Source organism: Muscardinus avellanarius, assembly GCF_963383645.1.
Source record: "Muscardinus avellanarius genome assembly, chromosome: 16".
NCBI classification, from domain to species: Eukaryota; Metazoa; Chordata; class Mammalia; order Rodentia; family Gliridae; genus Muscardinus; species Muscardinus avellanarius.
In genome coordinates, this window is record NC_137802.1 from 62211272 (window position 1) to 62458799 (window position 247528).

The following is a 247528-nucleotide window of genomic DNA, read 5'->3' on the forward strand; positions in this document are numbered from 1 at the left end:
TGTTAAACAGAATTTACGTTTCTTTTTGTAGTGCCAGGTATAGACAGTATTCTCGATGCTCGTCGAGATGAGGTTAGGAACCTTTCTCTGACACAGGCGAGAGGTCTTGAGTTGGCCTACACGGAGCGGTTACACTTGCTGCCTGGCTTTTGAACGACTTCCTGCTGGAAAAAGGCTTGACCTAAGGAATGGCATTCTGTCTGTCTACACCGGTTTAGCCTTCATGTGTTTGTAATTGCTTACCTATGCAACAGGTGTTTGGTTTTTAAATTTCTATGGATGGTCTCTGAAGGTAACGTGCTTAGGGTTTTAAAGTTTACGCGAGGATTTCTGGTCGGATGCAAGTCAGTTCACAAAAGGGATAAAGAAAACAGATGCTATATTTAGTAGTTTGTTCAAATGCAGCTAGTGAAGTACAATTCCCCACTGAAGTCCCATGTAAGGTGTTGTGCCATATATGAAGCATTTCAGCCACTAAGACTGCAGGACCTGCTCCAGAGTGCCGTGCGCGTGGCCGCTGAGCCCTGTCCAGCCGATTGCGCTCCTTACCGGAGGAGGTCAGTGACTCATTGCCCTTCTTTCTTGTGCCCTCCCATCCGGGTCCCCAGCAACTCCAGCCTGGCATTTGAGGGACCCTTTTGTTTATTTGGAGCTTGCCCAAGGCAGTGTTTTCCAGTCAGACTATTCAAGAAGGCATTATTCCAGATTCCTGTTCATTCTTGGTGTGTCTCTAAAGGATACAGTATGTACATGTTGTATAAGTATTGTTTAGGAGATGCCAGCTTTGTTGAGGTACCTTTTAAATGTTTTAAAGAATACTTCTAAGGATAAGTAGTCATTTTTCAGTTCACACCTCAAGATGATTACATTTACCTCTCCCCACTGCTTACCAAATTAAACTGTGCCCAAGACGTCGCTCTGTGATTACAGATCAGCTCATAATGAACTCAGCAGAATGTCTGGTTTGCAGTACTAAAAACCATGGCCTTGTAGGTTACATGTCTTGTCAGAATTGGATTGGAGGTACAGATGTGTGGGCTGGTGACGGTTTCGAGGTCTGGCAGCTCCTGCTTTTCCTGATCATTGTGATAAGACTGTGATATCTTTACTGTATGGCTCACTGTTCTCAGGTATTTTATGGTCCTTGAAAGACTGGCCACCATGGCGGGTCCCCTGGCCATTCTTAGACAGTGGCTCTGGTTCTAGCTCGCTGCCAGGTGTGGGAGCTGGGCCTTGCTAACCAGGGGTTTGTTCTTGACACACCTGGCTTTTCTTGCATTTGAAGTTTCACTGTGTGTTCTTCCGTATAAATTCCAGTGTTTTCATGCCTTAGTAATACCCGAGCTTCAGACACGGGGCCCAGCATCATAATGCAGATTCATAGTGTGATGTTTGCAGGTTTGAATAGTCCTACTAGTGCTTCTTGCCAAAAAGAATATGCTGTTTAAATTCACTGGGTTAGCACAACTCCAGTGCTAATGACTTTCTGAATTATGTGCACAGTAACATTTGCTAGAGAGTCCAGATGTAAATTTTGCAAGCAGTTTTATTGAATAGCCAAGACATTTAACTCCACTGAATGCTGTCCCCTATAGAAAGTGGACACTCAGTCTTACTTAAGTTCTATTTCAGACCTGTGATAAGAACCATCACTATTACCTGACAAAGCAGAAATCACCAAGATCCCCATTGTAACTCAGACCATGGAGAAAAGTTACACCAACAGAAATGGTGACATTTGGGCTCTGCAGCCTTCTTTTGATGCATGCTATGCCCCAGAATCAACATTCTTTTAAAACAAGATCTAGGATATATTTTGAGGCAGCAACTTCTAGCTTTACAGCCTTGTTGAGACATTTAAGGGAACTGTGAGGTTCAACCTAGAGGCTTCAGTCCACATGTTTTTATATGCTGTATTTTAAACCACTTGAAGTCTATTCCTGTATCATGAAAACCAGATTGTTTTGAGTTGAAATACCACTATCTAAAGAGGGAGATGAAATGTAATGAGTGGAATTGAAAAGGTGCTCATCATTTTCACTGTCCTAACTTCCCCCCATCTCTAAAAAGTAATTTGGATTTGAAAGTTTTTCATGTGTTCAGTTTTCCAAATCTTTGGTTATGATTTGGAACAAATTGTGCCTAATATCTTACTTTCTGTTCTTAAATCAGAATGCCTTCTCATTGATTGGAATAAATGCCACACAAGTGTCTTTGTCAGCCTTGAAGACATGATAACATACAGAGATGCCTTATAAATCAAAGAACACATTTGGACCTTAATTTTTATAGGTAAAGGGCTTGTCGGATGTTTTCTGAAGATCTGTGTAATTCAAGGCACGCATGTGCCACTTAAATATGATTTTTAATAGCCTGAATTGTTTTCTGCCAAATAGTATGTTAAATTGCAATGTTCATTTCACAGATATTATCTGGGAAGGGCACTTGAGAGCTGGGGTGCAGCGGCGACCGCGGGAGAGTGCCCAGGTGGGGCCTGCGCCGGCGTCCTTGCTTGGCTGGTGGCAGTGGTTGGTGTAGAGCAGGAGGCAGCGGGACCTCCTGCTATTAAACCAGCAACGGCCAACAGCGAGAAGTATTGATTTAGAGTCAGCAGAAGCCTCGTGCCCTGTAATTATAGCTCAACTCAATGTCTCCCCAAGTACTTGTATCTTATGCTTTTGATAAATGTATTTTTCAGCATTAGTACATATATCCGGTTATGCCTTATTTATATGAAGAATAAAGTTAGCAAGTCATGCTGTTGTGTCCAGAAACTCAAATCACGATTTGAGAAACCCTCAAATTGGTGCTTTCATTATTTAATGATACATTTCGGCAAAACCCCAAACAAGCCATTTGAAACAAGAGTCTCTCTGCTGCAATTTGTAGCCATGTTCTTTCTGTGTCTGTAAAGAGAAGGCTGTCAGTGTTAACTCTTAATTTCCTGTTTGAATCCATGCAATCTGCCTGTAAAGCCCAGTCAGACATTTGTAACAAAACTCCCTAATAAATCTAGAGAAAGCCACTCTGTTACCTTTATTTCTTTTAGTTGTGATTGAGGAGTCAAGAACAAAAGTTTTGCTTGTATCCATCCCACTCGGAAACCTGACTTAGTACTGGTCACTGTCTCATCCCATCATTTCCGTCATCTCGGCTTGTTAAATTCTATGAATCACAGATGATACATCTTTGTGTTGTGCTGCTGGACTACAAGGACTGATTTTTTCTTCTTCTGGAATATAGGTTGGCTTTTCAGTGTAGTAACCGGTTGGAGGGGCGGGATTGCAAGTGGGTGGGTGTGTGCGCCTTCACGTTGCGGAGAACGCGGATGATGCCCCGCGCCCCTCGTTTTATGGTACGAGGTTAGGGTTTAATTTACACTAGAGACTGCAGTATGGGTGTAAACCTGAGCATTTTAAACCAACCGTTCTCTTTTTCAAGTACCATCAAGTAGATATGAGCCTGGGGTTGGCAGGTGATTGTTAAGATCACTTGAAGTCTGGCGTTTGAACCACTAGTGTTCCATCTACACATGAATGTATAGTCAGCATATAAATTACGGTCTGTCTTGTCTATCTGATTTTTTGTGCCAATGCTAACATGAAACATTATCTCTTAAAGCATTAATGATGTGGCAGTATTTCTTCAGTTAATAAGAGACTTCTGTGACCTATACAAATCTGCTGTTGCTGGCGGTTTACAGATAGATTGAAGTCTGCTGGAACCCACTGGGCATACGTGTTCAGCCAGTGCCCGGCGGCGGCAGTAGTAAACCCTCTCCTTGGTATGTGATCTGGGTTTGCATTTAGAAAGTCTGTTGACAATATTCCTTGCCACAGTAACTCATGATTTGTTCTAAGTCATGCCTATTTGATGGTACCAGGGATAAAGGGGAGGGAAAAGGCTTCATTCTTGCATGTGGAACACTGCGGCCAACTATGCCATTACCCTTTCTTTACCTCTTACTTGAAAGCAGAATCGCAAAATGTTTTACACGCCCCCCCCCCACTGTGGCGAAAAGCTCACTTACCACAAGAAGCCTTATCAAAAAGGATACGTTGTAACAACCTCATAGCCGCTGTACCTAACAAAACAGGATTTGTATTAACTCTGTATAAAAGGATTTGTGGCTTAGGGTTTTTTTTTTTTAAGCAGATAACTTTTTATAACCTTCCAGGAACTAAGCACATTATTTGATATTGTTGTAAATTTTTTTAGTCAGTGCTTTAGTTCAGGATTGGCAATAAATTATTTCTAAAGGAAGTCTAAAAGTGGAAAGAATGGTTTGATTTTATAAAAATGAATTGCTACTCACGAAGGCTTTTTGCTTTTGTACATATTTTGCCAAAACTTTGCCTCTTGCTATTAATAATTTGCTTTGTAAAAAATTACTGACATTTAATAAACATTTATAAATGACTTGATGCTATGATGTTATTTAACCTCTCAGTTTGATGACTGTCAAGTGTTGGAACAAATGCGAAGTTTCAAGTTTGAGAGCGAAGCTTTCACCTGGAGTGACTCAGACCCAGAAATATCTTCGGCAGGTCTCCAGCAAGGCTTTGCTTTAGTCGGCTTGTTAACTTTTCCTTCCTAGTGGTGGGGACGTGGACTGCTTCCGAGGGACTTCTCAGGCAGGTAGTATGTTCTGGGAAGACGAAAGGGAACCACTGGTTTGTCTCCCTTGTTCCTCTGAGAGTTGCTGAAACCACGTTAGGGTGGCTCTGGGCTCCCGGTTTATCCAGCTTTGATAGTACAGCCGTTACATCTGTTGTAAGAAAAGTAGTGTTTTCAAAACCAAGCCAGGGCCGGGCGTGGTGGTACACGCTTGTAATCCCCGCGCTTGGGAGGCTGAGACTGGAGGATCGCACAGGTTCAAAGCCAGCCTCAGCTACTGAGTGAGGCTCTCAGCAACTTAGTGAGACCCTGTTTCCAAATAAATTATAAAAATAGATCTGGGAGTATAGCCCGGAGGTAGAAAAGCCCCTGGGTTCCACTCCCAAAACCACAAAACTAAATAAAAAACAACAAAATAAAAACCAAGCCAGGCACGGTGGTACACGCCTGTAATCCCAGTACTTGGAAGGCTGAGACGGGAGGATCACAGGTTTGAGGCCAGTCTTGGCAATTTAGCGAGATCCTGTTTCAAAATAAAAGGGGCTACAAGTCTAACCCAGAGTTCAAATACTTCTGGATTCCACCCCCAAGACAAAAGGAGGGGAGGGGGAGGGAAGAAAGAAAAACAGCTAAAGCTCAAACTATTATCCAGCAAAGTGCTTTTGGCATAGTGACGGTTAATTGGCACTGCGGGCACTGGGTTGGCATGGAAGCCCTCTCCAAATGACCTGTTCCCTTGCCCACAATGTGAGCTGAAAGAAAAAAAGAGGCCCTTTGAGTTGCTTGAGATTGCAAGAAACTCAAGGCTGACAGGTTGAGCCAGAGGTTTGTTTTGGTGACTTGGAAAATCCTCAAAAAACTAACGACCTGGGGCTGTGTTTTAAAATACACGCTGTAATTATTCCTCGAAAATTACCGGGGCAACTGAAACGGATTTGGGGAGCAAGGAGCACCTGTGAAAAATGCCTCGCAACTCTCGCAAGAGCCCCTTTTCCTCCGAAGTACACCCAGAAAACAAAAGGCCCAAACAGCTTCTCCACACAGACCAGCCATTCAGCTCTTCTCTCCACACAGCAATACCGAGGGAGGTTGTGTCCAGAATTAAGAGTTACACCGAGTGGAGCAGTGTGTTGACTTTTCTTTTCTTCATCAAGGTACTTGGGGAAAAAAAAAAAAAAAAAAAAAAAGCAAAAGCAATCATGTTTTCTTAAAAAAGAAAAAAAATGGGCTTTTTTTTTTTTTTATACAGTTAACTATAGCACAGCTTTTAAGGGGCTTGAATTCTTTTGGCCCCTGTTAAATATTGAAGAAGAAAAAGAACACGTACTCGCCGTGAAGCCGAAGGCTGAGCACCCCTGACCTTGGGAGACAGAGTCTGGCTCCTGTTCACTTTCCTGTTCTACACACAAAACCCTGATTCTGCCGGCACATTCCTATATAATCCCAGTATTCCGGAGGCTGAGACAGGAAGATTACAGGTTTGAGGCCAGCCTCAGCAACTTAGGCTCTCACCAATCTAGTGAGGCCCTGTCTCTAAATAAAAATAAAATTTAAGAAGGGTTGAGGGGGGGTGTCACTTGGAGGTAGAATGCCCCAGATTACATCGAAAAGATTTAACAAAAAAAAAAAAAGAAATGACTGTCCTAGGCCAGGTTACATTTCATCTCTTGCTGGGTAACAGATCTCGCCAAACCTGAGTGACTTAAAACAACTGCTATTTTATTTGACTCCAAGTGCACACATAGGCTGAGTGATTTTGTTTGTTTATTGGTGGTACTGGGGGTGGAACCCAGGGGCTTTTCTACCTCTGAGCTATACTCCCAGACCTATTTTATACTTTAATTGGAAACAGAGTCTCACTAAGTTGCTGATTGCCTCACTAAGTAGCTGAGGCTGGCTTCGAACCTGCGTGAACCTCCTGTCTCAGCCTCCCAAGCGCGGGGATTACAAGTGTGCACCACCACGCCTAGCTTGTTTTGCTGTTTTTGACCCAGGCAGGCTGGGCTGGTCTTAGCAGAGCTGGCCCCACAATTGGTCGGCTGAGAGCTTGGCGGATGGCGAGGCGGCCTCACGTGGTGTCGGAGTCTCGGTTCTCTCCGTCTGAGTTCTCCCCCTTGGCGGGCGAGGTTGTCTTCACTTACATGTAGGCTGTAAGGGTTCCAAGCAGAACAGAGACCCTCACATGCCAGGTGTAGCTCGTTCCCTGTTTAACACCCACGTGGCCAAAGCAAGTTCATTGGCCGTCTCCAATTCTTTTTTTTCTTTTTTTTTTTTTTTTTTTTTTTTTTTTGCAGTACTGGGGATGGAACCCAGGGGCATTCTACCTCCAAGCTACACTTGCTGCCCTGTTTTTTATTCTTTATTTATTTTAAAACAGTCTCACTGAGTAGCTGAGGCTGTCCGGGAACCACGATCCTCCAGTCTCAGCCTCCCGAATGCTGGGATCACAAGCGTGCTCCGCCATGCCTGGCTCATCTCCAATTCTTACTGAGACCACCTTTTTGGCTTTACCACAGATGATTTTACTTTTGTGCCTTGACAGAGTCAACTGCCAAACCAGCGCTGGCCAGTACCCGCGATTAGAACCCAGCGCTGGGTTGATTAGAACCCAGCGCTGTGTTTGTGACCCTCGGATGCCCCCGAAGAGTGCGCCTTAAAGGGTAAGTCAGTTCCCTCAAGGGCGTTGGGCCAAGAAGACAGTTTTCTGTTAGAGTCGTGGGCAGGCTGGATGTCCAGGGACACTGTCGAGCAGTACAGGGCTTACGCCCAAGGATGTCCTCGGGACTGTTATAAAAAGCCATCTCAGAACTATCAGTGAGAAGGACCCTGGCTACCAAAACTCAGTCTCTATTCACTGGAAAGTTGACAGTCACCAGCTCAGTCCTCAAGTGACCAAGAGATTTATGCTAATGTCCAAATAAAAATTTGAGCTTTCCATAAGCCCATGGAAAGGTGCTCATTACCAGCCGTCAGGGCAATGCACGATTAAACCACAGGACGCTACTTCATCCCTTCCAGGATGACTCGGATCCAAAAGATGGATAATAAGACGCACTGGCCAAAGTAGGGGTGTGAGGAACCTAGCGCATTGCCGGTGGGATCGTAGGATGGAGAACTCTTTGGGAAACGCTTCTGGCAACTCCTTAAAAGGTTAAATGTAGAGTTACCATAGGACTAGCTATTCTAGTCTGACATTTGAACCTAAGAGAAGGGAAAAGAATTCTGTACGTGAATGTTCCTAGTAGTATTATAATAATAGCCCCAAAGCAGGAGTAACCAAAGTGTCCAGCAGCTGATGAACAGGTGAATAAGACGAGATGTATCCTTACAGCGGGCCATTCAGCGGGGCTGATGAAGTGTCTATAGGCTATGACGCGGGTGACGCGTAAGACATGATGCTAAGTGAATTATCCCAAAATGGGTCGCTTTTAGAATCATCCTCCATGAAGTATTTACAGGAAGTGTCCAGGATACACGAATCTACGGGCACAGAGAGCGGAGAGTGGCGGTCGTGCTGCGCCTTCTTTTGCGGGGAGGTTGATGTCATTCAGGAGTTATAGGTCGTGATGCAGGTCTCCCAACTCCATGAAGACAGAATAAGCCATAGAGTGTTCCACTTACGTGTGTGAATTTTAAGCTGTGTGAGCCGTATCTCAGTAAGGCTGCTGAAGACAGAATATGAGGACTGGGGGTGTAGCCCAGAGGTCGGGTGTTTACCTAGCGTGCACAGGGCGCTGGGTCGGATCCCCAGCACCACAAAAGAAGAAGAGGAGGAATTTGAGCTTTAAAGTCCTGCCTTGAAGCTGGGCACAATGGCACATGCCTATAATTCCTAGTATACTCAGGAGGCTGACACAGGAGGATCGCAGGTTCAAGGCCAGCCAGGGCAACTTAGTGGGAATTTAGCAACTTAGCAAGACCCTGTTTCAAACTCCCAAATAAATAAATACAAAGAGCTGGGGATGGAGCTCAGAGGCAGAATACTAATGCCTAGTACTAAAGAGAAAGAAAGAAAGAAAGAAAGAAAGAAAGAAAGAAAGAAAGAAAGAAAGAAAGAAAGAAAGAAAGAAAGAAAAGAAAGAAAGAAAGAAAGAAAGTGGGCCCCTCCTTGAGAGGAGCCCTGCAGAAGTCACGCGGGACTGAGTCACGCTGGGCCACAGGCCTCGGCGCTGGGACACCCTGAGGGGCCGTGCGGTCTTGCCAGCTGGAACGTGCTGTGTTCTTTAATGGCCCTTTTGCTCAGTACTAAAAGAGATTCCAGCCCAGGATGTAAAAACCCACAGCAGTCTTTCAGAGCTATGAGTTCTAACTGATGCCTTTTCTGGAGAATTAGGGTGCTGCCTGTCCCCTTTTACTTTGTAACATTCTTTAAGAAGTAAGTGTACCCTCTGCCACCAAGCTACATCCCAGCGCCCCTACCACCTTTTTTTGTTTAAGACAGGATTTTCCTAAGTTGTCCAGACTGACCTTGAACTTGCGATCCTCCTGCCTCAGCCTCCCAAGTAAGTACTGGGGTTACAGGCATGCGCCCCTGTGCCGGGCCAGAGGTGGTCTGAGTCCTCTGCAGCATCTCTGCTCTTTAGTCTCTTGTGGCCAGATCACTCCCAACCCTCCACACCCATGGGGTTAGAATCGGGGTAGCTGTTTGTTTGAGGTACGGGGGATGGAACCCAAGGGCATTCTACCTCCGAGCTACACCCCCAGCCCTGTTTTTTAGTCTTTATTTTGAAACAGGGTCTCACTGAGTTGCAGAGGGCCTCACCTAGTAGCCGAGGCTGTCCGCGAACCATGATCCTCCTGTCTCAGCCTCCGGAATGCTGGGATTACAAGCGTGCGCCACCACGCCCGGCTAGCTATTTTTATTTTTGATCCACTTCCTTTTTACTCTTTTTTTTGTTTTTGTTTTTTGCTTTTCTTCTTTCCTCTTCTCTTTATTTCATTTGATTTTCACTTTGACGATTTTCCCCCCAAAGAAACTGGAAGCAAATGTGTGAAATTCTCGGGCTATGGTATCATCTTCTGGGTTAGGGTTAGGGTTTGGGTTAGAATTATGACAATACTTGAGGTGAAAGTCCCTTGAGAGAAGAGTGTTTTGGTGGTGGTGGCTGGAGCAAGCGGGGGTGGGGGGGGTAAAGAGAAAAGCTCCTGCAGATATATATTTTTATTTATTTTATTTTATTTTTTATTTTTTTAAATATTTATTATTTAAAAATAAAATATTTTATTTATTTGCGGGTCTGGAGATGGAACCCAGGGGCATTCAACCTCCAAGCTACACCTCCTGCCCTATTTTTTTTATTCTTTATTTTGAAACAGGGTCTCATTGAGTTGCAGAGGGCCTCACTAAGTAGCTGAGGCTGTCCTTGAACCACGATCCTCTAATCTCAGCCTCCCAAATGCTGGGATTATAAGCGTGCGCCACCACTCCTGGCTTTCCACCTTATATTAAGAGGATTTTAAGTACAGTGCACATGGACCCCAAACATGTGATTAGCTGAGCACCCCAAGTGTGGGTCATTATTAAATCCATGACCACAGAGCAGCTCTACTCTGTTATTTCAGGACAACATAAACTAGGCATTTTTTCCAATCACTGCTCTGTTCATATAGATACTAAACATTCATTAGAGATACTGAGCATCCCTGTGTTCATATAGATACTAAGTGGGGGAAGGTGTGTGTGTGTGTGTGTGACTTCTTTTTTTGCAACATTTATTTTAATTGGTATATAGCTGTTATACGTCATAGTTATGTTCAGTGTGTTAAAAACACATATGCAGCTGGGTGTGGTGGTGCACACTTGTAATCCCAGCATTCAGGAGGCTGAGACTGGAGGATCGCAGTTCGCGGACAGCCTCAGCTACTTAGTGAGGCTCTCTGCAACTCAGTGAGACCCTGTTTCAAAATAAAGAATAAAACTACAGTAACATATGCATACCTATGTTCATAGCAGCACAATTCGTAATAGCCAAAATATGGAACCAACCCAGGTCCCCATCAACAGATGACTGGATTGCGAAATTATGGGAAATACACACAATGGAATTCTATTCAGCTATAAAGAAGCTATAAAAGAAATGATATATCATTTGCAAGAAGATGGAAAGTCCTGGAGGACATTATTTTAATTGAGATCAGCCAAGCACAGAAAGAGAAGGGACGTATCTTTCCTCTAATATGCCCAAACTAGGGAGCACTGGGGATACCAGAGGGACTCCAGATAAAGGAGGGGGAATCTCAGAAAAGCTAGAATGGAAGAATAGGAGAGGAAGAAGGCTGAGGTTGATTAATAGAGGAGCTGCATCCAAATATGTGTAAAAGTATGAATGCAGCATGGCTAACCTGACACTCATTGCTGGGAGAGGAGGAAGGGGAACCGGGGTTTGGGGGGGAAAGAGGGCGCCAAGCACAGTCTAAATATATACCATTTCCGATATATCCCACATATAAATAAAATTTTTTTAACTGCCTGATTTAAAAAAAAAAGAATTAAAAATAGGCCGGGGGTATAGCTCAGAGGTAAAATGGCTCTGGGTTTCATTTCCAGTACTGGAAAAAAAAAAATGCACTTAGCTCTGCGTATTTCCCTCCACATCTCACCCCACTGTCCTCTCTGCCTTCCACACACAAGTTAGTGAGGTTGGTAGTGATATCTTCACATATTACCCTGGTATTTAAACTATATTCTTCACCACCCTCTTCTTCTCCCTAACTCTCCTTCTCTCATTCAGCTACTCTACAGATATTTATTTTGAGATTGGGGATTGAGCCCAGGGGCATTCTACCTCTGTGCTACACCCCCAGATCTATTTTATCTTTTGTTTTGAAAAAGGGTCTCACTAAGTTGGGGAGGACCTCGCTAAGTTGGGGAGGACCTCGCTAAGTTGGGGAGGACCTCGCTAAGTTGGGGAGGACCTCACTAAGTTGGGGAGGACCTCGCTAAGTTGGGGAGTACCTCACTAAGTTGGGAGGATCTCACTACATTGGGGAGGACCTCACTAAGTTGGGGAGAGCTTCACTACGTTGGGGAGGATCTGACTACATTGGGGAGGATCTGACTACATTGGGGAGGACCTCACTATGTTGGGGAGGATCTCACTACGTTGAGGAGAATCTCACTACATTGGGGAGGACCTCACTACATTGGGGAGGACCTCACCACGTTGGGGAGGACCTCACTACGTTGGGGAGGACCTCACTAAGTTGGGGAGGATCTCACTAGGTTGGGGAGGATCTCACTACGTTGAGGAGAATCTCACTACATTGGGGAGGACCTCACTACGTTGGGGAGGACCTCACTAAGTTGGGGAGGACCTCACTACGTTGGGGAGGACCTCACTACATTGGGGAGGACCTCACTAAGTTGGGGAGGATCTCACTAGGTTGGGGAGGATCTCACTACGTTGAGGAGAATCTCACTACATTGGGGAGGACCTCACTACGTTGGGGAGGACCTCACTAAGTTGGGGAGGATCTCACTAGGTTGGGGAGGACCTCACTACGTTGGGGAGGACCTCACTACGTTGGGGAGGACCTCACTACGTTGGGGAGGACCTCACTATGTTGGGGAGGATCTCACTACGTTGAGGAGGATCTCACTACATTGGGGAGGACCTCACTACATTGGGGAGGACCTCACTAAGTTGGGGAGGACCTCACTACGTTGGGGAGGACCTCGCTAAGTTGGGGAGGACCTCACTAAGTTGGGGAGTACCTCACTAAGTTGGGAGGATCTCACTACATTGGGGAGGACCTCACTAAGTTGGGGAGAGCTTCACTACGTTGGGAAGGACCTCACTACGTTGGGGAGGATCTGACTACATTGGGGAGGATCTGACTACATTGGGGAGGATCTGACTACATTGGGGAGGACCTCACTAAGTTGGGGAGGATCTGACTACATTGGGGAGGATCTCACTACATTGGGGAGGACCTCACTATGTTGGGGAGGATCTCACTACGTTGAGGAGAATCTCACTACATTGGGGAGGACCTCACTACGTTGGGGAGGACCTCACTAAGTTGGGGAGGACCTCACTACGTTGGGGAGGATCTCACTACGTTGAGGAGAATCTCACTACATTGGGGAGGACCTCACTACGTTGGGGAGGACCTCACTACGTTGAGGAGGATCTCACTACATTGGGGAGGACCTCACTAAGTTGGGGAGGATCTCACTAGGTTGGGGAGGATCTCACTACGTTGAGGAGAATCTCACTACATTGGGGAGGACCTCACTACATTGGGGAGGACCTCACTATGTTGGGGAGGATCTCACTACGTTGAGGAGGATCTCACTACATTGGGGAGGACCTCACTACGTTGGGGAGGACCTCACTAAGTTGGGGAGGATCTCACTACGTTGAGGAGGATCTCACTACGTTGGGGAGGACCTCACTACGTTGGGGAGGACCTCACTACGTTGGGGAGGACCTCACTACGTTGGGGAGGACCTCACTACATTGGGGAGGACCTCACTACGTTGGGGAGGACCTCACTAAGTTGGGGAGGATCTCACTAGGTTGGGGAGGACCTCACTACGTTGGGGAGGACCTCACTACATTGGGGAGGACCTCACTACGTTGGGGAGGACCTCACTAGGTTGCTGAGGCGGGCCTTGAACCTGTGACCCCACAGCCTCTGCCCTCTGCGTGCTGGGATTGCAGGCGAGCATCAGCACACCTGGCTCTCCCTGCATCATTTCAAGTTCCCTGCGTCTCCTCTTTTCTCTCCAGCCCCCATGATGAGACCAGGTGCCACCCTTGACGTCCTGAGCCTGGTTAATCTCGCTCAGCACAATGGTCTTGACTTCCACCCATTTTCCCGCAGATGACATGATTTTCTTCTTCTGTATGGCTGAGTAAAATCCCTTTGTGGGTGTGTACCCCATTTTCTGTATCCATTCATCCAGTGACAGACACCTGGGCCGGCCTCAGAGCTCAGCTACTGTGAATGGTCCTGCTATAAACGCGAGCGCGCGTCCCCTGCATGCTTCTCCAGGAAAGCGACTGCGGGCCGGGCGCCGCGGCGGGTCTGCTCCTGCTTTGACGAGGAATCTCCACACTGATTTCCACAATGGCCGTGCTCATTTCCAGTTCCGCCAACGGTGTTTAAAGGTTTTCAAACATTTATTTCTGGCAAGACTGAATTAGAGAGAGTGGGTCTCGTCTCATCTCCCTCCATGGGGCCGCGGGGATGCCCACAGTTCTTGTTTCACGAAAGCCTCTCGCCTGGCGTGGGGTTCGGAGACCTGGCCTGGATGTGAGGGGAGCGCGGTGGCTTCTGGGAGCCTAAGGGTGTTCATTTCCCGAGGGCCCTGTAACCAGTGACCACCAGCTCTACACCCTCAGCAGGTTATCGCGGGGACCAGGCTGTGTCCTGCTCTCAGTTACTCTGTCAGGAAGAAGTAGCACAGCGTTCAGGCTGTGCCTAACCCTGAGTCATTCCATTTTTTATTTTATTTTTTTCCGGCACTGGGAATGGAACTCAGGGGCATTCTACCTTCAAGCTATACCCCCAGCCCTATTATTTATTTATTTATTTATTTATTTATTTATTTGTTATTTATTTATTTATTTAGGTACTGGGGATGGAACCCAGGGGCATTCTACCTCTAGGCTGCAGCCCTATTTTTTATTCTTTATTTTGAACAGGGTCTCACTGGGTCGCAAAGGGCCTCACTAAGTAGCTGAGGCTGTCCGCCAACCGCAATCCTCCTGTCTCAGCTCGCAAACACTGAGATTACAAGCGTGTGCCACCACACTCAGCGTTATTCTTTATTCTTTTTTTGAAACAGGGCCTCACTGAGTTGCAGAGGGCCTCACTAAGTAGCTGAGGCTGTTGAACCGCGATCCCCCTGTCTCAGCCTCCCCAGTGCACACCCAGCTTGAGTTACTCCATTTCTATAAAACAGTAATTTCCCATGAGACACCCCATTTTGAGTACAAGTGCTGAAGTAGAATGACCCTACACCTGGTACTGAGATTACAGGCATGTGCCACCATGCCTGCTGGCTAATAGCAGGTTATTTAATTCCAGTCTTAACTATGAATATTTGTAAGGACCACCCGCACGATACCACCAGAGAGCACAAGATGATATATAAAATAATATTTCAGAGTAAATCAGAAGCACACGGATACACGGGCATATCCAACCCTGGTCTCAGGAAGACCAGGCACGTGAGCTTACCAGTGTCATCAGTCACAGCCCCTCACCTGAAACCCACAAAAGTCCTGCACCCAGAACGGTTGCGGCAGCACACACCGGCTCGCCATCGGACCATCTGGTGAACGTGTCACAAGGTCAACAGGCGGCAAACTGGACTCTGGGTCCCTGCGTTCGCTCAGGTCTCTGTGCTAGACATGGCTCACTTTAAAACTGCTTCAGGACCCTGGCCAACGGCCTGGCCACTCTGCCCCCGGTCAGTTCTCGGGCTGGTTCCTCATCTTCTCTGACCACCTGCAGACGCATCGGCATCTGCTGTCTGCCTTTGCGCTCAGCACAGCCTCGGAGCCCTGTGGCACTCTTGTGCCGCGTCCCTTGAGCCTTACAAATATTCGTAATTAAGACTGGAATTAAATAACCTGCCATTAGCCGGCAGGCGTGGTGGCGCATGCCTGTAATCTCAGTACTTGGGAGGCTGAAACAGGATGACTGCAGGTTTGAAAGCAATCTCAGCAACTTGGAGAGACCCTGTTTCAAAATAAAAAGGGCTGGAGGTATAGCTCTGAGATAGAATGCCTGTGGGTTCAAACCTCAGTATGGAGGAGGAGGAGGAGGAGGAGGAGCTGTTGCCAGAAGCCAAGATTATGAGACAACTTATTAAAATGATACAGCTTATAAATTTGTTATTCAATAAGTTCTTTTTTGCCCCTGGGTGGAACCCAGGGGCATTCTACCTCTAACCAACCCCCCCCCCAGCCCTCCCTACTTTTTATTCTTTATTTGGAAACAGGGCCTCACTAAGTAGCTGAGGCTGGCCGCAAGCCTGCCATCCTCTGGTCCCAGCCTCCCCCGTACTGAGATTACAAGCGTGCGCCACCACGCCCGGCTGACTCAATACATTCTGACTTTGTGGAAAGACACGCGGGTGTCTGGTCTGTGCTGATGGCCCAGCTCGCACGTGGTCTCTGTTTTCTCTCTGTTCTGGAGGCCGGGAGGCCGGGCTCTGTGCCCTCTGTGGCTCCCTCGTGGGGGGATCTTTCGCTGGCTCTGCTAGTTCTGCAGGCTGCTGGCTGCAGGCAGCCCTAGGCTTGTGGCCGGTCCCTCTCCTCCTCACGCTTGCCCCTTTGCACGGCTCACATCGTCTCCCAGTCTGTCAAATCTCCTTTTTTGTGTCTCTTACAGGATGCCTGTGTTGGACGCAGAGCCCATACAGAGAGTGCAGAAAGAAAAAGGAGCTGTTGCTGGGGGCTAATGGCCTCCATCTCGAGACCTTAGTTACACCCGCAAAAACCTTTCTGGTCATTGACGGTCACAGGTCTGGGGGATGCGGACGTGGCCATATGGGTGGGTGCGTGGGTGTCACCTGCCACGTCTCGCTAAGGAGGGCTGGCTGTGATCGGTGCCTGGACTGCCTGATTACTCTGGCAATGTCACCTCAGGTCTCCAAACTTCCCTCACAGCAAACGTGCGGTCTGTCTTCCCCCAGCCCCGCGCTCCCCGCCGACTTCCTCTTTCGACAGACAGCAGCCGCCTCATTTTCTGCCTCGCCTTCCTCAGAGCCATCTCTGACCTTTCGGGCTCCTTCCCCTCCCTCACCCACACCCACACATGAGTCACCAAGTCTCGGCATCACTGTCCTTGAGCAGAAGGGAAACTTCTCTTCTCCCTCCCTCGATTCCCAGGAAGACCCTGAGCCCGAGAGAGAGAGCTCACTCGCCCAAGGCAGGCAGTGGTTTAATGGATGGAGAGCAGGCAGCTGAGACCCACTCCTCGCAGGGCTGCTCATGCAGGAGTCTCCCTTCCATCTCTGCTGCCCCCCTTCCTCAGCCCGGTCCTGGGCTCCTCCACAGACCAGGGGAGCCCCACAGCCCCTCTCTGATCATTCTCCCCTTTTACCTTTCCCCCTTGGCCCATTTCCCCTGTCCTTTGGGCCACCCCTTGGGAAGCGGCTTTAATCTCCCAGTGACCATCCATTCGAAATGTTTATTGGGTACCTATGACATGCCGGCTGCTGGGGCCCCCAATGAACCTGGCTCGGCTGATAGGCACAGTCTGGTCCATACGCTGCTGTGCCCTGGCGACCATGTTTCTCAGCTGTCTCCTCCTCCCCCTCACAGGCCCCCGAGGCCTCAGGCAGACTATGTGGGTCCACAGCCGAGCACCTGCGCCCCAGTCTGGGCTGCGGTCCCCGGTGTGCACGGCACTGTTCTTCCTGACCCCTCGGAGCGTGTACGGCCATCAAAACCAGCCTCAGTCTGTGCCCATAAGACCTGCCCTGCCTCCGTCAGAACCCTGGGAGGAACCCCCTCCGGTGTGGCCCCTGGTCCTCGTGGCCTGGGACTTCCTGCCTATCCTGGGCACTGAGGGGGCCTTCATAGCCGCCTTTGCTGTGTTTTGGGGTTCAGCGTCCTCCCTCCTCTCCACCCCCACTTCTTGCCCTGCCTGTCTCCTCTGGCTTGAGCTACTATCTAGGGGTTGCCCTGGTGTTCTGCCCAGTAGAGTACCCCAAACTCTGGCACCGAAGGCCCCCTCTCAAATGAAGCTGTCTGTGCACCTGCCTCCCAGGGGGAGTGCAGCTGAGGCTGCTGGAGCCCGGGGGATGGGGGTCCCTCCCCAAGGCCGCTTTCAGCGGGACCCAGAAGCCCTGCCAGCACCCATCACCTCTCCCACCCCAGAGTCCAGAACGCTGGGGCCCTCACAGTGGGAAACTTGGTTCCCCCCAAACAAATAGTCCTGGCCACGGTTAAATGGGGGGGGGGGGAGCCCGTCCTTTCTTCGGACTCTTAGAAACCTGACCGACTGGGCAGTGCAGATTTCTAACGTTTTTCTGTGTGGTTTGCCTTTCTCTTGAGGATAGGATTTCATTACCTATTGCTACATAATAAATGATCCCAAACCCTTTTTTTTTTTTTTTTTTTTTGTACCTGGGATTGGACCCAGGGGTGTTCTGCCTCTGAGTTAGATCCCCACCCCATTTGGACTTTTTCTTTTGAAACACGGTCTTGCTAAATTGTGGAGGGTCTCACTGAGTTGCTGAGGCTGGCTTTGAAACTGCAGTCCTCCTGCCTCAGCCTCCCAAGTACCGGGATTACAGGCGTGCGCCATCATGCCCGACTGAGATCCACCTTTTTTTCCAATACCTCTACCTAAACATTAATTAACTGCTTGGCTTGATCAAACCTGAAGAGCCCTCCACCCTTTGCTGGGACCCAAGAACGAGCTCAATGGCAGCGGCATCTGTAAATGCGGCTCACTCTGGACGTGGTAAAAGCCCGTTCCTCCCCCCTGGGAGAAAATTAGGGAAACTTTACTATTTGAAAACCTACGCACAGAAGGCTTTGACCCGGGGTTCTTTTCTGGGCTTGTTTTTGTTTGCCTGTTTATTTATCTAACCTACTTTTCCCAAGCTTGTTTCCTTCTTTGTCTTTTTCATGCTCTGACCAAACGAAATCGCAAAACACGCCTCAGCCTTTCTTCTTTACATGTGCCCAAGCCCTTCACCTGGAACGCCACGCTACCTCGTCCCCACTTGATTTAATTAATTAATTATTATTATATTTTTTAACCAGGGGTTGAACCCAATGGCATTCTGTATCCAAGCTACACCTCAGCCCTTTAAAAAAAATTGTTTTAAACAGGGTCTCATTCAAGTGCTGAAGGTCTGGCTAAGTTGCTGGGGCTGGTCTAGAACCTGCAATCCTCCTATCTCGGCATCCCAAGTACTGGGATTATGGGTATAGTCACTTTGCCTGGCGGCTTCTTCTTCTTCTTCTTCTTCTTCTTCTTCTTCTTCTTCTTCTTCTTCTTCTTCTCCTTCTCCTTCTCCTTCTCCTTCTTCTTCTTCCTCTTCTTCTTCTTCTTCTTCTTCTTCTTCTTCTTCTTCTTCTTCTTCTTCTTCTCTCTCTCACACACAAACACACACACACACACACACACACACACACACACACACACACACACACACAACCTCTATAAGGAGCCTTTCTTTATCCAGCCACTCTAAGCCAATGTGATTGTCCCCTCTGCTACAGTTTCTGTCCCCTAAAGCCCCCTGTGTTAAAGGATTGGGGTGCTCCCGGGAGGTGGCGCTCCTGGGTGGTAGAGCCTGGCGGGAGGGAGGGCCTAATCATTTGGGGCACGCACTTCAAGGGGGCACCTGGTCCAGTCTTTCTCTTGCTCCCTGGGTGATAAAGTGAGCAGTTTTGTTCTGTCCCTCACTCTCCATCACTGCCATTAACCACTTTCACCGGGGTCCCAAAGAATGGGCCCCTCAATCAGGGACAGGAAACTCCAAAATCCTCTGGTATCTGGGTTACGCTGTGGGGGTTAATACAACCTCCTTGACCTTCCTCGCGCAGCACCTCCCTCCTGACTCTCGCATCCCTGAGGTTCTTTGCAGGATTCTCCCCCTGCGCTCCTGGAAGGCAGGGCTTGCTTCTGCCACACCTCATTTTCCCCGAGTCAGGAGGGAGGCGCTGGGCCTTGCCCAGGGGAGAGTTGCTGTCTATGTGGAGGTGAGTGTTTTGCACACAGAACTGCCTTCCTGCCTCTTCAGTCCTGGGTACAGGTGATGTGAGCCACCATGAGGTCACCACCTCCAAGAACTTGGAAGTAGGGTAACGATCTCTCTTGGAGATAGGGTTGCCAAGTGCAACAAATAAAATATAGCAGGGCCTTTGCTTATCATGCATGAGGTCCAGAGTTCAGTCCATAGCACCGCCAAGAAAGAAAGATAGGAAAGAAGGAAGAAAAGTACAGGATACCTAGTTGATTAGAATTTCAGAAGAACAAAAATGATTTTTTAGCATAAGTACGTCCCGTGAAATATCTGGAACATGTTTATACTAAAATATGACTCCTTGTTTATCTGAAATTCAGATGTAACTGGAGATCCTGTATTATATTTGGCAACCCCACTTAGAAATCGAACTACTTAAAATCAAGAAATATAGTCATCTTAAGAAGTCGGAGTGGGCCCTTCCCTTCTGTGAGATGTGACTGTAACTGGATTATAGGAAAAGTAGATTTACAAAAACACTTGTAATCTCTTGCCACATAGCTTAAGAATGTGCCCATCAGAAAGGGGCTTGGCCACCCACAGAAATGGAGGATCGGAGAGACACGCTTTGATCGCCGAGCACCGACTTCCAGGGCTGGGTCGGCTCTGATCTCCCCACATTGGTGGACGTATCAGGGGCTCGGTCTGCCTGGGCTGCCATCGCAACACCAGGGGCTGGTGGGATACATAAAACACAAAGCAAAACAAAAAAAGCGCCATGTATTTCCATCCCGGTGAAGGTTGGGCAGTCCAAAGTCAGGGCACCACTTGGTTGGCTCTGGAGAGAGGCTCCTTCAATATGTCAGGCAGCTGACTTTTTTTTAAGTCTCACATAACAGGGAGAGAAGGGAAACTCCAGGCTTTGAACGATGAGGTCATTGGGATCACCCGAGTCCCCCAGATTCACCGGGAACACTTGTTACAACGTGGTTTCCCATGCCTCCTGGGGGCAAAGGCGCCAATCCCTGATCCTAAGTGTTAAGTCTTCTGAAGGTGGCAGTGCGCTCAGATGTACCGGGCTCCTGACATCCCTGTCCCCGAGAGCCGGGGTGATGATGAGGCCGGTCCATTCTGCTGTGCGGGTCGCTCTCTGGTGACACTCAACGCGGTCATATTTCTTCCATCACTTCCTTTTTGTGGATCTTTCCACAGCAAACGGTAGGATCCATTTCTCCAGGGGGTCTGCGTACAATACAGGCACACAGCGTTTATGAGGGCTTACCCTATACCTCATGTCCTCCTATGACAATCCTCTACCCCAGTTCAGATAAAGGCACAGACTTGAGAGGTTCTGTAACCTCCCCCCCCCCTCCTGGCTCCCAGAGCCAGCAAAGGGCGCCTGGGAGGGCAGGCAGCCATGGCCTCTGCTCCCAGTCACCAAGTTAGAAGAGCCTGGAATGTTAACAGGTGCCGTGACGATTCAGAAAATAGGCTCAAGAAGACTCCAGATAAGAAATCCAAATACTGAGGAGGAAGAAATGTTCACACTTGGAAAAAAAAAAAAAAAAAAAAAGCCAACACGTCCTCTCTCACCCAGGGCCCTTGAAATAAGCCTGACCAGTTTCGAAGGCACTTGGCGGCCCCATTCCACAGAATGCGCTTGTGTTCGTGCTTAATGAGAGAAAGCTATTTGAATTGCCATTTAAACTATTTTACCCAGGCCACAGGTCAGGCCCTGAACCAATAGACGTGTGCACGTAAAACCTGAATGGAGGACCTCTCAGTAGGAGTAAATGCAAGAGGAAGACGTTCGAAAAAATAAAAGGGAAGCCATTGCCTCCCCTCCTGCCGTTTCAGAAGCAAGGGACTGCCAGGGTTGTACATTCAAACATCCTGGGTGCCAGTGACTAAAAATCACCACTTTCACCAAAATATACGTATCTCACATCATTTCCAGGAACACCGCAGGCCCAGAGCGTTAGGCGTCCCCGGTGACTCACGTCAACAGGCTGTGTGTCAGACAGCCTTTCCATAATCAGAGTTTGTGACCAATGTGTCCAGTTATGAGGTCATATCACAAGTGACTGTCAGCGCTGCTTTCTTAGCAAAAATACTTGATAAATGTCAGGGCATGCTGGGCGTGGTGGTGCACGCCTGTCATCCCAGGAGGCTAAAACAGGAGCGTCGCAGGTACCGGAACAACCTTGGCATGTAACAAGATTCTCAGCAATGTGGCAAGACCCTGTGTCAAAACAAAAATGTAAAAAGGTCTGGGGTGTAGCTTGGAGGTAGGATACTCCTGGGTTCAATCCCCAGTAGCGCGCGCGCGCGCACACACACACACACACACACACACACACACACACACACACACACAGCTTTCTGGTTTTGCTCCTGGGTTTGACCATGCTGTGGTCTGAACTGTGGCTGGCACCTTCTGATGATAAACAGGTAACAGGCTCTTCCCCTGTCTGACGTCATCCTCTCACTAACCCTGTGGAGCAGACGATCTTCATGTCCTCCTTCCGGGCATCAAGACAGTGAATGACAGGGAGGTAAAGTATCTTGTTCCAGACGGGCCACTGAGGACCTGGTAGGGCCTCAATTGGACCCAAGTCCACCCACTGAGGACCCCACCACGTTCTGTCCACTGTGGCGCGCAGGCCTGAGGCTGGGGAGCACTGCGGGGTAGGCCAGCGGAGTTCTTGCCAAGACCACCGCCCAGCAAAACCACAGTTGCTAACAGGCACTGCATTCCCTCGGGGCCTCTGGGTGCCTGGACGGCTGACTGGGAGCCCAGAGAGAAGAGTGACCCAGAAAAGCAAGGGACAGTCACTGGCAAGAGAGGCCCCGGTGTCAGTGTCTGGGGTGCTTTGTGCCAATAGCGGGGTTCCGCCCGATTTGGTTTCGGGTCCAGTCTCTTCCCTTTGCCAGGGCTTCCCTGGACCGGTCAGGCTTGGCCGTCACAATCCAAGTACTTCTCCTTTCTCCCCAAAGTAGTGGAAATATCCTTAATGCTTAAAATACAACACAGTTATCAAAACAAACCCACAAATGCAAAATAAAAGGTGTGTGTGTGTGTGTGTGTGTGTGTGTGTGTGTGTGTGTGTGTGTTTTCTGGTCCTGGATATTGAACCCAGGGGCATTCTACCTCGGAGCTACACCCCTATTTATTTTGAAACAGAGTCTCACTGAGTTGTGGAGGGCCTCCCTAAGTAGCTGAGGCTGGCTGTGAAATGTGATCCTCCTGTCTCCGCCTCCCAAGGACTGGGGCCACCATGCCCAGCTGGATATGTTTTTAAACTTGTTTTTATATATACATATAACACTTGTTTGTGCACTATATGTATCCAAGTTTTATATTTATGTATTTTTGCATTTTTAACTTTTATCTTAATATGTAAATTTATAGGTGGGGTACGCTTGTAATCCCCGCACTTGGGAGACAGAGACAGGAGGATCGTGCAAGTTCGAAGCCAGCCGCGCTGGTTAAGAGACCCTGTTTCCAAATTTTAAAATGTATAAAGTAGGTCTGGGAGTGTAGCCCAGAGGTAGAAGGGTTTCCAGGAACCCCAGTACCACCAAAAAAAAAAAAAAAAAATGGAAGCCTGTTGTGGTGGCGCAGGCTGCTTGGGAAGGATGAGACAGGATGATCTGGATTGAAGCCAGTCTCAGCAACTTAGTGAGACCCTGTCTCAAAATAAAAATAAAAAGGGCTGTGGGTATAGCTCAGAGGTAGAACAACCCTGGGTTCAATCCTTGGCATAAGGAAGGAAGCGAGAGAGAAAGGAAGGAAGGAACAATTCCATTATATATATGTTTTGTAACATTTTCACTCAATACTGAAGGGATATATTTTATATCAATGTGTATAGATTTACAGAATTTTCCCAAATGAATTGTTTTTTTTTTTAATTTTTTTGCGGGTCTGGGCATGGAACCCAGGGGCATTTGACCTCTGAGCTATATCCCCTGCCCTATTTTTTATTCTTTATTTTGAAACAGGGCCTCACTAAGTCGCTGAGGCTGTCTGTGAACCGCGATCCTCAAGGGCTTACAAGTGTGTGCCACCACACCCGGCAAAATGAGTAGTTTTAAAAATATAAAACTAGTAAAAGCCCATTGCACAAAAAACATTTACATAGCATCAAAATAGATTTTTTTTTAAAGTTCTCTCTTTCTAAACAGCACAGAAAACAGCACAGGCTGGGGGTGGTGGCACACACTTGTCATCTGCTTGGGAGGCTGAGACAGGAGGATCGCAGGTTCGAGGACAGCCTCAGTAAGTAGTGAGACTCTCATCAACCTAGCGAGACCCTGTTTCAAAATAAAAATAAAATAGGACTGGGGGTGTAGCTCAGAGGTAGAATGTTCCGGGGTTCAATTCCCACCCAGTACCACAAAAAGAAAGAAAAAAAGAAAAAAAAAAGCACAGAAAGCCCACCTTCTAGAGAGATGTTTGGGCAAACATCGTTCTTTACGCACCCAATTATCTATATTTTCACATAAGCCATATGAAGTTATATATATGCTTTTTTGTACATATATCATTTTGAAACCTTTAAAAACTTAGCAAGATCTTAGGGATATCCTTCCATATTAATAAATGTAACAAACTGATATTTTAATGACTAATATTTTATTGAGAGATAACTTTATTAAATTTATTTTAAAACATTAGAGATGTTTTTAAATAAATTTAATAAAGTTTAAGTGTTTGACACTTAAACACAGAGTGTCTTCTGGAACAAGAAGTAGATGGCAAAATCAAAATGTGTTTTCACAGCTGCGTGTAGTGGCACATGCCTGTAATCCCTGTAATATTTGGGAGACTGAGACAAGAGGATCCCAGATTTGAGGACAGCCTCAGCAAGTAGTGAGACTCTCAACAACCTAGTGAGACTCTGTTTCAAAATTAAAATAAAATGGGGCTGGGAGTGTAGTTCAGAGGTAGAATGCCATTGGGTTCAATAAAAAAAAAAAAGTATTGTCACAATTTTGTTAAAAAATGCACACACCACACACACACAAAAAAAAATCCCCAAAGTTCCACCAACATCCACATGGGTGTTTCCAGGGGCAGATGGGGCATGCCTTCATTCTTTTGTCTAGTCTCTGTCCTCTTCCAAGCCTGTATTACTGTTTTCCTTCACAGTGTTGACTAATGCAGACATTTTTATACCGAACACAAGCACACATGTTCCTAAACCATGCTAACAGTGCCACCTTCTGCGATGCTCTTTCTGGTTTCTAGCACGAGCCACAGGGGCCTCAGGGGCCTGCCAGCCCTGTGCCTAAATTAGCAAGGGGGGGCCCACAGGTGTTCAGTGGGGGACGCGCCTGCCTTGTTCAGTGCCCCTGAGGCAGGTGTCCTAGCTTGTGGGGCCAGGACAGCCCCCAGGGGCACCTGCATTTCACACGGCCCGGCCGCCTCCACACTGGGGATTAAGTGGTTTCCAGCTTGTGTGCAAGGACCGTCGAGGGGCTCCCCAGGGCCGGGTTCTGGCCCAGAGCAGCAGCCGGGCTTTGGCCGCCTCCCTGCACCTCTACCGGGTGTCCGCCTGTCCCGCCGCACTGACCTGGCCAGCAGCTGTCCCCTCCTCAAGGAAGTCTAAAAGGGCGCTGAGGACGTCCTCGGCGTTTCCGCCCAGGTCACCAGTGGGCAGCCGCATTACGTCTGATTAGAGCCGAGACACTTCCTCTTTTTGGCACGCAGGCTGCTCCCGCCCCTCCTGCAGGCAAAGGCAGGGGTGGGTGTGAGGGGGGAGAACGCAAAAACAAAACGGAAAACGGCGCCCCAGATGCAGTGCAGGAGAGCCGTGCCTGGGAAATCGCGTGGGGGATCCGGGCTTTCTTGAGCTCACAGAGCCGGCTGGGCTCACCTGAGCCTCTCCTCAGGTTAACTTTCTTCCTTTTTTTTTTTTTTTGGTGGTACTGGGGATGGAACCCTTCTACCTCCGGGCTACCCTCCCCAGATCTATTTTATATTTTATTTGGAAACAGGGTCTCTTAAGCCAGCAAGGCTGGCTTCGAACCTGCGCCATCCTCTTGTCTCTGCCTCCCAGGCGCCGAGGATTACAAGCGTGCGCCACCACGCCCGGCTTCCACTTCATTTTGAATTTTGAAACAGTCTTGCTACGTTTCTGAGATCCTTGTTGTTAAGTTGCTGAGGCTGGCCTCAAACCTGGAATCCTTCTATCACAGCCTCCCAAGTACTGGGATTACAGGCACGTGTCACCGTGTCCAGCTAGAAAATGACATTCTTAGAAACTAAAGTCTGCCTTTGCTCAGTTCTTTGCGTTTACTGTATTAATATGTAATTTATATATAATGACATATAGAATATATCATTTATATGTAGAAAGAATATATACAGACATACACATATGTATATATGTGTGTAAAAATATAGACCTACATATATCTACACATGTACACACACACACATCAGATTGTGGTCATTTTTGGAAACTCCTCCCAAGACATCAGAGAACTGCCAAAGAGGTCACGGCATCAGAAGTCGACCCGACTGCGCAGCAATCTGTCGCCTGACTGCTGATAAGCATCTATTTGCTCCAGTAAATAGAAGCTGAAGTAGAACCATAACATTTGTTCCGGGAAACAGTAACCCAAGTCACAAATCATAAATAATAAAGGACAAAAAAAAATACTCTTTTAACGTAATGGACTGGGAGATTTCTTGACTTTCCTTTCTGCTAATGGCCTCTCTCCCTCCACATTACCAGAGCCGCCCATTAGAGGAGAATCAAGCCTCAGTTTGCAGCGGGACATAGTCCAAAAGATATTTGTCAGTTGGCTGCTGTGTGGGCCAACGGGAGTTTTCCCCTTAGAAGTCACCTTCCTCCAGGTGGCTGGGCCCTCAGGCCCGCTCGCACAGCGCCGTCCGCCCCTCCGGGACTTTGATGCAGGTCCTCTGCAGAGCAAGAAGGCGGGGGTTCCTCTGCACACAGCCCTAGCTCCGAGCATGTAAAACACAGTTACCTTGCTTTTCCGTCTTCCCACCTCCCTTTTGGCACCTGGTTTCAGGGCCCAGTTCTTAGGATCACAGCAGCCTGCCTCGGTCTGTTTCGACCCTCTGGGCTGCTCCTGTCCAGGAGTCAGGCCCTATTCACTTGCTCCTGCTCCCTAAGTAATCGGACTTCCATTTCCTTAGAGCAGTGAGAGCAGCTAAGGGTGGAGGGAAAAGCAAACACCGAGACATAGGCGTCCCACGAGCCGGTCAGTGACTCAGAACCACTCAGCTCTCTCAATACATCTCATGTTAAAATGAGTCGGTCGTGAGACTTGAGACTCCTCTGGCAGTACAGGAATGAAATGCAGGGGGTTAAGGATTCCATTTCCAGGCACATCTGTGAGACGTTCAGGCTTTTGTCGACACCCTGCTTCCGGGACACTGGTGGTCAGTTAGGAAAGATCCTTCCCTGGGAAAACCAAGATGGCTGCAAAGAGACTCCCAGGTTCGGACGCCTGCATCCACGCACACAGTCCCCGCCAGAGGGGTTTTTATGCCACCTAAGGAGCTCTTCACAGATAGCCAAGGATCACTGGACATTCAGGGGGAGTTCTCACATGAAGCAGAAAGACCAAAACAGGAAACAGCAGAACTAAACTTCAAAGCCAAGAGAGTTCATATCCAGAGAGAGATAAGAGAAGGCATTAAATCTGTGACCCGAGAAAGGCTGCTTCTTAAGTCTGTTCAGCTGTGATGACAAAATCCTCGCTGGGTGGTCGATAAGTAACATAAGTAAATGCATTTCACAGTTCTGGAGCCTGGAAAGTCCAAGACCAACCATGTTCTGGTTCCGAGGTGACCCTTCACTCTGTGTCCCCACGTGGTGGAAGGCGCCATCTGGCTCTCTGGGGTCTCTTTGGTAAGGACTGATGTCATTCTCGAGGGCTCTTCTGTCATGAGCTAATCGCCTCCCACAGGTGCGCTAATACCATCACATTGGTGACGAAGTGTCAACACAGGGATTGGGCAGAGGAGACAGACGTTTAGGATGCAAAATAAAATGATCATAGCAAGAAAGGGCTTTGGGCTATTAAAATCAGAATATTTAGATTGGACATGGTGGTGCATGCCTTTAATCCCAGTTCTTGGAATGCTGAGCAGGGAGGATCACAGGTTTGAGGGCAGCCTCAGCAACTTAGCAAGACTCTCAACGACAAACTGACAAGACCCTGTTTCAAAATAAAAAAGGAAAATAAAAAGGTCTGGAGGTATATCTCAGGAGTAGAATTCCCCTGGGATCAATCCCCAGTATTAAAAAAAAAAAAAAAAAAACAGTAATATAAGAAAATTTCTCCGGTTTCTCAGAATGGAAGGATGTGAGTCTTAAGATGGAAAAGCCTATTAAGTGAGTAATAAAATAAATGGAGAAAATGCTCAGATATGGGCTAGTCTTTGTATAACTCCACAGCTCGAAGGATAAAGAAGAGATCCCACAATCTCTCTAAAAATTGCAGACAATATTCGTGGGTCTAGGAGTGAACATGGCATTAATTTCTCAGGAACAACCCTGGAAGGCAGGGAAAAAAAAAAAAAAACTGGAGCAAAGTTTTTACAATTCTGAGAAAAAATGATTTTCAACCTAGGACTCTTCCATGCCAACTCTGTCAACTCTGAAGGCAGAATAAAGACATTTTTAGATATGCAAGATCTCAAAATATTTCTATGTATCTTTATTCCAGAAGATTCGGGGGAATGATGCTGAAACCAATGGGGAAAGGCAAGAAAGGGAAGACACAGAAACGGAGGATCAGGGAAGCCACAGATTGGAGGAATGAGTTGCCTCACCAGGGTGATGGATATGTGGCAGCCCCGCAGAGGACCAGTTTGGAATAAGAAGAGGGGGAGAAAATACAACCACTCTGCTTGGGCTATCCAGAAAATATTGACGAGTATGTAACAAAGATGATTAACAACAAAAAGTAAAACTGGGCATGGTGGTGCACACCTGTAATCCCAGTACTTGGTAGGCCGAGACAGGAGGATCGCAGGTCTGAGGCCAGCCTCAGCTACTTCGTGAAGCCCTCTCCAATATGAAACCGTGTTTCAAAATAAAGAATAAAAAATAGTGCTGGAGATGTATCTCAGAGGTAGATGCCCCTGGGTTCAACCCTCGATCTCTCTCTCCTCTCTCTCTCTCTCTCTCTCTCTCTCTCTCTCTCTCTCTCTCTCTCTCTCTCTCTCTCTCACACACACACACACACACACACACACACACACACACACACACACACGGGCTAGAGGTATAGCTCAGAGGAGGAATGTCCCTAAGGTTCAATCTCCAGTATCATAAAAAAAAGTTCAGAAACTAACAATATAAGAAACCACGTGTGTATCCTTCTTAGAGACTGAAAAAGGAGAATTGGGATGTGGAAAAATCAGAATATGTTAGAATGTCCTGACTTTCAAAAGAGTAGTGGTTGCTCCTCAGCGACAGGATAATAGCTGGGAAATTCAAGGAGACGCGCGTAGGAGTGCTCTGGAGGGGGAAATAGGGTCCCGGGAAGAAAGGTGGGCGCGCCTTAAGGTAGTATCTTGGAAGCAGAGCGGTGGGGAAGATGGGTTTGGAGAAGCAGGTATATAACGGGACAGGGCTCCCCCAAGGATGCGGTGTAGGAGGCTGTTGGGGCGGCCAGATGCGGGAGTGCGGGATGACCTGCGGGAGAAAGAACCCAGCTGGACAGGTAGGAGGGCGTGGGCCCCTAACTTCAAAGGGAGGGGATGGCGACGACTCCCTTGCAGCCTGGTGGGCCCTGGGGTGTCTGAGGCTGCACAGGTGTGCAGTGGTATCAAGGGACCCTGAGCTCCGGCAGGCTCGACTTTCCAGGGTGCAAGTGCTCCTCGGGGTTCAGGGCTCTGTCCTCCTGTGCTCTGCGAGGCCCCGGGGCTGGCTCAGCTGCACCCTTCTCCTTCCCCGCCTCTCCAGGCACCGGCCTGGTCAACCGGGTGAGGTCGCCGCCGGCGCGTAACCCCACAGGAAGGGAAAGCCCGGCGGGTGACGGCCCCGGCGAGCGCGTGCCCGGGCTTTGCGTCAGCCCGCGGCCTCGGACGGCTTATTTTAGACATGGGCGGGTCAGCGGCCCGCCCGAGGGCGCCCCCGCAAGGGCGGGCGGGAAGAGGGCGACGGCGGAGGCCGGCCCGGCCGGGCCACCTCGGTCCCCATAGGAGCTCGTGGCCGAGGCCGGCCCAGGCTGCCTCGCGCGACGGGGCGTGGCGAAGATGTGTGACGCGACAGGGGCGGAGCCAATCAGCGGGCCTCGCCCAACGGGCGTGGTCTGCCGGGCCAGTGGGTGGGGCCGCGGCGGCTGCGCAGCGCGGTGCGCACGCGCGCAGGCGCGGCCACGGGAGGCGGGGCGGCGTCGAGGCCCGAGAGGGTGAGGGCGGCGCGGCGGAACTGTCAGGGCCGAGCAGGGCATCCCGGCTGGAGGGGCGGGGGACAGTCGCGGTCGATGGGGAGAGATGCGGATGTGGAGGGGGGCGGAAGCGGCGAGGACCGCGGGGGCGGGGTGTCTCGGGTGGGGGAGCGAGGCCGGGCCTTTCAAGAGGCTCCCCGGGGAGAGTTCCTGGGGAAGTCCCCACGCCACGCCCGATCGGGGACTGGGGACTGGGGTTGAGCCCAGAGTGCGAGTTGCTATGGGCAACCAGCTAGGATGACTAGCTCAGTTTGCCTGGGATGTTCTGGTTTGGGGACCAAAGCATCCCAGGCCTCCAGCCCACGACAGCGACCCTGTGCTCTGTCCCCTGCCCTCCTGCCCTGCCCTTCCTCCACATTTCCCCCAGATTAGCCCTGGGAGGCGGGAGGACCTGACCATTCGCAATGTCAATATATATATGTGTGTGTGTGTGTGTGTGTGTGTGTGTGTGTGTGTGTGTGTGTGTCTATTTTAGGGCGAAGGCGCCCTCCACAACACGTTCACAACCATGCTGGTCTTCGTAAGGTAAACACTTCAATTGGAGCCTTTCTCCTTTATAAAGGTAGGTAAAATACAGGAGGGCACAGCCGGTGTGGAGATGCAAGCCTGTAATCCTAGCACTTGGGAGGCAGAGACACAAGGATCTTGGGAGGCGGAGACACAAGGATCTCAGGCCAGCCTCAGCAACATAGGGAGACTTTAGACAACCTAGTAAGAACCTGTTTCCAAACAAAAATAAAAAGCGATGGGTGTGTAGCCCAGTGGTAGAATGCCTCTGGCTTCAGTCCTCAGTATCATACACATACACAAAAGAAGACAGGAGGGCACATCTTACTTTATATTTCATTAGGCAGAAATCAAATTTCAGTTCAGTTGTGTCACAGGGAGGACGAACCTATGCTCATATCAGACCATAGAGGCCTCTGGTCTGCAATTTCTGCCACCTTTCTGAGCCCCAGAATTCAGAGGTCTGCCTTCACTTAAATCTTCCCTTCAGTTGTCTGCTGTGTAACTGAAGAAAAAAAAAAAAAGAAGTGCCGGGCGTGGTGGCGCACGCTTGTAATCCCCACGCTTGGGAAGCAGAGACAGGAGGATCGCGCAGGTTCGAAGCCAGCCGTGCGCGCTAGCTTAGGAAACCCTGTTTCCAAATAAAAATGTAAAAGTAGGTCTGGGAGTGTAGCCCGGAGGTAGAAGGGCTTCCAGGAACCCCAGTACCACCAAAAGAAGAAAAAAAAGAATCTAGATATTTAGGAAATATAATTAGATCCAGACAGAGATGTTAATTCTTTTCTTTTCCTGACACAGCCTCGAGATGCAACATCTGTTTGGCCCATTCAAGGGAAGGATGGCAGTTATACGTAGGAACGTGATGTGAATGAAGTACACCTGTCATTGTGAGTCTGGGTTTTGATGAGCCATCTGATGTCTTCCCCCGTCTAACAGGACTTTGAGATGATCAGCTCCAGTGGCCGAGAGGGATCCTGTCAGCCTGCAATTACATGACAGAAATGAGCACGTACATGAGTTCTCTTTTTGTGTGATCTCGAATATCCTTGAGTCACATTTGGAAAGGATGAGTATTCTTCATGTGGCCCTAATGAGTCAACTCATAATATTGTGATTATTACCCAACGGACAGGAGGAAATTGGCGATCAGGTCATGCTCCTGTGGTCACTACTAGTTTTTACAGTGGGAACAGGCTCCCTATGAGATGGAGGAATGGATTTCAATTTCTCATATACTCTCCCCAAGAAATTTGAAATGGAGAAAACACTCGAAGGCCCCAGTAATCAGTGATCCCATTCCAGAGAGAAATTAGAGGTGTCTGGGGAGGATCGGTAAAGTTTCCAATATGGATATGCATTTTGTATCTGACTGTGTTGTTTTTTGTTTTTGTTTTTTGCTTGTGTTCTTTTGACAGATGCAAATAGTACGGCACTCTGAACAAACACTAAAAACAGCTCTCATCTCAAAGAACCCAGTGCTTGTGTCACAGTACGAGAAATCAGATGCCAGGGAACAGCGGTTAATGAATGAAGCCTTCCAGCCGGCTAGTGGTCTCTTTACACCCATTCCCCTGCATTCAGAGTCAGATTGGATCATCTCCCACCCGGAAACTCCCCAAGACTTTGAACAGTTTTTCAGTGATCCCTACAGAAAGTCACCCTCTGCAGAAAAACACAGTATTTACATACAGTCCATTGGTATATATTGATAATATGATGGTTTTGCTGGGATGCGGTTGTCAGGGATGGTTTGGGCTGTTGGTCTGATTCATGCAGGCAACGATCATTTTTTTATAAATTGTATATTGCTGGGAATTGGACCCGGGACTTTGTGTGAGCTAGACAAGCACTCTGCCATTCACAGTCATTTTTGACATTCATTGCAATCATAGAAGTTTTGTAGCTAAAGTGACTTAAAAATGAACATTGTAGCCGGGCGTGGTGGCCCACCCTTGTAATCCGAGCACTTGGAAGGCTGAGACAGGAGGATCGCACAGGTTCAAAACCAGCCTCAGCTACTTAGTGAGGCTCTCAGCAACTTAGTGAAACCCTGTTTCCAAATAAAGTATAAAAGAGGTCTGGGAGTATAGCCTGGAGGTAGAAAGCCTTTGGGTTCCACCCCCAGTACCATACACACACAAAAATGAACATTGTATATCTTTTTTTCTTTTTTTTTTGTGGTACTGGGAATCGAACTGATGGGTATTCAACGAACGATATATATGATGGGTGTTCAAAAATATATTTTTTTCAGGTGCTGGGGATTGAACCTAAGGGAATTCTACCCTGGGTTGCACCCTCAGCTATTCATGTTTTTTAATTTTGAAACAGGGTCTCACTAAGTTGCTGAGTCTGACCTGAAACCTGTGATCTTCCTGTTTCAGCTTCACAAGGACTGGGAGTACAGGCACATGCCACCATGCCTGACTTTAATTTTTATTTTGAAACAGAGTCTTGCTAAATTGCTGAGGGTCTGGCCGGGCGTGGTGGCGCACGCTTGTAATCCCCACGCTTGGGAGGCTGAGACAGGAGGATCGCACAAGTTCGAAGCCAGCCTTAGCTACTTAGTGAGGCTCTTAGCAGCTTAGTGAGACCCTGTTTCCAAATAAAATATAAAATAGGTCTGGGAGTATAGCCCAGAGGTAGAAAGCCTCTGGGTTCACCTCCAATACCACCAAAAAAAAAAAAAAAAAAAAAATCCTGAGGGTCTGGCCAAGTGGCTGAGGCTGGCTGTGAACCAGTGGTCCTCTTGTCTCAGCCTCCCAGGTACTAGGATTACGGGTGTGCACCACCCTGCCAGGCTGTTGTATTTCTTTTTCATTTATATTGCCATCAATGACTGATGAAGATGTATCGAAAATACAGAGGTTTGTTTCTCATTCCAAATTTCTCATTTATAGACTGAGGTTAAAACGGAGTATTTTAACCATCTTAAAGTCTCTTTCAATTTTCTCTCCCTATTGTAGGATTGCTAGGAAACACCAGAGTTGTCAGTGAAGAATATATTAAATGGCTCAAGGGCTACTGTGAAGCATTTTTCTATGGCTTGACAGTCAAACTCCTGGATCCAATTTCTGTATCTGCTACGCGGTGTTCCTTTAGAGTCAATGATCACACACAAAACCTACAAATCCATGCAGGTAAGTGAAGCAGCTCTACCATTTGAGTGAGGTATAGGAAGAGCCTGTATAATATATACCCATATATTTCTTTTTAAACAGGGCACATCCTGAAATTCTTGAAGCAGAAGAAACCGGAAGATGCCTTCTGCATTGTGGGGATAACGATGATTGACCTTTACCCAAGAGAATCCTGGAATTTTGTCTTTGGACAGGCCTCCTTGACAGATGGTATTCTTTTTTCACCTTATTTGTTGAAACTTCAACTTGAGACTTTTGGAAGATGTTAAAAGAAGGGAAAGGCTGTATTAAGGACTCATGTCAGTAATCCCAGTACTTGGAAGGTTGAGACAGGAGGATGCAGGCTTGGGCCACCCTCAGCAACTCAGCGAGACCCTTGACAACTCGCTGAGTTGCCGTTAGTGAGAACCTGTTTCAATAAAAAAAACAAGAAGGGCTGGGGTAGACAGCCTGGGTTCAATCCTGAGTCACTCACTCACACACACACACACACACACACACACGCTCCAACCAATAGTATTTATCCCTGTAATATTTAAACTATATAGCGTTTTGAGTGAGGCTTCATTTCTGCCTCGTGGGAAGTATACCGTGAGCTGTCAATAGACTCTGATCATCTTAGTTTCTCCTCAATATACCAGTCGCTACCTACATGACTTGTGGGCAGAACCCATCTCACAGGGTCCTTTGGAGATAATTTACATAATAGCTCCTACCCCCACCCCGTGGCGCCTGCCTGTAATCCCAGCTTCTTGGGAAGCTGAGGTAGGAGGATTCCAAATTCAAAGGCAGCCTGGGCAATCTAAGGAGACTTGTCTCAACTCAAGAAAATATAAAGGGCCGGGGATTCAGCTCAGGGTTAGAGTGCCCCTGGGTTCAATTCTCAGTCCTGGGTTAGAGTGCCCCTGGGTCCAATCCTCAGTCCTGGGGGTGAGAGGCAAAAAGGAAAAAGAAATCGACTCCTTAGGACCTCTGCATAGTAATGCTGGGTGTGGGAAGAGACCTGGAAACAAGCCTTATGTCTGCCTATTTTTTTTCCTTTTTGCCATCTCTCTATGTCTCTTCTCCCCACCCCTCCATTTTCGCTCTTCTTTCTCTAACCTCATTCCTGAAGATCTAGGACAGGCTGGAAGGGAAAAGACCACTGACGTAAGGGGAGTGGTTACCAGTGCTTTAGGGTTGGGGAGTAAGTCCTGGGGACTGTACGAAGGTCTATGGTCTGGTTGCATGGTTACGTTAGGCTCAGGGTTTGCAGGTGGGAACACCTTCTCCGGCAAGTGTTTCTTTCTACTTATCAATAGAAGCTGGGGGTGGGGCGTCGAGCTGCTGCTTCTCATCTCCTGGTTCTTAGTCCTTTCCTTACAGCCCCCCCCCCCCCATGGCCCCTACATTTCGTTGTCGTGGAGATTTAGGTCACTGTTGCCTTGCTGGTTTTTGTGAGATAGCTTTTTGTTGAAAGTTTCTCCTTTTATTGCTAACCTAGTAGAGGTGAAAACCTTAAAACAATTCCTTCATTAACTTAGATATCCCAAGCACATTTGTCTCATGCACTTGAGGATGTCAGGAAGCATTCCTCCAAACTGTTCCTATCGTATCCCTTTTTGGTGAAGCTAAGCATGGCAAGACAGAAGACAAGATGTAGCCACTTAACAGCAGAATGGATCTGCCACAGGAAGTCAGTATTGGATCACCTGGGACCTTGTTGTCTTGCATATAAAAATTGACTCGATAAACTTATGGTTTATGCTCCAATACTGCCAAGAAAACAAAATACACACACACACACACACACACACACACACACACACACACCCCAAAACAAACCCAAACCCATTACTGCTTTAAAAAAACTGAAAGGCATAAATAAAAGTGGTATTATGAGGCGGTGGCTGGGGGTGTCGCTCAGTGGTAGAGTGCTTGCCTAGTATGCACAGGGTCCTAGATTCAATTTCCAGTACTGCAAAAAAAAAAAAAAAAAAAGAAAGAAAATGAAAAAATGAATAAGTCAAGTTATAAAGCAGTTTCATACAGAGTGAGTTATGCATCAAGCTGTGTTCTTCATGATGTGGAGATAGGAAAGATAATTCTAAATGTCACACAGGAAGTCATTTGCAAGGGTGTTTATTCTGGTCACCTGACACCAGCCACATAATAATAAAGCTGTGCTTTAAAAGAGGGGTGGAAGCCGAGCATGGTGGTGCAGACTTGTGATCCCAGTAGTTGGGAGGCTGAGACAGGAGGATCGTAGGTTTGGAGCCAGCCTCGGCAATTTATTGAGGCTCTCAGCAACTTGGTGAGACCCTGTTTCCAAATAAAAAGTAAAGTAAAGCCCGGCATGGTGGCACATGCTTGTAATCCCAGCATTTGGGAAGCTGAAATAGGAGGATCCCAGGTTTGTGGCCAGCCTCAGCTACTTACTGACATCTTCTGCAACTTCATGAAATCATTTTTCAAAATAAAGAAAAAATAAAAAATAGGGCTGGGGGTGTAGCCCAGAGGTAGAGTGCCCCTGGGTTTCATCCCCAGTGCCACCAAATAAAATAAAATAGGTCTAGGGATTTGGCCCAGAGGTAGAAAGCCCCTGGGTTCTATCCCCAGTACCACAAAAATAAATAAGTTAATTACATTAAAAATAAAAATGTAAAAAGGCCGGGCATGGTGGCTCATGCTTGTTATCCGTAATCCCAGCATTTGGGAAGGTGAGACAGGAGGATCCAGGTTTGAGGACAGCCTCAGCTATTTAATAAGGCCCTTTACAACTCAGTGAGACCCTGTTTCAAAATAGAGAATAAAAATAGAGATGGGGGTGTAGCTCACAGGTGCTCCTAGTACTTGGAAGGTTGAGATGGGAGTATCACAGGTTCAAGGCCAGGCTCAGCAACTTAATGAGACCTTGTTTCGAAATAAAAAATAACACAGGGCTAGGGAGTACCCTAGAAGTAGAACACCCCTGGGTTCAGTCCCTCGTCACACACACACACACACACACACACACACACACACACACACACACACACGGTGGTGAAGGGGAAGAGGCTATTGTGTCTGATGGCATGGTTCTGAGACATGATGGCAGTGGGCACAGTATGAGGCAAGGCTAGCACCCCTGACTATGTGCAGCACAGGTCTGCTCGTTGTGCTCCTGAAGAGTAAAATTATAGCTGGGCCGATGCTGTGTGCCTGTAATCCTAGTAGGTGGCAGGCTGAGAGAGGAGGATCACAGGTTCGAGGCCAGCCTCAGTGACTTAGCGAGACTTCCGGCAACATAGGGAGACCCTGTATCAAGGCAAAAGGGGCAGAGGGGTCTAGATTAGAGGTGGAACGCTCCTGGGTTTATTCCCCATTACTAAATAAATAAATAAAATGCCGGGTGTGGTGGTGCACCCCTGTAATCCCACTACTTGGGAGGCTGAGACAGGAGAATCGCAGGTTTGTGATGAGCCTCAGCAACTTAGTGAGGCCCTCACCAACTTAGACTGTTTCAAAATAAAATAAGCCGGGCGTGGTGTCGCGCGCTTGGGAGGCTGAGACAGGAGGATCGCACAGATTCGAAGCCAGCCTCAGCTACTTAGTGAGGCTCTCAGCAACTTAGACCCTGTTTCCAGATAAAATATAAAATAGGTCTGGGAGTATAGCCTGGAGGTAGAAAAGCCCCTGGGTTCCACCCCCAGTACCACCAAAAAATAAATAAGAATAGGGCTAAGGGTGTAGCTCAGAGACAGAATGCCTCTGGGCTCCATCTCTAAAAACACATACATACGCAAATCAAATCATGACTGCCTTTGTTTCATGTGATCATGTTTTAAAAATTGATTTGGACTGTTCTTTGAGAAAAAGAGTTGTATGTAAAGAAACCCTCTGAGACTTCTAGTTCCTCTAGAACTTGACCTTAAGTTCGCCCGAGCTTTACAGGGCAGGGATGATTAGATAGCAAGTAAAGATTTTGTCAGGGAAATCTGGGGCCAAAGCCCTCCTTTCTGTTGCAAGCCTCCAGTGAGCCCGACTGCGCATGGAGTAGCCCAGCTGTGCACTCACCTAGCAGGGGTGGCAGGCGCTCTTCTCTAGGATTCCTGCCCTCACCTGTGGTTGCTGTCCTCTTTTTGCAGGCGTGGGGATATTCAGCTTTGCCCGCTATGACAGGGGCTTCCATAGCTCGCACTATGAGGGCAAAGTGAAGACGCTCCGGAGAAAATCTTCCAGTGACTACTCCATTTTTGATAACTATTACATTCCTGAAATCACTAGTGTTTTACTTCTGCGATCCTGTAAGGTGAGTAAGTTTTAAAAATCCTACAGAGCATTCAAAAAGAGAGCGAAATAGCTTAATTCTCTGAATCATACATAATCAGTCCTTAAAGTACTATTAACTGAACTAATCAATAAAAGCAGGATACAGCCATGCACAGTGGTGCATGCCTGTAATTCCAGTACTTGGGAGGCTGAGACGGGAGGATTGCAGGCTTGAGAACAGCCTCTGCAATTTAGCAGGACCCTCAGCAATCTGTTGAGACCTCAGGACCCTCAGCAATATATTGAGATAAAAAAAATAAAATAGGGCTGGGGGTATAGCTTGGAAGTAGAATGCCCCTGAGTTCAATCTCCAGTACCAAACAGAAACAAAAGAAACCAGAATATATCTGGATACCTAAATACTGAATTTTACAACACTGGTGTGCGGTTTTGGTCCCCCTAACACCCACAGTCTTTGGCTGAACTCTTGTCCTAAGAGTGGAATTCCTGAATCCCAGGATACAGAGGTAGCCTACTCATTCAGGCTGCCACAGTCAAATAAAATTGCTTTCCAAGGATGCAGGAGAACCTCTGCTCTCCGCCCCCTCGAGGACAGTGGACCTTCCGTCCCTGGTCTCCGGGTTACCCTGACTGTAGTCAGTTCTGAAGAGCTCCTGACAGCCGTCTCCCTGCTCCTGCTCCCTGGAAGGCCTGTGCCCCATTATTCCTTCCTCTACCAGAGACCTAGGCTTTGCCTTCAGCTAGCGAGGTTCTGCCTTCCCCAGGACTGTTGGCTGGGGTGTGAGAAGTGCGCCTCTTCGTACTGCATTCTCAAGGTGTGTTCCCAGGGCCCGCTTCATCCACACAACACGGCGCGGTGTTTTCGGCGGTGTGCCCTTCCTCCCACATCTAAACTGTAACAAGGCAGGAGATGTCGCTGTTAGTATTACGACTAATATCACTAATATTATTGTTGTTATCACTATTAAGATACTGGGGGGGTTGAACCCAGGGGTACTTTGCCACTGAGCTACATTCTTAGTCCTTTTTTAATTTTTTAAAATTTTGAGATGGTCTCACCACGCTGGCAATACCAGCCTCCAATTTGACGTCCTCCTGCCTCCACCTCCCACGTGGCTGGGATGGCAGGTGTGCCGCCATGGCCAGCTGGAGGCATGTTGGCTGTCTTGTCATCTCGTGGGCAGAGGCCGGGGTGGTCGAGCCCCACGGTGCTGGGCAGCCCCCGTGCACAGCTGCAATCCAGCGGGTCAGCAGTATCGAGGAGGAGAAGGCCTGGTCCAGGGCAAGTGAGGAGGATAGAAAGAAGGCGTTTGGACCCTTAGAGAAAGGGGCTGCTTGGTCTCAGAAGATCGGGCAGAAGGAAGATTTGGTGAGGATGGTAAGGGACGTGGTCCCTGTAAGTCTGTTTCTTTGAAAAGCAAAACAAAGAAGTGCCGTGTGATTGGGTAATGGTGTTCTAAAGCTGCAACACGACTGTCTTGCAGACTCTGACCCACGAGATTGGACACATATTTGGGCTGCGACACTGCCAGTGGCTCGCGTGCCTAATGCAGGGCTCCAACCACTTGGAAGAAGCTGACCGGCGCCCTCTGAACCTCTGCCCCATCTGCCTGCGCAAGCTGCAGAGTGCCATTGGCTTCAGTTTTGTAGAAAGATACAAAGTAAATGGTGGTGGTGGTGGTGGTGGTGGTGGTGGTGGTGGTGGTGTGTGTGTGTAGGAGGGAAGCAGTTATCCAAGTAGCAAGCTGACATTTTCTTCTAGGGCCTTCTCTAGAACTATAATTTATCAGAGGAAATTAGTATAAAGATAAGCAGGAAGCTGTGGTTAAAAAAACAAAACATGCGAAGAAATACCCTTCTTGAAAACTTGAAGCTGCCTATGAAGTCTTATCCTTGCAGGGGAAAAGAGCTTGCTGGGCTTTGCAGAACAAAATACATTTTCATCTGCGTGGCAAAGTTACTTAAAGCTGTATAACTGTGGCTGTGATTTACCTTTCCAATGCCTGGTGGAGGTGTGAGGTTGAGGAGAAAAGGCTGGTTCTTTGAGGAGGAGGAGGGACGCACCCAGTGTCGGTGTGTGTGAGCGTGTGTGCCCTGGGAGCCCACACCTGTCAGTGTACGTCCCTGTGGCTACTCGTGGGTACAGCAGCTCACTTGGGCCCACACTTGAATGTCCCAGGCCCGTCCACACACGTATGTCCACCTCTGCTTTATGGACAGGCAGGTCCGCACTTGTGCCTGTACATTTGCAGTACATGAAAATCACAGCATAATGTCTTCAGGAATACTTAGTAACTTGAGAAAATGATTCTCCTGCCACCCGAAAATAAATAGTGTAAGAATTACATATTCTTTTCCATCCTTTTCTCTATGTATGCCATTGACCATAATTTGCAATTATGTTTTGTATATTTTTGGTTCATGCTATTTCAGTTTGTCATACGTATTGTTTTATATTCCTAACTATCAAACGCAGCATCTTTATGGGGTAATACAAATCACAAATTTTTTTATTCGTTTTTTTTTTTTTGTGTGTGTGTGTGTGTGGTGCTGGAGATTGAACCCAGGGCTATTCTACCTCTGAGCTACACCCCCCAGCCTGATTTTTTAATTCTTCATCTTGAAACAGGGTCTACGTTGCTGATAGGGCCTCACAGGTAGCTGAGGCTGTCCTCGAGCCTGCGATCTCTTCTCTCAGCCTCCCAAGTACTGGGATGACAAGCGTGTACCACCACACCGGGCTTCAAATTGCAGATTTGATAGTGACTTTTCACACCGGGCTTCAAATCGCAGATTTTTTTTTTTTTTTTTTTTTTGCGGGTCTGGGGGTGGAACCCAGGGGCATTTGACCTCCAAGCTACACCCCCTGCCCTATTTTTTTTTATTCTTTATTTTGAAACCGGGTCTCACTGAGTTGCAGAGGGCCTCACTAAGTAGCTGAGGCTGTCCGCGAACCGCGATCCTCCAGGTCTCAGCCTCCCGAATGCTGGGATTACAAGCGTGCGCCACCACGCCCGGCAAATCGCAGATTTGATAGTGACTTTTTTTCTGAATGGGATGGAGCCTGGGCCTCTCACTTGCTAGGAAGCGCCCTGCCGCTGCGTCCCGTACGTCTCGGCTCTGCAGGTCTCAGGTGTAGATGACCTGACCCAGATGCGGCTGCGCTTCGTTGCCTAAAACCGTTTACTGTGATTTGCTAACACAGATTTATTTTGGCTTGTTCTAGGCACTGGTGAGGTGGATCGATGATGAGTCCACGGGCACACCGAGAGTAACTCCGAAGCACAGCCGTGAGAATAACGTGATCCTGCCCAAACCCGTGGAAGCCTTCAAGGAGTGGAAGGAGTGGATAATACGGTGCCTCGCTGTGCTCCAGAAGTGAGGCCTTCAGCTAGGAGGACTTAGAATAAATGCTTGCACAGTATGTGCTCACGGCTGGAGCCCTTCCTTGGAAGACACTGTTAGTACTGATTCTCCGCAGTGTCACAGCAACAGACTAGAGTCTTCTCTGAAGCACCTGAGCTGAAACGAGGCTGACCTCGAATAAGAAAATCTCCTTAAACTCTCTCCTTTATTCTCCTAGTCTTTCTGTGGCACAGAGGAAGTCCATTTCATCCTTCACGTTTGCTTATGTCTATGTCTTAGAAGAGACTAGCGTTAGCACAATTAGTAATTGTTTTTTTTCTTTTTCAGTACTGGAGATGGAACCCAGGGGCATTCAACCTCTGAGCTGCACCCCCAGCCCTGTTTTTTATACTTTATTTTGAAGCAGGGTCTCACTGAGTTGCAAAGGGCCTCACTAAGTAGCTGAGGCTGTCCTTGAACCACGATCCTCCCGTCTCAGCCTCCCGAATGCTGAGACCCCTCCGAATGGCGCAAGCTTGTAATGGGATTACAAGCTTGCGCCACCATGCCCGGCTTACAACTAGTAATTAAATAAATACTTTAAACATAGTTACATAACATCTGAAGGCTCAAAACAACAACCTTTCCAGAGGGTGCTTTGGTCCTTAGAAGCGATGTCAGATCACATCCCTGAGCTTTCACGGCATGGTCTCAGCATGTGCCCTCCTTTTCTCTGCGCCTTCCCTGCTTTTGGGCGCCTTACATCTTCTTTTTTTCTTGCTTTTTACCAGATTATCTCTGAAAGCAGCAGCAGCTTGTCTCAGTTCTTAACTTAAAGTGCGACTCGTCTTAAAAGTACGCCCAGTGGTCACAGCGCTCACAGCGGCCTTGGGCGGGTGCCCGCCGGGCTCGGCTGTGCCTGACTGGCGCGGGCATTCACAGGCCTTCAGATGGCTCTGGTCTTTGCATGGGTTGCGCTAGTCCCTAGGCGTAGAGCAAGGTTCAGGTGTTTTCTGTTTTGTTGAGTTGTGTGCAGTACTGGGGATTGAACCTAGAGACACTTGACCACTAAGCTCCATCCCCAGCCTTTTTTCATTTTCCATCTTGAGACAGGACATTGCTAAGTTGCCCAGCCTGGCCTTCAGCATGGGATGCTTCTGCGCAGGCTCCGAGTTGCCGGGATTGCAGGCGAGCGCCACACGTGGCGGGTTTCGGGCTCCTCCTGTTTGTGTTGTGAAGTGTTTGAGCGGGGGAGGCTGCTGTGGGGTGACCTGTTGGGGCACCAGGAATGGCCCTGACAGCCCATCGGGCTGGGACGGCAGCCAGTTGCCACGGTGGTGAACAAGTTGAGAACCTCGGACTTGACGCACCACCTCTGCTCCGTCAGTGTAGCCCAGAAATCCAGAGTCATTTTACTGCATGCCAGGGGACAGACCACGGCTCCTACTTTCCCTCAGCGTAAGACTCCAAGGTAATTTTTTGTGTTCCTGTGTGTGTGTGTGTGTGTGTGTGTGTGTGTGTGTGTGTGTGTTATTGGGAATGGAACCCAGGGGCCTTCTACTTCTGGGCTACACTCCCAGACCTACACTCACTTTGTGTGTGTGTGTGTGTGTGTGTGTGTGTGTGTGTGTGTGTGTGTTTTGTGGTACTTGGGCTAGAACTCAGAGGCTTTCTACCTCCCAGCTATATTCCCAGACCTATTTTATATTTTATTTGGAAACGGGGTCTCACTAAGATGCTAAGAGCCTCACTAAGTAGCTGAGGCTGGCTTTGAACCTGCACAATCCTCCTGTCTCAGCCTCCCAAGTGCTGAGATTACAAGCATGGTCCACCACGCCCAGCTTATATTTTTATTTGGAAACAGGGTCTCAATAAGTAGCTGAGGCAGGCTTCGAACCTGTGATCCTCCTGTCTCAGCCTCCCAAATACTGGGGTTACAAGTATGTGCCACCATGCCCGGCTTTTTTGTGTACTTTGAAACCAAAATTGTTTCATTTTTTTAGTTTATGCAGTATGATTGAAAGCACATTTTATAACTGAATCAGTGTTTTCCTTAGAGCTGCTTACTTATTTGGTTAAATCCCTTTAACTTGTTTTAGAAAATGGTGGTTTGCTATTAAAATTAATTGGGGAGAGAATGCTTGGTCATCCAAATACTGAAAAGAACCAGATGAAACTCAGAATTTTATGGCTTCTGTTAGTCTCATTTCCTCCTTAGATAATGTATGCGTGTGCGCACGCATGTGTGTGCATGGTGTGTGTGTTTGTGTGTGTGAGACTGGGGATTGAACCCAGGGACATTTCACTTCCCAGCTCTACCCTAGCCCTTTTTATTTTTTGTTTAGACACAATCTCACTGGATTGCTTATAGTCTGGCCGAGTTGCTGAAGCTGGCTGCAAGCCTGCAACTCTGTCTCAGCCTCCCAAATACCGGGGTTACAGGAATGTGCCCCCATGCCCAGTGGAATGGACTTAAAAGTATTATCCCCTTTTTTATATTTTCTTTCACCTTTCTACAAGGCAAACATAGTTTTAGTCCCATAGCTCAGCAATGGTCACCAATTTAGAACCAGGCATCATTATTTGAACAAGATGTGAAGTCCATCTGTGCCTACACTGTACTGTGAGACCAGGAAAAACTCAAAGCACGTCATTCACTCTTGTTAAAACTGGGTTAAGTCGGGCATGGCGGCACATACTGGGAAGTTGAGACAGGAGGATCGCAGGTTTAAGAACAGCCTCAGCAAGTAGGCAGGCTTTCATCAACCTAGTGAGACCTGGAGGTAGAATGCCCCTGGGCTCAATCTCCAGTAAACACAAGCACACGCGCGGGTGTGCACACACACACATCAAAACAAGAAAACAAAAAACTGGACTAGATACAAGTTTTCTGTGACAGGCATCTATTTAGCAATCTTTACTTCATTGGGGTCTCTATTCTGTACACTTTGGGGTAATTTCTTAGGGTGAACTTTGAAAATATGTGTCTACTGCAGCTAAATATTTATGTACTATAGTTACACCTTCATCCTTTAAAAAATACTTTTCACTAAGTAACCAGAAATCCAAGTATATTTTGCCCTGCAAAGCTGAATTAATGAGGTATTGAACTTGTAAAGAGAGTAATTTCCCACTGTCTAAACATGATTTTAGAAATCTCTGAACGTAAGCCAGGTATGTTGGGGCAAGCTTGAGATCCCAGTACTTGGGAGGCTGAGACAGGAGGTTCTTGGATTTGAGGCCAGCCTCAGCAACTTACTCAGTCTCTGTTTCCAAATAAAAAATAAAATTGGGCCGGGCGTGGTAGAAGCCAGCCACGCTGGTTTAAGAGACCGTTTCCAAATTTAAAAAAAGTATAAAAATAGGTCTGGGAGTGTAAACCAGAGGTAGAAGGGTTTCCAGGAACCCCAGTACCAAAAAATTAAAAAAAAAAATTGGGCTTGTAAAACCCCAGATTCAATCCTCAGTACTCCCCTTACAGACACACACAAAGAAAGAAATACAAGATTTTGAAATACTCTTCCTTTAGCCAGGCTTGGTGGCGCATGCTTGTAATCCCAGCATTCAGGAGGACAAGACTGGAGGATCGCGGTTTGTGGCCAGCATCAGCTACATAGGCCCTCTGCAACTTAATGAGACCCTGTTTCAAATTAAAGAATTAAAAATAGGGCAGGGGGTGTAGCTTGGAGGTCGAATTACCCTGAGTTCCACGCCCAGACCCACAAAAAAAAAGAAATACTCTTCATGTCCTATGGTCCTATTTCTTGGCTTCCATGGAACTGGTAGTATCTTTCTAGTTAAGGGAAGGATTAAAAATTGACATTTCAGCCCAGCGTGGGGGCGCACACTTGTAATTCCAGCATTTGGAAGGCTGAGACAGGAGGACCATGGTTTACGGACAACCTCAAGCTACTTAGTGAGGCCCTTTGCAACTCAGTAAGACCCTGTTTCAAAATAAAGAATAAAGCCGGGCGTGGTGGTGCACGCTTGTAATCCCCGCGCTTGGGAGGCAGAGACAGGAGGATCACGCAGGTTCGAAGTCAGTCGTGCGCGCTGGCTTAGGAGACCCTGTTTCCAAATAAAAACGTAAAAATAGGTCTGGGAGTGTAGCCCGGAGGTAGAAGGGCTTCCAGGAACCCCAGTACCACCAAAAAAATAAAAATAAAAATAGGGCTGGGGGGGTGTAGCTCGGAAGTAGAATGCCCCTGGGTTCCATCCCTAGTACTGCGGGGAAGGGGGGGAGCGGGGGGGGGGGGAAAGAAAACGACATTTCAGGCCAGATTAACTCCTGTAATCCCAGTACTTTAAAGTAGCGAGACTCAGTATCCTAGAGAGATACTGTTTCAAATTTTAAACGGTCTGGGGTAAAGTTCTCAGGGAGACTTTCTCGGGGTTCAATCGCCAGTACCCCCCCCCATCACTATCACACACGAAAGTCGACATTTCAGTCCACAAAAATTTTAATGGAGAGGGCTAGACAGAAGGACCCAGCAAATACCGTCCGACTGCTCTGGCCCAGCTGGCTTTTGAAGCACGAGTTCCCCTGATGGAGGACTTTGACATTTCAAGGCCTGTTAGCACAGCAGGGGGCGGTTTCCTCTTCCAGCCCAAGTGCTGAAATCCGGACGGGCGGACGGGCGGACGGGCGGACGGGCAGCCTCGGGACGGCTGTGGCTGGGCCTGCAGGCCCTTCCCGGAGGAAGCACCGCCCGCGCCCGGCCGGGAAGGACTGGAGGAGCGCAGCCAGCAGTGAGTGGCCCTTCCCTCTCTAGAGCAGCGCCCCAGCGGGCCCGGGCCTCCAGGGTCCTTAGAACTCTCCCAGGAGCCGCCTTAGCAAGGGCAAAAAAAAAAAAGGTGGAATGAATCCCAGGCCCACTGTTGATTTAATGCAGTGCATCCCGCGTATTATTTCAACATGGAATCGAGTCAGTACTGAGAGATTTTAGCATTCCTGTTTCATCTCAAGTCTTCCAAATCTGGCGCGCATTTCACACGTACGCTTCCTCCGGTTTCTCGCTCCCGGGCTCAGCCCACGCGGCCCCTGTGTCGGACGCCCCGCGGCCCGGGCTGGGTGCCGCCTGCAGGATGCCGGCGTCCGCAGGAGAGGGGCCTGTCCCGGGAGGAGGTCTGCAGGCCCCCCGCAGTGCCCCGGAAGCCTCCGGATTGGCTGGGTGTTGACGTGGTTTTCGATCATGCCTTTATTTTCTGTTGCAGTTTTTCTTTTCTCTTCTCCCTTCTCCTCGTCAAGGGCCTGCTTTCCCCGTTTGCATGGATCTTCCTTTTCGGAGCGCAGTTATCTGTGTTAATGGCGTGGAGGTTGGCCAAGCACACGTGGGCGGAGAGGGGACCCGTCCCCAGAGTTTCTGCTCTGGAGATCTGCGTTGTAGTCTCTGTGCTACAGTAACCTCCTGGAAGTAAAATACCGCCAGCCAGAAACCAAACCAATTTGTTTTAGATTGTTTATAAAAGCGCTTATAAGATTAAACTTTCTTTCAACTTATTGTCTATTCGAGTAGGGCCATCTGGGGTTGCTCAAAGTCAGAGAAATTAGTCTATTTACTTTTGTCCTAGCACACACACAAGAGAAAAAGAAAAAGAAAATGCAATATTCAGAAAAGTACTTGCTACCAGTTGAGGCATTAAAAACCTAAAGCATTATGAAAAATGTGAATTTTGGACTGGGGGTATACCCGAGTGGTAGACCACTTCCCTAGCATGTACGAAGCCTTAGATTTGATCCCCAGTACTGGGGGAGAAAGTTAACTGTATATTTCAAAATAGGATTTTGAATGTTCCTAACACAAAGAAACGACAAATATCTGGAGTAACAGATATGTGGGTGATGGTGATCTCATCAGTCCACATGGTGTAGGTATATTGAAATGTTACATTGTACCCCATACATGCAATTACTATGTGTCAAGAACAGAAGGTGTATTTTATTTATTATTATTATTATTATTATTATTATTATTATTATTATTTTATTTTTTGGTGGTACCGGAGTTCCTGGAAGCCCTTCTACCTCCGGGCTACACTCCCAGACCTATTTTATATATTTTTTTTTATTTGGAAACAGGGTCTCTTAAGCCAGCGCGGCTGGCTTCGAGATCCTCCTGTCTCCGCCTCCCAAGCGCGGGGATTACAAGCGTGCACCACCACGCCTGGCGCCAGAAGGTGTATTTTAAAAGCATCTACTGAGTGGAGGCGGGAGGTTTATGCCTGTAATCCCAGTACTTGGGAGGCTGAGACAGGGGACACAGGTTTGAGGACGGCCTCAGTGACTTAGCTAGACTCAGCAACTTAGCAAGACCCTGTTTCAATAAATAAATAAACGACTGAGGATGTAGTTCACAGGTAGAATGCCCCTGGGTTCTACCATCCCCAGTACCAAGAAAAAAAAAGTATCTGCTTGAATCATTGCAGTGCCCATGCCTGTAAACCGAGTCCTTGGGAGGCGGAGATAAGAGTACCACAGGTTCCAGGCCAGCCGAAGCAATTTAGTGAGACCCTGTGTGAGAATAAAAAGTAAAAAGGGTTGGGGGTGTATCTTGGAGGTAAAAATGCCTCTAGGTTCAATCCCCAGTACCAGAAAAAAAGCATATTAAGATATATTAATATATATTAACATATATAAAAATTATATATATGTATAATTTAACTTGGAAACAAGGTTAAGTCCAAACATAATATGCACCGCACACACTTGTAATCCCAATACTTGGGAGGCTGAGCAGGAGGATCGCAGGTTCATAGCCACCCTCATCAATTTAGTGAGACTCTGTTTCAAAATAAAAGAATAAGCCAGGTGTGGTGGCGCACGCTTGTAGTCCCAGCATTCAGGATGCTGAGGCCCCTGGGTTCCATCCTTAGTACTGCTAACCCCTCCACACATCGGCTGCTGAAAAAATCCAATTAAGACCATATTGGCCCGGGCAAGAGTACTGGTGGGGTTGGCCAAAGCACCCTGGTTCTGGATACGTTTAGAAAGAGCTTATGGGCTCTCTGGAGGAGTGGGCTGGAGGACGAGGACAGGGTTCTGCTGGGGACACTCCGGGTGGCGCCTCCGGCTGGGCTCCAGTGCTTCCCCGTATGCACACAAGGGCGGGAGCTTGGTGGCACGCAGGATGGCGGTCCTTGGGTGGAGGTACTGAGCATTTGGGTTGAGTTCTAGGGTAGTAAGTTGCGAAGGTAGTGGGCACACTTGTCTTCTTGAGTTACTCGAAAGGCATATAGAGGATGTGGATGCACGGCCATAATTTGTATTTTCTCCCCATTGTCTGGCACGCCGGGCTTGCAGTCTAATTTCCCCCATAGGAAGTGGGTAGGCAGTGAGGTAATTTTTATTGGAGTGTGAGAGCTTTTGCAGAAAAACAAAAACAAAACAGCCAAGTTCCAAGTTTTGCTACCTGTTCTGCGGCCTTAGAGAGTCAGTAAAGAACTGACCACCAGGGGGACCTAGTGCTCTTCCTGATGTGGGAGCAGCCAGTTAGACGTGATCACCGCCCTTAGGACCCACATCTGCATTGAAGACAAGGATGGCTTTTCTCTGTATGATGCATATTTTCTAACAGGTGACGGGTCTGAGTTGTCTTTAAGTGGGCTGTTTAAAGTTCATAACTACTTAAAAATGTAAAATCAGTGGCTTTTAAACTCTAGATTCCTATGAATGAGCCCTGTTAGTGGGAGGTTCTAAAAATAACGATTGTGGTCGCCAGGCATGGTGGTGTGGTATATACTCCTTTAATCCCAGGTACTCAGGAGGCTAAGACAGGAGGATCTCAAGTTCAAGGTCAGCCCAGGTGATTTAGCAAGGACCTGTTTCAAAATAAAATGAAAAGGGATGGGAGCGTCACTGAGTTAGTAGAGCACTTGCTTAGCATGTGTGAGGCCCTTGGTTCAATTCCCGGTCCTGCCAAAGGAAAACAGAAAGAGGTACTATAGTGTTTTGAATGAAAATATTTAGAATGGGGTATAAAAATCTAAATGTAGATTTAGATGAGAGAAATGATAGTGTGCTTTTTAATGCATTATCAGCTTTTTGGTTGTTGTTTGTTTGTTTGTTTTTGGTATTGGAGATTTCCCAGACCTTTGAAAGCTGGCCTTAAAATGCAGTTTTTACTTATCACCAGGCCTTAAGCCATAGGAAAGGCAAAAATCAAGGCACAAGAGGCACACTGCACATTCTTAGAGGGCAAAATTGATTGTTAAGCAGTTCAGAAACATTGTAATGGTTAAGGATACATTTATCTGCTTTATGTCTTTTATATTTTGAATTTTGAGACAGGGTCTTGCTAAGTTGCCTGGACTTGGCCTCAAACTTGTGATCCTCTTGCCTCAGCCTCCTGAGTAGCCGCGATTACAGGTGTGCACTACCGTGCCTGGCAGGATACATTTGTCTTAAGAGGGTGCATGATCTTAACTAATTTTTACAACTGGAATAATTTTACTCTGGAGGAAGAAAACAATCTACATCAATACCGTAACTATTAAGTCAACAAGCTGAAGGCAGAATCTCTTTCATCATGGAAAATAAGAACTGATAACTAGAGCTGGGTGTGGTGGTACACTCCTGTAATCTCTGTACTTGGGAGGCTGAGACAGGAAGATTGCAGGTTTGAGGTCAGCTTTAGCAATTTATTGAGGCCCTGAGCAACTTAGTGAGAGCCTGTTTCAAAATAAAAATAAATAGCCGGGCGTGGTGGCGCACGCTTGTAATCCCTGTGCTTGGTAGGCAGAGACAGGAGGATCGCACAGGTTCAAAGCCAGCCGTGCGCGCTGGCTTAGGAGACCCTGTTTCCAAATAAAAATGTAAAAATAGGTCTGGGAGTATAGTACGGAGGTAGAAGGGCTTCCAGGAACCCCAGTACAACAACAACAACAACAACAACAACAACAACAACAACAATAATAATAATAATAAATAAAATAAAAATAAATAAAATAGGCTGGGGGATGTAGCTCAGAGGTAGAATGACCCTGGGTTCAATTTCCAGTACCAAACCAACCAGCCAAACAACAACCAAAAAGCTGATACTGCATTTATAAATGTCCTATCTTCTTTCTTTCTTCTTTCTTTCTCTCTCCCTTCCTTCCTTCTTTTCTTTTCTTTTCTTTTCTTTTCTTTTCTTTTCTTTTCTTTCTGTGATACCAGGGGCATTCTACCTCCAAGCTACACCCCCAGCCCTATTTTTTTATTCTTTATTTTGAAACAGGGTCTCACTGAGTGGCAAAGGGCCTCACTAAGTAGCTGAGGTTGGCCGTGAACTGCGATCCTTCTCCTGTCTCAGCCTCCCTAATGCTGGGATTACAAGCGTGCGCCACCACGCCCGGCTTTGATTTTTTGTATCTTTGTTGCCTATGATCTAAGAATTACTTTGACCATGGTGATCCTTGGCTGTTAAACTCACAGTTGTTATCCCAGCATCATGGATAGTTAGAGCGAAGGTCAGAAACCACTGTCTACAGGCCCAGTCCAGTCCGCTGCCTAGTTTAAAACTTATTTATTTATTTATTTATTTATTTATTTTAGTGGTACTGGGGTTCCTGGAAGCCCTTCTACCTCCGGGCTACATTCCCAGACCTATTTTTACATTTTTATTTGGAAACAGGGTCTCCTAAGCCAGCGTGCGTGGCTGGCTTCGAACCTGCGCGATCCTCCTGTCTCTGCCTCCCAAGCGCGGGGATTACAAGCGTGCGCCACCACGCCCGGCTAAAATTTATTTTTTTACCAGCCTTTAGACTAATAATGGCTTCCACATTTTTACATGTTTGAAAAATCAAAAGAGCATTTCATGTGTGAGAGGTTTTATGAAACTCAAATTTTAACATCCACAATAAAACCGTATTAAAACGCAGCCATGCTCATTCATTTATATACAGCCACTGGCTGCTTTTGACCTACAGCGGCAGAATTGAATGGTCGCGACAGAGACCTCACAGCCTGCGAAGCCTTCACTGTTTACTAGCTGGACGTTTATAGGAAAAGCTTGCTAAACTCTGCCATGGAAAATCTGTGCTGTCGACTTAGGGGAGAAAAGTTCTTAGGATGAGTCTACAGCCGAGTTTAGTCATGTTCATGTTAGCTCTCTGTAGCCATGATAAAAAAAAAAAAATACCTGCAGCCGGGCATGGTGGCGCATGCTTGTAATCCCAGCATTTGGGAGGCTGAGACCAGAGGATCGTGGTTCGTGGACAGCCTCAGCTACTTAGCGAGGCCCTTTGCAACTCAGTGAGACCCGGTTTCAAAAATTAAAAAAAAAAAAAAAACCAACGTAAAAAAAGATAGGGCTGAGGGTGTAGCTTGGAGGTACAGTGCCCCTGGGTTCCATCCCCAGTACCACAAAAGAAAAAAAAAGAGAGAGAAAGATCTATTTTGGCTCCTGGTTTCGGTCCATGGGCTCCTGGGCCTGTTGCTTTGGGCCTGTGGCGAGACAGACATGATGCCTGGATACCAGGTGGAACACAGCCGCTCCCCTCGTGGTGGCCAAGAAGCAAAGACGGGGGGCGGGGTCCCAGTATCTCCTCCAAGGGCACATCCTAAGTGCCCCGACTTTCTTTCATTAGGCCACGCCTCTGAAAGGTTCATCCCCCACCCCCAGTGAGGGCCACATGTTGGCAACCGAGCTTTTGATACATGCCCTTTGGAGTATATTTAAGATCCAAAATATAGTGTATACATTTTTGTGTGTACACGTGTGGTACTGAGGATTGAACCCTGGGGCTCATGAGCTATAGGCACATCCACAGCCTCGCGTGCGTGTGTGCGTGCGTGTGTGTGTGTGTGTACTTGGGCATTGAACTCAGAGGCATTCTACCTCTGAGCTACACCCCTAGCCCTTTAAAAATTTTGTTTGGAAACAGGGTCTCACTAGGTGGCTGAGAGTCTCGTGCTGTTGCTGTGGTTGTCCTCAAACCTGCGATCCTCCTGTCTCAGCCTCCCAAGTTACTGGGATTACAGGCATGTGCCCTGCGCCTGGCCCCTTATTCATTTTCCCAGGCATAGTCCATGGCTATCGTGATAGCCTTTAATTGACGTGCGTGGCGTGTATGGTTCTGGGGATTGAATCCGGGAGTATTCTACCTCTGAGTTACATCCCTAGCCGTGTTTGTTTGTTTATTGTGATGCTATGGATTGAACCCAGGAGTATTACCTCCTTATATAAGCTACACTCCCAGCTCTGTTTTTATTTTGATCTTGAAAGGGGGTTCGCTAGATCGCCGAGTGTCTCACTACTTGCTGAGGCTGTCCTTGAACCTACTACCCTCCCGTCTCAGCCTCTCAGGTGCTGGGATTACAGGTGTGTCACCACCCCTGACTTAGTTCTCATTTTGAGACAGGCTCCGGGGCTGAGTTGCCCAGGCTGCCCTTAAACTCGTGATCCTCCTGCTTCAGCCTCCTGTACCCTTATTCTGTGGTGTGGCTACCATGATATTATTCTATTCAATTTTCTCTCTGCAGTGCTGGGGATGAGCCGTGGATCTCATGCACTCCGGGCAAGCACCGTCCCATTGAGCTGCCGCCCAGCCCCTCATTCATGTGTTTTTCATTAAGAAATGATTCGGTTCAATCACCGTTCTCATTTGCAGTTCAGTTCTTAGCTAAATATATGCTTCTTCATTTGACTGTACCGTTTAATTTTTATTTTCCTCCCCTACTATCCAGTATTTAAATACTTCCTTTGAATAACAAGCAGTTCTTTTCTAAGGTACTCTAAAATAATTTTGTAGGAATGATTCAATATAAAATAAAATTGTGGCCGGGTGCGGTGGCGCGCACTTACAACCTCAGTACTTGGGAGGCTGAGACAGGAGGATCACAGATTCGTGGCCAGCCTCAGCAACTTGTGAGGCCCTCTGCAACTCACTGAGGCTCTCTTTCAAAATAAATAATAAAATAGGGCTGGGGGTGTAGCTCAGAGGTAGAATGCCCCTGAGTTCAATCCCTACTACCACACACACACACACACACACACACACACACACACACACACACATTGTCATGGTTTTACTAACAGAAAAAGTTGTTCACTCATTGAGATACATGGCCTTTGGATGATATTTAAGATTCAAATCATAAATGTGTGTGTGTGTGTGTGTGTGTGTGTGTGTGTGTGTGTGTGATACCGAGGACTGACCGCAGGAGCATACTACCACTGAGGACCTGTGTGTGTCACTAGTGGAGCTAAAATATTTTTTGGAAAAGTTTAAAAATTTTTCAAATCAAAGTTCTTGAGTTTTTTTTTTTTTTTCGGGTCTGGGGATGGAACCCAGGGGCATTCAACCTCCGAGCTATACCCCCTGCCCTGTTTTTTATTCTTTATTTTGAAACAGGGTCTCACTGAGTTGCAAAGCGCCTAAGTAGCTGAGGCTGTCCGCAAACTGTGATTCTCTTGTCTCAGCCTCCCGAATGCTGGGATTACAAGCGCCACCACGCCCGGCTAGTTCTTGAGTTTTTATAACTTTAATTGTATCAACAATGAATGCTATCAGTCAATTAAAAAAAAAACTTTATTCTGGGCACAGTGGTGTACATCTCTAACCTCAGCACTTGGGAGGCTGAGATAGGAAGATTACAGGTTTGAAGTTAGCCTCAGCCACTTAGAACCTGTTTCAAAATAAAAATAAAAAATAGGGCCAGGCATGGTGGCGCACGCTTGAAATCCCTGTGCTTGGAAGGCAGAGACAGGAGGATCGTGCAGGTTCGAAGCCAGCCGTGCTGTCTTAGGAGACCCTGTTTCCAAATAAAAAAGTATAAAAAATAGGTCTGGGAGTGTAGCCTGGAGGTAAAAGGGCTTCCAGGAACCCCAGTACCACTAAAATAAATAAATAAATAAATAAATAAATAAATAAATAGATAGATAGGGCTGGGGTGTGTAACTTAGAGGCAGAATGTCCCTGGGTTGAATTCTCAGTTCCAATCTGTTTCCCCTAAAACTTTACCACAGAAGAAATCCAGTCTCTTCGGGAGGATCGCAGATTTGTGGCCAGCCCCAGCTACTTAGTGAGGCCCTCTACAACTTAGTGAGACCCTGTTTCAAAATAAAGAACAAAATAATAGCGCTGGGGGTGTAGCTCAAAGGTAGAATACCCGAGTTCAATCCCCAGTACTGAAAAGAAAAAAAAAAAAAAAAGAAAACTAGTCTCTTTAAATAAAAAGCCATAAATTTATTGCAAGTCTAGAAGTACCAGCACGTCACTAAGACACAACAAGTCGGCAATCTTCTTATTATTTCTTCCCAACGTTGAAAAATCTCGATAACTGACGTACTGAAATCGGCATACTTTTTGCCCGCCCTCTCATGCAGTTAAGAGAATAGACATAGAGCATATTATCCCCTCAGAAATCAGTTATAAATATTAAATTGTATTGAACATTCATAGTATAAAATGCGTTGTAAAGTGCTGAAGTCACATAATTCTGCAGACCCGCCACCAGCTCACGGCTCCCCGGGGCAGGGTGCGTCTGTGCGTGAAGACAAGAGTGTCCCCTCCTCCCTCGCCCTCCCCACGGTTTTACAGATTGTCCTACTTCTATGGCTGATACAACGCTATGCAAAACGTAGCCGGTGGCAGTGAGCTATGCCACCTTCATTTCAGTGCAGAGAAATATTCAAGCTTGTGTGTACCTGGAACCAGACCCGGCTTGTTTACATTTTTTTCCCCCTGAGTTTGTCTTAAATTAACAGTAAAGATGAATAAAGATGGAGCAGGGAGCACTGGCCGTCCCCCGAAGGGTGGAATCCCGGGAGAGGGGCAAGGAAACGGCTCCGTCTTCTCCAAGCACTTGGTGGAGAATAGCTGAAACGAGAATCCGACGCAGTCGGTGCGACTCGGAGACAGTGACCAGCTCCCTCGGTCCCTCTGGCGACGCAGGACAAGCCGGTCCCGCAGATGCCGCCGGCCGCTGGGGCCTCGGGGTGCTCACGTGCACGGCTCTGCTGCCCGCCAGAGAGATGCAGACACGCTCCAACAGTCAAGAGTTTCTCGAAAACCAGAAATGCTTCGACAAGTCAGTGATATGTCATGGTGACCGAAGGAGATTCTCAAGTATTCTTAGGTTGAGAAAAGAAAAGATCTTTGAAAAGCTAAGGCGATTTGCTAGTCACTATTTTCTCCCCCTTTAAATAGCACACATGGCCTCTCGCCAGATGGGAGAATCATTACAGCTCGGCCTTTCCCGAGAGAGACTTTGCAAGAAGGATTTCTTTGAGGCGTTTTAAGGGTCGCAGGGAGGAGGTAAGAGATGCTGCTGCTGTCTCATTATCTTTTATTTCTTTTGATAACGTTGTCATAGAATAACTTAATAATAAATAGTGGTTTAAATTAAAGACACTATAATCACATAATTCTGAATAACTAAAAGCAAAAGGAAACATATTTTGAATGCAATTTAGTATATTCTCTGTTGAAATGCTTTTGGTGATGACTGGCCATCCATCAGTGAAGTGGTAATCTTCACATTTAGAAAGTTCAAGTTCTACCTATCTTTAATTAATTAATTTATTTATTTTGCTTACTAGTTAAATGTTTGGTCTTAAACTGTCATTTCTATGCGATATCTGGAAAAATCAGAGTCCTTAATTTGTGAATGGAAACCTCGGTATTTTTTAAAGTTGCGTAAAAACCAATTCAGTTAGAAAATTTTTAAACGACTCCTTTTCTCTTTCGGAATGGGCAGTTCTCACTCAATGACCTGGGCTAGACGTCGTTTTATAAGCTAGTCGTTGATCACAGGTGCGAGCTCTTAAAACCTCTCTGCAAGCTCACACCAGTATTTTGATACTGGAATGTGAATCAGAGGCCTTCTGTTACCTTTGCGTTGCTAGTGAGTAGAGCCGGATTGCTATATGGAAGAGAAGTTGATTTGTTTTGGCTTTAAAAAAAAAAAAAAAAAAAGAGCAAAAAGGAAAAAAAAAAAAAAGATGCTGTAGTGCTGTTCACGACGTATACATTCCCTTTTACAATGCGGTTCTGAAAGCGGAGTCAAGTGGTCGGCTCCTCCCTCCCTAGGCGCCGCCGTGGCTGCGGGTATATGGAAGCGTGTTCCTTAGACCGGTTCCGTCTTTGCGTGGACTCTGTGCTCGTTTTTCCCAAGGTCCATCTCCAGAAAGTCTTCGGGTATGTCTTGTAATGCCTTCCCCCGCCGGCTCTCTGCCTTTGTCTCACCTGAGTGAGGGCGACGCTGGCACAGTCCCGTCTTACACGGCCTCACCAGGGCGAGGCACACGGCGGCCACGGCCATGCCGGCGGCGCAGGAGTAGAAGGCCCGGCTGTAGATCTTGCTCTGGTCCACCAGCAGACCTGGGGGGAAGCAGAAGCGGTCAGCGACGTGGCGGACTGCACAGGAACCCCCCCTCTCCTAGGCTCCCGTCTACTTCCATTTCTTTGTCTGCTACGTGTTAGTGTATTTAATCCAGGGGCATTCTATCTACATCCCTAACCCTTTTTTAATTTTTAAACAAGGTCTTAGAGCTGGGCGTGGTGTCGCACGTTTGTAATCCCAGCATTCGGGAGGCCGAGACAGGAGGATCTGGGCTTGTGGACAGTCTCAGCTACTTAGTGAGGCCCTTTGCAACTCAGTGAGGCCCTATTTCAAAATAAAGAATAAAAAATTGGGCAGGGGGTGTAGCTCGGAGGTTGAATGCCTCTGGGCTCCATCCCCAGACCTGCCCCCTCCCCCCAAAAAAAGCCCATGGGTTCTATCCCCAGTACCGGGGAAAAAAAAAAGGGTCTTAGTAGGTTGCTGAGATTATCTCACTAAGTTGCTGAGGCTAGCCTTGAACCTGTGATCCTCCTTTCTCAGTCTCCCAAGTACTGGGATTATGGGCTGTGTCACCACACCTGGCCTGCTTTTTTTTTTCTCTTCTAATGTCAAAGGCAGAAATCTTAATTAGACTGGAGAAAAGAAATATATCAAATGAACACACAGCATACTCAGCACCTGAGAAAGCTAAGTTGCTAACCTGCTCTTCATGGGCTAATTTTATATAATTAGGGAGGCTAAAATATGGGTCAGGTAGATGCATATTTCTTTGAAAATGCCAGATTCTTAAGGAAAGAACTAACTAATTTTCACTTGGGTTCACTTTAATAGTATTATTATTTTATATTTGTGTGTGTGTAGTACTGGGTATTGAACCCAGAGGCATTTTACTTCTGAGCTACACTTCCAGCCCTATTTAATTCTTTATTTCAAAACAGGGTCTCACTAAGTTGCAGAGGGCCTAAGTAGCTGAGACCGGCTGTGAATCCTATCTCAGCCTCCGAGTACTGCGATTACAGGCGTGCGCCACCATGCCCAGCTACTTTAGTAGTATTTACATACTTATTTTTGTGGAACTCTGGGTGTTAAGCCCAGGGATGTTCTGCCTCCAAGCTACACCCCCAGCCCTTCTGATTTCTTTAAATCTTGGATTAGGGTCTTACTAAGTTGCTCTAGGTTTTGCTGTTGTTGAGGGTGGCCTCGACCTGTGATTCTCCTGCGCCAGTCTCCCGTGGAACTACAGGTGTGCACTACCATGCCCAGTTACCTTAGTATCTTTTAATGGGGGATAAGATTTCTAATCAAAATAAATTTAAAGATATATCTAAGATATAAAATGTAGGCCAGGCGCGGTGGCGCACGCTTGTAATCCCAGCTCTTGGGAGGCTGAGACAGGAGGATCGCACGGGTTCAAAGCCAGCCTCAGCTACTGAGTGAGGCTCTCAGCAACTTAGTGAGACCCTGTTTCCAAATAAAATAGAAAATAGGTCTGGGAGTATAGCCCGGAGGTAGGAAGCCTCTGGGTACCACCCCCAGTACCACCAAAAATAAATAAATAAATAAATAAGATATAAAATGTACCTGTGCCCCTCCAACTAGACTCTGTGCTGGCTAACAAGTATTTGCCAAGTGCTACAAATTACTCAATTCCAAGACACCCTTCCTCAGAAGGGAAAATGACCTACAGAAGCCCCTTAGTTCCGTTATTCCAGAAGTCAGATGGGTCATAAAGGTCCCAGAGTCGTAGGTTCCCTGGTAGCATTAGACCAGGCCTATGACAGAGAGAAACTGCCAGGGGCAACCTGGACTCGCAGACACAAGCTGAAATCCTGACTTGGTCACTAACGTCCTGTCCTGACTCCTAAGTACCTTCCATTTCCAGAGGGTGAGGTCAGGCGAGTCCTGATTGCTAGCAGCCAGGTAGACACGGCAGCTCTTCAAATTAAGACTGGAACCCGAAAGCGGGCGCTGGCGGGGCAAAGCTCACAGGGGCAAAGCTGACGGGGGTAGCCGCGCGTTTACCTGCGAGGGGCGGGCCTGCCAGCCCTGCGACGCTCTGGATGAAGACGTAGACGCCGGCTGCAGAGGACATCTTCTCAATTCCCACCACGTCGTCCTCGGCGAGCAGCGGGATGTGGGTGCCCCCGACCGTCCCCACCATGCACCCAAAAAACACGCTGCAGCACATGAGACCCCAGAACTCGGTAGCAAAAGTGAAGGCAAACAGGGACACGGTGAGCAGGACGACGCAGACCAGCTCGATGTAGACCTTGCGGATGGGCTCTTTGTTGAGGACGACCCCGGCGCCGATTCTCCCGAAGACTTCGGCGATCGCCATGGTGGACAGCAAGAAAGCCGAGCGGTCGGGGTCGATGCCCAGGCTGAGGCCCAGGGGGATGATGTACAGGGAAGGCGCAAAGAAGCCCAGCGTGGCGAAGAGGCCGAACAGCGAGTAGCAGATGAAACTCCTCTCCTTGAGGATGGAAAAGTCCAGGAGCGGGCCCCTGCGCTCGCGGCGCCCGGGCCTGGCCAGGGCCTGCTGCTGCGGGTCGGCCGCGGGCTCGGGCTCCGCCTGGGGCTGACTAGGCACGTTTTTCGGTGAGGTAGTGATCTCTACTCCTGAGTCGATGGAGTCAATCGAGGTCCGCGTCTTCTCGTTCTCGAGCATGTACTGTACTTCCTTTCGGCTTTCGTGGGTGACGGTTTTCGGGGACCCCGGCCCGCGGATGATGATCGGTCTCAGCAGGGCCCCGCAGACCACGATGTTCAGCTGCAGGAGGCCCACGAAGAAGAGGCTGTGTCTCCAGCCGATGCCCTCCTTGAGAGCTGTGATGGCTTCAACACAGAAGCCAAGAGAAAGGACGTCTAGGTCAAGAATGCAACTCCAGACGCTGGACCCGCAGGACAAAAGCCGGAGCAAACAGGAACATAGATTTTTTTCTGTGTGTGTGTGTGTGTGTGTGTGTGTGTGTGTGTGTGTGTGTGTATTCAGGGGCATTTTACCTCTGAGCTACACCCCAGCCCTTCTGTTTTTTTGTGGTTTGAAACAGAGTCTTGCTAAGTCGCTGAGGGCCTCGCTAAATTCGTGAGGCTGGCCTTATGCCTGCCATCCTCCTGTCTCAGCCTCCCAAGTACTGGGGTTGTAAGCAGTGCACCACCACACCTGGCTGGAATGTAGATTTAGTAATAATTTTTGTAAAAATGTACTCAGCAGCATGAATGCAGGCAAACCAAACTATTGTTTATTCTAGGTTTTGGTGCGTATTTTGAATTAACAAGAAAATGTGTATAATAGTTATTTTATATACACACACGCACATAATATATATAACTGTTTACCTCGGCTCTCCAAAGGGACTCTGGATGGTTCTCTTTTCCAGGTAGAAGCATAAGAAGTGAGATAAGTTTGTGGCCTATGACAAGGTTTGGCAAATGGCGGCCTGCAGGCCGAGGCCTACTCGCCGCCTGTTTCTGTTAATAAAGCTGGAGTGGACCCGGCCACATTCTCAGAGACTGCGGTGCTCTTGTGTCGTGGCAGCAAAACTGGGTCTTTGTGAGACTCTATAATCCAAAAAGCCTAAATTATTTTACTATCTAGCCTTTTACAAAAAGAATTTACTAGCCAAGCATGGTGGCACCTGCCTATAATCTCAATATTTGTGAAACCGATTCAGGAGGATCACAGGTTCGAGGCCAGCCTCATCAACTTCCTGAGATTCTCAGTAACTTAGTGAGACCCTGTCCAAATAAAAAATAAAATGGGGCTGGGAGTGTACTTCCGAGGTAAAGCACCCCTGGGTTCCATCCCTAGAACTAAAAAAAAAAAAAAAAAAAAAAAAAGAGAAAAAAAGATTTACCAATCACTGAGCCTGTATCATTATTCAGCCATTCATTCAATCCTTAGGAGTAATGAATTAAATAAGAAATAAACGGAGACTCTTGTCTCAAAACATGAAAAGGGCTGGGGATGTAGCTCAGATATAGCTCAGTGGTAGAGACTCCCAGGGTTCAACCCCCAGCACCACAACACATACACACACACACACACACACACACTTTACATATATATGTAAAAATATATATACACTCATATATATTAAAATATACACATGCCGGGCGTAGTGGCGCACGCTTGTAATCCCCGCGCTTGGGAGGCGGAGACAGGAGGATCGCGCAGGTTCGAAGCCAGCCACGCGCGCTGGCTTAGGAGACCCTGTTTCCAAATAAAAATGTAAAAATAGGTCTGGGAGTGTAGCCCGGAGGTAGAAGGGCTTCCAGAAACCCCAGTACCACACACACACAAAAAATACACACACACACACACACACACACACACACACACGTATGTACACACTGTCATCCACCTACCTGGTGCAAAAGCAAACACAGCAAAACATTCTCCCGTAGAAGCAACCGCCGTGACTACTGAGCGTCTTCTTTCAAAGTACTGCGACAGGATGGTGACCGTCGGGAGAAAACTAAAGCAGTAGCCCAAACCTGTGAGCAGAAACCAGAAATGACCGTGAAAACCACGCGCTGACGGACCCGGGAGGCGCACGGAGGGTCTGGGCTCTTGTCTTCAGGAGCTTCCGTCTGGGCGCCAGGCCATTCACTGTGGGGAAAGGGTACGTCACAAGGAGAGATGGCCCCCAAGGTCCGCCGGGCACAGGGCGCAGGCCCTCCTAGCATCCCAGCCAGTCGGGAGGCCACAGCATGAGGATTGCAAGTTGGAGGCCAGCCTGGGCGACCTGTCTCAAAATAAAGAGCTGGGGATGGAGTTCTGAGGTGGAGTGTCCCTGGGGTTCAACCCCTCTGTGATGCGTATGCGCCCACATGCACAGAGTGTGGATAGGTCACAACAGTTGTCTTGAGATGCTACTTGTATATAAACCATTTCCTCCCTCCCTCCCTGCCTCCTTCCTTTCTTTCTCTCTCTTTCTTTCTTTCTTCTCTCTCTCTCTCTTTTTTTTGCAGTACTGGGGATGGAACCCAGGCATTCTACCTCTGAGTTATACCCCCAGCCCTATTTTTTTCTTTATTTCGAAACAGGGCCTTACTAAGTTGCGGAGGGCCTCATGAAGTAGCTTGAGGCTGGCTGCGAATCCGGGACCTCCTGTCTCAGCTTCCTAAGTACTGGGATTACAAACGTGTGCCACCACACCCAGCTTATAAACCGTTTTTTATTTGTTGGTTTTGATTGACTTTTTTGTACCTCTTTTCAAGTTTATATAATTCATAATAGACAAAACTGTTATTAAATAAGATTTTTTTTTGTTTTGGTATTGGAGATTGGACCCGGGGGGCATTCTACCTCTCAACTATACCCCTAGACCTTTTTATTTTGAAACAGGTCTCACTAAATTGCCTAGGGTCTCATCAAGTTGCTGAAGCTGGCCTTGAAGATGTGATCCTCCTGTCTCAGCTTCTCAAGTACTGAGATTTATAGGCATGAGCCCAGCTTGAATATAGTTTTTATATGACTATATTTAGAAGTCTTTTGGCAGATGCAGAACTATATTAAAAACTATGCAAATCTAACCAACCACATATATGTCATCCATGAGCAAATGCATGGGTTCCTCTTAAAGGAAAACTGTCTTCTTAGGCCCCCAAGGATAATTCCAACACACTAGGCCTCCCTTATGTCCCTGGCTCCTCAGGCCCTGATTTGAGGATTACTGGCTTAAAAAAAACCTGAAGCCTGTCACTGTGAAAATGATGTATTTTGGCTACAAAGTAGAGAAAAACAGAAAATATCTTCATCATTGGTAATTTTTTTTAAGTACTTAGAATTGAGTCTAGGAATGCGCTAACACTGAGCTACATCACCAGCCTTTTTAAAATAACTTTTAAACTTTGAGACAGGGCCTTGCTTAGTTACCTATGCTGGCCTCAAACCCATGACCCTCCTGCCTCAGCCTCCCAAGGAGCTGGGATTACAGATGTGTGCCACCATACCCAACATCATTGGTAAATAACTTTTTTTTTGGGGGGGTACTGGGGATGGAACTCAGGGGCATTCTACCACCAAGCTACACCCCCAGCCTTATTTTTATTCTTTATTTTGAAACAGGGTCTCACTGAGTTGCAAAGGGCCTCGCTAAGTAGCTGAGGCTGTCTGTGAACCACGATCATCCTGTCTCAGCCTCCTGAATGCTGGGATTACAAGCGTGCGCCACCACTGGAGGATCGCAGTTTGTGGCCAGCCTCAGCTACTTAGGCCCTCCACAATCTAGTGAGACCCTGGTTCAAAATAAAGAATAAAAAATAGGGAAGGGGGTGTAGCTTGGAGGTTGAATGCCCCTGGGTTCCATCCCCAGAGCCACACACATAATAATAATAATAATAATAATAATAATAATAATGATGCAGGGGATATAGCTCATAGGTAGAATGCCCTGGGTTCCATCCCCAGACCCATACACACACACACACACACACACACACACACACACACACACACACACGAAAATGAAAACTCTTGGGTCCCTGAGAACAGATTTCTCTATCCCCTGAAATCTATATTGGCCAAAACTTTAAAATCACTGATGTCAAATATTATTATTTTTATTATTATTATTATTATTTGGTGGTACTGAGGTTCCTGGAAACCCTTCTACCTCCGGGCTACACTCCCAGACCTAATTTTATACTTTTTATTTGGAAATAGGGTCTCTTAAGCCAGCATGGCTGGCTTCAAACCTAAACAATCTTCCTGTCTCTGCTTCCCAAGCTCGGGGATTACAGGCGTGTGCCACCACTCCTGGCTCTCAAATTTTTATTTTTTTGGTGGTACTGGGGTGAAACCCAGAGGCTTTCTACTTCCAGGTTATACTTCCAGACCTATTTTATACTTTATTTGGAAACAGGGTCTCACTAAGTTGCTGAGAGCCTCACTAAGTAGCTGAGGCTGGCTTCGAACCTGTGTGATCCTCCTGTCTCAGCCTCCCAAGCGTGGGGATTGCAAGCATGTGCCACCACACCCGGCTCTCAAATATTATTTTATTTTTTTTGCGGGTCTGGGGATGGAACCCAGGGGCATTCTACCTCCGAGCTACAGCCCCTGCCCTATTTTTATTCTTTATTTTGAAACTGGGTCTCACTGAGTTGCAAAGGGCCTCACTAAGTAGCTGAGGCTATTGGCGAACCACGATCCTCCGGTCTCAGCCTCCCTAATGCTGGGATTACAAGTGTGCGCCACCACACCCGGCTTCAAATATTATTTTAAAGAAGAAAGAAAAAGAGCGAGGGTTTGGGTTTAATTCCCGCCCTCCCCTTCCTGTTCTTCAGAGCACCTAGAGAACCCTGGGGCAGAAGGACACTCACCCGAGATGACCCCGATGGTGACATACATGTGGTAAACATTCTGTGCGAAGGAGGCGGCCACCATGCCCGTGCTGACCAGCAGCCCCCCGGACATCACCACCAGGCGGTGTCCAAAGCGATTGCTGAGGACTGTGGAGAGGGGAGCTGCGAGGGGGAGAACAGAGAGAGATGCGCTAAGTCTAGAGGCCGAAGCCATGGCGTCCGGAGGATTCCTTCCTCCTGACGGCAACCTGGCAGGGCGCCGTCAAACGCGTATTACATTTCGTGCAGTGGCCACGGAGATCAGTTTAGAAACCACTTAAGTATTCATTCAAATTAGACAAGATTCGCTGGGTTCTTTAATGAGAAGGGCAAGGGGCTGCGGTGCAGCTCAGGGGTAGAGTGCTTGCCATCATGCAGTGTGAGGCCCTGGGTTTCATCCCTAGCGCGGGGAGAGAGAGAGAGAGGAGAGAGAGAGAGAGGAGAGAGGAGAGAGAGAGAGAGAGAGAGAGAGAGAGAGAGAGAGAGAGAGAGAGAGGAGAGAGAGAGAGAGAGAGAGGCAGACAGACACTGATTGAGACCAGAGTAAATGTAAAACTTACATCTATATTTTTAGATGAAAGATCTTGGCTCACCATAAGCATCTACAAAATTAGACTTACTTGCATTTGTGATTCTGTAATAAAAACTGATTTTCCTTGATTGCTTGAGTCATTTTCCCCCTATAGACACTTTTTTTTTTTTTTTTTTTTTTTTTTTTTAGTACTGGGGATTGAACCTGGGGCATTCTACCTCTGATCTACACCCCCAGCCCTACTTTATATTTTTTAAATTTTGAAACAGAGTTTCACTAAGCTGCTGAGGCTGGCTTTGAACCTGTAATCCTCCTGTCTCCCCTTCATTACAGGCATGTGCCGCTGCGCCTGGCTCTTTACACTTTAAAAAAAATATATTTATTTATTTATTTATTTTGGTGGTACTGGGGTTCTTGGAAGCCCTTCTACCTCTGGGCTACACTCCCAGACCTATTTTATATCTATTATTTGGAAACAGGGTCTCTTAAGCCAGAGAGGCTGGCTTCGAACCTGCGCGATCCTCCTGTCTCCGCCTCCCAAGTGCAGGGATTACAAGCGTGCGCCACCACGCCCGGCTCTTTACACTTTTTTAAAACACCCCATTTGGAGTTAAGTGCTTCTATGAAATGGCGCATGCTCAGTCCTTCACACCAGGATGGGATGGCGGGACAGGTGTTCGGAGTGGCTGACAACTCCTCGCTTGCCTGGCTCAGGTACGCTTTGTCCCCTGGGGCATTTACATCTGGCAAATTCGTCTCCTAGGTATATATTGCTTCATGTTGACCTGAGTACACTGAGATCAGCAGAGCACTGAGAGCAGGGTCACAGAGGAACCTCCTGAACAGAAGGGGCAGGGTGGTGCACACTTGTAATCCCAGTACTTGGGAGGCTGAGACAGGAGGATCACGGTTCGTGGTCAGCCTCAGCTACCTTGTGAGGTCCTCTGCAACTTAGTGAGACCCTGTCTCAAAATAAGGAATAAAAAATAAGGCTGGGGGTGTAGCTCAGAGGTAGAATGCCTATGGGTTCCGTCCCCAGTACTGCAAAAAAAGGGGGGATTCAGTTTCGTTAAGGGTAGTCCATCCATACCTACAATGCTGGGCATTAAAATACCAACTAATATTGAACATAGGTAACAATGAAACCACTGTGTACTTTTGTGTATCTGGTGTGGCATTCTACCTCCGAGCTACAGTCCCAGCCCTATTTTATTTTTATTTTGAAACAGGATCTTACTAGGTTGATGAGAATCCACTCCTTGCTTGAGGCTGATCCTCCAGCCTCAGCCATCCAAGTACTGGATTTACAGGTGTGTGCCACCATGCCCAGCTTGTTTTTTTGTTTTGAGACAGGATCTTGCCAGGGTCTAGATAAATTGCCTATGCTTGTTTCAAAACTGGGATCCTCCTGTCTCAGCCTCCCAAATACTGAGGTTACAGGCGTGCGCCACCAATCCCCACTCTACTATCATTTTGAGCCAGTAGGTTGGTTCAAAGTCTTAATAAGGTATATAATATCATTTAGTGTTACTTTCTGGCCCAGTCGTATTAACGGGAAACTCTGAGTACATTGTTGTCTCTGCTTATAAAATAGTTTAAACTTAAGGTTTTACATTTTCATTTAGATTATCAAATGATTTTTTGTGTGTGTGCGTGATACTGAGGATGAAATCCAGGGGCATTCTAACTCTGAGCTACACCCCCAGCCCTATTTTATTTTTATTTTGAAACAGTGTCTTGCTAGGTTGTTGAGAATCTTATTTACTTGCTAAGGCTATCCTGGAATCTGTGATCCTCCTGCCTCAGCCTCCCAAGTACTGGGATTACAGGTGTGTGCCACCGTGCCCAGCTTCAGGCCAAAATTTTGGTTCCAATTCATTTGAATTATCTTCCTGAGCTGGGCGTGGTGGCGCACACTTGTAATCCCAGCATTCGGGAGGCTGAGACCAGAGAATCGCAGTTCGCGGACATCCTCAGCTACTTAGTGAGGCCCTCTGCAACTTAGTGGGACCCTGTTTCAAAATAAAGAATAAAAAATAGGACAGGGGGTGTAGCTCGGAGGTTGAATACCCTGGGTTCCATCTCTAGACCCGCAAAATAAAATAAAATAAAATAAATAATGTCCTGAATAAGTAAGCATTCCACAGTTTGTATACTAAGTATCTTAATAATTAAACGAAAACTAGAATCTACCTTAGGAAACTTATAAGAGATAACATAGAAAGTAATAACCAGGCATCAGGGTGCACGCATGCAATCCCAGTATTTGGGGCTAAGACAGGAGGATCGTAGGTTCGAGGCCAGTCTCAGCAACCTAGCGAGACCGTTTCAATACAAAAAAGTCAAAAGGGCTGGGCATGTAGCTCAGAGGTAGAGCGCCCCATGGGTTCAATCCCCGGTACCACACACACAAAAAAGGACTTTAACTCCAACAATAACTACAGAGATAATAGTTGTATGCACAGCCTTGATGGCTTTCTAAGGTGAGTTCCACAGCTCTGTTCTCTCAGGAAAGCTCAGCCTCACCTCTGACAGGTGCATGTGTAAAATTTAGCGCCTGTGTTCCAAGTAGGCCTGTACAGGACCAAGTAAAAACTCTCCTGTAAAAAAAATAACGCCAACCCTGGTATTCCCAGTATCTGGGAGGCTAAGATGGGAGGACCGCAGGTTCGAAGCCAGCCTTAGCAACTTTAGTGACGCTCTCAGCAACTCAGACCCTGTTTCCAAGTAAAATAGAAAATAGGTCAGCCGGGCGTGGTGGCTCACGCTTGTCATCCCCGCGCTTGGGAGGCAGAGACAGGAAGATCGCGCAGGTTCGAAGCCAGCCTCGCGCGCTGGCTAAGGAGACCCTGTTTCCAAATAAAAATGTAAAAATAGGTCTGGGAGTGTAGCCCGGAGGTACAAGGGCTTCCAGGAACCCCAGTACCACCAAAAAAAAAAAAAATTATATACATATATATATATATATATATATATATATATGTCTGGGGGTGTAGCCTGGAGGTTCCACCTCCACATACACACACATAAAACATGCGATTGGATCTGACAGCGTTGCACAGTAATGAGCAGTGAGGATGCCTTTGTGTCATGGTTTGGGCCTGACGGATCCCTCCAAAACCTTAGGTGCTGATAGCCGGGTCCGCAACGGAGCAAGGTTCAGAGGTGGGCTTTTGTGAGAGCAGGGCCTTTATACTGAGTACCGTGTGTGTGTGTGTGTGTGTGTGTGTGTGTGTGTGTGAGAGAGAGAGAGAGAGAGAGAGAGAGAGGAAGAAAGGAGGAGAGGAAAGAGAAAAGAGAAGAGAAGGAGAAGAGAGACACCGGGGATTGACCTCTGGAGCATTCTACCTCCAAACTACCCCCCACCCCTGGTGCTATTTTATTTTTTAATTTTGAAACAGGGCCTCACTGAGTTGCCGAGAGCCTTGCTAAATCGCTGAGGCTGGCTGCGAACCTGTGATCCTCCCGTCTCGCCTTCCCAAGTCCTGGGATGAATTGCAGCTGCACGCCACCCCGTATGCTGAATACTTTTGGACAGTGTTTTGTGTGTTGTGTGGTACTGAGGATTGAACTCTAGATGCCATTCCACTGAGCTACATCCCTCGGCCCTTTTAATATTTCCAATTTTGAGACCAGGGTCCCCACTAAGTTGCCCAGGCTGGACTTAACATTTGCAGTCCTGCCCTGCCTCCCCTTCTGAGTTGCTGGGATTTCGGGCATGCACCACGCCCAGCTTGGTGTTGCTTCTTTAGCCTTTCTTTGAGGGGGTAATACTGGGGTGGAACCCTGGGGCATTCTGCCTCCAAGATATACTCCTAGCCCTATTTCATTATTTTATTTTGAAACAGGGTCTCACTAAGTTGCGGACAGCCTCACTAGCTGAGGCTGGCCACGAATCTGCCATCCTCCTGTCTCAGCCTCCCAAGTACTGGGATGACAAGCATCTGCTGCTGCTGTTTTTTTTTTTTTTTTTTGGTGGTACTGGGGCTGGAACCCAGGGGCAGGGCATTCTACCTCCGAGCACTACCCCCAGCTCTATTTTTTATTTTGGTGGTACTGGGGATGGAACCCAGGAGCCTTCTACCTCCGGGCTACACTCCCAGACCTACTTTATATTTTTATTTGGAAACAGGGTCTCTTACGCCAGCTCGGCTGGCTTCGAACCTGCGCGATCCTCCTGTCTCCACCTCCCAAATGCGGGGATTACAAGCGTGCGCCACCACGCCCAGCCTAGTTTTATCTTTGAAACAGGGTCTCACTTGAGTTGCGAAGTGCCTCGCTAGGTAGCTGAGGCTGTCCGCGATCCTCCAGTCTCGGCTTCCTGAAAGCCGGGTTTACACGCGTGCGCCACCACGCCCGGATCTGCTTCTTTATCTAATGGCAGTATACATCCTCAGAGCACTGGGGTTTACTGCTACCCTCAAAGGTCTCTACTGACTCCTGAGAGCGTGTGGACAGTCGGTGTTTAATACACTTGTTAGCCTGATGGCAGTCAAGGTTGGCAGGTAAGGCCATTTTTTGTGGTACTGGGGATGGAACCCGGGGCATTCTACCTCGAAGCTGCACCCCAGCTCTATTTTTTATTCTTTACTTTGAAGAGTCTAAGTTGCAGAGGGCCTAGCTAAGTTGCTGAGGCTGAAACAGAGTCTAAGTAGCCGAGGCTGTCCTCGAAACTGTGATCCTCCCGTCTCAGCCTCCCAAGTACTGTGATTACTAGCGTGCACCACCACGCCTGACTTAGTTTTATTTTTCAGTGTCTGTTGTTTCTGGCCAACCCTAAACCCTCTGAAAACCGAATTATCATTATGGAGGCTAGAAAGGACCAAGGGACCCACAGGGGAAGACATCACAAACCCGAGTACTGACCCTTCGCTGGGCCAGTAACAGGCGGGCATTCATGTCACGGTTGGGCAGAGCGCTGTACTGACCTGTAAACGTTAACACAAACACGCATATTGATATTATCCACGAGATCCTGCTGTTGGATTCATCAAAACTGTTCATTAGGTCATTAAAGAAGACGCCGAATGACTTGATGATGCCGTAGGAAAAGACTTCGACAAAGAAGAAAGACACAGCTATTACCCAGCCCCATCCTCCGTCAGGCACTTGAGCATACACACTGGTTCTGGAGCAAAGCTTCGAGTTCTTTTGGGTCATTCTTAATCTGAAATGAAACAATGGGAAGAAAAAATCAGACCCGCAACAGCACGAGGATGGATGATCCTAACGCTCTTTTGCAAACCTAACAGATAAGAGCTCCTTACCATGTTTTTCTTGGGTTATTAAATACTTAAGTCATGTTGAGTGTATTTGTTGGGCAATTTCATATAGGTCTGTTTATCTGTTTTGAAATCTATGTGGGCCCACAGAGAACTTGGAAGTAAGATTTCCCAGTGACAGTCAAGTGGGAAAAGAAAGGAAGAAGCAGAGCGGGCTGGTAGTGGAGGTGCATAACTGTAATCTCGGTACTTGTGAGGCTGAGACAGGGGGTCACAGGTTCGGGGCCAGCCTCAACAACTTAGACTCTCAGCAATTTGGTGAGACCCAGTTTCAAAATAAAAAGGGCTGGGGTGTAGCTCAGACATAGAATGCCCCTGGATTCAATCCCCAGTAACACACACGTCTCACTAAATAGCAGGGGGCCTCTCTAAGTAGCTTAGGGTGTTAGGGTGTTCTCAACCTGTGATCCTCCTATCTCAGCCTCCCAAGTACTGGGATTATAGGCGTGCACCCCCATACCTGTCTAATTTAAGTCTTATTTATTTATTTATTTATTTATTTATTTATGGTACTGGGGATGGAGCCCAGGGGCATTCTACCTCCGAGCTGCATCCCGAGCCCTATTTTTTATTATTAATTTTGAAACAGGGTCTCACTAAATTGCAGAGGGCCTCACTAAGCAGCTGAGGCTGTCCTCAAACTTGTGATCCTCCTGTCTTAGCCTCCCATAAATGCTGGGATTACAAGCATGCGCCACCACACCCAGTTCTAACTTTAGTTTTATTCATTGGGCTGTACCTTGTGAATACTGCAAACTCTCTGCAGTTACATTTGCTTTCAAACCACTGTTAAATTTATGATATCTATAATAATAAATACAGCTCTTCCTTTTTAAAAATATGTATTTTGCCGGGTATGGTGGCACATGTTTGTAATCCCAGCATCGGGAGGCTGAGACCAGAGGATTGTAGTTCGCGGACAGCCTCAGCTACTTATGCCCTCTGCAACTCAGTGAGACCCTGTTTCAAAACAAAGGAAAAAAAAATAGGGCAGGGGGTGTAGGTCGGAGGTCGAATGCCCCTAGGTTCCATCCCCAGACCCGCGGGGGGTGGGGTGGGGGGGAGTATTTCTTGGTACTGAAGATTGAATTCAGGGGTGTTCTACTTCTGAGCTATACCCCTGGCCATATTTATTTATTTATTTTGAAATTTATTTATTATTTATTTATTTAATTTTGAAACAGGTCTCGCTAAGTTGCTAAGGGTCTTGCTAAATTGTACAGGCTGGCCTCGAACCTGCAATCCTCATCTCAGCCTCCCAAGTTCTAGGATTACAGGCCCGCACCAACACGCCCAGTGAACTGTAGCTCCTCCTGGCAGCCAACCTCAAGCTTGAGAAAACATTATAACTATATAGTTGCATATAGGTGAGTTTCCAGGGTGCATGCATGTCTGTCTAGTAGACATAAGTTATAGCCAAGTTACTAAGGCAAGTGTTTTATTGGAATGGAGGCCAACTGGAAAATAAAAGGTTAAAAGCTCATCTAAGCAGTTGACTTGCGATTTCTGATCCTAAGATCTAATACCCTGTATTTACTCTGCCAACCTTAAACAGCCCCGGCGTGGTGGTGCACGCCTATAATCTCATTACGTGGAAGGCTGAGACAGGAGGAGCACAGGCTCAAGAACAGCCTGAGCAATGTACCAAGACTTCCAGCAACCTAGGGAGGCCTTATTTTAAAGTAAAAAAAAAAAAAGCTAGGGGTGTAGTTCAGAGGTAGGATGCTCCTGGTACATCCCCAGTACTGCAATATAAATAAAGAAATAAATAAAGCTTTAGGCCGAGCATGGTGGCGCACGCTTGTAATCCCAGCATTCTGGAGGCTGAAACCGGAGAATCGCGGTTCACGGACAGCCTCAGCTACTTAGTGAGGCCCTCGGCAACTCAGTGAGACCCGGTTTCAAAATAAAGAATAAAAAATAGGGCAGGGGGGTATAGCTCGGAGGTCAATGCCCCTGGGTTCCATCCCCAGACCCGAGAAAAAAAAAAACAAAAAACAAAAAAAAATCCAAACCTTTAAACAGTAATGAATCTGACCCTGCTGAGTATCATCCATCCCAGTGATAGCTACCACTGTTCCCGCATTAGCCCAGTACCTGGGAAAGACTGTACTCTGCTTTTTATACTTTGGTGTTATTAAATATTTGGCTGAGGGAAATAGGGTGTATGATGCCTTAAGAAGCCCGTACTCTCTGCAGCAGAGGCCCTGTCTGTGGATGTGTCGTGCCTGAGAGCAAACAGAGAGGTGGCCGGGCAGTGAGACAGCTCAGGATGCCGGCTGAGCGGCTCCAGAATGGTCACCCTGATAGGGAAAGCTATTCATTAAAATGGAGCCAGGAGCCCTCCAGCAAGTGAGGCCTTCACCGCACCCCTCCATCAGCCTTTCCTAAGACTTGCTCCAGGAGAGGCTGCTGGAGAACGGCACTGGGCTTATGATTTAGGAGGCTAAGTAGACTCCGGCCTATCTTGGTGGCCTCGCTTTATCCAGTTCTGAGGGGCTCCTTGTGGCCCTCTGGTTTCAGCCCCTTTGCTTTGGCCATACGCTGCCCGCTGTGCAGCTGGCTCCAGGGCCCTGCCCTACCGGGTCCCCCTCAACCCGCTCCAGCTCAGGTGCCGTCTTCACGTGACAGGTTACCCCTGAAGGATGGGGCGTGGCTTATCTTACGCATTTCGCTCCTTTGTCAATCTGGTGCCTTGAACTCGCCATTACCCCCTACACAGCTTTTATTTCTTTTCCCCAACGAAGTACCTACTAGGTGCCGGGCCCTCTGCTTTCACTGTAGACATACTCTGTGCAAAGGTGGAGAGGTGATTTGTTGTTGATGATAAAGCATCCTATCTGAAACCTTTCAGCCGCGTCCTCCCAGCGCTCAGCACGTTTCTGATGAGCAGTCAGGACGAAGGGGCTGCTAAATCGAAGGTGATTTGGGCACAGCGGGGTGCCCATAAGGGCTTAGACTTAGTGCAGGGCTCAGGACCAACTTGAACAGAAACATACTGGGGTAAAATCTCGTAAAGGTCCTAGAGAGACAGGCCGAGCTCATCCTACAGTCACCACGGTGTTCACCGCTGGCATCGAACGAGGGAACTGGACTGCAGTTTTGCCGTGAGCTGCGTTCACCTAGCATCATTGGAGGGCTCTGGGCCGGCCCAACTTTTTAGTTATGTTGACAGCTGCTCATCTTCCTCTTCCTCTGCCCTACGTTGAAAACACAGGTGAGAGCCGGGCGTGGTGGCGCACGCTTGTAATCCCAGCATTCGGGGGGCTGAGGCAGGAGGATCGCGGTTCACGGACAGCCTCAGCTACTTAGTGAGGCCCGGTTTCAAAATAAATAATAAAAAATAGGGCAGGGGGTGTAGCTCGGAGGTCGAATGCCCCTGGGTTCCATCCCCAGACCTACACACACCAAAAAACAAAACAAAACAAAAAAACTACAGGTGAGGTTGGGGTCAACCTGCAGTCCCCCTCTCCCTACTGGGGTGAGAATAAATGCATGCTGAAACGGAGAGGGAAGCAGGTCTCATCCTGTTCAGCTTCTTTGGGAAAATCCTACTCATTCTGCAAAATAGGAAAATGGAACCCCAGAGAAGTGAAGGGAATTGATCAAAAATTATCCAAAATTAAATCTCCTGACCCTGCCCCAACCAGGGGTTTTGCTAAGATTAGAGAGCAGCACTGTGTGTGCGTGTTGGGGGGCACTCGGACTGACCCCACGAGCATTCTTCTGGTCTCAGCCTCCTAAGTACTGGGATTGCAGGCATCTGCCACAGAGCAGGGTTTTTAAGGTCAGGGAGAGACGTGTTTTATAGAGATTGTGAGAAAGTCTTTTTTTATTTTGGTCTAAGATAAAAGCTCTTGACCTCTTGTGCGTAAAGAGATCTTAAACTGTTTGACCACTTAAACTGTATGACCCAGAGATGGGCTTTCCCCCTCTCTGGGCCTGACTTCCTCTTTAGTCAGATGAGACGGTTGGACTGGAGAATTGCTAAGGCTTCATCCAGTTTTTTTTTCCTTTTTCCTGCAGTACTGGGGTTTGAGCCCAGGGCCATTCCACCTCCGAGCTACACCTTCAGCCCTATTTTTTTATTTTTTTTATTTTTTTATTTTGCAGGTTTGGGGATGGAACCCAGGGGCATTTGACCTCTGTGCTACATCCCCTGCCCTATTTTTTATTCTTTATTTTGAAACAGGGTCTCAGTAAGTTGCAGAGGGTCTCACTAAGTAGCTGAGGCTGTCCATGAACCGTGATCCTCTGGTCTCAGCCTCCCGAGTGCTGGGATTGTAAGCGTGCGCTACCACGCCCGGCTTTTATTTCTATTTTGAAACAGGGTCTCACTAGGTCGATGGGAGTCTCACTACTTGCTGAGGCTGTCTTCAAATTGGTAAGCCTCCCGTCTCAGCCTCCCAAGTACTAGGATTACAAGTGTATGCCACCATGCCTGGCTTTTTTTCTTTTTATGCTGCTAAAAATTGAACACAGGAGCGTTCTATCCCTGAGCAACACCCCTAGCCTTTTATATTTTTTATTTGGCAACGAGGTCTTGCTTATTTGCTGAGAGCCTCACTAAGTTGCTGAGGCTGACCTCAATCCTGCAATCTTCCTGTCTCAGCCTCCCAAGTAACAGCATGCCTGGCCAACAGTTAACCTTTTGAAATTAGCACTGAGTTCTAGTAATCACGTGACCTGTCCGGCCAAATCTGGTGGGTGTCCCAAGGACACTGAGGCAGGAGAGAGCAAATGTTAGGAGGTTCTTGCAAACAGAGGTGCACGTTAGACCTGATCTGTGTATGACAGCTGCTTAGAAGACAGTGGACCCGCCGGGCGTGGTGGCGCACGCTTGTAATCCCCGTGCTTGGGAGGCGGAGACAGGAGGATCCCGCAGGTTCGAAGCCAGCCACCCTGGCTTAAGAGACCCTGTTTCCAAATAAAAATATAAGAAATAGGTCTGGGAGTGTAACCCGGGTTTCCAGGAATCCCAGTACCACAAAAAAAAAAAAAAAAAAAAAGATAGTGGACCCAATTTCTATTTACTTTCCAAGCCCCTTATACACAACCAGCCTTTTTTTTTTTTTTTTTTTAACTGCTTTGTGTCTGTGCTACCTATAGAACTTTCATCTACATTCTTGGGTTTGAGGACAGAAGCTGGCTTTTTTTCTTACTGAGGTCATCATAAAAGTAAATGGTAAGCCGGGCGTGGTGGCGCACACTTGTAATCCCCGCGCTTGGGAGGCTGAGACAGGAGGATCGCACGGGTTCAAAGCCTGCCTCAGCGACTCAGTGAGGCTTCCAGCAACTTAGGGAGACCCTGTTTCCAAATAAAATATAAAAAAGGTCTGGGAGTATAGCCCGGAGGTAGAAAGCCTCTGGGTTCTACCCCCAGTACCACCAAAAAGAAAAAAAAAAAAGTAATGGTACCCTAGCCCACCCCTACTCCAAAGTTTATTCCTTTTCCATCCTACATCTTATTTCCTGTTACCTCTAGCCTTGCAGATCAGACCACACTATAGCCTACTAACAGAGTAATCTGGCTTCTAAAGCTCAGATAAAGTAAGAGTGTCTGCACTTTGTACAGAAGACCTCACGCAGCAGGAACCGCGCGGCAGTCAGCTGCTCCCGGCAGCCCAGTGCCCGGCACGGGTCTGGTGCAGGGTATGTGCTCAGTTAAAGCTTACTGAGCAAATCGGAGTTGGGGAGTAATCCCAAAGCAATGTGCGGCTCCTTCCTGATAAAACAGACATTGAATGAGGAAGTGCCTGGCTGCAGCATTAACCCTCCCCTGGACTCTCCTTCTCATTCATTCAGAAAAACAAAAGTGACTTTAAAGACAAAGCAACTGAGGACTTTTTTTTTTTTTTCAGTACTGACGGTGGAACCCAGGGACATTCTACCTCTGAACTACACCCCAGCCCTATTTTTTTATTCTTTATTTTTAAACAAGGTTTCACTTAAGTTGCAGAGGGCCTAGCTAAGTAGCTGAGGCTGTCTGCCAACCCGCGATCCTTCTGTCTCAGCCTCCCTAGTACTGGGATTCTGAGCGTGCGCCACCATGCCCGGCTTCTGAGACCTAACTGTTGAAGGTGGTTACTTAGAACATGCCACTAGAGCCGGGCGTGGTGGCGCACGCCTGTAATCCCCGCGCTTGGGAGGCAGAGACAGGAGGATCGCGCAGGTTCGAAGCCAGCCATGCGCCCTGGCTTAGGAGACCCTGTTTCCAAATAAAAATGTAAAAATAGGTCTGGGAGTGTAGCCCGGAGGTACAAGGGCTTCCAGGAACCCCAGTACCACCAAAAAAAAAAAAAAAAAAAAAAAAAAGAACATGCCACAAATTCTATTACTTGCATTTTTTTTCCTGTGGTACTGGGTACTGGGTATTAAACCCAGGAAAATTCTACCTCTGAGCTACATCCCCAGCTGCATTTTATTCTTACATGGAAACAGGGTCTTGCTAGGTTGATGAGTCTCACTACTTACTGAGGCTGTCTCAAACCTGCGATCCTAGCGGGGCCTGGTGGCCCACGCTTGTAATCCCCATGCTTGGGAGGCTAAGACAGGAGGATCGCGCAGGTTCCAAGCCAGCCTCGGCTCTTAGTGAGGCTCTCAGCAACTTAGTGAGACCCTGTTTTCAAATAAAGTATAAACTAGGTCTGGAAGTATAGCCCGGGGGTAGAAAAGCCCCTGGGTTCCACCCTCAGTACCACAAAAAAAAAAAAAAAAAAAAAAAATCTGCGTTCCTCCAGTCTCAGCCTCCCAAGTCCTGGGATTATAGGTATGCACCACCCCCACGTGGCTTCTCGACAAATTCTAGAATACAAAAATTACCTGTGGGTCTGGTTTTGTGGCTAATGTGATGAGAAGGGACATTCGTTGGCCGTGTGTGTGGATTGAACTGGTCAAGCCGGCTAAGTGATCCTGCCGTCCTGGGTGGGCCTCCTCATTTCTTGATTTCCAGTGCCCCCCGACAAAGGGACCCAACTAGATACGGACCACAGACCTTTGGCAGCGTCTTCCCTCCCATCCTGCCTCCCTCCTTTGAAAGCAAGGCCCAGGGCGGGTCACCTTCTTGAAGCCCGCAGGCAATAGCAGGATTTCTGTTTACCACTAATTGGCTGAAATTACTTAATCCCCAGATTTCATCAGCGGTAGAAACTGGGATTAGACTTGCAGTTGCAGGCACTTTCTGGCCATGAAAATCTCCTTCTAACGGGGGACTCCTGGTGGCTAAGTTCCCCACACCCCAGGTTCTGGAGGAAGGATAATGGTAAAACACGCTGGGCAGTTTGGAGCGTTTCCTAGCAGCACTTGGTCACCTAAATCTCTCTCTTTTTTTGGAACTGGGGATGGAGCCCAGGGTCGTTCTATATCCCAGCTACACTCAGCCCTTTTTATTTATTTATTTTTCGTTTGTTTTGAAACAGGGTCTCACTAAATTGCCGAGGCTGGCCTCAAACCTGCTATCCTGTCTCAGCCTCGCGAATACTGGAATTACCCTTGTGCACCACCATGCTTGCTCTAAGTATCTTTTTTTCTTTTTTTTTTGTGGTCTGGGAATAGAATCCAGTGGCTTTCTACCTCTGGGCTACACCCCCAGCCCATTTTATATTTTATTTGGAGACAGGGTCTAAGTTGCCGAGAGCCTCACTAAGCAGCTGAGGCTGGCTTCAAACCTGCGCGATCCTCCTGTCTCAGCCTCCCGAGTACTGGGGTTACTGGGGTTACGAGCGTGCGCCACCACGCCCGGCTCCAAGTGTATCTTTATTTAAAAAAAAAAAAAAAAAAAAAGAGTAGCTGAGCCCAGTGGCATACACCTATAACCCTAGTACTTGGGAGTCTGAAACAAGAGGATTGGAAGTTCAAGGCCACAGGGGACTCATTAGGTGAGACCCTGTTTCAAAGTAAAAAATAAAAAGAACTGGGAGTGTAGCTGATTGGTAGAATGCCTGAGTTCAATTCCCAGTTTAAAGAAAAAAAAATATAAGTGGAGAGAGGGAGAGAAAGGGAGGGAGGAGAGAGAGGATAAATAGGAATCTTTCTACTTGGCTACACTGTTTATAATATATATATATATATATATATATATATATATATATATATATATATACATACTGTCAGTGTCTATCTTGGATGCCTCTCCCCCTACCCCTTCCTAGAAAAAAAAAGAAATTAGAAAACCTGGTAACAACGGCATATGTCAGTAACCCCAGCAACTCAGGAAGCTGAGGCAGGAAGATCGCTAAGTTTGAAACCAACCAGGGCAATTTAGCGAGACACTGTCTCAAAATAAAAAATTAAAATAAAAAAAAAAACTACAAGAGTTGGGGATGTCAGCTCAGTGGCAGAGTGAGGGGGTGGGGAAAGCTACACTCCTGTAATCCCAGTACTGGGAGGTTGAGACAGGAGGCTCCATCTCAGCGGCTTAGGAAGATCCTTAGTAACTTAGTGAGATCCTGTTTCAATCTAGAAAATAAAACAGGCCTCAGGGTATAGCTTGGAGGCATAATGCTTTTCAATTCCCAGTACCAAAAGAAAAGAAGAAAATCCAGAAAAGAAGCGACCCCTTAAATAAGTGGGTATGCTGCTAAGGCTTGAAAATGGACTCTACCTGGAATATTTCACTGAATTGGTTTGTTGAGAAAAGACTTGTCCTGAGGATGTAACAATATTAGATTCTAGGCTATCGGAGTGTGAGTTAGTCCAGGGTCTGGAGTAACTGTCCAGGCCTTGGAGGTAGCCAGTGGCACAGCTGCTTCAGAGCAGACCCACACCACATCCCCGTTCTTAAACCCTGGAGACCAGATCTGACAACCGCCCTCTTGCCTTCGCTGTCCAAACCAGTCCGTATCTGGATGGCATTCATTTTAATGCTGTATGCTACAGAACCCCCAAACCTAACCTGGAAGGTCGCCGCCACAGCGGTGAATCATTGGATTCAACCAGCTCACCATGCCCTTGAAACCGGAGCCCCTAATTTAAGTGTCCTCCTCAGGAGTTCCACTGAGGAAAAGTCCGGTTTTGGAAGCCACAGAAGGAAAACTCAGGGCTAGTGGTACTCATTAAGATAGGAGTTTTCCACTTGGCTACATTGTTTATTTACATACAGTCAGTTTCTATCTTGGATGCCCTTCCCTTAATTATGAAAAGAGGTATTTCTACTGTACTAATCATCGGAGTGCATCGTTGACCCCCCCCCCCCGCCACAAAATAGTGCTTGAGACAGGGGAAGAGGCATCCCAAGTGGTCCATGCCTTTAGTCTCATTACTTGAGAAGCTGAGACAGTAGGCGTGATGGCAAGTTCCAGGAAGGACAGCCTCGGCAATGTAGTGAAGCTCTTAGCAATTTAGTAAGACGTTATTTCAGAACAAGAAACAAGGGTAGCCGGGGGTGTAACCCGGAGGTAGAATACCCCTGGGTTCAACCTCCAGTACCACTTAAAAAAAAAAATAATTCGGCATAAGCATTTGGCTTTTTTTTTTTTTGCAACAAGACAGCCATCCTATTGATTACAATTTGCCCAAATAGTAGGATCACTTCAGAAACCCCCATCCCAGGTAGAAGCCTTCTTCCAAAGGAGCTGGTAGTGAGTCTCGCTGCTGCGCTAACAAAGCCGGCTTCCAGGTTGAGTTGCAAGTGCTGGACCCCCGCCGGCTCCCGGGAGCTTTTCCTAAGACTGACGCCCCACGCGTTGGGTGACACTTTTCATGATACCTCCTCACAAACTTCTTTACCTGTCTGTTGAAACGTAAGGGGAGAGGCAAGAGCCCCCAAAGGTGCGGAGGGGGACAAAGACCCTATTTCTGTTGCCAAACCATCCCCCCGGGCTGCGGACCGCCGGGCCACTCCAGCGCTGGCTGCAGTCCGCAGCCCGGGGGCTGAAGTTGCGCTGACAGCTCCGGCCGTCCAGGTGCGGTCTCCCGGCTCCGCCCCGACCGCGGCCACGGGGGGTGCGGGGGTCGGACGGCGCCGGGGCGCTCTGCCCGCGCGCGAGCCTGGGCACCCGGGCGCCGCTGGCATTTCGCTCTGGGGCGCGCGGGCAACTTCGTGCGGGCCGGCCGGGAACCCCGCACCCGGGCCGGGGGACACCCAAAGGCCAAGGCAACCTTTGGGTGTTCCACCCGGACCCCAAATCTACCGGGTGGGTTTCTGGCGAGAGCGCGTCATCCTGGTGGCCTTGGGTATTCCCAACTGTCAGAACCCCTCTTTTGGGGAAAAAAAAAAAAAACCCAAAAAACAAAAACCTCTCCAAAACGTCCAAAATGCAAAAACCTCCCCAAAACGTCCAAAATGCAAAAACCTCCCCAAAACGTCCAAAATGCAAAAACCTCCCCAAAACGTCCAGAATGCAAAAACCTCTCCAAAACGTCCAGAATGCAAAGTCTGCCTCCCCCGCCCGCCCCCGAGAGGCCCCGGAAGCCAGGTGCGCCCTAAAAGGCCACCCACCCAGCCCTCCCCACCACCCAACTTTTAAACGTGTAAAATCGTAACACCAACTCACCAAGTTAGAAGGAAAGAGGAAAACCCCGGCGGCTCCCGACCAGGCGGAGGCCGGCCTCCCCCTCCTTATAAGCCGCCCGGGAACCCGGCGCGGTTTAACCCCTTAGGGCGCGGGCCCGAGTCCGGCCGGGTTGGCTCGGGCCCCGGAGCCCGGGGGCCCCGGCCCCCGCCCGCCCGCGCCACGCCCGCCGCCCGCTCCGATCCTGTACCGGCTGCAGCCGGTCTCCGCCGGCCTCGGGGGCGCGCCGCGCCGACCATGTGCTGCGAGCGCCGCCGAGGAGGGGGCCGGCCTGGCGCGCGCGCGCCGGCCCACGTGGACCCGGGCACGCGCCCCGCCGCCCGCCGGGGGTCACGGGAGGTAGCCCGCCCGCGCCCGGGGTCCCGGGCACCCGGCGGCGGGGTGCGGGCCGCCTGCGCCCGGGCGCGCGCTCCCGGCCCCGCCGCCCCCGCGCCGGCAGCCCCCGCGCCCCCGGGGTGTCTGCGGGGACGGGGGCGCGCGCCCGAGCGGTCCCGCGCGCCGGCTCCGCCCGCCCCGGGCAGAACAGGTTCCTTCCAGTTTGAGCGCGCACCCCGCGCGGAGTTCCGGCCGCGGCGCCCACCGCCCCTAATTCCACGCACCCTCGCCGGCCCCCTCCCGGGGGCGCCGGGAGAGCCGACCCGGCCCCGGGGCGAGCGCGCTGAGTCAGCATCCCCGCCTCCGCCCGCACAGGTGCAGCGCCCGGCCGCGCCCCGGGGGGGGGGGTCTCGGCCCGCGCCCCCCGCCCGGGCCTGCGCCCCAAGGTCACTGGAGCTCAGCGGATGATGCCCGAGAAGCCGGGCTCGGGACAAAGCCCGTGCGGGAGAGCGCGGCGCCGCACCGCCCCGGGGGGCGCAAACTTGGCCCCGCGTCCCGACCTCAGCGCCCCGGGCCAGCGGGGGGGGGGGGGGGCCCGCGGGCGTGGGCACGTAGGGAATGTGGTTTTGATGTCGAACTCCGGAGCCTTGTTTTAGAGTGTGCGCGGAGGGTCGCCACCGGGAGGAGCCGGCGCTCTGAATTTTAATACAAGTCCGATCTGGGGAGCCGGGTCCGTGGAGTTAGAGGCGGTCTTTTCTGCGCACCGGCTCCGGTGTGGGGGCGGCGGGGATCAGGTGCTTTGGTGCCCAGTGATCTGGCCCTGCGCAACCGGGGTGCTGCAGAGACGCTATGCAGGGACTTAGGGGTCCAAAGGGTTAATTTCCAAATCTGTGGAGCGGGAATAGGGTGGTATTCCTGAAGTCCCAGGGCTCCCTTTAAAAGTGTGCATCTGTGACTTGCACGGGGACAAGCCCTGATACAGTAGTAGTTCCTGTCGTTATTTAGGTTTGATCAAGGCCACGCCTTGTCAGAAATCTTTTTTTTGGGGGGGGGTACTGGGGTTCCTGGAAGCCCTTCTACCTCCGGGCTACACTCCCAGACCTATTTTATACTTTTTTTTTTTTTTTTTTTTTTTGGAAATAGGGTCTCTTAAGCCAGCGTGCGCGGCTGGCTGCGAACCTCCGCCATCCTCCTGTCTCAGCTTCCCAAGCGCGGGGATTACAAGCGTGCGCCACCACGCCCGGCTCAGAACGTACGTTTATAATCCCAGAATTTGGCAGGCTGAGACAGGAGGATCGCGGTTCACAGACAGCCTCACAGCTACTTAGTGAGGCCCTTTGCAACTCGGTGAGGCCCTGTTTCAAAATAAAGAATAAAAATAAATAAATAAATAAGGCTGGGGGTATAGCTCGGAAGTAGAATGCCCCTGGGTACCATCTTCAGCACCACAAAAAGAAATCCTTTTTGATTTGTTCTTCAGATAATCCACAAAAGAGGTTTTTTTTTTTTTTTTTTCAGGTCTGGGGTTGGAACCCAGGGATAATCCACCCCCCCACCCCCAGCTACACCCCTGCCCTGTTTTTTATTCTTTATTTTGAAACAGAGTCTCACTAAGTAGCTGAGGCTGGCTGTTAACCTGATCCTCTGGTTTTAGCCTCCCAAATGGGATTACAAGTGTGTGCCACCATGCCCGGCTGTTTTTATTTTACAAATAAAACCTTAGTATTAAAAAAAAAACCTTAGTATTAAAGCTGGAGGGAAGGCCTGCAAGCATAATCTTTGATATTTAAGGGTTCTAGTTAAGGACCTGTCCTCAGTAAGAAAATGTCAGTTTATTTTTTTTATGTTTTTACTATATCTCGTGTGAGATGAAGTCTTTATTGCCCATTCTGGCCTTGAACTCCTGGCTCAAGCCAGCTTCTCACCTGAGCCTCTGCAGTAGTGGTGACTACAGGCATGCTGTGTCCTGTCTGGCTGGAAATGTCATGTTTAATATGACACGCCATATGCTATGTGGTCTCGCTTAGGAAACCTAGGGGTGTGGCCCGCCTTTTATAACTGAATGACTCCAAGCAAGTCATACAAAACCTTGGTACTTCAGCCTCTTGATTTTGTTTCACTTATTATTTTTGTGGTATTGGGGTTGGAACGCAGGAGCATTCTACCTCTGAGCTACACCCCCCGCCTTAGAGACCCCAGGGTCTCACCAAGTTGTGGAGAACCTCACTAAGTTACTGAAGCTGGCCGTGAACTTGGGATTCTCCTGTCTCAGCTTCCTAAGTACGGGGGTTACAAGTCACCGTGGGCAGCTTGATTTTATTTTAATTTTTTTCGGAACTGGGGATCAAACCCCGGGGCATTCTAGTTTGAAACAGGGTCTCTCTATCAGGTCTGGGGTTGGAACCCCTCTAAGTTTAGGACGGCCTCACAAGTTGCTGAGGCTGGTCATAAACCCGCGATCCTCCTGTCTCAGCCTCCCAAGTACTGGGATTACAAGCATGGGCCACCATGCCCGGCTCTTGCTTGATTTTAAAAGTTAGACCATTTTCAAGCACGGCGGCACACACCTATAATCCCAGCGAGTCTGGAGGTGAAAGAGGGAGGATTGCAAGTTCCAGGTAACTTTTGCGAGACCCTGTTTGAGAAAAATAAAAAGAGCTGGGGTTGTAGCTCGGTGGTAGAGTGCTCCTGGGTTCAATGCCCAGTACTACAAAAATAAATCAATAAATAATAAATAAATAAATAAATAAATATAAAAATTAGATAACCCTAAAGCCCTAGGACTCCATAAAGTGAGACCTGGCTGTTGTGGGAGGCAGATGACATCATTACTACCACTAATGCGTTATTGCTTTTATTCTTTATTAGTATTGATTGTCGTCATTCCTTTCTTCACGTTTGCTTTGGCCCCAACACTGCATTACGTGCCTCCTTCCATGTGATTTTTTTCTTTAACCCCCACCAGCCACCACCTGCTACAGTTGACACCCCGCATTCCCGTTTCACAGATGAGGAAAGTTGAGGCCGGGCTAGGGCTGTGGGTGTCCAGCCGCCTCTCCGTCGGCCAGGCGAGGGTGGCCAGTGTCACATCTGGTGGCCAATGGTGCAGCCGCGGGCAGATGCCCCCAACCCCAGCCCAGCTCTGCTAACCACAGACACGCCACGACAACTTTGCCCACCCTGGTTAACGTGGCCTTACCTTGTTCCAGACTGAAAAACCTCTGCCTTTTCTTTTTACTTCTCCAAGGGAAAGTACTACATTCCCATGCTAAGCATCACTCCCCCCAGCACACCTCCAAACAAAACCAAGTCTGTTTAGTTCTAAATAAGAACAAAAAGATATTTGGCCATTGAGTTAAGGGTCCACTCTCCTCTTGGCCGTGGCTGTAGGTCTCTGGGTGCAGGTGGCAGGCAGAGCCATGTCTTGACCTCAGGCAAGGCTGATGCCCTTAAAGAGTCCCTCAACATCTTCTGGGGAAAAACTGGCTCCTCAGAGCTGTCTCAGGGCCCTCTGTTTTCTAGCACTCTTGCTTAAGGGTCATTTGCATGAGAACAGATTCCTTTGTGCGAAGTTGGACGAAGTTGGACGCCTGTTCTCTGTCCATGGTTAGAGTCCCTCAAGTCTCAGGGTTGGGTTGCCAGGCAGATATGACCCCGGTTTGCAAATAAGCTCACCGCATTTACTAGCCTGTGAGAACTTCATCTTGGGTAAGTAAGTGGGTTAAAAGGAATCTGGAGCTGGGGGCCGGGGGTATCCTGCAAATCTGATTTTGGCTACCGGGTCTTTGGGGCAGCCGTAGAAGAGGAGAGTATGTAGGGGGGCCTCTTCCTCCTGTCCCTCACCTCTCCTCCCTCCTGTAGGTCAGTGGTATTCTGAGTGAATGGCTTGTATTCGATTGAAGCAAATTCTTGCTAAAACATTAATATTGAGCCAGGCATGGTGGCACAGGTCTGTAATCCCAGTACTTGGGAAGCTGAGACAGAAGGATCCCGGGTTCAATACCAGCCTCAGCAACTCAGCGAGACCCTTTTCAAAATAAGAAAATAAAAAGGGTTGGGGCTATAGCTCAGAGATAGAGTGCCCCCGGCTTCCCTCCCCGGCACCACACATGCACATGCAGAACCATTAATACTGTCTTCTTCAGATGGGAGAGAATGTATCCTCAACGAGGCCACCTAGGAATATATTTTAGCAAACGAATGGTCCAGGAAGATATGCTGGGATTAATTTATGGTTTGTGTTCCACTCCCACTGGACACTTTATAAGAGGGTAGGCCCTTTAGACAGGGGAACCAGTGCCCCTGGGGGAATGTGAGGATTTGCCACGGGATTCCCAAAAGCAGCTAGCGATGACGATGATGGTGGTGATGATAATGATGGTGGTGGTGGTGGTGCTGCTGCTTACTGTGTTGCTAGGTTCACTGAGTAAACACATGATAGGGGCTAGCACTGTGCTCGGCTTCCTGGAGGACTGGAGCAGAGGGGTGATGCTTTAACCATCTCCGGGTAATTGAAGAGGCTGGAGATCATTGGAGTCCAGCACCACAGGGAGGACCCTGGGAGGATGGAAAGGGGGCCGTGAGCTAAGGGAGGGGCACGCATCAGGAGAGCAGGCATGTCTTCCTTGGGGACAGTGAGGTCACGCACAGCGTGGGGCCTGGATGCTCGGCCTTGATGACCATTACATGTGGTACCCATGGCCTGCCACTGGGTGTGTCTCCAACTTGGGAGTAACTTCTGTTGGACCTAGTCTTGGGACTTCTTAGTCTTCATAGCTGACTGCTCCTGTAGTTCTGTCAGCCTCCCAGTGCTTACAAAGAGGGAAAAAGAAATTACTAACCATAGAAAGAGAACAGAGCCTCGGGGAGGCTCCTAAAAAGAATCTCAACCCTATTGCAAAAGTGCCACCAATCCCAAGTTCTCAGAATGAAGGCATGCTAATTACATCATGTTTAGGAATACATCCATGTCATGTTGAACTTTATGACACCATTGTGGGTCTTGAAATTGAATTGGAAATTGCTGCATATGGAACTTCTGGCTTTGCGTGCGTGTGTGTTTGTTTGGAACATGGTCACACACTCTTGCCCAGGCTCGTCTCCAACTCTTTCGCGATCTTCCTGCCTCACCCTCACTGGTAGCTGGGACTAGAGGTGGCCATCACTACCAGTGCCCGACAGAACCCTTGGCCCTTGCCCGAGGGAAACCAGGCTTTCTCCAGAGAGTTGTTGAGGTTGTGCACCTGTTGCGTTTGTCAAGTTCCAAGATAGTAAAAAAAAAAGCCCTCTCCCACTACTTCTTTGCCTAAAGGGAGATGCTGGCTTCCTCTGCCTTGTCTAAACGCTGCTCGCTTTTCCAGAACAAGCTTCCATTTTAACCCTTTAGGCACAGTGCATCCCTTCATTTCAAGATGGTTAAGAGATGTGCGCAAAGAAGCTAGCTGGGTGCTCTAGCACCATGTTGTAGACAAGAGGCCACGAGGGGTTCTGCCCCGCTGTGGTTGGTGAAGGTTAGCAGTCAAGTACATCTTGAGCTCAATCTCCGGTACCAAAGTTTTATTTATTTATTTATATTTATATTTTTAATTCATATGTGTGTGTGTGTGTGTGTGTTTGTGTGTATGTTACTAGGGATTGAAAAAAAAAATTCTGTTATAGACCGAAGGTCTGCGTTGCCCCAAAACTTGGATGTAGAAGCTCTAGTTGCCAAGGTGTTTAGGGTCTTCTTAGGCAGGGTTGTGCAGCGAGATGGGGGACAAGGCATCCCGTCCTTCCCATACCCAGCTGAGGAGGGATGGAGGGGGGTCATCAGGGGTTCAGGATGTGGTGAGCTGAAGCTGGGGTTTCAAGGCGGGGGGCGGCCCAGACCACTTGTGCCTGTTAAATGCACCCATTGAGCGACCATTGATTGAATACCCTCTGGGTGAGCCCCTGGAGACGAACAGTCCACAAATCCTACCAACCTGCGCCTGCTCTTGCTGATGTGCACCTGGGAGTCACAGATCTTTCTTGCTCTGGTACCCGGTCAAGCGTCATGGGCCAGTCGAGCTGTGACTTTGGGTGTTTCTGATGGCGAAATGTAATTCCCGTTCCGTGAATTCTTTGTACGTGATCAAATAGCATCAGCCAAAGGGAGATTCTCCTCCCACACCCCGCCCCGACATCTTGACCTCCTCGTTATGTCGTCCCAAACCAGATTTTGGGGAAGGCAGTGTACGCCAGCGATGCCATCTGTCACCAGGGTCTGCCCGGCAGAGGGACCTTTTTCAGGCTTTGCCCAACTGGCACAGACAGCCATGGGATTGTGTAACAAGGACGACAGGGTAGAACTTGAAAACACAAACCAGAATGACGCTTCATTTTCCCTCTGACACTGTGCTCACGGGGTTTGTGGCTTCGCTGGGTTCAGAGTCTCACGGCAGAGATGACCGACGGCCACATTTCTGGCCAAGGCTCTCCCTAGCTGCAGGGAGCCCATATTTCACCATCTGCACCCACAACACTTTATTTAATATTAACTTTAGCAGTTCTTTGGGCCTGCACAGCACTTTCTCCAAGTGTTTCTGTATTTGCCTTTTCTTTAATCCTCAGTGATGGAGAGAGGACAACCGGTAGCCAATAGTTTTGAGCACGTACAAAGAATTCATGTTAGATGATTTGATTCTCACGTGGTGTTTTGAGTCGAGGAAGTTCGGCCTGGCTCTGTTTTCTAGGTGAGTGAGGAAACCCAGACACAGACTCTGCAACTTGGCCAGTGTCATGCAGCTAGCAGGTGACTGTGCTGGACCCACAGTGTTCTGGAAAGAAGCCAACACATCCCAAGCCAGTTCCCCCAAAGGTAAATTTGCCAAGTAACTCACTGGTTCGCTGAATTGCATGTTTTGTGCTTTTTTTCTTGTAGTCTTTGTCTTAAATGTTTGGGCCTCTACCTCAGCCTCAGATGTTTTTTAGATAAAACCTTATGCGAAGCCGGGCATGGTGTTGGACGCTTGTAATTCTAGTACTTGGGAGGCTGAGACCGGAGGATTGCAGGTTTGTGGCCAGTCTCAAGAACTTAGAGCCTGTTTCAAAATAAAAGATAGCTAGCCGGGCGTGGTGGCACACGCTTGTAATCCCAGCATTCGGGAGGGAGGCTGAGACGGGAGAATCACTGTTCACGGACAGCCTCAGCTACTTAGTGGGGCCCTCTGCAACTCAGTGAGACCCTGTTTAAATAGGGCAGAGGGTGTAGCTCAGAGATTGAATGCCCCTGGGTTCCATCCCCAGACCCACAAAAATAAATAAATAAATAAATAAATAAATAAATAAATAAAAGATAGATAGCCGGGTGTGATGGTGTATGCTTGTAATCCCAGTACTTGGGAGGCTAAAATGGAAAGATCATAGGTTTGCGGCAGCCTCAGCTACTTAGTGAGGCCCTCTGCAACTTAGTGAGACTCTGTTTCGAAATAAAGAATGAAAATAGGCCTGGAGGTATAGCTTGAAGGTTGAATGTCCCTGGGTTTAATCCCCAGTACCACACAATAAATAAACAAAATGAATAAGAAAGATAAAAATAGAGCTGGGGGCATAGCTCAGAGGTGAAATGCTCTTGAGCTGGCTGGGCCTGGTGGTTCATCCTTTGGAAAGGCTGAGACAGGAGGCTGCAGGTTCGAGGACAGCCTCAGCAAGTGGTGAGGCTCTCCATTCTGGTGAGACCCTGTTTCAAAATAAAAAAAAAAAAATAAAATAGGGTTGGGGGCGGAACTCAGAATGCTCCTGGATTCAATACCCAGTGTCACAAAACAAAGCAAACAACAACAAAAACCTTACAGGAACAGGGCTTAGTATGCTCAGGATTCTATAATATAATACCATAAGCTGAGCGGTGTAAGCAACAAAGTTTGTTTCCCAGGGTTTGGGGGGGGGGCTGACAATCTGAAGTTAAGGTGCCCGATGAGGACTTTCTGTGGCTTTCAGCTCAGCACCGATGGCCGTATCCTAAGCTGGTGGAGAGAGAGAGAACAAGCTTCTGCGCCTCTCCATGAATCCAGCCACGAGGGCCCCACTGTCATGGTCCCTCTAACCCCAGTCACCCCCAGAGGCCCATCCCTAAACACCTTGGCAACTAGAGCTTCTACATCCAAGTTTTGGGGCAACGCAGACCTTCGGTCTATAACAGAATTTTTTTTTCAATCCCCAGTAACACACACACACACACACACACACACACACACACACACACACACACATATGAATTAAAAATATAAATATAAATAAATAAATAAAACTTTGGTCTTTGGTACCGGAGATTGAGCTCAAGATGTACTTGACTGCTAGCTATGTAGCCTCAGTCCCCTACTCCCCTCATCGAGATGTGGTCTCACTAAATTGCAGAGACTGACCCCAAGCTGACAAGCCTCCTGTTATAGCCTCTCAAGTTGCTGGGATTAACAGAGGTGTGTGCCACCACCACTCCTGGCTCAAAAGTTTCTTTCTTCTTTCCTTTCCTTTCCTTTCCTTTCCTTTCCTTTCCTTTCCTTTCCTTTCCTTTCCTTTCCTTTCTTTCTTTCTTTCTTTCTTTCTTTCTTTCTTTCTTTCACGTTGCTGGGATGGAACCCAGGGACATTCTACCTCTGAGCTACACCCTCAGCCCTATTTTTTATTCTCTATTTTTGAAACAGGGTCTCACTGGGTTGCAGAGCACCTCGCTAAGTGGCTGAGTCAGTCCACGAACCACGATCCTCCTGTCTCAGCCTCCGAAATGCTGGGATTACAAGTGTGCGCCACCACGCCCAGCTGTCTCTGGTTTCTTAGAACTATTCTCAACTTCGAGGTCTGGGGTGAGGGCTCCAACTTTAAACATACCAAGCGTCTTAACAGTCTAAGTGGAATTACCCTTGAAACCTGGGTGGGAGCATTCTATTAAAGATGCTCTTAGCATCCTTGACTAAGTTAACTTCCTCCTCCCCACACATACCAACATACTATTTTTTTAGGGGGAAGGACTGGGGATTAAACCCAGGAACTTTCTACTGTTGAGCTACACTCCCAAGTCTATTTTATTATTTATTTATTTATTTATTTATTTATTTATTTATTTATTTATGGTGCTGGGGATGGAACCCAAGGGCTTTCTATCTTGGGCTACACTCCAGGCTTGCTTTCTTTCTTTCTTTCTTTCTTTCTTTTTTTATGCGAGTCTGGGGATGGAACCCAGGGGCATTCAACCTCCGAGCTACACCCTCTGCCCTATTTTTTATTCTTTATTTTGAAACCGTGTCTGACTGAGTTGCACTAAGTAGCTGAGGGCTGTCCGTGAACTGCGATCCTCCGGTCTCAGCCTCCCGAATGCTGGGATTACAAGCATGAGCCACCACGCCCGGCTCCTATTTTCTATTTTATTTGGAAACAGGGACGCACTAAGTTGCTGAGAGCCTCACTAAGTAGCTGAGGCTGGCTTCGAACCTGTGCGATCCTCCTGTCTCAGCCTCCCAAGTGTTGGGATTACAAGCGTGGGTCACCATGCCCGGCTTATTTTATTTTTTATTTTGAAATAGGGTCTCACTAAGTTGCTGAGACTGGACTTGAACCTTTGATCCTCCTGTCTCTGCTGCCTAAGTAGTAGGATTACAGGCCTGCAACACCATGCCCAGCTGATGCGGACACACAAACACTCTAAGAAAGCGATCTATACAAGTTTAGCCAGCCTTATCCTGACATGTTGGGGTCTGGGCGCAAAGGAAGCGGCCACCGAGTATTTATCACATGTGCTGCTCATCCCAGCGGGGCCTGGGAGAGGGAGAAGCAGGTCTGAGGAGGTGCTGGTGCCTGGGCTGTGCGGGCCTCCGCTTAACTCTTGTGCCCTGAGGCCTTCTGCTTATCTCACCTAGCGCCTTCTCTCACCTGGACTCCTCTGGCTGACCAAGGGACACCTGCCGTCTTCCCTCTGCTGCTGCCCTTGCACACATTTCTGCCGCGGGAAGCCTCCTGTGTGCTCTCTGGTCCCAGCACTCACGCATCTGCCTTATAAGGCCTCCACGTTGGCGTCTCTGGCGCCCTCACCTGTGGCCCTCCTTGCTGGCTTCTCTGCTTGCCAAAGCTTTCCCGCTTCCTCCCTTCCCCCAACAGACCCCGAGGCAAGTACCGCTTTCTCCATGTGCCCCTCCTCACCCTAACTCTGCACCTGCCCAAGCCTCACACTCCTGAACCCCCTGTCTGCTTTGATTTTCCTCCATGGGCCTCACATTTTACTGATTCCATATACACATGTACACGTACACACACACACACACACACACACACACACACACACACACGGAGTCAATGGTGTGAGAACAGGGATTTTTGTCCGTTGCCTTCATCACGTCTACACGGTGCCTGGATGAAGACCCCGTCACTCGGGACACATTTGGTGGCCCGAGGACAGAATGCACGTTTCAGAACACAGGGCCCGTGTGTGACTCCTGGCCCCCAGCCAGCACCCAGGCCGCGCTCTGATCTGGCAGGCGCAACAGCCAGCAGGAACCTGCAAGCAGACACTCACTGCCCCCTGCAACTTTGTCTCTTTTGGCCTCGGCTCATCCGAAGCTTTTGCCTCCGGAATACTGACAGAGCCCTCTGCCAGGAAGGCCTGCAGGCCGCCTTGTTGCTTCAGCTGTGTCAGCGTTCTCTAGAAGGATGCTTGGCCGCAGGGAGGCCCCGGGGAGGGGGTCAGGTGATGGAGTGAGTAGCACAGGACGCCCTTGGACTTCCAGCTTGGGGAGCTCAGACCCTGCTCAGCAGATCTTCAGGCTGCCTTCTCCCTCGCCTCCTGGCTGACAGCCTGCCCAGGGTCCTTCCTCTCCTTGCTAGCCCCGTTACCCATTAGTGAGCCTGAGGTCTGGAGGGAGGTCAGCCTTCCTGTGTGTGTTGGGCTGAGACTGTCCCCAGGGCACTAGGTCACTGAACTATGCTCCTAGCCCTTTTCACATTTTTAAAAAATTTGTAACAGGGGCTCCCTAAGTTTCCAAGGGTCTTGCTAAATGACTCAAAGCTGGCCTCAAACCTATGATCCTCCTGTGTCAGCCTCCCAAGTAGTGGGATTGTAGGCCCGTGCCCCCACACCCTGCTAAGGGAGGTCAAACTTTAGCACACCTAGCAGCCCTGTTTTAAAATAGAGGTTGGACTGCCGGGCGTGGTGGCGCACGCTTGTAATCCCCGCGCTTGGGAGGCGGAGACAGGAGGATCGCGCAGGTTTGAAGCCAGCCGTGCTGTCTTAGGAGACCCTGTTTCCAAATAAAAAGTATAAAATAGGTCTGGGAGTGTAGCCCGGAGGTAGAAGGGTTTCCAGGAACCCCAGTACCACCAAAATAATAAATAAATAAAATAAAATAAAATAGAGGTTGGGTTCTGGGAATGTATCTCAGTGATAAAGCACCTGCTTAGCATGCATGAAGCTCTGTCTTCCATCCCTAGTATTACAAAATATAAATAAAAAATAAATAATAATATGAGATGGACGTTGGAGAGAAGAACAGGAATCATCGGTATGGCAGACTGCCAACTGAAGTTTGCTGTCCTCTTCCCTGGGGAGCCTGGAGACATGGGAGTTGCTGCTGCTTGGACTTGGCAAGGATCCGTCACACTCAACTCTATGCTGATGGGACGGACAGGCCTTTGTTGTGGGACATGTTGAGAAAGGTGGCCAGGTGTCTTCTACCCTCCTGGAGAAGGGCAAGCGCTTAATTTCCCAGAGATTCCCCCTTTTCTTCCTTGCTGGGCAGAGCTGTCCTCGCCCGCCTGGCTCTCCTTCCTGAGGGTGATTCATAAGGAGGAGACCCTCAGATAAAGTCTGAGGGCAACAAGGGCGGCCAGTTTCTTTAGGGCATCTAAACCCAGAGTCTTACCTTGGATCTTAACCAAAGTCCATGGCTTGAAGTCCATTCATTGAATGTCTGGTTTGCTTTATCCTCTGAGTTAAAAAAATAAATAATAACGTAGGAAGGGATTAAATGTCTCCCAGGAGGCATAGGTGTGAAGCTTCATGCAATGGTGTGCTGGCTAAATTAGCTTATTTCCATTGTATGAAAATTTTTAAGTACCGTGTTAAGAATTCTCTTTGAGAAATCCACAAAGGAATTCTTTATCATGGAACACCAAAGCAAAACAATCTATTTATGTTCCCATCTTAATTTTAGCTTCTTTCTTAAGTGAATTTTTTTTTTCTGTCTCTCCTGAATTCTTGTAAGTCGGGTCATTCCGAAATGGATTACTGACCAGGAATGAGGCCGCCCAGAGCTCCAAGCTAAGCAGCTCTAATACGAAAAGCCTCCTAGGATTGTTGCTCATGGTCAGGAGCCAGGAGAAGGCGGCTGGGAATTACCCAGCAGGTGGGCAAGTATTCATGGAGCAGGCTCTGTGCGCAGGAGACTCTTCTAGAAAGGGAGAGGTCCCTGGGGCCTCAGGATCAACAAACACTGGTTGAATCTAGTTGAGTTTGCAATAACTCTCTTTTTGTAAAGTGGAAGAATTTGCATTTCTGAACAATTGATTCCTTGGCCTGTAGATGACAAGGCTGTTTACTTGGATTCCCTTTTATTTTGATTAAGCATGGATGTATCTGCCCATCCTTTTGATTTTTCTCTAGGTCTTCCAGAATCTTCATACTCTAGCTATCCCCATTCATTGCGGCTGACTGTGGAGTTAGCTGGTAGGATACGTGCACTGTTAGCACGTGCGTGTGAGTGTATACATATACATATATATTATGTATATATATTTTTTCTTTCTTTCTTTGTACTAGGGGTTGAACCCAGAGGCTCTCTCTCTAAGCTACATCCCCCGGCCCTACTTTATTTTTTAATTTGGAAACAAGGTCACACTGAGGTACTGAGGGACCTTGCTAAATAGCTGAGGCTGGCTTTGAACCTGTGCGATCCTCCTGTCTCAGCCTCCCAAGCACGGGGATTACAAGCATGCGCCACCACGCCCAGCCTCAGTCCCTTTTTTGTATATTTTATTTTTTATTATTTTATTTTATTTTATTACGGTACTGGAGATGGAATCCAGGGGCATTGTATCTTTGAGCTACACCCCCAGCCCCATTTTTTTTTAATTATTCTTATTTTGAAACAGCTTCTCACTGAGTTGCTGAGGACCTCACTAAGTAGCTGAGGCTGTCCGTGAACCACTATCCTCTTGTTTTAGCCTCCCAAGTGAGGAGATAGAAAGGAAATAGGCAGATAGGGAAGAGGCCTTGGTAGAAAAAAACTCAATTTCCTGAGGAGTGAGGGGCCAAGGTTCAGAGATAAGAAGGACCAAAGCTTCATAAACCATCTGGTTACTAATCAACAAACCCAGGAGACATCACTGGAGCAAGTCTACACTCCTACTGAAAGGAGACTCTTCAAAGGACATGCAGATTCTGGGAGCTGCTTCCCAGAATTCCCTGAATCCCAAACTCACCACAACCAAACAGAGGACATGCAGACATATATAAAAACCCCTAGCACAGCCACCAAAATGGGGTTTTCCCTCTCGGGGACCCCCTCCCCTTTGGGGAGCTTCTCTCTCTCTCAGGTCCATTAGCTTTGAGAGAAGGCAGAGTGCAATTGAGGGCACGTGGCTCGGGATACACTCGGGTAGTGACCTAAAGGCCTCTGCTGGACATCAAGGCCGACCAGGGCCCTTAGGGGTGACCTGCACTTTACTGGCAGATCGCATGGACTTTGGAAGAAAGCAGCTTGCAATTGAAGGCATTCGGCTTGGGCTACTCTCAAGTTTCGTCCTGAAGGCAGCTTCTGGACTCCAGAGTTCTGTCAGCCCCTTTGGGGTGTTCGGCCACTTTTCCCTATTCCCTGATGCTTCCAATAAACCATTTTCTCCCCTTCCTGCAGTCTGCAGGTGTCATTCTTCACACACCGTAGACAGGAACCCGGTAAGGAAACGCCGAGTTTTTTTCTCAAGAAACTCCGTTTCATCTTTGATGAAACTCCGGGTTTCTTCTCAAGAACCCCCCGTTTCATCTTGGGGGCTCAGAAGAAACCCCCCGTTTCACAAGTACTGGGATTACAAGCCTGTACCACCACGCCCGGCTATACTTTTTTATTTTGAGAAGGTACCCAGGCAGGCCTCAAACTTGTGATCTTCCTGCCTCAGGCCCCTGAGTTGCTGAGATCACAAGTGTTTGCTACCATGACAGGCTCCTTTTTCTTCTTGGACCAGAGTCATGATGTTTCTGTTTTCTAGCACCTTGCTACTCCAAGAGTGATCTAAGAACTTGCAGAGTCGGCCTCTTCTGGGAGTCCATTAAGAATCTAGATCCCAGGCCAGGCCCCAGCGTTACAGCCTGACCCAGTGCATTTTGTTGTTGTTAGTGGAGATTGAACCCAGAGCTTTGTGTATTCCAGGCAGATGCTCTACCACTGAGCCACATCCCCAGCCCTTCTTTTTTCTTTGTGGTGCTAGGGATTGAACCCGGAGCCTCTCACGTGCTACCCAAAGCACTCTATCTCTGAGCTATACCCTAGCCCTAGACTTTCTTACTAAACATTACATGATTAGGATGAGAAAGGACACATTTCCATTAATTTAGTTTAATTTAATTTTGGAGATACTGGGAATGGAACTCAAGGACATTCTACCTCTGAGCTACACCCCCCAGACCTATTTTATTCTATCATTTGGAAACAAGGTTTTACTAAGTTGCACAATGCCTCACTAAGTTGCTGAGGCTAGCCTTGAACCTGCTATCCTTCTGTCTCAGCCTCCCAAGTATTGGGATTACAAGTGTGCACCACCATGCCTGGCCATTAATTTTATCTTGAAAAACATTCTAAAATCCAATTATAAAAATTACAAACATACAGCAAATTGAAAGCATCCTACAGTAAAAAGCCATATGTCTTCTACCTAGATTCTATTATTAACTTTGTTTTTACATATCTTTTTTTATTTTTTTTCTAAAAAATTTTTTTTTGAGGTACTGGGAATGGAATCCAGGGCTTTGCAATGCTAGGCAAATTCTCTACCACTGAGCTCCATCCCCAGCGCTCCTCGAATTAAATTTTAACAAGATTTTAGGTGGAAATGTTAGGTTATAGCATGACCATTGCAAAGAATCATGTTTTGGTAATAAAGATCTCATTCTCCTAGAATTGGCAGTGAGTTTGATAAAGTCACAGTTAGTCTGGGGATTTATTGTGCATCTGAGAAGAGGGGGCAAGCATGGGGTTTAGCAGTCAGGGGCTGCTTCTGTCCCCACTTAGCTCCTGGGTCTTCGTATCCTCAGGGATGCTGTGCGCGGGTTGAGAAAGGTCATCTCTAACATTACTGCCAGCCCTGTAACTCGAGGTTCGTTGCAAATATTATCATCATTTTTTTTTTCAGGTAGCAGAAACTAATATTTGAATCTGTGAAATATTCAAATAAGTAAAACATGTGTTGGTGTGGAAAAGTGATTATTTCCTAAGCTACTGAGTAATACACACAGCTGTCCTGGTGGTTTTAACTCTGTTTTCTTGTCAATTTTTGTTCTTTCAGGGAACCTGACGGAAACCTCAACCATCTGGAACTCAGAGGCTCCTGCGGGGCTGACTGCGGCTTCTAGAACATCCAGGTGTGGTACAGATGTGAAGACTTACCCTGCAGTCACCCGATGGAGTCCTAGACAGATGCCGGGCTTGTGCTGGGGCCCTGGCATCCCTGGACCCAGCCGGATTGCTTGCTGAGAGGCCCACGAGCGGCCGGCCATGGACTCTGATGTCTAACTGTCACACACAGCCAGTCATCTCTGTTCCGCTCCCGAACGGTCAAGCCAAGCTAGCTTGTGTATTTCCTGACTCAGTTGAATTAGGATTCCAGATGGGGGCCTCATTTCTCTCCTCCCCCACACCCCTGTAGCACCGCCACGACCACCCGTCTGCCCTTGCTCCCCAGGGGCTTCCACGGAGGTGGTCCGCCATCGCCCCAGCCCCCCACCCGGGAGTCTGCCCCTTGCCGCCATGGGCTGGCTTTTTCTCAAGGTCTTGTTGGTGGGAGTGAGTTTCTCTGGCTTTCTTTATCCTCTTGTGGATTTTTGCACCCGTGGGAAAACGTCGGGCCAGAAACCAAACATCGTGATCATCCTGGCGGATGACATGGGGTGGGGCGACCTGGGAGCAAACTGGGCAGAGACGAAGGACACGGCCAACCTCGATCAGATGGCTTCGCAAGGAATGAGGTGAGTTGGGGGAGGCCAGGCCGGGCGTCCCCTGGGATGCTCACACCAATTCCTGGTGGGGGGAGGGGCAGTGTGGAGGACCTAACAAGCAAACGATGGGCCCGTGGTGATTTCATTAATTCATCAATGGTCATTATTATTTTCTTGTGGTACTGGGGATTGGGCAATACACCCTCAGCCCTTTTTATTTTTTGTTTGGAAGCAGGATTTTGCTAAGTTGCTGAGGCTGTCCTCAAACTTAAGATTCTTTTTTTTTTTTTTTGCGGGTTTGGGGATTGAACCCAGAGGCATTTGACCTCCAAGCTACACCCCCTGCCCAATTTTTTATTCTTTATTTTGAAACCGGGTCTGAGTTGCAGAGGGCCTCACTAAGTAGCTGAGGCTGTCCGCGAACTGCGATCCTCCGGTCTCAGCCTCCCGAATGCTGGGATTACAAGCGTGCGCCACCACGCCCGGCTTCAAATTTAAGATTCTCCTGTCGCAGCCTCCCTGGTACTGGATTATAGGCGTGTGCCATCACGCCTGGCTTCATTAACTTATTAATTAATTTGGCTTAATATAGCATCATGAAGAAATCCATCTATCCATCCATCTATCCATCCATCCATCCGTCGATTAATCTGATATCATTTAGTGTATATATATGCACGTTAGGACCTGATAATTCAGAAGTAAACGAGAAAAAAATTCTTGTCCCCAGATACTCACAGTGTGGCAGAGGAGACTGGTTAAAAGAGGTTATAAAAGAATTATAATTAGTCGGGTGTGGTGGTGTACGCTTATGAGGCTGAGACAGGAGGATTGCACAGGTTTGAAGCCAGCCTCAACTACTTAGTGAGGCTCTCAGCAACTTAGTGAGAACCTGTTTCCAAATAAAAAATATAAAAATAGGTCTGGGAGTATAGCCCGGAGGTAGGAAGCCTCTGGGTTCCACCCCCAGTAACACACACACACACACACACACACACACACACACACACACACAAATTATAATTGCAGGCGCAGTGACACACCTGTGTAATCCCAGTACTTGGGAGTTTTGAGACAGGAGGATCGCAAGTTCGAGGTCAACCTCAGCAACTTAATGAGACTCAGTTTCAAAGCCAAACTGAAACTAAAAGCCCCCTCCAAATAAAAAAAAGAGGGAAAAATATAGAAAAGAGCTTGGAGGTAGAACACCCTTGGGTTCAATCCTCAGTGCCATAAAAATAAATGAACAAACAAACAAAAACAAGTAAAAAGGCGGTGGGATGTGGTTCAGAGGTAGAATGCCCCTGGGTTCAATCCCTACTATCAAGGAAAAAAACAAATAGGTGAACAAACCAGAAGGCACACAAGGCGTTGTGAGGGGGAATGTGGCCGGGAGGGAAGGACAGGGAGTCCACGCTCCCTCAGAGCCTCTGAAGGACCCAGCTGGTGTGTGATTCAAGGCCTTTGGCCTCCTGTTGTGACCCATGAGAACACGTGTGCACCTGTCTCCTAGTGCTGGCTTGGGAAGAGCAGTGCCTGTGTGCTCTTCCCTGGCTCTTCCAGCGTGAGCTCGGGGCCTCCCTCAACGCGAGCAGTTAAAATCTGCTCCTCAGTACAGGAGCCCCCAGAGCCCAAATGCCCCCGAACCGTCATCCCAGATTTTGCATGGAGGACTTTTTTTCTGGGGAGTCAATCAAGATGTCATAGTTACCAGGTCCTCAGAGGGAGCTGGGTTGCTGGAGGCAACCAGAAAGGAGGCTTTCTGTGTGCAGTGGGATGGCAGGAAATCTCAGGCCCAGTGTTTAAGCTGGGAATCTTATCTCTGCTCACCGCCATGCTCATTCTGAGCAAAAAGGGCATCTCAGATGCAAACCCAGTTTGGCGGGCTTTCTATTTTTTCCCTCCCTTTATAAATGTAGAGTCCATTTGAGCCTGTGACTGGCCAGGTGGATGGCCTTTGACCTGAGGTCATCGGCTTTTCATTCTGCGCCTTGTTGACAGGAAAGCCGACTTCCTGTGGGGCCAGTGGGTTGATTCAGCACTGGGAACCGTGACTTTCAGACATGATCTCTCTTTCTTTTTTGTGGTATTCTGGACTGAACCTAGTGTTCCTCTACCACTGAGCTACATCTCAGCTTTATAATAATAATAATAATAATAATAATAATAATAATAATAATTATTATTATTATTATTATTATTTGCAGGTCTGGGGATGGAACCCAGGGGCATTTGATCTCCAAGCTGCACCCCTTATTCTGTTTTTTATTCTTTATTTTGAAGCAGGGTCTCACTGAGTTGCAGAGGGCCTCACTAAGTAGCTGAGGCTGTCCACGAACCATGATCCTCTGGTCTCAGCCTCCCAAGTACTGGGATTACAAGCATGCGCCACCACGCCCAGCTTTCAGCCCTATTATTTTTTTATTTTTATTTTTTTGGTACTGGGGATTGAATCAATTCTATCTCTAAGATACACCCCTTGCCCTTTTTATTTTTTATTTTGAAACAGGATCTTGCCAAGTTGTTCTGGGTCTCCTTAGGTTGCTGAGGCTGGCCTTGAACCTGTGATTCTCCTGTCTCAGCCCCCAGGTACTGGGGTTACTTGAAGCATGCGCTACCATGCCTGGCTTATTTTTTATTTTGAGACAGAGTCTCTCTAAGGTGTCCAGGCTGACCTCGAATTTGCAATCTCCCCACCTCAGCCTCCCAAGCACCTGCAATTACCGGTGTGCGCAGACACACCCTCAGTCCAGACATGAGCTCATGTTGTCGAACAGGGTTAAGTGTGATTTGAGGACATATCTTTTCTGTTGTCTCCTTTTAATCAGAGCACTATATTCCCAGGACTGCTGGAACGAATGACTACAAACTGGATGGCTTAAGATGACAGTAGTGTGTCTTTTCACAGTTCAGGAGGACAGATATCTCAAGTCAAGGTGTCTGAGGGTCGTTCCCCCGGAAGCTCTCAGGCAGAACCCATTTCTTGCCTCTGTCCCATCTCCTGTGCCTGCTGGTCATCCTTGGCGTGAAGGCTCCATCCCCGCCTTGCTTGTCTCATGATGCTCTCCTTGTGTATGGGCATCCAAGTTCCCTCTTTTTTTTTTTTTTTTTTTTTTTTTTTGCGGTACTGGGGATAGAGCCCAGGGCCATTCTACCTCTGAGCTATACCCACAGCCCTGTTTTTTTTTTTTTTTTTTTTTTTTTTTTTTTTTTTTTTTTGGTGGTACTAGGGGTGGAACCCAGAGGCTTTCTACCTCCGGGCTATACTCCCAGACCTTTTTTTATATTTTATTTGGAAACAGGGTCTCACTAAGTTGCTGAGAGCCTCACTAAGTAGCTGAGGCTGGCTTCTAACCTGTGCGATCCTCCTGTCTCAGCCTCCCAGGCGCGGGGATTACAAGAGTGCGCCACCACACCGGGCCCCAGCCCTATTTTTTATTCTTTATTTTTGATACAGAGTCTTACTGAGTTGCAAAGGACCTCACTAAGTAGCTGAGGCTGACTGCAAACTATGATCCTCCTATCTCAGCTTCCCAAATGCTGGGTTTACAAGCGTGCGCCACCACGCCTGGCTTCCCTCTACTAATAAAGATACCCATTAGTGGATTTAAGACCCACCGGAATCCAGGAGGACCTCGTCTTAGCTTGATCACATCTGCAAAGATCCCATTTCCTACCAACCGCACAACGCCAGGTTCGGGGCTGGTATGGCCTCTGGGGGACGCTGTTCACCCCGGTACAATGCACTAGATAACAAATCTCTAGTCCTCTGCTCCTAACACTATGTAATGTAGCAGGTGCTCAATAAATCCTCCCTGCATGGAACAGTAAATATGCTTATGGGGGCAGGTGCTGGGGGCTTGAGGTCACATCCTGGCTCTGTGAGACCCTCTGGACCTCAGAGCTTTGCTTTCCTCTTCTGTAGATGGGACGGGTGATAGCGCCAGGCTGGGTAGTAAAATAACTCACGTAAGGGATCGCTAGACATGTCACAACAGACACGGATCTATGAGAGCTCTGGTTCCTTTGGTAACTGTGATTCGATGCAATGTCCATTTGGGTTGTCAGTGTGAGTGGACTGCGCTGCAGGATGAAAAAGCCAGAGTGACACTTCACGGCGGGAGAAAGTGGGATCCCAGAGACAGATCTCTGCTAATCCCGCAGTGCATGTGGGCGCATGCCCCGGCTCACTCTGCACGACAGTTGCAAGCCGACTCTCGCCGGGGGCTTGCAAGGTGCTGGCCTGGGTCGCCCCGTTCAGTCTTTGGTAACTCCCTTCCTGTACTTGTTACACAGATGAAGAAATCAAAGTTAAACAATTTGCCCAGAGTTGATGAGCAGCCGAGCCAACATTGTAACTCAGATGAGTGTCTCACTACTTGCAGAGGCTGTCCTTGAACCTGTGATCCTCCTGTCTCAGCCTCCCCAGGACTGGGATTCCAGGCGTGCGCCATCATGCCTGGCTCTAAGTCATATTTTAGCATCTTTCCATTTACTAACTTTTCACCCTGTCTGTGCACAGAAATGGCTATAAATGCCTTTTTTTTTTTTAAAGAAATGATTTCCATCTCCAAGCTTTTAAATCATGAATGGAGTGAGGATGGTTTTTCTTTTCTCTTTTTATTCAGGTCACATAGCAATTTAGAGAGTTGCCGCAGCGAGCCTCATCGTCTATTTTAAATTCTTTGCAAGCGAAGGCTGGCCACGCTTAACTCTGTGCTGTTAACGCCTCTCCAGGGCTCCCAGGGCGGCCTTTCCAGCTTCAGCGCCCACCCCCCCCAACTCTGCTTCTAATCCACGTAATATATGCAGGGGCAAGTTGCTTTGGTTTCTGTCTGGCTGTCTCTTAATTTGCACTGATTTCCTTGTTAACAGGCTGCTGTGATGTCTGGTTCTGTATTTCCCGTTTTTTGCTTTACGATGTATTTTCAGACTTTAATGAGGACCCCTATTGGTGAACTGGCCCGAGCTTGCCCAGATAGATTGGGGAAAAACAAAAAATGCTTTCCAAAGAACGAGGCCATTTTAGAACTTATTAATTAGTCTTCACCAAATGGAGACAGTGGCCGGGAGGGAGAAACAAGGTAAGGTGCGGGTCAGTCCTTCAGGCTGCAAATTTTGGGGGGAGAAGGGTGGGTGGGGACAGTCAGGGCTCTCCAAAGATCTGGAAATAATAAAATTGCTTCCAAGACATAAGCTATGAACTTTAACACACCGTGGGGAAGAAATCGAGTCCTCAAAGCATTAGTTCAAGTAATTATGTGAAAAATAGACTGACACTTTTTTTCCAAACAACCCAAATTTCTCTATTTTCTCTCTCTCTCTGTGTGTGTGTGTGTGTGTGTGTGTGTGTGTGTGTGTGTGTGTGTGTTACTGGAAGTAGAACCCAGCGGCCTAGCCTCTTTTTATTTCTTATTTGGAAAAAGGGTCTTGCTAGGTTGATGAGAGTCTCATTACTTGCTGAGGCTGTCCTCGAACCTGTGACCTTCCTGTCTCAGCCTCCCAAGTTCTGGGATTCCAGGCATGCGCCACCACGCCCAGCCTAAGTTTTTCTCTTTAAGCTTGGTTTTTCTACTGTAATGCTGGAGCAGCCCTGCTCCTCCGAGGTATGGTGTCTAGGCTGGGACTATAACTCCAAGCCCCGCCTTCATAGAATTTCCAGTGTGCAGAGGAACTCAAAGCTACATCCTGCTGGGGAAACGTGCTATAGTAGTTTCAAAATGATGCCATTAACAGGTCCATGGAGAGACCATGCTTAGCGCAGAAGTTGAAAATGGGCAAGTAGCAGCCAGTGTGGTGGCGCACGCTTGTAATCCCAGCACTCAGGAGGCTGAGACCAGAGAATCGCGGTTCGCAGACAGCCTCAGCTACTTAGTAAGGCCTTTTTCAAATCAGTGAGACCCTGTTTCAGAAATTTAAAAAAATAGGGCTGGGAGTGTAGCTCGGAGGTACAATGCCCCTGGATTCCATCCCCAGTACTGCAAAAAAAGGCGGGGGGGACAAGTAGCCAGGGATGGTAGCACATGCCTGTAATCCCAGCTACCCAGAAGGCTGAGGCAGGAGGTTTTTTTTTTTTTTTTTTTTGGTGGTACTGGGGTTCCTGGAAGCCCTTCTACCTCCGGGCTACACTCCCAGACCTCTTTTTACATTTTATATTTGGAAACAGGGTCTCCTAAGCCGTGCGCGCGGCTGGCTTCGAACCTGCGCGATCCTCCTGTCTCTGCCTCCCAAGCGCGGGGATGACAAGCGTGCGCCACCACGCCCAGCCGGAGGCAGGAGGTTTTGGGAAATATGGGACAAGGAGAGCAGAGCGGGACAGCAGAAACAGATTTTATTCCAGATTAAAACTTGGAAGGAGGCAACTGCCCGGGGCTTGACGCCCATGAGAGCCAGGACCTGCTTCCTTACAGACTTGGGGCCCCTTATGGGACCTTAGAAAGGAGGGAGGGAGAGCAGAGCAGTCGTGTATTTCTCCAATTGGTGGGGTTGACGCGGGGCCAGAGCAAGTAAATTTATGGGACTAGAAGCAGGGGCATGGTTATCGAGGCATCTTCCCGCCTTCCTGGGGTCCTTGGTACTCGACCTCCTCTGGCCAGGCGTCACGGTCAGACCTCACAGTGCCCACAGGAGGATTGCAAGTTTAAAGCCAGCCTCAGCAACTTAGATAGACCCTGTCTCAGAATAAAAAGCATTGGGGCTGTAGCTCAGTGGTGGAGTGCCCCCGGGTTCAATCCCCAGAACGGGGGTTGGGATGGGGGAGGGCAAGCAAGGGTAAAGTCAAGCCAGATAGTTTGGGTGCTGCCTGGCTGTATTAGTCAACTCAGGCTGCTATAACAAGTACCGTAAGCGGGGCAGCTTAAATAACACAGATTTGTAGGCTGGATATCCCAGATCAGGCTGTCGGGGTGGTTGGGTCTGGTGAGTACCCTCTTCCTGGCTTGCAGATGACCGCATCCTTGCTGGATTCTCATGTGGCAGGGAGAAAGAAAGAGGGGGTGGGAGATTGAATTTAGGTACATTCTACCTTCAAGCTCTACTCCCTATCCCTTCATATATATATGAGACAGAGCCTCACTAAGTTGCTAAGGGTCTCCCTAAATGGTTGAGGCTGGCCTTGAATCTGCGATCCTTCTGTCTCAACCTCCCAAGTACTGAGATTATAGGTGTGTGCCACCATGCCTTCCTTTCTTCCTTCCCTCCCTCTCTCCCTTCCTTTCCTCCTTCCTTCCTCAGTACTGGAGATCAAATCCAGGGCTTTACCCATGCACCCGCTAAGCTCTATCCTCACCTCTCTCTTCTTCTTTTGATAAGGTGCTTATCACAAAGCCTTCCTTCTCATGACTTCATCTGAATTACCTCCCCGAGGCCCCACCTCCAGATACCCCCACAGCGGTGACTGTGGCTTCCATATAGGAATATAAACATTCAGTCTTCAGCATCAGCCAAGAAAAAGAGGTGGTCAACAGCCTTTGACTTCCTCAGACCCGCTGTCAAAATCAATCCACAGCAGAGTAATGTCTGTCAAACTTTACACTGAAGAACTTTGAGTCTGAGCAAAGTTCTTTTCCTATTCATCTGAATCCGTAGTGTAAACAAACTTCATACTCAACTAGGCAAACCTTGGGCTTATTATTATTATTATTATTATTATTAGCCAGGGATAGAACCCAGAAACATTCTACCTCTGAGCTCCACTCCCAGCCCAATTTTTTATGCTTTATTTTGAAGCAGGTTCTCGCTAAGTTGCAGAGGGCCTCACAAGTTTCTGAGGTTGGCCGCGAACCTGCCATCTTCCTGTCTCTGCCTCCCAAGTACCGGGATTACAAGTGTGTGCCACCACGTCTGGCCCTTGGGTTCTTTTTGTTAGTGTTTACGGTACTGAGAATTGAACCCAAAGTTTCTCTACCACTGGACTACATCTTGGCCCTTTTTTTTATTATTCATTTTTTACTTCCTCCTCCTCCTCTTCATAGTAATAGAAATAGTAGTAATAGTAGTAGTATTGGGGATTAAGCCCAGGAGCATTTTACCTTTTGAGTTACACCCCCAGTTCATTTTATTTTATTTTATTTCATTTCATTTCATTTTGGTGGTACTGGGGTTCCTGGAAACCCTTCTACCTCTGGGCTACACTCCCAGACCTATTTTATATTTTATTTGGAAACAGGGTCTCTTAAGCCAGCACGGCTGGCTTCAAACCTGCGTGATCCTCCTGTCTCCGCCTCCCAAGCATGGGGATTACAAAGCGTGCGCCACCACGCCCGGCTAATCTCTTTTTATTTTTTTATTTCAAAACAGAGTCTTACTAAGATGCTGAGGTTGGCCTCAAACCTGGGATCCTCAAACCTGCAAACCTCCCAAGTAGTGTGCCACCGTGCCTGGGCTTTATTGTTCATCTTGAGACAGAGTCTTGCTAAGTTGCCCAGGCCGGCTGGCCTTGAACTTGCCATCTGCCCGCCTCAGCCTCGAGTTGCAGGGGATTCCTGGTGTGTCCCGCTGCATCCGGCAACAAACCTTGGATTCTGATTTCCTGCCTAAACTTGTGCTCAGGAAGAAAACACGTTGGACGCAACCAACACAGTTCCCGCGTCCTTGGAAGTCAATGGGAACATGGCATTCCCGTGTCTTACTCAGGCTCCTGTGGTTGATGGGGACGTGAGGCTGGGCTGCCAGGGCCAGGCACCTCCAAGGGTGAGTCTCGGGCCCTTCCCGGCCAAAGACCAGCTCCTGTAACAGGGTGACCTAGTTACTGTAATCCCTGTGTGGGCCAGCAAGCTGCAGCCCGCTCTCCCTCCCCTGGCTCTATGGCGCTAGTGGAAGGAGCAGTTGTGTTTCCTCCAGCTCTGCCGTCGGTTTAGGGTCTCCAGCCTTCGGTACTGGATTATGAGTAGCCAGGCCGGTGTACGAACCTGCTGCTCACACCAGCCACATGGGCTTGGGGGAAGCTACTTCACCCCTCTGCCTCGGCTTCCTTACCTGGACAGCGGGGATTCTGATGCCTATTTCACAGATTGTTTTAAAAATTAGAAATAGCTGGGCGTGGTGGCGCACGCTTGTAATCCCAGTACTTGGGAGGCTGAGACAGGAGGATTTCAGGTTCACGGCCAGCCTCAGCTACTTAGTGAGGCCCTCTGCAAGTTAGTGAGATCCTGTTTCAAAATAAAAAAAAAAAAAATAGGGCTGGGGGTATAGCTTGGAGGTAGAATGCCCCTGAGTTCCATCCCCAGTACCACTAAATAAATAAATAAATAAATAATAATTAGAAATAATAGTGTCATGTGTCCCTTAAGAGAAATACATTCTGAAAAATGTGTCATTGGGTGATTTCCTCGTTGAACAAACATCAGAGTGTACTTTTCCCAAACCAAGATGGCTTGAGGTCTCCAGGCGATATAAATAGGAGCACTGTCATGTAAACTTCCGTACGCAGGGCATGGCTGTATATATAAGGTGGCTGGGATCCCAGTCACTTGATAAATGGTCACTGTTATAAGAAAAACTTAAAGTTAATGCCTGTTCATCATTTAGGCCTCCGTTTATGGGTAACCTTTTCTGTGTATTTGTTTTGTGGTACTAAGGATTGACCCCAGGGGCATTCTACGTCTGAGCTACACCCCCATCCTTTTTTATTTCTGTTTTTTTTTTTTTTTACTTGTGGTTCTGGGAATGGAACCCAGGGGCATTCTACCTCTGAGCTACATCCCCAGACCTATTTTTTATTCTTTATTTTGAAACAGGGTCTCACTGAGTTGCAAAGAGCCTCACTAAGTAGCTGAGGCTGGCCTTGAACTGCGATCCTCCTGTCTCAGCCTCCCAAAGCCTGGGATTACAAGCGTGTGCCACCACGCCTGGCTTTTTTTCTGTTTTTGAAACAGGGTCTCACTAAGTTGCCGAGGGCCTTGCTAAGTTGCTGAGGGGCGCTTCCCCGACACACACACACGTGCACGCCTCGTCAGAACGTCTCATTCTTCTCCTACACTCCCTAAGAGTCCACCTCCTTTATTGAATCCTAAGCAACTTGTGGATAGGAACTTGCTTTGCTCACTGGTACATCCCGGGCGCCTACCCTGGTTGGCCTCCAGTGCATTAGCCACGATGCTCTGGTTTTCAGTAACAGAAACCCAGCTCAACCAGCATCCGCACAAACAGGCTTTGCTCGAAAATTAAGCCCTGGAGAGAAGGCTTTTATCTTGTGCTGCTGAGCCAGCTGTTACCTATCTAGTCTCACACTGGAGGGTTGGATTTAAACCCAGGTTTATTTGAACTTGTTGCCTTTCTATCACTCTTTCTCTCTTAACATTTTATAGTCCTTGGACAAGGTTCATCTGAATTTACCTTATTATCTGCGCATGTCTTTGTATATTTCCTGGGCTATAATCTTCTCTCTCTCTCTCTCTCTCTCTCTCTCACACACACACACACACACACACACACACACACACACACACACACACTTTGCCTCCAAGCTCCACCCCTAGCCCTTTTTATTTATTTTTGGTTTTAAAATGAGGTCCCACTAGGTTGTTGTAGTCTTGCTAAGTGGCTGAGGCTGGTCTGCAACTGTGATCCTTCTGTCTCAGCTTCTCACAGGCGTGACCACCACACCCTTCAAGCATACGCTCTTAGATAGAAGAGGCAGTGGTTTCTTTCCTGCAGCTCCCCAGCGAGTTCCGTGGTTGGCTGACCTACACCGGCAGCTCCCAGGTAGAGATTTTGAGATGACAGAGGCTGGGCGTGTGTCTGTTGGCAGGCGGAAAGATAGAGAAAGGAGGCATGTCCAAGGGTGTCTGCCTGGCTCTGCCTCCAGTTGCTGGAGAGATTAAATCTTGGTGCCTCCAGAGAGCCCTATTAAGCAATCCACTGTCAAGGCAAGCCTGGATCGGCTCTCCTGACCCGATGAACCAGCTCGCGCACTGTGGAGTTCCAGACTCAAAGCTGCCTATGGAGACACGGCTGCCCCCGGGGTCTGGAACCAGCGCGGGCAGTTCCAGCCTGGGTGAGAGTAGGCAGATTCACATGTTCTTTATCTTGTAGGAGTCTAGATCCCAGAGTAGGGGTCAGGAGACTGGTCTATGAACACGTTAAAGTCAGATAAGATGTGAGCAGGGAGGGCCAGGATCGGTGATGCTGCGGGAGTGATCTGATTGGAGGAGCCCAGAAAGGGCGGGAGGCAGGAAGAAGCTGAGATGGAGGGGTGGGAGCTTCGGGGAGAACCAGGTAGATATTAAGTGGAGTCCAGAGCACCATAGTGGCGTGACTCTCACTTTTTGGTTGTTGTGTAATGCAGGGAAATCAGTGATATTTGTCCCCCTTTCCAAGGACCTCCACTGAATGTCTTGGCAGTGGAGGTAGCCAACCTGGGCTCCTGTGGGAAGTCGCACCTGCATGGCTTTCTCTGGGGTGGTTCAGGGCACAGACAGATCCTGTTAAGGACAGCATGGGCACCTCTGGCTGCTCTGAGCCCCACCCAGCTGCCCAAGGGCTGACAAGAACACTATCGTGGAAAACCAGTGGCCCGTTTGGCCCTATTCCCTCCCCATCCCTCCTTCCCATGCTTGGCTTAGTGGTTGACATCTAGTATTATAGCAATTTATCCAAAATTAAAATTGATAATCTCACATAACAGTTTCATTTGTCTGATGCCAAGCTTTTGATAACTTAAAGATAACATTTCAATATTTCTTTTTGCTTTCCTTCTTACCAGAGAATATTTTTTTCTTTTTTTTAGGTGAAACTATCATATATTTATATATTTATTTTTCAGAAAAAAATCTATCCTAATATGGAATATGGACTCTAGATACCCAAAACGATCTTGAAAAAGAACAAAGCTAGAAGATATATATTTTCTAATTTCAAACCATATAAAGCTACAATAATTGGAACAGTGTAGTACTGTTCTAAAGGCAGATATATAAACCATTGGAGTTAAATAAAAGCCTAGAGATACATTCTTCCATATATTGTCAAGTTATTTTTGACAAGGTTTCCATGAACATTTGGTGGAGGAAATAATAATCTTTTAACTAAATATTGTTGAAAAATAATAATTACATGAAAAAGAGTAAAATTGGACCCTTACCTGATCCCATATACAAATATTAACTCAAAATAGATAAAAGACCTAAATATAAATCTTAATACTATAAACTTTTAGAAGAAAATCTGGGTCATAAAACCTCACAACATTGAAATTGGCAGTGATATCTTGGATATGATTTCAATGGCACAGGCAACAGAAGGGTATACAAACTCCCTAAAAAATAAAATATTGTATATCCAAAGACAATGTAAACAGAGTTAAAAGTTACTGATAGAATAGGATAAAATATTTCCAAATGCTATATCTGAAGGTATATTAATATTCCAACTAGAAATCCTAAAAATTAACAACAATAAAAGCAAACAATACAATTTAGATATAGGTATAAGACTAACATAAATAATGAATCTCCACAGATAACCAATCTTAGTTGTCTGTTGGATGGAAAATCTTGTTTCTCTGGTTCTGGTGTGTGTTACCTATTTCTTCTTTGTAGTTAATCTCTTTGAGTATTTTCTCTAGCGCTGGTTTTAAAGACATAAATTCCTTCAGTTTCTGTTTGTCGTGGAAGCTTCTTATTTCCCCATCTAATTTGATAGAAAGTTTTGCTGGGTAGGAAATTTTTGGCTGGAAGTTGTTTTCTTTCAGAGTTTGGAATATGTTACTCCAAGCCCTTCTGGCTCTCATGACTTGGTTTGGGAAGTCTGGAGTGATTCTAATTGGTTTGCCTCTGAATGTCACTTGGCCCTTTGTTTTTGTTGCCTTTAAGATTCTCTGCTTGGCTTCCACATTGGTCATTTTGACAATTATGTGGCGTGGGGATCCTCTTCTCTGATCCTGTCTAAAGGGAGTTCTATAAGTTTCCTGGACTTGTGTAGCGACCTCTTGCTCTATGTTTGGAAAATTTTCTGCAATTACTTCCTTGAAGATATTGTTGATCCCTTTGGTTTCACCTTCTTTTCCCTCCTCTATTCCAATTATTCTTAGGTTAGCTCTCTTAAAATGGGCCCATATTTCTTCAATGTCAGATTCCTGCTGTCAGATATTTTTTTCTAGATTAGAAACTATGCGTTCATTTTTGGATTGCTCATCTTCTAAGAGCAAGATTCTATTCTTCATGTGGTCTAATCGGTTGTTTGTACTTTGAATTGAGGCCTTTACTTCATTAATTGCATCCTTTATCTCTTTTTGGCTCTCTGAATTCTTTTCGAAACACCTCTATTATTTCTACATTATTTCTATATTCTATTATTATCTCTATTATTTTCCTGATTTGATCTAGAAATCTCTGAATTTCTGTTTTATCGGGTTCTGATGTGGGATTGTGGGCATTCATTGCTCCATTGTTATTCCTCTTTCCCATGATTTTGGGAGTTTGTGCCTTCTCTGGGTTCTTCCCTTGGGTCACTATGACTTCACTTAAGGTGCTCTGGATCTCGAGTCTGTGGTATCTCAGTCACCACTACTCCTTTACTGGGTTGTATTGCAAAGTCTCAGACCCAGGGAGTCAATAGAGGCTGCTTTAGACTATGGGAGGTGCCAGGTTGCGCATTCTCCTATGTTGTGATATCTCTGCCACCGCCACTCCCCCACTGGGTCAAGTCCCTGGGAGTCAGTACTGGGATTTCTCCTCTGGGGCCCACAATTTGACTCACTGTTGTTGAATACGCAGATGGAGCTGTAGTGGACTTGGTGAATTCGCTGCTGCTGCTACTGCTGGTGGCAATATGGCGCCGCTGCCATGCCCTTGGCCGTGAGGCTGGCGTATTTCTTCTCTGATTTTGAGCTCTGCTCTGAGCCCCTGCAGCGTGTGCTGAGCTCAGCCACTGGGAGCTTTAGATGCTCCCTACGCCGAAAAATCTGCCGAATCCTGCCAGGCTCTTCCGCAGCGGCTCACCTCGGCTCGCTGTCCGCCGCTCCTCTCTGGAGCCTGGTGGGCTGTTGAGTGCGTTGGTCTGGAGCCGTCCGGTGAGTTTGCCTCTGCCGCCGGCAGTAAAGTGCTGCTGCTGCGTCCTCGGCCGTGAGGCTGGTGTATCTCCTCTGTGGCTCTGAGCTCTGTTATGAGACCCCCTCCTCTCTGGGGCTGGTGATTTTTTTGTTTCTCTGGTGATGGTGTTTTCTGGCTATGAAAGGCGCTGATTTTGTGGTAATAGAGATTGGTTCCTGGTAGTGACTTTGGATTGACTTTGGTTGCAATGAAAACCCATTAGAGGGTTTCCAGCCAGGACTAAATGTTAGTCACTGAATACTTGTCAGGTTGACTTCGCCCAACCCATGAGAAATTGGTGGTTAAGCCGGGTGTGGTGGTTCACGATTATAATCCCAGCATTTGGGAGACTGAGACAGGAGGATCACGGTTCGAGGACAGCCTCAGCTACTTAGTGAGGCCCTTTGCAACTCAATGAGACTGTTTCAAAATAAAGAATCAAAAATAGGATTGGGGGTGTTGCTCAGAGGTAGAATGCCCCTGAGTTCCATCCCCACACACACACCACACACACACACATGGTGGTGGTGGGGAACTGGGGACAGGACTTGAAAGTGGGGAGTGGGGCTGCCACATACAGCCAGGCGGACCGTGCACTGCTCAATTCCAGACCACGGTGACATGGGGAACGTGGGGGCAATGGTCTGGGTGTGGCATGGTGGGTGCTTGCATTAGCGGGTAGACAAAGGCAAAAGGATAGATTTGGAAGGAGAGCTGGTGGGGCCGACTAAATAGCTGGTCCATGGGCAGGGGGTGGAGTGGGACCAAGGAAGGATTATAGTTTGATTGGAGAAACTGAGTGGGAGGTGTATTGTTTCCTGGGATAGCACAGCGTGGTAGGTGTGCAGGGACCCATCTGAAGAAGAATCATATAAACTTGCTGAGACCAGCCAAGGAAACAGTCCTGTGCCATGTGGGAGGCGTGTCTGGGGCCCCAGGACCAGCAGGTGTTTCTCCCCCAGCTCTGGGGATCTCAGCGGGCTGAGGGGTGATGGAGCGTGAGACCCAGAGGATGTTGTCATGCAGGGTCAGCCTGAGAGCATGCGGACTGGGCAGGCGCACAGCCACCCGCACTTAGAAGGGCCCCGCCCTGGGTTTGGGGCTCTGCGGCTGCCATGTTGAAATGCTCGGTAGATTTGGGGCAAGGGGCCCTGCTTTTTTTGCTTTGCCCTGGGCCTGCAGATTGCGCAGCTGGTCCTGCCAGTGGCGGATAAAGCCATGGCACCGATACGGTTGGGCCATTCCGTTTGGAGCTACGAATTCAAACCCCAGGGGGACGGGTGCCTCTGACTTAATGTATGTGAAGTGCTCGGCAGAGTGCCTGGATTATAGGAAGTGTTTCATATGCATGGGCTATGAGCTTAATGAGAATTATCATAAGGACCATTTAGGAATGCGAGCCAGGAGGACCCTGGTGCTTCACTGGGTCTCAAGAGGAAGGGAACCGACGAGGCTGGCTAGAGATGAGTATTTGTTTGGGGAGCAAACATGTGAGCCAGGGATGGTTGAAATTCTCTGGGTAATAGGAGTTTGATTCCCCGGGATCCCAGTGTGTCTGGCTCCTGGGGATGTTTTAAAGAAACCAGTGCCTGGTAATATCACCCCCAGGCACCAGCAGATGCCGGGAGTGGGAGCTGCAAGGGCTCCTCCCAAGCCCTCAGGGGCAGAGGGATGGAGGGCCTCGCCCACACAGCTCCTGCAGACCTGGCGCCTGGCATTCCCTGGCCTCATTCTGTCAGGTAGAGGCATTGCACGGCCTTCTTCCTGCTTCCCCCAGGGTGGTGGCAGGGCCCCGCAGGCTCCTGCCGTGCAGAGCTGCCTTCTCCAAGGTGTGAGCTTCCTGCTCTCTCAGGATGTCCCTTTTGGGCTGTCTGTCACCTTGAAAAATGATGTCAGAGTGTCATCGGAGAGGAGATGTCACCAGAAATTGGTCTGAAGAAAGAGGGGAGAACTCGACCCAGAACAAGTGAGGCTCTTGGTGTACAAGATGGGAAAGGATTTCAGCACACACCAGTCAAGGCGCAGAGAGGAAAGCAGATACATAATCCAGGGAGAATGTGGGACAGCTCAAGAGAGGGACGCACTGTGGGGGCTCTTGGAATTGAACCAGTGATATTCTGCCTCATAGCTACACCCTGAGCCCTTTTAATTTTTTTTTTTTTGAAACAGAATCTCACTAAATTGTTGAGGCTGGTCTCAAACCCATGATCCTCCTTGTCTCAGCCTTCCAAATACTGGGATTACAGGTGTGTACCAGCACACCCAGCTTCCTGGCTCCTCTTTAAAGGAAATCTGGTGAGGGGGTGGGCATGGGAAGGTATGTGGGGATGACATCAGTCTGGTTATCACAAGATGGTTTATGGCGGTCTGGCCATTCTCAGGATCCTTAGATTGATGTAGTCTCTATTATGTGAACAATAAATAAGATAATGCTAAAAAGTCCCCTAAATTATAAGCTTCTTTTTTGTGTGTGTTCTGGGGATGGATCCCAGGAGCAATCTACCTCTGAGCTACACCCCCCAGCCCTATTTTTTATTCTTTATTTTGAAGCCAGGTCTCACTGTGTTGCAAAGGGCCAAAAATGTCACATCTCTCTTTGCTTTGTGTAAAATTATTATTAGTGAGCTAATTGCCAATGTGCAAGGCAATTCTCATAAGTGGGAAAATGGACCAGACCTGATCTTAGCTGTCCTTCTGCCCAGTGCGATGGCTGAGCTAGCCCGCTGAGCTCCTGTGGTCTGACAGGTCAAGTTTGGGACCCCTTGCTATATTTTAAGCTACTTCTCCTTTGTCTCCACCAGGGCCCTTAGCACCCTCATGCCACCATGTTGTTCAGTCTAGATTCTGGATATATATATATATATATAATTTTTTTTTTTTTTTTTTGGTGGTACTGGGGTTCCTGGAAACCCTTCTACCTCCGGGCTACACTCCCAGACCTATTTTTTATATATTTTTTTGGAAACAGGGTCTCTTAAGCCAGCAAGGCTGGGTTCGAACCTGCTCGATCCTCCTGTCTCTGCCTCCCAAGCATGGGGATTACAAGCGTGCGCCACCACGCCAGGCTGGAGCTCCATAATTCGAAAAACATTTTAAACTAGCTGCAGTGGCGCACGCTTATCATCCTAGTAACTTGGGAAGCTAAGGCAGGAGGATCAAAGGTTCAGTGCCATTCTGGGTAACTTAGCAAGACCCTGTAGCAAAATAAAAAATAAAGCTGGGAATATAGCTCAATGGTAGAGCACCCCTGGGCTCAACCCCTAGTATCCCACAGACACACACCAATAAAACCTTTTTAACATTATCACTTCAAACATAAAAATCAGTAGAATAGTAAAATAACACCAGTAAAACTTCATGGTTCATATTTTGCTGTTTTGGGTTATATTTATAAACCTCGAAATCATTTGAAGGATGCAAACATCATGTCCCTGTATTATAAACGCTGCAGTGTGCATCTCTGAAGAGTAAACAACATTCTTCCACATGCCCATAGTACCATTTTTATACTAAAAAAAGAGTGATGATATCCTAATACCTTATATCCAGCTCATAGTAAAATTCCCATAATTATTCCCAAACATAATGTTCATTTATTTTAATTGAGACCCAGTTAACGTTACGTGTTGCATTTGGTTTTGTGTATTTTTAAAGTAGAATATTACCCACTCCAATCCTGTTTGTTTCCCACGACACTATATGTATTTATGTATGTAAATATGTATTTAATTTTTTATTTATTTGGCCACACAGGGGATTGAACCCAGGGCCTTGGACACATTGGGAAAACACAAAGCTTCAACCCCAGCCCTATTTATTCTATTTTGTGATGGCCTCAGCAAGTTACTCAGGCTGACCTCAAACTTGCGATCCTCCTGCCTCAGCTTCCCCGGTCTCTGAGATCAGGGGCGTGCGCCACGGTGCCCGGCAACACCGACTTTTGAAGAGACAAGGTCTTGCAGAAATGCTTAGCTGCTGACTTATTCAATGATTTCCTTGTGGTGTCATTTAATTTTTCTTGTATTAGCTGTATTTCCTGTAGCCTAGAAATTGGCTAGTTTGATTAGATTCGGGTTAAATGTTTCTGGCAAGGATCCTTGATTCTATAAACCTCATATTTCACCCCAGCAGGAGACATGCAAGGACAGGGGGCCTCATTATCAGTGACTCTGAATCTCACCACTTTATAAGGAGGTAATTGCTAGCTCCGTCCAATTTATGAGTGACCCAAGGTTGACACTGTGTGACAGTGTGGACGCCGTTACCCACTGGTCACCAGTTACTATCTGGGGGATGGGAGGATACAACCTTGGTGCTTTGAAGCCAGGCATGGTAGTGCACACCTGTAATCCCAGTACTTGGGAAGCTGAGACAGGAGAATCGCAGGTTCAAGACCAGCCTCAGAAACTTGGGGAGACCCTGTTTAAAATAAAAAAAGGCTGGGGGTAAAGCTCAGAGGTAGAATGCCTCTGGGTGTTAATTCCTCATGGCCCCTGATGACCAATTAGAAACCAGGCGTGCCGGGCGTGGTGGCGCACGCTTGTAATCCCCGAGCTTGGGAGGCGGAGACAGGAGGATCTCGCAGGTTTGAAGCCAGCCGCGCTGGCTTAAGAGATCCTGTTTCCAAATAAAAAAGTATAAAAATAGGTCTGGGAGTGTAGCCCAGAGGTAGAAGGGCTTCCAGGAACCCCAGCACCACCACCAAAAAAAAAAAAAAAAAAAAAAAAAAAAACAGAGCCGGGCGAAGCTAGCCTCAGCTACTTAGTGAGACCCTGTTTCCAAATAAAGTATAAAATAGGTCTGGGAGTATAGCCCGGAGGTAGAAAGTGCCTGGGTTCCACCCCCAGTACCACCAAAAACAAAAACAAAAACAAAACAAAACAAAAAAAGAAACCAATGTCATGACCAAGCTCAGAGGTAGAATGCCCGCGATCCTAGTGATTAAGGAGGCCAGAGAGAGAGAGAGAGAGAGAGAGAGAGAGAGAGAGAGAGAGAGAGAGAGAAGAAAAGAAAAAATAAATCATTGCTATGGAAAATAAATGGTACTAGGGTGGCTTTTTTTTTTTTTTTTTTTTAAGAAATAAAGGTGGTTTGCTAAGCCGCCATCCCTTCCGTGTGAGCAGGATGCTGTTCTGTGAAGCCCTTTGCCCACCACGTCACCATGACTAGGGCTCACCCCGGAGGCTCAGGGTCAACGCTTTCCCTTTAACTGTGAGTTTTTAGGGTGGGGAGTTGGTGTCAAGTCCTCCACTGGCACCAATGACTTCAGCATCAGGATGGACTGATGGATTTTTATTATCCACGGTACATTATCAAGTATAATCATTATTCTTTACAGACCCAAATTGGTTCAGCAGGAGCCCTATCCAGACTGCCTCCTGGGGGTCTTTGCTTCCTGACACAGAGTCCCAAATTCCCCGGGTACTTCTCTTTCTCTAAACCTGGAATTAGCTATTTCTCCCACCAGATCAGATTTCTTTTTTTTAAAAAAAAGGGGGGATTGAACTCAGACATTTTATTTTTTATTTAGTAACAGGGTCCTGCTAAATTGCTGAGTCTCACTAAATTGCCGAGGCTGGCCTTGAACCTGCAATCCTCCTGTCTCAGCATCCCAAGGACTGGGAGGTTGGGTGTTTGCTACCACACTGGCACAGATTCCTTTTCCTGTGGAATGTATTGAAAATAAGCAGTGCGGTGCAGGTGTGTTCATTGCTACAGTGGTATCAACACTTCTTGGTCCTTTCAGTGAATAAAAGCTAGGAGATAAATATATATTTTTAAATCATGAGTTCATAATGACATTTTCACAAAGAGGTCTTTTTCCCCCCTACACCAACTCTTTTTCATATCTTCTTTGACATTTTCTTGTATTGAAAATCTTGGTTCCCTGTTAGGAACAATCATAAAGTTACCGATTTGCTTTATTCTACCATATATGTGAATTCATTTCAAAATCCCAGTACTCATATTTCTACCCACAATACAGCTACTGAGTGAGGATTAAGCTTTTTGTGCGGTTTTTAAAAATTGTGTCTTTAGATTTTATATCTCCCGTTGAGCTGTACCGCCAGAACACAGTGTGCAGATGTGATATGACTTGTAATCATTCCTCCCAGTGGTCTTATTAGCGATTTATTATAATGGCAAGACTCATTTGTTTCACTTTTGGTTTTTCATATAGGATCTGCTTATTTTTCTTTAGTGATTTAATTTTACTTTTTGACCAGATCAAATATCTACACAAGCCGGGCTTGGTGGCACACACCTGTGATCCCAGTACCTGGACGGCTGAGACAGGAGGATCGAAGGTTCTAGGACAGTCTCAGCAACTTAGTGAGCTTAGCAATGTAGCGAAACATTGTTTTAAAATATAAAATGAAGAGCCGGGGGCATGGTCACAGCACGCTTGTAATCCCAGTACTTGGGAGGCTGAGACAGGAGGATCACGGTTTGCGGCTAGCCTCAGCTACTTAGTGAGGCCCTCTGCAACTCAAGTGAGACCCTATTTCAAAATAAAGAATAAAAAGTAAGGCTGGGGGTATAGCTCAAAGGTAGAATGCCCCTGGGTTCCATCCCCAGTAGTGAATAAAATAAAATAAAAATATCTCCCTCCCTCCCTTCCTTCCTCTTTTAACCCAGGGCCTTGCATAAGCTAAGTAAGTGCTGCACCACCGAGCTACTCCCCAGCCCCAGAGCGTCACTTTATAAATTCCAGTCCACATCCCTCCGCCTCTATGGCGGCTTGTCTTGTCCTTGGCCCATCACCAAGACTCTTCTCCCTATCTCAGTCCCGGAGCACGCCGTGCCTCCATTCCCCACGGAGTCATCCCCGCTGGGCCCTTCCTTTCTCTTGCACGTTACTGCTGCGTGCTTACGTCTCGCTTCCCACTTCCGGTTATCCTTCGCTGGAAAGCATCTTTGCTTCCCTGAGCTCACGGCGCCTGTCAATCATCCAAACTAGCAGCATGAGGAGGATGTGCCAGAAACTTTTCTAATCACTCTTCCTGATTCAAGAGTGATGCGAATCGGCAGGTCACCAGGCACCAGGGTTCATTAACCACTTACTCCTCAAGATAATAGGAGCTTACGACCTATGTCAGGATGCTGCTGTGCCATCTTCTTGGCCTGGCTGGCTTACTGAATAAACCTTTGTCCTACCCCAACAACTTGTCCTATTTCTTGGGCCCTTTGGGAGCTGAGAGTAGATGGACTTGGGCTCAGTGGCACCAAGGAGGCTGCATTTTCCTTGAGGGTAGGATGATGGCTAGCATTCCTTCATGTCTAAAGCAGGGCTGGGTATCCATAATAGAAAATAAAGGAATACCGAATAGATTCAGTCGGTTCTTTTTTCTTTCTTCCTTTCTTCTTTCCTTTTTTTTTTTTTTTTTTTTACAGTACTGGGGATTAAACCCAGGGGCATTCCACCTCTGAGCTATGCCCTAGTCCTATTTTTTAAGCCCTTATTTTGAAGCAGGGTCTCACTAGGTTACAGAAGGTCTCACTAAGTAGCTGATGCTGGCCACGAACCTGGGATCCTTCCATCTCAGCCTCCCAGGCACGGGGATTACAAGCGTGCGCCACCACGCCGGGCTAAAACAACCTTCTTTAATATGTGATTCTGATTCACTGAGTGAATCGCCTCACCGTCTGCAGTGCTATAACTCATTCCCGCGCAGAGCTCACCAACACACCCTTTTCCTCCATCACAGCCTTCTCATCTATAGGATCTGCTCATTTTCCTAGGATCACGAGGCAGCACGTTAGCACCACCACGGCTGCCATTTCATACAGTGAAATCAGCGAAAAACACGGAGACTCAAAAGCCGGCTCTCGCTAGATGACAGGAGGGACACTTCTGGCCCTAAGAGAGTTGAAAGAGGGTCCTCTGCTCAACCTCAGCTAGGGGCGCGGGTAGCGGTGCGACCCTGATGACTATCGGGACACCGGGAGGATTCACACGTCTGCCTTCCTCTGGCCGGCTGGGCATGGGGCGCAAGCCTGTAATCCCAGTGCTTGGAAGGCTGGGACAGGACGATCGCAGGTTCAAAGCCAGCTGCAGCAAAGAGTGAGCCTCTAATCCGTCTAGCCAGACCCCGTTTCAAACTAAAAATAATAAAATAGAGCTGGGAGTATAGCTTGGAGGTAGAATGCCCCTTGGGTCCAATCAATCCTCAGTACAACACACACCAAAAAAAATAAACAAACAAACAAAACACTTAATTACTGATTCTAGGGTTTTTTTTTTTTAACCTAGTTTAACAAGGAGGCAACTTTTAATTGTAATTTGCAAAAAAAAAAGAGGATTGACATTTGAATTAGCTGTGTGACCTTGGACTCCTAGTATGACCTATCTGGGCGCCATTTTGCCTGTTTTATGACAAGGTGATCTTTACGCTTTCCCCCAGCGCCTCTTCTCTTGGCTTCGCTTCCTCATCTCCTTCCCTTCTGCGCAGGTTCCTGGACTTCCACGCGGCGGCGTCCACCTGCTCGCCCTCCCGGGCCTCCCTGCTCACCGGCCGGCTGGGCCTGCGCAATGGAGTCACGCACAACTTCGCGGTCACCTCTGTCGGGGGCCTTCCGCTCAACGAGACCACCTTGGCGGAGGTGCTGCGGCCGGCTGGCTACGTCACCGGGATGATAGGTACCAAGAGGCCCTCGGCCAGCCTCTCCCCATGATGGGGGATGCGGGGACGGCTGTGCCTGCCGCTGTCACCCAGGATGCTGCTCCACGGTCCACAGGGCCCTCCACTGCCACCTCTCCCTCGTATTGGCTTCTTTGATCATTTCTTATTGCAGACATGAGGGATGCTTTTAGCTATAAGTAACTGAAAAGACTTAACCATGGATTGATGCGTGAGCAGTCAGGATAATGGTGCGCGTCTGGCTTGTCATCCCAGTACTTGGGAGGCTGAGCCAAGAGGATTGCAGTTTAAGAGGCCAGAAAGACCTTCAGCAATCTACTGAGAGCCTGTTTCAAATTACAAAACAAGAGCCGGGCGTGGTGGCGCACGCTTGTAATCCCCGCGCTTGGGAGGCTGAGACAGGAGGGTCGCACAGGTTCGAAGCCAGCCTCAGCTACTGAGTGAGGCTCTCGGCAACTTAGTGAGACCCTGTTTCCAAATAAAGTATAAAATAGGTCTGGGGGTATAGACCGGAGGTAGAAAGCACTTGGGTTCCACCCATAGTACCACCAAAAAACAAAAACAAAAAAAACAAATACAAAACAAAAAGGGCTGGGGTGTAGCTTGGACATGGAATGCCCCTGGGTTCAATCCCCAGTACCACACACACACACACAAAAGTAAGCAAGCAAATCTCTCAGACACTCCAGCCACGGAGTCTCCTGGCCTGGCCAGAGCTGGGTCACATAGCAACAGGGGCCCCAGAGAGGGCTGGGATGCTGGGGACAGGATCATGACCGTTGGCTTGGCCTAGGCACCGCCGTCTTCCACCTCCACCCCCGAACAAAACCAGAGTCCTCTTAGCAGAACACACAGGGACGTGGCTATAGCACAATGTCTGTAGCCATCGACCAAAGTTTCCTTTTCTTTTAATTAATTTACATGCCTCTTACCGAGCATTAATTATGTAGCAGGCACTGGGGCAAGTGTTTATGAGCATCAAGGGATGAGGATGCCTCTGAGATCATCATTTCCTCCGTGGTAGAGGAGAGAACAGTTTCCAGCTGTGAGAGACCTCAGTGTTACCTGGCCTGCGGCGGAACTAGGACTACATGCTTCCTTGGCTGTTTTCCTGCAGGTGTCCCCCACAGAGGCTGAGTCAGCCCCGCAGGTCCACGGCATCCTCACTACCTGTGCTCATTAGTCTTATCTCCAAGAGCTGGGTCCAGCGGGAATCCTGCCGCGCTCCACCAGGGAGCAACGGAGAATCCTGTGCCAGCAAACAGCCCGACAGCGAGCGTCCCCGCGGGTGCGCCCCAGTGCCCGCGGCTCCCCTGCCAACTGGCAGGAGTCGCTCTACCCAGACCCAGGGCCAGGGCCTCGGCTGTTGGTGCCACCTCCTCTGGATTCAAGAGCCTGACATCCTTTCCCAGGAGCTCAGGCTGGAGGGTGGCATCCATCGTCCCAGATGGGCAAGCCCCAGTCGATAGGAGGAGGGACCAATTAAAGTCCAACCTCCTTTGTCTCCAGTCCTTTTCTCCCCACACCCCGAGGTATAATTATGTTCACAATATCAATACCAAGACGACCATGAGTGGTGCTCCCTCTGGGCCTGACTACTCTTTATTTATTTATTTATTTATTTTTGTACTGGGGAATGAATCCAGAGGTGTCCTACCTCTAAGCTATACTCCCAGCCCTTTTTATTTTTATTTTTATTTATTGTGAAAAAGGGTCTCTCTAGTTTGCTAGGGGTCTCACTAAGTTTCTAAAGCAACAAACCTTAGGTCCCCCTTTCTCAGTCTCCCAGACCCTGAGTGGACAGGAATGCGCTCTGGTGCCTGGCTGGGCTTGACTATTCTTTTTTTTTTTTTTTTTTTGGAACCCAAGGGCATTTTACCTTTGAGCTACACCTCCAGCCTTGTATATTATTATTATTATTATTATTATTATTATTATTAATTTTCTTTCTTTCTTTTTCTTTTCTTTTCTTTTCTTTTCTTTTCTTTTCTTTTCTTTTCTTTTCTTTCTTTCTTTCCAGGTCTGGGGATGGAACTCAGGGGCATTGTACCTCCGAGCTACACCCGTGCCCTATTTTTTATTTTTTATTTTGAGACAGGGTCTCACTAAGTTGCAGAGGGCCTCACTAAGTAGCTGAGGCTGTCTGCGAACCGTGATCCTCCAGTCTCAGACTCCCAAATTCTGGGATTACAAGCATGAGCCACCACGCCTGGCTTATTATTCTTTATTCTTTATTTTGAAACAGGGTCTCACTAAGTTGCAGAGGGCCTAAGTAGCTGAGGCTGGCAGCAAACCTGTGATCCTCCTGGCTCAGCCTCCCAAGTACTGGGATTATAAACATGCGCCACCATGCCTGGCTTGGGGTTGACTATTCCTATTGGGACGTTTCAGGTATCCATTTAATCCTTGCAGACAGGAAGGGTTTGGGCCCAGGGCAGCCTGACCCCAGAAGCTCATGCTGACGTAGGGCTGGGTTCTTGCGGAGCCGCCTGGCTCTAAGACGCTGCCTTCCCCAGGCCAGGTGAATAACTGTTGCAGGTCTGTGGTTCAGCTGCTGCCCGGCCCTCTCCACACTGCAATTTTGTGTGTCCTGGAGAGGATATTCAAGCACATCTGTTTGTCGGAATCATGAATTAAAGCACGTTTATTGGAAAAACTAAATACCTGCCGAAGGTGTGCAGAGCCCGTGTAGGCCTCTCACGATTGGCCCTGAGGCTCCGTCCATGCCTGGTTTTCCTTAGTTGTGTGCACACCACTTGGCCTACTTTTCTTCCCCTTCATACTATTTTCTGTTTCCATGCAACATCATCTTACATATTAATTATTACACGTCTTATAATTTAGCACTTTTTTGGAATTTTAATATAATTTTATATCTCCGTGGAATACTTAAGCCAAGCATACCATATAATGTTTAACCCACTTCCCTCAGTTTTTTGTTAGTTTTTTTCTCAACTCTATGAAGCAGTTGCAAGAAGGAGATAATAGACTCTTTTTTTGGTTTATTCTTTTCTTTTCTTTTTTTTTTGTGGTACTAGGGACTGAACCCAAGAGCATTCTACCTCTGAGCTTCAGCCCAGCTCTATGCTGTTATTATTATAATTTATTACTACTACTACTAGTAGTAGTAGTAGTAGTAGTTTTTGCAGTAAAAAAAAATAGAGATTGAACCTAGGGGTATTCTACCTCCAACCTACACCCCCAGCCCTATTTTTTATTTTGTAACAAGGTCACACTAAGTTGCAGAGGGCCTCACTAAGTAGCTGAGGCTGGCTGCAAACCTGTAATTCTCCTGTCTTGGCTTCCCAAGTAATGGGATTACATGCATGTGCCACCACGCCTGTCTTATTTATTTATTTTTAAACAAGTTCTTGGTAAGTTACAGAGAGCCTTGCTAAGTTGCCAAAACTGGCCTCAAACTTGCAATCCTCCTGTCTCAGCCTCCCAAATACTGGGATTACAGGCATGCACCACCATACCTGGCTGATAATGGACTCTTATAAACCCTTTATTCATGCATTTGTCTTTTATTTATTTCTTTTTGGTACTGGGGATTGAACCCAGGGATACTCTAGCCCCTTTTTTTAAAAAAAAAAATTAATTCAAAGCTGAGTGTGGTGGTGCACACTTATAATCCCAATACTTGGGAGGCTGAGACAGGAGGATCTGTGTTCTCAGACAGCCTCAGTTACTTAGTGAGGCCCTCTGCAACTTAGTGAGGCCTTGTTTCAAAATAAAGAATAAAAAATCAGGCTGGGAGTATAGCTTGGAGGTAGATTTTCCCCTGAGTTCAATGCCCAGTACCACACACACACACAAAAAAAAATTCAATTTAATTTATGCATTTGGTGGTGAGGGGGATTGAACCCAGAGGCATACTACTACTACTATTACTACTACTACTATTATTTCTCCTCCTCCTCCTCCTCCTCCTCCTCTTCCTCCTCCTCCTCCTCCTCCTCCTTCTTCTTCTTCTTCTTCTTCTTCTTCTTCTTCTTCTTCTTCTTCTTCTTCTTCTCTTTCTTTATTTATTTGTTGTGAGTCTCGGGATGGAACCCAGGGGCATTCAACCTCCAAGCTACACCCTCTGACTTATTTTTTATTCTTTATTTTGAAACCGGGTCTCACTGAGTTGCAGAGGGCCTCACTAAGTAGCTGAGGCTGTCCGCGAACCGTGATCCTCCGGTCTCAGCCTCCCGAATGCTGGGATTACAAGCGTGCGCCACCACGCCCGGCTTGGCATTCTACTTCTGAGCACATCCCCAGCTCTTTTTATTTTTTGTTTGGAAACAGGGCCATGCTAGTTTGCTGAGAGTCTTGGTGCATCGCTGAGAGTTTCCTCCAACTTGCATCCTCCTGTCTCAGCCTCACCAAGTACTGGGATTACAGGTGCTTGCACTTGCCTTTAAATAAAAGGCAGTTGGGTCGCACTTAGTGAGGCCACGGGAAATCATTAGCTTGGCCAGGCTCCTTGGCTGCCCGTGATTTCCCCTCCTTTGTGTGGGTAAGCGCTGCCTGCTGTGGAGGTCTCCGGTCGCCCAGTCTCTCTGCCTTGGGAGTGATCTCTCAGAGCAGAATGAGAGGATGGATCAGAGTCTTCAGCGCTCTACCACCTGTTGCCCAGTTATTTCCCGGGACCATGCCCACTTACCCAGCAGGGAGTGGCAGGCGTTCTCGGTTGCCGCCCGGTAGGTGTCCGCTGCGGGCTGCAGACCCCCCTGGAGGGGAGGATGGAGCCAGGCAGGCCAGGCATTCCCAGGACACCAGCATCAGAGCATCAGAGCCACTGTGCGCTCTTGGGCCCCAGTGTGGGAGTCTGGAGGGTGCGGTGGGCTGCTCCTGGGGCCACTGTGGCGCTGCTCCTGGGGATGGCCCACCTGCCCCATTAGCTGCGGCTTTCCTTCCCTTGCTTTGTGTCCCCCACAGACTTTCTCTGGGTTGGGTCCCAAAGAGCGAGGCTTGGCTGCCGTACCACGTATGTGCAGATGGCTCTGCTTGTCCTCAGGGGCAGGAAGCTGGTGGAGAGCTCCCCCTGCCCCCCATAGTGGCTCCGGGGGTCCCCAGAGATCCCTTCCAACACCCTGTCTTTGTTTTTTCTGCAGGCAAATGGCATCTTGGGCACCACGGCTCTTATCACCCCAACTTCCGTGGTAAGAATTCTTTTGGGGGATTTGTTACCTGCGTGGCAGAAAATAAAAGACCCTTGTTCGCGTTTGAGCCATCCTGTCCCGGGGACGTTCTCCTGATTGAGGATGTCTGCTTTCACAAGGGCACTTGGGTGCTTTGGGGTGTCAGCATACCCCCTCAACCTTCCATCTCTCTTGCTGGTACCTGCCCTAGCCTCCCCTTTCCTGTGTCTGTGTGCCCCATGGTTGCCTCTTTGGGGGCCTGTCCATTTTCTTACCATATTAGGGATCGAATCCAGGGTGGCTCTAACTCTGAGCTATAGCTCCTAGACCCCCTTTTTAATTTTTTGTTGTTGTTTGAGACTGGGTCTTGCTAGATTGCTGAGAGTTTTCCTAAGTTGCTGAGGCCAATTTCAAACTTGAGATTCTCCTGTCTCAGCCTCCCAAGCACTAGGATTACAGGCCTGCGTCAGCCATGCCTGGCTGTCTCCCAGTTCTTCACACCGCAGAGAGCATCAGGCCCCATGAGGTCCCAGACTGGCTTATCTAGAAAGAAGGAAAAAGTGTCCCGTGGGTTTGCTAAGCCGGAACCCTGGCTGTGGATCCAAACGGGTGTGACCCGGGCTCTAGCCTGCACGTCACCTGCCCACTTCTTATGGCTTCTACATCTTATTTCTTCTTCAGATAGAAAGTCTCTTGAGGGTGGATTTCTTTATTTTTTTAATTATTTATTTATTTTTGTCCTTTAAAGTGTTATCCATAAGCCCAGTGTGTGGAAGGCTGAGACAGGAGGATTACAGGGTTGTGGCTAGCCTCAGAACTTAGTGAGGCCCTCTGCAACTTTGTGAGACCCTGTTTCAAAACAAAGAATAAAAAATAGGGCTGGAGATATAGCTCATAGGTAAAATCAACCTGGGTCCCCAGGACCAACACAAAAATAAAGTGTTACCCATAAACTAGGTGTGGAGACACATGCCTGTAATCCCAGTACTTGGGAGGCTGAGACAGGAGGATCGTGGGTTCAAGGATAACCTTAGCAATATAGTGATGCTCTTGGGAACCTAGTGAGACCCTGTTTCAAAACAAAAAATTTTTTTTAAAGTTCTGGGGGTCTATCTCAGTGGTAGAATGTCTCTGGGTTCAATCCTCAGTGCCAAAAAAGAAATTAGTTAATTAACTAATTAATTAAAAATAAAGTGTCACCCATAGATGGATGGGGTGGCACATACCTATAATCCCAGAATTTGGGAGGCTGAGACAAAAGGATCTTAGGTTCAAAGCCAACCTCAACTTAGCAAGATCCTGTTTCAAAACAATAATAATAATAATAAAAGGCTAGGGGTGTAAGTCAGAGGCAGAACACCCCTAAATTCAATCTCCAGTAACAAAAAAAGAAAATTATCCTGTGTATAGTAGATTTTCCGCAATTCCCTACATAATTTCACCAAGGATGTCTCTCCCCTTCCTCCAGTCTGGGTTAACGCTAATCACAAGGTGTCTTAGAAATCTAGTCTTACAGCCAGAACCCAGCAAAGTGATTTTCTTCGCACGCTTCCAACGGATATTAATCAAATCCTCTTTTAATTACATACTCCAGAGCACCGCAGTATTAAATCACAGGAAATTAAATTTTTGTCACGTGTGTGAAGGCAGGGTGTGGGGGTCGGGTGGGCTACTAACTAGCTGCTTCTGTTCCAGGGTTTGACTACTACTTTGGGATCCCGTACAGCCACGATATGGGCTGTACCGATGCCCCGGGCTACAACCACCCTCCTTGTCCAGCGTGTCCACAGGGTAGCGGCGCCTCCAGGTAACGCTGTCCCACGGCTTGGCCGTCCTGGGGCAGGGTCCCTCTGCAGTCGGCAGGTGATGCGGTCAGAGGGCTGTTAAGACAGCGGACAAGATAGCAAGCGCATCCCTGGCAAATCCAAATGCACTGTTCGCTTCTAATGCTAAGATGGGAGAGCTAGCAGATCTTCCTGCTGTATTTTTTTGTTGTTGTTGTTGCTCTGTGGATTGTTTAGCTTGTTAGAAAGTCACCAGACATTGGTGATGCAGAATTAAAATCCCAGTGCCTCGGGAGGGTGAGGTAGGAGAATCACAAGATCGAAGCCAGCTTGGGCAATTCAGGAGACTCTGTTTCAAAAGTAAAATAAATAAATAAATAAATAAATAAATAAATAAATAAATAGCGCTGGGGATGCAGCTGCAGTAGAGTATTTGGCTAGCATGCATGAGATGCTGGGATCAACCACCAGTAAATCAATCTCTCTCTCTCTCTCTCTCTCTCTCTCTCTCTCTCTCTCTCTCTCTCACACACACACACACACACACACACACACACACTGCAGAAATTTAGGTCTGCGTTTTAACGAGATGCTCAGGTGATTAGTGTACACAGTCTAGGGGGAGAAGCAGGGTTGCAGGGCACCTCGCCACCCTTCCTGCCAGCTGCAGCCTGGGGCCACACCTGTGCTCTCACCTGGCCACATCCAGGTTGACAGATGTTAGCCAGCCTTGTCCTTTCTTTTCTCTCTCTTTCTTTCTTTCTTTCTTTCTTTCTTTCTTTCTTTCTTTCTTCTTCCGTCCTTCCCTCCCTCCCTCTTTCTTCTTTCCTTCCTCCCTCCCTCCCTTCCTTCCTCTCTCTCTCCCTTTCTTTCTTTCTTTCTTCCTTTCTTTCTTTCTTTCTTTCTTTCTTTCTCTTTCTCTCTTTCTTCTTCCCTCCTTCCCTCCCCCTTTCTTCTTTCCTTCCTCCCTCCCTCCTTCCCTTCCTCCCTTCTTTCTTTTTTTTTATCTTTCTTTCTTTTGAAAAGCCAATCTCTTTAATCCATGTGAAATCAACCAGGATAAAAAAGGGATGGCTTAGGGCAGGGAGTAAGAGAGACTATACATGACAGCAGAGTCACAAGATAATAAAAAGCTGGACAATTCAACCTGAATATGGGCTTCACATTATGACGGCAGCGTGGTGCGAACTCTTCTCTTTATAGAAACATGTGGTCCTTGGCAACTGTTTACCCAGCCTGACCTTATCGGCTAATCTCATGTAGTGAGGTACGTAGGCGCGACTTTGAGCTTGGGATGCTTCACGAGTCCGTCTCGGCACCACTAGGACCATTTATCCTAACTGCCTTGAGAGGATGTGTTGAATACTACCTGCCCGAGAGGGTTCCCCTGCCCGTCTCTCTCTAGGGGTCCCACCTTTGCACCTGTGGTGACCAGGGCAAAGAGCAAGAGTGTTTACTAAGCTCTTTATGTCCTGGGCAGTGTGCAAAGCATTTGTTACCTCCTTCCGTCCTCCCAGGACCCCCGTAAGAGGCACAGACCACCTCGGGCTGCGAGAGTGAGCCTCGGGTAACTCCAGGGATGTGACCAAAGGGGTTGCTCAGCCACACTGATGGGTGGCCCCCTGTCAGACTTACTTTAATCTGTAAGACCCAGGGCAGAATTTTTTTTTCCTACAAGTTATTATTTGTTTGATTCTCCTGACTCCTATCATGAAATTAAAAAAAAAAGTTCTCCAGATATGTGGTTCAGAATTAAAACTGTCCTAAGCTCTTCTTTGTATATTCTATTGCCAGATTCTGTGTCCCATGGAGTCCTACGGTGGACTGGGGGAAGTGCTAGGTGTTACACAGCTGGACAGTGAAGAAAATGGAGAAACAGAGATGGGGAGGCTGATTGGCTCTGGGACTCCGATTGAAATAAGTGGCCTCCTGAGACCTCAGTGTATTTCCCTGCAGAATGGGAGCAATGGTCTCCCTTGTGTCTAAGGGTCTTAGTGACCTTCCTAGAGTGGCTAGCCTGCCCAAGGAGCAGAAACTCATCTATTCAGAGGGAGCTGAGGAGCTGGGCATGGTGGCACATGCCTGTATTCCTAGTACTTGGGAGGCTGAGACAGGAGGATTCCAAGTTTGAGACTAGGTTCATCAACTCAGCCAAACCCTGTTTTAAAGATATATTTTTTTAATTAATGAATGCAGGGCATGGTGGAGCATGTCTATAGTCCCAGTACTTGAGGGTTTGAGACAGGAGGATCGAGGGTTCGAAGCCAGCCTCAGCAACTTGGTGAGGCCCTCTGCAACCTAGTGAGACCCCATTTCCAAATAAGAAAAACAGAGCGTGGTGGTGCATGCTTGCAATTCTAACATTTGGGAGGCTGAGACAGAAGAATCATGGTTAGTAGCCATGAGGTCCTTTGCAACTCAGTGAGACCCTGTTTCAAAATAAAGAATGAAAAATAGGGTTGTGGGTGTAGCTCAGAGGTAGAACGCCCCTGGGTTTCATCCCCAGTACCACAAAAAAGAAAAGAAAAGAAAAAAAAAAAAGAAATAAATCAGGCTGGGGATTTCTCTGGATTCAATCCCCAGTAACACAATAAAATATAAAATAGGGCTGGAGGTGTAGTTCAGAGGTACAAAATATCCCTGGGTTTAATCCCCCAAACCACAAAAAGCAAACGAGCAAGCAAGCACCAAAGGAAGAAAGGGAGTAGCCAGAAGCATTCCATCTCAGTTTTACTCTTGGAGGAATTGGAGGGGGTGGTAAAACTCCCCTGTGGCCGCTCTGTTAAGTGCAGTGTATTATGTGCGTCTCTGTGCTATGGTTTTCTGTCTACTCCTGGGCTGCCTAGAGCGCAGAAACGAATGCCCTTCTGTCTGTGGTTCTGTGGTTTCCACACAGGGGCCTTGAAAGGGACTGCTACACAGATGTGGCCCTTCCTCTCTATGAAAACCTGGACATCGTGGAACAGCCGGTGAACCTGCGCAGCCTCACCCACAAGTACGCTGAGAAGGCCACCCGCTTCATCCAGCAGGCCAGGTACAGAGCCCGCGCCCCCACAGCCCCCGAGGCCCTGCTGCATCCCCTCCCTGCAAACACACACCGTGTCCCCAGCCTCAGCCTTCTCTCAGCCATGGCTGGGGTTCATTGCCCAACAAAGGAGGATGCATACTTGTCTCCTGTAACTGAAACTGGAAAACTGTCCCCTCTGTGATCCTAGTCCTGGGTAAGAAATTCCTCAGCCAGCTCCCAGCATTGCTGAGGGTTTATCAATCCCATTTTGATCAGGCCCCACAGTCATGATCATTCTTTCTTCTTCTACCTGGGTGTAAGCTCCTGGAAGGAAGAGCCTGGGGACTCTATTCTGGGTGATCCAGGCTCTTGTTGAATTTATTAGCTGTTAGTGCGTATTAGTTTCCTCTTGCTGCTGTAACAAGTAACCACCAACTTAATGGCAAAAGCAATGGTAAATTATTCTCCTGCAGGTTTGGAGGCCAGATGCTTGCAATGAGTCTTAGAGGGCTAAAATTGGGGTAGTAGCATGGCTATTTCTTTTTTTTCTTCTTTTATCTTTTTAGTGGTACTGGGGTTCCTGGAAACCCTTCTACTTCCGGGCTACACTCCCAGACCTATTTTATATTTTTATTTGGAAACAGGGTCTCTTAAGCCAGCAAGGCTGGCTTTGAACCTGCGTGATCCTCCTGTCTCCGCCTCCCAAGCACGGGGATTACAAGCGTGCGCCACCACGCCCGGCTAGCATGGCTATTTCTACCTAGAGTTTCTAGAATCTTCCCTCATCTCTTCCTCCTTCCTGTGGCAACTGCCATTCCTTGGCTTATGGCCACCTTGTTAAAATCTCTACTTCTGTTGTTACCTTACCATTTCCATGTCTGCAGTCAGCTTCTGACTTCCACGTCCTCTGTCTGCCTCTTTTAAGATACCAGTGACTCCATTAGGGTAAACCGGGAGAAGCCAAGATCATCTCCTTCACATAATGTGTTAAGTCTCATTTGCCATATAAAGTAACATTCTTAGATTCTGGGAATGAGATTCCAGGTGTCTTTGAGGTCATTACTCAGTCTACTATACCAGGGTCACAAATTCTAGCATCTACGGGGCCTGGATAGATACTGATAAGTAACCTTAGACTTGGACTTAGTCTTGGACTGAGTGAGAGGTATTGGGGAGAGGTGGGGCCGGCGGTGAACATGTGCACACATCTTTATCTAAAGGGGTGGCCTCTATCCAGCTCCAGCTGCAGCTGCTTTCTGGTGGGGACGTGAGCCTGGAATGTCAGGTATCTCTATTTTCCAAGAGAGACAGGATGCCTGGCTCTTACATGAAATCTTGCAATCTTAAAATGTTAGACATTACTGACTAAAAATAACAAGCAAAACCCAAATTCATGCCACAGTATATCGAACAAATCCCGAACGTACCAGGGTTGCCACTGGTGTGCAGCCTCCGGCAGGTCAGAGCAAAGGACATCCCAGGGTGAGCTCATCTCCTCTCTCCCCCAAGACTGTAAACTCCTCAAGGTCACTGGAATCGTTTCCAATCAGCTCACAGCCCCAACCTGCATGAGCCAGAAAAAAAAAAGTGCTGCATGGCTGCTTAAAAATGTGCTTAGAGCCGGGCGTGGTGGCGCACGCTTGTAATCCCAGCATTCAGGAGGTGGAGACTGGAGGATCATGGTTCGCAGACAGCCTCAGCTACTAAGTGAGGCCCTTTGCAACTCAGTGAGACCCTGTTTCAAAACAAAGAATAAAGAAATAGGGTTAGAGGTGTAGCTCAGAGGAATAATGCCTCTGGGTTCCATTCCCAGTACCGCAAAAATCAATCAATCAATCAATAAAAATAAATAAAAAATAAAAAGACTAAAAAAGAAATAGGGCTGGAGGTGTAGCTCAGAGGTACAATGCCCCTGGGTTCCACCCCTGGTACTGGAAAAAAAAAATATATATATATATATACACACACATACATACTTAGAAATAAACTGCACCTGTGGATAAATGATCAGGCCAGCTCCTTGAATGTAGAAGAATCCTCTACCCCTGGCTAAACCATGTCAGACTTTACCAGAGAGGCCAGCTGGGAGAGAGGCAGCAATATGGGAGACCCAGCTGTCACCTAGTCTTGGTGATAAAACCCACTGTTTCAGGCGTTCATCTCAGGAGCAGCCCCCGAGGGCCTTAGCAATCACATCTGAATGGCTCAGCAGGGCTCCTGGAAAACACTGTCCATTTTTCTGAGATTGTGGATATAAAAGGAATCAAACTCCTTCTTGCATCTGGAGGGTGGAGCCTCTTCAGCTGCTTGGAGCTTTGAGATTGTTGCAGGCCCCTGTGTGCCACTGCAGGTGGGGGCTTCGTGGGGACAGTCCTCTTTTGCATTTGCAGTGCCTCAAGCAACGCGGGGTTCTGAGGGGAGCCATAGCAACTTTCCGGGGACTAGCGACTATTTATTTTTATTTTTTGGTATTGGAGATTGAACCCAGGGGAATTTTACCTCCCAGAGCTACAGCCCTAGCCCTGTTTTAGTTTTTATTTTAAAACAGAGTCTCACAAAGTTGCTGAGGGTCTTGCTAAATTTCTGAGGCTGGCCTTGAACCTGCAATCCTCCTGTCTCAGCCTCCCAAGTACTGGGATAATAGGTATGCGCCAATGTGCCTGGCTCTAGTCTATGTTATTTTGGGATAGCAGCCAGATTAGACTGAGACCCAGAGCATTCATCACTCAAAACTAGGTCCTAGAACTTGGGATGTCCCATGGTTGCTTTAGTCAATATTCTCACTGCTGTGGCCTGATAAACCTGACCACACAATTTAGAGGAAGGAAGGTTTATATGCTCACAGTTTTGGAGATTTAAGGGGTTCAGTCCAGGTCAGGCCAGGTCTGTGGAGCTCAGGACATGCCAGTGAAAGCAGAGAAAGGGAGAAAGCAAGGGCTCTGCTCTCACATTATAAAGGCAGGAAGCAAAAAAGAGCAAGCAAGGGGATTGAAGGATCTAAGAACTGTCCCCAAGACCATACCTATAGGGACCCACCTCCTCCAGGCATACCCCACCTGCCTAGGTTACCACCTAGTAAGTCTATGATAATGGATTTATTTACTGATGAGATTATAACCCTCATGACTTGATTCCATCAACTCTGAACATTAATATGTGAGCTCTTCAGAGGATATTCTATACCTAACCATAACAGCGGTAGAGTGCTTGCCTAGCATGTGCAAGGCCCTGGATTCAATCCCTAGTGCCGAGAAAGAGAGAGAGAGAGAGAAAGAGAGGAGAGGAGGAGATTCTATAGATGCACAGATGAAAACCAATCCTCTGTTTTCTGTGGGCTGGAACCTAGTGTCTGCAAAACTCCCTTTTACTTAGGGCTGTGGACATAGCTTAGTGGCAGAATACTTGCCTAATATGCATGAGGTCCTGGGTTCAATATTCAGCAACCTCAGCAACACACACACACACACACACACACACACACACACACACACAATCTGTAGTGAAATCGTTACTTGATTTCCTGTTTACTCTTCTCCTGTCCCCAGCTGCTACCTCACACTCACCAACCGGCCACCGATACCAAAGACCCAGGTTCAATTCCAAGGCCACTCTTACCCTGTCCCCCTCTCCTTCCTCCTTTTTGAGTGCTGTGATGCTGCCATGCATGGCACACCGGTGAGCCACTCAGGTCTCGAAGATCTCTCCTTTCTCCTCACCCCAAGCCCTCCTCGGTCCCCCATTGTGCTCTTCCATAGCACTCAGTGTTGTGTCTCCATCACTCCTGCTAAATCTCTATAGAATCCCCTCAATTTTGTAGTTTCCACTTTTTCTCACCCTGAGAAGGTGGGAACGAGGTTCGTAATGCTGGTATCTCCATCCCTGCTGCTAGGGGCCTCACAGAGCTTAATAATTATTCACTGAATGAATGAGTAGATGAGAGAGTTGCTTTATTCAGCCTCCAGGATGTGCTTGAATGCCAGTATGAACAAATATGGGTTAGACTTGTCTCTGCTTTGAGAAACTCAGAAACTGGTGGAGCGGGCTCTGGAGGAACTTGGCTCGAATGCAGGTTATTGGTCTGTACTGATGCTAGAGGAGGAGGGGGAAGCCAGGGCTTTGACAGGGTTGGGGGGCCGGGAGGAGGAAGCCAGCTGGGGAGAAGTTTCATCAGTATTGGTGGCTGTCTCGCTGGAGCTTCAGACTTGATTAGGTGCTTCTCTACAGGATCCCGGGGAGCAGCCTGGGCAAAGAGCAGGAAGGCGGGGTTCCTGGGATACTAGCAGACTAGATATAGACACTAGCAAGAGACTTTGAGGAGGAAGGAAGGAAGGCAGGACTGGAAGAGACCCAGATGAGGAAGTCTTCAGATGCAGGACAGAGCAGATGGGGCCGACCCTGCGGTCACAGTGAGCCCCCGCAGGCTTCGAAATGGGGAACTGTCAGATTGCATCTGGGTTTGAGAAGGTTGTCATGATGCCAGGGGCCAGAGGGAGACTGGGAAATGTGGGGACAAGTGGCTACGGAAGCACTGATCCTAGAGACTCCAGGGGCCACTTTAAGACCAGAGGGCAGGGAGCGCCCCACCCCCTGCTTGTGGCCTTGCCCCTCTCTGCCCCTGGCACCAGCCGAGGGCCTTGCTGGACAGCCAGGGATCTGCCTGGAGAGCCGGGCACCCATTGCCTGCTGTTTTGCACCTTGGCCAGGTATTTTCTCTGGGCCTGGATGTCCCTGGGTGTTTATCTCCAGCCCCTGTCCTATCTTTTCTCTCTTGGAATGTTCCTTCCCACATCTGACTTGGTCTGTTCTCTGCTTACCACTTTGCTTGTTTGGCCACGCAAACAGCATGTTCCCTTCAGAAACCTCTGTCAACAGAACTAGACAAACAGAAAGTACATCCGCCTGAGCTCCACACCCCACAGATCACCTTGCTCACAGGTCCCCACGGGTGGTGCCAGCCCCATCCTCAGCGGGCACAGAAACACGTTTCTCCCTCGGCTCTATTCAGGCATACTTGAGGTAACCATATTTTATTTTATTTTATTTAAATTTATTTTTATTGGTGCATTGTAATCATACATCACATTGGAATATAAGACTTGAGAGGATATACAAGCACACATCATCCAATTAGCCCTCATCCAGTCCCCATCCCATTCCCTCCCCCTCCCTCGATCCCATGCTTGTTTGGTGATTAACTTTGACACATTTGTTTATGTACCTCCTGCTTTTTAAAGAGGCTCCATCCTCCCCTATTCCATACCCTCTGATTGGTCACCTTAATTGCTTCACTATAGGGCCCTTTCTATAGCTCGACCACTTCCTGTTGCCCCTTTCCTCCTAGTTATTGCTGATTAGGGGAAGCATCTGGTTTTAATTTTCTGCTATATTTCTCTGTGCATGCCGTGTTGCAAATACCGATCCCACTCTTGACGGCCCCAGTTGTGGCCTGGCTACCAGGTGGACTGATCCAGACCTCGCTGGCTCAAGCAGCGGACTTGCCTCATGGGAGGCCTTGATTCTGGCCTCGCTGGCCCCGACACTGGCCTAACCCCTCAGCTGGCTCCGATCCCGGCCTCAGAGACCCCAGCACCGGCCTTCCTCATGGCAGGCTCCAATGTTAGCTGATGGCCCCGGCATTGGCCTAACCTCTCAGCAGGCTCTGATCCAGGCCTTGGAGGCCTCAGTAGTGGCCTTGCCTCACGGAAGGCTCCGATGCCGGCCAGTGGCCCTAGCACCTGCCTAACCTCTCAGCAGGCTCTGATACCAGCCTCAGAGGCCCCAGCACCGGCCTAACCCCTCGGCAGGCTCAGATCCCAGCCACGCTGGCCCCAGCACCAGCCTGACCCCTCGGCAGGCTCTGATCCCGGACTCGGAGGCCCCAGCACCAGCCTTGCCTCACGGCAGGCTCCGATCCCAGCCACGCTGGCCCCGGCACCGGCACCGGCCTAAACCCTCGGCAGGCTCTGATCCCAGCCTTGGAGGCCCCAGTACCGGCCTTGCCTCACGGCAGGCTCTGATCCTGGCCTCGCTGTCCCCAGCACCAGCCTAACCCCTCGGCAGGCTCCGATTTCGGCCTCAGAGGCCTCAATTATGGCCTTGCCTCACGGAAGGCTCCAATGCTGGCCAGTGGCCCCGGCACCGGCCTAACCCCTCGGCAGTCTCCGATCCCGGCCTCAGAGGCCCCAGCCCCAGCCTTGCCTCACGGCAGGCTCCAATCCTGGCCTCGCTGGCCCCAGTACCGGCCTAACCCCTCGACAGGCTCGGATCCTGGCCTCAGAGGCCTCAATAATGGCCTTGCCTCATGGAAGGCTCCGATGCCAGCCATTGGCCCTGGCACCGGCCTAACCCCTCGGCAGGCTCAGATCCCGGCCTCGGAGGCCCCAGCACCAGCCTTGCCTCATGGCAGGCTCCAATCCCAGCTTTTCTATGTCCGTTGCCGGCCTTACCCCTCTAATCCGAGCACCCTCTTCACCCAACTATTTGTCCCACGTTCTCGAGGGTGCGTGGTGGTGGTAGCATTCTGCCTCTGGGGTCATTACTTCAAAGGTTCCAGGTGTAATGCATCAGATCTCTGCCTCCTCTGAGTACTGGCCACTGCCATTGCCACTGCCTCCACCATTTCAAATCTTTCCCAAGTTCTTTTTCCGCTCTGAATGTTGTCCAGTCTTCCTAAGCATGCGCGGTGGTAGCATTCAACCTTTGGTGTAATTTCTCCAAAAAAAAAAAAAAAAAAAAAAAAAAAAAAAGGTTGGTAGGCTCAGATTTCTGCTTCTCCTGAATACAAGTCTCCACCGCCAACGTGGAGACTGCTTTCAGCACCGCCTTTCTCCTTGGTCTCTGCTAAAGTCTCTCTCCTTACAGGTGCTGTCCAAGATTTTTGACAATGTAGAGAAGAAGCAGTCCTCCTTAGCGGGGAATTTTTCCAATAATTCCAGTTCATTTGGATAAGTTTTGTCTGCATCTCCAGTATACTGGCCTCCGCCACCTCCTTGACCCCTCTCCGATATTTTGCTTTTTTTCTTTTTCTTTTCCTTTTTTACAGGGTCCTTCCGGGTAGAGAGGGGGTCGCCTAGGGGTGCCCGCCAGCGCCTGCCCATCCGCCCAGGGTCGGGGCCAGGGGGTCCGGGGACCTGGGCCACGGGGTCCTTCTGGGTGGGGAGGGGGTCGCCTAGGGGCGCTCCCCCAGCACCTGCCCTCCTGCCCAGGGTGAGGGCCAGGGGGCCCGGACCACAGGGTCCTTCCAGGTGGGGAGGGGGGTTGCCTAGGGGCGCCCCCGCCAGCACCTGCCCATCCGCCCAGGGTCGGGGCTGAGGTAACCATATTTTAAAAACATAATGGAAGCACACTGTCTTAGAATCAGCTGTTTTTCACCCCTGAGAGTACCAGGTCTCCCCACCCACCCACCCACACTCTGTTTTCCATTGAGCACAACCCAATAGTGAAGAGGTGGGTTGGGGGATAGATGCCCCCAGGGGACCCTTTTGTGTGAGCCCTGCATGATGTCATCTTCATGAATCCTAGCCTCGTGTCAGGATGCAGGGAAAGAGGCACATCCTTGGGTACCATTGGTCCTTACTCCTGCTGGAGCACTTATTACTCATAATTATTCACTAAAAAGCTACCTATTAAGTGTTAATTCTGGACAGTTATAATCACATTGACCTTATCAGGGATATATGATTGTGTGTGTGTGTGTGTGTGTGTGTGTGTGTGTGTGTGTGTGTGTGTATTATTGGGGATTGAGTCCAGAGATATTCTTCCACCTCTGAGTTCCACACCCAGCCATATATATATATATATTTTTATTTTGACACGGGAGTCTCACTAAGTTGCTGAGACTGGCCTGGAACCTGTGAGCCTCCTGTTTCAGTTTCCCAAGTACTAGGATTTCAGGCATGTACCAACCATGCCTGGCTTCTATGTATGTTCTTGACTTAACTCGCTCATGGTCCTTGCTATATCTTCTGAAAGACTGTCTCCCTAGGGTCTCTACTGCAGAAAAGGAAAGATAGAGCCGGGCGTGGTGGCGCACGCTTGTAATCCCAGCGCTTGGGAGGCTGAGACAGGAGGATTGCGCAGGTTCGAAGCCAGCCTCAGCTACCTAGTGAGGCTCTCAGCAGCTTAGTGAGACCTTGTTTCCAAATAAAATATAAAATGGGTCTGGGAGTATAACCCGAAGGTTGAAAGCCTCTGGGTTCTACCCCCAGTACCACCACCAAAAAAAAAAAAAAAAAAAAAGGAAAGGTAGGTGGGGGACAGGGGGACAGACAGCTTCCTAGTTGGTACGAGAGGCCACAGGGCCTTCTCTTGGAGGCCACCCCGCCCCCTCCAAGCCTTTCTTTTAGCATCTCCCAGAGGAATGGGGATTAGCCTATGCTAATGAGCAGCCTAGCATCTGGTCCTCAGCAGAGCCTTGATCTAAACTTGCCCCCGTCCTATGTCTCCTTGGGATTCCCTGTGGCCGACTGGAGCCCGTAATTCATCTCTTAGAAAGGACTTGATGGTCTGGATGCTGGGACCCTACGTGCATCAGCTGAGAGCCCCGCTTTGCTCTCAGCCAGACCTGAGTGTAAATAGAGACTCCGTCACTTACTAGTTACATAACCTGGGACGAGTCCTTTAATCTCCCTAGAGCTTCTGATTCATTGTCTGAAAAAGGCAACTTGAGGGCTATTTTGGGGATGAGCTTAAACAATAGGGGTCCTCTATTATAAGTCCCAGTACTTGTCACAGGACAGTGACTATTATTACAATGTTCTCCCTCTTCTTTTTTTTTTTTTTTTTGATACTGGGGATTAAACTCAGAGGTGTTCTACCTCTGAGCTGCGCCCTGAGCCCTATTTTATGTTTTTCTTTTTCTTTTTTTTTTTTTTTTTTTTTGCGGTCCTGGGGATGGAACCCAGAGGCATTTACCTCTGAGCTCCACCACCAGCCCTATTTTTTTATTCTTTATTTAGAAACAGGGTCTCACTGAGTTGCAAAAGGCCTCACTAAGTAGCTGAGGCTGTCTGCAAACCACCATCCTCCTGTTTCAGCCTCTCAAATGCAGGGATTACAAGCATGCGCCACCATGCCTGGCTTCTGTTTTTCAAAACAGGGTCTCCTTAAGCTGCTAAGGCTGGCCTCCAGTCTGCAATCCTCCTGGCTCAGCCTCCCAAGTACTGGGATTCCAGGTGTGCTCACCATGCCTGGCACGGCTTCCACGTTTCCTTGGACGTGTCCTTCCTGAGCTGCTGGGAGGCTCATGGTGGCACTGGACCGCTCGAGCTCCCTCCTGCAGAGTAACCTCTTGGTTCTCCCCTACCTTGCAGTGCCAGTGGAAGACCCTTCCTGCTGTATGTGGGCCTGGCTCACATGCACGTACCCTTATCTGTGCCTGGGCCACCGGCAGATCCCCGGGGCCCCTACAGTACAAGTCTCCAGGAGATGGACAGTCTGGTGGGTCAGATCAAGGACACAATTGATCACACAGCCCAAGAAAACACCTTCCTCTGGTTTACAGGTAAGGGGTAAAATCCACCCAGTCTAACATACAGGTCAAATGAAGAGCAGAGCCTGGCCGAGTGAGCCTGGCTTTGAACTTGGGCCTCCCATGATGTGTGTTGGCTTGAAGGCCGAGCGTGTATCTATGGGCACTTCATGGCTGAGTCCCTGGTAAGCTTGGTCTAGAGGGACCCTGCGGTTCCCTGGTTCTCTGGGGATTGCTCTTCGTTGCTAAGGAATGACGCTGACCTTGTGAACTTCTGTGGTCCTTGCAGTTCACCATCTTCCCCCGTTTCAGAGACTCCGGCTGCCTCTGGTCACCAGGTCATGCCTTTTGCTGAGCAGCCCTGGCGGAGCTGTCTTAGTGACCTCTTTAAAGGGCCCATGTTATCAGGCGTGCTGGCTCACACTTGCAATCCCAGCATTCGGGAGGCTGAGACCGGAGAATCATGGTTCGTGAACAGCCTCAGCTACTTAGTGAGGCCCTCCACAACTTAGTGAGACCCTATTTCAAATAATAAAAATAAAAATAAAAATAAAAATGGGGACTTTAGCTCAGAGGTTGAATGCCCCTGGGTTCCATCCCCAGACCGACTAAATAAATAAATAAATAAATAGCCCATGCTTATACTGTGTGTCCCAGGTCCCTGTCTAGAATAAGAGCAGTAGTTAAAAGCACTGCTTTGGGAGCCAGGCATGGTGGCGCACGCTTGTAATCCCAGTATTTGGGAGACTGAGACCGGAGGATCACAGTTCGCGGACAGCCTCAGTCACTTAGTGAGGCCCTCTACAACTCAGTGAGACCCTGTTTCAAAATAAAGAATAAAAAAATAGGTTTGGGGGTGTAGTTCGGAGATAGAATGCCCCTGGGTTCCATCCCCAGTACTGCAAAAAATAAATAAATAAAAGCACTGCTTTGGGGTGGGGACCTAGATTTGAATCTGTACTACTGGGAGAGATAGCTTAATCCCCTCAGACTCAAAAAGTGAAGCTACTAGTATAATCTGCCCAACAGCAGGTTAGAAGATTATGAGACGCTTTATGTGAGACACTGAGTGCATAATAGATGCTCAGTGAATAGTGGCCGGCTGATGCCATGACAGTGGTAATAGGATTGTTAAAACTGTATTCAAAGGGCAAAAGGAACTAGATGCGGTGGTGCCTTCCTTTAATCCCAGTACTTGGGAGGCTGAGCTGGGAGGATCGCAGATTTGAAGCCAGCCTCAGAAACTTAGCGAGAATCTGTTTCAAAATAAAACAGGGCGCCGGGCGTGGTGGCGCACACTTGTAATACCCGCGCTTGGGAGGCAGAGACAGGAGGATCGCGCAGGTTCGAAGCCAGCCGCGCACGCTAGCTTAGGAGACCCTGTTTCCAAATAAAAATGTAAAAATAGGTCTGGGAGTGTAGCCCGGAGATAGAAGGGCTTCCAGGAACCCCAGTACCACCACCAAAATAAATAAATAAATAAATAAAATAAATAAATAAAATAAAACAGGGCTGGGAGTATAGCTCACAGGTAGCATGCCCCTGGGTCCAGTCCTCAGTACAAACCCAAAAACTGAAGATATATAAGGCAAGAGGCTCTGGGTGGGGCAAGCTGGAGAGCCAGGCCCAGCCAGGCTTCAAGGTTTGTCTTGCAAACAGAGACACTTGGGTGTTACAAGTGTCCGCAGTCTCCTGCTCTGCACAGGGACACCAGCCATAGCCACTCTGCTTTCAGAGTAGGTGAACGTGTCTCTCAGCTCACTGACCTGTTGCTTTCTCTGGTTTCTAGGAGACAATGGTCCCTGGGCTCAGAAGTGTGAGCTGTCAGGCAGCGTGGGCCCCTTCACCGGATTGTGGCAAACCCAGCAAGGTAAAGTGGGTGGCCGGACTGGTGGGTCCCACTGCAGGAGTTGAGCCCAGCTGCGGCCTGCGATGCTGCCGTGGGCTTTGGTGGTTTTGCTGTGAACCTGGGATGTGGAGGCTCACCAGCCACCAGGTGGAAGAGGCCTGTAATCTTGGCACTTGGGAGGCTGAAACAGGAGGTCGCAGCTTTGAGGACAGCGTCAGCAACATCGAGAGACTCAGCTACTTAGTGAGACCCTGTTTCTTTGTAATGAAAGAGAAAAAGGGAGGGAAAAGGAGAGAGAGAGAAACAGAGGAAGGAGGAGGAGGAGGAGGAAGAGGAGGAGGAAGAGGAGGAGGAAGGACTGATTTCCTTACTGAGAAATGTCCCAGACAGAATGTTAAGTCTGGGCTGGGTTTTCTCTCTCTAGGTAGGAAGACGTGCCCAGACTCCTTTCAAATTAGTCTGGCAGACTCTTCCTAGTTACCTAGAAACCAAAGCGTTGTGTCCCTGGTGTCTGGTGATGAGAAGGAAACGCTGAGCCTTCTGTTTTATTTTCCCACTTCACCGGACCCCTGAGAACTTTACAAGCAAGTGGCTGTCGGACGGCGGCCACATCCAGTGTCTGGAAATCGGAGTCAGAGTCAGGAGGGCTGAGCGCCCTCCTTACCTGCGCGCTGGCCAGACGCATCATCCTCGGGGCTTTGGGCATCGCTCTCCATTTGTGTTGATCTCTGGTTTCCTCCAGCTCAAGAACACTGTGACTTGGTCCTGATTCCTAGAGAGAGCTGGGCCAGGAGGAGGTGCCGGGGAGCATGGCCGTGGGTGGAGACGCGTCTCGGGCCCGCAAGGCAACAGCTGGAGAAAGAAGCATAGTGTAGCATGGTTGGTTTGTTGCTTGGGCTGATTGTAACCCTTCCTGTCTGTACCTGGACAGCCTTGGTCCCCGCTGCTATCTCCAATACTCAGTTAGAAAGCATCAGAGAGCTGGAATCCGAGCCCTCCAGGGTGATGGTCCAGAAGGTATGGGGGCCAGGGGTGTGGGAATAAAGAGCTGTGAGTATGTAGCTTCTTTCTGGGAAGCTGACCTGCTGGTCTCCCAACTATAGTTTCACCTTATTTATTTCTTTTCCTGAATGAAGCAGTGTAGAGATAGAGACAGATAGATCAGAATATGGACTGGGAGTCCATTCTTTGAGGGGGAAAACTTTGCCCGATAATAGATTGATTAGAAGCTCAACACGGTGCTACACACCTCTAATCCCAGTACTTGGAAGGTGATGATAGGAGGATCACAGGTTCAAGGCCAGCCTCAGCAACTTAGCGACACCCTCAGCAACTTAGTGAGACCCTTTTTCAACATAAAAATAAATAAATAAATACATAAATAAGGCTGAGGATGTAGCTCAGAAGTTGAACATCCTTTGGCTTAATTCTTAGTACCAAGAAAAGAGAAGAAGAAAGAAAGAGAGAGAAAGAAAGCACCTGCTTCTTTCTCCTCTTTGCTATTTACTGAGCACTTACTGTATGACAGGGATAGTGCTCAGTGCTAGGGATACAAAGACGTTAAAGCCCCTGACCTTCAGGAATGACAGTGTGAAAATAGATTTTTGGAGACTTTAATGTGCACAGCCCCCTGGGGAATCCTGCCAAAATGCAGTCCTGGCCGAGGAGGCCTGGGTTGTAATGGAAAGTCTGCATTCCCGCGATGCTCCCAGCTGGTGCTGATGCGGGTGGTCTAGGGACAGCACTTAGAGAATCACAGTCTAGAACATCCAGGTCTGCACCGGATGAGTCTAGAGTCATCCAAGTCTAGAGCGCTCAACGCGTGTGCTCCCTGGACCAGCATCACTAGCACCATCCGAGCACTTGTTAGAATGCAAACCCTGCGCTGGGGCTGGAGCCCGGCTACCTGCACCTCAGCAAGGTCTTCAGACGATGCTGACACGGGTTGAACTTCGACAGCCACCTGTCTAGAGCGATGGTGTTCGGTGTGCCAGGCACTTGCCACATGTGCCCACTTAAATTAAAATGAATGAAAATTAAATTAGCATTCCATTCCTTAGTTACACTGGTCACACTTTGAGGGCTCAGTAGCGATGTGTGGCTAGTAGCTGCCATATTGGGTGGTGGCTGCCATATTGGGTAATGGCTGCCATATTTGATAGTGGCTGCCATATTGGGTGGCGGCTGCCATATTGGGTGGCGGCTGCCATATTGGATGGCGGCTGCCATATTGGGTAATGGCTGCTATATTTGATAGTGGCTGCCATATTGGATGGCGGCTGCCATATTGGGTAATGGCTGCCATATTGGATAGTGGCTGCCATATTGAGTGGCGGCTGCCATATTGGGTAATGGCTGCCATATTGGATAGCAGCTGCCATATTGGGTGGTGGCTGCCATATTGGGTTAGTAGCTGCCATACTGAAGACTGCAAACTCCCCATGGTAGTTTGTGTCTTAAAGACTGAGTAGGGGACAGATAGAGATTGGTACGGAGGGGGCTCTGGTCGGGGTGGGATAATTACAAGGTAGGGCTGTTCTCTAGAACCTCCCAGGTGTCTGTGCAGCTTGGACCCATAATGACCAACCAGGTAGAGTGGGACAGGGCCAGTACTTGAAGTTCTTTCCTTGCAGGTGGGTAATTTGGGTGTTAACTCTAAAGAAACGTGGAATCATGGAAGGATTTAAGGCTGAAAGTGACATTAATTAAAAATTAATGAAATGAATTAGAAATTAAGTTTCTAATTAAATTATAAATTAAATTATAAATTGAGATGAAATCCACATCCCATGAAATTACCCATTTTATTTTATTCTTATTTTTTTGCAGTATTAGGGATTAAACCCAGGGGCATCTTACCTCTGAGCTACACTCCCAGCCCTATTTTTTTTTTATTCTTTATTTTGAAATAGGGTCTCACTAAGTTGTGGAGGTCCTCACTAAATAGCTGGGGCTGGTTGTGAACCGCGATCCTCCCGTCTCAGCCTCCCAAGTACTGGAATTACAAACCTGTGCCACCATGCCTGGCTAAAATTACCCATTGTCTGGTTCCAAAACATGATCCTTACTTCCAAAAGAAAAGCATGTACCCTTTAAACAGTTGCTCCCCATTCTCTGCCCCCTCCCTAGCATATTGGTCAGGTGTGTGTGTGTGTGTGTGTGTGTGTGTGTGTGTGTGTGTACTGAACCCAGGAACACTCTTATCTTTGCGCTATCCCGTTGGTCCTTTGTATTTTGAAATAGGATCTTGCTGGGTTGCCGAGACTCTTGCTACATTGCTCAGGCTGGGCTTGAAACTGTGATCCTCACAAGTACTGAGATTACAAGTATAGTATACGTTACCACGTTATTCAGTTTTAAAAGTTCTCTCTTAACTGGGCATGGTGGCACATGCTTGTAATCCCAGCATTTGGGAGGCTGAGACCAGAGGATAGCGGTTCAGCTACTTAGTGAGGCCCTCTGCAACTCAGTGAGATCCCGTTTCAAAATAAAGAATAAAAAATAGGGCAGGGGGTGTAGCTTGGAGGTCGAATGCCCCTGGGTTCTAAAGTTCTCTCTCACATCATTAGAGCTGAAAATGGGGAGGGGGCTCTTTAGAAAGCTACTAGATTCTTTCCCATTGAGCCAGAAATTATAACAGAGGGAAGCCAGAGATAAAATCTCCAGGAATATCTTATGTTCCAAGAGTGCCAGAGTTAGAAAAGACCTCAGCGATCTTTATGTCAACCACCTTGCTAATCAAATGAAACTCAGGCCAGACCAGCCAAGTAGGGAGAGGGCCACACTTCCTGGCCATGCTGGTTCACTCCTTATAGCCCACGTGATACCTGTTACTCACACCTTTTTATACCCAGCCCACTGCTCAGATACCTGGAACCTCATGGTTGTCAAGGAAAATATTCGAGTGTGCATCCTTCTAACTCCATGGGATCTGGAAAAGATGGAGACAATGTCTTTGGAGGCCCAGACAGGGCTTGAATCTTTACTGAGCTGCTAAGTCTTCATGGGACCCCGCATTCCCTCCTCCGTCTTGTGTATGTGGGGGTGGGCCACCCCCATAACTATAGAGAGCATCAGGTAGTGTGCTGCTAGATAATCTAGCCTCAGGAGTGGCCTCTACTAATAACCCCCATGAAACTAGTCTCACATTCTTAGCTGGAGCAACCTGGGTGGACCCCACCAAGAGCAGAGTTGGAAGGGATTGGAAAATCCCTTGAAAAAGATTTTCCTATGACAGTATTAGGCAATTTAAATAACATATGAAGCCAGGTGTGGTGGTGCACACTTATAATCCCAGTACTTGGGAGGCTGACAGGTTTGTGGCCAGCCTCAGCTACTTAGTGAGAGTCTCTGCAACTTCGTGAGACCCTGTTTCAAAATAAAGAATGAGAGCCAGGCATGATGGCGCACACTTGTAACCCCAGTACTTGGAGGATTGCAGGTTTGAGGACAGCCTCAGAGAGTAGTAAGACTCTCATCAACCTAGCAAGACCCTGTTTTCAAATAAAAATAAAATACAGCTGGAGATATGACTTGGTGGTAGAATGCCCCTGGGTTTAATCCCTAGTACCACAGGGGGAGGGGAAAAAAAAAGTAATAGAATTTATGGCAGCTTCTAAGTAACTATATTCAAAATTTAGGCTTCAGAAGCCAGGTGTGGTGGTGGACACTTATAATCCCAGTACTTGGGAGGCTGAGACAGGGTGATTATGGTTCGAGGCCAGCCTCAGCTGCTTGTGCAACTTAGAGGGAACTGAGAAATATAGAATACAAAAGTGGACTGGGGGTGTAGCTCAGAGGTAGAATGCCCCTGGGTTCCATCCCCAGTACTGCAAAAAATTTTTAAAAATTAAAAAATTTTGCCAGGCATGGTGGCACACGCTTGTAATCCCCGCGCTTGGGAGGTGGAGACAGGAGGATGGTGCAGGTTCGAAGCCAGCCACGCTGGCTTAAGAGACCCTGTTCCCAATAAAAAAAAGTATAAAAATAGGTCTGGGAGTGGAGTCCAGAGGTAGAAGGGTTTCCAGGAACCCCAGTACCACAAAAAAAATTAAAATTTAAAATATGAATACATAAATAAATAAATTAATTAAAACATATGGTGCGTGGTAAAAGTGTTTCCGGACGGGTCTTGAGAAACTGCTCTGAGCTGGGTTTCAGTCATCTCTTGATCACACTCTGTTTTGGGCTGGGCTTCCTGACAAGCTGTGGCTTGATATGGTTTCCGCAGGGCACAGGCCGCAGGGCTGGGGGCTGGAAGCTGTTCTCTGCTCCCCACCCCTCCCCTGCCCCCAGGGAGTCTGAAAGCCAACTTCGCCTAAGAGGCGGGTGTTCAGCTTCCCCTTCCTACACTCTGAGCAGCTTCCCAAAAATGATTCTGTAGTTTCCTTCCTCCTCGGTGCCTGGAACACTCTGGGGGGCCCTGGGAAGCCGGGTAGAACCCTGAGTGCAGCTGGGCAGGAGCTGGGCCCCGCGGGTCAAGGGGGCTGGGGTCCCTCTGGCCCACCTGCTCTTCCTCACGCAGGTTCAATGGGATGCCTGCACACTGCACTGCACGGGGGATGGTCAAGAGAGCAGATGACAAGAGAGAAGACAGGCAATGTTTTCGCAACAGAGCAGGACAAACAGTCCTCAGAGCCCTGCTTCTTCCTCCCCAAGGCAGCCCGCAGTGTCCGGCCCTGCGCAGTCTTCCCCTGTTCCCAGGCCCTGCAGGCCCCCCTCCTCTTCGTCCTGAATTTCAGCTCAGCTGATGGGATGAGGCAGCGTCTCCTGGAGTCATATTCTCACCCCGTGTGGAATGAGGATGCTCCAGTTGGCGGGTGCCCTGCCTGCCGGGATGCAGAGAAACTCAAGTGGGATGCAGGGGGTGTGGGGGGCGGGATAGAGGGGGCGCAGAGCAGGACAGCCCGCCTTCCCCCAAAGACCTTTCCTCAAACAGTGCCAGCCCTACTGCCCCCGGCCCACAGGCAGGCGCCCTCGGGAAGAGCGACCCCCCCCCCTCCATATGACTGCTTCTGTGTCTGGAAAATCTTCCCTTGTTTTATTTGAAGAGCAGAACTGTTTCTTCTGCGCCCTGGGCGATGAGGAAACCTCCTGTTGGGTTTGGCACCTGCACTTTGGAGAAACCTTGGTTGTGTGTAATTTGATGCTATCGGGGTTGTTGTGTAACGGGTAACTGGCTTCCCGGGGCCTGTGGTTGGGTCTGAGGCCCGGGTAGGGCCAGGAAAGGTCAGAGATGCTGCAGAGGGATTGACAGACCCCCAGACCCCGGGGCCAGGGACATTGGCTGGGGCTGGGGCAGGGCCTGCTGAGGGGAGCCAGAGGAAGGAAATGAAATTCTCTTTCTTGATTTTGGCCATGTCCCCACTACCACGCTCAAAGCCACCACTGGGGCCTGGCTTCCCATGTTTCTAGAAAACTAATATGCTGTGGGCAGCATTGGCAAGGGCAAATATATACATGCACACATACATATATGTGTGTGCATGTGTAATTATTATTAATTATATAATATCAATAATACAAATGATTATTATTTTGTACTGGAGATTGAATCCAGGGGCATTCTAACTCTGAACCACACCCCCAGCATTTTTTGTTTTTCAGTTTGAAACAGGGCCTCACTAAGGGCCGGCCTCGACCCTGTGACCCTCCTGTCTCAGCTTCCCAACTACTAGGATTATAGATTTATTTGAAAACAAAGCCTGCTGCTTGAGAAGGTTCTAGAATGTGCACTCAGACCAGGATGCTGCTGGAGTGAGATGTGAATAAATGGCTTTGTGGGGCCGGCAGGGAATCTAAAGGAAAACAAGGTCCCTTTTGTCTGTCGTGGGCAGTCTACAGATCCAGTCGATTGGAGAGAGGGCCCTGTCTAATAACATTCAAAATTTGTTGAGAAGAAAAATACAGCAGGGGGTGGTGACGCACACCTGTCCTTCCAGTACTTGAGAGGTAGGGACAGAAGAATTGCAGGTTCAAGGCCAGGCTCAGTAACTTAGTGAGACCCTCAGGAACTTAGCAAGACTCTGTTTCAAAATAAAATAAATAGGGCTGAGTTATAGCCTGCTGGGAGAAGGCCCCCGAGTTTAATCCTCAGTACCTTTCCTTCCCCAACAAAAAAGAAAAAGGAAAACTCTGGTGCATACCAAACTATGAGAGAGTTGCCTTAACATGTGGGTACAAGGCTATCACTGGTGCTATTGTTTTTTTGAGGGAGATAATTTAATATTTTTTTTGCAGTAATGGGGATGGAACCCAGGAGCATTCTACCTCCAAGCTCTGTCCCCAGCCCTATTTTTTTTATTCTTTATTTTGAAACAGGGTCTCACTGAGTTGCAGAAGGCCTCACTAAGTAGCTGAGGCTGGCCTGAATCATGATTCTCCTGTATCAGCTTCCCAAATGCTGGCATTACAAGTGTGTGCCACCATGAGCTAATTGTTTTTTTTGAGGGAGGTAATTGTTTTTTTTTTTTTTTTTTTGAGAGAGAGATTTGCATTCGTTGGGCATTATTTTTTTTTTATAGTGGATGCTATATAAAATAACCTTGATTCGAACTCTGTATCCATAATCTTATGTAACTGTTCCTACAGCTCTATATGTACAAATATTTCCTTCCTTCATCACTCAGAGATTAAGACTGGGGAAGGTCACCAATTCTGCTCAAGGCCGCATGGCTAGAAGGAGTGGCTTTGGAGTTAGGACTCAGCTTTGCCTGGCTCCAAAGGTGACCTTCTGATTGCCCCCCAAATGCGTTTCAAACAACAGTCCTTTGACCGTTGGCATTTGAATGATCTAGAATCAGAGCCCAGACTTACTAAATTAGATTTTTTGTGGGGGAGGATAAAACCCAGGAGTCCAAATGTCAACGGAGTCCTTCCTTGCCTGCTAATTCTCCCGTGTGGGGAAGTTCGCACCCCTCCCGCCGGGCTACACCACCAGCTGCCTCCGTCAAACACCGTGGCTGGGTCCTTTCCAGGAAAGGCCGCTCTTCCCTGGCGTGGGAAGCCCCGAGTCTTACCCTGTCGTGAAGCATCACAGAATCCCACTTGGCTTCTGTCGCCAGGGAAGAGCAAGTAAGCAAAGTCATGAATCATGCTTTGGTGTATATTTTGGTTGCTGAGGCTAAATATTTATTTCTTTAAGCAAGAGATTCAGCTTTAATTAGAGTCATAACCGACCACAAGTCCACTGAGATGTGTCCTTGTGGCTGGAAGACCAGCGTTTCTCAGCAGAAAATCACACGCTCCTAACACTTACAGTGCTCCAGTGCCACGGATCAAAGTATTAAGGCTTATCTAAACTGACAGATAGCTTTCAGAATGGAAGAGCGCATGCAAACTTAATCTATGGGCTTATCTACTCTTGCCATAATTTAGCAGGTCAAGTGTATGATGCCATAGTATAAAGGTATAAAAGCATGGGCAGTCTAAAACCTGTGATTAGAAAGGGCACAAGCCACATTCTGTGTGTGTGTGTGTGTGTGTGTGTGTTTCCTTTTATGGTCCCAGGGATTGAATCCAGGGCCATTTTACCTCTCGGCCAGCCCCAGCTAGCTCCCTAGCCCTAGTTTATTTTTTTTTTTATTTGGAGATGGGTCTCAATATGCTACCATGCGCTGGCCTCGAACCTGCGATCCTCCTGTCTCAGTCTCCCAAGTACTGGGATTCCAGGTTGTGCCGTTCTGCCCAGCAAGGCTACGTTTAAGTTAGAAATGCATTGTGTCCTCTTCCTGATCTTGCCAGGAGTGGGCACTGTCCATGTTCACTTAAGGAAAAAGCTTCACAAGGTTCTGATGTCCAGGTCCCAGTCTGTACAAAAGTGGCCTTGGTGTGGACTTTAATAAAAACAAGCTGGGCGTGGTGGCGCACGCTTGTAATCCCCGCACTTGGGAGGCGGAGACAGGAGGATCGTGCAGGTTCGAAGCCAGCCACTCTGGTTTAAGAGACCCTGATTCCAAATAAAAATATAAAAATGGGTTTGGGAGTGTAGCCTGGAGGTAGAAGGGTTTCCAGGAACTCCAGTACCACCAAAATAATAAATAAATAAATAAATAAAGCCAGGCGTGGTGGTGCACGCTTGTAATCCTGCGCTTGGGAGGCAGAGACAGGAGGATCGCGCAGGTTCAAAGTCATCCTCGCTGGCTTAACACTGTTTCCAAATAAAAAATATAAAATGGGAATTTAGCCCGGAGGTAGAAGGGTTCCATCCCCAGTACCACCAACAAAACAAAACAAAACAAAAAACCCCCAAACCAAACCCTTCCCCAAAACTCCCCTATTGATTTTACTGTGATCCAGGGATGGACACTGCTCTAGAAGGTTTACTAGGCAACCGTGTGGCTGTGTAGTGAGACCTGGATTCGAATCCCGATTCTACCATTTGCTAGCTGTGTGACCTGTGACCTTCTGCACATGATTTAACCTCTCCGACGATGGGTTTCCTCATCTGGGGATAAGAGTGCCTAGCTTGGAAGGCTGTCGTGCAGACTTGAGGAAGTAACGCTGGGGAGTACTTCGCATTATGCTTAGGGAGCACTTAACTTGGAGCCTGGCAAGTGCTCAATTAATAGGAGACACTGTTGTTACTGTTCTTATTATATTTACCTCTGAATGCATTTGCAGGGTAGGAGCAGGTACCAGGGACAGCCATTTGGACTTTAGCCTTGGCTGGTGCAAATAAATCATGATAAACACTGTTACACAGGTGCACACAGCTGATCGTTAGATCCCACAACCCTGGGGACCCACAGAGAACGCTAGTCATATTTTTCTTGTCCACACCTAGCAGTGCTGGTGAAAAACTTGGATCTGGAGCAAGGCAGTGCCCATGTTGTAGGTGATAAGTATAAGTATATATATATATATATATATATATATATATATATATGAGTATTAGCCCCTTTCATGGCCATCCTGAGGGGCTCCTCTCAGGCAGTGTTTGTCTCTCTGTCTGTCTCTGTCTGTTTCTCTCTCTCTCTTTCTCTCTCAAAACTGGGGTTTGAGCCCAGGGGCATTCCACTTTTATTTTATTTTATTTATTTTTATTTTTTAACATTTTTGTCTTCTTTTTTTAAGTAAATTTTTATTGGTGTAGTCATATATCTCAATGGGATAAAAAAAAACTTTTGGAGATATACATGCACACATCACCCAATCAGCCCCTACCCAATCTCTAACCCCTTCCCTCTCCCTCCCTCCTTCCCATGCTTGGCTTCCTGATTGACTTTGATATGTTTAAGTACATCATGTGCTTTAAAGAGTTTCACTTATCTTCCCTCTTATCCCCTCAGATATGTCACCTTCATTGCTCCTCTATAGGGGCCCTTCTTCATCTAGAGTTCCTCCTGTTACCCATTTGTCTCTAATATTTTGCACATTAAGAAAAGCATCTGACTTCTTATTTTTTGTGACATTTCACTGTAAATGCCATAATTTTGTTCTCCCTTATGGCTGGGCAAAGTCCTACTGTGTACACATCCCGTAGTTTTGAAATCCACTCATCTGCTGAAGGACATCTTGGCTGGTACCACAGTTTGGCAATGGTGAACTGTGCAGCTATGAGCATGGTTGTCTATGAACATGGTTGTCCATGCATTAGTTTGGTATTTTGGTTTTCATTCTTTTTGGTAGATACCCAGAGGTGGTATTGCTGGATCATATGCTAAGTTCATTTTCCTTCTTCTGAAGATCTTCTATACTGTTCTCCAAAGTGGTTGTACCAACTTGCAGTCCCACGAACAACATATTAGAGCTTCTATTTCTCCACACTTATTCTCACTTACTGAAAACCTGCCTCTCCCTGATACTGGCCATTGTTGCCGCTGACATTTTGGCCCTCCTCTTGAGCATTTTTCTTACATAGTATGTTGTCCAGATTTCCTGAGCATGTGGGGCAGGAGCATTCTTTTTGGGGGGAGATTTCTCTAGCAGTTCAAGGCGGGTTGGATTGGTTTTATCTACCCCTCCCGAATACTGGCCGCTGCTGCCACCGCCATCTCCGCCATCTTGGTCCATCTCTTCTTTCTTATATTTTAGTTAGAAAGCCGTGGCTATAAATGTCTTTATATGTTGTCCCAATCAGATATTAACCCAAAATCTGATGTCCGGGATTTCTCAGAGGAATGTCTGTCCTATTTGGCTGTTGCCAGCTATTGTTGCTGTGGCCGCAGTCGTCACTGTGACCGCAGCCGCCGCCATCTTCGAATTGATTTTCGGCATCCCACTTTTAAACCACACCCCTACCCCATTTTATTTTTCTTTTGGAACAGGGTCCCACTAAGTCACTGAGGGTCTCCATGAATTGCTAAGGCTGGCCTTGAACCTGCAACTCTCCGGTCTCATTCTCCCAAGCACTGGGATTACAGGTGTGGGCCATCACGCCCAGCTTCTCTCTGTCCCAGCCCTTGAACGTTCGCAGGTGGGCTGTCCAGTCTGTTGCCATATGCCTGCTTTTTACCCGGCTGGATTCCTCCTAACCCGTCCAGCTTTCCACCCTCTGCTGAAAGAAGACAAACACAGTGAAATCTTTTCTTGGAAAAACTTCTATTTGGGCAGGTCAGTAACCTGCGAAAGGGTGGCACAAAAGGTTGAGGCCAACAAGAAAAATCCCTGGCAGCGAAGACCAGTTAGCGAATTTATTAACTAGTGGTCAGCTTACCAGCAGAAACCGAATCCTGCGCCCCAGTGGCCTGTCATAGGACAGACTCGGCTCCCGCCTTCTTTTATTTATTTATTTTTTCTTGTTTTGGTACTGGGGATGGAACCCAGGGCATCCTACCTCTGAGCTACACCCCCAGCCTTATCTTTTCTTATTTGGAAACAAAGTCTCACTAAGTTGCTCAGCCTGGCTACGAACCTGTGACCCTCCTGTCTCAGCCTCCCAAGTACTGGGATTACAAGCGTGCGCCACCATGCCCAGCTGGACTCCTGTTTTCTGATCAGAGTTGACGGCTGGCTTTTTGGAAATAAAGCTTTGACCTTTCCTCCGCATTTGGCCTCAAAGGTCACGCAGGTCCATTTAACCGTTGTACACCAGGGACGGGCTTCATTTTTTCACCCGCTTTTCCCTCTGCCTTCTACGGAAATGCCCTGATGGGGCTGGAATTGCCTCAGAGCCCCAGCCAATGCAGATCCTTCTTCCTTGCTTTCTGGCTTTAAGATGAAGCACAAATCATGCTTTCCGCGACCACATGGGGATGAGTTTTATGCCCGCTGCGCTTCTGGATCCTCTGCTCCGCGTGCATGGATAATCACGGCGGACTCTCTGCGTGTCGCCTCTCCATGGGAAGAGCGTATTTGAGAAAGGCTGGGCTAGATCAAAGAGCTCCTCGTTCCGTTGGTTTCTCGGAGCCCCGTGCCCTTAAACATAAACAGTCCATAGGGCTGGAGTTGTTTTGTGTTATTTTTTTCTTTCAGTGCTCGGGGGCTTCAAAGCTGGTGATAACACAGTTTCTAGAAGGCTGGGCATTTCCGGTGTGCTGTGCTGGGCCAGGGGCCTCCAGGGTTCCGCTTGCAGCAGCGTGAGTTCAGTGGGGCGAAGCCTTCGTCTTGACCCCCCTGCTCCTCCCTAAAATCGGCTTGTATTATTCACATCAGCCAAGCATGGGGAAGTCGCGTGACCTCAGTATGTGTGAGCCGCATACGGCCCTTGCCTTGGAAAGGCTTTTTACACGCGACCTTTGTGGAATTCTTGGCCTGTGGCTCAGCCGGGGCGAGGGTGGGGCGTGTGTGGGAGTGGTGGAGACAGTCACGGTTAATCCAACCCATCATGTATTCAGGATGTTTCTGTAAAGCATGACCTCATCCGTCCCAGCCCGCTGGTTATCATTATGCTTGTGGTCACTTTTGACTTAAGTGCTTACAAAAATAATCCCCCTAGTTACTCATGTGGAAATTCAGAGCTTGTACATAGATCGTTCTTACCCCCTCACCCCCGAGAGGTAAGAGGCTGGGCTGCTCCAGACGCTGTCTCAACAGCGGGACAAGTCATGAATCCAGGGAAAAAACAACGCAGAATAAAACAAAACAGTACAATTTGTGACCGATCAGCTGGGCACTGGAAGATGAGCTAGCCAAGGAAGCTTCTCCCTTCTGCACTTTTCAAATAATTGTAGCCAAGCCCGGTCTGGTGTGGCACACCTGTGCTCCCAGCACTTGGGAGGCTGAGACAGGAGGATCGCAGGTTTGCAGTCAGCCTCAGCTACTTAGTGAGACCCTGTTTCAAAATAAAGTTTGGAGGTAGAATGACCCTGGATTCAATTCCCGGCACCACACACACAAAAGTTGGGAGGATAGCTCAGAGACAGAACACCCTTGGATTCAATCTCCAGTACCACAGAGACAGAACACCCTTGGATTCAATCTCCAGTACCACCAAACTAAGACAAATAATTGTAGCTTTTCATCCTTAACTGATAGTTGCATTTTATCAGTAGGAAGACGAATTCATCTATTCAGTGAGATGTGTTAGGCTCCTGCGATGTCATGGGTGTGGGAGACTGAGGGTGTCTCTTGGCACAGGGACATGCAAGATGCAAATTAATAAACTGACAAGTTAAAATGGGGTGATGTTGGGAAGGAAATAAATAAGGGAGTAAAATGAATAAAATTAAAAGGAATTTCCATAGGTCAAGTACATATGTCACATATATTCTCTTTGCATATGTTAAGTTTGGTAAAATAAAAGCATGCTTTTATTGAAAGATACTGGCTAGTTGGTAGAAAAGTAGCTGGTTACTAAAGGTAAATGTAAATAAATAAATAAGTAAATAAACTAAATTTCTGGTTTTTTTTTTTTTTTTTTTTTTTTTTTTTTGGTGGTACTAGGGATGGAACTCAGGGGCCTGGGCTACACTCACAGAAAGAACTCTGGGCTACACTCACAGACCTATTTTATATTTTATTTGGAAACAGGGTCTCTTAAGCCAGTGAAGGATGGCTTTGAACCTGCGCGATCCTCCTGTCTCAGCCTCCCAAGCGCGGGGATTACAAGCGTGCGCCACCACGCCCGGCTTAAATTTCTGTATTTCTTTGTGTGATTATTGGAAACTCTTAGAGAGGCATGGTGCTCCCAGAGACCAGCTCTCAACTTATCACTGTCCATCAACCAAACTGCCTCTCCCCACAGGGGGAAGTCCAGCCAAGCAGACCACCTGGGAAGGCGGGCACCGTGTTCCGGCACTGGCCTATTGGCCCGGCAGAATCCCAGCCAACATCACCAGCACTGCTTTGTTAAGGTATGAAACCCAAGTGAACTTGAGATGTGGGCGTTTGAAGCCAGAGCAGCAGTGGGTACTTGGGTGGGCAGAGGTCTCAAGAAACTCATTTGCCACCTGTCTTTGCCAAAAATAAAGCTTTGGCCTTTCCTTAGCATCCAACCTTAAAGGTTAAGCAGGTCCTTTAAACATCATAGACCAGGGACATGCATTGAACAGACTCCATCTTTTCTCCTGCCCAGCCCTCCAGTTTCCAAGGAAATGCCCTCATGGGGCTGAAATGGTCTTCTCTTGCAATATTTCCATAATTCTGATAGCTGACGTGTGGGTTTGCCCACATGTGATGCCGTGCTCTGGTTGAAGTCCTGGTGCAAGCTGGGCGTGGTGGCGCACACTTGTAATCCCAGCATTTGGGAGGCAAAGATGGGAAAATCATGGTTCACATACAGCCTCAGCTACTTAACAAGGCCCTTTGCAACTCAGTGAGACCCTGTTTCAATAATAAAGAATAAAAAAAATAGGGCTGGGGATGTAGCTTGAAGGTAGAATGCCCCTGGGTTCTATCCCCAATACCAGAAAAAAAAAAAAATCATGGTGCAGCCATCCTTTGGAGGTAATGCCTGAGAAGAGCATTGGTTCACATTGCTCAGCCTTGGGTCCTGGCCATGTGTGCCCAAGAGAAAGCAGCAGCATCCTGTCTTGGCCTGAGCCATCCTGACAGTGGAGGGAGGGATAGATCATTCCAGGGCTAGTTAGTCCATCCTTGGGGTTAAGATAAATGTCCTCAGGTGGCCGTGAGAAGGTCATGGCAATCACTTTCCCTGGAGGGGAGGGAGCCGGGAGGTGTCTCCAGTAGGTCATGGAAGGATGGACCCCCAGCTGAGGATGCTCTTCCTGCCTCTGGCAACACAGTTCCTGTGGTGAGCCATGTCTCCGATTAGGACCACGGCAAGTGTGATAGTGGACCGTCATGTTAAGGCGGGTAGAGCCAGGGGGCCAGTTTCTTGGCAGAGAACTTGGCTGTCAGTCTGAAAGCAATGCCTTTGCAGTCAAGGGGCCATGGCTTATAATGGGGACTTCTCTCTGGTTCAGATAGATGCTTCCTGCCTGTGGTTCCGACCCTCTGTAGAAGGCACTTGTTCATGGTTTCAGTGGTTGGGCCTGGCTAAAGACCAACTTCCTAGTTTCAGAGGTTCTTTCCCACGAGCCTAGTGGGTTCTGGCGTGGAGAACACAGCTCCATAGAGGAAAACGAGGTTGCCTGGGGCCCTCCAGCCTCCGCAGACCCAGGGGGAGGAAGGGGAGAGACTGGAGTCTGGGGGAAAGAAAGGGTAAACAGCTCTGGAGGCCAAAGTAACAGCTGAGTTGGCATTATCCCTGGCAGCCCGTGGGGCCCTCGGGAACTCGGGGTCAGCCCTGGGCATCCAGGAGGGTACAGCGTGCTGTCAGCAGGTGTGGCGACAGCAGTACAGCCTGGAATCTGTGATGTCAGGCAGGCCGGGACAAAGGCCAGGAGCGCTGCTTTTTATAGGGCTGGCTCGGGTGTAGTTGGAGTGCTTGTCAAGAAGGGCCAAGTGCTCACAGGCTGGGCTGCACACACACCAGTAATCAGCAGCCTCTCAAGTTGCATCAGCAAAAACCAATCGGTGGTTCCTCACCAGAGAAGGGTTGGGACCTTCCGTCAAAGACATCGCGCACCTCTCTTCCTAAAACTGCCTTGTGTTGTTGAGAATCGCCAGCACCGGCCACCACAACCAACCGACAGGGTAGTTTGGTGACCCAAGAAGTGAGTTATTAGTGCCAGGTACCATTTGCTTGAGGGGTCCCTGGAATTTTACCAGGATGGCACGAACATACCATTTCAGTCAGGCTTTTTTTTTTTTTTTTTTTTTTTGTACTAGGGATGGAACCCAGGGATCTTCTACCTCTGGGCTATACTTCCAGACCTATTTTATATTTTTATTTGGAAACAGGGTCTCACTGAGTTGCGGAGAGCCTCATTAAGTAGCCGAGGCTGGTTTCAAACCAGTGCGATCCTCCTGTCTCAGCCTCCCAAGCTCAGGGATTACAAGCGTGCGCCACCACCACGCCCAGCTTCAGTCATCCCTTCTGATAGCATGTTTTTTTTTTAGTGTGTATGTGTGGTGCTGGGGATTGAACCCAAGGGCATTCTACCTCCCGGCTACCTCCCCAGCTTGAGTGTTTTTGTTCTTTATTTTGAAACAAGGTCTCACTAATTTGTAGAGGGCCTCACTAAGTAGCTAAGGCTGGCCACAAACCCAAATCCTCCTGTCTCAGCCTCCCAGATACTGGGATTACAAGCGTGCGCCACCACACCTAGCTTCTTAGCATGTTTTTGATGCTGAATCCATACAGATTGCAGCCAGACAGGTTTTCCTTCATAGATTCTCCTTCTTCCTATTCCCCCCAGGTGAATCCCTGTAAAGCAGATTTGGAAAGAGCTTCTTGCTTGCCCTATCCCGTGACTCCCTGGGGTCAGCATTAAGGAGGAGATTATGATTCATAGTCTAGAAACTGGAATTCACACTTCATGCTCTTGGGAACGCAGGTGCTTGTCATCTGTTCTAGTACTTTATTCCTGCAGAGGGCACAGATTATCTTCTGGATCAGAGATAACTCCCTTAAGCCACTGAGAGCTAAGGCTAAAGTCTCTTCAACCTCTATTCCAGTGACCCTAAGGACTTATGGGCACCTGAACAGTTATCAAGTTGATATATGAACTCACATGAATAAACAGAGAACAGTGTGTGTGTGTGTGTGTGTGTGTGTGTAGGGGGAAAAGTGCACAAATCTCATTGGTTATTTCCTAGAGATAATGAGTGTTCACGTTTGAATGTGTGCCTAAGTGGTATGACAAGATTGAAGATAGTTTTCGCACATGACCTGGTCCCAGAGCCTGAAGACACAATTACAGGATAGGGAAAATTCATTCTTTATTTCATTTTATTGGTGGCACTAGGGATTGAACCCAGAGTCATTCCACCTCTGAGCTACAACTTCAGCCCTATTTTATTTTTATTTTGAAGCAGGGTGTTACTAGGATGATGAAAATCTCACTACTTTTTGAAGTATTATCAAACCTGTAATCCTCCTGTCTCCACCTCCCAAGCACTGGGATCACAATCGTGCACCACCACGCCTGGCTAAAAGCTGTTATTTAAACAAGGGTTTACTGTTGTGTCCAACTATGGGTGCAGCGTTGCTCCAGGGACTGGGGAGGAACAATGTGCAAATGGGACCGAAAGCCCCGACGTGGAGGAGGAGGTGACCTGCCTTCCAGAAAACAGGGCTTTGTTACAGCACATGTGAAGAAGGCTGAAGGGTTTTAACCTATGACTCTCCTGCAGGGGTCTCTCAAACTGGACATTATTAATATCTGCCCGGGCGATTCTTTGCAGTGTGGGACTGCCCTGTGTATCATGGGATGTTTAGTAGCATGCCTTGTTTCCAACTAGTTGTGACAACTAAAATGTCTGCAGGCAGGGCCAAGTATATCCTGGAAGGACAAATCCTGGTTGAGCTTCAGTATAACTTTCCTTAGCCTCAGACAAGGAGGCAAAGTACCAGCTCCGCCCCTGAGCTAGGACCCATCCCCCATCGCTGTTCAGAATAGAAGACCAGCCCTGCAGAGAACAGGGGAGAGTGTGATGTGGGTGGAGCTATCTATATAAACAGTCTCATGGGGGAAATGGCTAAAGCTGCTGTTTAGCCAGGGGTACAGATAACTCTCAGGTTCCCCTAGGCTCCCTGTAAATATCTGAAAGACAGTCTTAATTGGAAGAGGGACTCAGCATTTCTGTCCTGTGTTGAGGCGCAGAGCCGGGTCCCAGGAGCAGAAGCTACACGGGGACCCTGTTCCTCTTGGTACCCTGTGGTTCAGGTGCTGGGGCTGAGCCACACACCCCTTTGGGTTCCCCCTGTCTGAGGCCACTCAGATTGTGGTGACCATCCCCTGTTGAACACTCCCTGATGCCCTGGGATCCCCGAACAGTGGGTGTTGTTGAGGACAAGTGTTGGGGACCCAAGGGTGAGGGAGGTGCCAGGGGCAGTGGCCCTGCCAAAGGCGGACACAGGCCAATCCCTCCGGCCTCCGCCGCAGGGTGACTATGGCCAGGAAGGGCCAATAACCTAGCTTTTGCCAGGGACAATAAGAAGGAATAACAGTGTAGAGAGAAATTTACAACTAAATGCCGAAAAAGAACCACTCTAAAGCCAGATGTAGTGGTGTACACCTGTAATCCCAGTGCATGGGATTCTGAGATAGGAGGATCGCAGGGTTGAGGCCAGCCTCAGCAACTTAGCAAGACCCTGTTTCTAACTAAAATTAAAATGGGGCTGGGGGTACAGCTGGGAGGTAGAATATTCTCTCTCTCTCTCTCTCTTTCTCTCTCTCTCTCTCTCTCTCTCTCTCTCTCTCTCTCTCTCTCTCTATGTCTTATGTCTAAGGGAAAATTCCTATTTCTCCACTGGAAGGAGTTACCAGAGAGAGAGAGAGAGAGGGAAGGGAAGAGTTACCCCCTCTGTTCTGGTACAAGCCCCTCCAATTCTTCCCTGAACAACCTCTCCCTCTTCTCATTCTTCCCTGCTCAGCTCTGCCTTTTCCCCCAGATAAACTGCCTGGACTTCTAGGAAACCATCCCTTTCCATCCTCTTCTGCACCCCAGCACCGTCAATCATGGTACCCCAGTTCCCATCAGGCTGTGCCCTGAAGTCCAGGGCCATTCCACTGGGAGAGAGCCCCTTTGCCATCCTTCAGCCCCTGCTCCGCGGCCTTACCACATCCCCACCACTGCCCAGCCTGTGCTCCAGGTTGGCTTGTTTTTGCAGCTCCTTGGATAAGCACACAAATATAAGCTGGGTGGGGTGGCATGAACCTGTTGTCTGAGCCACTTACTCCGGAGGCTGAGACAGGAAGATTGCACAAGCCCAGGAGTCCCAGGACAGCATGGACAACAGAGCAATGGAAACCCTGTCTAAAAAAAGACTCAAATATCTACACTTTGGATGAAAAATCCTCAGAGCCACGTGAAGGAAGAGCTTCAAGTTGGCTGTAGAAGTTGCAAAGATGTCAGCCTGCCCAGCCTTAGCCAGGCCTTTCTTGTTATCACACAGGCCTGTCTGAGGCCTCCCTTCCCCCTGAGTCAGCTCTTTGCTGCCCCCCTCATACTCAGAGGTCCAGGGAAGCGGGCTCTCCTCTTTTGACAGTCCAGGGCCTCTCCGTCAGACCTAGGAGGCGCAGCACCAGGGCCTATGAGACTTTCAGGGGTTTGGGTCATTTTTAATTTCTTTTAAAATTCCAAGAAAAAAAAGCTGAACTTTTAGGTGGACTTATGGTTTAATATAGACTATTCACATATGCACCTTTATAACAGTGTAGTTATGTAATTTTTTTTTTTCTGGTACTGGGGATGGAACTTAGGAGCATTCTACCCCTGAGCTACACCCCCAGCCCTCTTTTTTAGTTTTTATTTTGAAAGAGGGTCTCACTGAGCTGCAAAGGGCTTCACTGAGTAGCTGAGACTGTCTGTGAACCTGGATCCTCCTGTCTCAGCCTCCCAAATGCTGGAATTACAAGCATGTGCCACCACGCCCAGCTATAAGATGTAACTTTTAATTTTTATTTATTTATTTATTTTTGGTACTGGAACTAGGAATTGAATCCAGGAGAATGCTATCTCTGAGCTAATACCCTCAGGTCTCATTTTTTTTTTGGTCTTTTTGTTTTTTGTTTTTATGTTGGGGATTGAACCTAGGGATATTCTACTTCTGAGCTATACCCCTGGCCTTATTTTATTTTATTTTATTTTATTTTTGAAACAGGTTCTTACTAAATTGCAGAGGCTGTTCTTAAGTTGCTGAGGCTGGCCTTGAACTTGCAATCCTCTGGTCTCAGCCTCCCAAGTAGTGGGATTACAAGCATGTACCACCACGCCTGGCTCCCCCAGATCTTTTTTAATGGAGGAAGAGACCCAAAGGGAAAAAGGACCTGAGTCCCATGGAAGACAAAATATGGTTCTGCCAAAAGCCAGCATTGAATAAAACAACTCAAAAGTGCAGGCTTTTTATTTTGCTTTGTTCTCTTTGTTCTCTTTCTCTAAGGTTTCAAAGGCTCCCAGGACCAACTTCGTAGGTGGGGGTCTGGAGTTGCTGGGGAGACTTTGGAAGCCTTTAAAGATGCCTATCTTCTCCAAGTTCACGAGTCTCTGAGTCCAGCCCTAGGTAGTCCTGGGGCTCTCCACGCCAGGGAGCATCTTCCCTTTGTAGGACTGACCCCAGGGCTTGGCACCTCCATCCCAATCCTCGAAGAAGAATTTCTGACAGTCCAAGCTTGCCATCCACAGACTGGCTCTGGAGCAGTCTGAGTCAGTGGACCTGTTGAAGTTATTCTTGTCGGCAGGAGGTTTTCTTTGTGTTCTGGGTAGATGAGGTACCTCTGAGGAAGGTCTCTGCCAAAGTCTGAGGCTCTGGGATTCTCAGGCTCAGTGAACCTTATATTTAGCATCATATAATTAGGATGCCAAAACCTTGTGCTAGAGGGGAAAAAATCAGATGGAAAAAGAAAGTATACAGCACATTCTGAGAATCTAACGCAGATTCTGGTTTTCTTGCTTCCTCGTCTGACTCATCTGTGACTCTGATTCCTCTCTCTCTCTCTCTCTCTCTCTCTCTCTCTCTCTCTCTCTCTTATTGTGGGGAGGGTGCTGGAAATTGAACTCAGGGGCATTCTACCTCTGAGCTATATCCCCAACCCTATTTTATTTTATTATTCTTTTACAGGGTCTTGATAAATTACTGCAGGTTTTACTTATTTGCTGAGGTTAGTCTCAAACTTGGAATCCTCCTGTATCAGCCTCCCAAGTACTAGGATTATAGGTGCGTGTCACCGGGCCTGTGCTGATTTCTCTTAGGATGAAAAAAGAATGCATACCCTCTATCCCGAGGATCCTGCTTTTCCCCTCATCTGTGATACTAATCTCTGTTAGGGTGCAATTTAGAAAAAAACTTGAGCAAACAGCCCCAAAACACCTCAGTTTTTTGGGGGGGAGCACTGGAAATTTAACCTAGGGGCATTCTACCTCTTAGCTAACCCCCCCGGCCCTGTTTTATTTTTTATTGTGAAACTTCTAAGTACTGGGACCTAGGTGCGCGCCACCACACCTGGCTCAGCTCACCCTGTCAGGCCACACTGCAGGTCTCTCTGCTTCCTGGTCTGTGGCGGGAACCTTGGACTCCGGACAGGTTTCTGGATCGCTCTGTACTCCTGCTGATTTCGCAAGTCGGCTGTGTCGGTGTGGGAAGCCAGCTCCTGCAACGCATCTCCCGAGATAAGCCGCCAGCTTTGTGGACTGTGCAAGTCGAAGGGAAAGAGCAATGCCCTGTCTTTATCAACAGAGATTCTGCCTGGTGGTGCAGGCAGAGCCCTGGAGAGGAGGTGGGCAGACAGGAGGAGGGGCCACGCGCACAGGCAGCGGGAGGGTTCCCTTCCACGGCCCCTTGGAGGACAGAGAGCCCTGTCCCAGGTCTCAGGGTGGGGAGAGTGTATGTGTGTGGGGGGTATAGCCCTTGCGGCCTCCCCAGGCTCGAGCTTGAATTATCCTGCTATGCACTGGGGTCTCTTTCTTGGAGAAGTCTAATCTGAAAAAACTTCATGTTGGCCCATCCCTCCTGGCTGCGGCGAGCCCCATTGATTCTCGGTTGGCCTGGCTCTCAGATAAACAGCTTCGTTGAAAGGGTGGCTGCACTCTGTGCTTGCTGAAGAGTTTTTCCTGACATGAGCACAGCGGGCCTGGAAGGAGATGTACTGTGTGCTAGGGTATGATTATACCACATGACTTTAAAAAAGTCACATTAACCAAACCCACTAACATGTTCACCGTGGCTGTCTTGAGCTGATGGGCTATTTGCTTGTTGTTCTCCTTTATATTTAGAGGTGATCTAGTTTCCCCCCCCCCACTGTAAACATTTGCTATTTTATGATGGGTAAAATGCTAAAATACTAGCTGGGCACGGTAATACATGCCTGTGATCTTAGTACTTTGGGAGGCTGAGACAGGAGGATTGTGGGGTCGAGGTGAGCCTCAGCAACTTGGCAAGACCCTTCAGCAACTTAGTGAGACCCTGTTTCAAAACAAATAATAAAAAGAGCTAGGAGTGTAGCTCAGAGGTAAAATGCTCTTGGGTTCAACCCCTAGTATAAAAAAAAGAGAGGGCTAAAATAATGGGGGCGAAATGTTTCACATGGCTAAAGACTATTTATGAGACAGAGACCTGAGAAATGAAAAAAAAAAAGAGCCAACATTCTCTAGACACCTGCCACACAGTGCTCCCTGTAGTCGGCTGTGGCCATCGGGCACCTTAGTTCTTAGATTGGCAGGGGTGCCTCTGTGAGTAACCACAATGCAGATATCCAGTAAGATCCGCTAAGTACTTTCTGAGTGCCAGGCCATCTTCTCTGTGCCCTGTGACCTGAGTATTTTATCCATGTAAGTAAGGTAGGCACTTTTACTAAAACACCCATTTACGGGTAGACCACTGAGACGTTGAGAGGTGAGATTGGTGGCAGAGGTAGGATTTGAGCTCAGGCAACACCTGGCTGCAGGGCCTGGGTGCTGAACCGCCCCAACATTCTGCCTCTTGTAGCAGAAGCCCAGGTGGATTAGGAGAGACAGAGCAGAGAGGGCAGGCCAGGGCAGCAGCCATCGGAGTTTACCCTGGCTAGTTCCGACCACAGGTTTTGACCACAGCTGGGTCAGAGGGAGAGTCAGAAGCTCTGGGGCCAGCTGCATCTCTCCACCCCCCCCTCTCTCTTGCAGTGTGCTGGACATCTTCCCCACTGTGGTTGCCCTGGCCCAGGCCAGCTTGCCCCGTGGCCGGCACTTTGATGGACTGGATGCCTCTGAGATCCTCTTGGGCAGGTCCCAGGTGGGGCACAGGGTAAGTAGAGGAAGAACTCATGCCAGGGCTGGAGGCTGGGCTGCAGCCTCGCGTCCAGCTCCCTCGGAAAAAGCATACTGGGCTGGTTCAGACCCAGTGTAAGAAACCCCGAGGGGTGGATCCTTTGAGATGAATGCTCTGTCTCATGATCAACCCAGTTTGCCCATCAGATACATATTTAACCGTCTGCTTAGGGAGGTGTATGTGGGTGCTTACTCTTTAATATTAGCATGGATTTCTCCTGCGTGTATTCAATTTTCTGACATTGCTTAGGCACCCGGCATTTTTTGTTGGGTGAGATGCCTAACCAGTGTCTGTGACTAGTTTACTGTGGGGCTCCCGCCCGGAATGGAAGCTTTCTGAGGACAAGGATCCCAGCTCTTGGGTTTGCCTCTGAATCCTCAGCACACTGGACCCTTGCACCAGCCAGTACTCCAGAGAATGAACAAACGAACAAGTGCATGAAAGATCTCAGGGACAGCCAGACCATCAAGGTCTATTGATGGAGGGGATTGAATACAGGGGCACTCTACCTCTGTGCTACACCCCAGTCCTTTTTATTTCTTTATTTCGTTTTGAAACAGGGGCTCCCTTGGTTGCTGAGAGTCCCCCTAAGATGTTGAGGCTGGTCTTGAACCGGTGATCCTCCTGTCTCAGCCTCCCAAGCACTGGAATTCCAGGCATGTTCCACAATGTCGGACTCGTAGCAAGACCTCTGTGTCCCCACTCTGACATTGTCCCGGCTCCAGGAGGGCCCAGCACACAGCCTGCAGCCTCTTCTTGACCCAGCAGCCCCAGCGATGGCTTAGGCTTCCTCCCCAGTGCTGTCCTCTTTCCTGCACTTGGAAGCGCTCCCCAGCAGCAACAGGAGGGAAATGTCAGTCCTGACAGCCTTTCCTGGCCATTTCCAAGTGTTTTCCTTTCACCAAAAGGAAGAGGAAGTGGGAGGAGGGGAGGAGCCCCAAGGAGTTTGGAGCCCCCTGCAGAAAGCCCGGTGAGAGCCCCAGCCCCCAGTGGGGGGCCCACACTTCAAAGGGTCTATTTATGTCCTCGAGTGTCACATGGAAATGACTCAGATGGACTCAAGTGCAAGGTGGCTGGTGATTACTAAAGCCGCCTTCCTTCCCAGCTTCCCCGGGCCAGCCCAAACAGGGCCCTCACCGGGCTATCTGTGCTTCTGTGCACACGCATGAACGCCCATCTAGACCTGTCAGTCTAGCCGTGAAAGGTCCTTTGAAGACATCTGTGTGTCCCCGGAACAGCTGCCCCTGCAGAGCTGCAGATCCCCAGCCTCGCCCTTCTGAGCGGAGGTGAAGCAGGAAGATGGTTTCCGCCTTGGGCTGAAGTTGGTGTGTGACCCTGGGGGTTTATCCAGGACGTCAGTGGAGAGGTGCTCAGGAGTATTTATTGCCATGGCTACTAATGGAATAATCGGGGTCACCAGGAAGCGCTCCAAGGACTGCGGCCTCCTTGACGCGGTCCGCCCTCTGTGCACGCCAGCTCCTTCGCGCGCTCACTTCCGTTCCCAGACTCAGGAGCGCTCAGTCTCTTCCTCTAGACGCAGAGAGGCCCTGTTCCAGCGAGTATCCAACAGGGTTAGGCCCAGGAACCAGGTGGGGGAAGCAGATACAGGAGGTCGTCCTGCTAACACAGCCAGAGCCGGGCCTCATTTGCCTTCCAACCACACCCCGTGGCCCAGAAAGAAACAGCTGGCCCCACGCCTGCAGGAAGCCGCTGATGGTATCGCCAGGGGTACAAGCAGGTGGGCACTGGCACCTGTGGGCCACGCCCGGCCCCACTGAGCATCCGCCCTGCGGCGTTCACTTGAGTGAAGACTATTGGAAAATTGAGGGCAAAGCGCATAGATTAACTACGTTGTTTGAATTTGAAATGGCTTTAGGCGAGACCACCAAATAAAAATGTGTGTGATTTTATAAACATATCTGTATGTCCACATATGTAGATACAGTCATATGTGTATGTAATTTCTATGCCTGCCTACCTTCCTTTCTTTCTTCTCTCCTTCCTTCCTTTCCTTCTTTTTTTTTTTTTTGGTGTGTGTGTGTGTGTGTGTGTGTGTGTGTGTGTGTGTGTGTGTATGTTACTGGGGTTGAACCCAGGGGCAGTCTACCTCCAAGCTACAACCTCAGCCCTATTTTTTAATTCTTAATTTTGAAACAGGGTCTCATTAAGTTGCAGAGGGCCTCACTAAGTAGCTGAGGCTGGCCGCAAAACTGCGGTCCTCCTATCTCAGCCTCCCAAGTACTGAGATTACAAGTGTGTGCCACCAGGCCCGGCTCCTTCCTTCCTTTCTTTCCTCTTGTACTGGAGATTGAATCCAGGGGTGTTCTACTTCCAAGCCATACCTCCAGCCCTATTTTATTTTGAAACAGGGTCTAAATTATGGAGACTGGCCCCAAATCTGTGATCCTCCTGTTTCGGCCTCCCAGTTGCTGGGAATACCTGGCCACCACACCTGGCTTCATAAGCACTTTTTTTGTAGTCCTGGGGATGGAACCCAGAGGCATTCCACCTCCGAGCTACACCCCCAGCCCTATTTTTTATTCTTTATTTTGAAGCAGGGTCTCACTGAGTTGCAGAGGACCTCACTAAGTAGCTGAGGCTGTCCTGAACCGTGATCCTCTTGTCTCAGCCTCCCAGATGCTGGGATTACAAGTGTGCGCCACCACACCCGTCTTTCATAAGCACTTCTTAACACAATTGATATTCACCCAGAGATATGTCCTGAGCTTCTAAGAATTCCAGGATAAATCGGTTTAGAAAACCATTCCAGCTTCTAGAAGCTCAGTGTACCTTCTAGATGGCTGGCTCAAAAAAAAAAAAAAAAATGTAGGTGTTTCACAGCAATTGGGTTCTTACCTGTATTGCAAATCAAGTAACCGGATCTTGAAGAGATAAGTGACCCAGAGACACATACCCCAGACCACCTCCAGGCTTTAAGCGGAGCGGTATAATGCAAACAGGAGGCTACAGTCTCGGTACCCATGGTCTCAGGCCTGCCTCGTCCCTCTCTGGAGACCTCAAGCCTGTGATGTTCACAACCCATAAGAGCTGCCACCTGCTACTCTCTGCACACCCAGACGCTCGCTTCTGCTCTCGAAAGGCCCATGTCTAGGCGGCGGGCGACCTCGTGGGGATCACCGCGGACCAGAAGGGTAGGCACACAGCCTGGAACCAAGTGCCCCGCTCTTGACTTCAGATGGAAGCTGACTCCCAGATGATCACCGGTGATCAAGCCATATTGGTCATGACCAGGTCCCCAAAGTGGCAACCAAAGGAAGGTTCGCTGATAGCTCTGAATCTCCCCTGCCCCCCAACCACCATATCCCACCCTGCAGCTGCTGTGGGCTGGAAGACTCTTGGCATCCCTGGAGGCCTTGCCTTGAAGAAGACTTCTCTTAGGGAGGCCCCTAGTGGTGAGACATGCCACCTGGAATGGCTGGCAAAGGGCTGACGGCCTCCCCCACCTATTTCTGGACACGTGTGCCCCTGCTTCCAGGTCTCTACAGGACCTAAAGTAAAGGATACACACAGGCTTAAAAACACAAAAGAAGCCAGTGCCTATAGCCCCAGATGCTGGGGAGGCTCAGGCAGAAAGTTGAGTTGAGCCCAAGAGTTGGAGACCGTCCGGCGGAACTTAGCATCATAAATAAACACACAAGCAACATCAAGATACTCGAGAAGGCATTGGCGAGCTTGCAGATGGTAAGGTCATCTTTGAAATCTGGACCGGGCAGCTGGAGAACAGAGAGCTTCAGCGGCCACTCCTGGGTACATTTGATGGCCTTCTTTCTGAGTTAACACACACAGGGAAGCCAGAATTAGTGAGCTCAAAGAAAAAAAAAAAAAAAAACTACATAGAAGAGTTCCTCAGAATCCATCCCTATTTCTGAGAGGAGCTCACCTAAGGTTTTGCTCCCCCTTCAACTTTGCCAGTTGCTTCTGGTAATGGTGTGTGTGTGTGTGTGTGTGTGTGTGTGTGTGTGTGTGTGTGTGTGTGTTCGGGAGATGGCAGCCCACCCTTGTGGAGTTTCTAATACTGAGACCCGAATCATATCAATGGTCTGGAGCCGCCGGCCTCAATTCCCACCTTCTGCAGACAGGATTGCATCACAGGCCAGTGGTTGTCCCGTCTCCTCTCCGGTCCTCTCAAGGACCTGTCCCATGGTGGGAGGTGCAGCTGTCTGCAGGGATGGAAGAAACCAGGGTTTCAGGTCCCACTTCCTGTTGGTCACTATTTGTGCTTCGGGTGTGCAAGGGCTGGCACAAGAGAAGAGGTATGAGGGGGAGCCCCGCCCAGGCAGCATCCTCTCAGGCCTTCGGAACTTGGGGGACAGCTGTTTACAGCTCCAACAGATGTTTCTGATTTCCCCCCCAAGCTCCATGGAAACTTTGAATCACATAAACGTCTTTCCAGCGATATATACGGTCATGATTCATAGCAAGGCAGACTCCTGTCTCCAGCCCAAACCCACCAGTCTACCAGCATGCTGGCCTTTTATTTCCTACCAAAACCTTCCCTGGAGAACTCTGAAGTAGGTGTTACAGTTCTTTAGGGTCATTCTTTAATCTGACTCGATGAGGAAAGGTTTCTGCCGTCCAAGTACAGTAGGATTGAATCATAGGGGTTGGTGACCGAGTTCTCTGGCTTAGCGACCGGCAAGGGGTGAAGCTCAGAGGCTGGGTGCTTGCCTGAGCCTCTCTGAGGTCCTGGGCTTGATCCCCAGCACTGGAACACACACACACACACACACACACACACACACACACACACACACACAGGCCAGCCTAAGGCTGGGAAGTTGTCTCTTCTCTCTTTCTTTGTACTACTGGGGATTGAACCCAGGGACATTCTACCTCTGAGCTACACCTCCAGCCCTTCTTATTATTTATTCGGAAACAAGGTCTTGCTAGGTTGGTGAGAGTATTGCTGTGTCACTAAAGTTGTCCTCAAACCTTCCATCCTCCTGTCTCAGCCTCCCAAGCACTGGAATTACAGGTGTTCACTACCAACACATGCCCTACTAGGCTTTCTTCTTATATAATCCGTGTCTAAGGAAGACTTGGAAATTTTATTTGAGGCCAAAGGAGCTATTTTTCAAAGAGATCTGAGGATGGGATGCATCCAAGTCCTGGGGATATTTGTAAACCATGCACGTCCCCGAGCCCCTTTCTGCACTGGAGGGATAGGGCTCAGGCAATTCTCCAGTCATATGTAGCAAGGGACCCTGAAGTTGGTTTCAGGCTCTGCTGTGAGCTGGGCATGATGACACATGCCTGTAATCCCAGGACTTGGGAGGCTGAGAAACTGGAGGATCACAAGTTCAAGACCAGCCTCAGCAATTTAGCAAGACTCTCAGTAACCTAGAGACCTTGTTTCAAAACAAAAAATAAATAGAGCTAGGGTGTGTAGCTCAGGGGTAGAATACCTCTGGGTTCAATTCCCGGTATCACAAACAACCTAGCTCTGTTGAGGCCATCTTTTATTTTTTATTTATTTATATTTTGGGCTCTAGGGATTGAACCTAGGCGCATTCTACATGTGAGCTATATTTCCAACCCTATTTTATTCTTTAGTTTATTTTTTATTTTTATTTATTTATTTTGCAGTACTGGGGATGGAACCCAGGGGCATTCTACCTCCGAGCTACACTCCCAGCCCTATTTTTTTTTTTATTCTTTATTTTGAAACAGGGTCTCGTGTTGAGTTGCAAAGGGCCTCACTAAGTAGCTGAGGCTTTCCATGAACCACAACCCTCCTGTCTTAGCCTCTCAAATGCTGGGATTACAAACATGAGCCACCACGCCTGGCTTATTATTATTATTATTATTTTTGGTGGTACTGGGGTTCCTGGAAGCCCTTCTACCTCCGGGCTACACTCCCAGACCTATTTTATATTTTTGAAACAGGGTCTCTTACGCCAGCGCGGCTGGCTTCGAACCTGCGCGATCCTCCTGTCTCCGCCTCCCACACGGGGATTACAAGCGTGCGCCACCACGCCCGGCATTTATTGTTTGTTTTAAAACAGCGGTCTCACTGAGCTGCAGGGGGCCTCACAAGTTGCTGAGGCTGGCTGAGAACCTGGAATCCTTCTGTCTTGAAACGTTTAATCAGTGAACAGTGTATCCCGGAGTCTCACTTTGCACAGGACCCAACAAATTACAGAGCAAGTATGGGCCTCAGAAACCTACCCACCTAGCGAGGCCTTTCCTCCTGGTCTACTGTTGTAACCCACTCCTCTTAAAGAGCAACTAGCAAAATAACAATTTCACAAAGCCTCCTGGCTACGGGCCAGTGTGGATTGGTGTGTAGTGTGGGGGTAGGGAGAGAGGAGTGGACTGTGACCACGAAAACCATCCTTTTCTGGGGATACATAGTGTGGTTTTCTCTTGGGTGACCCCGTCCCCTCTCTCAGGTGCTGTTTCACCCCAACAGCGGGGCTGCTGGAGAGTATGGAGCCCTGCAGACTGTCCGCCTGGGGCAGTACAAGGCCTTCTACATCACTGGTGAGTGGACACCTGCGTGGGGAGCCCTCGGACGCGCCCTGGGAGGGATTATGAGCTGTCCTCTGGATGCTAATACGGAGGCAGGATCTTTCTACTGGTGGCCTACATTTCCAGCAAGCTCTGAGCTCCTTGTCACAGGGAGAATGTTTCTTTGCTCTGTCTTCAGTGCCAGCTTGGTGAATTGGAAGCCTAGACATATTTTGAAGCATCATTTTCTGGGAAATAGGCTGTTTCAGAAAAATGACCTTGGAGGTTCCTTTAGCAAATGGGTCCACGTCTCTGCTTCTTGGCTCGCTCGGAGGATGTCTTTGGCATAGATTTTAAAACGTCGTACTGGATGGTTCTCAGAATCTTCTAGTGACTTCTTGCTGTCGACTGAATTTAGGCTCTCGGCCCTGGGTCCTGGTTTCTAGTCCTCGTTCTCCAAGAGTAAGGCTCTTCGTACTTGGCCTATAATTCAAAATCCCTCTTGGTTTTTTAGGGCTCCCAAGATATTGCCACCTGAATCATAAATCTCCCTCTTATTTTTCTAGTTGGGCAGGATTTGGAGAATTCTGCTGTCACATTCTGCCAAATAGGCCAGTCACGACACACATGTTCTATTTCAACGTGTGTGTGTGTGTGTGTGTGTGTGTGTGTGTGTGTGTGTTACTGGGGATTGAACCCAGGGGCATTCTACCTCTGAGATATAACCCCAGACCCATTTTATTCTTTATTTTTAAACCGGATCTCACTAAGTGGAGGAGGGCCTCACTAATTTGCTGAGGCTGGCCAAGAACTTTCAGTCCTCCTGTTCAGCCATCTCCCCCCGCCCCAAGTACTGGGATTACAAGAGTGCATCACCACGCCTGGCTCATCTATTAGTTTTAAATTCTCTATACTCAGAACTCTGGAGTAGGGGTATAACTCAATGGCAGAGTGCTTACTTAGCATGCTAGAGGCCATGGGGTTCGATTCTCAGCACTGCAAAAATATTAAAAAAAAATTAGGCTCTTTTAATCTTTATTATCTTGAATGCAGTAAACCCCCTCACATTTGTGTATGTGTGTGTGGCATTGGGGATTGAACCCAGCAGTGTTTTACCTCTGAGCTGTACCCCTAGCCCTTTTTATTTTTTTAATTTTGAAATCAGGTCTCACTAGGTTGCTGAAATGTAGTCCCCACTGTATTGCTGAGTCTGGCCTCAAATTCTAATATTCCTGAAATACTCTTGTCTTGGCCCCCCAAGTATTGATATTACAGGTGTGCACCACCACACCCGGCTTTTTTTTTAATGAATGAATGAATGAAAAATAAATAAAAAATAATAAATAAAAAAGCGAAATTTGGGACCTGATACAGATTCCAATTTGATTTAGTTACTTAACTTGGGAGATTTTCAAAGAATTTTGTTAAAAAAAAAACACAAAAATTCTTTTTTCTGAGTGTAAATAAGTGATCCCAAAGAAAATGTGGTATTCAAAAAAAAAAAAAAAACAAGTTCTTTGAGTTTATATAACTGGAGGGATATTAAAAATGTCACAAGAATCTTTGATTCTCCAAAACCCCAAACAAAACAGTCCGATAATTTGCCATGCTTTCACATGAAAAGTTCCTAGATCAAAGTCTTTACATGACATTATCTAAGAGGTATGGGGCCTCCAGGCTTGAGTCAGTTTCAGAAATCACAGCCCTGCCAGAAAAGCCTTTGGCACTACAATACTGGAATCGGCGATGTTCCTATGAAGTAAGAGGGCTGTTTAAAGTGAGCACAAGCAGATAGGAATCAAAAGACCCAGGGGAGGCCCGTGCTTCTGAGGCGTCGTCAGACACCCAAGGGAACCGGGCGCAGGGAGGGGGGCTTGGAGTCTCAACACATCAGCGGGAAATCGTGAACAGGGTTGAACACCGGAGGCTCTGATTCTGCCCTTCCGCCTCCTTCTTTCAAAAGTTGCATCCTAATTACTTAAAACTGCTTTTGGATAAGCTCGATGAATGGACATCCACCACATTAGAGAACGATGTGTTCTTTTATGATGAGGAAATGATGTTCTGCTCATGAACTAGGAGTGGCCTTGAAAGATAACCAGTCCGTTTTGGTGTGTGGCCTAGAACTAAGGCATGCCGTCGCCACCCCTCCATCCAGCCCCCCTTCAGAAGCAATTAAGGCAGATTTTGTACATGGAAAGCACATACCAAAAATGCGCAACTTGGTGAGTTTTCAGAAGGATGGGGCTGCGTATGTATTCTAAGGCTGTGAATGACATCGACCAGTTTCCAAATGTTAAGCCGGCTTTGCATTCCTGGATGAGCCACGCTTAGGCATGATGTCGCATTCTTTTTATATCATGTTGGATTTGGTTTGCTAAGATTTTTTTTAAAAAATTATTTTCCCTTTTTGTAATGTCTGTGTCAAGGTTTGGTATCAGGGTTTTTCTGATCTCATTAAATGAGTTTGAAAATGTTCCCTTTTTTTTCTGTTTTCTGAAAGGGCTTTTAAGATTGATAGTATTTTTTTCAATGTTTGATTGAAGTCGCCCATGAAACTATTTTGCCAATTCTGTGTTGTAAAGACTTTTTTCCTATTATGTTTTCTTCTCAGAGTTATTTTTTAAAATTGTTTTAGATCTTACGTTTATATCTTTGATCCATTTTGAGTTTTTTTTTTTGTTTTGTTTTGTTTTTGTTTTTTTTTGGTGGTAGTGGGGGTGGAACCCCAGGACTTTTCTACCTCGTTTCTACCAGACTTATTTTATATTTTATTTGGAAACAGGGTCTAGTTAAGTTGCTGAGAGCCTCCCTAAGTAGCTGAGGCTGGCTTCGAGCCTATGAGATCCTCCTGTCTCAGCCTCCCAAGTGTGGGGATTACAAGCGTGCGCCATCACACCAATGAAAGAGATAATTTTACTTCTTTTCCAATTGGATGCCTTTTATTTCTTTTTCTTGCCTAATTGCTCATGCCAGAGTACTATTTGTATTTCCAGTATGATAGTATGTTTCTAGTACTTTGTGAAACCAAAGTGGCAAAATTGGGCATCCTGGCCTTGTTTTTGTCTTAGAGGAAAAGCTTTCATTCATTCGTAATTGAGATGACATTCTCTGTAAGTTTTTCATGTATAGTTGTGGTACTGAGGATGGAACTCAGAGATATTGTACCTCCTAGCTACACCCCAGCCCTATTTTTTTAGTCTTTTTATTTTTTGAAACAGGGTCTCACTGAGTTGCAAAGGGCCTTGCTGAGTAGCTGAGGCTGTTCGCAAACCATGATCCTCCAGTCTCTGCCTCCTGAATCCTGGGATTACAAGCATGGGCCACCACACCCGACTATGTATAATTTTTATTATTCTGAGGTTTCCTTTGATTCTTAATTTTCTCTTTTTACTTTCTTTTCTCTTTCCTTCAGTTTTTCTTTTGCACTGTTTTAGAGGCAGCATGTGTGATAGAAAAAGTCTTTTTTAAAAAATCTCTCAAACCAAGGCAATAAATCGCCTGGTTAACACTTTTGGCATCTCAGTTTTCTCTTACTAAAATATGACCAGTTATTTTTTCATGCTTTTATTATTAAAGGCGTTGTTTTTTTCAAATGCTTTTTATATGTCAATTGACATAATTATATGTTTTTCCCTTCATTCTATTAATGTGGCATATTATATTGACCAGTTTTTATTTGTCAGACCATCCTTGCATTCCAGGAATATATCTCCGTTAACCTTTAAACATGCCACTGAATTTAATTTGCTAGTATTTTGTGGAGAATTTTTGTCTCAATATTCATAGACGATATCAACCTATAATTTTCTTGTAGTGTCATGTCTGGTTTTAATATCAGGGTAAAGTTGTCATCATAGAATGAATTAGGAAGTATTTCTTACTCTTCAATACTTCTGGAAAAAGATTGATATTAGTTTAAATGTTTGGCAGAGTTCACTAATAAAGCCATCAAGCTTTAGAGCTTTCCTTTATAAATAGTTTTTTTTGGTAATAGGGATTGATTCCAAAGCTTCATGCATGCTAAGAACACACCCTACAACTGAGCGATATCCAAGCCCTCTCAAGGGTCTACTGATTTAGTTTCCTTGGCAGTTAAAGGTCTATGTCAATTTTATATTTCTTTGTGATTTACTCTTAGTAAGTTTTATATTTCTAGTATTTTTTTTTTTTTTGCAGTACTGGGGATGAAACCCAAGGGCATTCCACCTCCAAGCTACACTCCCAGCCCTATATTTTATTCTTTATTTTGAAACATGGTCTCACCGAGTTGCAAAGGGCCTCACTAAGTAGCCGAGGCTGTCTGTGAACTGCAATCCTCCTGTCTCAACCTCCCAAGTGCTTGGATTACAAGCGTGCGCCACCACGCCCGGCTTATTTCTAGTAATTTTAATGTTTTATTTAGTTTGCACAATTCGTTGACATTCAGTTCTTCATAGTACTTTTTTTGTGGTGCTGGGGATTGAATTCAGGGCATTCTACCTTTAAGCTACACCCCAGTCTGATTTTTTATTCTTTATTTTTGAAACAGGGTCTCACTGAGTTGCAGAGGGCCTCACTAAGTAGCTGAGGCTGGCTGTGAACCGCGATCCTCCTGTCTCAGCCTCCTAAGTACTGGGGTTATAAGCGTGCGCCACCACATCTGGCTCATAGTACTTTTTATAATTCTTTTTTTAATTTCTTTTTAATCATTAGTAATGTCTCCACTATTATTTCTAATTTTATAGTAATTTGGATCTTTACTTTTGTTGGTCTCTCTAGGTTTGTCAATTTTATCACTTTTATCATTGACCTCCAAGCTATACCTCCTGCCCTATTTTTTATTCTTTATTTGGAAACAGGGTCTCACTGAGTTGCAGAGGGCCTCACTAAGTAGCTGAGGCTGGCCACGAACCACGGTCCTCCTGTCTCAGCCTCCCGAATGCTGGGATTACAAGCGTGCACCACCACGCCCGGCTCTATTAGCTTTGAGTTAAGTTTATTCTTCTTTTCTAATCCCTTACATTGTAAGAAGTTAGGCTGTTGATTTGAGATCTGTCTTCGTTTTCATTTTTATTTTTGAGATGAGGGTTCACTATGTTGTCCAGATTGGCCTTGAACTTCTGGACTTAATCCACCTGTTTTACTCTTCTGAGTAACTGGGATTATAGGCACCTACCACCATACCTAGCTTCTTCTTCCTTCTCTTCCTCCTTCTTTCAGTATTGGGAATTGAACCCATGAGTACTCTACCTCTGAGCTACACCCCCAGCCCCATTTTATTTATTTTTTATTTTATTTTATTTTTTGGTGGTACTGGGGTTCCTGGGAAACCCTTCTACCTCCGAGCTACACACCCAGACCTATTTTTATATTTTTATTTGGAAAAAGGCTCTCTTAAGCCGGCGAGTCTGGCTTCAAACCCGCGCAACCCTCCTGTCTCTGCCTCCCAAGCATGGAGATCACAAGCGTGCGCCACCACGCCCGGCTTATTTTTTATTTTAAAAGAGGGTCTTACTAAGTTGTGGAAGACCTCACTAAATTGCTGACTGTCACAGAGAACCTACAATCCTTCTTTGTCAGCCTCCCAAGTACTGGGATTACAAGCATGTACCATCACACCTGGATTTTTTTTAAATATAAGCATTTAGAGCTATAATCCTCCCTCTTAGCCCTGCTATTGCTGTGTCCCATAAGTTTTTGTCTGTTGTGTTTTTTTTTAAATTCAACTCTACATATTTTATAATTTCCCTGGTGATTTCTTCTTTGATTCATTCGTTAAGAATGTGTTGTTTAATTTGCAGTTCTGTAATTTTTCCAGTTTTACTTCTGTTATTGATTTGCAAACTTATCCCATTGTAGTTAGAGAAAATACTTTGCATGATATCCATCTCCTTAAACCACTTGATACTTAACTTGTGCCCTAACATGTGCTCTGTCCTGGAAAAAGTCCCAACTGCACTTGAGAAGAATAGGTATGCTGTTGCTGGGTGGTGTTATGTAAATGTAAGATGCAAAGGGTGTTTGGGTCCATTTTTTTTTTAAACATGGATGTCCTATTGTTCTAAAACCATTTATTGAAAAGACGCTGCTCACTCCATTGTCGTGCCTTTTGCTCCTTGTCAAAGATCTGTTGATTATATTTATGCGGATCGATTTCTGGGCTCTTTATTTTATTGGTCTTTTGATCTGTTATTCCACTGAAACCACACTGTCTCGATTACTGTTGCTTTACAGTGCGTTTTAAAGTTGGCTAGCCCTCTACCATTGTTATTTTCCTTCAACATTTTGTTGGCTATTCTGGATCTTTTGCCTCTCCCTGTAGACTCCAGAATCAGCTTGTCAATATTCACAAAACAAATTGCTGAGCTGATGGGGATAGCCCTGACGCTGTAAGTCAAGCAGGGAAGAACTGACATTTTGACAATGTGGAGGCTTCTTATCTGTGAATGGAGAGTCTCTCTACATTTATCCGGTTCTTTGATTTCTTTAGAACTTTGTGGTTTTCTTTAAATAGACCTTACAGATATTTTTGTCAGACTTATATCAAAGTATTTTATTTTAGGGTGATAATGTTACTGGTGCAGTGTTCTTCATTTCAAATTCTACATTGCTTAAATATAGGAAAGAGATTGACTCTTGGATATTAATGTTGTATTCTGTGACCTTACTGTAATCTCTTATTAGCTTTGGGATTTGGGGAAGTGATTCTTTCTGATTTTATATATGAGCAATTATGTCATCTATGAACAAAGACAGTTTTATTTCTTTTTTCCCCATCAGCATACCTCTTTCCCTCCCTTTTTTCCTTCCTTCCTTCCTTCCTTTTCTTCCTTTCTTATTTATAGATACATACATACCTATATACATACATATGTACGTACATACCTGGGGTTGAACCCAGGGGCATTCTACCTCTGAGCTACACCCTAGATCTGTTTTTTTAATTTTGAAACAAGGTCTTGCTAAGTTGCCATGGACTTGCTAAGTTGATGAGGCTGACCTTGAACCCGCAGTCTTCTGTCTCAGCCTCCCAAGTGCTGAGATTACAGGCCTGCACCACCATGCCCGGCCCCTTTCTTTTCTTATTGTGTCAATCAGGACTTCTTGTACAATGTGGAAAAGGAGTGATGGGAGGGGACATCCTTGCTGTGTCCCTGATCTTAGCAATAAAGTTTCTAGTTTCTGATCATGAAGCATGATGTGAGTTGTAAGAGTTATGTATAGTTCTTTGTGAGGTTGAGTAAATGCCCCTTCATTTCTAGCTTACTAAAAATAAACCCTTTTCCTCCTCCCTCCTCCTCCTCCTCCCTCCTCCTCCTCCTCCTCCTCCTCCTCCTCCTCCTCCTCCTCCTCCTCCTCCTCTTCCCCTTTGGAATGAGTGTTGGATTTTGTCAAATGTTTTTTTTCTCCATTAATTCTCCATTAACATGATTTTTTTCTCACAGATAGCTAATTAGTTGAACTTGTGGTTTTAGCTTGCTAAGATTAGCCTTTTAGATTTTATCTCACTCTTAGGCAAATCTCTTAGTGCGGGGTCTCCATTGTTTACCCCTCACGTGAACTTTCTGGGACTAAGGTGGGAACTTGGGGTGTTGATCAGACTCAGACTTCTTTAATCTGATGGAACCCACGCCTTGGCCTCTCTCTCCCTGCAGCAGGCGGCAGCAGATCTGCGTGCTGAGCTCTTTGGGTCCCGTGGCATTCCCCCCCCCTCCCCCGGGCTCGCGTGGCTCTGGGTCGGTCAGCCAATGATTTGCAGGCATTTCTATGGCGATGTTGAAACTTCTCCTCTGTGGCTGCCTCCTTCCAGGGCTCCCCCACCAGCATCATCTCTTGTGGTCCTAACCCTAAGTCTGACCTGTGGCGCTGGAGCGATCTCAGCTTTCATCTGGAGTTCCAGCCGCTTTGTGTTGCCCAGGCTGGGGAGTGTCCCCAGGCGCAAACTCTGCAGCACTTCCAACCCAGCGTGGCTTCTTTCTTTCAAGGATTGAAGGCCTTCCAGTTTCTTCCAGTTTTTTTTTTCCCCTTAGTATATTGACTAGAATTTATCACTGCTTTCTGCAGAAGGGCAGTTGGATACAAACTACTCTTCCCTTAAGTAGAATTATTTAAGAGGAGTCAATCCCAAATGGGCTTGGTGGAGTACCCAGGCGCATGCCACTTCATCTGCCCCTGTTGGTAACTTAAGACGATTCCATTGCTACTCCAGACTCTGGTAACTCCCTGTCTGCTGCTAACCAGCCGGAATCTCAGTTGCAAGAGGCAAACACTAGTGGAGTTAGTGCCTAAGGGCCACGCGATCCACTCCTGCTCGATAATACACATTTTATTTCTGGCCAGATTGGACCAGAAAGCTGCATCCTCAGGCAATGCGACTTCGGCCCCTGTGAATTTGCCTTTTTCTTTTCTCTCTTTCTTCTTTATGGTCTTGGAGATTGGTGTCCTACCTGAGAGCTACATCCTTACCCTATTTTATTTGCTCGTTTTGAAGCAGGGTCTTGCTATGTTGCTAAGGGTTCCTTCAGTTGCCGAGGCTAGTCTCAAATCTGCAATCCTCCTGTCTCAGCCTCCCCGGTACAGGGACGTAAGACGGTGTCACCATACCCCGCATGATGTGGTCCTCTTGTAGTAAAAGCCACAGCTGGACCATCCCAACCACACAGCTGCATCTTCCCGAAGAATGTGATTGGGTGGTCCCTGACACAGGCTTCCTGGGAGGAGGAGCCATTGGGAATTCTCTCAGACCTTGGTGCCAGAAAATGCCCTGCTTCTCTTGAGCAAACCTTACTTTCCGATCTTTTTAATATTTGGGCACTGAGAAGCTCAGAGGAAACCTTCCATGGTTTCAAGTCTCTTGCCTTATTCCCTTTGTTTGTTCAATTACGGTTACTTCTGCCAGATACCTTCACTACCTTTTGCACGTAAAGGGGAGGGAAAAAAAACAAAGGAATCTTGGGGAGCCAGGGATACTGCCATTGCCCCTCACAATGTCTTCGCCACCCCTCTTCAGGGGCTGCCTTCAGAGCTAGTTTCCTAGCTGCTTGCGAATCTCATCTTCAACCCAAAGTGAAATCACTCGCCCTGCCTTCCGCCTAATGTACCAACAGGTGTGGAGCGCACAACTGCCATCGCAGAGGCTGAGACAGGAGGACTGCAAGTTGAGGCCAGCCTCGGCAACTTAGTGAGACTCTGTTTCACAACAAAAAAATAAAAAGGGCTAGGGGTGATGTAGCTTGGAGGTAGAATACCCCTGGGTTCAATCCTCAGTGCCGCAAAACCAATCATCAATTGGTGCTCAAAAAAGCAGTTTTTCCAAAGAATCAGATTTACCCCCAGGAGGTAGAGATATTTGAGCGCACGTTCTGGTGGCTCTGAAGGCAGATCCAAGGAGATGTTCCGAATCGCAGTGGACAACAGGCATGCCACGGGAAGGTGAAAACAGATGTTTAAGGTGGTGAACATGTTTGATAAGGGAGAGCCATTATTTGAATTGTGATACACCGGTGTGTTTCAGCTGATGGCTGATTAACCACAGCCCTCTTCCTACAGCGCGGAGCTGAGGGTTAACGGGGTCTCTGTGGTCCTCTCTCTAGGTGGAGCCAGAGCCTGTGACGGGAGCATCGGGCCTGAGCAGCAGCACGACCTTCCTCTTATCTTCAACCTAGAAGATGATGCTGCGGAGGCCGAGCCTCTACAGAGGGGCGGGCCCGAGTACCAGGCCGTGCTGCCCGAGGTCAGGAAGGTCCTCGCGGACATCCTGCAGGACCTCGCCAACGACAGCCTCTCCAGAGCTGATTACACGCAGGACCCTTCAGCGACCCCCTGCTGTAACCCCTCCCACACGGCCTGCCGCTGCCAACTCGCCTGACAGACCTGGATTTTGCACGGGGAGGAATGGCTGGGTACCAGACGGGCAAGTTCACTTTCAAACTTCACTTTTACCCTCTTTGCAAACCCCAGTTTGTAAGCGGGGGCCACCCCTTTGCACCCCCTAGTCCCTTTAAAGGTCAAACGAGTGTACTGTAAAGATTTTAAGAATTTTTCCTGTCCCCTAAGACCTTTGAGAAATTAAAATGCTTTTTTTTTTAAAAAAAAAAAAACCTCAAAAATGCTTTGCCATGATTTTATTATTAGTGTCCTAAATGGGACTCAAAGATAATATATGATTTATTCCAATCGTTGCAAAAATACTTTGCCTGGTAAAATAGTCTCTCTCTCTCTCTCCCTATGCAATATACAAGAAATACAATTCAAAGAAATTTTCCTATAAGTACATATTTTTTTTTACACAGCATACATTTAAAAAGGGTGTCCTTTTTAATATAAAATTCCGGTTATATACCAATATGGTTCGTTAGCATTTACACTGTGGTTTGAAGGTATTATATGATGTGGTTACAGCGCCCCCCACGCCCAGGGACAGCCAGGGCCGATGGGGCTCGGTGCGCCGTGAACCGTGTCCCGTGGCTTAGGCCGCACAGCACCCCGGCTTCGTCTTCCACCGTCCATGTTTTCTCCAAAACCACCTGACGGGGGTGTCCTGATTCGTCATGACTGCTTCGATTTGCCCTTCTGATTCCCACGGCACAAGATTATCTACCGGAATCAAAACAGAACGACCTTACTCCTCCCAGGAAGAGTCTGTCGGGCAGGCTGCGTCCCCTCTGGGTCTGCGCCCAGGCGGGGCTGTCGGGGAGGCCGGGCTGTGCGGAGCTTCTCTGTCGGGCCACAGATGGATTCTCACTCGCACCACAGGAAAGCCACCCGTTTTATGTAGGTGTAGACGGGTGTGGCACAGATTCCGAAAATACTGACTATATATAAAACGTGTGTGTGTGTGTGTGTGTGTGTGTGTGTGTGTGGGTGTGGGTGTGTGTGGGTGTGTGTGTATTTCTAAGTATATTTCTAAGTATATGTGCATTTTAAAAAAGGCTCATCTTACTTGTAAACACGGACTGCTAAATCACGATTAGAAAGCCAGCCTATGTCCTTGGTCCCCATCACGAGGTTAAGACTGTCTTACAGAACACACGGACTCGGACGTTGGCTTGTTACTGAAACAGAAGCCGTCCGCCCAAATGCAGCCTTTCCCAAAGCTGCTGAAACCACCAACTCACCGCTCTTTCTTGGTTCTTGGAGCAAAGTAAATTCCAAGGAGAAAAATAATGACCTGCCGGGCAGCATCAACATATTCACAAAGATCATTGGTGACCACCCTGTTGTCCAGGCCCAGGGAGCCTGGTGCAGCCCCCCCAGGCAGGGGGCTATGTTCCTCTCTAGCAAGGAAGTCGCTTTAACCAAGGACTCCAAGACCTTCTGCAGTCTCAGAAGCTTTGGGGGAATCTGAGTAAAGGTGTGGGTTCTGGGAGGATATCTGCATCAGACACGAACACGACGGTTAAGAATAAAGGCAGAGAGAGAATTAAAGAATAAAGGCAACCCCCGCTTGAACATGTGTGCCCATCTGGGCATGGTTGAGCCATGTGAGAGACGGAGGATCCTTCCTGTCCCAGTGCCCAGGGGAGCACCGAGCCCTCTCATCTACCCACAGGCCCCAGGACAGCCTGGGTCTGACGGCTGCCGTGACCTCCAGCACCTGCCCGTGTCCAGGGGCTGCCTGGCGCTTGCTGGGACCATATCCAGTGTCTGCGGTCTCACAGGCAGGAAGCTTTTGTTTTGCACTAATAAAAAAGCTCCTGATACAGTTTAAACCAACTTTCACTCATTTGGTCCTTAAAAAGGAGTCAGTCTGACGCTCAAACCCAGCTTCCTGGCAGTGCAGAGGTGAACGGGCCTCATGACACGTGTGAGCGCTAGTTTTTAAAATTAATCATCTGTGTTTTTTTTAACCTCAAACAAATGCATGCAGGGTGCCTCTTATTTAACACAGATTTTCTTTGGCAAGGGACTACTTCCTAATTGCCAATATCCAAACTGCCCTGATTCTAGAGGAGGTTGCAAGGTTTGCTCCGATTACAATTAAGAATTGAATTAATAATGTAGTGATCTTTTATACCGGTCGCAGAGTTTGGACCAAAATGACTGAGATGGAACCCAGTGAGCGTCTGACGCTGTGAACCTTGGCAGAGCAGGACGGTGACGCTGTCCCGCTGCGTCTGGCCTCGAGTGCTCTGACTCCTGGACCATGCGACTTCACGTAAATAACCACCGTCTTCCAGGGAGACAGAAAAACTCCTCGCTGGGCTGGTTGTGCGTGGGGAGAATCCAAAGGCAAAACAACTGGTTTAGGCAGCAAGGGTTAGGCTAAAAGCCAGCAGATTTTTAAAATAAACAATTAGTATTTTTTTTAGAATGCTCCTCTCCACCGCTAAAATATTAATGTCACTTGCTGGCAAGGCAGTTGGCAACCTGCCATGTAAAAGCCAGAAGTGTAACTCTCAAGCTGCAATCCACAGAGCCAGTGTGGGATGTCACAGGTCTCCCCTGGCCAGGCACAAAAGCCAGTGTTGTTTTTAAGCTAAATATGTTTTCTAGGTTTCCCCAAGGATCTGTGAGAAAGAGACCACACCTGCACACCATCCTCTTACAGATGGTCTCAGCTGCCCCAGAGCAGCGAGCAGGAAACACCATGCCACGCCCTCCGGGGTCCAGGGCCCAGGTGGCCCCAGGAGGTGGAGCTGCCTCTGAAATGACCTCCAGTGGCCTGTCTGGGACCTAGTTTCCTAACTGCATCGTCTAAGAGGGGAGTCCTGAAGCAGCAACAGTATGAGGCCCTGGAAACCCCCCGGGTCGGGGGAAATCTTCCCTCCAGATGCGGCTGTTGGAAGAAACCACTCCCAGCGCCCAGCCAGCTGGGGCCCCCCGCTCAAGATGCCCAGGTGAGCATCTGGCCCCAGCTCTGGCCGTCCACGTGGTGGTTTCTTCTGAGCTGCCTGCAGTTGCTGGGGCTGCCGGGGTCAGCACCGCAGGGCTCTGCGGGCTCCAGTCTGAGCACTCAGCCCTGCTGCGCTAACACCTCCAGCAAGAGAAAGGCAGTGGCTGCCAGAGCTTGGGAGCCTCAGGGAGACCTGGGTTCTACCTGGGCAGAAGTTCCTGCCATAGCAGCAGCAAAGCCAGGGTACAGAAGCAAAGGGGGGGGAGGAGGGGGAGTCCAGGCCTCTGGATGCCGCCAGCCGCCCAGACTCCCGGTTAGTACTGGGCTGCGTGACACCTAACAGCTGTTCTGCCGGAGCAGAAGCGCACACGGCGGACACTCTACGGTCCCCTGAATTTTAGATGTTAGGGGCGAGAACGCGACAGGGGGCAGCGGCTCTGCCCCTCGTAGGCGGGGAAGCTTCTCCCAGGCACAGGCCACAGGCAGGGCTCTTTTAAGGATTCCTAATGCTCACAGGGGGGAATTCATTCTCGTCGTCCAGGCACACTGGTCCCGCTGCAAACTCATGTTCCGGAATGACCTCTCCTTGGAGCGCCCCGCCGTCCTCAGAGTAACCTGCGGGCCCGTGAGAGAGACATGAACGCTCTTCCCCGGCCGGACCTCAGAAAACAGGAAAGTCACAGGAAGCCCTGGGGAAGCCTTTGCCTTCCACCCAAGGATCGCTTGAGATGGATGTAAATCCCCGTTTACACTAACGTTCTCTGAGCCCGTGAGAGGCGGCAGGTCTCGCCCACCCTTCCACCTTGACACTGGAAACTTTCTACCCCTTTGGAATTATCCAAGAGGCAAAGGGTTAATAGTACCTGTTAAGAAAACCAGTTGGGCACAGTGGTGCACACCTGTGATCACAGGACTTGGGAGGCTGAGACAGGAGGACTGCAAGTTTAACTTAGCGAGACCAGACCGTGTTTCCAGAGAAAAGCAACAATTTAAAAATGGACTGGGGAGGTGGCGTGGTGGCGCATGCCTGGAATCCCAGTACTTGGGAGGTTAAGACAGGAGGGCTGCAGGTTCAAGGCCAGCCTCAGCAACTTAGACCCTCAGCAACATACTGAGACCTTTTTTCACAACGAAAAATAAAATAGGGCTGGGGAGTGTAGCTCAGAGATAGGATGCCCCTGGATTGGGTTCAATCTCCAATACCAAAAAGAAAAAGAAAAAAGAAAAAGAAAAAAGGAAAAAAGAAAAGAAAATGAATTCCTGAGCCCTTGTGCTGGGCTAAGCCTCTCAGAGTTAGGGATCCAAGTTTGAAGGCCGGCTCTACCCAGGATCACGTGAAGGGCAGCAGGTCCCGGGGGAGGCCCCCCGCCACTCACCTGGCACAGTGGAGGCTGAAGATGTGCTCGGTCGGGCTACAGTGGCCGCGTAAGACTGAGGTAAGCAAGGTCGGAGGTCGTTTTCCTTGTTCTCATCTGTCGTTCCTGAGCCAAGCAAGCTATTTGCAGCAATTAAGAGGGAAGGGAGGGGAAAGAAAAGAAGTCACCACATATTGGGAACGCCTTCAAAGGGAAGCACGGGCGCCTGTGCTTGTGCCTGGCTACGTGCGTGTAAATTACAGAGCGGCCCGCAGACTGCAAGGCCCGTCTGAAGTGGCCTTCAATTACCGGGGTTAGTCATGCAACTTCATAAGCAAAGGTGGCCCTCAGCCCTCAACCCGGTACGGTTGAGCAAGGGCACCAAGACGTGCCAGCGTGGACGGGGCCGGGGGTGAGGGTGTGGTGGCCTCTCAGAGTGTCCTGTCCACAGCAGGATGGCGGGCTGGCCTGCGCCTGCCGCAGAAGTCCAGAGAGCTATCCAGTTCGATGCTGCGAATATTTCTGAGCACTGGCTGTGTATGGGGGGTGGGCTGGGAGGGCCAGCGGGGCGTGGAGACATTGAGTTTGGGGTGCTGGCGCTGTCCAGAGGAGCACCGCACTTGGACGGCCCAGAGAGCTTGACCCTACACAGGTGTCCACTAGGGGCCGCTGCCTGGACCGGCAGGAGACGGAATCCAGGGCCCTCGCCCGCGCCTGTCTCTTGCAAACCAGGCTCTTCACCTGTGGGTCTTGATTAAGACACACTCTCCTCCGTCCTGAGGGTCCAGGTTGTAGATGTAAAGGTGTCCGTTGGAGGACGCGACCAGCAGCCGCGGCAGTTTCTGGATCCTAAGAGCAAGTCAAGCGCGTCTGTGAGCGCAGCGAGCATGGGAAGGGCAGGCCTCGCACCGGACCCGGCCATGGGTCTTGCCCGGCCATGATACCCCGAGCCCGCGGCCCCGAGTGCCGGCTCTCGCCGCGCGCCTGTGTTCCCGCACAACCATCTGCCTTCAGGACTTTCTCTGACCTTTCATCATGGATGTGTAGGTGCTTGTGCAAAGCTCCTGCCCATGCACATGTGGGTGTCACTGCCTTTAACAGTGGAGAGAGGGGAAAGTGTACAACTGGCTCGCTGCTGTCTGCTGGTTAGGTTTATGACATTGTTTTAATGTGCCAATTTTTTTTTTTTTTTGTACTGGGTATTGAACCCTGGGGCGTTCTACCACTGAGCTACACCTACAGCCCTATTTTATTTTTATTTTATTTTATTTATTTATATATATTTTTGCAGATCTGGGGATGGACCCCGGGAGCATTTGACCTCCAAGCTATACCCCCTGCCCTAGTTTTCTTATTCTTTAATTTGAAACTGGGTCTCACTAAGTTGCGGAGGGCCTCACTAAAGATCCTCACGGAGATCCTCCGGTCTCAGCCTCCCGAATGCTGGGATTACAAGCGTGCGCCACCACGCCTGGCTATTTTATTTTTAATTTTGAAACAGGGCCTTGCTAAGTTGCTGGGGTTGGTCTTGGAATTGCGATCCTCCTATCTCAGCCTCCTGAGTACAGTGATTATAGGTGTGAGCCACTGTGCACGGTTATGTGCCTTTGATCTATAATCTGCCATGAAGCTGGGTGTGGTGACGCACACTTGTAATCCCAGTATTTGAGAGAGTGAGGCAGGAGGATCACAGATTTGTGGCCAGCCTCAGCTACTACTTAGTGAGGCCCTCTGCAACTTAGTGAGACCCTATTTTACAAATACAGGATAAAAAATAGGGGCGTGCCTCAGAGGTAGAAAGTCCCTGGATTCAATCCCAGTACCACAATAAAACAAACGCCCATAAACTTTCTAAATAGGACATCTACAATCCCCCGAGGTGTCTGAACCTAGACCATGGAACTTAAAGCTTTTTTCTTTTAATCTAATTACATAAAAACAGAGATTGTTTTCAAGATGGTCATTATAACCGGGAAGTTAACATTCCCCTGCCGGCTTCTAGTGGACCCATGAGCATACTCGGTAGGATCAGAGGGGCCTAGCAGCGTGTGGTTCTGCTCAGCCATCTTTTGGGCCAACTCTTCTTTCTTTTGAGTCTGGGGGATTCCGTGCCGCGGGCCAGTGCATGTGTATGTGTGTTTGCAGCGTACGTACGTGGAGAGTGTGCAGATGTTCTTCTGCCCAGAGAAGTTCAAGCGTCCGGTGGCAAAAGCCCTGTCTTGATTCATCATGTCCGACACCTGGGCGGGGAGGTAGTTGGTGGCAGCCATGAACACCTTTCCCATGTAGCCGCTCCAGGTGGAAGGCTCCTCGGGGCGGCTAGGGAGAAGGCAGAGGCCAGGGTGGGACGGGGCTGCGGGCGCCAGCACCCGTCCAGGGGGCTCACACCCCGGCGCCTCAGCCGCGCTCACTGCAGCAGGCAGACGCTGTGCCTCTGGGGAATGTTCTACCCACCAAGACACATTGTTCCGGCACTGGGAGGGCAGCGCCGGGGGCCTGGCTGTCCTTCGCAAGAGCCATTTTCCAGCTGTTAAAAGGTTCCCCATGCTACTGCCTTCTTACATTAAAGCAGCATAATCTGATGATTGGTCTGATTTTAGGATTTCCAGAGGAGGGCCAGGGAAGGGAGTGAGATCGAATTGATATCTGGACCCTGTAAAATGAGCTCAGCCTGTGCGAGGCTGGGGGAGAACAGACAGACCGCAGTGCGGAGCCTCCTGAGCCAGACTGAGTGGGCAGCAGCCTCCGGAGGGCGCGCTGGGTGGGACCTGGTACTCAGCACTCCAAGTGCTGAGATAACCCACAGGGACCCAGAGGTCCCCTGCGGTCATCGGACTTCATCCTGAGGCTTCGCCAGACAAGGGGGTGACCGCTCTGGTGCTCAGGGCCACCCCCTGCGTCCTCACAGTGGGCAGCTCATCGGGGCCATGTGTGTTCCCAGGAGTGGCCGCTGGGGGCCACTTGTCTGCTGGACCAGATGCTCGGGGTTGCCTCCAACTGTCACCCACTGGCTAGGTGGCCCTTGGACAAACCTGTCTGGGTGTTGAGATTCCCAGCTGAAAGTGACCCTTTTAGCCGTGCCTGCCCTGGTGACCCGGGTTGGGATTTACAATGAGGAATGACACGACACGCAGACCCTGCTTCAAAATGGAGATGCAGTACGGATGTAGATTAAGAAAACAAAACCCTGAGCAGTTATGTTTGGTGCCAGGTAAAGGACACAGGCAGGAGCTACTCCTGGTCCATGGAGGAGGGGAAGGTGGACGAGGGTCCTCGACCCTCGGTTTCGTGTTACGGAACCCTCCTGGCAGGTGTGTTGGGGGATCCGAGGCTCAGCATTTTTTTTGGCTCCCGGCCGGGGGGCTTGACAAAACGGTGTCTCCGAGGCACGATCTGAGCGGTGCTGGGGTGGCCACTGGGCTCTGCAGGCAAGGGAGGAGCTGGCACTTTCTCTCCAAGATCAGAGGGAGGAGCATTTTCAGTTGCTTAATCCATCAAGAAGATGCAGGATGGACTAGTCAAAAGAGACTGGTGCGTGAAACCAGTGAGCTTACAGTGAGCTTACAGATGTGGAGAAGGGCAGCGGCTGGCGAGGCTGGACCAAAGGGGCAACCAAGAGCCACGTCGTCCAGCATGGACCAACGCTTACCCATGGGCTACGGGCGGGAGCCTCTGCCCGTCACCTGTGGCCGCTGACAGGGCAGGAGGGCTGGGGAGGGAACGGGCCCAGGAGGAGACAGGTCCAGGAGGAAGCCACAGCTGGGAAGCCCTGGCTAGCTCACGCCTGGACCATCCTAACGGCCGGCCCTCTGGGGAGGGGGGTCACCCAACTGCAAGGAAAGTGACAGAAAAGTCTAGACAGTGGGCATAATCTCTGAGGACCGTGTACAGTGAGTTTCAGGGTGCACAAGACTTTGGGATGCAGCCCCGCTGGGAGGGGAGTCTGAAGGGCTCCGGGAGACCCAGTTGCAGGAAGGCAGCTGCCTGCTGTTCCTGGCTTTGGGGACGAGGCGTCGTAAGTGTCAACTGCCCCGGGAAGGCAGGATCTCAACAGAAACCCATGGCATTTAGTGACACGGGTGCTGTGTGGCATGAAGTTTCGGAGGGGGAGGGCCAGAGGCCGGTGCGCCTCGTACCACGGTGCTCTCTGCAGAACCCAGGAACTGCCTGCTGGCATACTAACTCACAGGAAGGAGGCAGCGGCTGGGCGCCAGCTCGCTCTAGTCAGGTGAAAGGAGGGTTTTCTCAGGGAAGTCCTATCCCATGGGAGAAGTCCCCGTCACAGAGAGAAGCCCCACCGGCACAGCCAAGAAGCCATGCCCAGGAGCGTTCGCTGGACACTCATTGGCCACGACTCTGGCGCGTCCACCCTGGGCTCCGGAGAAGCCTGGCGGGGTGTGAAATGTGGCGCTCATGTGGACCCTGGGCCTGGAGATGGGCTGGCTTCCAGCAGGACACCTCCTGACCTGGCGCCTATCGGACCCTCCCCCGCCTGCCTGCTGGAAGCCCTGAAGCCCTGAGGGAGCCTGGACATGCTCTGCAAACTCCACCCACACTACTGATGTACGGGCGTCATTATTGCTCACTCTGACACCAGCTTTTAGAGCAACCCCCTGAAACTTTATGTTTCTGTTTCCAATAATGACACTAAAAAGTATGCTGGAGGGATATAAAGGTGTCTGAAGCCCCTGAGAAGGGCTGTGAACAGGGAGATGGTGCATTTTTTTGTTGTTGTTTGTAATGGGATTAGGCCAGGGGCATTCTACCTCCAAGCTACACTCCCAGCCCTTTAAAATTTTTTGATTTCGAAATGGGGTCTTAGTAAGTTGTTCAGGTTGTATTCAAACCTGCAATCCTCCTGTCTCAGCCTCCCAAGTACTGGGATCACAGGTGTGTGCCACCACACTCTACTGAGAATGGAATTCTTCACCACTTTCCAGAGTGATCAGCTCCAAGAATGAACACAGTCGCACACCTAGCAGGCACGTCACAACTATAAACTACTACAGGAGGTCAGGCAGAATTTCTAGAATGGTCCCTAGAACCCGTGATCCTGCGGAGGTATCAGTCCCATGCTGTTCTGTGCTATCTGCCCAGATGGCCTTAGGGAAGAGAAAACCCAGCTGGGCTTGCTCTGATCACCTGCGCCTGAAAAGCAGGGCGCTTTCTCTGACTAATGGCCAACTTGAAGGCAGAAGGGCAAGTGGCAGGATTCCAAGGCTGGGGACTGAATCGGTGTGACACTGAAAGCTACTTGAGAAGGAATGTGGTGTCCAGTCAGGAGGTGGAGACCTCACTGCCACACCCCAGGACCCGCCTTCTTCCCAGGAACAGGAATGAACTCCAAATGGGAACTTAGTTCCTCCCTGGAGGATCCTGAGCACAGCTAGGCCCTTCTGGACCTCCAGAGCTGGAAGGTAATAAATGTGTGCTGTTTCAGGGTAATTTGTTATAGCAGCAGTAGGAAACTAATACACACGCCATTGGCTACAGTGTAACACACACTTTCTGTGGGCCACCCTCCACTCCTGCCAGCTACACTGAGGCATTGAAATGTTTGCTAAGTGCTCACTGATGGCGGCAACGGAGATAATAAACACCCTATTATATTTATAGATACACTGGTGAACACTTATTGGCCCTTACTATGTACCTGGCTCTAGATGGAATGCTTCATAACAACAAACTCATTTAATCCTCCAAACATGCCCAAAGAGGCATATACCAGAATTCTGTTTGTTTTACAGAGCAGGAAACTGAGATGCAGAAGGATGAAACGACCTTCCCAGGGTCTCAGCGCTCATAAGGCTGAGCTGGGATGGGAATTCAGGAGGGCGGCCCCAGATTCTGAGCTTTTGTGCATGAGGCCAAAAATGTTTTGCTAACATGAACTCCACTGCTTTGGTGAAGGTGAAGCCAAGTTTACAGCATCCAAAAGAAAAAAGAACCCTCTTGTGCTGGTGGGAGAAGCAGGGTGCGCTCCTTGTGTGGTGGGATTTTGCACCTGGTGCTGTACTTACCTGTTGTTGAGGTGCTCCAGCTTGAAGATGTGCACAGTCTCTGTGTTGCTGGAGGCACACAGGAACTGGGAGTCCATGCTGAAGACGAGAGAGCTGATTGTCACGTACCTGGAAACCGCAACACAAGGACCGGTAAGCCAGAAGAGTGAGGCTTAGCACCTGAGAGTGTCGTGATCAGCTTTGGGAGAAAGCCCGATGCATCCTGAAGAGCCTCGGTGTTCTAAAACCCCTTTCCCGTGGTGCTCATATTTAGAAAGGAATGTGGAAACGTTTCGCAAAGGGTCATGCTCTTAGGAGCAAAGAAATAAGGCAGGGCCCTCCTCCCGGGTGGCGACTTGGAAGACTCCACCTTCCCGGCATTGGGACTCTTCCAGCTGTTCTGTGCACCGGTCCAGCTGCGAAGGCAATAGCCGGAGAGATCCCAAATGGATGCCCTTCACTTCCATGAAAGGGGACCAGGAATTATTTTTGGACCGAGATTCCCCAGTCCTCTGCTTTGCCTGTGTTGACCACACATCAAAACAGGACTCTCGCGGCTGAACTCCTGTGTTAAAACAGCTACTTTGCTTTCAGTTACTAAGCCCTGAGTGGAGCCCGAAGTTCATTATCTGAGGAAAGTCCAGTACTACCTCCTCTGGGTGAGAGGAGGCCCTGGCCGGCCTCTGTCCTCCCCTACACGGCTGCCCCCCCGGCCTCTGCGGGACTTCCGTGGGGACCCGAGAATGGGTTTGACACTGAACACAGACCTTTTCATTCCTCGTCGAAACTCATAGAGCTTCTGCCCCTCAGGTACAGAGAACACCCGGATCACGGTGCCCTGGAAAAGAAAGCAGGTGGACCTTTCCTACCCATGAATGGCTTCACGCAGAGGTGTCCTGCTAGAGAGCAGTTTCTTTTATTGGTTTTGAACATCTCTCTCTGAAGAGAAAGCCCATGTGTGGGGCAGAGATGCGTTCTATTTGTCTATGTGCCGGATAAGCAATTTGGGGATTTTTTTTTTTTTTTTTTTGTGGTACTGGGGATGGAGCCCTTCTACTTCCGGGCTACACTCCCAGACCTATTTTATATTTTATTTGGAAACAGGGTCTCACTAAGTTGCTGAGAGCCTGGCTAAGTAGCTGAGGCTGGCTTCGAACCTGTGCGATCCTCCTGTCTCAGCCTCCCAAGTGCGGGATTACAAGCCTGCGCCACCACGCCTGGCAATTTGGGGAATTTTAAATACTCTGTCTCTTTTTGCCTCCCCACCTGCCCAAGGCCCTGGGTGAGCGTGTGTGTGTGTGTGTGTGTGTGTGTGTGTGTGGTACTGGGGGTGGAACCCAGAGGCTTTTCTACCTCCAGGTTACACTCCCAGACCTATTTTTATATTTTATTTGGAAACAGGGCCTCACTAAGTTGCTGAGAGCCTAAGTAGCTGAGGCTGGCTTCGAACCTGCGCAGTCCTCCTTTCTTAGCCTCCCAAGTGCGGGGATCACAAGCATGCGCCACCACGTCCGGCTTTTCCTAGAATATTCTGCCTATCAAGATGCACCTGCTTTGGGATTTGGGATTTGACTTGCTCACCTTTCTTGATTATTCCAGCCAGAAGATATCAATCAGTCTGGCTAAATAGCAAAACACTTGGCTTATACTATGTTTATGAAATGGAACATTTGCCTCTATTGCTGAGTGATAGGCATGTGGGTTTCCCAATAAGACCAGGAGCGTTTTTGTGTCAAGTGTCTTGTATTATGCACAGCGTGAACCTTTAATCTATTGAGTTAGGACTGTATTAATAGACCGAAACTCACAGGGGCCAGAAAGTCTCACTCTGAAACAAATTCTGAGAGGCCCAGAGACCAGCCGGTCTTCACATCACCAACCGTTTCGCATCGGACCTTAAGGCCGCCTGCGGAACCCCAGGCACGAGGAGGCCCTGGTGCGGACTGACCTTCTCAGATGCGCTCGCAAGCTTGGAGCCCGAGGAGTTGAAGGTGATGGCGGCCAGCGTCCCCTCGTGGGCAGCGATGGTGCAGACTGTTTTCTGTCGGTGAAAAAGAGAAAGGGACACTGAGGCCGAGGAGGAGGGAAGACAGACTTCATCTCCCTCCCGTCCCCCTCTTGTTCCTCCTCCCTCATTTGCAGGGCTCCCATGTCCCCATTTCCACCCAGCCATTTGCACATGAGCTCCGTGTTCGATTTGGGGTATGGAACTTATTTGGTGTCCAGGGCCACTCCATTTCTATCTCTTTTCTGCTCTGGGAAGGGGAACGGTCGAGGAGTGCCTGGTTCAGAGCAGGGCTCTCCTTGCAGGGGTACTTCCCACAGCCATCTGCCCACTCTGTGACACCTCAGAGAGCGGGAAACCTCTTGGCCACGACTCGGCATGGAGTGACCCGTGCAATCAGACAATAGGCCACTCTGCTCCAGATGTTCTGCCTCGGCCTGGCACGCTGTCCCACGGTGATACTGACAGGTGGCGAGCCCCAAGACCAACGCCATTACCAGCCCCTGGGGCTCCCGCCTCCAGGCCTCACCTTCCCTTCCCCACACACCAAGGCAGGTGGGCTGGGTGCCTGGGGACTGCCATCCACCTACCAGGGAGTTTCCGTCGTAGAGCACAATCTCGCCTGTGGTCAGGCTTCCGGGATAGGCCAGGTAAGAATTGGAATGGTTGATAGAGAGGGCGCAGAGACCTGGCAAGGAACAAATAGGAGGTAAGAAGCCAGTGTCCAAGGGAGAGGAAGCTGCATGGTTGGAAAGGGCACCTGAAACAGCACGGCGAGGGCGCCACCTGCTGGCCAGGGAAGGAATGGCTCTGGTGCATACACTTTTGCTTATCACCATCATTTTGGTGCTGGGGATTGAACCCAGGGACAAGCTACCTCTATCCCACCTAGCCCCGTGTGTGTGATGTGTGTGAGTGAGTGTGAGTGTGAGTGTGAGTGTGTGTGTGTGTGTGTGTGTGTGTGTGTGTCTCAGACAGACAGACAGACACTGGACATTGAACCTAAGGGGACTCCACCTTTGAGATACACTTCAGCCCATTTCATTTTTAAATTTTTGAAACAGGGCTTCACTCATTTTCCTTGAACCTAAGATTGTCCTGTCTGAGTCTCCTAACAGCAAACAGAATTTAGAATATTAAAAATGCTCATCTTCACACTTTTCTCCACCCAGGGCTCTAGAGCAGAAAAGACTTCTCTTCCAATCCCATTACCTCTGGGGCTACAGGAGAACTTAGTCACAACTGAAGTAGAGCTCTGTCTTGTGAAAGGTCTGTTGGCCTCTCTGTAGGTGATAAGCACATTTGGCAATGATTTCAAATTGGGGGAAGAAGACGCACAGGACCCACATAGAGATGCTTATTTCTGAGCGGAATGTCCTGCTTGATAAGGGTGTCTGCAGAGGCAGAGGCTCACGGGAGCTCTGCATCTGAGTTAAGCAGCATGCCTCGCCACTGAAACTAGCACCCAGACGCAGAGGTCATTCAGACGTATCATGCATCAATCTCTGGAATTGTAAAGGGCCAACTAAACAAATACATACATACATACATACATACATACATACATACATATGCTGAGAATTGAACCCTGGAACATTCTACCTCTGACCTACACCCTCCCCCCATTTTTTTTAGTTGTTGTTATTTTATAATTATTTTTGTTTTTAAACAGTGTCTCACTAGGTTGCTGAGAATCTTGCAAAGCTGCTAAGGCTGACCTAGAACCTGTGATCCTCCTGTCTCAGCCTCCAAGGTACTGGGATTATAGGTATGTACCACCACTCCTGGCTCCCAATAGCATATGCATAAAGGCTTTTCAGAAAATTCATCTATTCATTTAAGTGTTTATTTTCCATTCCCAGATCGACCCCAAGGCCTCTTGCAGGCTAGGTAATCACTCTATCACTGAGCTACACCTACAGCCCATCACAACAGTAACGTAGGTTAACACACATAATTTAGGTTGTGCACAAAAGGAGTGAATTCAAGGAATTCTGTCAAACCAAAACATTACCAGAATAAGAACTTCCAAGAAGGTTATGCAAGAGAGAGATCTGTTTGTTTGTTTGTTTGTTTGTTTGTTTGTTTTGGTGGTACTGGGGTTCCTGGAAGCCCTTCTACCTCCGGGCTACACTCCCAGACCTATTTTTACATTTTTTTTTATTTGGAAACAATAAAGCTAAGCTAGCGCGTGTGGCTGGCTTCGAATCTGTGCGATCCTCCTGTCTCTCTCTCCCAAGTGCAGGGATTACAAGCATGCGCCACCACACCCGGCTAGAGATAGATCTTTTAAAATAAAATTTAGCCGGGTGTGGTGGCACACACTTGTTATCCCTGCACTTGGGAGGTGGAGACAGAAGAATCGCTCAGGTTCGAAGCCAGCCATGCTGGCTTAAGAGATCCTGTTTCCAAAAATAAAAAAATATATAAAATGAGTGTATCCCAGAGGTAGAAAGGCTTCCAGGAACCCCAGTACCACAATAAAATAAAATAAATAAAATTTAAAGAAGGTCACATCTTTGTTACAAGTTAGTGTGGTAAGAGGGTTTCTTTCTTTCTTTCTTTTTTTCTTCAGTGCTAGGGATGGTTATACCCCAGCCCTATTTTTATTCTTTATTTGGAAACGGGGTCTCACTAGGTTGTGGAGAGCCTCACTAGGTTAACTGAGGCTGGCCATGAACCTGTGATCCTTCTGTCTCAGCCTCCCAAGTACTGGGATTACAAGCAAAGGCCACCACGTCCTGGCTGGTAACTGGGTTTCTTATAAACTTATAAGAAAAACTTGAGATCAGGCAGAAAGGCTAATCTGTAGTGGAAGGAGACTAGAAAGAAAGTAATCCAGGGTCAAGGGTGGGAGCAGAGGTCCTGTTTCTGCCCAGGGCTCTTATCATTCGCCCCGCAGAGCTGCAGCGAGGGAGGCTGGGCCCAGGCACCCGCCCGTAACTGTGCCCTCAGAGTCGCGGCTCTTGCCCATGGGTATGCCTGGCTTTCCTGTTCAGGCCTTCCCAGTTGTGTTCTGGGCACCACAATTCCCCATCCTCTCGGAGTTCCTTGCAAATCCACATGCAATTTCAAGAACCTGGGTGGTAAAGCCACCTGGCTCTGTGGCCCTGGGGAGGAAAGGCAGTCAGCAGATGGCGTGGGCTCGCCTGGGGGATTCCTGGAGGAGCAGCAGTAGAGAATTAGGATGATGGGCACGGACACAAAGCAACGGGCAACGGCCGAGCATCTCTGAGCCCAGCTGTTTGGAAAAAGGCGGTGTTAAAACCACAATGAGCTACTACGTCACACCTGCCAGAATGGCTATGATAAAGAAGACAGGAAATAAGCCAGGCGTGGTGGCACCTGCCTGATACCCAGGATCTGGGAGGCTGAGACAGGAAAACCGCAGGTGAGAGCCAGCCTTGCCAATGTTGTGAGATTGTCAGCAACCTGAGAGACCCTGTGTGAGAACAGAACAAAATAAACAAATAAATAAAAAGGGCTGGGGGTGTGGGCCAGAGGCAGTAAGCCCCTGGGTTCAATTTCCAATACACACACACACACATACACACACACACACACACACACACGAGTAAACATTGGCAAGGAGATGGAAAATTGGAAGCTTGTATACTTGTATTGCTGGTGGAGATATAATGTGGGGCAAGGCTTTGGAAAACAACCTGACAGTTCTTCAAAAGTTAAATATGGAGCCGGGTGTGGTGGTGTACGCTTGTAATCCCAGTACTTGGGAAACTGAGACAGGAGGATCCGGGTTTGCGGCCAGCTGTAGCTACTTAGTGAGGCCTTCCGCAACTTTGTGAGACCCTGTTTCAAAAATAATAAAAAATCAGGCAGGGGGTGTATCTCGGAGGTAGAATGCCCCTGGGTTCAATCCCTAGCACACACACACACAAAGTTAAATATGACCTAGTACTTGGGAGACTAAGACAAGAAGATACAAGTTTCTGGTTAGCCTTGGTCACTCTGTGAGACCCTATTTCAAAATAAAAAATAAAAAGGGCTGGGGGTGTAGCTCATTTGCACAGCACCTCTGGGTTTAATTTCCAGTTCCACAGCCATGCAAAGATAAACCCGGGGTTATCATATGACCCAGAAATTCCACTTTTATTATATCTAAGAGAAATAAAAACCAAAGAGAACTTGTATATGAATGTTAACAACATTATTATGGTCAAAAGTAGAAAACAACCCAATGTCTCTCAACTGACAAACGGGTCAATAAAGTGTGGTGTATTCTTCCCGTAGGACATTATTTGGCACCGAAAAGGGTTGAGGCGCTGACACATGCTACAGTCTGGACGAGCCCTGGAACACGATGCTAACAGATAGGAGCCAGTCCCCAAACACCACCTATGCATGAAGCCACGGACGAGAAATGTCCAGAGTAGACAACTCTACACAGACAGTGAGTGGATGAGGTGTCACCGAGGGCTGGAGGGACACAGGCGGTAACTAAGAGGCATGGGGTTTCTTTTGGGGGGTACTCAGAATGTTCTAGAATTAATTGTGACAATAATTACACAAGTCTGTGACCGGGCTAAAAGCTCTTGAACTGTGCACTTTTAATGAGTGGGTTCTATGGCATGTGTATTAATTATGTCTCAATTAAGGCATTTTATTTTCTTAAAGGCAGAATTTTCAAAATATTTATCCAAGCTGGGCATGGTGGCGCATGGTTGTAATCTCAGTACTTGGGAGGCTGAGACAGGAGGATCACGAGTTCAAGGACAGCCTGAGCACGTAGTAAGACTCTCATCAACCTAGCAAGAGCCTGATTCAAGAATAAAAGTAAGCCGGGCATGGTGGCACACGCTTGTAATCCCAGCATTCAAGAGGCTGAGACCAGAGGATCATGGTTCGCGGACAGCCTCAGCTACTTAGGGCCTCTGCAACTTAGACCCTGTTTCAAAATAAAGAATAGAAATATAGGGCAGGGGGTTGAATGCCCCTAGGTTCCATCCCAGACCCGCAACAAAAGAAAATAAATAAGAGTAAATTAAATAGGGCTGGGGTGTATCTCGGAGGTAGAATGCCCCTGAATTCAATCCCTAAAACCCTCAAAAAATATTTATCCAGCAGAGACGAGTCAAGAGCCTGGTTCCAGACACCCATCTACCATGTTCCAAGTGTGTGTGACCCTTTCTGGACTGCTCCCCGTCTGAAATGTGGGGGTGCCCGTAATCGAGGTCTCTCCTCCTTTCACCCGCCAAGGTGCCAAGCTTTCATTCATTTCCTCCCTCCCTCTGAAGTACAGAGCATGTCCTGGGACAAAGAGGGCTGGGGCTCTGAGCTTTCAGTTGTCCTTCAGAGTACTAGGTTAAGATATTTATAAATATCCCAGAAAGGAAGAAAGGCTTACACATTTTTAGCTAACTTTGAACTCTGTCATACCAAGTGTAGAATTAGATGACACTTGCTTCTAACGAGAAAGGGACAAAGGATTATCAGTCAGGCCATGTCCTCCGATTTGACAGCTGCGTCTCTAAGCAACTCCGCCAGTCCCTGTGGATTGAGAAGAGGGAGCCTGCGCCCTAGCCCCCGCGGCCTTAACCAAGGTCCCGGAAACGCTTAACGAGAGCTCCTTCCCTGCGAGTCTCAGGAATTTCCAGCCACTACAGAGAGACAGTGTCCATCCTGAGAAGTGCCCGAGGCTGTGGGAGACTTGCTGCAGGCCCGGCTATGAGCGCTCTGCAGCCCTTGCCTGCGTCACAGGTGCCACACGGAGCCTTTTTAGGAAAAAAAATGGGCGATTTCTTCCATATTATTTTGTAATATAAAAGTGATGGTGTAGCAAATTTGCAAAACCCAGAAGATAGAGAATGAGAGAGAGAGAAAAAATCACCCATAATTCTAAAACTCAGGGGCATTCTGCTCTCTCAGCATCTGAACACATTTGCTTCCAGTCTTTCTTCTACACAGGGATGAGGTTTTGATGTGGCCTTTGGATTCCTTCTGGACTTGACGCCTTTTTTTTTTTTTGGTAATCATTGCCAGCTGTCATTTCACTGAAACTGTTTGGCTGTGATTCTTCTGCAGCCAGAAATACAGGGGCTGCTCTTGATTTAAGAGCAGTGGCGTCACCGGCTGGCATCCAAAGGAAGTCCGTGATTCTCAATCACGCTTACCTGGGACTTCAACCTGTCCCACTTGAGGCAACTCGGAGGGAGCTGATTAATAAAATAAAGTTCTGTTGAGTTGAATAATATCTCCAAAGATACTTTTCAGAGCCAGCCGAGGTGGTACATGCCTATAATCCTAGAACTTGGAAGGCTGAGGCAGGAGGTTCGCAGGTTCAAGGTCGGCCTCAGCAACTTAGTGAGACTCCCAGCGACCTCATGAGACACTGTTTCAAAACAGAAAATAAAAAAGGGCTGGGGTTTAGCTTGGAGGTAGAATGCCCCTGGGTTTAGTCCCCAGTAAATCACACACACACACACACACACACACACACACACACACACACACCACGCACATGCTTTCTCATTTCCAAAAATAGAACAGAGAACCCCTCTGCTTGTTGCACATGCTGTATGCCACTACACAGGGGGCCATTTCCACCACCCCTGCTACCACCCGCAGAACGTGGTCTCGCTGGGGGTGGACCGCAGCCCCGTGTGCTGCGTGCTATGCACCGACACCGCGGGGAAGGCGGTCGGGCCCGCAGCTCCCCGCTCCATCCCAGTTCTGCAGTTGGCAGGATTTTCACGGACATTTCTGCCCTTGCCTGCTCCGGGTACAGACTGCTGTGCTAGCAGGAAAATGACTTTGGGCCCCGCCTGGCTGAACACTTTAAAGGAAGCGGCCTGCAAGCTCTGACACAACAGGAACGGCATGACCCAAACACAGACAGAGGGAAGGAAATTGCCGGCCATGCTGGATTCCGAGCCTGGAGCAACGCGCCATGTGGCTACATCACCTCTAGTTGACGAGGCTGAAACACATTCAGAATTTGTACGCTAAAGCCAATTATTTTTTTCTTGGCAGTATCCCCCCTCTCTGCCCCCACCCAGAACTGGGGATCGATCGCAGGGTGCTCTAGCACTGAGCTTTGTCCCTGGGCCCTTAATTATTTATTGTTTATTTTGAGACAGGGTCTTGCTAAGTTGCCCATGCTGGAGTCTTTTTTTTTTTTTTTTTTTTTTTGCGGGTCTGGGGATGGAACCCAGAGGCATTTGACCTCCAAGCTACACCCCCTGCCCAATTTTTTATTCTTTAATTAATTAATTAATTTTTTTGGTGGTACTGGGGTTCCTGGAAGCCCTTCTACCTCCGGGCTACACTCCCAGACCTATTTTTATATATATTTTTAAATTTGGAAACTTTTAAGGGTCTTTTAAGCCAGAGCAAGCGGCTGGCTTTGAACCTGCGCGATCCTCCTGTCTCCGCCTCCCAAGCGCGGGGATTACAAGCGTGCGCCACCACGCCTGGCTTTTATTCTTTATTTTGAAACCGGGTCTCACTGAGTTGCAGAGGGCCTCACTAAGTAGCTGAGGCTGCCCGTGAACCGCGATCCTCCGGTCTCAGCCTCCCGAATGCTGGGATTACAAACGTGCCCACCACGCCCAGCTCATGCTGGAGTCTTACCTGCGATCCTCCTGCCTCAGTCTCCCAAATTTCAGGATTACGGGTATGTGTGCTACTACACCTGGCTGCTAAAGCCATTTAAACAACGATTTTGTTTTCCTGTGTATGCGGCGAGCGTCTATAAATCAAGAGCCAGGATTTACATCTTCTATTCTGTGTGTGAGACTGGGAGTGGAACCCAGGGGCCTTCTACCCGAGCTACATCGGCATCTCTGTTTTTCTTTTTGTTTGTGTATTTTTAGAAACAGGGTCTCACTAAGTTGCTGAGAACCTCCCTAAATTGCCGAGGCCGGCCTCCAACCTGTGACTCTCCTGTCTCGGCTTCCCAAGTACTGGGACTAGGGGTGTGTGACACTGTGCCCGGCTTCCGTCCAGTGGTCTTGTTTGGAAAATAAAGTAGAGAATGAGTGAGCGCAGGCGAGAAGCCCCTTGACTCCGAGGACATTCTGCTCAGGGCTTCCTCAGCTCTAGTTGGTCCAAGGGAGCCGCGTGAGGGGCTCATCAGTCGCCCAGTCTCCGTGGGGCTCCGTGGGGCTGCCCTCTGGGACGGGTGGGAAGACAGTGAGTGAAGACAGACGCGGGCCCCAGTGAGGACAGACCCCTCTCCTCGGCCAACTGAGTCACGCACGAGCTCAGTTAATCTGCCCACGCAGCTCTGTGAGCTAAAATGACCATCTCGTTTTGCTAAAGTAGTACAAGCTAAGGTGATCATTATAAATTTGTAGTTTCAAAAGGTCTGGGCTATCACTCCAAGGGCCATCAGAGGTCTAAAAGACACATTTGGGTCAACCTGCCCCTCCCTGGTCTTTCTGAAGAACATGCTTGGTATATCCCTGGTGTGTGTGTGTGTGTGTGTGTGTGTGTGTGTGTGTGTGTGTTTATTACTGGGGATTGAGCCCAGGGGCATTCTACCTCTGTGCTACACCCCCAGCCCTGTCCTATGTTTACTTTGAAACAGGGTCTTGCTAGGTTGATGAGTCTCCCTAGTTGCTGAGGCTGTCTTTGAACCTGCGATCCTCCCGTCTCAGCCTCCCAAGTAATGGGATTATAGGCATGTGCCACCACGCCTGGCCTATCTCGCATCTTTTAGAATGTTTATCTGAGACTAAGAAAATACCTCCCATTGCTTCTACTTCTTATTGAGATAAAAATTATTTCCTCAAATAATACATATTTTAACAAGGAATACAAATAGTCCCATATTTTTTGTGTGTTTGTGGTACTGGGGATTGAATCTAGGGGTGCTCTACCACTAAGATATATACCCCCAGCCCTTTTTATTTATTTATTATTTTGAGGCAGGGACTTGCTGCTACCCTGGCTGACCTTGATCTTGTGACCCTCCTGCCTCAGCCTCCCAAATTGCTGGGATTACAGGCCTGTGCCACCTCTATTGGCCCCATACATTTCTTTTTCTTTTTTATACTGGGAATTGAACTCAGATGCATTCTACCTCCAAGCTACACTCTCAGCCCAATTTTTTAAAATATTTTATTTAGAAACAGGGTCTCACTAGGTTGCTGAGAGCCTCGCCAAGTTGCCAAGGCTGGCTTTGAACCTGTGATCCTCTTGTCTCAGCCTCCCAATACTGGGATTACAAGTGTGTGCCACAATACCTGGCTCTGGGCCCACACTTTTTTTTTTTTTTTTTTTTTTGAGGTACTGGAGTTCCTGGAAGCCCTTCTACCTCTGGGCTACACTCCCAGACCTATTTTTATATATTTTTTTTATTTGGAAACAGGGTCTCTTAAGCCAGTCTGGCTGGTTTTGAACCTGCATGATCCTCCTGTCTCTGCCTCCCAAGCACGGGGATTACAAGCGTGAGCCACCACGCCCAGCCGGCCCCACACTTTTATTGATTGATTGATTGATTGATTGATTGTGGTACTGGGGTTCCTGGAAGCCCTTCTACCTCTGGGCTACACTCCCAGACCTATTTTATATTTTTATTTGGAAACAGGGTCTTCTAAGCCAGCACACAAAGCTGGCTTGGAACCTGCGCAATCCTCCTGTCTCCGCCCCCAAACGGGGGTGGGTGGGATTACAAGCAGGCCCCACACTTTTAAAGTTGACTTTTCCCTGTTTCTGCTGCACTGCAAAGAGTGAGGCAAGCAGCAACTTTTCTGAGCTGAGGAGAAACAAGGACAGCCCCACAGGAGGCAGGAGACGCCACCGCGGCCTGTGGCGGGTCACGGCCACACATTGGCAGGTGCGTGCCGCACATCCCTGGTGCAGGCTGACGTCAGCTAATGATGTGTTCTCAGGACACACTCCATGGTAAAGTGATGCATGACTATATAGGTAATTAAATATACGAGCAGGTGGAGAGAAAACTCCCTTTTTTGCAGGGGTGGGATACCCCAGTGCTGAAAAAGCAAGCCCTGTCTTCCAGCCTGAACAGTGAAGTGGGGGACACCTGAGAGGGAGGATGTGGCCTGACTCTGCCCAGTTCATAGTTATTTATTATACACACACACACACACACACACACACACACACACACACACACATATATATATATATATATATATATATATATATATATATGGTGGTACTGGGGGTAGAACCCAGGGGCTTTCTACCTCCAGACTATGCTCCCAGACCTATTTTATATTTTATTTGGAAACAGGGTCTCACTAAGTAGCTGAGGCTGGCTTTGAACCTGTGTGATCCTCCTGTCTCCGCCTCCCAAGCGCAGGGATTACAAGCGTGAGCCACCACGCCCGGCTTCATAGTGTTTTAAAGAAACAGCACCAAGGTAAGGATTGCAGACAGGACCGGCTCAGGTCTGCCCCTGCTGGGAGTTCTACTGGGATCTGGGTGCCTCTCTGCCCATCAGAGGAACAAGCACCTCTTCCCTTCTGCTGTGTGCGCTCCACAGCTAAACACGGAGGCTGCTGGGGCCGCCGTCCTCACTGCCCCGGAGCAGACTGTCTCAGGGAGCCCCTGGCAGCCAGGTTCGGGGTTCCAGCAAGCAGCTACCATACCTGTATTTGCTGGTGTTGGGTCCATAGAACATTTGCAACACACGCTTCCCACCGTGGCTCAATCCCTCTGTCCTAAACCAGAAAAACTCCCCAGGACAGCTCCTTCCTCGCCCTCTTCCCCTCTATGAAATACGCTCACGTTCTCACAGAACTTTCAAAAGAGTTCAGCGTCATAAAGTGGCTGGGAAGGCGTGCAGGGCAGAGGACACGCTCGCCCACTCGCCCACTGTGGCCCTGGCTCCATCCCCAGCACCGCTCCCACCCAAAGCCAGGGATCGGCAGTGAAGGGCATCGCAGCTGAGAAAAGAGGAGGGAATCTTTACCTTAGACGGGGCCTGAGCCGTCGCCTTTGCAGTCGCGGCCTCGGTGACTGCTCAGCAATACTGGGAACGGTTCTTATAGTTTCACGGCACAAATAAGGAAACCAAGGCTCAAAAAGTAGGTCACTTGGGCGGAGCCACACTGATGTTGAAATTATGTGAAAGTCAAGGAATCAGCAAACTACAGTAAATGGAAGCAGTTTTGTTTTTTTTGTTTGTATGTTTGTTTTTGTTTTTGGTAATGGGATTGGAACCCAGGGGCATTCTACCTTCAGGCTACACCGACAGCTATTTTTATTCTTTATTTTGAAACAGGGTCTCACTGGGTTGCAAAGGGCCTCACTAAGTAGCTGAGGCTGTCAGCAAACTGCGATCCTCCTGTCTCAGCCTCCCAAATGCTGAGATTACAAGGCATATGCCACCATGCCCAGCTCTTGGAAGCAATTGTGGGTTTTTTTTTTTTTTTTTTTTTTTTTTTTTGTGTGTGTGTGTGTGTGTGTGTGTGTGTGTGTGTGTGTGGTAGTGGGGGTAGAACCCAGGGGTTTCTACATCCTGGCTATACTCCCAGACCTATTTAATTAAATTAATTAATTAATTAATTTATTTATTTATTTATTTGGGTGGTACTGGGAATGGAACCCAGGGGCCTTGTACCTCCGGGCTACAATCCCAGACCTATTTTATATTTTATTTGGAAACAGGGTCTCTTAAACTAGCTAAGGCTGGCTTCAAACCTGCACGATCCTCCTGTCTCAGCCTCCCAAGCACAGGGATTACAAGCGTGCACCACCATGCCTGGCTGACCTATTTTATATTTTATTTGGAAACAGGGTCTAAGTTGCTGAGAGCCTCACTCAGTACCTGAGGCTGGCTTTGAACCTGTGCGATCCTCCTGTCTCAGCCTCCCAAGTGTGGGGATTACAAGTGTGCGCCTCCACGCCCGGCTGGAAACAATTGTTTAATAGTGCTAAATCAGAATAAAATTTATGACTAGTAACCTGAATCTAGATGCACAGATTGCTCTTGTGTGATGACTCCCACCCCACAATAAAGGGGTTCTTTTTCATTCACTTCCAGCTCCATGAATTTATAAACACCATCAACTCCAATCCAAGGACTCCTAAAGATTCCCGTTTCTCAGCACCAGAAACTTACCAGACAGTGCTACATTCCGAGAGTGTAGTCAGGTCCCACATCCTAGCATATCACCCAAGTAGAGAGCTTTTTAATAAAACATATTCTTGACCACGGTTCAGATTGTCTTTCTCTAAGCCACGCATGCACCTTCAAGTCAAAACTTGGCTCTAAAGCTTACACCCACTCCTTAATGCATAACCACATGAAGAGAGTCACAGGTAAACACTCTTCAACCTCAGACACGTGGCATCTCCTGCATGTCTCCCTGAGCTGAGACGGGGGCCCCCTAGGAAAGGTGCTACTTGCAGGCTACGCGAAGGCCCGGTGCCCCCCCCCCCCCGCGGATGCAGTCTAATGTAATTCCAATCTGTTGCCACTAGGATGAAGCTTCAAGGTCAGCAGCACAGAGACTCACAAAGGTTTGCGGTCTAGGTGGGGACACAGCTTGGGAAAGTGCCTGGAGCTGAGATGGGGAAGGGTCGGGCCCCTTGGTGGACCTACCTGTTGGGTTGGCAGGGATATCCAGGAGGGTCTTCAGCAGCTTCATGTCTTTAATGTTGTGGATGTAAATGGACTCCTCCAGGCAGACCAGCAGCCTCTGTAATCACACGGACTCATTAGTCACCCTCAAAGGCCCAGCCGCATCCAAACCACTCCTCTTCTGGATGAGTCCTAACTTGAGTCTGTGCCTGATGGAGAAGGGATCTGCGTGATGTCTTTGGAAGATCATGTTTATGTACGCACATGCGCACCCACATCATTATCCACTTAAACAGTAGTTTGGGGGGTTTATTTTTCCTTTCTTTCTTTTTTTGCGGTACTGGGGTTCCTGGAAACCCTTCTGCCTCCGGGCTACACTCCCAGACACCTATTTTTTATATTTGTATTTTAATAGTACTGGGGGTGGAACCCAGAGGCTTTCTACCTCCGGGCTATACTCCCAGACCTTTTTAAAAAAAATACATATTTTATTTGGAAACAGGGTCTCACTAAGTTGCTGAGAGCTTCACTAAGTAGCTGAGGCTGGCTTCGAACCTGCGCGATCCTCCTGTCTCAGCCTCCCAAGTGCGGGGATTACAAGCGCGCGCCACCACGCCTGGCTATATTTGTATTTTGAAACAGGGTCTCTTAAGCCAGCGCAGCTGGATTCGAACCTGTGCGATCCTCCTGTCTCCGCCTCCCAAGCACAGGGATTATGAGCATGTGCCACCACGCCCGGCTAAACAATAGTTTAATGCATGAGATCTTAAGATATTTGTTTAGAAACTGAGGTTTCTCCCCTCCCCCCTCCCTTTCCTCCCTCCATCTAGAACTTTCTTCTCTTTAGGACAGGGGTTTCTGACCACTTGAGAAGATTCTGTTTTTCATTTAAGGCCATTTGGGGTAATCTCCATTCTTATTCCCCAGCAGGCTGCCTTTCAGCACTGGTGACAGAGGTCTCCCTTGTACATAAATGTGGGTTTCTTTGTACTTTCTGTATCAGCAAATCCTAGGTTTTACCACTCTCCAGACACAGGTCGAACATCCCTAATCCCGAACTCTGAAATGCGCTGGGCGTGGTGGTGCCTGCAATTTCAGCTCCTCAGGAGGCTGAGGAAGGAGGGTCACAAATTCCAGGCCAGCTTGGGCCACGTGCTGAAACCCTATCTCAGAATAAAATAAAAAAGGGCTGGGGGTGTATCTCAGTGGTAGAGCGCTTGCCTAGGATGTGCAAGGCCCCGGGCTCAATCCCGGTACCACAAAAATAAACAGAAATCTGAAATGTGCCGACAAAATCCTGAGCGCTCGCAAGCTTTCAGAGTTGGCAGCATTTCAGATTTTGGATTTTCAGGTTAGGACGCTCAACCAGCAATGCAAATATCCCCAATCTGAAAAATCCTGAAATCTGAGTGATCTGAACCATCTTTGGTCCCACCGCTGGGTTCAGGTGAGGGGCACTGACACTCACTGCCATCTCTACCCTGGGAAGGGGACCTGGCAAAATCCCCAGCCTTCATGGTGACCCCCTCCCAGGCCCATCTCCGCGCTCCCAGTGCTGAGCTCCCCTCTAGGGCATCCCACCCGCCCCTGCGCCTTAGAAGCCCTCTCCTCCTCTTCAGATGATGGAAGCCTGTGGGGTTCAGAGCCTCGTCCCAATGGCGGCACTCTGAGTCGAAAGGAGCGTTGTGCTGAGTGAGTACAAGTGCTGGTGAGCCCGCGTCCAAGGCATTAGGGCCCGGCAGCTCTGTCCGCACGCCGAGCAGCTGTCTCGGCCCCTGCACAGGTCTGGCTTGGCTCCCCAGGCCAGTGCCTCTCAGACTTGGATAAGCACCAGGATCACAGAAGGAGCATGCCCTGGACACTCCTCGGAGATTCAGGCTTGGGCCATCTTTAAACAAGTATGCCAGGCGATCGGGATGCTCAGCCGGGCTGAGAACCCCTGCTCGCAGGCACGCTCCTTTGACTCCAAGGACTGTGACTTAGAAGAGAAAGTACCCCAAAAATGTTAGCAAAAGGTGGCAGGGTCTCCTCCGAGAAGAGCCTGCCCTGGTGTTTTCCTGGTAAGACTTCTCACAGCTCAGAGAAATGGAGACCATCAGCTTCAACCAGGCAGGAAAATAAATGTTAAGTACCTCTCTCCTTTTTGTGGTCCTGAGGATTAAACCCAGGGCCGCTCTACTGCTGAGCTATACCCCGAGCCCTTTTTTTCTTGTGTTACTGGGGATTGAACTCAGGGGTATTCTACCTCTGAACTATAACATTAGTTCTATTTTCTTTTTTAATTTTGAAACAGGGTCTTGCTAAGTTGCTGAGGCTGGCCTCAGACCAGCGATCTTCCTGTCTCAGCTTCCCAAGTACTGGGTTTACAGGCATCTACCACCATGCCTGGCTCAGCTCCCCTCTCCTTTTTTTTTTTTTTTTTTTTTTTTTTTTTTTTGCAACAGGACCTCACTAAGTTACAACACGCACTAAGTTATAGCACGCCGGCCTGGAACCTGTGATCCTCATCTCAGCCTCCCAAGTACTTGTATTATAGGCACCACCATGAAAAGCTACTGTTCCCTGTTTTAATTAAGACTCTGCAGCCACAGATCTGAGGATGTATGCTGACAGGTTAATATGCGTGTGTGTGTGTGTGTGTGTGTGTGTGTGTGTGTGTGTGTGTAAACAGGATCCCCAAATTTAGGTTAAATATTAATGGTTCTCTGTGAAATATTTATTCTCTAATTTACCTGGTTATTTTGCCTTCTGTCAATACATATCATGGTTTAGATGCTATTATTTTATACTTTTTCCTGTTCTGACATATCCCCTTTCTTTTCTTCCTTTCTCCTTCTCTCTCTTCCTTCCATATTAGGGATTGAACCCAGGGGCACGCTACCACTGAGCTGAATCCCCAACACTTTTTATTTTTTGAGACAGAATCTTGCTAAATTGCCCAAGCTGGCCTTGGGCTTGCCATCCTCCCGCCCCAGCCTCTGCAGTAGCAGGGATTACAGGCACACACCACCACTCTGGCTGTCCTGGAGTTTCTATTGCCCCCCTGAGCCCCTCTCAGCTCCACTCCCACCATGGCAGGGTCTGACAAGGGCCTCTTGCAGGCTGGACACCTCCACCGAGCTCGTATGACCTCATCTACTCGGTTTCCCACCAGCTTCCACAACACCATCTGCTCTGTGGCCACTGAGCTGAGATGCTGGTCACCCCAGCACGGGCTATAGACAAGAGTAAAAAGGAAGACAGACAGACAGAAGCCCTGGGCTCCCAGCCCTGTGCATGAGCACGCTGGCGGCTCCTTTGTTAACCACCAGTTTACGGTCTCAGCAGAACCGGGGCCTTGCCGTTCCCCTGCCCTTCCTGGTCACTTTTATGTGCATCTACTTTTTGATGTTTTATAAGTAATCATTCTTCCTTATCAATTAGGAAAAAAATTACAGCATCTGTCCTTGAGCCTCACAGACTTCTGTCTAATCCAGCTGAGGTTGAAGAACAGGGGCAGATGGCAAACTGTAATCGTGTGAAACCACATCTGGCTTGTTGTCATATTCCATAAAATATGCTCCCCAATTAACTACAAGGGGAATCGTATCAACCAAACATGAATCGCAGCACAACACTAAGTATTTTTTCTTCTATATATTTAGAAGAAAATAGGTATTTTGCTTCCTTCAAACTCCTACAGATCTTTAAGTGTGTGTGTGTGTGTGTGTGTGTGTGTGTGTGTGTGTGTGTGTGTGTTCTGGTACTGATGATGATTGGACCCACTGGCATTTTACTTCCGAGCTACATCCCCAGCCTGATTTCATTTTGTATTTTGAAACAGAGTCTCACTAAATTGCTGAGGCTGGTCTCTGTCCTGTGATTCTCCTGCCTCAGCCTCCCAAGTGCTGGGATTACAAGCGTACACTGCCATGCCCGCCTTCCTGTGTTGTAAAAAGGAACGCCTGGAAGCCAGGCATGGTGGCACACATGTAATCCAGTACTGGGGAGGCAGAGGCAGGAGAATCCCGGGGTCTAGGACAGCCTCCGCAACTTTGTGAGTGAGGCCCTCAGCCATCTTAGTGAGACCTGTTTCAAAACAAAAAAATGAAGCCAGGCGAGGTGGCACATGCTTGTAATCCCAGCATTCAGGAGGCTAAGACAGGAGGATCCCGGTTCACGGACAGCCTCAGCTACTTAGTGAGTCCCTTAGCAACTCAGTGAGACCCTGCTTCAAAATAATAAAGAATAAAAAAAAAAATAGGGCTGGGGGTGTCGCTCAGAGGCAGAATGCCTCTGAGTTCCATCCCCAGCACCGCAAAACAACCTCCCCAAATTCAATCAGTCTGGGCGTAGCTCGGAGGTAGAGCACCCCTGGGTTCAAGCCCTAGTACTACAAACAAAACTAAACAAACAAAACAAAAGGACTGCCTGAAGACCTGCTGTCACGGGCCCTGGATTACAGAACAGGATGTGCAATCCTTGCCCTTTCTTTTCCCCTGGGTGGGGGCTCTGTGGACACAGTGGTGGGACCCCGCCTGGCAAGGAAGCCCGGTAGCACTGAGCCACCTAAACCCAAAGTGAAGTTTCCAACCTGCTTGTCTGAAGAAAAGCAAACCTACTCACTTTCAGACTTGCTTTAAGTCTCTCTCTTAGGGGAAGAGCCGCTTGGGGCGGGGAGGACCTTAGACCTGACAGCTGTGCACATCAGACAGGGGGTGGGGAGTGGGGGGATGGGGAGAGGCAGGAGCTAGAGCGAATGAGTTATTTAACTCACTCGCTTATTTAACTCATTAACTTACTTATTAGTCAGCAGAGGTTAACAGGCACCAGAAGCGTCCTTCCTGGTCCCATTTGCCAATGAAAATACCAGACATGAAGAGCGAAATCACCCAAGTCGATAAATGCAACAGACATTATTTGAGGGTTCTGCTCTTTATAGAACATTGGACTAAGCAGTCTTAAGAAGACAGGTACCAAAAAAAAAAAAAAGACATCTAGCCTTCATGTACGGGCTGCTCTGTGTGCACAAAGAGCTCTGCGATGAAACTTAACACGCTACTTACTAACAGGTCTCAGAGAGAGCACCCGAGCCAAGAACTCTGCCGAAAATTCGAGTAGAAAACCCTCCGACTGCCTTTCCCTCCCTGGCCGAGAACCCGAATTTCTTTTCTTCTTTAGAGTCTGCTACTTCTCACCGAAACGTTTCCATCTTCTGTTTCTCGGGCCATTTTCTACCACCCGGCTCTCTCTGGACTTAAGGGGGACACTGGATCAAAATGGCTGATTGACTCAAAGTGACAGTCCCTGTCTTCTCAGAAACTTAAGCCAGCACTTCACTTGTCTCATTGTGGAAAAAAATAAAATAATGATAATAATGATAATTAGTGCTTCATAGTTCAGATACAAAGAAAAAAACCACCACATTGTCCTTAATGAATGCCGCCACCTCTGCCTTCCTGGGAATACTTAATTGAGTGGACGGTTCTGCACGCTCACACAAAGGGTCTCTTTATTCACTTACTTAATAGTCAGGATCAGATACTTGGGCACGCTTTTCCACTGGGATTTATAGTTGTAACAAAAGTGCCAGGTGCCCCTGATCTCGCAGGATATAAAATCCAGTCATTCCAGAGGAAATCTGCTAATGCCTCAAAGGCTTACTTAGCAAGAGTTGACATTTCAGAGAGGACATATTACCTATTTGAGATCAGAATAATCCATCCTTCGACAAAGAAAACACTTTGTGTGTGTAGGGGTGGCTACTGGGGGCTGAACTTGGGGGCATTCTACCTCTCAGCTACATCTCCAACTCTTATTTCTTGTTTACAAATAGGGTCTCACTAGATTGCTGAAGGTCTTGCTATGTGGCCGAGGCTGGTCATCAACCTGAGATCTTCCTGTCTTAGCCTTCCAAGTTCTGGGATTACAGGCTTGTGCCACCACGCCCAGCTACGAGGGAACGTCTCTAAGGGCCAGCTGGAGAGAGAAAAACAACAGAAGGATGAGACTGAGTAGCTGAGACAGAAAAGCCCAAGTAGATGGCAGGAGAAGGGCGATTATTATTCATTATTATTATTATTATTATTATTTTTTTTTTTTTTAGGAACTAGGGATGGAACCCATGGGCATTCTGCCTCCAAGCTATACTTCTAGCCCTATTTTTATTCTTCCTTTTGAGACAGAGTCTCACTAAGTTGTGAAGGGCCTCACTAAGTTGCTGAGGTTGGCCGAGAACCTGATCCTCCTGTCTCAGCCTCCCAAATGCTGGGATTACAAGTGTGCACCACCACGCCTGGCTGAGAAGAATGCTTTACCGATTGGCTCCAGAGCTAACCCAGAGGACCTCACTTCCCTTAGGCCTTAGGTTTTTTCTGGTACTCGTGATTGAACCCAGGGGCATTCTACTCTGAGCTACACCCCTAGCACTTTTTATTTTGAAACAGGGTCTCTCTAGGTTGCTGAAGAGTCTTGCTAAAGGGCTGAGGCTGTCCTTGAACCTCCGATCCTCTATCCTGTCTCTGCCTCCCATGTACTGGGGTTACAGGTGTGTGCCACCATGCCTGGCTAGGCGTCACATTTTCAGAGGTTCAGCCGCCATCTGCAATGAACAACACCGTCTAGGGCCAAGAACGGCAGAGGCATTCCACAGGGTTAGGGTGGTCCTGGGGCAGCCCGTGAGACAGACTGGAGGGGAGCTCTGACCCATCCATACTGAAGCTCAGCCTGCCAGGGGAAGTGTACCAGGCCAGCCAGTGGCCAACTGGAGAAAGAACACGAGACAGCATGCACTCTGGCTTGACACGCGTCACATATCAGTCCAGCATGACACGTCTGGCAGACACGTGTCAATAAGGCAAATATCGGAGTCTCTCTTCACACAATCCCTGTGACCTCAGGCCTGCGGGCCAACATTCCCCTCAGCCTTCGAAACTTGCTGTAGAGACATTCACCCCTAAATGTGTTCCTCTTTTTCTCCGGCTGCAGCAGCAGACTCCTCGAGGCCCCGAGCGGCTTCGCCTCCTTACCTGCCGGTTCAGCCGTATGGACAAGATGTTGCTGGAGTAGCTGTAATTACAAATCTCCGTGCCTTTCTTGAAGTGGTACACGTTCATCTGCCGCGGTTTTGTGTGGCTGACCACCACGACCAGGCTGCTGGAGAAGAGGCGCTCCACGATGTAGACGTCAGGGATTTCATCTGGGGCGGGGGGACAGCGAGGTTACCGTGAGATCACTGCAAGCTCCCATGTTGGGCATGACAAACGCCGCTTCACGAAGGGCTCCAGGTCTCTTGGGCTGGGTGCCCTCCCTCAGCACACATCCATCCCGCCACCGGAGCTTTAGCCCTTTCCTGGCTAGCACTCCCAGAGTCTCGGCCAAATAGCTAAAGCAAAGAAGGGACCTACTAGTGACCAGGGTACCACAACCAGCATCTCCAGAGCCACCGTGGAGTGATGCGCACATGGGTCTCACCCTCCAGACCCTCTGGCTCCACTGTTTCCTCTGTTAAACACATTCTGGCGTTTGGACAGTCTCAGTCTGACCTTGCTCCCTGAGAGAGTCCAGAGGAGTGATCATTCGGTTGGGGGACCTTGTCTTCAGGATTTTTCTGAACGTGCTAGAGGGGTGCCACTCTGGGAGGGACAGTAAAATGGCTCATTCTGTAGCCCCTCTTGCTATGCTCCCTGTCCCTTGCTGGAATCCCCTTGTTGAAGACAATCTGGACATTAGTATTAGCACCAGGAGAGTACCGCTATACTTAGGAAGGCTAGCCTCCCAAGCACACACGGTAAGGCCTCGGCAAGACCGCCTTGTCACGGGCCTGCCTGGAGTGTGCTTGGGTAAGTCCCACAGGGAAGAACATCAGGCAGATACAGAGCAAAATACCCACAAAAATGATACCAGAGAACTCAAAAATTATTTCCTAATCATCCCCTCTTTGGGAAACCCAGTGTTTGCATATTCACAAATGTGAGGACATAAACTATTACCCTAAGAAAAAAAGTTATATTTCTTTTTTTCTTTGGTACTAAGGATTGAATCCAGGGGCAGTCTCCCTCTGGGGTGTACTCTCATCCCTATTTTATTTTGAAATAGGATCTTGCTAGGTTGATGGAGAGTCTCACTGCTTGCTGAGGCTGTCCTTGAACCCGTGATCCTCCTGTCTCCATCTCCCAAGTACTGGGATTATAGGCGTGTGCCATCATGCCCAACTGAGAGGCACATTTCTAAGCTTTTTTTTGGTGTGTGTGTGTGTGATACTGGGGCTTGAACCCAGGGATATTCTACCTCTGAGCTATACCCCTAGCCCTATTTTATTTTTTTTATTTTGATACAGGATCTTGCTAAGTTGCTGAGGATTGCTGAGATTGGCTTTGAACTCGCAATCCTGTTTCAGCCTCCCAAGGATTACAGGCATCTGCCACCATACCCAGAAAAGCTGACTTATTAATATTCACTAGAAATACTTTAACATCTTCAGTGAGGGCCATATTGAAGGTTAGTGCTGCTTTACTAAAACAAAGCAAACACAGCCCCGACTGACTGAATGGTAGCACCGTTCTGCAATGCCTTACCATTGTGTAAAAGACACCACAAGTGACCTATTGGTTAGACAATTATAAAAATTGATGACTGTGCACATTAATTATACTGAAAGTTTTAATGCTATGATTTCAAATGAGGGTTTCTTAACACACAAAATGTTACTTAAGCTATTGCCAAATTTTAATAAGAGCTTCCTTGTGGTTTTTTTTCTAAGCAAGTGGAGATTGATTTATTGTTACATTTGAAAAATACGGATTCAAATTTGATGGTTATGGGAAGGAAAGTCAGAAAGGTCAAGATTAAAGTATAGAGAGGATTTTGTGGCCCTGAGACTGAACACACACACACACACACACACACACACACACACACACACTCTTACTGCTTCCGTGGACTTGATCCAGCTGTTCCACAGAACTCAAAGAAAACAGCTTGTAGCCGGCTTTGGTTCCAATGGCTAGGGACCTGTGGACGAAAATGACAGCGTGGGAAAGATAGCAGGTACTGTATGCCAACCGCAGATCCCTCTGAAAACAGACAGGGCTTTCCCGTAGGCTCAGAGGATGCAGGTAAACGTCCCACCCCTGGACCTTAGATCCTCCTCAATCACCTTCCAGATGGCAAGCATGCCATAGTAGGCCAGCAGGTACACCAAGAGGAAAAAGGTCAGAAGCAACTTTAAAAAAAGAAAAGAAAGAAGCAAAAAAGAAATGGTTAAGAGACACAAATTAATGGCTCTCTCATCAAACAAAATGTCAAACCTATCAGAGATCATGTTTTCCTCGCTGGGCAGGTATAGGGAAAATGGAATTTTTAACATTACTCCTGATGGCTCCTCCTCCAGCACAATGAGGGGGTCTTGCTTTAAAAAGACATTACCAAGAGGTTAAAATCATTTTTTCTTTCCTTAATGACTTTTTCTTTTTGCCCATTTTTGCTTAAAAAAAAATGTACCTGCACGGGAGGCATGATGGGTAGGCAAATTTGAATAGATGCTCCTTTTCATCAGTTTCCAAGAAAACATCCCTGATACTAAATAAACTCAATGGGAAGTTTAATTGGATTTTTTTTAAAAGTTCAAAGACTCTATGTACAGCCACGGTTGAGAACTCTGCTTCCTGCTATGTTCCATAAACCTGTTATCACAGTCAATAAATAAAATTAAACTAAACATTAATCTGGGTCAGTGAGGGCTAAAAAATGTATTGACCTTTAAATTTTCTGCTTTTTATGTATGTATGATACTGGGGATAGAGACCAGGGGCATTCTATTTCTAAGTTACGCCTCTAGCCCTATTTTATTTTATTTTTATTTTGAAACAGGGCCTCACTAGGTGGCTGAGAATCTCACTATTTGCTGAGGTTTCCCTTGAAACTGTGATCCTCCTGTCTCAGTCTCCCAAGGATGAGGATTACAGGCATGTGCCACCAGGCCTGGCTTAAATTTTCTACTCTTCAACATGTAGATAAAGGCAAGTTATGAATCCAGGTTTCCTTAACTTCAAGATAAAATCAAATTAGTCAACTTTGTCTAGGGCCTGGGAATCCCCACCCAACTCTCTCCTGTTTGTTTGAAAAATCTCATAGATGATCTAAATTTTGCATGGAACACAGTCAGAATAAGCAGTCTGACCCTGAGTACATCCAAGACTTGATGCGGACCTTAAAATGGTTTAGTTGAGCCTCTTCATTTAAAGCGAATACATGGAAAGGTGAGAGTCATTCTTCACAGGGAGCATCTACTAAAATAAGCAACTTACAAGCTTGGATGCCAAAGCTCTCTTATTTCACTAACCTAAAAAAGAGAAGGTCATATGATTTTCCCTTGGAATTTATTTTTTCTACTTAAACATTTTTTTTTTTCTGCCTGGAACACAGGGACAGGTGACTTACAGTCAACTCCTAAGCTACAAGGTAACTGTTTCTGTCCCTTAGGCTCCAACCTGCGGAGTAACTAAACTGCTGTGCAAACATTTTCATAACAGTAGCAGTACAGTTAGCACTGGGGTTTGGTGTGTCTAGAACCACAGACAAATAGCAACTATATAAGCAAGCTAGATAAATCTCAGCACTTCAAAATGTGCTCTGTAGTGATGACTCTTTTTAAACCTTTTTCATGGAAACCTCTTCACATAAATATAGACACGTTTAGTTGCAAACCGAGGTCAGTAAAACTTGCAAAAGTATTGCAGCCGAGGTCTTCTTAAACCCAATTTGAAGTAATTTCCAAATGTAAATCATATCCCTGGAACATAAGTATTTGCTTTTTTTGTTTGTTTGTTTTGTTTTTTTGTTTGTTTTTTGAGACAGGGTCTCACTAGATTGCCCAAGCTGGTCTCAGACCCAAGAGCTCAGGTGATCCTACCGAGTCAGCCTGTGGAGCAGCTGGGACCACAGGTGTGCTCTACCATGCCCAGCTTGGAAGAATTTAAAAATAAGAAAATAGAAGTGTGATTATTATTACGTTTTAAATGACGGATCAATGGCATAAGACTCTCAGGGAGTTCAGGCTTAGACGTTATTTTATCCGTAAGACTTTTCTGTAGGAAAATAAAATTCTCACTACTGCTCGTGGGGATGAAGTTTGGGACAAATACATCATCAGTAAACAGATTTAAAGCTGTCTCTAAGGTGTCTAGCCTAGCACCAAACACCACGCATGAGCACAGGACACTGGGAAAGATTGATTCTCTTTACCTGGCTTCTACAGAAATACTGGATTCCAAACTCAGCCTCCATTTACAGCAAAAGACAGACTGGTACACCTAAACACGTTCAGTAAGGGGATTGTCTTATTTTAAAATCCAGTGTCATACCCTCCATGGCTCAAGGCGACTGACTGTGTGACAAGGACTTTTATTTATAGGTGAGACAGAGCTGCCCAGCAAAGCTTTCATGCAAGAAAACAGAACTGACAGTAGAGACTAAGGAAATTACCTTCCAAAGCATCCTATAGTTTTGAAAATAACATTCTCATCCAAGTGCTATAGAGATCTGGGGCTTACTTTGTATTATTTAATAACCAGAGCAGCCGGGCGTGGTGGCTCACGCCTGTAATCCCCGCACTTGGGAGGCGGAGACAGGAGGATCGCGCAGGTTCGAAGCCAGCCGCGCACGCTGGCTGAGGAGACCCTGTTTCCAAATTTAAAAAATGTAAAAATAGGTCTGGGAGTGTAGCCCGGAGGTAGAAGGGCTTCCAGGAACCCCAGTACTACCAAAAAAAAAAAAAAAAAAAAAAAAAAAAAAAGAGTAAAACATATTGTTTTGCAAATCTAATAATATTACAAAGCATAATTTTGAAGACTTGCTACTTATAAGCAAACAAATTCTCCTCCTTAACTGTGTTCAATTGGGAAGGAAAACATCACCCAGGCATTTCATCAGAAATACCCCCTTGCAAAATGTTTTCTTACAAAACTTCAGTATTTAATCTATCGAGTAAGTCGCAGCCCATGAGTGGGTCCTAAAAACAGGTTAGTAGTCTGCGAGTAGCTTCTAAAAAGACATAGAACATAGCGCATACTATTTTGTGGATATTATTTGTATATAAGTAGTGGGAGATGTTGCAATGTCTGCTTTTATTGTGGTCAATATAAAGCTTAAAAGTCACCAAACTAACCAAGCTGTCGAGCTACTTGATTACACATAGAGTCGTCCCTCCCCCAAACAAAGGCATATTGTTCAGCATAGGGTGTTTTTAAACAGAAACACAGAAGGAATGGCAACCAGGGCTGCTTATGGTATGCGGTGGCTTTAATTACACCATCGAATGTTCAATATTGGCACAGTCAGTCACCAGCAATCCAGGAACAAGACAGAAACGGGTACAGCAGGAAGTGGTCATCCCTGCCTGATGTGCTGGACGCCCAGGGAACACATTCCAAAGAGATTCTTCCATATGGTCCCCAGGCCTCCTGTCCATAAAAGAGGGCAAGAAGCAAACATTTGCTCCCTAGACAGTCCTGCAGATGCCTGAAACACCGGCCAGCAGTCCCCAGCTCTCTTGACCAAAGTCCAAATATGAACATCAAAGCGAAACATTTAAAAATCCACTTGAAAGCAACAGGCTGCCTGCTTCTGGGGGTGAACGCAGGCTGGGCCCTGGCAAGGGTTCCGGGACTGCCGGAAGGGGATTCCGCCTGGCGGGTTGGGCGATTGGAAACAGCGAGAAAAGTTTTCCTTGTTGTTGTTTTCACATCCAAGGCGGCCAGGCAAGATGCCCTGCGCTGGGTCCGGCCTGGCCGCAGGGATAGGCTGGCTCTGTGTCCAGGCCCTGCCCAGATGCCACGTTGAGATGCTCAAGGGCAAATGGGAAAGTTTTTCCTGTACTCCCATCTTCCTGGGCCTAACCACACCGTGCTGGGTTAACTTCCCCGTCCCCTCCCATCTCCTTTGTCTCGGCCCCTGCCCCTCTTCCCAGACTCCGACTCGGGTCTCGGGCTTTCCGGCCGCCGCGCCCCCGTCCCGCCCGGACTCTGTGACCTCGCTCAGCCCGCTCCCTCTGCTTAACCCCCTTCACCCTGGCCGGCCCTTGCAGACGCTCGGGCTGGCAGTGGGGAGGGATCGGGGTGGGATCCCTCATCGTCGAGGAAGGGGGCGGCTAATAAGACCCAGGCCCAGGCGATCGACCCCCGGCGGTGCCGCCGAGGCTCTCGGGGTGCAGGCCCGCGCCTCTTTCGCCACAAGTTGGTACAGGACAACACCCTTTGGTCGCGACATTCCGTCCCCCACCTCCCTGGCAGGGCTGGCGCCGCGGCTTACGTGCAATCTTGGTTGAAAGAGAAGCAGCTGAGCGCCGCCTGGGCTCCGCCCGGGGGGGCGTCTGCAGCCTCGGCCTCCATTGGGGGCTCGACCCGGGAAGCCGCAGCGCGGAGCCGGCGACAGCCACCTCAGCAGCCCGCGGGCGCCGGCTCCTCCGCCCGGGCTCAGGCCCCGCCCGCCTGGCCACGCCCACCCTTCACTTCGCCCCGCCCACTCCCCGCCCTCTGGTGCCGCGGAACCCAGCAGCTGACTGGGCGGGGCCCCTGCCGCCGGCCCCCATTGGCCACGAGCCAAGCCCTGGCGCGGGAGAGTCCCGCCCCCTTACCCAATCCCGGGCGGTTGTGGGCGGGACCGCTCTGCTGGAGACCCGCCCCCGACTCCGCAACCCGCCTCCCCATTGGTCGAAAGGGCGTGAAGCGAAAGTGGCAGGCCACGTGGTGATGTTTTCATTGCCAGACCCTCCCAGCCCGACTGGAAGAACGCGCGAGGTTGAGGCCGCAACTTCTGGCCGCAGCTGGGCATCTGCGTCGGGCCGCCGCGAGGGAGACCGGAGGACGCGCTGCTCCCCGCCCCGCCCAAACCCCTGTTATGCCTGCAAATCCTACAGAACTCAGTAGACAGCGTTAGACGCCAAGCCCCACTCTTTAATAGAGTCCTCAAAGCTGCCTCCAGATTTCTCCAGAGTTCTCCAAATGGGGCTGCTGTGGCCTGGCTCGGCAGATAGAAGTTATCTTATCCATCCCCGAGCGGTTGAGCGCTCTTACTGTATTAACCATGTATTTTATCTTGTTTAGTTCTTTTGAAACCTCGTGTGGAAAATAGAATTGTACCATATTACAGAAGAAGCAATGGCAGCCTTGCATGGCTAAAGAATTTACCTAAGGTAACAACAAAGACAGGCATCGTGGTGTATGCCTGTAATCCCAGCACTTGGGAGGCTGCGACAGGAAGATCAGAGGTTCGAGGCCAGCCTCAGCAATTTAGCGAGACCCTGTTTCAAAGTAAAGAATAAACGAATGAATGAATGAAGTAGAATTAGGGGTTTAGCACAAAGGTAGAATGTCCCTGAGCTCAATGCCAAGTACCTAAATAATTTTAAAAATGTAACATAAGGTTGTAGAGTGTGTATTTGTCTTCTCTTCTTTCAAGATTTGTAGGCTAAATGACATGGCTGAACAGTATTTGGCAAGACCTGTCTTATTTGTAGCTGCAAAAATGAAAAAAAAATGTGTATGAGATGTGGTAATTTATGAAAGGGAAAAGGTCTTAAAGACAACACAATTGGAAATTCACATTATAGGAGATAGATTCCGATAAAATCTTTTTTTATTTAATTTTCCCCAGGCTAAATATACGTTGCCCTACAGGATTACTCTCAACAGTCGGTGAATAAGAAGTGCTGCCAACTTTAGATTTATATAATTTCTGGACAGTTTTTAAATTCATGTCTTTTCAAAATTTAAAATTAAATGATATTCTAATTATTGCTATAACACAGAATTTTAGATTGGTATAGCTCAAATGTACCCAATATACAACAAAAGTATGTTTGTGTGTGTGTGTGTGTGTGTGTGTGTGTGTGTGTGTGTGTATTGGTCCTGGGGAGATTGAACCCAGGGGCATTCTACCTCCTAGATACACCCTCAGCCCTATTTTTTTTATTCTTTATTTTGAAACAGAGTCTCACTAAGTTGCAGAGGGCCTCGCTAAATAGCTGAGGCTGTCTGAGAACTCAGATCCTCCTGTCTCAGCCTCCCAAGTACTGGTATTCCAAGCATGTGCCACCACACTTGGCTTATATGTTAATTTATATTTGAGCTTTAGACCCAGAATCAATGCACAAAGGGGTACTATTTCACATGAGTTTTTCTGCTTCTGTTTTTCTGAGATGCAAATACAGCAGTTTCTTTTCTCGAGTCTATTATTATTTCTACCGATTCCTTTCTAAAATAGGTCATCTTGTGGAAGCCGGGCATGCCGGTGCACACTTATAATCCCAGTACTTGAGAGGCTGAGCCAGGAGGATCGCAGGTTCAAAGCCAGGCTCGGAACTTAGCAAGGCTCTCAGCAACCTAGTGAGACCCTATTTCCAAATAAGATATAAAACTGGACTGGGGGTGTAGCTTGGAGGTAGAATGTCCCTGAGTTCAATCCCCAATACAAAAAAAAAAAAAAAATGACTGTGTGGATAAATAGTTTATCCTGTTGGTCCACAAATAGTGAGGGCTCTTTAGCTGATCATGAGGTGTTGTTTAAACAATCCTAAATGTAGAGAACTGCTCTTAAAATGGTTTAACTACATCATCGTTGCCATTTTTTTGGTCAAAGACATTTCCCCTCCCTCCTCCCAGCTAGGCTGCAATGCTGCCGTCTTTTCAGTTCTATTCGGAAAACCAGGCATCTGGCCTGCGAGGTGCTGGGCCGTAGGGACAGTTATATAAAGTGCGCAGTAAGGTTGGGAAACACGGAAGCCATTATCAGTTGGTTATTATGAGTTTGGGCTTTCTGGGGTAGAGAGAGGAGCTGTTTTTGAGCAGGAGCGTTTCATGATAAAAGCAGTGTCTTTTGAAGATAAACCTGGGTGGGCTGAACACGTGAGAAGTGGGAGAAGGCTTTAACGTCTTTAGGGGACCAACGTGACATTCTGGGAGGAAAGGAACACAAGAGACGGGGCTAACGTGATGTCAGCGGGGCCGGAAAGATTAGGACAGATTCAAGAGCTGTTCCGAGGTAGTTCTGTCCAAGGGAAAGAGGATATGAGCTGCCAGTGTGAGCTCTACAGGTAATCTTAAGTGTGTGTGTGTGTGTGTGTGTGTGTATTTTTTTTTTTTTTGCAGTACTGGGGATGGAACCCAGGGGCATTCTGCCTCCGAGCTACACCCCCAGCCCTATTCTTTAATTCTTTATTTTGAAACAGGGTCTCACTAAGTTGCAAAGGGCCTCACTAAGTAGCTGAGGCTGTCTGTGAACCGCGATCCTCCTGTCTCAGCCTCCCCAATGCTGGGATTACAAGCGAGCGCCGCCACGCCCGGCTTCGAAGATATATTTTAAAAGGTATGTGGGTAAACCGGGTGTGGTGGTGCATGCGAGACACTGTTTCAAAAAATGGAAAGGACTGGAGGGTGGAGCTTAGAATGTGCCTGGATTTGACCCCCAGTAACACACCACACACACACACACACACACACACACACACACACACACACACACAAACACACACACACACACACGCCTAAATAAACATATGGACAACTTAATAATGAATCTTATTTAATAAAATATGATAAAAATAACATCTTGGCAAGAAGAGGGGAAGGTTTGAGGAGATCCCGGGGATAGAGTAGAGGATCTCAATGCAGGACGACAGGGTCTTTGATGTTCCTGACAGAAAAAAAAAAAAAAAATTTAGCGAGCGTCAAGTATAGACACATAGAGATTCATTTGGAAAAGCAAGGAATACACCTTGGAGGGAGAATGTGGGCCATCTCAAGAGAGAGGCCTCCTTCTGGGGTCCCGGCTCCTCTTCACAAAGAGACCTAGTGAGAGGTGGGCATGGAAGGTGTGTGGGGGATCAGCCTGGCCATCACAAGCAGTTTCTGGTGGTCTGGCAATCTTCAAGACCCCGAGGCTGACTTCTGTTGCATTATCTGATCAACAGATATCCTAGGCTTCTGTTTTCTCTTCTTCTTCTTCCTCTTCTTCTTCCTCTTCCTCTTCCCCTTCCCCTTCTCCTCCTCCTCCTCCTCCTCCTCCTCCTCCTCCTCCTCCTCCTCCTCCTTCTTCTTCTTCTTCTTCTTCTTCTTCTTCTTCTTCTTCTTCTTCTTCTGGTACTGGGGATGGAACCTTTCTACCTCCAGGCAACACTCCCAGACCTTATATATATTTATATTTATATTATATATATAATTATATATAATATATATATTATTTTTTTTGGTGGTACTGGGTTTCCTGGAAGCCCTTCTACCTCCAGGCTATACTCCCAGACCTATTTTTATTTGGAAACAGGGTCTCCTAAGCCAGTGTGCGCGGCTGGCTTCGAACCTGCGCGATCCTCCTGTCTCTGCCTCCCAAGCGCGAGGATTACAAGCGTGTGCCACCACGCCCGGCGACCTATTTTATATTTTATTTGGAAACAGGGTCTCTTAAGCCAGCATTGGCTTTGAACCTGCACGATCCTCCTGTCTCCGCCTCCCAAGCGTGGGGATGACAAGTGTGCGCCACCACGCCTGGCTATATCCTAGGTTTCTGAGAACGTACTCTACATCATAGGCTCTCTGTCTCCTTATGCTCAATCTGTCCTAAGAGTATATCTATTCATAGGCTAACGAATGGTGCGTGGGACAGTTTTCTAAGTAGGTAAATATAGTAATGTTAAGATTGTGAGTGAAGTCTTATAGAATTGCCAGAGATTTGAAATGACAGGCCTGGGGTGACGGGTGACGGGTCCCCGAGGCATGCTGGCTGGGGAGGAAAGGCATGAGAAACTCCACACAATGCTTTCAGATGAAAATTATTGTCTCTAGCCGGGCGTGGTGGCGCACGCTTGTAATCCCAGCATTTGGGAGGCTGAGACTGGAGGATCGTGGTTCATGGACAGCCTCAGCTACTTAGCGAGGCCCTTCGCAACTCAGTGAGACCCTGTTTCAAAAAGAAACAGACTGAAAAGTAGAACTGGGGATGTAGCTCAGAGGTACAATGCCCCTGGATTCCATCCCTAGTACTGTAAAATAATAAATAAATAAAGTTATTGCCTCTTTTTCATTTCTTGTCTCTCCTTTTAGTTGATCTTTTATTCTTTCTATCCTACCTCAATTTAAAAAAGTAATAAATATAAATTGTTAATTTAGACTTTCATTTTTATTTTAGAATTTATTATTATTATTATTATTATTGTTGTTGTTGTTATTTTATCAGCGGTGCTGGGGATTGAACCCAGAGACCTTCTACCTCCGAGCTATATCCCCAGCCCTTTTTTATTTTTATTTTTTAAAACAGGATCTCACTAGGTCGCTGAGAGTCTCATTATGTTGAATAAGGAGTCCTCGAACCTGCGATCCTCCTATATCAGCCTCCCAGGTACTGGAATTACAGGTGTGCACCACCATGCCCGGCTAGAACTAAATGTTTAAAATCTGGTGTGTATTTTTCACTTACAGTACATCTCAGTTCATTCCAGCCACATTTTAAGTTGTCCTATAGCTCTTTTTTGGGGGGTGGGTGCAGGAAATGGAACCCAAATGCACGATACCACTGAGCTATACTTCCAGCCCTTTTCATTTCAAGACAAGGTCTAATTAAATCCCCTAAGCTGACCTCAAATTTGTCATCTTCCTGCCTCAGCCTCCTGAGCAGCCGCTATGACAGGCGTGCACCGCCATACCCAGCTGCAGTAATTTTTTGTTTTTGTTTTGTTTGTGGTGCTGGGGATTGAACTCTGGGATGTTTTACCTCCAAGCTACACCCCCAGCCCATTTTCAGATTTTTTTGTTTGGAAACAAGGTCTCTCTGAGTTGCCGAGAGTCTCACTACATTGCTGAGCGTGGCTCTGAGCCCGTGATCCTCCTCCCTCAGCCTCCCAACTACTGGGTTTATAGGCGTGAGCACCACGCCCAGCTTCAGTGGGATTTTGAGGAAAGACCTGGCTGGGCATGGCGACTGGACGGAGGTGCGTGGCTGGGAAGATGAGGAGAATCAAAGCTGATTTCCTGGGTAGGCTGGAGGAAGCCCGCTGTGCTGTTTTAGAAACCAGCCAGCCCTGCGGGCAGATATTTAGGAAGATGTGATTAGCGTCAGCATGTTGCTGTGGCAACAGAATTGCTGGTTCACTGGAACTAAAGTGCAGGCCTGGAAATGTAGGCTGGGGGAAAACTGGTCTCCTCCTTCCCAGCCCTGCCCTTCCTGTGAATGAAGGGCTGCTGGGCTCACCTTCCATGGCCACCACCACCCCGTGGAAATACCGCCCCAGGGCTGCCTCCTCTGCTTTTAGTTTTTCCAAGACAATATATAAATCTGTCTATATTTATATATACATATGTACATCTATATTTTATACATATATTTTAAAATATAAGCTGGGTGTGGTGGCGCACACTTGTAATCCCAGTTCTTGGGAGGCTGAGACAGGAGGATCCCACGGGTTCGAAGCCAGCCTCAGCTACTTAGTGAGGCTCTCAGCAACTTAGTGAGACCCTGTTTCCAAATGAAATATAAAATAGGTCTGGGAGTGTATCCCAGAGTAGAAAGCCCCTGGGTTCCATCCCCAGTAACTAACACACACACACACACACACACACACACACACACACACACACACACACACACACACAATATATATATATATATATATTATGTGTAAATTGTTTTATATAAATCTAAAATATAGGACATGTAAAATATGATATAAAATATACAAAAAAGCCGGGTGTGGTGGCACATGCTTGTAATCCCTGTGCTTGGGAGGTGGAGACAGGAGGATTACACAGGTTCTAAGCCAGCCTCGCTAGCTTAAGAGACCCTATTTCTAAATAAAATAGGTCTGGGAGTGTAGCCCAGAGGTAGAAGGGTTTCCAGGAACCCCAGTATCACCAAAAAAAAAATATATATATATATATACAGAACATATAAATATTATATAAATATATGAATGTGTAGAACATAAATATATAAAATATATAGAAATATAGAACATATAAAATATCACTAGACATAGTGGCACATGCCTATAATCCCAGTACTCAAGAGGCTGAGACAGGATTGCAGGTTCAAGGCCAGCCTCAGTACCAAAAAATTATTTATAAATGTATACATGTATATAGAATATGTAAAATATATTCCATATTTATAGAAATCTGTTTATTTTTATATAAACCTGTATACTTTTTTGTGGTACTGGGGATGGAATTCAGGGGCATTCTACCTCTAAGCTACACCCCCAGCCGTATTTTTATTATTTATTTTGAAACAGGGTCTCACTGAGTTGCAGAGGGGCTCACTAAGTAGCTGAGGCTGGCTGCAAACCATGATCCTCCTGTCTCAGCCTATTGAATGTTATTTTATTATTGGTTTATTTGTTTATTTTTGCAGAACTGGGGATTGAACCTGGGGGGGTTCTACCTACAAGCTATACCCCCAGTGTTTTATTTTTATTTTGAAACCGGGTCTCACAGAGTTGCAGAGGGCCTGGATAAGTTGCTGAGGCTGGCCTTGAACCTTGGATCCTCCTATCTCATCCTCCTAGGTACTAGGCTTACAGATGTGCTGCACTGCACCTGGCTAAACCTATCTACTTTTATGTAAGTTAAAAAAAAATGCAGACAACTAGGCCGGGCGTGGTGGCACACACTTGTAATCCCATCATTTGGGAGGCTGAGACAGGAGGATAGCGGTTCGCAGCCAGCCTCAGCTACTTAGAGAGGCCCTCTGCAACTTAGCGAGACCCTGTTTCAAAATAAAGAATAAAAAATAGGGCTGGGGGTACAGCTAAGAGGTAGAATGCCCCTGAGTTCAATTCCAAGTATCGCAAAAAAAAAAAAAAATGTAGACAACTAATTCTTATTTTCAAAGACTACCAAGTGGGTTGCACCCAACTGTCATCTGGCTGGATGTGGTGTATGAAGGATCAGTTTGCGACCTGTGTCGGAGGTGGAAGCAGCAGCTTTGGGGGCTCCGCACGCACATTGCTATAAAAAGCCAAGGAGAAAGCTATAAATAAGTTCAGAGGTGCTGAGTTTATGGAATGTCAGACTACCATTGCTTTTTCTAAGTTTCGGTTCTAGGCTCTGTGGGAGAGGATGCGCCTTATTTGAATGTTGGGTTCGGGGCATTCGAACCTCCCCTTTTCTTTTTCTTTTTTTGGTGGTACAGGGGATTGAACCCAGGGGCATTCGACCTCTGAGCTACGCCCCCAGCCCTATTTTTTATTATTTATTTTGAAACAAGGTCTCTCTAAGTTGTGGAGGGCCCCACTACAGAGCTGAGGCCGGCTGTGAACCCGCAGCCCTCCCAAGCACTGGGATGACAAGCATGTGCCACCACGCCCGGCCCTAACCTCTCATTCTTACGACGGTGGTTTTTGTACTAGTATTGGGAAGGGGTTTTAAAATGTATTAATGTATCAGTATTGGGAAAGATTTTCAATTTTGAAAATATATCGTTTGTACTAAAGAAAGCCAGGACTGGCAGGAAGAAGGGACTTGTAATTTACATTTCTAAAGAAAAGGAAAGAAAGTGGGAGCCAGGGATGAGGTCTCTTTACATTTCTAAGGAGAGACAGATGGCCTAAGGGATGGGAGGAAATCCCAGGTCCCGGAGAAGCAATTTAACACATCTTGGGAGAGTAGCAAAAGGTGTAGAGGTCTGCGTCCGGAGATGGAGACAGCAGAAAACTGGACTAAGACATAGGGCAGCATATCTACAGAGCAAAGGACCTGCCGCAGACTCGGTCAAGATAAAAACACTCAGTAAACTGGGGTTCTTTGGTATATTCATTCCAATTGACCCCCTGTGCCATTCTCCAATGGCATAGGCTATAACTATCTTCTGTATTTCTATCTTTTTAATAAACTTCTTTAAATCTTTAGCAACTGTCCAAGCTATGCATATTTATTCTTAGCTTAGGATAAGAACCCGCGGTAATTTTCTGTTTTTGGTCGTTTTGGGTTTCGTTGTGGTTTGAGGGAAAGTGTGTCCAGGACCCTAGCAGGGGTCCCCAGGAACAGTTTCCCCAAAACCATATTCTCCCAATCCGTAACAGTTTTCTACTAAATAACAATAGCAAAGGATATCGGAGGAGCAAAAACAACTATGCTGTGATGGAAATAAGAGTTTTCTGTTGCTTCTTCTTCTTCTTCCAGTTGAAACTCCTAAATGTCTACCTTTTCCCTGAGGGTTAAAAAAAAAAAAAACTTTTCTAGGGAAATCACAATCCACTCGAATCTGGGAGAATAAAGCCAGGCCGTGGGAATTAAATAACTTTGGTCGTACAGAATGGCAGGCCACGGCTCAGCTCCTGGAAAGACTTTCTACTTGGGTAACAATCAAGTGGTCATTTAAAGACGCTGATGAGGATGTGTAGGGGCATTAGCAGCGGAAGTTGGAAACGGTATATCCCGTCTGACTCAAGCCTCCTGTCACCCAATATGGTTGCCTGTGACGCCCCGCCATCTGTAATTAGAGTAACTACTAGGTGAGCAAATGACACCCCTGTCCTCTTCTTTTTATAAAATCCATTCTATTTTTATACAACCAAGTCAGAGGAAAGAATGTCCTTTTTCTCTTCTGCTTACGCCTCAACGCCCAGAATGTGACCCGAGAAAGAGCTGAACCAGAGTGGACCGTTTTATAGAGAAAAGGCACAAGGAGGAGCCTGGTAGGGTGACGACGGGGAGAGGGAGGAGGATGTGTCGCCTAAGAGAGCTCAGGGCGTCAGCCTGATAGTTCCAGGGGAGGAGTCAGGCTGGAGGGTGGTTTCTGGGAATCGAGATGATTCCCCCGTGATTGGCAAACAGGAAGTCCTCAGGCAGAGGGGCGGCGGGGCGAGAGGCACAATGGGCTTGTTTGTTGCTTGGTTTCTGATGATAGGCACAGCCTTTATGAACTAGCGTGGCTCGAGAAAATGGACAGTCCTTGTCAAGGGCCCTGGTCCTTCAAATGGACCCATCCCTCGACCGGTTGTTGGGAAGTGAAGGGGTAGAGCCAGGCATGGAGGCACAGGCAGGAGGATCAAAAGTTCCAGGTCAGCCCAGGTAATTTAGTGAGACCTTGTCTCAAAATAAAAAGGGAGAGAGAGAGAGAGAGAGAGAGAGAGAGAGAGAGAGAGAGAGAGCCGCGCCAGGAGGTAAAACCCAACAACCATCCTACTATCCCTTGACTTAGACAGTTCTTTCAAGAGCAAGGAACAATGGTATGTCACTAAAAAGTGAGCCAGAGTCTACATCCTCATCTGTCCTACTTTTGCTCCCACGATCCTCCTCTGACCCCAAGGGGAACCACACGTTCTCAGTAGATACTTACTGATCAGCCGGAGCTCATTCTATAAAACAGTAACTTTCCTCAGCTGCCTTTCTCACTTACCTTCAACCAAGGGTCTATTGCCTAAGACAACATAGAGAGATGCAGCCATGGAGTTTTTTGTTCATGGAGACATCTCAAAACCAGGCAAGACCAGACAAGAATACAGAGAAGGGTCAACCAGTCTCGGGGACTTGAATTTACCCACTGGGTGATCCTGGAAATAGAAGACAAAGCTTGACTTGAACCCTTAGACATTTTTAAAAAAAATTTGCCGGGCGTGGTGGTGCACACTTGTAATCCCCGCGCTTGGGAGGCAGAGACAGGAGGATCGCGCAGGTTCGAAGCCAGCCGCACGCGCTGGCTTAGGAGACCCTGTTTCCAAATAAAAATGTAAAAATAGGTCTGGGAGTGTAGTACGGAGATAGAAGGGCTTCCAGGAACCCCAGTACCACCAAAAAAAAAAAAAAAAAAAATTAACGCTCAAACATCTGTCTGGCCCAGAAGTTTTGATTCCCATCCAGCAGCTGAGTAAATCAAGGTTGAGGGATGTTGGGTAAGCTGCCAAAGGTCCTGGGATGGTTTGTGATGGAGATGGAGATTGTGTTCAGTTCCTTCCCCTGGGTTCCCAGGTTGTGGCGGCTCCTGGCTAAAAATCAATAATATCGTAACCTGCGCTTCATCCTCTGGAAGGGCAGAGAGGCCAGGGGTAAAAAGGAAGCGGGGCTGTGCCAAGATGGCCACAGACAAGTGTAAACACAGGGGATGTGGAGAGTTGCAGCTTTTAGACGGGGACCAATGTTTTGCTTAAATTCCCAAGGGCACTGCTGGCAATATTTTAAAACGTTATTTGCTGGGCATGGTGGTGCATGCAGGTAATCACAGTACTTCGGAGGCTGAGACAGGAGGATCGCACAGGTTCGAAGCCAGCCTCAGCTACTTAGTGAGGTTCTCAGCAACTTAGTGAGACCCTGTTTCCAAATAAAATATAAAATAGGTCGGAGGTGTAGCCCGGAGGTAGAGGCCCCTGGGTCCCATCCCCAGGACCACACACACACACACACACACACTAATTAAAAACGTCATTTGCGGCAAGGATTGGTAGTGCACACCTGTGATCCCAGTTACTTGGGAGGCAGAGAAGGAGGATCCCACGTTTGAGGGCAGCCTCAGCAACTCAGACAGACTTTCAGCAATCTAGAGAGGCCTTGTTTTAAAACCAAAAGTAAAAATGGCTGGGAGTGTATCTCAGAGGTAGAAGGCTCCTGGATTCAATCCCCAAGATCACGGAGTGGGAGGGTGGGGGTGGGGAGGTGTAGCGTGGAGGTAGAATGCCTCTGAATTCAATCCTCGGTACCAAAGAACAAAGCAAAACAAAATAAAGATACTGTTTGCTCCCAATCAAAGGGTTATCTTCTGCTCCGCTGTGAGCCTGAGCTAGCTGGTAAGTAAGTGATGCTGAAGAAACTTTGAATTTGGGTGGAGGGACCAGGATGGCCTAGGGATCACGAGATTCTTGGTGAACAGCGCCCTCTAGTGGTATTAGGTATTTACTTCCCGAGTGGCGCCTGAGGGAGACTTCTACGTAGGACTTGGAAGACCCGCTCCCAAAACCTAGAAAGAAAAACACCCGAGGCTCCTTGGTGCGCGTCTGAAACCTCTTTCCTGTCTACAATTAGGAAACATACCTCCTTCGCCACTTCCACAGCAGGAGGAGAAGTTTGGAAAGCTTGACTATTGAATTGTATGCTATTATTTCCCCTTCTTTTATCAAACTGTGCCCAGCCACAGTTCCAGGGCCTTGGGGGACACTTCTGGATAAAATAAATAAACATTCCTGCCTGTGCGGCCAGAGAGGGAAAAAAAGGCTATCTAAGTAGTGACGAGTGCTAAGAAGAAAGACAAGGCAGAGTGTTTGGAAGGGCTGGGGCCGGGGTGGGGAGAGGTAGGGAAAGAAGTGGGTCTTGCATTCAGAAAAGAGGCCGGGGACGTGATGTGTGAAGGCCAGGGTGAGGACAAGAAGCCCTGGACTTTTTCTTTCTTTTTTCCATTTTTGGTACTGGGGATGGAACTCAGGGACATTCTATCTCTATTCCCTATCCTTAATTTTTTTTTTTTAAATTTCAAAACAGGCTGCAGCCAAGTTTCTGAAGGTCTTGCTAAGTGGCCGAGGCTGACCTCCAGCCCGCAATCCTCCCGCCTTAACCTCCCAAGTACCGAGATTACAGTCCTGAGCCACCACGCTCAACTCCCGGACTGCTTGACTTCTGTTTGAACAGAATCACCCAGGTGTCTTTGCTGAAGATTAGTGGAGGGCGGGGGGGGGGGGTGTCTTGTTGAATTTACAATTCACACGAGTATGTTCAAAGCTCCAGAAAAGCCCAGAATTATATATACCGTTCAACATCATTTAAAAGCTACACTTATAACCCCAGCATTTGGGAGGCTGAGATGGGAGAATCACGGTTTGCGGCCAGCCTCAGCTACTTAGGCCCTTTGCAACTCAGTGAGACCCTGTTTCAAAATAAAGAATAAAAACTAGGGCTGGGGGGTGTCCCTTGGAGGTAAAAATGCCCCTGGTTTCCATCCTCAGTGCCACCAAAAAAGAAAATAAAATAAAAAAGCTATTTGCAGACAAGACAAATCCCTTTCTTCCAGGAACACCCACCAACTTCGTGTGGGGCCCCCAAAGTAGAAAGCAGTCCTGGTAAGCAGAGACTCACCAGGGACCTTGAGAGTCCTAAGCAAGGCCAGCACGAGGCCTTGAGGTTGAGCAGAGCACTGGGCCCAGGCCGCAGCACAGCTGCAGGGGTGCTGACCCCAGTGACTCATTCTCTCTTATCAGGGCCTCCCCCGACCTACTTCCACTCTGCAATGTATATACCACCTGCTTCGTGACACGCTGAGTCCTGACCTGATTCCTGCTCCCCCTCCTCCCTCCTCCTGGAACCACTCAGTACAAACCCCAGCAAAACCCCCGCCCACAGCCCTTCCCTAGGACACCCCGTGGTTCCTTTGGGGGAACAGTAAGTTAGTAAAACTAACATCAGTCAGGCTCCTTCCTGTGGGTCTCTCTACCTGCAGGTGTTATCAGAGCCCTGTGTTTCAAAAAGGTAAGTTTTGAAGCCAGGCATGGTGGCGCACGCTTGTCATCCCAGTCTTTGGAAGGCTGAGACAGGAGGATCGCAGGTTCGAGGCCAGCCTCAGCTACTTAGGGAGGCCTTCCACAACTTAGTGAGACCACTGTTTTAAAAATTGAGAATAAAAAAATAGGATTGGGAATGTCGCTTGGAGGTAGAATGCCCCTGGGTTCAACCCTCAGCTCCTCAGTTCTTAAAAAAAAAAAAAAAAAGCTGAGTTTGAGAAATGAATGAGTTTCAACTATAAAATTCTGTGAGTGTAAAGTGGTGGTGTGTGTTTGCCGGGGAGGCTGAGACAGGAGGATCACAGGTTCAAGACCAGCCTCAGCACTTTAGTGAGGCCCTGTTTCAGAAATTAAAAAAAGAGAGAGAGAATAAAATAGGGCTGGAAATGTAGCTCAGAGGTAGGATGGGTTCAATCCCCAGTCCCCCTAAAATATAAAATGAGGCTTTACTTCCAACCTAAAATACCATGTTTAACAGTTGAAAAATGGTAGACGATGACTGAAAGGGGTAAGAATTGCATTGCTAAAATTTTCTAAAAATAAGAAGTGTGTGTGTCTTCACTCGTCCTCGTCTGCCTGGTCCCTCCTGCTGCCAACGTTTTGGGTTGAACACAGGCTGATACCTCTCTTAGCCTGATCAGGGGTTAACACCCCATCTTCCTGCAGCAAGAAATACAGAGGATGAAGGGAGAGACGGGCAGGTGTCATCTCTAACCTGTGATGGGCGGGTCTCTACCTATAGGACCAGGTGAGGCGGGTGCGCCGGTCCAGGTGAGACACCTGAGCTCAGGTAGAAGCTGAGGGATGGAGGTAGAATCTGTAGGATGCAGGGGCCCAAGAGACGTGGCAATGGGGAGCCACAGGTCAGCATGTGCAGGATTTTTCAGTGCTATGTAGGTTTCCTCAGGCCTCGCTGGCATACTAGCAAAATGGGGCTATCAGTTATCCAAATTCACTCGTTCTTGCCTTTGCCTCCTATAGGCCATTCAGCTCCCTCCAAAGCCCCTCCCAGCGCTCACTGGGAGTCCTTGGGAATCCTGACACATTCAGGGTTATTGCCCTTTTGGGTACTTGTAGGGTGCAGCTGTCGAAGGCAGAGAATGAGGAGGTGTGGACTCACTACTGCCACCTGCTGGTGTCCACTGTGGCGACACCCAAGTCCCTCCCAATGCTCTGGCTTTAATGAAATGATCTTTTATGTTTTCTCCTGTCCTATGTTAACGTGGCAAACTACATGGAATTATTATTATTTTTACTGTGAGTGGAATTTACATACTATTGTCATTTTATTTTATTTTTATTTTTATTTATTTATTTATTTATTTTTGGTGGTACTGGGGTTCCTGGAAGCCCTTCTACCTCCGGGCTACACTCCCAGACCTATTTTTACATTTTTATATTTGGAAACAGGGTCTCCTAAGCCAACGCGCGCGGCTGGCTTCGAACCTGCGCGATCCTCCTGTCTCTGCCTCCCAAGCGCCGGATTACAAGCATGCGCCGCCACGCCCGGCTACTATTGTCATTTTAAAGTGGAAAAACCCACCGGCATCCAGTTGTTTCCCAATGTGGTGCGACCATCGCTTGGACCTAGTTGCGAAGTACTTCTGTCCCTCCAAAAGAAAACCTGTGCTTAGGAAGCAGTTACTCCCCCTGCCGCTTCCTCCCGCCCCGGCAGCCACCTGTCTGACTTTTGTCTCCATGTATTTACCTATTCTAGATACTTCATATACTAAATAATAGGGGATGCTTTGCGTCTGGCTTCTTTTACTTAGCACAGTACTTTTAAGACCCATCCATTTTGTAGTGTTAATCAGCAATTCATTTTTATGGATAAATAATATTCCACTGAATATCTGTGCCACTATTTTTTTTTTTTTTTTTGTACTGGAGATGGAACACTTCACCGCTGAGCTACAGCCCCAGCCCTTTTCATCTGGAGGCAGGGTCTTGCTAGGTTGCCAAAGCTGGCCTCAAACTTAAAGATCCTCCTGCCTCAGCCTCCCCAACAGCTGGATTACGGGTGTGTGCCACCGTGCCTGGCGTTATTTACCACAATATTATTCTTTCATCTAATGATGGACATTTGGGAAGTTTTTACCTTTTGGCTAGTGTGAAATATTATGAATATGCCTGCCCAGGTACTTATTTGAGTACCTGTTTTCAATCCTCCAGGGAATTCTTTGGCATCCTAGACATTGACTATCTAGATCATATAGTAATTCTATGCTTAACTTTTTTTTTTTTTTTTTTGGTACTAGGGATTGAACCCAGAGGCATTTTATCTCCAAGCTACCCCTTCAGCCTTTTTATTTTGAAACAGGATTTTACTACGTTGCCGAGGGTCTCACTAAGTTGCTAAGGCTGGCCTAGAACCTGTGATCTTCCTACCTCGGCCTCCTAAGGGATTACAGGCACGTGCCACCGCTCCCGGTTTATGCTTAACTTTTTGAATAACTGCAAAACTATCTTCCACTGCAGCTGAGCCTTGTCTCCTCCCTTAAGCAATGTACACGAGTCTCACTTTCTCCCTGTCCCCTCCCTCGCTTGCTATTTTCTGTTTTAGCGTGCGTGCGTGTGTGTTTCAGATGACTCTTTCTATCCTTCGGGCATGAAGAACTGACACGTGGCCGTAGTGCCTGCAAACTGCGAACCCCTGACACTTCCAAGTGGCGCTTGGGCTCCCTAGCACTCACTGAGAAAAAGCTGGGAATTGATACCAAAGCCAGCCCTGGGCGGCCTCCTCTGGAAAGATCTGCTTTTTCTTTCTGTCCTATGTTTATTCTTTATTCTCCTGCTAAAACGCATCAATGCACCACCTTTGCTTCAGACCCTCGGTGCCGTGATTGCCTCTGAGCTTTAGGGTTGGTCGGGGAATCTTTGTAGGATGAACAGAGGGGCCAACCACACAGCGGGTACTCAAAAAGAAACAGCTCTGGGGACTGGAGATCCTGTGTGACATCCCAGGGCGTGTCTAGGAGGCGGCTGGCATCTGCATGAGGGGCTGGGGTAAGGATGAGAACTGAACTTTCCAAAGGAGACGAGAGGTCCTAGGTCATGGAAATGGGTCTGCTGGTGAGGACCTGGCACGGAACGCCCGGGTTCGATTCGAGTATTCCTTTAATCTTAGGAACGCTCTCCGAGAGTAGGCCGGCTTGTGAGCTGAGCTGCCTGTGGCAGGTCCAAATCACACATTGCTGATGAGTGAGAATCTCTGTTATAAATGGAAACGCCAGAAGCTCACTCTCTGACACCCAACGCACCCGTTTATATTGGTTCCAACCATGGCCACCAGCTCTCACTATCTTAATTGATTACACATCGATTGCACGGGGAATAAAATGCTGGTGTGTGCTTCGAAAATAGCGGAAGGCCCTCACGGCTGGATCTCTAAAGGCGTTAAGGGATTGGACCTTTCATGGTTGCGCGGAAGCCAAAAATGTCTTCGGTGGTTTTCTGTGTCTCAAAGTATTTCCAAGCGGCTCTTTGCTGGACTTGGGCTCACCTCTCTGTACTTCCTCCTGGGACCCGTTCCCATGGGTTGGGGGCTTAAGTCTGTCTCTATCTGCCGATGGCCCCCGTCTGACCTCGCTCCCTGGAATGCTGTGTCTGCCTTTGACTTTTGTCCCAGAAAAATCAAGGCATGCTTCTGCTGCAGTTCCGGGTGGGATTGTTTTTTTCTAAACTCAGAAAGAATCCTGCTGGAGCAATGCCGTGTGTGTGTGTGTGTGTGTGTGTGTGTGTGTGTGTGTGTGTGTTTTACTGGGGATTGAACAGGGGCATTCTACCTCCAAGCTACACCCCCAGTGCTATTTTACTTTTTATTTTGAAACAGGGTCTTACTGGGTTAATGAGAGTCTCACTAATTGCTGAGGCTGTCCTCGAACCTGTGAGCCTCCTGGCTCAGTTTCCCAAGTACTGGGATTACAAGTGTGCGCCATCACTCCTGGCTGGGAGAGCTGTATTTTAAAAAGAGATAAGTCTTACTGCAAAGACAGAAATAGCTCATTTGGCTCCATTTTATGCATTTATTATTTGGGGGGAGGTCTGTTCTTTTTTTTATTATCCCAATCCATGAGCACTCTTAATAGGTTCCCTTCTTCTTCCTCTTCCTCTTCCTCCTTTTCTCCTCCTCCTCCTCCTCCTCCTCCTCCTCCTCTTCTTCTCCTCCTCTTCTTCTCCTCCTCCTCCTTCCTCTCTCTCTTTCTCTCTCTCTCTCTCTCTCTCTCTCTCTCTCTCTCTCTCTCTGGTACTGGTGATTGAACTCAAGGGCATTCTACCTCTGAGCTACACCCCAGCCTGATTTGTTTGTTTGCCTATTTATTTATTCATTTATTTTTTTGTTACTGGGGATTGAACCCAAGGGCCATTCTACCTCTGAGCTATTCCCACCAGACTTATTTTATTATTATTATTATTATTATTATTATTATTATTATTTTATTTTTTGGTGGTGGTACTGGGGCGGAACCCAGAGGCTTTCTACTTCCGGGCTATACTCCCAGACCCATTTTTATATTTTATTTGGAAACAGGGTCTCACTAAGTTGCTGAAAGCCTCACTAAGTAGCTGAGGCTGGCTTTGAACCTGTGTGATCCTCCTGTCTCAACCTCCCAAGCGCGGGGATTACAAGCGTGCACCACCACGCCCGGCTTATTTTATTTTTTAAATTTGAAACAAGGTCTTGCTAAATTGCCGAGGCTAGCTGGGATCCTGTTGTTTTAACCTCCCAAGTTGTGGGATTACAAATGGGCACCACCACACCTGACTTCATTTTTTATTTTCAAATAGGGTCTTGCCAAGTTGCTGAGGCTGGCCTCAAACCTATGATGCTTCCAACTCAGCCTCATGAGTACTGGAATTACGGGCGTGCACCACCATGCCCAGCTCTAAAGCCCTTTGGAAGTGAAGTATGGGACTGTCCCCTGACCCAGTCGCCCAATTCCTTCTGTCCCGGGGAGTCTTATCACCTTAGCCTGTGAATTTCCTTCAAAGCGTGACAACAACCTGAAAGTGACCTTGTGTATTTCTGTATGTGTTGACTCTCTGTCTCCTCCATCTAAAAGGTAAACAGTGTTAGGGTGGGTTTTGTAGTATCTTCTCCTGGTACCTACAGCAATGCCTGACCACTTAGTGGCTGCTCTTGACCTATTTGCTGCCTACCTGCCTGTTTTACAGAATCCATAGGTAAAATATCAGACAGTCTTTTTTTTTTTTTCTTTCTGCCTCTCTTGGACAATGATATTGTTTGCATTTAACTGGCCTTATTACCAAATGTCAACTAACTACATTAGGGGCTCTCTCCATCTTTTTGGATTCCCTTTTATACCCTTAAATATTACCGAGGACCCCAAAGAGTTTCTATGTGGGCTTTATTTATCATTATCTAGTGGAATAGGAATTAAAGAGAAGAATTTCAAAGATTTACTAAGGCACTAAAAAATAACCAACTCATCGCACGTTAACATTAACAGCACATTTTTTTTCTGCCCCCAAAGCAAATAAAAAGTAGAGAAGAGAGGCATCCTTTGGTTTACATTTTTGCATACCTCTTTATGCATGGTTTGATGGAATAGCTGTTCATCGTTCTGACTTCACAGACACCTCAAGAGATTCTCGGGGAGCCCTGAGAATTGGTGCACGTTGAGGAACAATGGTCGATGTTAGCAGAGAGGGATATTTTCCTTCACCTTTGACTTATATACTGTATTTTCTCACCAATACCCTCTCCTTGGCTTAATATAAAAATGTATTTGTCATCACCTCGAGATTGTCAAAGGTGGCCAAGATGCTTCGCGAATGAGTAGGTAAAGGCTGATTCTTTGCTTCATTCATAAAGACATGTCCACACACAGACAGAAATAGTAAGAGTAAGGACATGCCTGTATTGAATATGTACTCCATATTTTCCAAAAGTTACCTCTACTGTGTGTGTGTGTGTGTGTGTGTGTGTGTGTGTGTGTGACTGGGGAACTGAACCCAGGGGCATTCTACCTCAAAGCTACACTGCCAGCCCTGTTTTTATTATTATTATTATTATTATTATTATTATTATTATTACTTTGGTGGTACTGGGGATGGAACCCAGGGGCCTTCTACCTCCGGGCTATACTCCCAGACCTACTTAATATTTTATTTGGAAACAGGGTCTCTTAAGCCAGCTGAGGCTGGCTTCGAACCTGCGCGATCCTCCTGTCTCAGCCTCCCAAGCGCGGGGATTACAAGCCTGCACCACCACGCCCGATTATTATTATTATTTTTTTATTTTGAAACAGGGTCTCACTATTTTGCTGAGAATCTTGCTGCCTTGCTGAGACCGGCCTTGAAGATGCGATCCTCTATTCTCAGCCTCGCAACTACTGGGATTACAGGCCCGCACTAGCACACCTAGCTTATCTCTACTCTTTACAACAGTGCTTCCAGGTAAGACTCATTAGCCTTATTTCAAAGACAAAGAAATGGAAGCTCAGAAAACCTCCATAATTTATCCAAGATTTCGAAGCCAATGATTGATAGTGGTGACAGCCACTTTCTAGTCTCCTGTTCCCCAAGCACCTGCTCTTCTGCCCTGAGTTACCAGATCATCACGACAGGACAAGACCCCAGGAATAATTGAAATCTCACTGTCCAAATGAGCTATATTGTTTTGCATAAATGACTCAAGAAATGAAAAAAATAGAATTCTTTTTCTTCTGGTCATGTGTTACCAAAAAAAAAGTCAATGCAGGCCAGGCGTGGTGGTGCACGTTTGTAATCCCCACGCTTGGGAGGCAGAGACAGGAGGATCGTGCAGGTTCGAGGCCAGCCATGCTGGCTTAAGAGATCCTGTTTCCAAATAAAAATATCAAATAGGTCTGGGCATGTAGCCTAGAGAAGGGTTCCATCCCCAGTACCACCAAAAAAAAAAAAAAAAAAATCAAGCATTTCTTTTCTTATTTGAAAAGTAATACACCTACAGCAGAAGACTGAAGAACAACAAAATGTCCAGCCATGGGGGACGCATTGGCTGGAGTCATTGTTGTGCACCTGTCGGAGGAACACTATCATAGTCTGCTTTCTATCAATACCACTGAGCAACACAGACTGGGTAATTTATAAAGACTAAAGGTTTGTTTAGTTCCAGATTCTGGAGGACGGTGTTAGCATCTATCTGCTCAGTGTTGGGGAGGGCCTTTCTGCTGCATTTAACAAGGCAGAGGTCATTAATGGGGGGGGGGCAGAGCAAGCATACTAGTTAGACCTCTCTTCCTCTTTTATAAAGACACCAGGAGCATCGTGAGGGCCCCACCCTCACAACTTCAACCCGTCCTGATTACCTCCCAAAGGCCACGCCTCTCTCTCACATCTCACAACAGTGAGTCAATTTCGGTATGAATTTTTGTGGGGACTTCATTCAAACTGTAGCAAACGCTATACAGTCATTAAAAAGAATAAAGCAGCTGTATCGGTAAAGAATCACCTGTAGGATATGTTGTCCTGTGTGTGTGGGGAAATGTCTGTGGAGCTGGTTGATTCCGGGAACTCATTGGTGGGGCAAACGGGAAGGGGCTTATTTTTGTGCAGCCATAGTCCCCTCCTCCCCCGTACGTGCACTGTGATACGTGGTGTGGGGAGAGACTGCAGCTGGTCAAGTCCTTCCAGGGAGTAGAACAGTCCAGCCACGTCTACTAAAAATGTCCCTGTTGCAGCCTTCTCGAAGTGGCCGAGCTTCTCCTCTACCTTTTCCCCTCCTCCTCCTGCTGCTCCAACTCCGTCATCTCCTGAGTTGGGGACAGGAGAGGGGATGACACATGGAGGGGCGTGTCATAAAGAGAAAAGGTTGGTTTCGGCTAACAGTTTTGGGGGTTTCAGTCTGTGGGTTCCTTGGGGGCCTGTTGCAGGGCAGCCCATCGTGGTGGGGGCACAAGGCACAGCAAAAGAGAAAGAGGAAAACCTGGAGTCCTCCACTCTTCCTCAAGGACACGCCCCCAATGACCTAAAATCTCTCTGTAGGCCCCACCTCTTAAAGGGCCCACCACCTCTCAATAGCACCGAGCTGGTGCTATTGAGCTCATTTAAGATCCCAGTTCTCCTGCCTCTGTTGCTTCAGAAACCCATGGATCCTCACCTCGCCATGGTCAGGGCCATGCTCTGCTCACATTTCATGCCTACATTATGGCGATCCAGGTCGGACTCTCAGAAACTTCTTCATTTCCCAGCTCAGGCATGCTGAGACAGGCCTGTGAATTTTTATAGCACCACAAATCTCCTGATCAAGGGCAGCTATGCAATTGGCAGGGCCCGGCACAAAATAGAAATGCAGGGTTCCTTGTCCACCAGAGGAAAGAGTACTATTAGAGACACTAAGATAAAAAGGTTTTCTCTTAAAAAATATGTTATTTCTGGGATTGGGGGTATAGCTCAGTGATGTAGCTTGTGCTTAGCAATTGTGAGCCTCTGGGTTCAATGTCCAGCAATACCCCCATAAGTTTTTTTTATTACTTTTAAAACATTACAGAAGTAATAGTGGTGTATGCGCATCACATAAACTTACAAATTGCAACCCCCTCATGTTGGTGTTATAATTTCATGTAGCATAATCAATAATAATAATTGTTTAACATAATAGCTTGATTGAACATTAGATTTTTCTGGCCCACTTTTCTGCAAATTCATCAATGAGGCCACCAGAATTTATATGCTAGCTACATCACGTGTGTGTGTGTGTGTGTGTGTGTGTGTGTGTGGTCCTGGGGATGGAACTCAAGGGCTTTTCTACCTCCGAGCTATACTCCCAGACCTATTTTATGCTTTATTTGGAAACAGGGTCTCACTGAGTTGCTGAGAGCCTCACTAAGTAGCTGAGGCTGACCATGAACCCGTGGTCCTCCTGTCTCAGCCTCTCAAGTACTGGGATTACAAGTATGTGCCACCATGCCAGGCTAACACAGCATAATTTGAACCATCTCCTTCATCAATTCTTCCTTTCCCCTCTCCCCAATCTCCTTCCTCTACCTCTTTCTACTATTCTACTGATTTTTTTTTTTTTTTTTTTTTTGCAGTACTGGGGATTAAACCCAGGGGCATTCTAAACTCTGAGCTATATCCCCAGCCCTAATTTTTATTTTTTACTTTTGAAACAGGCTCTCACTAGGTTGCAGAGCACCTCACTAAGGAACTGAGGCTGGCTGAAAACCTATGATCCTCCTGTCTCAGCAGCCTCCCAAGTACCGGGATTACAAGTGTGCACCACCACGCCCGGCTCGCCTCCTGGTTGACTTAAATCTTTGTTTGTGATCATCGGTAAGATTTTTGATTGTTGCGAATCTTTCTAAAATCATGAACTGTGTTTTTGTATCTGTTCCATATTATACGCAGCTCTATATAGTTTCAGTGTGTGGAACTCAGCTGGAAAGTATTGGAGACTTTCCAGGCTTGGGGCATTAAGTCAGATCAACTCTGGTTTCCCCTGATGCACCAGCCTCGGGAAGGGCAGGGAGTCAGCTGTCCTGTGGCTGTTTTTAACTAGGCCAGGTGTGCTTCCTAATGAATGAGGCGGGCGTGGATGGACAGAAGGCTGCTTCTTGTCTTGGCCTCCTGCACGTGGACAGGAAGCTGAGGCTCGGGTGACTTGTAGAACAACGACCCCGGGGATCTGTGGATCTCGGGTGTCCTGATGTCCTGCATGGTGACAGGGCTGGCAGTGGGAGGCAGAGCGTTGTCCTGTGATGGTCAGCTGAGCCAGTCAGATGGCTTTTGTCAGGGTTTCTCAATCAGCTGCCAAATAAAAATCCCAGAACACCAACCTCCCAAACAACCTCTCTGCCAGGTTTTCTGTTTCCTTAAATAAATGAACATTTAAAAAAAAATCTATTTGTTTTAAATTTTAAAATCTAAGTTGGATTGATTTCTGTAAGAAAAAGACATTTAACATTAAAAAAAAAAAATCAATGACTAGCCGGGTGCGGCGAACAGGCCAGTCATCCCAGTACTTGGGAGGCTGAAAAAGGAGGATCGCAGGTTCAAGGACAGCCTCAGCAACTTACAGAGGCACTCAGCAGCTTAGCGAGACCCTGTTTCAAAATAAAAAAAATAAAATTGGGCTGGGAGTATAGCTACAGTGAAACAAATTTTAAAAAAGATAAAAATCAGCCGGGCGTGGTGGCGCACGCTTGTAATCCCGCGCCTGGGAGGTGGAGACAGGAGGATTGCTCAGGTTCGAAGCCAACCTTGCTGGCTTAAGAGACCCTGTTTCCAAATAAAAAGTATAAAAATAGGTCTGGGAGTGTAGCCCGGAGGTAGAAGGGTTTCATCTCCAGTACCACACACACACAAAAAATTGCTAAACATGTCAAGTTTTGTTGTTGTTTCCTCCTCCTCCTCCTCCTCCTCCTCCTCCTCCTCCTCCTCCTCCTCTTCCTTTTCCTCCTCCTCTTCCTTCTCCTCCTCCTCCTCTTCCTCCTCCTCCTCCTCCTCCTCCTCCTCCTCCTCCTCCTCCTCTTCTTCTTCTTCTTCTTCTTCTTCTTCTTCTTCTTCTTCTTCTTCTTCTTCTTCTGTACTGGGGATTGAACCCAGAGGCATTCTAACTCCGAGCTATACCCCCAGTCCTATTATTATTATTATTATTATTATTATTATTATTATTTTGGTGGTACTGGGGGGTGAAACCCAGGGGCTTACTACCTCCGGGCTATACTCCCAGACCTATTTTACATTTTATTTTGAAACAGGGTCTCACTAAGTTGGTGAGAGCCTCACTAAGTAGCTGAGGCTGGCTTCGAACCGGCGTGAACCTCCTGTCTCAGCCTCCCAAGCATGGGGATTAGAAGCGTGCGCCACCACACCCGGCCCCAGCCCTATTTTTTATTTTTATTTTTTGCGGTACTGGGGATGGAACCCCGGGGCATTGTACCTTTGAGTTACATCCCCCGTCCTATTTTTTATTCTTTGTTTTTTGAAACAGGGTCTCACTAAGTTGCAAAGGGCCTCATTAAGTAGCTGAGTAGCTGAGGCTGTCTGTGAACCTGCGATCCTCCTGTCTCAGCCTCCCAAATGCTAGGATTACAAGCTTGAACCACCACGCCCGGCTTTATTCTTTATTTTGAAAAAGGTTCTCACTAAATTGCAGAGGACCTCACTAAGTAGCTGAGGCTGTCTGAGAACCATGATCCTTTTGTCTTAGCCTCCCAAGTATGAGGATTACAGGTGTGCATCACCATGCCTGGCTATAAGATATTTTTTAAAAATACTTTTCATTATAACCTTCTTTAGGCTGGCCTCAAACCCGCAATCCTCCTGTCAAGCCTCCCAAGTGCTGGGATTACAGGTGTGCACCACCACGCCCCACCCAACTCTTTCCTTCTAAAATGTAACCAAGGTTGCTGGGCGTGGTGGCACATGCTTGTAATCCCAGCATTTGGGAGGCTAAGACCGGAGGATCACGGTTCACGGACAGCCTCAGTTACTTAGTGAGGCTCTCCATAACTTAGTGAGACCCTGTTTCAAAATAAAGAATAAGAAACAGGGCAAGGGGTGTAGCTCGGAGGTCGAATGCCCCTAGGTTTCATCCCTAGACCCACAAAAAATAAAAAATAAATAAATAAAATATAACCAAGATCAGTCTGCAGATAAAGGAAAAGCCAGATATCTTCAAATTGCCTTCAGTGAATAAGCAAGCTATTTACTTTCAGCCAAGATACCAACCATTTCCACATTAATTAGGAGCAAGATTTAAGTTTTCTAGGCAACACACACACACACACACACACACACACAATTCTTTAAGCTGGGCATGGTGGCACATGCCTGTAATTCTTGGATTACAAATGTGCACCACCATGCCTGGCTAAATCTGAATCTTAAATGGAAAGCATTCTGTCGTACACCACTGTAGTAAAATGTTAACTATATAGTTTTATTATTTATTTATTTATTTGTGGTACTGGGGATGCAACCCAGGGACATTCTACCTCTGAGTGACTCCCCCCCCCCCCAAGCCTGATTTTGAAACAGGGTCTCACTGATTTGCAGAGGGCCTCACTAAGTAACTGAGGCTGCTCACAAACCCGGATCCTCCTGTCTCAGCCTCCCAAATGCTGGGGTTACAAGCGTGCACCACCACGCCTGGCTGATTTTTTATTTTTTTGGCAGAATCCCTTTATCAGATTGAGGAGGCTCTATTTCCGTTAGTTTGAAGGTCCCATTAAACTTAGCAAGAAAGGACTAATAAACAAAATAGTGTCTTTTATCATGTTGCACAAGGGTTGCACAGGAAGCAGAGAAGTATCATATCCTGGGAACAATTCAAGTGAAGACAGTATCCCTGGATCTGTCATGAAAGTGAAGGTGGTGATTCACAGGGCAGCATTTCAATTAATTTTCCAAGGTAAAGCTGTATTTTTTCTATTCAGTTTAAAATAAATGTATGTTCTAGCCGGGCATGGTGGCAACACGCTTGTAATCCCAGCATTCGGGAGGCTGAGACAGGAGGATCATGGTTCATGGACAGCCTCAGCTACTTGGTGAGGCCCTTTGCAACTCAGGGAGACCCTGTTTCAAAATAAAAGAATAAGCCGGGCGTGGTGGCGCACGCCTGTAATCCCCGCCCTTGGGAGGCGGTGACAGGAGGATCGCGCAGGATAGAAGCCAGCCTTGCTGGCTTAAGAGACCCTGTTTCCAAATAAAAAAGTATAAAAATAGGTCTGGGAGTGTAGCCCGGAGGTAGAAGGGTTTCCAGGAACTCCAGTACCACCAAAATAAATAAATAAATAAATAAATAAATAAATAAATAAATAAGGCTGGGGTGTAGCTCAGAGGTAGAACCCACCCCTGGGTTCCATCCCCAGTACTGCAAGATATATATATGAATAATAAATAAATAAATAAATGTATGTTTTACCACAATACACAAGAACTAATAATACATGAGCAGTCTAGTTCATAAGAGATACAAAAAATATATAAAGCCATTGCAGAAAGATTTTTTCTTTTATCAAGGACTCAAAAAATATCTGCATTTTGGTGAATCGCTGGATTCGGCTGCCTTTCTGCCAAGTAGATTTTTTTCCCACCAAATCATGTTGGAAAAATGCCACAGAAGGCGTCGTTTCTGCTCACGGTCCTATTTGTCTAGAATTGAAGATGAGCTGGACGTGTGTGTGTGTGTGTGTGTGTGTGTGTGTGTGTGTGTGTGTGGCGGGGATCGGCTTCATTTCCACCCAGAGCTGAACAGGGCCGAGCGACTTGAAGGCAGGAGAAGGTTGTGCGTCTCGGCCTAGAACTCAGAGTCACCGCACGGCCTTGGATCGAGCTGTATTCACGAGTAACGGGTTTGCTTTGAGACAGAGAGAGGGCAAATACCAGGGGACGACATCTGCTACTTCTAATGAGTTAAGCTCTCTCAAAATACTCCCTGTCCAGTGACCACTTGCTGCTTTGACCTTTTGCTCTTGAAATAGAACATTTTTAACTCTCCTCCCTCCCTCCCCGTGTTAGGAAAATGGTGACGAAGGCCGCACCACAGAAGCAGAGAGGCTTTATTTTCTAGTGGAAGGTTTCAAAGACCCGCTGTTGCGTTGAGTAAGTAAGACTCCAATTATTCGTGGAATAAACCATCTACTTGTTCCTGTAAAGCCTGATGAGTTACGCTTTCTCCACTTAAAAAAGAACGTTGCCTGTAATCCCCGTACCTGGGAGGCCGAGGTAGGAGAATTGCAGGTTTGAGGCCTTAGTGAGACCTTCAGGAACTTAGTGAGACCCTGTCTCAAAATAAAAAATAAAAAGGACCGGGAGGGGGGTGTAGCTTGGAAGTAGAATGCCTCTAGGTTCAATTCCCCAGCAATCCCTCCACAAAATTATGTTCATTCCACTGATTTATTTATTTTTATTTTTTTATTTTTTATTTTTTGGTGGTACTGGGGGTGGAACCCAGAAGCTTTCTACCTCTGGGCTATACTCCCAGACCTTTTTTATATTTTATCTGGAAACAGGGTCTCACTAAGTTGCTGGAAGCCTCACTGAGTCGCTGAGGCTGGCTTCGAACCTGCGCGATCCTCCTGTCTCAGCCTCCCAAGCGCGGGGATTACAAGCGTGCGCCACCACGCCCGGCTCATTCCACTGAGATAAAGAAACTTTTCCCATCCTGTGATGAAGCCCTGCCGTCCACCTGTTTAGTGACTCAGTGTCTGATGATTAATCACAATGAAAGAAAAGACCCAGAATCTTCCAGTTTTGCAACCAACTCCCCCTTTTTCTTTTTTGTACTGGGGATTGAACCCAGGACTACTTTTTTTTTTTTTTTTTTTTTTTTTTTTACAGTACTGAGGGTGGAACCCAGGGGCATTCTACCTCTAGGCTACACCCCTAACCTTATTTATTTATTTATTTATTTTTTTTTTTTTTTACAGTACTGAGGGTGGAACCCAGGGGCATTCTACCTCTAGGCTACACCCCTAACCTTATTTATTTTATTTTATTTTTGAAAAAGGGTCTCACTAAGTAGTGGAGTGCCTCACTAAGTGACTGAGGTTGTCGGCAATCCTGCTGTCTCGGCCTCCCAAGTGCTGGGATTACAAGCGTGTACCACCATGCCCAACTGGCATTCTACTTTTGAGCTATACTTCCAGCCCTTTTTATTATTTTGGGTCAGGGTCTCACTAGGTTGCTGAGGTTGGCCTAAAACCTGTAATCCTCCCAAGTCCCAGCCTCCCAAGTACTGGGATGTATGCAACGCCATGCCCGGTTCAGCATGCAGATTTAATAATGTCGACTCCCTATTGAGTGCTCTTCAATAGAAAAGCTAAAAACTATATGGAGAATCTAGAAAGAGCATCAAAAACATTGAAAGGAAAAATTTCCCTGTATTATGTGTTAGTTTCTGGGCTAGAGGGTTGTGGGGGACTTTTTATTCTCTGTATTTTTTTCACATCAAAATGTTTAAAAACATAGCACTGGAAAGGCCCTTTGCTGGCTCCTACTTCTAACTGAGGCAGATAAAAGGTAGCGGGGAGCGCTGACACTCCCTCCGCTGAGAGCTTGGGTTGAACTTCTTTGCTCTTGAATCTGGGCCGGCTGAAGTCATTCCTCTGACCAAGAGAATGTGCCTGGAGCGGTGTTCTGGAACTTCCAGGTGAGGTCACAAAAAGCCATCCAGCGTGTGCCTGGCTTTCTTGGACATTCTCTCTGGGAGCCCTGGGCCACCATGGAAGGGTCGGATACCCCGAAACCTCGTGACATAAGGGCTCTGCTGGACAGTCCCAGCTGGGCCCAGTGTTTTTCTCCCGACCCCAGCAGCATCCAGGTAAGGAAAGCCATTGGAATTCCATGGGCCGCTCACTCCCCAAGCCCACGGCATCTGTGACCTCAGCAGACACAGCAAGTAACGCGAGAATTGCCAGTGCCGCCTGCCTGCCTGCCTGTCTTCCTCTCTCCATCCTTTCTTCCTCCCTCCTTTCCTTCCTTCCTTCCTTCCTTCCTTCCTTCCTTCCTTCCTTCCTTCCTCTCCTCTCTCTCCTTCCATTCTTTGCTTTCCTTCTTGTACCAGAGATTTAACCCAGAGATATTCTATCTCCCTAACCCTAACCCTAACCCTAACCACCAGTCCTATTTTTATTTTTTGTTTCGAAACAGGATCTCCCTAGGTTGCCGAGAGTCTGGCTAAATTTCGGAGGCTGGTCTTGAACCTGGGATCCTCCCTATCTCAGCCCCAAGTACTCGGATGACAGGCATGCACCACAATGTCTGGCTCTACCTAAATTTCGAATCCACAAAATCATGAGATAGGATTTTTTTTTTTTTTTTTTTTGGTGGTACTGGGGGTGGAACCCAGAGGCTTTCTACCTCCGGGCTATACTCCCAGACCTATTTTATATTTTATTTGGAAACAGGGTCTCATTAAGTTGCTGAGAGCCTCACTAAGTAGCTGAGGCTGGCTTCAAAGCTGCGCGATCCTCCTGTCTCGGCCTCCCAAGCGCAGGGATTACAAGTGTGCGCCACCACGCCTGGCTGATAGGATTGTGGTTCTTAATGTTGGGTTATTTTGTTAGGTAGTGGCAATGCCTCATTGGTAACACTTCCTTCTAGGGATAAGATCTTCCCAGATTGGGCCCCTGCCCACCTTCTCTCCCATCTCTTCTTCTTCCTTTCCTATGGAGTATATAGAAATAATGCCGGGTATGATGTGGCATGCCTGTAATCCCAGCACTTGGGAGGCCGAGACAGAAGGATCACAGGTTCAAGGACAGCATCAGCAAGTCCTGAGACTCATCAATCTAGGGAGACTCGTTTCAAAATAAAAATAAAATAGGGCTGGGGGTGTAGCTTGGAGATGGAATGCCCCTGCATTCCATCCCAGCAACACAGACACTCACACACACACTATAGATATTTAGAAATATCACAGTAGATATGATAATCTTGGGCTTTGTATAGGTTCCAGAACTGAATCTGGCCTCTCCCCTCCGCACCACGCTCTGTGCCA

The 247528-nt window shown here is 48.0% G+C and overlaps 4 protein-coding genes across 6 annotated transcripts; 2 read left to right on the forward strand and 2 right to left on the reverse strand.

Moving 5' to 3' along the window:
- Positions 1-31647: 31647 nt before the first annotated feature.
- Positions 31648-41005, forward strand: AMZ2 (archaelysin family metallopeptidase 2; the record flags this gene model as incomplete). Of its 3 annotated transcripts, none has more annotated exons than XM_080713746.1 (6): positions 31648-31930; positions 33199-33372; positions 33454-33582; positions 37479-37642; positions 39108-39284; positions 40850-41005. In XM_080713746.1, the coding sequence occupies 6 exons, from the start codon at positions 31648-31650 to the stop codon at positions 41003-41005; spliced, it is 1083 nt and encodes a 360-aa protein (XP_080569872.1). The 3 variants fall into 3 exon arrangements, with proteins under 3 accessions (XP_080569872.1, XP_080569874.1, XP_080569873.1); XM_080713747.1 differs by having other exon boundaries at positions 31760-31940; XM_080713748.1 differs by lacking the exon at positions 33199-33372.
- A 15012-nt stretch (positions 41006-56017) lies between these two features.
- On the reverse strand, positions 56018-80127 carry SLC16A6 (solute carrier family 16 member 6; the record flags this gene model as incomplete). The annotated part of the gene is made up of 6 exons (XM_080712844.1): positions 80096-80127; positions 69041-69279; positions 63560-63703; positions 60602-60730; positions 58256-59068; positions 56018-56271 (listed from the first exon to the last, which is right to left on the reverse strand). The coding sequence occupies exons 2-6, from the start codon at positions 69270-69272 to the stop codon at positions 56018-56020; spliced, it is 1572 nt and encodes a 523-aa protein (XP_080568970.1). The 5' UTR covers positions 69273-69279; positions 80096-80127.
- Positions 80128-96182: 16055 nt separating this feature from the next.
- Positions 96183-179792, forward strand: ARSG (arylsulfatase G; the record flags this gene model as incomplete). The annotated part of the gene is made up of 11 exons (XM_080712845.1): positions 96183-96400; positions 118854-119041; positions 124145-124192; positions 125867-125978; positions 128852-128989; positions 138274-138464; positions 140221-140301; positions 154406-154514; positions 163327-163447; positions 169885-169975; positions 179518-179792. 11 exons carry the CDS (start codon positions 96183-96185, stop codon positions 179790-179792), a joined length of 1572 nt encoding a protein of 523 aa, XP_080568971.1.
- A 680-nt stretch (positions 179793-180472) lies between these two features.
- Positions 180473-217999, reverse strand: WIPI1 (WD repeat domain, phosphoinositide interacting 1; the record flags this gene model as incomplete). The annotated part of the gene is made up of 13 exons (XM_080713241.1): positions 180473-180520; positions 183274-183374; positions 184136-184254; positions 184856-184963; positions 186269-186433; positions 190135-190242; positions 190881-190951; positions 192062-192154; positions 192709-192806; positions 204654-204750; positions 211640-211809; positions 213541-213623; positions 217920-217999. 13 exons carry the CDS (start codon positions 217997-217999, stop codon positions 180473-180475), a joined length of 1341 nt encoding a protein of 446 aa, XP_080569367.1.
- Positions 218000-247528: the final 29529 nt, after the last annotated feature.